We start from the raw sequence: 231,078 nt of genomic DNA, 5'->3' as shown, positions 1-231,078 counted from the left end.
ACACATCCAAAAACCCCCCACAACCTCACAACAACACACCCCCACACCCTCCACATCATTACCACACCACACCCTCACATCACTACACACCCACCACACCCACAACACTACCACACCCCACCCACACCCTCACACCAACAACCACACCACACCCACACAACACCACCCACCCCACCCCACAAACCCCACCACACCTCACAACATACCACACCCCACCCCCAACACTACCACAACCCCACCACACCCTCACAACATACCACACCACACCCTCACACACAACACACCCCCCCACACCCTCACACAACCCCACACCACACCCTCACATCACTACCCACCCCACCACACCACACACATACCACACCCCACCCACCACAACCCCACCACACCCCACCACCAACCCACACCCACCCCACCCACCTAACACACCACACCCACACCACCCACACCCCACCACACCCACACATCACAACCACCCCACCACCCCCCACACCCACCCAACAAACACACCCACACCCACACATCCACCACCCCACACACCCACACCTACAACCACACCCACACCCACCACAACCACACCCACCACCCCCCAACAACCACCACACCCACACCCTCACCACACCCCCCCCCACACCACAACCCACCACCCACCACACCCCACCACACCCACACATCACACCACACCCACCACCCCCTCACATCACTACCACACCCCACCACACCCCACCCACACCCTCACATCATTACCACACCCACCACACCCTCACATCATACCACACCACACCCTCACATCACTACCACACCCCACCACACCCTCACATCATTACCACACCACCACACCCTCACATCATACCACACCACACCCTCACATCACTACCACACCCCACCACACCCTCACATCAATACCACACCCCACCACACCCTCACATCATTACCACACCACACCCTCACATCACTACCACACCCCACCACACCCCCACCACACCCTCACATCATTACCACACCCCACCACACCCTCACATCAATTACCACACCCCCACCCACACCCCTCACATCATTACCACACCCACCACACCCACCACACCTCACATCATTACCACACCCCACCACACCCCACCACACCCTCACATCATTACCACACCCCACCACACCCCACCACACCCTCACATCATTACCACACCCCACCCTCACATAATTACCACACCCCACCACACCCCACCACACCCTCACATCATTACCACACCCCACCACACCCTCACATCACTACCACACCCCCCACCACACCCCACCACACCCCTCACATCATTACCACACCCCACCCTCACATCATTACCACACCCCACCCACACCCCACCACACCCTCACATCACTACCACACCCCACCACACCCTCACATCATTACCACACCCCACCACACCCTCACATCATTACCACACCCCACCACACCCCACCACACCCTCACATCATTACCACACCCCACCCTCACATCATTACCACACCCCACCACACCCCACCACACCCTCACATCATTACCACACCCCACCACACCCCACCACACCCTCACATCATTACCACACCCCACCCTCACATCATTACCACACCCCACCACACCCCACCACACCCTCACATCATCACCACACCCCACCACACCCCACCACACCCTCACATCACCACCACACCCCACCACACCCTCACATCATTACCACACCCCACCACACCCTCACATCATTACCACACCCCACCACACCCCACCACACCCTCACATCATTACCACACCCCACCACACCCTCACATCATTACCACACCCCACCACACCCTCACATCATTACCACACCCCACCACACCCTCACATCACTACACACCCCACCACACCCCACCCCACCACACCCCACCACACCCCACCACACTCTCACATCATCACCACACCCCACCACACCCTCACATCATTACCACACCCTACCACACCCTCACAACCACACCACACATCTCACCTGCACCAAGGATTTTAAAAAAACCATTTCCGAATCAAAACTAGCGTCAGATCGAAGAACTGATCAGAACTAGCGTCAGATCGAAGTATTAACTGGGGTATCCGGAGAAAAAAATCCGCCGACCGAGAGAAATCCTCTTGGCCTTGCTGGGATTAAGCTGCCTTTTGTACCTCCCCTCATTGTCTCCTCCCCCCACCCCCCCGCTTCTCTTCCTCTCAATTTATTTCCGTCTAAGCCGATCTTCCCGTGTTGGTCGCCCCATCTAGCGCCAGTTGTGGCCCTTGGTCGCCTCATCTAGCGCCAGTTGTGGCCCTTTTTCCGCCTCATCTAGCGCCAGTTGTGGCCCTAGTTGGCCCCATCTAGCGCCAGTTGTGGCCCTTGGTCGCCTCATCTAGCGCCAGTTGTGGCCCTTGGTCGCCTCATCTAGCGCCAGTTGTGGTCCTTGGTCGCCCCATCTTGCGCCAGTTGTGGCCCTTGGCCCTCCCATCTAGCGCCAGTTGTGGCCCTTGGCCGCCCCATCTAGCGCCAGTTGTGGCCCTTGGTCGCCTCATCTAGCGCCAGTTGTGGCCCTTGGCCCTCCCATCTAGCGCCAGTTGTGGCCCTTGACCGCCCCATCTAGCGCCAGTTGTGGCCCTTGGTCGCCTCATCTAGCGCCAGTTGTGGCCCTTGGTCGCCTCATCTAGCGCCAGTTGTGGCCCTTGGCCGCCTCATCTAGCGCCAGTTGTGGCCCTTGGTCGCCCCATCTAGCGCCAGTTGTGGCCCTTGGCCGCCCCATCTTGCGCCAGTTGTGGCCCTTGGCCGCTCCATCTATCGCCAGTTGTGGCCCTTGGCTGCCCCATCTAGCGCCAGTTGTGGCCCTTGGCTGCCCCATCTATCGCCAGTTGTGGCCCTTGGACCACCAGTGCCAGACCTAATGGCTGCCGTGTACATTTGTTTCACATCAGAGCCAACAATATTTCAATTAATTTGTTTTCCCGTCTGTCACAAATGTGGTTTTCATTCTTATCTAACGGCTGTGTGTCCGATTATGTGTCCGACTGTCTGTCCGATTGTCTGTCCGATTGTGTGTCCGATTATGTGTCCGATGCCGTTTCTGGTCGGAGATCGGGAAATCCCCAAAGTTGGCTTCAATGTGCCGCCATCTTGCTGTGTGGGGCTTAGTCTTCTCTTGAGGGTGGGGGGGGGGCGGGGTGTTACAGCGGCGCTTTAAACAAGGGCAATAATTCGGAAATGATTGAGTAGATGAGGGAACGGATGGACGGATGGACGGATGAACGGATGGACGGCCCCGCTCTTGTTAGACTGGGGGAATAAAGATGGCCGGACGCTGGGGGGGGGGGGGGGGTGAGTACATGTTCTGAGTGCTGATTGAGGGCATAAAGATGGATGGATGTTGATGGAGGGGGTGGGGCATGACCAAGGAGGGGGTGGGGCATGACCATGGAGGGGGTGGGGCATGACCATGGAGGGGCTGATGGATGGAGATGCAAGTTACAGTCACTGTAATGGTGATCAGGTGATCAGAGCTTTAAAGATCGATCGTTAATCGATCGGCACTAATCTCTTAAATATACCTGACGAGCATTGCGAGGTTTAAAATGTATGCCCTGAGTGTCGGGATAGGGGAGGGGTAGGGAGGGTAGGGGAGGGGTAGGGGAGGGGTAGGGAGGGATAGTGGAGGGGTAGGGGAGGGGTAGGGGAGGGGTAGGGAGGGATAGTGGAGGGGTAGTGGAGGGATAGTGGAGAGGTAGAGAGGGGTAGGGAGGGATAGTGCAGGGGTAGGGAGGGGTAGGGAGGGATAGTGGAGGGGTAGGGAGGGATAGTGCAGGGGTAGGGAGGGATAGTGCAGGGGTAGGGAGGGGTAGGGAGGGATAGTGGAGGGGTAGTGGAGGGATAGTGCAGGGGTAGGGAGGGGTAGGGAGGGATAGTGGAGGGGTAGTGGAGGGATAGTGGAGGGGTAGGGAGGGGTAGGGGAGGGGGAGGGGTAGTGGAGGGGTAGGGAGGGATAGCGGAGGGGTGGGCACACGCCTACAGAACCAACAAGGTATGGAGCTAAAGGATTATAAGACATGGATTATAAGCCTTGGATTATAAGATATGGATTAAAGACATGGATTATAAGACATGGATTATAAGACATGGATTATAAGCCTTGGATTATAAGACATGGATTAAAGACATGGATTATAAGCCTTGGATTATAAGATATGGATTAAAGACATGGATTATAAGCCTTGGATTATAAGACATGGATTAAAGACATGGATTATAAGCCTTGGATTATAAGATATGGATTATAAGCCTTGGATTATAAGACATGGATTATAAGACATGGATTATAAGACATGGATTAAAGACATGGATTATAAGCCTTGGATTATAAGATATGGATTATAAGCCATGGATTATAAGCCATGGATTATAAGACATGGATTATAAGACATGGATTATAAGACATGAATTAAAGACATGGATTATAAGCCTTGGATTATAAGAAATGGATTATAAGCCATGGATTATAAGCCATGGATTATAAGCCATGGATTATAATACATGGATTATAAGACATGGATTATAAGACATGGATTAAAGACGGATTATAAGCCTTGGATTATAAGATATGGATTATAAGCCATGGATTATAAGCCATGGATTAAGACATGGATTAAGCCATGGATTAAGACATGGATTAAGACATGGATTAAGACATGGATAAAGACATGGATTATAAGACATGGATTATAAGCCATGGATTATAAGACATGGATTAAGACATGAAAGCCAACTGACCTCTCGCCTACCCTGGACCTGTGGGGCTCGAGTGACGACATCACACTACATGACGTGGTTGGGGTAATCAGCCGAAGGGGTGGGGGTGTTGATTGTAGGAAAAAAAGTCACAGGAAAAAAAAAACACAGGACAAAAAAACACAGAAAAAAAGTCACAGGAAAAAAAGTCACAGGAAAAAAAAACACAGGAAAAAAAACACAGAAAAAAAGTCACAGGAAAAAAGTCACAGGAAAAAAAGTCACAGGAAAAAAAGTCACAAATATATATTTGCATGATATTTGTTAATACTTTTATGTGTTAAATATTTAGAGAGTGCAAATAAACTTATGATTAATTAAATGTAATGTAATGTGTGTATGCTGTATACGAATAGTAATTTTTTATAATTCATCTAAAAATATTTAGTATGAAGTATGTAGATTGTAATTATGTTAAACTTAAGATTAGTAGCATTGAATAGAATGCTCCAAAGTCCACTATTTTCATCGTGTGTTTTTTTTTTAAATACCAATATTAAATTAGCGTGAAATGGTCAGTTCATCTGACTTGCTGCCCTCAACTCATGACAACAATAGTTATGTTTAGTTCAACCACCTTTACTGCCCACATTTATCACGCTCATTACATAACAAAACTTAGGATCAAAACAGAAAACCGACAAGGTTCAAAGGCTGTCATTGACGCATAACGACAACAACACAAAATATGTTCGGACAATGGCTACTGAGGAGAAGCCGACCATAGAATTGCCTACGGCAAAATGTGCCTAAATTTCGTTTATAATTAACTTTTCTACCGCGTATTTAACTAAATACATAACAAAAGTTGAGATTGTTGTGTAACTTATCTTAGATTATATTTACTTACAATTGATATAAACCATACTGTTTTTTACGTCTATAAATAATGTATTCTATCAAAAAATACAACCCACAACAATAGACTTACAAAACTTGACAATTCTTAACAAATAAATCAAAATATTTCTAAAAACATTTTTGTGACTTTTTTTCTGTGACTTTATTTCTGTGATTTTTTTTCCGATAAAATTTTTCCACTGTGACTTTTTTTCTGTGTTTTTTTTTTTCCTGTGACTTTTTTTCCGTTCACCGGGGTGTTAAGGGTGGAGCTATCTAGAGTGGGGGTGTTAAGGGTGGGGCTATCTAGAGTGGTCAGTTTGGATTAGGTTTGCTAGTCAGTTATGAGGGCCCGTTCAGTTTGGTGGGAGTGGGGAGGAGGAGGCGGGGGTGGGGAGGGAGGTGGGCGTCAACATAGTAATCAGAGTTTAAAAGACGCTGAAAGAAGACTTACCGATTTCATTTGGAGGGGGGGGGGGGAATCACGTGAGGGGGGGGGGGTCATGTGAGGTGGGGGTCATTTGACGTCATTGAATGCTTGGTCGTTCGCATGGGGAAGGGTCGAGGTGACAAAAAGTTTGAACCCCAACAGCTAACACCAACCCCAACAGCTAACACCAACCCCAACAGCTAGCACCAACCCCAACAGCTAGCACCAACCCCAACAGCTAGCACCAACCCCACTTGACACGTGTGTGTGGGTCACGTGAACACACCTAACTACAAGAGATCTCTAGAATGTCTGCAACTGATGGGATAAGTTGAGCTGGTTCTTCCTTTTCTTGGTGCTTGTGGGTGAGATAAGGTGTGTGGGAGAGGCAGGGGGAGGCGGTGTGTGGGAGAGGCAGGGGGAGGCGGTGTGTGGGAGAGGCAGGGGGAGGCGGTGTGTGGGAGAGGCAGGGGGAGGCGGTATTCAGACAGACAGACAGACAGACAGACAGACAGACAGACAGACAGACAGGCGGACAGACAGACAGACGGACGGACGGACGGACGGACGGACGGACAGACAGACAGGCAGGCAGACAGACAGACAGACAGACAGACAGACAGACAGACAGACAGACAGACAGACAGACAGACAGACAGACAGACAGACGGACGGACAGACAGACAGACAGACAGGCAGACAGACAGACAGGCGGACAGACAGACAGACTGACTGACTGACTGACTGACCGATTGACTGACTGACTGACTGACTGACTGACTGACTGACTGACTGACTGACTGACCCACAGGCTAACAGGCAGACAGACGTAATGGAAAGTTCTAGAAGAAACCAACCGACCCCCAAACCTTTCTGAAACCGACCGCTGGCAACGTCAGCCAGAGGTCAAGGTCGTGTGAGGACTTTGTCTAGCAGACGTCAATGTATTCCACCAAAGGGACGTTATCCAATTACATGTTTATCTTGTAATTGTTGCCGCGCTGATAGGGTAACCGCTCTTAGTTTTTTTTTTTTTTTAGAAAAGTTTAGGGTCAGAGGTCATTGTGCTGGGCTCAATAAAATGACTTGGTGACTTGAAGTCTTCAACAACCATAGCAATAAAATGACTTGATTGCATTCATATGACTTGACCACACTGAATGACTTGACAATATCGCCATAACTTGACTGCACTAAATGACTTGACAATATCTCCATAACTTGACTGCACTAAATGACTTGACAATATCGCCATAACTTGACTGCACTAAATGACTTGACAATATCGCCATAACTTGACTGCACTAAATGACTTGACAATATCGCCATAACTTGACTGCACTAAATGACTTGACAATATCGCCATAACTTGACTGCACTAAATGACTTGACAATATCGCCATAACTTGACTGCACTAAATGACTTGACAATATCGCCATAACTTGACTGCACTAAATGACTTGACAATAGCGCCATAACTTGACTGCACTAAATGACTTGACAATAGCGCCATAACTTGACTGCACCAAATGACTTGACAATAGCGCCATAACTTGACTGCACTAAATGACTTGACAATATCGCCATAACTTAACTGCACTAAATGACTTGACAATATCGCCATAACTTGACTACACTAAATGACTTGACAATATCGCCATAACTTGACTGCACTAAATGACTTGACAATATCGCCATAACTTGACTGCACTAAATGACTTGACAATATCGCCATAACTTGACTTGACAATATCGCCATAACTTGACTTGACAATATCGCCATAACTTTTAAACTTGACTAGATCACACAGCGGCTCTATTAAAACAAAATGTAGAAATATTTCAAAACAAAACCTTTGTAGTCTCACCACGAGTCTCACCACAAGTCTCACCACGAGTCTCACCACGAACAAATTGATCCCCATTACACCACATTACACCACATTTCGCTAAAAGCTCACAGGTCAAGTTAGGATTCGAACCGTAGCCGTTCGCGTCTGTTTGATGTGAAATTAATTTAAGAACAATCGGCTTGAAAACTTGGTTCCAAGAAAAGTTGGTTCCAAATGGTTATTGACAGAAAACATATTTTTCAATCAAAATAGAAATTTGATTGTATTTCACCATGGAAAACAATTGTTCTGACTTTTATTGTTTTACTCTCCCTGGCTACTCTGGTAGACTTCAAGGAGAGGTTGAGGGCAGTTTTTTAAGATAGTGAATTTATAAAATAATTAGAAACGGCTTTTCAACGGCTTACATTCAATATATTGAATAAAAAAAATATGAAAATGGGTGTAATCGATGGTTCCCAAGCAGTATTTCTTCCAGACTTTTATCCGAGGGGAGGGGGGGGGGGGGGCACTTGAAATTTTCGGGGGGGGGGGGGGGGGCGGTCAACATTATCCGGGAAGGGGGGGGGCGGACACTAGTAAAAGTATATTTTTACTATAAAAATTCCATCTCGTTCTGGGGAAGGGGGGGGGGGGGGGAGGTAAACTCTCATCGGGGGGGGGGGGGGGGGGAGGGGGCGGAACCACCCCGAAGAAACTCTGTTCCCAAACAGCTTTACGATTTTAAAATTTAACTCTAATTTTATCGATTGCCATATTTTTAAAACCTTTGTTTTTTTAAATTGAGTATGATTACATATTCAACAAGTTGTAATCCAATTTACAACATTTTGATTTTTAGCGTTCTCGTCGTGTGTGTGTGTTTGTGTGTGTATGTGTGTGTGTGTGTTTCTCTTTGCTTTGTATGTATGTGAGTTGTTTGTGTCTGTTTGTATGTATGTCCGTGTGTGTTTGTGTAAGCTTATGAGTATTTTCGTGTGTGTATGTTCTCTGTGTGAATGTTTGACTATGAGTGTGGATGTGTGTGAGTGTGTGTGTGTGCCTTTGTGTATGTTCGTTTGTGTGTATGTCCGTGTGTATTCGTGTGTGTATGTGTGTGTTGTGTATGTGTGCGTTTGAGTGTGTATGTGTATGTGTGTGTGTTTGAGTGTGTGTATGTGTGTATGTGTGTGTGTGTTTGTGTTTGTGTGTGTTTGAGTGTGTATGTGTGTATGTGTGTATGTGTGTATGTGTGTATGTGTGTATGTGTGTATGTATGTGTATGTGTGTATGTGTGTATGTGTGTATGTGTGTATGTGTGTATGTGTGTATGTGTGTATGTGTGTATGTGTGTATGTATGTGTATGTGTGTATGTGTGTATGTGTGTATGTATGTGTATGTGTGTATGTGTGTATGTGTGTATGTGTGTATGTATGTGTATGTGTGTATGTGTGTATGTGTGTATGTGTGTATGTGTGTATGTGTGTATGTGTGTATGTGTGTATGTATGTGTATGTGTGTATGTGTGTATGTGTGTATGTGTGTATGTGTGTATGTGTGTATGTGTGTTGTGTATGTGTGTGTATGTGTATGTATGTGTGTATGTGTGTATGTGTGTGTGTGTGGGCCCATGTTTGCGCTAATAACGAGCAGGATTAGCCGGACTGCTGAAAGCACGGACCCAGACAATTCAAACAAGTCGGCTGGTTAGTCTCCCATCTGTACAAGCAACTAATTGTCTGATTTTTAAAGATGGATTGATCAACAGCGAGCCCGGGGGTGGGGGGAATCAATCGATGGACAGTTCAATGTGTCTACGTCACTGCGTCTTCCGGTCCTTTTAAAACTGACCGATTTCCTGGCCGGCATAATCTTTGTTGGACGGTTAAATTGACCGGCTCAATAGAATCTTACTGTAAACATTTGTTTGCTTGTTGCCTCATTGGATGGAATTGTTGTCAACAATTTAAGTGTTTGCATACTGTAACAATCTATTTAGCGGTGTGTGTTGTTTGTGTGTGGTGTGTGTGTGGTGTGTGTGGGGGTAGGCTGGAGGGTGGGGGGGGGGAATAGAGCTAGAATGTATCTGAACTTAGTGCTGCGGCACCACGTACTCAGTTTGTACATCCCAGCACATCCCCACACACCCTCACACACACACACACACCCTCACACACACCCTCACACACACCCACACCCTCACACCCCCCCCCACACCTTGCTGATCCCTGTTGAGTACCTAGCAGTGTCGATGAATGAATCACACGTCTATTTTTAGCATCTGTTACCCACCGATCTGCATGCTGTGTGCGGCACCCACTCACGCCTCGAGTACTCACGTCTGGCACTGAAGGACCTTGGAACCTGTGCTCACTTCATTCATGCTCAGAGCTCACGTGGGCATGCACGTGAGAACACACGCGCATAAGGTGAGCAGTACGTGCATCACGTGCTCACTGGACCGTACATCAGCTGGACCAGATAAAACCAACACCTTGATCCTACAACACGTTAATCCACCAACACGATAATCCTCAAAACGTTAATCCACCAACAGGTTAATCGACCAACACATTGATCCTATGCCCCGTTAATCCGCCAACACGTTAATCCTCCAACACATTAATCCATCAACACCCTGATCCTACAACACGTTAATCCTTCAACACGTTAATCCACCAACCTGTTAATCCTCCAACACGTTAATCCACAACCTGTTAATCCTCCAAACGTTAATCCTACAACACGTTAATCCTCCTACACGTTAATCCACCAACACCTTGATCCTCCAGTCCTGTTTCACCACCATGACGTCCCAACCTTTGTGTCTTATGACGTCCCAACCTTTGTGTCTTATGACGTCCCAACCTTTGTCTCTGTCTTATGACGTCCCAACCTTTGTGTCTTATGACGTCCCAACCTTTGTGTCTTATGACGTCCCAACCTTTGTCTCTGTCTTATGACGTCCCAACCTTTGTGTCTTATGACGTCCCAACCTTTGTGTCTTATGACGTCCCAACCTTTGTCTCTGTCTTATGACGTCCCAACCTTTGTGTCTTATGACGTCCCAACCTTTGTGTCTTATGACGTCCCAACCTTTGTCTCTGTCTTATGACGTCCCAACCTTTGTGTCTTATGACGTCCTAACGTTGTGTCTGCCACACCGCCATTGTTTGCCTGACGAATTATTCCCGCCAACAATGGCTGTGTCGCTAGGCCACAAATAGCCGCCATTGATGGCCTGGATTAGATATAGACGCGCCACAAAGCCTTGTCTTTAGTTGTGGGGGGTAAACAAAGGCTGACCAAACCAAACATTTTTGTCGACATCATCCACGTCAACCACAACAACATCCACCGTCAACCACAACAACATCATCCACGTCAACCACAACAAACATCATCCACGTCAACCACAACATCATCCACGTTAACCACAACAACATCATCCACGTCAACCACAACAACATCATCCACGTCAACCACAACAACATCATCCACGTCAACCACAACATCATCCACGTTAACCACAACAACATCATCCACGTCAACCACAACATCATCCACGTCAACCACAACAACATCAGTTGCTACAAGCGGATTGTTTCAAACTTATACTTTATCTATCAACAGTATAATTATATATATATAGTAATATATATATATATATATATATATATATATATATATATATATATATATATAGCATAAGACGTTCTACAAACCCAACCATTTGACCTCTACAAACGTGTGCGAATGTTGAAGTGTATCCCAAACGTGAGTTACCCATAGCACTTCATCTAAGTCTAAATTTTCAACACAATTATCCAGTTACCGCCCATTTATTTCCAGCTTGTAAAATATATTTTAAATGGCTTTTTTCTGATTGACCTCGCCATTTTTGGTGTCACTTAACCAGTTAACCAGTTAACCAGTTGTGGGAAACGCCATTTCAAATTTGATTGTAGGTTTTCTTTTGGCGCCGTCTGAATGGCTGTTAGAACGTCCAGATGACGTCATGCTTCCTTCCCTGGACAAGACGTCATTAGCTACACATGGACAAGACGTCATTAGCTACACATGGACAAGACGTCATTAGCTACACATGGACAAGACGTCATTAGCTACACATGGACAAGACGTCATTAGCTACACATGGACAAGACGTCATTAGCTACACATGGACAAGACGTCATTAGCTACACATGGACAAGACGTCATTAGCTACACATGGACAAGACGTCATTAGCTACACATGGACAAGACGTCATTAGCTACACATGGACAAGACGTCATTAGCTACACATGGACAAGACGTCATTAGCTACACATGGACAAGACGTCATTAGCTACACATGGACAAGACGTCATTAGCTACACATGGACAAGACGTCATTAGCTACACATGGACAAGACGTCATTAGCTACACATGGACAAGACGTCATTAGCTACACATGGACAAGACGTCATTAGCTACACATGGACAAGACGTCATTAGCTACACATGGACAAGACGTCATTAGCTACACATGGACAAGACGTCATTAGCTACACATGGACAAGACGTCATTAGCTACACATGGACAAGACGTCATTAGCTACACATGGACAAGACGTCATTAGCTACACATGGACAAGACGTCATTAGCTACACATGGACCAGACGTTATGGGCTACACATGGACGTCATTAGCTAACATGGACGTCATTAGCTAACATGGACGTCATTAGCTACGCAGATGTAACTAGATCAAATAACATGCATCTTAAAATAGCGATGTTGTCCTAGATAAAGGGAACTTACCTCCCCCTTGCATTGTTCGTGACATCAAGTCAGCCACGAGTTATTGCGCCTGCACTACCAGCGGCGACGTAATGAGTACACATTAAACCGACCCCTGCAGAGAGAGATCCCATTAACCGACCCCTACAGCGCCAGGTCCCATTAACCGACCCCTACAGCGCCAGGTCCCAGGGCCTAAGAAAGCCAAGAGACCTATTTGTGTGAAGCCGAATAAAAAGCATGGGGAAAATCCGCTTTTAGCGTAAATTGTATTAAGTAGAGGGAAAGGGATGTTTTTTGTTTCCAGCTAAGAGTGAATTGTGAAATGATAAATTTTTCGTTTTTTAGGCGTGTTCTCTCAGGGAATTTGGAGATAGTCTAGCACCTAGGGAGTGGCATGGTGGGGTGGGGTGGCATGAAGGGGGGGGGGGGTGAGAAAACGGCGTCACAAAAATACGTCTTGCTGTGATATCAAAAAAACATGCTAGTGATTATCGGTAATTACTTAACAGTTTGATTAGATTTGTAGTTTAGCTACACATTAGGCTTAGCCGAAAAGCGTTCATCAACACATCAACAGAACAAAACATCAACACATAAACACATCAAAACATAAACACATCAACACATCATTACATAAAAACATGAAAACATCAACACATCAAGACTTGAACAAATCAACATTGAGTGATTGTAGCGCCGATCAACACATCAACACATTAACACATCAATACGTCAACACATCAAAACATCAAAACATCAATACATCAACACATCAACACATCAAGACATCAATACATCAACATCAACACATCAATACATCAATACATCAAACAAGCGACACATGGACACATCGAGACATCAAAACAACGACACATCAAGACATCAAAACATCAAAACATCAAGACATGAAAACATGAAAACATCAACACATCAAGATATCAATACATCAACACATCAAAACATCAAAACATCAACACATCAAGACATGAAAACATGAAGACATCAACACATCAAGACATCAATACATAAACACATCGACACATCAAGACATGAAAACATCAACACATCAAGACATGAAAACATCAACACATCAAAACTTCAACACATCAAGACATCAACATTGAATGATTGTAGCGCCGATCAAGCCTGGTAAATAAACGCGATTGATTTCTCCGAGCAATCGATCAATCAATCAATCGATTCATCGGTTACTTGAACTTATACCTGGGATTTCAGTTAGCCTGATAGTCATACAACGAATGTCAGTCAGTCATACAACAAATGTCAGTCAGTCATACAACAAATGTCAGTCAGTCATACAACAAATGTCAGTCAGTCATACAACAAATGTCAGTCATACAACAAATGTCAGTCATACAACAAATGTCAGTCAGTCATACAACAAATGTCAGTCAGTCATACAACAAATGTCAGTCAGTCATACAACAAATGTCAGTCAGTCATAAAACAAATGTCAGTCAGTCATACAACAATTGTAAGTCAGTCATACAACAAATGTCAGTCAGTCATAAAACAAATGTCAGTCAGTCATACAACAATTGTAAGTCAGTCATACAACAAATGTCAGTCAGTCATACAATAAATGTCAGTCTTACAACAAAATTCAGTTAGTCATACATCATGATAGTCATACAACAAATGTCAGACAGTCATACAACAAATGTCAGTCAGTCATACAATAAATGTCAGTCATACAACGAATGTCAGTCATACAAAAATTGTCAGTCAGTCATACAGAAAATGTCAGTCATACAACAAAATTCAGTTAGTCATACATCATGATAGTCATACAACAAATGTCAGTCAGTCATACAACAAATGTCAGTCAGTCATAAAGCAAATGTCATTCAGTCATACAACAAATGTCAGTCAGTCATACATGAAATGTTTTTGATCAACATAGATTTCTTCAACATACGAAATTTGTTTCAATGTAGGTCACATACGATTTTTACAAATTTGAAATTGTCAAAGATATGCGGCCCTCCACATAATTATAAACAAACTTTAATTAAATAATTATTGATGTAGTGCAATTCAGTTTTACATTTTTAGAAAGCCACCTTCTTAAAAAAAAAATTCCGGTATCCATTTTGAGATGCGTTTGCTGAATGGAAACCATTTTGGAACTAAGAGTTTTAACATCCGGGTACACCCGGTTTACAGGAGGCCGTTGGCCTGTCGATCGGGCGCCATTAGTCAGTGGATGGGGCGCCATTAGTCAGTGGATGGGGCGCCATTATTCAGTAAATGGGGCGCCATTAGTCAGTGGATGGGGTGCCATTAGTCAGTGGATGGGGCGCCATTATTCAGTAAATGGGGCGCCATTAGTCAGTGGATGGGGCGCCATTATTCAGTAAATGGGGCGCCATTAGTTAGTGGATGGGGCGCCATTAGTTAGTGGATGGGGCGCCATTATTCAGTAAATGGGGCGCCATTATTCAGTAAATGGGGCGCCATTATTCAGTAAATGGGGCGCCATTATTCAGTAAATGGGGCGCCATTATTCAGTAAATGGGGCGTCATTATTCAGTAAATGGGGCGCCATTAGTCAGTACATGGGGCGCCATTATTCAGGACGATAGCACATAGAGTCCTGTGGCGGGTGAAGGACATGATATGGTCGTCTGCTTGTGACCTCTACTTTTGTCCTTTACTTGGAACCTCTACTTGTAACGTCTACTTGTAACGTCTACTTGTAACGTCTACTTGTAACGTCTACTTGTAACGTCTACTTGTAACGTCTACTTGTAACGTCTACTTGGAACCTCTACTTAGAACCTCTACTTGGGACGTCTACTTGTAATATCCCGTTAATTAGCAACCATGAGAACCCTCTGCTTAGTTTGTAAGACAAGCATGGACCACCATAACGGGTATGCTGGGGTAGGTGTCCAATGTCATTGTCGAAATGTCAGTTGAAGTGACACGTCAGCTAATGTCAGCTGATGAACAAAGCGTTTTTATACAAATTCAAGTTATTGTCAAAAGGCGGCAGATATTGAGGCGCTTGTTTTTAACTTGATCTCGTTCTGTTTCCTCTCAGTTCTGATGTTCTGTTTCCTTTGTTCTGATCTTCTGTTTCCTCTCAGTTCTGATGTTCTGTTTCCTTTGTTCTGATCTTCTGTTTCCTTTGAGTTCTGATCTAAGTTCATTTCTGTGATGTTTGACACTTGTGTGGTGATTAGTGTCACAATATTGCATTGTCATTTATAAGATAGCGTTTGTCACTTGTATTTGTCACACATAGAAAAACCCAATTTTTTTTAACGAGAGAAAATTCCCACCCTCACCAAATTCCCACCCTCACCAAATTTCCCACCCTCACCAGATTCCCCACCCTCACCAAATTTCCCACCCTCACCAAATTTCCCACCCAGTTTCCCACCCTCACCAAATTTCCCACCCTCACCAAATTTTCCACCCTCACCAACTTTCCCACCTTCACCAAATTTCCCACCCTCACCAAATTTCCCACCCTCACACAATTTCCCACCCTCACCAAATTTCCCACCAAATTTCCCACCCTCACCAAATTTTCCACCCTCACCAACTTTCCCACCTTCACCAAATTTCCCACCCTCACCAAATTTCCCACCCTCACACAATTTCCCACCCTCACCAAATTTCCCACCAAATTTCCCACCCTCACCAGATTCCCCACCCTCACCAAATCTCCCACCCTCACCAAATTCCCCACCCTCACCAAATTTCCCACCCAGTTTCCCACCCTCACCAAATTTCCCACCTAATTTCCCACCCTCACCAGATTCCCCACCCTCACCAAATTTCCCACCAAATTTCCCACCCTCACCAAATTTCCCACCCTCACCAAATTTCCCACCAAATTCCCCACCCTCACCAAATTCCCCACCCTCACCAAATTTCCCACCAAATTTCCCACCCTCACCAAATTTCCCACCCTCACCAAATTTCCCACCAAATTTCCCACCCTCACCAGTTTCCCACCCTCACCAAATTTCCCACCAAATTCCCCACCCTCACCAAATTTCCCACCCTCACACAATTTCCCACCCTCACCAAATTTCCCACCAAATTTCCCACCCTCACCAGATTCCCCACCCTCACCAAATTCCCCACCCTCACCAAATTTCCCACCCAGTTTCACACCCTCACCAAATTTCCCACCTAATTTCCCACCGTCACCAGATTCCCCACCCTCACCAAATTTCCCACCCTCACCAAATTTCCCACCCTCACCAAATTTCCCACCAAATTTCCCACCCTCACCAGATTCCCCACCCTCACCAAATTTCCCACCCAGTTTCCCACCCTCACCAAATTTCCCACCCTCACCAAATTTCCCACCCTCACACAATTTCCCACCCTCACCAAATTTCCCACCCTCACCAAATTTCCCACCCTCACCAAATTTCCCACCCTCACCAAATTTTGCCACCCTCACCAAGTCTCCCACCCTCACCAAATATCCAACCCTCACCAAATATCCCACCCGCACCAAATATCCCACCCTCACCAAATTTCCCACCCTCACCTAATTTCCCACCCTCACCTAATTTCCCACCCTCACCTAATTTCCCACCCTCACCAAATTTCCCACCCTCACCAGATTCCCCACCCTCACCAAATTCCCATCCTCACCAAATTTCCCACCCTCACCAAATTTCCCACCTTTACCAAATTCCCACCCTCACCAAATTTCCCACCCTCACCAAATTTCCCACCCTCACCAAAGTTCCCACTGTGAATGAAAACCACCGTCTTTATGTCGGCTAACAAGGCGGAAACATGATGCCACGGCAGCAAGGGCATAAGCCGGGCATATTCCTGTCACACACAGACTTATGGGGAGAAGTGGTGGGGGGGGGGGGGAGGTACGAATGACGTAATCAACCGCCTTACAAGTGTTGTCTAATGAGGCCACATTCTCGTCGTCTGCCAACCTGTAGGACGTCTACCAACCAGTGGGACGTCAACAGTGGGACGTCTACCAACCAGTGGGACGTCTACCAACCAGTGGGACGTCTACCAAGCAGTGGGACGTCACCAGTGGGACGTCTACCAACCAGTGGGACGTCACCAGTGGGACGTCTGCCAACCACTGGGACGTCTACCAACCAGTGGGACGTCTACCAACCAGTGGGACGTCTACCAAGCAGTGGGACGTCAACAGTGGGACGTCTACCAACCAGTGGGACGTCACCAGTGGGACGTCTACCAACCAGTGGGACGTCTACCAAGCAGTGGGACGTCACCAGTGGGACGTCTACCAACCAGTGGGACGTCACCAGTGGGACGTCTGCCAACCACTGGGACGTCTACCAACCAGTGGGACGTCTACTAACCAGTGGGACGTCTGCCAACCAGTGGGACGTCACCAGTGGGACGTCTACCAAGCAGTGGGACGTCACCAGTGGGACGTCACCAGTGGGACGTCTACCAACCAGTGGGACGTCTACTAACCAGTGGGACGTCTACCAACACGTCTACCAACCAGTGGGACGTCTACCAACCAGTGGGACGTCTACCAACACGTCTACCAACCAGCGGGACGTCTACCAACCAGTGGGACGTCACCAGTGGGACGTCTACCAACCAGTGGGACGTCTACCAACCAGTGGGACGTCTACCAACCAGTGGGACGTCTTTCAACCAGTGGGACGTCTACCAACCAGCGGGACGTCTACCAACCAGTGGGACGTCTACCAACCAGTAGGACGTCTACCAACCAGTGGGACGTCACCAGTGGGACGTCTACCAACCAGTGGGACGTCTACCAACCAGTGGGACGTCTACCAACCAGTGGGACGTCACCAGTGGGACGTCACCAGTGGGACGTCACCAGTGGGACGTCTACCGACCAGTGGGACGTCACCAGTGGGACGTCACCAGTGGGACGTCTACCAACCAGTGGGACGTCTGCCAACCAGTGGGACGTCTACCAACCTGTAGGACGTCTACCACATTGTTTGACAGCCATTGGCTAAAGCCAGTCACGTTGGTTACAGTCGTCCTTGATAAAACTGGCCATTTTAATTCTGGCTTTTCTCACTCTGGCTTTTCTAATTCTGGCTTTTCTCACTCTGGCTTTTCTAATTCTGGCTTTTCTCACTCTGGCTTTTCTAATTCTGGCTTTTCTCACTCTGGCTTTTCTAATTCTGGCTTTTCTCACTCTGGCTTTTCTAATTGTGGCTTTTCTCACTCTGGCTTTTCTAATTCTGGCTTTTCTCACTCTGGCGTTTGAGCAACTTACGCACTGCCTGTTGATGTTGCTAGTTAAAATTTGATCGACCAACCATCTAAGGGTTGTCCCATCGACCAACCATCTAAGGGTTGTACCATTGATCAAGTGGAGCAGGACTATGGGGGGGGGGGTTGATATTTGAATCTGTATATCGCCGCAAATATAATGAAAATGAACTTCAGCCAAATCTAGGCGCGAAAGGGTGGGGGGGGGGACTATGGGAGAGAGGGGAGGGGCAGAACATTAGTGTGTGTCACGTCAAGGATTTGACCCCTGACCCACCTATCTCGTTAGGGTGGGTGTGGGAGGGAGGGGGGAGGGGCGATAGACTGGAGTCGTGTGATAACTCTATCTTTATGACTTTTTAAAATCCAATTTTTTGTGCTGGATAGTTTATCGCTTACAGACACACATAGACACACACAGACATATACATAGACACACACAGACATACACAGACACATACAGACACATACAGACACACACAGACACACACAGAAACACAGACAGACGTAAAACAGTAACATACGAACATCCAGTCGAACATGTACAAACGCTTACACACACACACACATACATTCTCACACAGATACAGCAACCCATTTCACTCACACACACGCTCACACACACACATGGTCATACAGACATACACATATGACGTCTCACACAGAAGTACATACACAATTGCCCACACACCCGCACATACCACACATTACACACACACAGCTACACACTAGGACGTACACACGACACAAGGCACCCACACAACCACGTGCAGTAAAACTCACTCTCACACACACACACCACTGCCCAACAGCGTGACGACACGCTCCATTGCCCCCAGACCTAGCATAATGTCACGCGCTACGCCGTTGAGCAGGCGAGTGGTTACCCTCCCCCACCCCCCAGGCCGCCGCACAAAACCTCGCCCCGCCCAAGACAATAGGCACTTCAGGTGTCAACTTGTTTATTTATAATCCTCCGTGATCTTAATCCAAGCAATCGAATCTCTCCCACAATGGCCTGATGCCACAACAAAAATATGAAACATTAGATGGGAGGGAGACACTATGTCTACCTAAGGGAGATAAGGGTCAGATGATCAACTCCGAACAATGTTCGATCTAGGCAAGAGATCACGTGACACAAGGGTCTACGTGTGGGAGATGTTCGGGAACTTAGTAGGGGAGAGCCACTCTTCTGGGAGAGACAACTCCAAAACTAAATAACTGCTGCCTTGTAGTTTGTTCTTGGTTGGACAAAGGCTATGGATGCTAATCCAAAACGAAAAGACGAAATACACATATATTGATGACAAAATACACACATATTGATGACGAAATACACATATATTGACGGCGAGAGACGCCAATGAGGGATGACAAAATGCATGCTGGGATAGAGCTCTAGATGCTGGCTCCACAGATCAATAAACTGGACCGTTAGTTTTATGGATTAGTACCGCTTTCATTACAGGCGCGGGTGAACAAATAGATAATCTGCGGATTAACAAATAGATGATATATCTGTTGATACAATTTCGCATAATCCGCTTTACCGCCATATTCCAATATGCCATTAATCGGATTAATATTTCTAGTTGATTTATTTTCTAAGAGAACTCGAAACAGATTTTAATTAATTAATTATTTTAAGTGAGATTGGTTTTCGTCGATTTAGCTCCGAGCTTAACGCCCCGGGGACAGGCGAATACATGAAAATATCGTCTGGTAAAAAAAAAAAACAACATCGGCTGGTAAACTTTCGAGCAAATATCTGGCCACACTTCCGCCCTGTCGACACCAGCTAGTGGCTACATCACCGTCCATTAGGTGTAGCCACAATATCAAGTGTGTGGTGTAGCCACAATATCAAGTGTGTGGTGTAGCCACAATATCAAGTGTGTGGTGTAGCCACAATATCAAGTGTGTGGTGTAGCCACAATATCAAGTGTGTGGTGTAGCCACAATGTCAAGTGTGTGGTGTAGCCACAATATCAAGTGTGTGGTGTAGCCACAATATCAAGTGTGTGATGTAGCCACAATGTCAAGTGTGTGGTTTGGCCACAATATCAAGTGTGTGGTGTAGCCACAATGTCAAGTGTGTGGTTTGGCCACAATGTCAAGTGTGTGGTTAGGCCACAATGTCAAGTGTGTGGTTTGGCCACAATGTCAAGTGGGTGGTTTGGCCACAATGTCAAGTGTGTAGTTTGGCCACAATATCAAGTGTGTGATTTGGCCACAATGACAAGTGTGTGGTTTGGCCACAATGTCAAGTGTGTGGTTTGGCCACAATGTCAAGTGTGTGGTTTGGCCACAATATCAAGTGTGTGGTTTGGCCACAATATCAAGTGTGTGGTTTGGCCACAATGTCAAGTGTGTGGTTTGGCCACAATGTCAAGTGTGTGGTTTGGCCACAATGTCAAGTGTGTGGTTAGGCCACAATGTCAAGTGTGTGGTTTGGCCACAATGTCAAGTGTGTGGTTTGGCCACAATGTCAAGTGTGTGGTTTGGCCACAATGTCAAGTGTGTGGTTTGGCCACAATGTCAAGTGTGTGGTTTGGCCACAATGTCAAGTGTGTGGTTTGGCCACAATGTCAAGTGTGTGGTTTGGCCACAATGTCAAGTGTGTGGTTTGGCCACAATGTCAAGTGTATAGTTAGAAGACAAGGAGAAATAATCTAATAGATTAATGTTAGAAGGGGAGTGAACCACCCACTCACAAATGCAAGGGCACGTCACTCAGTACTTTACTCATTAAGTTAAGTCTTCATTAATTTAACTATACTCTTGCACGGCATGCTGCTAATTAATTTGTCAAATTTTGTCCACAGTTTAGACGTGAATCACAGGCTACAAAATAAAAACACATTAAAGTTAAATGTGCTTACCCGGGATCAGTTTTGTTCTGTTAGGTGCATAAAGTAGGTTTCTATAGCAACTAATTAGTCAGCTAACTATGACGTAACGCACCCAACCACAGACTCTGGGGAGGTGGGGGTGTGGGTGTGGGTGTGGGTGTGGGTAGGGGTGTATGGTAGCATCCAAGGAAGTTGCAGCAATGCTCTAGTCAAGCTGACAAACAGACTGTAGAACTCTGTAAAACCCAAGCCCTAAAATCTATATATCAATATTTAATTTAATTCAGCTTTTATAAGTCCTCAGACAATGAGGCTTATTTTTTGCACTGACGGCAAATGGGGATAGTCGTTGTGTGGGTAGTTGGTGTGTGGGTAGTTGTTGTGTGGGTAGTTGGTGTGTGGGTAGTTGTTGTGTGGGTAGTCGGTGTGTGGGTAGTCGTTGTGTGGGTAGTCGTTGTGTGGGTAGTCGTTGTGTGGGTAGTCGTTGTGTGGGTAATCGTTGTGTGGGTAATCGTTGTGTGGGTAGTACATGTGTGGGTAGTCGGTGTGTGGGTAGTTGTGTGGGTAGTTGTGTGGGTAGTTGTGTGGGTAGTTGTCGTGTGGGTAGTCGGTGTGTGGGTAGTTGTGTGGGTAGTTGTGTGGGTAGTTGTGTGGGTAGTTGTCGTGTGGGTAGTCGGTGTGTGGGTAGTTGTGTGGGTAGTTGTGTGGGTAGTTGTTGCTAATGTCAAAATGAGGGGCATTAACTCGCTTCTGTGTCACCGGCATCTGTCTATCTAAGGGCATCTGTCTATCTAAGGGCATCTGTCTATCTAAGGGCATCTGTCTGTCTAAGGGCATCCTTCACTCCAACATAGGGCATAGCTCATGTGGCTTCTCCCATATTAGGGGCAAAAAGTCAATCTTTTATCTTGGGGCATATCTTCGTCACTTTTAGGGCATCACTGCCTTTTCTGGGCATATCTTTTGACATCATACATGCGCGGGTTGTTGAATCATTTTATTAAATGGTGGGGGGGGGGGGGGGGGGAGGGGATGAGCGGCCATTTTGTGGGGGTCACTAAATTGGTGAGGTTACTACATTGGGGGGAGGGGGGGGGGGGCGAGGTGCGGATTGTAGGAAAAAAAGTCACAGGAAAAAAAACACAGGAAAAAAAAAAACACAGAAAAAAAGTCACAGGAAAAAAAGTCACAGGAAAAAAAGTCACAGGAAAAAAAGTCACAAATATATATTTGCATGATATTTGTTAATACTGGTATGTATTAAATATTTAGAGAGTGCAAATTAACTTAGGATTAATTAAATGTAATGTAATGTGTTTAGGCTGTATACGCATAGGAATTTTTATAATTCATCTAAAAATATTTATTATGAAGTATGTAGATTGTAATTATTTTAAACTTAAGAAGATTAGTAGCATTTAATAGAATGCTCCAAAGTCCACGTTTTTCATCGTGTTTGTTTTTTAAATACCAATATTAAATTACCGTGAAATGGTAAGTTCATCTGACTTGCTGCCCTCAACTCATGGCAACAATAGTTATGTTTAGTTCAACCACCTTTACTGCCCACATTTATCACGCTCATTACATAACAAAACTTAGGATCAAAACAGAAAGCCGACAAGGTTCAAAGACTGTCATTGACGCATAACGTCAACAACACAAAATATGTTCGGACAATGCCTATTGAGGAGAGGCCGACCAGAGAATAGCCTACGGCAAAATTTGCCTAAATTTCTTTTATAATTAACTTTTCTACCGCGTATTTAACTAAATACGCAAGAAAAGTTGAGATTGTTGTGTTAATTATCTTAGAATATTTTTACTTACAATTGTTATAAATCATAATGCTTTTAACGTCTATAAATAATTTATGCTATAAAAAAATACAAACCACAACAATAAACATACAAAATTTTACAATTCTTAACAAATTAATAAAAATATTTTTAGAAATATTTTTATTAATTTGTGACTTTTTTTCTGTGACTTTATTTCTGTGACTTTTTTTTTCCGATAAAATTTTTCGACTGTGACTTTTTTTCTGTGACTTTTTTTCCTAGCAAAAACTGTGACTTTTTTTCTGTGTTTTTTTTTCCTGTGACTTTTTTTTCCGTTTACCGAGGTGCGAGGGTCACAAAGTTGGCCATTTAATTACTGCTACCATCAGATGGTAGCCTGACCACACTGCTACTGCTGTATAGAATGTGATCAGACTCAGAGAAGGCCAGGATTAGATTTAAGATTTAAGTTTTTTTATAATTGGTTAGGGCTGATCCCCCGCCCCCTCCCCTCCCCGCTAACGAGGCACTGACGTCATGACATTGTGACGTCCAGCCTAGCCGGCTATTAGAGCCCATATCTGTGTGACGTCAGACGTTAATGCCCCCCCCCCCCCCCCATCCTAATGGCCGAGTTTTACCCTAGCACCGTTCTATTAATAGAAAGCTGGCGGAGAGTGGAGGAAATCTTTTAGTCAGGCTCTCGCCAGCCCCGTCGTTAGTCGATTGTCAACCCGTCTACAACCCGTTGTCATCCCAGTCGTCAACCCGTCGTCAACTGGTTAAATTTAAACCAGTCGTGTAACACCCTAGGGAAATCGCCACCAACCACAACACACCAACCACAACACACCAACCACAACACACCAACCACAACACACCAACCACAACAAACCAACCACAACACACCAACCACAACACACCAACCGCAACACGGCACATCAACATATCACAACCATACGAAAACTCTCAGCTATATTTTCATCTTAACCGTTCGAGTTCCATGAGACACCCAATTATTCCCCCCCCCCTACTTTTTCATACCCCATCCTTATTCATGCCTCCCCCCCCCCTACTTTTTCATACCACCTCCTAATTCATGCCTTCCCCCCCCCCCCCTCTACTTTTTCATACCACCTCCTTATTCATGCCTCCCCCCCCCTACTTTTTCATACCCCCTCCTTATTCATGCCTCCCCCCCCCCTACTTTTTCATACCCCCTCCTTATTCATGCCTCCCCCCCCCTACTTTTTCATACCACCTCCTTATTCATGCCTTCCCCCCCCCTACTTTTTCATACCCCCTCCTTATTCATATCTCTCTCCCCCCCCCCCCCCCCCCCCCCGTCTAAACCTAATCCAATTTACCCGTCACTAGACACAACGAGACCTAAGAAATTGGAAAATGGATGGGACCTGAACGTTGCCGCAATTTTTGCCGGCCGGACAAAAATTTTGCCGGCCGGACAAAAAATGTGCCGGCCTGACCGTCGCGTCAAAATTTTTTCACAACTTGACACTTGGATGTATGATCGAAGCTGAAAAAGTTGGAGCGAAAATGGAACGTCATAAAATATAAGGGGCGTGGTCTTAGGATTCATCAACTTACTCAAGTAGGCTAAAACAGGGGCATTTCGATTGGCTAGATAATAAAAGTACATTTACACCTAGCACGCACGCACACACACACACACACACACACACACACACATATATATATATATATATATATATATATATATATATATATATATATATATATATATATATATATATATATATATATATATATATAAAATTGTATTTCCTGCACAACATCTTCACCACCTTATACATTACCACACACACCACCAGATACACCACCACACACACCACCACACATATCACCACACACACCACCACAAACACCACCACACACACCACCACACCATACACATACACTACCACATACACCACCACATACACATACACTACCACACAAACCACCATACACACCACCTCACACACACACACCACCACATACACACACACACCACCACATACACCACCACACTCACCACACACACACCACCACATACACACACACCACCACATACACCACCACACTCACCACACACACACCACCACATACACACACACCACCACATACACCACCACACACACCACCACACCATACACATACACTACCACATACACCACCACATACACATACACTACCACACAAACCACCATACACACCACCTCACACACACACACCACCACATACACACACACCACCACATACACCACCACACTCACCACACACACACCACCACATACACACACACCACCACATACACCACCACACTCACCACACACACACCACCACACACACCACCACATACACCACCACACTCACCACACACACACCACCACATACACACACCACCACACACCACCACATACACACTACCACACACACACACCACACACCACTACATACACACTACCACACACACCACCACACACACCACCACACACCACCACATACACACACCACCACACACCACCACATACACACACCACCACACACCACCACATACACACACCACCACACACACCACCACATACACACCACCACACACCACCAAATGCACCATCACCACATACACACACACCACCACATACAACACCACACTCACCACACACACACCACCACACACACCACCACATACACACCACCACACACCACCAAATGCACCATCACCACATACACACACACCACCACATACACCACCACACTCACCACACACACACCACCACACACACCACCACATACACACCACCACACACCACCAAATGCACCATCACCACATACACACACACCACCACATACACCACCACATAAACACCACCACATACACACACACCACCATATACACAACACACACACACCAACATACACCACCACACACACCACCACATAAACTAACACCAACACATATACACACACCACCACACACACCACACACACCACCACACACACCACCACATACACACACACCACCACATACACACACCCCACCACACACACCACCACATACACACACCACCACACACCACCACACACACCACCACACACACCACCACACACACCACCACACACACCACCACATAGACACACCACCACACACACCACCACATACACCACAACACACACACCACCACACACACCACCACATACACACACACCACCACATACACCACCACACACACCACTACATACACCACCACACACACCACCACACACACCACCACATAGACACACCACCACACACACCACCACACACACCACACACACACCACACACACACCACCACATACACACACACCACCACATACACCACCACATACACCACCACACACACCACCACATACACCACAACACACCACCACACACACCACCACATACACACACACCACCACATACACCACCACACACACCACTACATACACCACCACACACACCACCACATACACACACACCACCACTTACACCACCACACACACCACACACACCACCACACATACCACCACACACACCACCACACACACCACGACACACACCACCACATACACACACCACCACACACACCACTACATACACACACCACACACACACACCACCACACACACCACCACACACACCACCACACACACCACACCATACACACACCACCACATAAACACACCACCACATACACACACCACCACACACACCACCACACACACCACCACACACACCACCACACACACCACCACACACACCACCACACACACCACCACATACACACACCACCACATACACACACCACCACATACACACACCACACACACACACCACCACACACACCACCACACACACCACCACACACACCACCACATACACACACACCACCACACACACCACCACATACACACACACCACCACATACACACACACCACCACATACACACCACCACACACACCACCACACACACCACCACATACACACACCACCACATACACACCACCACACACACCACCACACACACCACCACATACACACACCACCACATACACACACCACCACACACACCACCACACACACCACCACACACACACACACCACCACACACACCACCACACACACCACCACATACACACACCACCACACACACCACCACACACACCACCACACACACCACCACATACACCACGACACACACCACCACACACACCACCACACACACACCACCACACACACCACCACATACACACACCACCACACACACCACCACACACACCACCACACACACCACCACATACACCACGACACACACCACCACACACACCACCACACACACCACCACACACACCACCACACACACCACCACACACACCACCACACACACCACCACATACACACACCACCACACACACCACCACACACACACCACCACACACACCACCACACACACACCACCACACACACCACCACACACCAATCAACAGGCTATTATGTAAGCACACAAGAGCAGTAATGACGTCATTAACGGCCATCTACGTACAAAGTCATGACTTCTTCCGTTTATCGCCATGACTTAAAGACTGCATGACAGGAAAACTGCTCGAACAAAACGCCCCACCCCCTCTCCCTACCCCCGGGCCTATTTAGATGACAAATGTTTGATGGTTGCTGGGCAGAAGACTTGTGGTGTGATGGTGCGGCTTGCAGAATCTCGACTGCCGCGGTAGATCAAAGGTTCCAGGCCCGGAAATTGTTGGCATCTAACGTTTGTGTCGCGAGCTGTGTGGCTAACAATAGGGGTCGGCAGTGGGCGATAGGGGTCGGCAGTGGACAATAGGGGTCGGTCGGCAGTGGACAATAGGGGTCGGCAGTGGACAATAGGGGTCGGCAGTGGACAATAGGGGTCGGCAGTGGACAATAGGGGTCGGCAGTGGACAATAGAGGTCGGCAGTGGACAATAGGGGTCGGCAGTGGACAATAGGGGTCGGCAGTGGACAATAGGGGTCGGCAGTGGACAATAGGGGTCGGCAGTGGACAATAGGGGTCGGCAGTGGACAATAGGGGTCAGCAGTGGACAATAGGGGTCGGCAGTGGACAATAGGGGTCGGCAGTGGACAATAGGGGTCGGTCGGCAGTGGACAATAGGGGTCGGTCGGCAGTGGACAATAGGGGTCGGTCGGCAGTGGACAATAGGGGTCGGTCGGCAGTGGACAATAGGGGTCGGTCGGCAGTGGACAATAGGGGTCGGCAGTGGACAATAGGGGTCGGCAGTGGACAATAGGGGTCGGTCGGCAGTGGACAATAGGGGTCGGTCGGCAGTGGACAATAGGGGTCGGCAGTGGACAATAGGGGTCGGCAGTGGACAATAGGGGTCGGTCGGCAGTGGACAATAGGGGTCGGTCGGCAGTGGACAATAGGGGTCGGTCGGCAGTGGACAATAGGGGTCGGTCGGCAGTGGACAATAGGGGTCGGTCGGCAGTGGACAATAGGGGTCAGCAGTGGACAATAGGGGTCGGCAGTGGACAATAGGGGTCGGCATTGGACAATAGGGGTCGGTCGGCAGTGGACAATAGGGGTCGGTCGGCAGTGGACAATAGGGGTCGGTCGGCAGTGGACAATAGGGGTCGGTCGGCAGTGGACAATAGGGGTCGGTCGGCAGTGGACAATAGGGGTCGGTCGGCAGTGGACAATAGGGGTCGGTCGGCAGTGGACAATAGGGGTCGGTCGGCAGTGGACAATAGGGGTCGGAAGTGGACAATAGGGGTCGGTCGGCAGTGGACAATAGGGGTCGGCAGTGGACAATAGGGGTCGGCAGTGGACAATAGGGGTTGTGACCTACTTAGGTCGAGTCATTTTTATTTTGACATTGTATAATTCCTTATATGGAATGATGGTGTAACACCTGGGGTTTTTCCACTGACTTATTAAGGTGTTTGAGACATAGAAATTTTCCATTAAAATCTGATTGAATGATTCTGATCAGATGATTATCCCAACCAATGGCGACATGAGTTGAGGATAACCTCCCCTGTCACAGAAGTCTTTAATTGCACTGCACACTCGCAACACGTGGCAGTTTATCTTGATCAGGCAGTCTACAGGCCGTTTTACCTTGATCAGGCAGCCGTCCATATTGTCCGGCTATAGACTCTGACCATTTGAACGTGAGAGTACTTAAGACCTGTGTGTGCCTTGCTTTCTTCAGTTGATTTAGTCTTCTAGTTTAATATTACTTGTTGCTAAGTAATTCCTGAAGCTACAGCAGTGTTGTGTGGCCTGTGGCTATTATTAGACAGTGTAGAAATCTGTGATAGTGTTTTTTCCTGCATTTTGTAAGTTGGGTTTTTGATATTTTATACATTAAATATTTTATCTAGTTCATCCTTGTGTTCTGCCACAACTGTGTTCGCTGATTAAAAGGTCGTATGTAGATTGGATGAGTGTTAATTACAATAGTATCACTAGCTTCCCTAGACATTGAATTCGCGCCCTAGTGTGTCGTTGTGTTAAGTATTCATCCACTTAGGCCGTAAGGCATTTGCATATGACCCCGAAAAAAGAATCCGGGGACGTTCTCCTTCTATTTGGCTGATAGATAGGTTAACGTTACAAAGTGGGGGCTCGTCCGGGATTTAATCTGTCGTTCCAGTTGTTGATTATATCAGTTGAATACTAAGGTTAGTTGGATTTAGTTGTTTTTTATATCCAGTAGCGCAGTGTTCTTACAACGCGCGCTCAGGCTAGAGTATCTAGGTCAAATAAGCAGACGTGTCACGTCCTACATTTAGAGGTCAAGTACACGGCCCAACGCTGTGTATTAATTTAAAGGATCTAGGCTTGTTGTGATTTTCAAGTTAGTGTTATGGAGTCTTTTTTGGCTAATCCTACTGTTGAAGATGTAGAAAAGTTGAGTAGAAAAGTTTTGGTTAGTGTTGTTAAGGAATTGAAATTGGATTATTCTGTTACGCAGAAGTCAGAGGTGTTGAGAGATAAAATTGTTGTTCATTTCATTAATGAAGGAGTATTTGATGAAAGTTTGTTGGCTGGTGTGTTGCTCCGCGAGGAGAAAACTCTAGAGAAGGTAGAATTAGAAGCTAGAATTGCTTTAGAGAAGGAAAAAGTTGCTCTAGAGAAACAGAAGTTAGAGGCTAAAATTGCTTTAGACAAGAGGAGGTTGGAATTAGAGTTTGGTCAAGTTAGTGATGTCACTTCTCTGGTAGATCCAAAAAAGTTGTCGGTAGGGCAAGTGATTGCCAAATTTGGGAAATTAGTTCCTAAATTTGATGAAACAGATTTGGTCGTTTTCTTTAACTCGTTTGAGAGTTTAGCGAAGACATGTGAATGGCCCGAAACTTCCATTACTGCTTTATTGAGCTCTGTCCTTACTGGGAAAGCTGCAAAAACATACCAGGCACTCTCTCACGACGTTCAAAATAACTATAGTTTGGTCAAGACTGCCATTTTAAAGGCCTACGCACTGACGCCCGAGGCCTATCGGACAAAATTCCGAACACTCCGCAAGTTACCCACACAATCATATGTGGAATTTCTCTTTGAAAAGGAGAAAATATTCTCAAGGTGGCTACACTCTGAGGAAGTTTCTGAGTTTGAGAAACTCAGGTCACTTATCCTAAGGGAAGAATTCCTATCGTCCCTGCCTGAAGAGATACGACTACACATACTGGATAACAAGATAACTGATATCCAGAAGGCTGCTGAGTCGGCTGACACATATATGTTGGTGCATAAGAAACCACCAGTGTCAGGAAACCGCCTCAACCCCGTGCTTCCTCTTTTTGGCAGCAATCCTCCTGTTGGCCAACATTTGAAGACATCACAGTCCAGAGAGAAACCAAGATCAACTCTCAATCGACGAGCAGTATGCCAGTTCTGCAAAAGGCCTGGTCATCTTGTCAAGGACTGTTACAAACGTCGTCAATATAACAGAGAGGTGGTGCGTACTTCCGCGCACTATGCTCTATCCCCTCAAGCAGCCAGTTCAACTATGAACTCAAGAATTCTAAAGGACTCTAACCCTAAGTGTCCGCAAGAAGGTAGTCAAGTCTCCACACATTATGTGCAGTCACATTTTGACTGTTCTCGCCACCATCCAGTTTCTTCCGAGTCTACCGATCTCGAGGGATCGAGAAAAGTTGACTTTTCATCTTTTATTGCCGAAGCCATCATTAGCAAACCAGGTGATCCGTTGTCTCAGAAGAATATCACCGTCCTAAGAGACACCGGAGCGTCACAATCACTCCTTTTGAAAAGTTCAATGGACATTTCACCAGAGACGAACACCGGAAGGATTTCCATTATCCAGGGAGTGGGGACAAAATCTACTGTCGTCCCTCTACACAAGTTTGCCCTGAAACATCATCTCGTCGAAGGTGAGGTCATTTTAGGTGTGATAGATAGTATTCCTGTCCCAGGAGTACACCTACTTCTAGGGAATGACCTTGCGGGAAGCAAAGTATACCCCTGTACGGTTTCAGACCCTTTGTCAACAGTTCCAGATAATGATTATGAACTGTATCCTGCATGGGCGGTGACAAGAAGCCAGACCAAACAATTGGCTGACACAACGTCTGAACCACACCCGCCATCATCGTCAAGAAATTCGACTCCCAAACTGGAGTCTATGCTTCCAGAAAACACAAGCCTGGGCTTACCCCTGAGGATATCTCAGGAAGACATCATTAAAGCTCAGCAAGTCGACGCGGAACTCAAAGCAACGGTCGAAAAATCTCTATCATCTGACGATGGAGAATATTTCGCCGAGAACGGCCTCTTCTTTCGTCGCGCTATACCAGTGATTGCCTCGCCAGCCGAACCATGGTTGGGTAAAAACCAGCTGTGGGTCCCTCCACCTTATCGGCATGAAATACTTAAGCTGGCACATGACCATCCAATGTCAGCGCACCCAGGTGTCACTAAAACGACGGCGAAGATCAAAGAACTGTTCTTTTGGCCCAAAATGAGAAAAGATGTGTCGCGTTACTGCAGAAGTTGCACGAACTGTCAGTTGGCCGGAAAGCCAAACCAGACAATTCCTAAGGCCCCTTTGAGTCCGATTCCTGTATTAGAAGAACCTTTTTCTAAAATCGTCATGGACTGTGTTGGTCCCTTGCCTAAAACCAAGGCAGGCAACGAGTACCTACTTACCTTTATGTGTTCAAGTACCCGTTTTCCCGAGGCGATTCCCTTACGGAACATTAAGGCAAAGACTGTAGTCAGAGCCATGACCCGGTTCTTCACTACCTTTGGATTACCTAGAATTGTGCAAACAGATCAAGGCAGCAACTTCACCAGTCACCATTTTCAGGAAGCACTAGCCAAGCTAGGCGTTACCCACATCACCAGCTCAGCCTACCACCCTCAGTCTCAAGGCGTACTTGAGAGGTTCCACCAAACCCTCAAAACCATGCTAAGGACATTCGCTAACAGTAACACCCAATGGGATGAGTCTGTTCCTTGGATTATTTTCGCCGCGAGGGACTGTGTCCAGGACTCTTTAGGCTACTCGCCTTTTCAACTTGTGTTTGGACATTCTGTCCGTGGCCCCCTGAAGCTGATACACGAACGTTGGACAGGTACCAGTGATCATCCTGTGGAAAACTTTGACGATTTTCACGTTCGACTGAAAGCCGTGTGCGAAATGGCTCACAAGAACTTAAGAAAGGCCCAAGTGAGAATGAAAGGACTGTATGATAAGAGTTCTTGTAAACGAACATTCACTCCAGGCGAGAAAGTTCTTGTGTTAGTGCCTAATCTGAACAATGCGTTATCCTTGAGATATTGTGGACCCTTTACTGTGCATTCAAAATTAAGTGATTTGAACTATGTTGTCAATACGCCCGACAGAAGAAAGAAACAGACAGTGTATCATGTCAACTCACTGAAAAAGTATTATGATAATTGTAACAATTTTCAATCCACAGCTAAAATTACTTTACCTGTATGTTCAAATGTTTCTGATGATGTGATACATGATAAATTGAAACCCCCAAAATTGGTAAATTCTTCCTTTTTAGATAATTTGAATGTCCCCCTTATGCATTTGTCCACAGAGGAAAGCCATAGGTTGTCTCAGTTATTTGAGACATTTCCCTCTATCTTTGGGGATGTCCCCAAAGAAGCGAAAGTTCCACCTCATGATGTAGACGTTGGTGACGCAAAACCCATTAAACAACACCCCTATAGAGTTAACCCGGAAAAAGCTGCTTTGATAAAAGATGAAATTGATTATATGCTCAAGAATGATATCATTGAGCCCAGTTTCAGCAACTGGAGTTCCCCATGTCTCCTAGTCCCGAAAGACGGTGGATCTTTCAGGTTTGTGACCGACTTTAGGAAGGTGAATGCGCTCACCAAAGCTGATTCCTATCCCTTACCTCGGATAGAAGACGTTATTGATAAAGTTGGTCAGGCTAAGATAATTTCCAAAATTGATTTACTTTCAGGATACTGGCAAATCCCCTTATCTGACCGTGCAAAAGAAATATCTGCTTTTGTAACCCCTAATGGTTTTTATAGATACAAACGCATGCCCTTTGGTATGCGAAATGCTGGTCAAACTTTCCAGAGGGTCATTAACTCTGTCATTGCTGACATAGACCAATGTGAGGCCTACATAGATGATATAGTTGTATTTTCTAATACTTTTGAAGAACATATTGTTCAGTTGACTAACCTTTTTAGAAAATTGTCTGAAGTTAATTTTACTGTAAACTTACATAAAAGTGATTTCTGTAAAGCTTCAATTACCTATTTGGGTTACCAAGTGGGAACGAACCAAGTTCGGCCCATTGAAGCTAAAGTAGATGCTATTGTAAAGTTGCCACCTCCCAAAAATTGTAAAGAGATCAAAAAGTTCCTTGGGATGGCTGGTTACTATAGGCGGTTCTGTCAAAACTTTTCAGCTATTGCTGAACCTCTTACTGCATTATTGAAAAAGGGTGTTGAATTTGAATGGTCCAATAAATGTCAAGAAGCTTTTTTAACCATTAAGTCATTTTTATCAAATGCTCCTGTTATGGCTGCACCAAATTTTAGCAAACCCTTTAAACTTGCCATTAATGCTAGCAACTTAGCCATTGGCTCAGTCCTATTTCAAGAAGACAACATGGGAATTGACCATCCCATTGCCTTTTTTTCCAGGAAGTTAAATGAAAACCAAAAGAATTATTCTACTATTGAAAAAGAAGCTTTAGCTTTGGTTTTGTCATTACAACATTTTGAAGTCTATGTCTCTTCTTCAACCAATCCAGTCAGAGTGTTTTCTGACCATGATCCCCTGAAATTTACCTCTAAGTTAGGACAGACAAATCAAAGAATATTGAGATGGTGCTTATATTTCCAAAATTTTAATCTGGAAATTTCACACATTAAGGGTAGTGATAATGTTGTGGCTGATTGTTTGTCAAGGATGTAAAATCTTGTTGTACACATTGATCATGTGACATGCTTTGTGGTTCATTAGGACCATAAACAGGTTTTGTTTGAGTGTCACTCATATGAAAATGAGTGGTGTGAGTTTTGAATTTTTTTCAAAATTCCAATCCTGTTGAATATTTTGTTTATTTTCAGGTGAACCTTAATTAAAGGTGGTTTTTGATTATATGTAATTTTTTATAATAATATGTCTTACATGACTCAGTTGATATTGTAGCTAGTCATTGAAATAAAGGTCTTACCCTGGCGGGTTTACCACTTTTAATATCCTCATGGAACTATTGTAATACCTTTTTTTTGAGGGATTTTGATGTATAATGACTTTTTGAAGGGTTACTCCCCTTTCACCAATTGTAAAAGTTGGAGTTACTTCCCTTTTATGTTCAGGGATATTTTCATCTGGTATTATGATTTTGATTGCCTACATTTGTAAAACATTTTTGTTATTTCATTGCCAGATTGGTTCCTTATGTATGTTTTTGTGGAACCTATCTGTCACTTCCAAAAAGGGAGGGGATGTGACCTACTTAGGTCGAGTCATTTTTATTTTGACATTGTATAATTCCTTATATGGAATGATGGTGTAACACCTGGGGTTTTTCCACTGACTTATTAAGGTGTTTGAGACATAGAAATTTTCCATTAAAATCTGATTGAATGATTCTGATCAGATGATTATCCCAACCAATGGCGACATGAGTTGAGGATAACCTCCCCTGTCACAGAAGTCTTTAATTGCACTGCACACTCGCAACACGTGGCAGTTTATCTTGATCAGGCAGTCTACAGGCCGTTTTACCTTGATCAGGCAGCCGTCCATATTGTCCGGCTATAGACTCTGACCATTTGAACGTGAGAGTACTTAAGACCTGTGTGTGCCTTGCTTTCTTCAGTTGATTTAGTCTTCTAGTTTAATATTACTTGTTGCTAAGTAATTCCTGAAGCTACAGCAGTGTTGTGTGGCCTGTGGCTATTATTAGACAGTGTAGAAATCTGTGATAGTGTTTTTTCCTGCATTTTGTAAGTTGGGTTTTTGATATTTTATACATTAAATATTTTATCTAGTTCATCCTTGTGTTCTGCCACAACTGTGTTCGCTGATTAAAAGGTCGTATGTAGATTGGATGAGTGTTAATTACAATAGTATCACTAGCTTCCCTAGACATTGAATTCGCGCCCTAGTGTGTCGTTGTGTTAAGTATTCATCCACTTAGGCCGTAAGGCATTTGCATATGACCCCGAAAAAAGAATCCGGGGACGTTCTCCTTCTATTTGGCTGATAGATAGGTTAACGTTACAGGGTCGGTCGGCAGTGGACAATAGGGGTCGGCAGTGGACAATAGGGGTCGGCAGTGGACAATAGGGGTCGGAAGTGGACAATAGGGGTCGGTCGGCAGTGGACAATAGGGGTCTGTCATAGACAATAGGGGTCAGCTATGGATAATAGGGGTCGGCAGTGGACAATAGGGGTCATCTGTGGACAAAAGGGGTCGGCAGTGGACAATAGGGGTCGGCAGTGGACAATAGGGGTCGGCAGTGGACAATAGGGGTCGGTCGGCAGTGGACAATAGGGGTCGGTCGGCAGTGGACAATAGGGGTCGGTCGGCAGTGGACAATTGGGGTCATCTGTGGACAATAGGGGTCGGTAGTGGACAATAGGGGTCGGTAGTGGACAATAGGGGTCTGTCATAGACAATAGGGGTCAGCTGTGTCAAATTGTTATTTCTCTTTGTGTTATGGTTCAACCAACGAACCCCTGTGTGGCGGGTTCAACCAACGAACCCCTGTGTGGCGGGTTCAACTAACGAACCCTGTGTTTGAGTTGTTCCCAGTCAGCCGAATGGTGACGACAGCGACAGCGTCCATTATGACGTCATTAACGGAGATAATCAGCTGTCGCCTTGTGTCGTCTGGTGCGGCACACGTCCCTCCAAGTTTGGCGCGAAACTCGTTAGACCCATCAGCACCCCCACCCCCTCGCCCCTTCACTCCCATGCCCATTTGCGGTGAAATCTGATTAGTTTGGCTCAGTAAACCAATAGACTCTGGCCACTTCTGCCCGTCTTGTTCCTGGCAACACGCAATAAAACATGGCGCGGTTGTATGACGTCACAAGACAGGCTTGCCACGCTGTACACACATGACGTGACACATTACATCTCACCCCCCTATGGAAATGTTTGGGGGGGGGGTCACAAGTTTGATGTAGATAAAAGTGAAACCAACCAGTTAAGTACTAGAACATTTCCTGAACTTTGCCTGGGCCTAATGCAGTGTCAGCTGAAGCTATTTATATTTATCCTACCCAGTTTGGCGCATCCTTAGGGTCGGCACCCGAGGCGGCCACCCCCCCCCCATTACACCCATGTATCCCCCACTCCCCATTACACCCTTGTATCCCCCACCCCCATTACCCCAATGTACCCCCCCCCATTACGCCCATGTATCCCATCCCCCCCACCCCCCACCCCCCCCCCGTCTCTCCAGACAATCCGATCACTTCCGGTCCTGATGGAGCCCACGCGCATGTACGTCACGTGGACAAACACGGGCCTAAGTTATGTCCCCTGGAGGCTGGACACCGAGAACACTCACACCGGAAGTCTGGGGGCGGCGTCATGGGGGGCGTCACGGTTAATGGGGGGGGGCAGGCGTCATGGGGGCGTCATGGGGGCCGTCTTGGTTAATGGGTGAGGGGGGCGTCATGGGGGGCGTCATGGTTAATGGTGGGGGGGCGTCATGGGGGCGTCATGGTTAATGGTGGGGGAGGGGCGTCATGGGGGCGTCATGGTTAATGGTGGGGGGGCGTCATGGTTAATGGGTGAGGGGGGCGTCATGGTTAATGGGTGAGGGGGGGCGTCATGGTTAATGGGGGGCGTAATGGTTAATGGGGGGCGTCATGGTTAATGGGTGAGGGGGGCGTCATGGTCAATAGGCAGCCTGCCTACGAAGATAAGTTGTCACACTGACATTGTGACATTAGTGTTGTCACACTGACATTGTGACAGTTATGTTGCCGAAAATAGATGTCACTCGGCTGTCTGAAGACTCAGATATTTCCCAATCGCCGGGAAATTAAGAAATTAAACTTAATTATCGTAAGCGCATTCATCAAAAGGGAATTATTCTAGAGTAGAATAAGCCATTTTGCCTCAGGTGAAGCATGCTCATGGGGTCAAGGTGACTTACTTAGCGTGACGCTAATCTTGGATGGTTCTAGCGTGCCGCTAATGTTCCCTACCGCATGGTCTAGATTATCTATGATATAGCGTGCCCCCCCCCATCAAGGACCTACTGTTGATATAGCGTGCCCCCCCCATCAAGGACCTACTGTTGATATAGCGTGCCCCCCCCCCCCCATCATAGACCTACTGTTGATATAGCGTGCCCCCCCCCCCCCCATCATAGACCTACTGTTGATATAGCGTGCCCCCCCCATCATAGACCTACTGTTGATATAGCGTGCCCCCCCCCCCCCCCCATCATAGACCTACTGTTGATATAGCGTGCCCCCCCCCCATCATAGACCTACTGTTGATATAGCGAGCCCCCCCCCCCATCATTGACCTACTGTTGATATAGCGAGCCCCCCCCCCATCATTGACCTACTGTTGTTTGTTTTATCCAATAGACTCCTGTGATTGACATTCAGCCCCCACCCCAACCCCCACCCCCCCCCCCCCCACCCACCCTACTCCAAGAGATGACAGGCCTATTGACGCTTCTATTTAGACCGGAAGTGAAGTTAATAAACACAAGGTTTAAAAATAGAACCTGGAAATTCCCGATCTTTGAGAGTGCTATGGCAAGAGGAAGTGGCGGTGGTTATTGCGTCATCGTTACACCTACATCAACCTTCAACATCGGCGCTAAGACATGTGGCACATCCACACATCCATTCATCAACCTACCCACCCATCAACCTACCCACACATCAACCCATCCACCCATCAAACATTCAACCCATCCACCCATCAATCCATCCACCCATCAACCCATCCACCCATCAACCCAACCCTCTAACACCAGCAGCCAACCCGTTAACACCAGCAGCCAACCCGTTAACACCAGCAGCCAACCCGTTAACACCAGTAGCCAACGCATCCACCCATCAACCCAACCCGTTAACACCAGCAGCCAACCCTCTAACACCAGCAGCCAACCCGCTCACACCAGCAGCCAACCCGCTCCCACCAGCAGCCAACCACTAATCAGGTAAACACAGTTCCCTGACCCCAGTTACATTACACGTAGCTTGCTAAATAGTTTCAAGCCTAACCAAACCAAATCAAAGTGCTCATTAGCTAAAACTAATGTCTAATTAGCTAAAACTCTAATGTTTAATTAGGCTCGATTTACTCAACTGGTCACAACGTCAGCCTGAAGAAGTCCAAACAAAATATTTACTCACCTCCCCACCCCCCCCCACCTACCCACCACCACACCTACACCACCACACCTACCCACCACCACACCTACCCACCTCCCACCTCCCCAGCACCACACCTCCCCACATCCCACCTCACAGGGGTAGGTTACCTAAGGGTGACAAATATTTGTGCCCAAACTTTTAGACAGTTTACAGCACTATGTATTTTTTAAAGTAAAAGAACAAAAGATCTAAAAAAAACAAAGTTCTAAAACAACAAAGTTCTAAAACAACAAAGTTCTAAAACAACCAAGTTCTAAAACAACCAAAGCTCTAAAACAACAAAGTTCTTAAACAACCAAAGTTCTAAAACAATCAAAGTTCTGTTCTAAAACAACCAAAGTTCTAAAACAACCAAGTTCTAAAACAACAAAGTTCTAAAACAACCAAAGTTCTAAAACAAACAAAGTTCTAAAACAAATAAAGTTCTAAAACAAATAAAGTTCTAAAACAATCAAAGTTCTGTTCTAAAACAACCAAAGTTCTAAAACAACCAAGTTCTAAAACAACCAAAGTTCTAAAACAACCAAAGTTCTAAAACAACCAAAGTTCTAAAACAACCAAGTTCTAAACAACAAAGTTCTAAAACAACCAAAGTTCTAAAACAAACAAAGTTCTAAAACAACCAAAGTTCTAAAACAACCAAAGTTCTAAAACAAACAAAGTTCTAAAACAACAAAGTTCTAAAACAACAAAGTTCTAAAACAACCAAGTTCTAAAACAAACAAAGTTCTAAAACAACAAAGTTCTAAAACAACCAAGTTCTAAAACAACCAAGTTCTAAAACAAACAAAGTTCTAAAACAACCAAAGTTCTAAAACAACAAAGTTCTAAAACAACCAAAGATCTAACCACGATTGCTGCTACATTAAATGCTCGAATCATCAAGTTTCACCTTTCTCAAGCCTGGGGTGGCCTTCCCTTTGACCACACCCAAACCCTAGTCCCTAGCCCTAACCCTACCCCCAACTTTAGCCCCACAATTGACGTTATTTGTTTTTTTTTAAAAACTCGATACCCCATCCCACACACACACCCAACCTACCCCAGCCCCAACCTACCCCAGCCCCAACCTACCCCAGCCCCAACCTACACCAGCCCCAACCTACCCCAGCCCCAACCTACCCCAGCCCCAACCCACCCCACCCCAACCTACCCCAGCCCCAACCTACCCCACTCCCAACCTACCCCACCCCCAACCTACCCCACCCCCAACCTACCCCAGCCCCAACCTACCCCACTCCCAACCTACCCCACCCCCCAACCTACCCCAGCCCCAACCCACCCCACCCCAACCTACCCCAGCCCCAACCTACCCCACTCCCAACCTACCCCACCCCCAACCTACCCCACCCCCAACCTACCCCAGCCCCAACCTACCCCACTCCCAACCTACCCCACCCCCCAACCTACCCCAGCCCCAACCTACCCCACTCCCAACCTACCCCACCCCCAACCTACCCCACCCCCAACCTACCCCAGCCCCAACCTACCCCACTCCCAACCTACCCCACCCCCCAACCTACCCCAGCCCCAACCTACCCCACTCCCAACCTACCCCACCCCAAACCTACCCCACTCCCAACCTACCCCACCCCCACAGTCCACTGACAAGAAATGTTCGCTTAACGACACGCCAAATGCCACAGTCCACTGGCAGATTGCTCAGATAATAAAATACCAGACAGCGCTACTACTACAGACGTAAGGGTTAGGTAGACAGTGCCAGACTCACGTCCCCAATTTCTGGCGCGACTTGTGCAGGGGGGGGGGGATTGTGCACGGCATGGTCGTCCCTAACCCTCACACACCTGTATGATGTGCGGGATGGTCGCCCCACACCTGTATGATGTGCGGGATGGTCGCCCCACACCTCACACACCTGTATGATGTGCGGGATGGTCCTAACACACCTGTATGCTGTGAGGGATGGGTCTCGGCAAACGTGCTACCTGTACCTCAACTTGAGGTCAATGAACCACGAGATACAAACGACAGGTAAATAAAATCTCGACCTGTTTCCAACGGGAATTTCTAGAAGTTTCCATTTATTTTTTTATTCAGAAAATGGCTTTCAAATTTTAAAATAAACTTGACTGACATTTGAAGTGGAGATGACAACTGACATTTGTAGTGGAGATGACATCTGACATTTGTAGTGGAGATGACATCTGACATTTGTAGTGGAGTTGACATCTGACATTTGATGATTTGGAATGTGTTTTATTGGATACGGTATCTCGGTGACGTCACTAGATAGGATGTTATCATGAAATTGAAAATGCCATGTGACATATGACATCTGAAATATATTTATTTGTAATATGAAAGGATGTTTACCTAGTTGTGTTTAATTAAGCAAAACATTTGAAAAGACCAAACATTTGAAAAGACCAAACGTTTGAAAAGACCACATATTTGGAAAGACCTTGCCGCCTAAAGTGTCCCTTAGCAGGTCAGAATTTGTATTGGGTGGCTAATTAACCATCATGAGCGGTGTTGAGTTTTAATTAGAGCTTCCCATTTTCCGACCGGCGAAGAATTGATCGTGTGCATGTTTGGGTCGTGTCTTCCCGCCAGCCAAAACACACCCGCGATAATTCCCGCTTCCCGGAAGCAAACGATCATTTCAGGGAAATTTACAGGTCTGCCGACGCTTAGGGCAGTCGTTCAACATCCGCTGGTTGGAGAGTTGTCGTAGTTGGGCGCATGCGTACTCTACGCCTTGCCACGTTGTATCAAAGCTTGAGATTGCCAATAAAATAATCGTCAATAGGGACAAGACGATAGGAGAGGGTTGGGTGGGGGTGGGGGGGTAGGGAGAGTGAGGTATATCGCGGAGGTATCTCTGCTCATGAACCCAATCAATGCGTTAATGTCTGCAATTAGTTTCTGTCTTTTAATGCGAGGAGTTATAAATAGCCGTAGAAGTTAACTGAGGCCAGTTGTTTGTTTTGATCAACTCAGCTCTTCACTGTGTTAGACAGTTGTTGGGCAGACGTGGCGACATATCGTTGGCTACTTGAGAGGTCACGAAGTCAACTAGACGGACAGATCACTTGGTCTATTAGACAGGTCGTAGGTCAACTAGAAAGGTTATGGAGAGAGGTCAAATGGTCAAGGAGGAAGGTCACGTGGTCAAACTATCAAACAGTACCCTTGACCTTCGTATTACAGAAATCGTTCTTTTCAAACCAAACCCTAACCCAAACCCAAAATTAGACCCAAACCCTAACCCAAACCATAACCTAAACCCTATCCCAAACCATGATCCTAAATCAAACCCTAACCCCAACCCCAAGGCTTACCCGAACACTAATGCTACCCCTAACTAACGCCTTCATCCAACTTCTTCTGTCAGACTAACTCATGGCAGACGTTTGGTCCGTACATCTGCCACATCTAAAGTGTAGGTTAGCCAGTCTATGAAGCATAGATTGCCCAGTCTATGAAGTATAGATTAGCCAGTCTATGAAGCATAGATTGCCCAGTCTATGAAGTATAGTTTGCCCAGTCTATGAAGTATAGATTAGCCAGTCTATGAATTATAGATTAGCCAGTCTATGAAGTATAGATTAGCCAGTCTATGAAGTATAGATTAGCCAGTCTATGAAGCATAGATTGCCCAGTCTATGAAGTAGATTTCAGACCGCTAGAACTTCAACCCCCCCCCCAGCTTGTTGAGCCCTATTTGCTGTGTGGTGTGTGTGTGGGGGGGGGGGGGGGGGTTAAGGGTCAAGTGTGTTTGTCCATCAAGACCTCTCTCGGCTTGTTAACCCACACGATGACGTCACAGAGGGGACGAGACCTTTGGCCTCAGACAAACGCTGGAACATTCTGGCAACATCTCCTCACCCCTGCAGGCCTGCGAGTGGTTGGTGCCACCTGTTAGACGGTCCAATGAGGATCCCAATCATATTTAGATCTCAACCCCCCCCCCCCACCCCCCACCCCCCCCCACCGTTAGTTATTTTGTATAGGCATGATAACAGTCAATTATAAAAGTTTATCGTCTAAATCCAAGTAGTGTTAATATTTCATATTCAACAATATAGTAGACGTGAAAACATTTCATATTCAACAATATGGTAGATGTGAAAACATTTCATATTCAACAATATGGTAGATGTGAAAACATTTCATATTCAATTATATAGTAGACGTGAAAACATTTCATATTCAACAATATAGTAGACGTGAAAACATTTCATATTCAACAATATGGTAGATGTGAAAACATTTCATATTCAACAATATAGTAGACGTGAAAACATTTCATATTCAACAATATAGTAGACGTGAAAACATTTCATATTCAACAATATTGTAGACGTGAAAACATTTCATATTCAACAATATAGTAGACGTGAAAACATTTCATATTCAACAATATAGTAGACGTGAAAACATTTCATATTCAACAATATAGTAGACTAGCTGCATCCCGTGCTCCGCCACGGTAAATCTTTTTAAAATGTACCAACTTGGGAACAGAACAAAACTAAACACAACACAAACGAACGCAAAAAAAAAAACAAAAAAAAAAACGAACAAACAAACACAACACTCATAACATAGACACAATTTAAATGCATTCATACAGGCATATTGCTCACAGTCTAGCCCGTAGCGCCAAATCGCGCCCTTTCCGGTGATTTGCACCCCCCTCAAACTTTCGATTTGCACTCCTTCCCCCCCCTCCCTAAAACTTTCGATTTCCACCCCCACCCCCCCCCCCTCGCACATTTTTTCCAACCCACTTTGGCGCCCCCTAAGGTCGGCACCCGGGGACATATGCCCTCCCCTCGCTACGCCTCTCCTATAAAACCCCTAACTTGTCCTCAAACCGAAAGATAGAATAATAATTAGTAAACAGTATAAATAATAGGCAGTATTTAAAATATCCGTGTTTCACCTAAATATTTCACTTTATCCATTCACGCATTTTTTCCCCCAGTACTTTAAATTTTAAAAATTTACAATAGAGTTTCATAACTAAAACCATTGCGCACCATCCACCCAATGAAGGTGATGACGCGCCTATAATATTGCGGAATAGTCGATTAAAAATTATAAATAGTAAACAGTAAATTCAGTGAATGAAATAAATAAAAGATTGCCTTTTATCAATCCATGCTAATTATAATTTTCTAACAATCCGCATCCGCACAATTTGCATTCACATTTTGCTAATTATATTATTGCAACACTAATTCCTTCTAGTACGTCCGTACATTTGCATTCACATTTTTTTTTATTAGCGTGAGTTAAATTTATTTTTGAATTACCTCCCTTGTCAAAATTAGAAAAAAGAGTTAAATTAATTTGATTTTTCTAGCCTACTGTTATTACATTATTAAAATGTTTCCACCTTTCTCAGGCATAAAAAAGAAAACAATATTTGACATTGATCCTTTTAATATGTTTTAGCAATGTGCGTGTATTTAATATTCTCTTTACGTTATGCAAAATTGTACAAACAGTGGAAATTATAAATTAGCTCTATGCCGCTATATAAACAAACCCTACTCTAATACTTATAATAAGACACTGCGGTGCACTGAAAAGCACAGCGTGGTGCGTAGCTTACTTTTATAGTCCCAAAATCTATAGCGATGACGGACGGAAGGACACGCTCAGCCCGATTATATTATAGATGTGAAAACATTTCATAGTCAACAATATAGTAGATGTGAAAACATTTCATATTCAACAATATAGTAGATGTGAAAACATTTCATATTCAACAATATAGTAGACGTGAAAACATTTCATATTCAACAATATAGTAGACGTGAAAACATTTCATATTCAACAATATAGTAGACGTGAAAACATTTCACATTCAACAATATAGTAGATGTGAAAACATTTCATATTCAACAATATAGTAGACGTGAAAACATTTCATATTCAACAATATGGTAGACGTGAAAACATTTCATATTCAACAATATGGTAGACGTGAAAACATTCTTTAAAGGCTGCAACTCACTGACGTCTGCTACAACCTCCACAGCCAGTTTTAAAATTGTGCAGCCCCCCCCCCCCCCCATCCTTCCACCCCCTCCCCCCTCCGCTCTCTCCGCTAAATGCTTTGTGTCAAATATCAGTGTTGATTAGAGCTGAAATAAATCTCGATCAGGAAAAACATGGAAAAAGGGGAGTTTGTTTTTTGAGATGGCCAGAAATTCCATGTAACGGAGCCAGAGTCAAAACGTGATATTCCCACACACTCACATCAATTCAGAGATTCACACATACACAAACACACACACGAACACACAAACACACTCAGACAGGCATGATCTCACGTACACTAACACACAAAACCACAGACAAACACAGCCACATACACATACACAGACACACAGACATACAACGCACTGAAAAGAAACTAGCCAGCAGTGAATACATCACCGGCCAATCAAAACGTTGCTTTTCAATCTCTGCTGGGCTATTGCAACCAGCCAACCAATCATAGCGCACATTTTCTCAGACGAATTAATCGGCTCAGGGCGGCCATTGTTGTTGTGACGTCAGGGAAGGTCAAAGATTTTCGTCGGTTGAATTCACGGATTTAAACCAGACACATCTTCAGACTGAAGAGAATAGACACTGTACCACTAGTCTTTGTACCAGTGTACCCCTAGTCACTGTACCACTAGTCACTGTACCCCTAGTCACTGTACCACTAGTCAGTGTACCACTAGTCAGTGTACCACTAGTCACTGTACCACTAGTCACTGTACCAGTGTACCCCTAGTCACTGTACCCCTAGTCACTGTACCACTAGTCACTGTACCACTAGTCACTGTACCACTAGTCATTGTACCAATGTACCCCTAGTCACTGTACCACTAGTCACTGTACCACTGTACCACTAGTCACTGTACCACTAGTCACTGTACCACTGTACCCCTAGTCACTGTACCACTAGTCACTGCACCACTAGTCACTGTACCACTGTACCACTAGTCACTGTACCACTAGTCACTGTACCACTAGTCATTGTACCAATGTACCACTAGTCACTGTACCACTAGTCACTGTACCACTAGTCACTGTACCACTAGTCACTGTACCACTAGTCACTGTACCACTGTACCACTAGTCACTGTACCACTAGTCACTGTACCACTGTACCACTAGTCACTGTACCACTAGTCACTGTACCACTGTACCACTAGTCACTGTACCACTAGTCACTGTACCACTAGTCACTTTACCACTGTACCACTAGTCACTGTACCACTAGTCACTGTACCCCTAGTCACTGTACCCCTAGTCACTGTACCCCTAGTCACTGTACCCCTAGTCACTGTACCACTAGTCATTGTACCAATGTATCACTAATCACTGTACCCCTAGTCACTGTACCCCTAGTCACTGTACCACTAGTCACTGTACCCCTAGTCACTGTACCCCTAGTCACTGTACCACTAGTCACTGTACCACTAGTCACTGTACCACTAGTCATTGTACCAATGTACCCCTAGTCACTGTACCCCTAGTCACTGTACCACTAGTCACTGTACCCCTAGTCACTGTACCCCTAATCACTGTACCACTAATTACTTTACCAATGTATAGCGACTGCTGGTAAATAAAAATGTTATTTGTGCGCAAGATTCCCCTGTAAAAAAAAAAGTCCCACATTAGACGAGAGAGAAATGTTGTTGCTGCGAGTGTGATGGCTTGATGTTGCTGTACATTCGTCCCGCGGCCAGTCGGATTAAATTATAAATTTGTTTGGATTGGATGGCTTAAAGTATCACACACCCACCCCCCTAACTACCCCCACCCCATGCCCGCATCGCTGTATTCCAATAGTCAACACATTTATCTCCCCACCCCCTACCCCCCACCCCTCGCTCCCCACCCCTCGCTCACCCACAGTTACAGCGAGCAGTTCCAGCACGCCTGACGCGCCCATGCCGTGAGTACGACGTGGGGCTGGCACCAGCGCCAGACGGCACCGTGCACGAGCTTGGGATACTCACGCGCGTCCAGCACTGGATTAAACGAGCTCACCCCCAAGGTAATTTGTTTGTTTGTTTGTTTGTTTGTTGACTGGGTTAGGGTTATGATGTGTTTGGTTAGCTTAGCTGTGGTTTTAACTTAATCTTTCATTTATAATCATCAAAATATTCTGAGCTAATTATCATACGAAATGTGATCAATATAAAATCATGACATAACTCTCGATAGTACAAAATGTGATCAATGTAAAATCATGACATAACTCTCGATAGTACGTCTTATATTGAATCTTTCAAACAGAATAACGGCACACAAATCTAATTTGAGAGAACTCATTAAATAGTGTCTTAAATTATAATCGGGCGCTAATTAGAGAGCTCATTAAATAGTGCCTTAAAATTGTAATCGGGCGCTCCTAATTAAAGAGTGGGGTACGACACGACACCAAGGTGGGGGGGGGGGGGCGTCTGGGTGTTTCAACCTTCATCGCATGTAGAGGAATGTGTTGTACAATCTTTGGATTGTGTTGTACAATCTTTGGATTGTGTCATACAATCTTTGGATTGTGTCGTACAATCTTTGGATTGTGTCGCTCAATCTCTGTAATGTATTGTACAATCTTTGGATTATGTTGTACAATCTTTGGATTGATTGTGTTATACAATTTATGCTTTGATTGTATTATACAATCTATGCTTTGATTGTACAATCAAAAGTGTACTTTGATTTTTGTATGTAAAAGTAGTTTTATAATTAAATGTTGGATCAAAGACCAACATACAACAAAGCTGGCCGTCGATCTCACTAATCGAACATCAATCGAACATCAATCGAACATAAATCGAACATCAATCGAACATCAATCAAAGATTGAACAAGTGTTCAAGTTCAATAACCGAGAGACTTGACATCAAAAAATCAAAGGCTGGCCATAACACTCATGTTGTCTAGGTCCTTGTGTCTAGGTCCTAGTGTCTAGGTCCTGTTGTCTAGGTCCTAGTGTCTAGGTCCTGGTGTCTAGGTCCTAGTGTCTAGGTCCTAGTGTCTTGGTCCTAGTGTCTAGGTCCTAGTGTCTAGGTCCTAGTGTCTAGGTCCTAGTGTCTAGGTCCTAGTGTCTAGGTTCTAGTGTCTAGGTCCTATTGTCTAGGTCCTAGTGTCTAGGTCCTATTGTCTAGGTCCTAGTGTCTAGGTCCTAGTGTCTAGGTCCTAGTGTCTAGGTCCTATTGTCTAGGTCCTAGTGTCTAGGTCCTAGTGTCTAGGTCCTAGTGTCTAGGTCCTAGTGTCTAGGTCCTAGTGTCTAGGTCCTAGTGTCTAGGTCCTAGTGTCTAGGTCCTAGTGTCTAGGTCCTATTGTCTAGGTCCTAGTGTCTAGGTCATGGTGTGTTGGTCCCCTTGTCTGCTCAAATATTTTGTGTGTTTTTAAAGTTTTTAAAATATTTGCGCATGTAAATATGCGAAATATTTGTGCATGTTAAAATATTTTTAATTTTATTCTATTGATGAATTTTAAATTTTTGTGCGTGTGTTAAAATGTTGGAGCGTATGTTAAAGCCAAAAATAAATTGCGACAAACGAACTGTTCCGACAAAATAATAAAATGATTAAGTTATTGAATGTCCATGCTAATGTTGAGTTAATCAACTCATTAAAAGGAGAGCTAATGACAGACACAACCTATTAATGTCGTAACTCATTGAACAACGACGCAAATCAGAAATGACACATCTCATTAACGACACAACTCATTACACACATAACTAACTAACGACACAGTTAATTTATTTATAAATATGCCTTCTTTTTTTCTACAATATCGAAGTCACTAAACACCAACCCCCACCCCAAGTCACACCTACCCACACCACTCATCCCTGCCCACAACTACCGACCCCACCCACATCTTTCCAGTAGCACAAATTCTAAAAAAACTCTACTTCACCTTGTGCACTTTTGCCAGCAACTGATTGTGGTACATGCAAGCACCCCCCCCCCCAGGCGCCCCTCCCCCCACCCCCAGACCCACCAGACGTGCATCAGTAACTAGCATAGAGCCAGACAATTATTGTAAGATCAACTTTTTAAAAAATCAATTTTTTTTCGCTGTGTCCCCAATCAATACAAGATTGTCGGCCGCAGATTAAAAATAGACATTGGTGAATTTTTCAATTTAACATTCAACTTCAAATATGGGGGGGGGGGGGGGGCTAGAAATGTGTTAGGGAAAATGAGAAACATAGGGGTCATATACCGAGATTTTAAAATGTTTCGGTAAAGGTAGGTCAAGTTGTGTGGGTTAAGTTGTGTGGGTTAAGTTGTGTGGGTTGTGTGGGTTAAGTTGTGTGGGTTAAGTTGTGTGGGTTTACTTGTGTGGGTTGTGTGGGTTAAGTTGTGTGGGTTAAGTTGTGTGGGTTGTGTGGGTTAAGTTGTGTGGGTTAAGTTGTGTGGGTTTACTTGTGTGGGTTGTATGGGTTAAGTTGTGTGGGTTGTGTGGGTTAAGTTGTGTGGGTTAAGTTGTGTGGGTTAAGTTGTGTGGGTTGTGTGGGTCAAGTTGTGTGGGTTTAGTTGTGTGGGTTAAGTTGTGTGGGTTAAGTTGTGTGGGTTAAGTTGTGTGGGTTAAGTTGTGTGGGTCAAGTTGTGTGGGTTAAGTTGTGTGGGTTAAGTTGTGTGGGTTGTGTGGGTTTAGCTGTGTGGGTTCAGTTGTGTGGGTTTAGTTGTGTGGGTTAAGTTGTGTGGGTTTAGTTGTGTGGGTTAAGTTGTGTAAGTTAAGTTGTGTGGGTCAAGTTGTGTGGGTTAAGTTGTGTGGGTTAAGTTGTGTGGGTTAAGTTGTGTGGGTTTAGTTGTGTGGGTTAAGTTGTGTAAGTTAAGTTGTGTGGGTTAAGTTGTGTGGGTTAAGTTGTGTGGGTTTAGGTGTGTGGGTTAAGTTGTGTGGGTTAAGTTGTGTGGGTTTAGTTGTGTGGGTTAAGTTGTGTGGGTTAAGTTGTGTGGGTTAAGTTGTGTGGGTTTAGGTGTGTGGGTTAAGTTGTGTGGGTTAAGTTGTGTGGGTTTAGGTGTGTGGGTTAAGTTGTGTGGGTTTAGGTGTGTGGGTCAAGTTGTGTTCTCACATAGAAAGTGTGTCAACCGTTTAATTGGGATAGACTCCCAATCAAGTCATTAAGTATCCGTCATTCAATCATCAAGATTATCAGTTCAATCATTAAGATTGTCACAAGTTCAGTCATTAAGATTGTCACAAGTTCAATCATTAAGATTGTCACAAGTTCAATCATTAAGATTGTCACAAGTTCAATCATTCAGTCATCTCGTCATAGCGGATTAAACCGGAATATATATATATATATATATATATATATATATATATATATATATATATATATATATATATATATATATATATATATATATATATATATATGTGTGTGTGTGTGTGTGTGTGTGATTTTTCATTTGATTTAAGAACTAGTTTCAAACATAAAATTTGAATTACTTTAATTTAAGCATTTCAGGCATTTTTAAAATGGTTGAAATAAATCTTGAACGTAAAAAACGCTGCTGTAAGTGGTATGGCTAAATTTATATCCAGCTAGATAGCACTTATTTTGTTTTGTAAGGTTGGATATCCGTACTAGCATGTGAAAAACAGAAATGAGTTCGAATCTATCAGAAAACAAAGAAACGAATAGGTCTAGATCTATGTAGCACTAACCAACCAAAGAAACGAATAGATCTAGATCTATGTAGCACTAGCCAACCAAAGAAACGAATAGATCTAGATCTATGTAGCACTAACCAACCGAGCAGACGATAGAGGTGAAGGAAAACAAAAAATTCTCAAGCCATATCAAGTGGACATCTGATGAGTAATGACATGATTTCAACACTAGCAACATATTCCGTGTACTGGCAAAAACTCAATTAGTCCAATCGTTTACTGATACACAAAATGATGCGTTTGAAATTTTAATATGACAAAAATTGGTTTATGTTAAAATGGTGAAACTAGCAGGAACATATTTTTGAAACCCATCTTTAATACTTGAGTAGTATCATTTACGTTCTGAGTAATTTGCTTACACCCGTTATACTTTGCTTACATCCTTGATAAATCTATAAAATAATAAACCGGGAGTGATCTCCCCTAAACTTTCTCGAATATACGAACATAAAAATACAGGGGATGGCAACTCGGGCTATAGACATGATTTTTAATCCATTTTAAATACTTAAACTTTTTAAAATAGAATAAAATCTCGTAGAAAAAAGAATCGCACATCAAGTGAACGCCAAACAAAATGTGCATAATAGTGCGGAATATTATTAGTACTTTATAAATTCACTTGCGCTTTTTTTTTTGGTCAACTTTATGTTATGTCTGTGTGTGGTCAACTTTAACAAAGTCTGTAGGAAATTATAATTTTATATTGTTTTTAAGAAGAAATCGGGGGCCTCTAGCTGCTGCCTTCTCAGCCCCCCCCCCCGTCTTTATCCGCCACGTCCCCCCTCCCTCATCCACACCGCCATCCACAGTGATGTTTGAGGCTACACTGAAAACCTACCACACCGAATACATTTGAATATCTCAGACGCTGTGTGCGTTGTGTAACACATGGCATCACACAGGTGTGTGGGTGATGTAACGCCCTCACACAGGTGTGTGGGTGATGTAACACCCTCACACAGGTGTGTGGGTGATGTAACACCCTCACACAGGTGTGTGGGTGATGTAACACCCTCACACAGGTGTGTGAGTGATGTAACACCCTCACACAGGTGTGTGGGTGATGTAACACCCTCACACAGGTGTGTGGGTGATGTAACGCTCTCACACAGGTGTGTGAGTGATGTAACGCCCTCACACAGGTGTGTGGGTGATGTAACACCTTCACACACCTGTGTAAGTTATGTAACACCCTCACACGTGTGTGTAAGTTATGTAACGCCCTTACACAGGTGTCACCTGACATGTCACCTGCGTCAACTCACGCAGCGAGCCCAAGATGCACTGCGCTGTCATGTTGTCAAACGCTGTCATGTTGTCAAACTTGTGTTCTGGTGTCCACGTCTATCTTCTGTGTCCGGTCTGTTTATGTGTCTGTCTGTATGTCTGTCTGTCTGTAACTCTGTTTGTTTTTATGTCTGTATGTCAGTCTCTTTGTATGTCTATTTGTCTGTCTATTTGTTTGTCTGTCTGTATGTTTGTCTGTTTGTCTGTCTATTTGTTTGTCTGTCTGTATGTTTGTCTGTTTGTCTGTCTATTATCTATGTAGCGTGAACGGAAAACACGATTGAGTAGAGTGGGGGGTGGGGGGGGGGGGGGGGGTAGAGGGCGTTGACCTAAACTGAGTAGGGTTGGGATGGTGTTACAGATGGAAGGCTGTTGAGGTGGGGGTGAGGAGGGGGGAGGGGGTAATTTACCCGGTGTATTTTGATTTATTCAGGCTATATTCTGTAAAAAAAAAACATCTGCCCAACACGCATGCGTCAATCAACGTGATCCGTGATTGACGTGACATTTCCGCTTGTGATATGTGTATCACGTGATACACATATCACGTGATGTGTTTTCTGTTAATTACCGCTAAAAGTGCCGACATTAACCAATATCGCTCATTAAATATCCTTAATCACGTGACCTTTGCTGAACCTCACACAACAAGTCTACATGTACTTGGCGCCGTCTTCATACGTGTAGACCTCGCTAGATATAGCATACACACAAACACACACACTCACACGTCTTCATACGTGTAGACCTCGCTAGATATAGTATACACACAAACACACAAACACACGCACACACACACATATATATATATATATATATATATATATATATATATATATATATATATATATATATATATATATATATATATGTGTGTGTGTGTGTATGTTTATATATTTACTCATGTATTTGTATTTAGATTTATCTAGTACATATAGTCTGTTTGCCTACGCACGTGAAGTTTTGCCTACGCACGTGAAGTTTTGCCTACGCACGTGAAGTTTTGCCTACGCACGTGAAGTTTTGCCTACGCACGTGAAGTTTTGCCTACGCACGTGAAGTTTTGCCTACGCACGTGAAGTTTTGCCTACGCACGTGAAGTTTTGCCTACGCACGTGAAGTTTTGCCTACGCACGTGAAGTTTTGCCTACGAACGTGAAGTTTTGCCTACGCACGTGAAGTTTTGCCTACGAACGTGAAGTTTTGCCTACGAACGTGAAGTTTTGCCTACGAACGTGAAGTTTTGCCTACGAACGTGAAGTTTTGCCTACGAACGTGAAGTTTTACCTACCAAATTTGACCTAAGATGTCGTTAGCTGGTTGTCTCTAGTTGAACCTTACAAAGTTTGGATGTCAAACCCAAAGGTTGGTATGTCAACCCCCTCCACCCATAGGTTGGCATGTCAACCCTCCCACAGGTTGGCGTGTCAACCCTCCCACAGGTTGGCGTGTCAACCCCTCACAGGTTGGCGTGTCAACCCTCTCTCCCTCCATAGGTTGGCGTGTCAACCCCCCACAGGTTGGCGTGTCAACCCCTCCCCCCCACAGTTTGGCGTGTCAACCCCCCCCCCCCCCCCACAGGTTGGCGTGTCAACCCCCACAGGTTGGCGTGTCAACCCCTCCCCCCCTATAGGTTGGCGTGTCAACCCCCACAGGTTGGCGTGTCAACCCCTCTCCCCCCATAGGTTGGCGTGTCAACCCCCCACAGGTTGGCGTGTCAACCCCTCCCCCCCCCACAGTTTGGCGTGTCAACCCTCCCACAGGTTGGCGTGTCAACCCCCCACAGTTTGGCGTGTCAACCCCCCATAGGTTGGCGTGTCAACCCGGGACTACTGTGTCAACCATCCCGCCACCACTCAACACACGCAGGCATGTTGCACCCATTATCTGCCAGCACCTGTCCAAGTTGTGAGTGAGTTAAGTCCCCTGAGTGAAAGCTAATGTTGCATGAATTAGCTCCACTTTGTTTTACTCACAACCGTCAGTACGTGCACGGCATGACATATGGACGTGCACGGCAGTGTCAGATGGACGTGCACGGCAGTGTCAGATGGACGTGCGGGTCTAAAACCATGCGCGTGAGTTCTTTTCTCGTTTCCTTCTGGTCAGAGCTTTTTGCCTTTTAATTAAAATTAAAATTAATTAAAATTATAATTGAAATCTTTGTTGTTGAAATTCGATCTTGTGATATTTGATTTGCCGTCCTCATTACCTGTACGGCTGACGTCATTACCTGAATGGTTGACGTCACAGGTGTCTACATGTCAGAGGCATTTGGCGCACCAGCGTATTGATTAAAACAATTTGTACACAAAGGACTGTGTAATGTATACACAGTTGACCATGTTATGTGTACATGAAGGGCAAGGAATATGTAATCGATTGGATACTTATGTGAATACCTCATATTTAATCATTGCTCTTGTATGTCTTTATTTCAAACTAGTCATAGGGCTGTAGAGTTTTATCATCCATCATTGTCGTACCAATTCTTCCAGCTTCTTAAACATCAACTATCTTAGAGACCCATGTTAGCAACCCTAGAGACCCATGTTAACAACCCTAGAGACCCATGTTAGCAACCCTAGAGACCCATGTTAACAACCCTAGAGACCCATGTTAGCAACCCTAGAGACCCATGTTAGCAACCCTAGAGACCCATGTTAGCAACCCTAGAGACCCATGTTAGCAACCCTAGAGACCTATGTTAGCAACCCTAGAGACCCATGTTAACAACCCTAGAGACCCATGTTAACAACCCTAGAGACCCATGTTAACAACCCTAGAGACCCATGTTAACAACCCTAGAGACCCATGTTAACAACCCTAGAGACCCATGTTAGCAACCCTAGAGACCCATGTTAACAACCCTAGAGACCCATGTTAACAACCCTAGAGACCCATGTTAGCAACCCTAGAGACCCATGTTAGCAACCCTAGAGACCCATGTTAAAAACCCTAGAGACCCATGCTAGCAACCCTAGAGACCCATGAGACACAATCCGTCGAAGAAAACAATCGACTCTGGTAGCTTTAAAGCGACTGGGCCTCGGGCAGTTTGGTGGGGGTGGGGGTGGGGGGTGGGGGGTAAGAAACGAAGCCAGACGTGCTCCAACAGACTTCTCCACACCCTCCCCCCGCGTACACGCGCGCTAATAATCACCCCCCCCCCCTTCCCTAACAATGAACTATCTGTTTTTTAGGCAAGTCAGTCGATCTAGGTTGAAAGGATAACTATATCCAACTCACCCCCACACCACCCCACCCCTAGACCGGATGTTGAGGTGACCCCGTTATTGCCGCTTTAACCCAGGGACGGGGGTCTGTTGGGAGGGGGGGGGGGTCTGTCGGGAGGGGACTTTTCTTCTGGGTATCCAACATTTCGAGGGCTTACCAGATCAATAAATTTTAGTCTAAAATAGCTTCAGCTAAACCGGACGGGAAAGTTTGGTTGTTTGCCCCACAAAATGTTGGATGTAGGGTCCACAATGGCCACAAAATGTTGGGTGTTGGGTCCACAAAATGTTGGATTTAGGGTCCACAATGCCCACAAAATGTTGGGTGTTTGGCCCTATAAAAATTCGTCATTCATCTTCAGTACTTTCAGGAATAAGATTATTAACGTATTTTTAGATTCATCAGCTGACTTTGTGACGTCATCAGATAAGACTTTGTGACGTCATCAGATATAACTTTATGACGTCATTAGATGTGACTTTATGACGTCATCAGAATGTGACTTTGTGACGTCATCAGATTAGACTTTGTGACGTCATCAGATTAGACTTTGTGACGTCATCAGCTTAGAGTTTGTGACGTCATCAGATTTGACTTTGCGACGTCATCAGATATGACTTTATGCTAATGAACGTGCCCGTCCCCCTGACCACACACACACACGTGCGGCGACAAAAGGACGTGTCTGATTGAGTAACGCCGGGGTTAATGAGTACATTCTCTGCGAATGATGAATGGTGCCAGGGTTGACTCCCTTGCTGGCACAGGGGAGGTAATCATACAAACCGTGTATTAAAACAGGGGAGGTGATCATACAAACTGTGTATTAAAACAGGGGAGGTGATCCATACAAACCGTGTATTAAAATAAGGGAGGTGATCGTACAAAGCTGTATTAACCTTGTATAAGATCGCTGTTACACATATTCATATTAATACACACATACACACTAACATCAAAACACACACACACACACTAGCATAAATCAACGTTTATCAACAGTACACGTGCACTGGCCTGATATCAACCATCCAATCAACATGATATCAACCATCCAATCAACATGATATCAACCATCCAATCAACCTGATATCAACCATCCAATCAACATGATATCAGCCATCCAATCAACCATCCAATCAACCATCCAATCAACCTGATATTAACCATCCAATCAACCATCCACTCAACCATCCAATCAACCATCCAACCAACCATCCAATCAACATGATATCAACCATCCAATCAACCATCCAATCAACCTGATATCAACCATCCAATCAACATGATATCAACCATCCAATCAACCATCCAATTAACCTGATATCAACCATCCAATCAACATGATATCAACCATCCAATCAACCATCCAATCAACCTGATATCAACCATCCAATCAACATGATATCAACCATCCAATCAACCATCCAATCAACCATCCAATCAACCTGATATCAACCATCCAATCAACACGATATCAACCATCCAATCAACACGATATCAACCATCCAATCAACATGATCTCAACCATCCAATCAACCATCCAATCAACCTGATATCAACCATCCAATCAACCTGATATCAACCATCCAATCAACCTGATATCAATCATCCAATCAACCTGATATCAACCATCCAATCAACACTATATCAACTATCCAATCAACATGATATCAACCATCCAATCAACCTGATATCAACCATCCAATCAACTTGATATCAACCATCCAATCAAGCAGCCATTAATTAAACCACAGGTCCTAATTACTTTAATCACATTTCATCACAATTAAACACCACCCTTCCCCCCCCCCAACTGTGATTGTTATGTGTGTGTGTGTGTGCATGCCCCCCCCCTTCCCCCCCCCCCCCCCGACATTAAAACCAAACAGAAGCTCACATTAAAAAGCCGTAAATGTTCCCCAAACATGACCGGCTGCCGGAGTTTGCCGGATGCCGGAATGTGTTTTCTCTGGGTGCTTCTGATATTTAGCGCGTTAAGTTGTGTGGGTCAAGTTGTGTGGGTCAAGTTGTGTGGGTTAAGTTGTGTGGGTTAAGTTGTGTGGGTTAAGTTGTGTGGGTTAAGTTGTGTGGGTTAAGTTGTGTGGGTTTAGGTGTGTGGGTTAAGTTGTGTGGGTTAAGTTGTGTGGGTTTAGTTGTGTGGGTTAAGTTGTGTGGGTTAAGTTGTGTGGGTTAAGTTGTGTGGGTTTAGGTGTGTGGGTTAAGTTGTGTGGGTTAAGTTGTGTGGGTTTAGGTGTGTGGGTTAAGTTGTGTGGGTTTAGGTGTGTGGGTCAAGTTGTGTTCTCACATAGAAAGTGTGTCAACCGTTTAATTGGGATAGACTCCCAATCAAGTCATTAAGTATCCGTCATTCAATCATCAAGATTATCAGTTCAATCATTAAGATTGTCACAAGTTCAGTCATTAAGATTGTCACAAGTTCAATCATTAAGATTGTCACAAGTTCAATCATTAAGATTGTCACAAGTTCAATCATTCAGTCATCTCGTCATAGCGGATTAAACCGGAATATATATATATATATATATATATATATATATATATATATATATATATATATATATATATATATATATATATATATATATATATATATATATATATATATGTGTGTGTGTGTGTGTGTGTGTGTGATTTTTCATTTGATTTAAGAACTAGTTTCAAACATAAAATTTGAATTACTTTAATTTAAGCATTTCAGGCATTTTTAAAATGGTTGAAATAAATCTTGAACGTAAAAAACGCTGCTGTAAGTGGTATGGCTAAATTTATATCCAGCTAGATAGCACTTATTTTGTTTTGTAAGGTTGGATATCCGTACTAGCATGTGAAAAACAGAAATGAGTTCGAATCTATCAGAAAACAAAGAAACGAATAGGTCTAGATCTATGTAGCACTAACCAACCAAAGAAACGAATAGATCTAGATCTATGTAGCACTAGCCAACCAAAGAAACGAATAGATCTAGATCTATGTAGCACTAACCAACCGAGCAGACGATAGAGGTGAAGGAAAACAAAAAATTCTCAAGCCATATCAAGTGGACATCTGATGAGTAATGACATGATTTCAACACTAGCAACATATTCCGTGTACTGGCAAAAACTCAATTAGTCCAATCGTTTACTGATACACAAAATGATGCGTTTGAAATTTTAATATGACAAAAATTGGTTTATGTTAAAATGGTGAAACTAGCAGGAACATATTTTTGAAACCCATCTTTAATACTTGAGTAGTATCATTTACGTTCTGAGTAATTTGCTTACACCCGTTATACTTTGCTTACATCCTTGATAAATCTATAAAATAATAAACCGGGAGTGATCTCCCCTAAACTTTCTCGAATATACGAACATAAAAATACAGGGGATGGCAACTCGGGCTATAGACATGATTTTTAATCCATTTTAAATACTTAAACTTTTTAAAATAGAATAAAATCTCGTAGAAAAAAGAATCGCACATCAAGTGAACGCCAAACAAAATGTGCATAATAGTGCGGAATATTATTAGTACTTTATAAATTCACTTGCGCTTTTTTTTTTGGTCAACTTTATGTTATGTCTGTGTGTGGTCAACTTTAACAAAGTCTGTAGGAAATTATAATTTTATATTGTTTTTAAGAAGAAATCGGGGGCCTCTAGCTGCTGCCTTCTCAGCCCCCCCCCCCGTCTTTATCCGCCACGTCCCCCCTCCCTCATCCACACCGCCATCCACAGTGATGTTTGAGGCTACACTGAAAACCTACCACACCGAATACATTTGAATATCTCAGACGCTGTGTGCGTTGTGTAACACATGGCATCACACAGGTGTGTGGGTGATGTAACGCCCTCACACAGGTGTGTGGGTGATGTAACACCCTCACACAGGTGTGTGGGTGATGTAACACCCTCACACAGGTGTGTGGGTGATGTAACACCCTCACACAGGTGTGTGAGTGATGTAACACCCTCACACAGGTGTGTGGGTGATGTAACACCCTCACACAGGTGTGTGGGTGATGTAACGCTCTCACACAGGTGTGTGAGTGATGTAACGCCCTCACACAGGTGTGTGGGTGATGTAACACCTTCACACACCTGTGTAAGTTATGTAACACCCTCACACGTGTGTGTAAGTTATGTAACGCCCTTACACAGGTGTCACCTGACATGTCACCTGCGTCAACTCACGCAGCGAGCCCAAGATGCACTGCGCTGTCATGTTGTCAAACGCTGTCATGTTGTCAAACTTGTGTTCTGGTGTCCACGTCTATCTTCTGTGTCCGGTCTGTTTATGTGTCTGTCTGTATGTCTGTCTGTCTGTAACTCTGTTTGTTTTTATGTCTGTATGTCAGTCTCTTTGTATGTCTATTTGTCTGTCTATTTGTTTGTCTGTCTGTATGTTTGTCTGTTTGTCTGTCTATTTGTTTGTCTGTCTGTATGTTTGTCTGTTTGTCTGTCTATTATCTATGTAGCGTGAACGGAAAACACGATTGAGTAGAGTGGGGGGTGGGGGGGGGGGGGGGTAGAGGGCGTTGACCTAAACTGAGTAGGGTTGGGATGGTGTTACAGATGGAAGGCTGTTGAGGTGGGGGTGAGGAGGGGGGAGGGGGTAATTTACCCGGTGTATTTTGATTTATTCAGGCTATATTCTGTAAAAAAAAAACATCTGCCCAACACGCATGCGTCAATCAACGTGATCCGTGATTGACGTGACATTTCCGCTTGTGATATGTGTATCACGTGATACACATATCACGTGATGTGTTTTCTGTTAATTACCGCTAAAAGTGCCGACATTAACCAATATCGCTCATTAAATATCCTTAATCACGTGACCTTTGCTGAACCTCACACAACAAGTCTACATGTACTTGGCGCCGTCTTCATACGTGTAGACCTCGCTAGATATAGCATACACACAAACACACACACTCACACGTCTTCATACGTGTAGACCTCGCTAGATATAGTATACACACAAACACACAAACACACGCACACACACACATATATATATATATATATATATATATATATATATATATATATATATATATATATATATATATATGTGTGTGTGTGTGTATGTTTATATATTTACTCATGTATTTGTATTTAGATTTATCTAGTACATATAGTCTGTTTGCCTACGCACGTGAAGTTTTGCCTACGCACGTGAAGTTTTGCCTACGCACGTGAAGTTTTGCCTACGCACGTGAAGTTTTGCCTACGCACGTGAAGTTTTGCCTACGCACGTGAAGTTTTGCCTACGCACGTGAAGTTTTGCCTACGCACGTGAAGTTTTGCCTACGCACGTGAAGTTTTGCCTACGCACGTGAAGTTTTGCCTACGAACGTGAAGTTTTGCCTACGCACGTGAAGTTTTGCCTACGAACGTGAAGTTTTGCCTACGAACGTGAAGTTTTGCCTACGAACGTGAAGTTTTGCCTACGAACGTGAAGTTTTGCCTACGAACGTGAAGTTTTACCTACCAAATTTGACCTAAGATGTCGTTAGCTGGTTGTCTCTAGTTGAACCTTACAAAGTTTGGATGTCAAACCCAAAGGTTGGTATGTCAACCCCCTCCACCCATAGGTTGGCATGTCAACCCTCCCACAGGTTGGCGTGTCAACCCTCCCACAGGTTGGCGTGTCAACCCCTCACAGGTTGGCGTGTCAACCCTCTCTCCCTCCATAGGTTGGCGTGTCAACCCCCCACAGGTTGGCGTGTCAACCCCTCCCCCCCACAGTTTGGCGTGTCAACCCCCCCCCCCCCCCCACAGGTTGGCGTGTCAACCCCCACAGGTTGGCGTGTCAACCCCTCCCCCCCTATAGGTTGGCGTGTCAACCCCCACAGGTTGGCGTGTCAACCCCTCTCCCCCCATAGGTTGGCGTGTCAACCCCCCACAGGTTGGCGTGTCAACCCCTCCCCCCCCCACAGTTTGGCGTGTCAACCCTCCCACAGGTTGGCGTGTCAACCCCCCACAGTTTGGCGTGTCAACCCCCCATAGGTTGGCGTGTCAACCCGGGACTACTGTGTCAACCATCCCGCCACCACTCAACACACGCAGGCATGTTGCACCCATTATCTGCCAGCACCTGTCCAAGTTGTGAGTGAGTTAAGTCCCCTGAGTGAAAGCTAATGTTGCATGAATTAGCTCCACTTTGTTTTACTCACAACCGTCAGTACGTGCACGGCATGACATATGGACGTGCACGGCAGTGTCAGATGGACGTGCACGGCAGTGTCAGATGGACGTGCGGGTCTAAAACCATGCGCGTGAGTTCTTTTCTCGTTTCCTTCTGGTCAGAGCTTTTTGCCTTTTAATTAAAATTAAAATTAATTAAAATTATAATTGAAATCTTTGTTGTTGAAATTCGATCTTGTGATATTTGATTTGCCGTCCTCATTACCTGTACGGCTGACGTCATTACCTGAATGGTTGACGTCACAGGTGTCTACATGTCAGAGGCATTTGGCGCACCAGCGTATTGATTAAAACAATTTGTACACAAAGGACTGTGTAATGTATACACAGTTGACCATGTTATGTGTACATGAAGGGCAAGGAATATGTAATCGATTGGATACTTATGTGAATACCTCATATTTAATCATTGCTCTTGTATGTCTTTATTTCAAACTAGTCATAGGGCTGTAGAGTTTTATCATCCATCATTGTCGTACCAATTCTTCCAGCTTCTTAAACATCAACTATCTTAGAGACCCATGTTAGCAACCCTAGAGACCCATGTTAACAACCCTAGAGACCCATGTTAGCAACCCTAGAGACCCATGTTAACAACCCTAGAGACCCATGTTAGCAACCCTAGAGACCCATGTTAGCAACCCTAGAGACCCATGTTAGCAACCCTAGAGACCCATGTTAGCAACCCTAGAGACCTATGTTAGCAACCCTAGAGACCCATGTTAACAACCCTAGAGACCCATGTTAACAACCCTAGAGACCCATGTTAACAACCCTAGAGACCCATGTTAACAACCCTAGAGACCCATGTTAACAACCCTAGAGACCCATGTTAGCAACCCTAGAGACCCATGTTAACAACCCTAGAGACCCATGTTAACAACCCTAGAGACCCATGTTAGCAACCCTAGAGACCCATGTTAGCAACCCTAGAGACCCATGTTAAAAACCCTAGAGACCCATGCTAGCAACCCTAGAGACCCATGAGACACAATCCGTCGAAGAAAACAATCGACTCTGGTAGCTTTAAAGCGACTGGGCCTCGGGCAGTTTGGTGGGGGTGGGGGTGGGGGGTGGGGGGTAAGAAACGAAGCCAGACGTGCTCCAACAGACTTCTCCACACCCTCCCCCCGCGTACACGCGCGCTAATAATCACCCCCCCCCCCCCTTCCCTAACAATGAACTATCTGTTTTTTAGGCAAGTCAGTCGATCTAGGTTGAAAGGATAACTATATCCAACTCACCCCCACACCACCCCACCCCTAGACCGGATGTTGAGGTGACCCCGTTATTGCCGCTTTAACCCAGGGACGGGGGTCTGTTGGGAGGGGGGGGGGTCTGTCGGGAGGGGACTTTTCTTCTGGGTATCCAACATTTCGAGGGCTTACCAGATCAATAAATTTTAGTCTAAAATAGCTTCAGCTAAACCGGACGGGAAAGTTTGGTTGTTTGCCCCACAAAATGTTGGATGTAGGGTCCACAATGGCCACAAAATGTTGGGTGTTGGGTCCACAAAATGTTGGATTTAGGGTCCACAATGCCCACAAAATGTTGGGTGTTTGGCCCTATAAAAATTCGTCATTCATCTTCAGTACTTTCAGGAATAAGATTATTAACGTATTTTTAGATTCATCAGCTGACTTTGTGACGTCATCAGATAAGACTTTGTGACGTCATCAGATATAACTTTATGACGTCATTAGATGTGACTTTATGACGTCATCAGAATGTGACTTTGTGACGTCATCAGATTAGACTTTGTGACGTCATCAGATTAGACTTTGTGACGTCATCAGCTTAGAGTTTGTGACGTCATCAGATTTGACTTTGCGACGTCATCAGATATGACTTTATGCTAATGAACGTGCCCGTCCCCCTGACCACACACACACACGTGCGGCGACAAAAGGACGTGTCTGATTGAGTAACGCCGGGGTTAATGAGTACATTCTCTGCGAATGATGAATGGTGCCAGGGTTGACTCCCTTGCTGGCACAGGGGAGGTAATCATACAAACCGTGTATTAAAACAGGGGAGGTGATCATACAAACTGTGTATTAAAACAGGGGAGGTGATCCATACAAACCGTGTATTAAAATAAGGGAGGTGATCGTACAAAGCTGTATTAACCTTGTATAAGATCGCTGTTACACATATTCATATTAATACACACATACACACTAACATCAAAACACACACACACACACTAGCATAAATCAACGTTTATCAACAGTACACGTGCACTGGCCTGATATCAACCATCCAATCAACATGATATCAACCATCCAATCAACATGATATCAACCATCCAATCAACCTGATATCAACCATCCAATCAACATGATATCAGCCATCCAATCAACCATCCAATCAACCATCCAATCAACCTGATATTAACCATCCAATCAACCATCCACTCAACCATCCAATCAACCATCCAACCAACCATCCAATCAACATGATATCAACCATCCAATCAACCATCCAATCAACCTGATATCAACCATCCAATCAACATGATATCAACCATCCAATCAACCATCCAATTAACCTGATATCAACCATCCAATCAACATGATATCAACCATCCAATCAACCATCCAATCAACCTGATATCAACCATCCAATCAACATGATATCAACCATCCAATCAACCATCCAATCAACCATCCAATCAACCTGATATCAACCATCCAATCAACACGATATCAACCATCCAATCAACACGATATCAACCATCCAATCAACATGATCTCAACCATCCAATCAACCATCCAATCAACCTGATATCAACCATCCAATCAACCTGATATCAACCATCCAATCAACCTGATATCAATCATCCAATCAACCTGATATCAACCATCCAATCAACACTATATCAACTATCCAATCAACATGATATCAACCATCCAATCAACCTGATATCAACCATCCAATCAACTTGATATCAACCATCCAATCAAGCAGCCATTAATTAAACCACAGGTCCTAATTACTTTAATCACATTTCATCACAATTAAACACCACCCTTCCCCCCCCCCCCCCCAACTGTGATTGTTATGTGTGTGTGTGTGTGCATGCCCCCCCCCTTCCCCCCCCCCCCCCCCCCGACATTAAAACCAAACAGAAGCTCACATTAAAAAGCCGTAAATGTTCCCCAAACATGACCGGCTGCCGGAGTTTGCCGGATGCCGGAATGTGTTTTCTCTGGGTGCTTCTGATATTTAGCGCGAACGGCCATCAATAACTTCCGGTCAGTATTGTGTAAGGGAAATGTGGGGTAAGTGTGGGGGTATGTGTGGGGGAGGTGTGGGAAGGCTGTGTGTTGATGCACATATCCAGCTGATCTGTACCCTATACAGAGAGGGAGGGGGTGGGGGGGAGGGGGCGACATATCGGTTAGGTCTCCCTGTCATTGGTTGGAGAAACGTTTCATTAAACCCAGTTAAAAGGAGGGGAGGGGAGGGGGAGGGAGGGGACGGTTTTTTTCTTGTTGTTTGCGGTCTAACATGATAGCTAGGCTACACATTTAGCTAGGCTACGCAGTTAGCTAGGCTACAGATTTTGGTAGGCTACACATGTAGTGAGGCTACACATATATAACTATAACACTTCTACCTACACATCGACCTAAGCACCCCCTCACGCACACACACACACACACTAATAATTCCAGACAAAAAAATCTACCCAAACAACCCAATTCTACCCGTCCATAAAATCTACCGGAGAGACGTTTGCCGGCTGTGAAATCTCTGAGCTCTAGTCTAGCCGGCAGCCGGCTAAACCTGCTAAACCGGGATGACTGATCGGCTCTTGGTAATTTCATTTCAGCCGGAAATACAAAATTTGAAAACGGTTTCCGGCAAAGTGTATTGTGGTGGCGGGAGGTAGGGGGTGGGGGGGGGGTGAGTTTCCAACAAAAACATGTGAACTTTATGGCCGGCCATTTATGGTAGGACATTCAACTCACTTGCATGTTTGGTAGGACATTCAACTAACCTACATGTAGGACATTCAACTCACCTGCATGTATGACATTCAACTAACCTACATGTAGGACATTCAACTCACCTGCATGTTTGGTAGGACATTCAACTCACCTGCATGTAGGACATTCAACTAACCTACATGTAGGACATTCAACTCACCTGCATGTTTGGTAGGACATTCAACTCACCTGCATGTAGGACATTCAACTCACCTACATGTAGGACATTCAACTCACCTGCATGTAGGACATTCAACTCACCTACATGTAGGACATTCAACTCACCTGCATGTTTGGTAGGACATTCAACTCACCTGCATGTAGGACATTCAACTAACCTACATGTAGGACATTCAACTCACCTGCATGTTTGGTAGGACATTCAACTCACCTGCATGTAGGACATTCAACTCACCTACATGTAGGACATTCAACTCACCTGCATGTAGGACATTCAACTCACCTACATGTAGGACATTCAACTCACCTGCATGTTTGAGACAGACTTAGGACAAAAAATTTTCGACGTCCTGTTCTTGTGATGTAACAGCCCCACCCACCCAGGCCCCCACCCCACCCTACACTTTTCTCCATCAGCCCTTCCTCCCACCACCCCATCCCCCCACTTCCACACCACCCCATCCCCCCACCTCCACACCACACCATCCCCCCACCTCCACACCACACCATCCCCCCACCTCCACACCATCCCATCCCCCCACCTCCACACCACACCATCCCCCCACCTCCACTCCACACCACCCCATCCCCCCACCTCCACACCACCCCATCCCCCCACCTCCACACCACCCCATCCCCCCACCTCCACACCACACCATCCCCCCACCTCCACACCACCCCATCCCCCCACCTCCACACCACACCATCCCCCCACCTCAACACCACACCATCCCCCCACCTCCACACCACACCATCCCCCCACCTCAACACCACCCCATCCCCCCACCTCCACACCACACCATCCCCCCACCTCAACACCACCCCATCCCCCCACCTCCACACCATCCCATTCCCCCACCTCCACACCACACCATCCCCCCACCTCCACTCCACACCACCCCATCCCCCCACCTCCACACCACCCCATCCCCCCACCTCCACACCACACCACCCCATCCCCACCTCCACTCCACACCACCCCATCCCCCACCTCCACACCACCCCATTCCCCCCCCTCCCTCCCATCGACCCACATCCCCTGCTAAAAAGGTTTTAAAAAAACAATTACGATGAATAGATTTTAATTGAATAACAAGTTAGCCCAAACAAATGCGGCTTAATTATTGACAAAATCCGATGGGGCTAATCACGGCCTAATTAATAATTAACTCACTACCTGAGCAGGGCTGCTAGGCCCGCAAGGCCTTAAGCTCCAGAGCTCAGACAATGTTGCTGGACATTGGTCACGTTTGTCTGTCTGTCTGTCTGTTGGTGTGTGGTCTAATCATGCAGCTACACACTTACTGTAGGTAACACTTTTCAACTTTCCAGATGAGTGCATGTCCCAAACATTTTCATTTGAATTAGATAAGTCAATAAGATTTAATTTAAAGGTTGCTCAACTCAATTTGATCACAAAATGTGAAAAATGTAAACTCTAGCAGCAACGACTTGAGTACACGTTCACCTTCTATCACAGCATGGGAGCACGACAAAAAAAAAGCCGACACGGTAAAAAGACCGACACAAACCGTCAACATTACACAATGTGTACTTACAAGCCGAACGTAAGGATGTTTATGGCACAAAAATACCGTCATCAAAATAAGATATGACATTTATAAGCTTACACGTTTTTTATTTTGTCTGTAAAATATATCTTTGTTATGTTATTAAGAACACACTACAAGAAACACACAACACACACATAATTCAGACACCCCCACCACACCCCCACTACACCCCCCACAACACCCCGACAACACCCCCACAACACCCCCACAACACCCCTCACAACACCCCCACAACACCCCCACAACCCAGCCACACTAGGCTCACATCTCGCTACATGTCAATCAATATTTCTTTCCACATTCCGGTGACTTTTTCCTGCGACTTCCGACTGTTTTTTGGTGGGTTTTTGTAACTTTTACTTGTGACAAATGTCACTGTCACCGTCAGGTATGGCCATTGGACATTCCACAAACACGTGAAATCACTGCCTGTCTGACAGGGTCCCTGCGATGACCTCACACCTGCCACAGCCGCAGGTTTAGTTTCCTGGCACTGTTGTCACGGTTGGTTGACCATGACGGACACGCCTTGTCAATCTCCGTCACGTGACCCAGCACAATGGCCGTCACGTGACCCAGCACAATGGCCGTCACGTGACAATCACGCGGGATTGGGATGGGATTGTGTTTAGATTGTGTTTGGGATTGCAACGTCTCGTTCATGTTTGGTCTATGGTCGAGTCCACAAATGCACTAATCGATACCGCCCACCCCGCCCAGTGACCCATGACGTCACAACTAGATTCTAACCATGAACACTGATGCCAATACGGACTCGATTCTTCTATTACTGGTAATCGATTGCTGCGATACCTAGAAGCATCTCCCACGTCGCTAGTTTTAGATAAAATGTGAATACACTTTCAGCGCCCGTCAAAATGTGAATACACTTTCAGCGCCCGTCAAAATGTGAATACACTTTCAGCGTCCGTCAAAATGTGAATATACTTTTAGCGTCCGTCAAAACGTGAATACGCTTTCAGCGTCCGTCAAAATGTGAATACACTTTTAGCGTCCGTCAAAATGTGAATACACTTTTAGCGTCCGTCAAAATGTGAATACACTTTCAGCGTCCGTCAAAATATGAATACACTTTCAGCGCCCGTCAAAATGTGAATACACTTTCAGCGTCCGTCAAAATATGAATACACTTTTAGCGTCCGTCAAAATGTGAATACACTTTCAGCGTCCGTCAAAATGTGAATACACTTTTAGCGTCCGTCAAAATGTGAATACACTTTCAGCGTCCGTCAAAATGTGAATACACTTTTAGCGTCCGTCGAAATATGAATACACTTTCAGCGTCCGTCAAAATGTGAATACACTTTTAGCGTCCTTCAAAATGTGAATACACTTTTAGCGTCCGTCAAAATGTGAATACACTTTTAGCATCCGTCACCTACACTTATAATATTCTTGCCCTACCCAATCGGTGTACACATGAAGACATCAACTAACTTGTCTAAATATGTGTGGATGGTACACATAATGTGACGTAATCTTTAACCCACCCCCTACCCCATGCAGCTTTTTATTTCCACACCGCCACACCACACAGTAAACCACACCGCCCCCTCCCCCATCTACCCCCCCCCCCCCCCCCAGGCCTCCTGTGAAAATAAAACTCTTTAACATCGGTTCCAAGACAAATCGTCTGCTACGTAACCCCCCCCCCCCCCACCCTCCGGTGACGCCCCTGGGTGTCGTGTCGACACCGCTCAAGAACGATCACCCGCCCTCACCTGACACCACAAACACGTGACGTCATTGATAAATGTGCTCTCTAAATAAAGAGCATCGGGGAATCCCTGAATCTCCATCCAACTTTCGATCCAAGTTTTCTCTCAACCAGCGGCCTCACTCTAATCCACACCAACTAATCCACACCAACTAATCCAGATCAGCGGCCTAACTCTAATCCAGATCAGCGGCCTAACTCTAATCCAGATCAGCGGCCTAACTCTAATCCAGATCAACTAATCCAGACCAACTAATCCACACCAACTAATCCAGATCAGCGGCCTAACTCTAATCCAGATCAGCGGCCTAACTCTAATCCAGATCAACTAATCCAGACCAACTAATCCACACCAACTAATCCAGATCAGCGGCCTAACTCTAATCCAGATCAACTAATCCAGACCAACTAATCCACACCAACTAATCCAGATCAGCGGCCTAACTCTAATCCAGATCAGCGGCCTAACTCTAATCCAGATCAACTAATCCAGACCAACTAATCCACACCAACTAATCCAGATCAGCGGCCTAACTCTAATCCAGATCAACTAATCCAGACCAACTAATCCACACCAACTAATCCAGATCAGCGGCCTAACTCTAATCCAGATCAGCGGCCTAACTCTAATCCAGATCAACTAATCCAGACCAACTAATCCACACCAACTAATCCAGACCAACTAATCCAGACCAACTAATCCAGACCAACTAATCCACACCAACTAATCCAGACCAACTAATCCAGACCAACTAATCCAGATCAGCGACCTAACTCTAATCCACATCAGCGACCTAACTCTAATCCAGATCAACTAATCCAGACCAACTAATCCAGACCAACTAATCCAGACCAACTAATCCAGACCAACTAATCCAGACCAACTAATCCAGATCAGCGGCCTAACTCTAATCCAGACCAACTAATCCAGACCAACTAATCCAGACCAACTAATCCAGACCAACTAATCCAGACCAACTAATCCAGACCAACTAATCCAGACCAACTAATCCAGATCAGCGGCCTAACTCTAATCCAGATCAACTAATCCAGACCAACTAATCCAGACCAACTAATCCAGACCAACTAATCCAGACCAACTAATCCAGACCAACTAATCCAGACCAACTAATCCAGACCAACTAATCCAGACCAACTAATCCAGACCAACTAATCCAGATCAGCGGCCTAACTCTAACCCAGATCAGCGGCCTAACTCTAATCCACACCAACTAATCCAGACCAGCGGCCTAACTCTAATCCAGCCTTCAAGTCGCGGATTACAGCCTTAAAAAAACATAAAATTGAAATCTTCTCTTGTAGATATGAATAAGTTACCGCCGGTGTCTGCCTTTAATGGAGAAATAATAAGCAACTATGGCATCCGGCAAATATTTGACACAAATAGTCGGCTGGAGATCCCGGGGGGGGGGGGGGGGGGGGGGGTATCGAGCCAGGGAGAATAGAAATAATGAAATAATCGATTCTTTTTTATGCTTTAAAAACTCCCTCTGTTGGCGTGTGGTATCGATTCTTTATTTCAAGAATTCCTCCACACTAGCCCCCCCCTTTGTTGTGTTCCCAGTAAATAAACAATTTTTGATGTGGTTGTATTTTATAAAGACTTAGTGTTCTGTTTTACATTTTGTCATTGGTATATTATCAGGCTTTGATGTTTAGTTGTAGCAAAAATAGGTTTTATATGATTGTCATAAAAATAAACAGTTTTCAGAAATAAACACGTGCACACACACACACACACACACACACACACACACACACACACACACACACACACATATATATATATATATATATATATATATATACATATATATATATATATATATATATATATATATATATATATATATATATATATATATATATATATATATATATATATATATATATATATATATATACATATATGCCTACAATGAACACCGCACCTTAACTCCGGGATATACTTACGTTAGATTTGAATGTGCTCAGCTAGAGGCTTGACCTTCTGAAATGGGGTACGTCTAACCCCATCCGGTACTGTGGTTGTCACAGCAACCCTTCGACGGGTGCAACCAGCTAGTTTAGATTACAAACTGGTTACAGCATAGCGTTAGGATCAAAGGACCCCCAGCCCGCACCCCCGGGGGGAGCCAACGTTGAGGTGTCTGCCCCCGGGCAATCGAGAAGTTTCCGTGTTAAAATGGCGGAGAGAAATTGCCACCATCCCAGCACAGGCGGGGGGGGGGGGGGGGGGAGATCATTCAGGGGGAACTACTCTCAACAAGATAAGAAACACTTGCCGGTAGATTGTAGGGGTGGGGGATATTTTCTCCTTCCTGTTGGTAAACTTTGATAAAGCCGTGAGTTCAGGAGCCGGCAATCAGGAGCCGGCGTCCGTGAGTGGTGCAGGAAATGCCGGCAAATAGTTCCGGCTTATATTCCTGTGGTAGCGCCGTGCTGGCACGTTCTGCGACTCGTGAGGGGTAAACTGCGAACTGTGCTAAACGTGAGGGGTAAACTGCGAACTGTGCTAAACGTGAGGGGTAAACTGCGAACTGTGCTAAACGTGAGGGGTAAACTGCGACCTGTGCTAAATGTGAGGGGTAAATTGCGAACCGTTTTACCTCAACACTTTACTTCTCTTTTATGAACTTCTTTTATCGCAACCCACCTCACCCCTTCACTCGCACCCTAGTTCAGCGATCACATGACCTATTAATAACCAATCGTATTCCTCTAATTAAAATCCCCCAAATAACTTAATGCAAACAAATGAACAACCTCCTCCTTTTTGACATATCCCTCCCCTCCCCATCCCCCTCCCCTCCCCCTCCCCTCCCCTCCCTCCCCCCCTCCCTCTCCCCTCCCTCCCCTCCCCTCCCCGTTCAATAGTTCTAGAGCCCAAACATCAGCCACCAGGATTCCAAACGTTGCCGTGATACAGAGAGCCAATGACAAGGGCCAGAACTCGGAGAGATCACCGGTAACTCTTGATTTGTCTGGCCGGATGTTGCACATTGATGGTCGCGGTGCTAAATTGTGCTAAATTGTGCTAAATTGTGCTAAATTGTGCTGCTTTTATTTCTAGTGCGGAGAAAAGGCTGATGGTGAAACAGGACTGTTTGTATGATGTGCTGTTTGTATCATGTGCTTTTGTATCATGATACACATCCAGTTCAAAAGCACTAGTTTAAAAAAAAAAAGAACACGACTAAATACGTCTCATGTTGTCATTTATCCTAGTTAACCCTTAGAATGATTGAAAATTCAAATTTTTTGGAAAATTGAACACGGTTCGTTTTGATTGGTATCGCATTTCACAGACCAGAGTTTAAGGTTTGGTTGAAGTAAGGGTGAATTAGACAAGCTGTCTTAAATAGCAGACAGACTGTCTTAAATAGCAGACAGACTGTCTTACACAGCAGACAGACTGTCTTACATAGCAGACAGACTGTCTTACATAGCAGACAGACTGTCTTACATAGCAGACAGACTGTCTTACATAGCATACAGACTGTCTTACATAGCAGACAGACTGTCTTACATAGCAGACAGACTGTCTTACATAGCAGACAGACTGTCTTACACAGCAGACAGACTGTCTTACACAGCAGACAGACTGTCTTACATAGCAGACAGACTGTCTTACATAGCAGACAGACTGTCTTACATAGCAGACAGACTGTCTTACACAGCAGACAGACTGTCTTACATAGCAGACAGACTGTCTTACATAGCAGACAGACTGTCTTACATAGCAGACAGACTGTCTTAAATAGCAGACAGGCTGTTTTACATAGCAGACAGACTGTCTTACATAGCAGACCACACCTCACCCCCTCTAGACGTTTATGAAAGCCTTTATTCACCAACTTGTTTTCGTACGGGAAAACCCTGTCTAAAAATAGCTTGTCTAAAGACCATCTGCGGCCATTAAACGTCACACACTGCAAGGCCTTCATACAGCAAGGCCTGTTTCTCGGTTAGTTAAGGCAATTAACATAATTATAATTGGATACGGTAAACCTTTACATTGGGCAGGTGTGTTTTAAAAAACTGCAGTTTATAGAATTATTCATTGCACACTTCTTTTCCTTGCACTGGTGATGGTGTGTGTAGGGCAATGTGTTGGGTGTAAATGTCGTTGTGTGGGGGCTGTGTGGGGGCTGTGTGGGTGCTGTGTGGGTGCGGTGTGGGAGCAGATGTGAGTTGGTGTGTGCGGTGAATCCATCAAGACGAGTTATGTTTCCTGCTGTAGTGAATTCTCAATGTCACTCTGTACTCTCTCGCATAAACATACACATACACATACACATGCACATACACATATACATACACATACACATACACATACACATACACATACACATACATATACATATACATATACACATGCACATACACATACACATACACATACACATACGTACACATGCACATATACATACACATGCACATACACATACACATACACATACGTACACATGCACATATACATACACATACACATACGTACACATGCACATATACATACACATACACATACACATACACATACACATACACACACATACACATACACATACACATACACATACACATACACATACACATACACATACACATACACATACACATACACATGCACATACACATACACATAAACATACACATACACATACACATACGTACACACATGTATATATATATATATATATATATATATATATATATATATATATATATATATATATATATACACACATGTGTGTGTTTGTTTTGTGTGTGTGTGTGTGTGTGTGGCTGGCTTAAAGACATTCTGAAAAGTCTGGCCCTGGCCGGCTGAAAACAAAACGTGCCAATTTGTATTCTCACTTTTATCGTTATCTCAACGGCTGTTAAAAGCTTCCGTCACACAATCAGCAACAAGGCTACATCTGGGACGGGGGGGGGGGGGGGGGGATTCGGCCGTACGGCGGCCATCTTAGATCGGCAGACAGCAAATCGATACAGATCGATACAGACTCTAATCTTAACCCGACCCCGATAGAGCAAATATGCGATATCTCACGAAGGTCAAGGTCGGCCAAAGTTTCAAACCTGACCGTCCACTAGAGCCTGACACACCAAACCTGACCGTCTACTAGAGCCTAACTGACACATCAAACCTGACCGTCCACTACAGCCTAACTGACACATCAAACCTGACCGTCCACTACAGCCTAACTGACACACCAAACCTGACCGTCCACTACAGCCTGACACATCAAACCTGACCGTCCACTAGAGCCTGACACATCAAACCTGACCGTCCACTAGAGCCAGACACACCAAACCTGACCGTCCACTAGAGCCTGACACATCAAACCTGACAGTCCACTAGAGCCTGACACATCAAACCTGACCGTCCACTAGAGCCTGACACATCAAACCTGACCGTCCACTAGAGCCTAACTGACACACCAAACCTGACCGTCCACTAGAGCCTAACTGACACACCAAACCTGACCGTCTACTAGAGCCTAACTGACACACCAAACCTGACCGTCCACTACAGCCTAACTGACACACCAAACCTGACCGTCCACTACAGCCTAACTGACACACCAAACCTGACCGTCTACTAGAGCCTAACTGACACACCAAACCTGACCGTCCACTACAGCCTAACTGACACACCAAACCTGACCGTCCACTAGAGCCTAACTGACACACCAAACCTGACCGTCCACTAGAGCCTAACTGACACACCAAACCTGACCGTCCACTAGAGCCTAACTGACACACCAAACCTGACCGTCCACTAGAGCCTAACTGACACATCAAACCTGACCGTCTACTAGAGCCTGACACACCGAACCTGACCGTCTACTAGAGCCTGACACACCAAACCTGACCGTCCACTAGAGCCTAACTGACACATCAAACCTGACCGTCCACTAGAGCCTGACACACCGAACCTGACCGTCCACTAGAGCCTAACTGACACACCAAACCTGACCGTCCACTAGAGCCTAACTGACACACCAAAGACCGTCCACTAGAGCCTAACTGACACACCAAACCTGACCGTCCACTAGAGCCTAACTGACACACCAAACCTGACCGTCCACTAGAGCCTAACTGACACACCAAACCTGACCGTCCACTAGAGCCTAACTGACACACCAAACCTGACCGTCCACTAGAGCCTAACTGACACACCAAACCTGACCGTCCACTACAGCCTAACTGACACACCAAACCTGACCGTCTACTAGAGCCTAACTGACACATCAAACCTGACCGTCCACTAGAGCCTGACACACCGAACCTGACCGTCCACTAGAGCCTAACTGACACACCAAACCTGACCGTCCACTAGAGCCTAACTGACACACCAAAGACCGTCCACTAGAGCCTAACTGACACACCAAACCTGACCGTCCACTAGAGCCTAACTGACACACCAAACCTGACCGTCCACTAGAGCCTAACTGACACACCAAACCTGACCGTCCACTAGAGCCTAACTGACACACCAAACCTGACCGTCCACTACAGCCTAACTGACACATCGAACTGGGGGTCAATTTTAGAAAGCGAGGTGCCATTGAGCACCTGAATGACGTATTGAGCAGGTATACGTCACAATGACAAACCACCTGGTGACACACCCGGCACCTTGACATCTGTCAGTCAATTTTTTTTTTAAGTTCCAGAGTTGTATTCTTGGACTACGTTCACCCCCCCCCAACACAACCCTCAACCCACCATGCTACTCCCCCCCCCCCCACTGGTGTGTTACTGCCCCTATATTTGAGCACGTGCTGTGGTGACCTCTGGGAATGTCAAGGACACGTGAGTGTGGGAACGGATTGAACTTTGACCTCAAGTTGCCAGATTTAACGGGCGACTCATCTCAAATTCAGTGGAGCGTATCTAGCGTGTATCCCCCTCCCCCAGCAAGCACGCCAAGTAAATATGTTGACCTCATTTCGTTTGATGACGTCGATGTTTCAACATTTAAAACAAGCAAACCCACATCACCACCACATCACCACATCACCACACGACATCAGCAGACGACAACAACACGTCATCAACAGACGACAACAACACATCCACAGACGACAACGACATTGATTATCGCCGTTAGATAATGATGAGATGATCAGCACCACGACATCAACACGACATCAACACGACATCAGCACCACGAAGATGTAGGCCAAATTTGAGAAGGCAACTACGACAATGGCCAGGGAAAGATCAATGGAGGCGAGGGGTGGGGGTGTGGGGAGGGGAGGTGGTGGGGGAGGTGGTCGATAGACAAATGTTGGCTGGAACAAATACCTTCAGATCTTTTAAACCGCTGCAACATCAGATTTGTAATGCTGGCTGACATCAACACATCAGATTTTTTATATCAACACATCAGATGTATGACATCAACACATCAGATGTATGACATCAACACATCAGATGTATGACATCAACACATCAGATGTATGACATCAACACATCAGATGTATGACATCAACACATCAGATGTATGACATCAACACATCAGATGTATGACATCAACACATCAGATGTATGATATCAACACATCAGATGTATGACATTAACACATCAGATGTATGACATCAACACATCAGATGTATGACATCAACACATCAGATGTATAACATCAACACATCAGATGTATGACATCAACACATCAGATGTATGACATCAACACATCAGATGTATGACATCAACACATCAGATGTATGATATCAACACATCAGATGTATGACATCAACACATCAGATGTATGACATCAACACATCAGATGTATGATATCAACACATCAGATGTATGATATCAACACATCAGATGTATGACATCAACACATCAGATGTATCACATCAGATGTATCACATTAACACATCAGATGTATGACATCAACACATCAGATGTATGACATCAACACATCAGATGTATGACATCAACACATCAGATGTATGACATCAACACATCAGATGTATGACATCAACACATCAGATGTATGATATCAACACATCAGATGTATGATATCAACACATCAGATGTATGACATCAACACATCAGATGTATCACATCAGATGTATCACATTAACACATCAGATGTATGACATCAACACATCAGATTTTTTATATCAACACATCAGATGTATGACATCAACACATCAGATGTATGACATCAACACATCAGATGTATGACATCAACACATCAGACTTGTTTGTTTAAAACCTTATCAACAATTAATGTGTGTGCTATATTTGTTAAAGGTAGCTGGAAGACTTTGATTGCTACAGCTAGTGTCTAAACCTCGTTATTGCTTCAGCTAGAACTGGCTTGGCCGTATAGCTGCAGCCAGACGAAGATTCTCCAGGTGCGTATCAAAGTTCACCCGGTGCAGACTTGGCAAGAAATTAGTTTTTTATACTTAATTAGTTTCCTTTGATTGGAGCCTAAAAATCTTTAACTGCCGGCGACTCATGTACCTGGCTCTTGTTCTTTACTCACACAAAATTTATTCTCATCCTGGTCCATAATCATAATCTTCGCTCATATAATCCCACACATAATCTTCGCTCATATAATCCCACACATAATCCGCATGTTGAGGTGTTGCCAATGCGGTTAAAATGCCGGTCACGTTTTGGCACTGTCCGGTTAAAATGCCGGTCACGTTTTGGCACTGTCCGGTTAAAATGCCGGTCACGTTTTGGCACTGTTAGGTTAATATGCCGGTCACGTTTTGGCACTGTCCGGTTAAAATGCCGGTCACGTTTTGGCACTCTCCGGTTAAAATGCCGGTCACGTTTTGGCACTGTCCGGTTAAAATGCCGGTCACGTTTTAGCACTGTCCGGTTAAAATGCCGGTCACGTTTTGGCACTGTACGGTTAAAATGCCGGTCACGTTTTGGAACTGTCCGGTTAAAATGCCGGTCACGTTTTGGCACTGTCCGGTTAAAATGCCGGTCACGTTTTGGCACTGTCCGGCTAAATCGAGTCGGGCTGTATTTACCCAGCAATTAACTCTCGGGGCGACTATTGATTGGTCAGTTCTATGGACGGCCGGTAATTTGGGTGGACGGCCGGTTAGTTGGGTGGACGGCCGGTCAGTTCTATGGACGGCCGGTTAGTTGGGTGGACGGCCGGTCAGTTCTATGGACGGCCGGTTAGTTGGGTGGACGGCCGGTCAGTTCTATGGACGGCCGGTTAGTTGGGTGGACGGCCGGTTAGTTCTTTGGACGGCCGGTTAGTTGTGTGGACGGCCGGTTAGTTGTGTGGACGGCCGGTTATTTGAGTGGACGGCCAGTTGGTTGTGTGGACGGCCAGTTAGTTGTGTGGACGGCCGGTTAGTCGGGTGGACGGCCAGTGAATATATCTAACTCACAGACTGGCGGTCTCCTGTAGGCCACTGGCAGGATCAATACGTTTTTTGTTCTCAAGTTCCGGTTAAATAAGCCGGACAACACAAACTGGGCGGGATCAATAAGGTTGGGGGGGGGGGCGATCTTTGCTTCCCGGGCCAAGTGCCGGACCAGCCGGTACCCGACACAAACTTCCGACCGGCATTAAGTGTCTTAACCGGCGGAGAGTTGTCCGGTAGCGCTTAAAGAAGCGTTGAATGGTCAGCCCTTGAGACGAGTGGATTGGCCGGAGACTGGCCGGAGACTTGTTGGCTGACCGGAGCTTATGGGAGCGGTCAAGGGCCAGTTGCCCAGCTTAGCCCGCTGAGGGGGACTTGAGACGACCTTAAGGGGCATTGATCTGGTCGAGGGCTGCTAGCTGACCAACTGACTGACTGACTGACTGACCAACTGACTGACCAACTGACTGACTGACCAACTGACTGACCAACTGACTGACTGACTGACTGACTGACTGACCAACTGACTGACCAACTGACTGACTGACTGACTGACCAACCAGCTGACCAACTGACTGACTGACCAACTAACTGACCAACTGACTGACCAACTGACTGACCAGCTGACTGACCAACTGACTGACAAACTGACTGACCAACTAGCTGACCATAGGTAAGGAGCAGCAAATTTTGAGAACCCTTTTATCTGAAGCCAATATTCAGCCACAAAATTCATTTAAGATTTTAAGTTAAGGGGCTGTATCGACGCCTGCCTTTGAACACTGGCCCTACTTTTGAGTCCCGATTAACCCTCATCTAAACCAAGACATAGGTACGATCGTGGGCTGTGGGGGGGGGGGGGGGTCTCTAGTCTAGGTGCACGCACGTGAGAGTGCCAGGGTGAGTACAAGGATGTTCCCTACCTGGGTCACTCCACACCACACCACACCACACCACACCACACCACACTACACCACACCACACCACACCACACCACACCACACCACACCACAGTCTGGTTAAACATTCCAGCCCCCCCCCCACGCTGGCGTCACGCACTCCATTGACCCCTCCCACCCCTGGGTGGGGGCAGAATCGATTCCATTTGAAAATGATTTTTTAATTGCCGAGCGATACCGTCTGCAGGTCTTAAGAATGGCGGGAAAGTTTTAATGCTGACGTCAGCGCTTCACGTGCGTTCAGCGGATGACGCTTCGCAAAAAGGGCAGTAAGTATGTCTATCAACCCACACACTCTATCAACCCACACACTCTATCAACCCACACACTCTTATCAACCCACACACTCTATCAACCCACACACTCAATCAACCCACACACTCTATCAACCCACACACTCTATCAACCCACACACTCTATCAACCCACACACTCCATCAACCCACACACTCCATCAACCCACACACTCCATCAACCCACACACTCCATCAACCCACACACTCTATCAACCCACACACTCCATCAACCCACACACTCCATCAACCCACACACTCCATCAACCCACACACTCCATCAACCCACACACTCCATCAACCCACACACTCCATCAACCCACACACTCCATCAACCCACACACTCTATCAACCCACACACTCCATCAACCCACACACTCCATCAACCCACACACTCCATCAACCCACACACTCTACCAACCCACACACTCCATCAACCCACACACTCCATCAACCCACACACTCCATCAACCCACACACTCCATCAACCCACACACTCCATCAACCCACACACTCCATCAACCCACACACTCCATCAACCCACACACTCCATCAACCCACACACTCCATCAACCCACACACTCCATCAACCCACACACTCCATCAACCCACACACTCCATCAACCCACACACTCCATCAACCCACACACTCCATCAACCCACACACTCCATCAACCCACACACTCCATCAACCCACACACTCCATCAACCCACACACTCCATCAACCCACACACTCTATCAACCCACACTCTATCAACCCACACACTCTATCAACCCACACACTCCATCAACCCACACACTCTATCAACCCACACTCTATCAACCCACACACTCTATCAACCCACACACTCTATCAACCCACACACTCCATCAACCCACACACTCCATCAACCCACACACTCCATCAACCCACACACTCCATCAACCCACACACTCTATCAACCCACACACTCCATCAACCCACACACTCCATCAACCCACACACTCCATCAACCCACACACTACATCAACCCACACACTCCATCAACCCACACACTCCATCAACCCACACACTCCATCAACCCACACACTCTATCAACCCACACACTCCATCAACCCACACACTCCATCAACCCACACACTCCATCAACCCACACACTCTACCAACCCACACACTCCATCAACCCACACACTCCATCAACCCACACACTCCATCAACCCACACACTCCATCAACCCACACACTCCATCAACCCACACACTCCATCAACCCACACACTCCATCAACCCACACACTCCATCAACCCACACACTCCATCAACCCACACACTCCATCAACCCACACACTCCATCAACCCACACACTCCATCAACCCACACACTCCATCAACCCACACACTCCATCAACCCACACACTCCATCAACCCACACACTCCATCAACCCACACACTCCATCAACCCACACACTCCATCAACCCACACACTCTATCAACCCACACTCTATCAACCCACACACTCTATCAACCCACACACTCCATCAACCCACACACTCCATCAACCCACACACTCCATCAACCCACACACTCTATCAACCCACACACTCCATCAACCCACACACTCCATCAACCCACACACTCTATCAACCCACACACTCCATCAACCCACACACCCTACCTAGCCTCGCCTAGAACAACTTACAGGTGGAGAATTTTTTTTTTTAAACTACTCTCTCAAAGTATTTGAAATCTTGCTCGACGTAAAAAAATCTGTTTCAAGTTTTCATTTATGTCGGTGTTTTATTTGGGAGGAACATATTAAGATTTACCTGTCTGTTTGGATGGTTGGCAAGTCAGGATGGTGTTTGGATGGTTGGCAAGTCAGGATGGTGTTTGGATGGTTGGCAAATCAGGATGGTGTTTGGATGGTTGGCAAGTCAGGATGGTGTTTGGATGGTTGGCAAATCAGGATGGTGTTTGGATGGTTGGCAAGTCAGGATGGTGTTTGGATGGTTGGCAAATCAGGATGGTGTTTGGATGGTTGGCAAGTCAGAATGGTGTTTGGATGGTTGGCGAATCAGGATGGTGTTTGGATGGTTGGCAAGTCAGTGGTCCGATGTTTTGGTTCTTGACGTCTTTCATGTGGTCCAATGTTTTGGTTGACGTCTTTCATGGGGTCCAATGTTTTGACGTCTTTCATGTGGTCCAATGTTTTGGTTGACGTCTTTCATGTGGTCCAATGTTTTGATTCTTGACGTCTTTCTTGGGGTCCAATGTTTTGACGTCTTTCATGTGGTCCAATGTTTTGGTTGACGTCTTTCATGGGGTCCAATGTTTTGGTTGACGTCTTTCATGGGGTCCAATGTTTTGGTTGACGTCTTTCATGTGGTCCAATGTTTTGGTTGACGTCTTTCATGGGGTCCAATGTTTTGGTTGACGTCTTTCATGGGGTCCAATGTTTTGACGTCTTTCATGTGGTCCAATGTTTTGGTTGACGTCTTTCATGGGGTCCAATGTTTTGGTTCTTGACGTCTTTCATAGGGTCCAATGTTTTGGTTGACGTCTTTCATGGGGTCCAATGTTTTGATTGACGTCTGTCATGGGGTCCAATGTTTTGATTGACGTCTTTCATGGGGTCCAATGTTTTGATTCTTGACGTCTTTCATGAGGTCCAATGTTTTGGTTGACGTCTTTCATGGGGTCCAATGTTTTGATTCTTGACGTCTTTCATGGGGTCCAATGTTTTGGTTGACGTCTTTCATGTGGTCCAATGTTTTGGTTGACGTCTTTCATGGGGTCCAATGTTTTGGTTGACGTCTTTCATGGGGTCCAATGTTTTGATTGACGTCTTTCATGGGGTCCAATGTTTTGACGTCTTTCATGTGGTCCAATGTTTTGGTTGACGTCTTTCATGGGGTCCAATGTTTTGGTTCTTGACGTCTTTCATGGGGTCCAATGTTTTGGTTGACGTCTTTCATGGGGTCCAATGTTTTGATTCTTGACGTCTTTCATGGGGTCCAATGTTTTGGTTGACGTCTTTCATGGGGTCCAATGTTTTGATTCATGACGTCTTTCATGAGGTCCAATGTTTTGGTTGACGTCTTTCATGGGGTCCAATGTTTTGATTCTTGACGTCTTTCATGGGGTCCAATGTTTTGGTTGACGTCTTTCATGTGGTCCAATGTTTTGGTTGACGTCTTTCATGGGGTCCAATGTTTTGGTTGACGTCTTTCATGGGGTCCAATGTTTAGGTTCTTGACGTCTGTCTGACTGGTGGTGGTATGACGTGATCTAACATATAGAAGTGGATATGAGATGTAACAGATTATTGTGTATATATAATACATGTTTAGATTGAATATGGTGAGAATTTGTTTTCTAATTGTTCGCTTAAGGGGTGGGTGGGGTTAAGGTTTAAAATTTTAGAAGTTTCTATAACCAACTTTTTGTAAGATTATTGGATTGACACGTTTGATGGCGTCACAACTGAACGTGTCACAAGTGAACGCGTCACAACTACTAGCGTCCCCAACACTAGCGTCACAACTACTAGCGTCACAATGCTAGCGTCACAACTACTAGCGTCCCCAACACTAGCGTCACAACTGAACGCGTCACAACTGAACGCGTCACAACCAGTAGCGTCACAACTGAACGCGTCACAGCACTAGCGATACTACCACTTGCGTCTGTCAGTGAACTCAAAGCTAGACAGCCAGAACTTTGTATCGACAGCCAGAACTTTGTATCGACAGCCAGACAGCCCGGCAAAAAGTGAGCTGGTTTGATCTGGGCTGTTAATTGGCGGGAACATGACTAATTACAGCTGACGAGCAGGCCTGTAATTAGCTGACATCTCGCGAGTCGCAGAGATTTAAACAATATCGATACCACCGCAGTATCGATACTACTACACACTTTGGAGTTTGCACTAGATATATGGGGCATTTCGTGCTCTTATACACACACACACACACACACACACACATATATATATATATATATATATATATATATATATATATATATATATATATATATATATATATATATATATATATATATATATATATATATATATATATATATATATATATATATATATATATATATATATATATATATATATGCATAAAAAGAGAAAGGCTGTGATCAATGACTGCCAATTTCATTTTGAAGTTAATAACACTGTATCCATGAGAGTGGGAGTGCCTCCAGACACTCCGGAGTGTAGCAACCCCCCCCCCTCTCGCCACGCCACACCCTAACGGGTAGCGTCCTACCTTCAAACCTCGAATGCTGATTTCAGAAAACTATTGCAGGGCGGGGGAGTGGGGGAGGGGGAAAGCTCACATCAGGGGAAAAAAATCGATGGAAATTTCTCCAGTAAAATAAAAGGCTAGGAAACAAAACGGTGGGGGGGGGGGGGTTGGAACTTTAGATGTGACGTGTACTACACAATGGCGGTTTTATTCGGAGAACAAGGCTGTTATATATATATATATATATATATATATATATATATATATATATATATATATATATATATATATATATATATATATATATATATATATATATATATATATATATATATATATATATACAAGCAATGTATACTAGACTTGCTGTGCTGGAGCCTAACTGGTGATTTGAGGAGGGGACCCCACCTCCATAGCCTGTCACTGTTGTACCGAGATCGAATCTTTGTGAGTCGGTCTGTTGTAGGTAGATATTGCTTGAATGGTTCACTCTTATTCAGTGTATTTCACGGGGTCTACTCTTTACGTTCACAAACATCTCAATACTCTTCCAAAAGCACCTCAATGCTCTACAAAAGCACCTAAATACAAACAGCACCTCATGCTCTACAAAAGCACCCAAATCTCCAAGTGCCAGCACCAAAGACAGCCACTGAGAGCAGAAATGTAAAGCGACGCTAACGTCCTAATGGCCGCCATTTAAATCTATAAATACATTCTCACAGGCAAGCATTGCTTCGTTTAATCGAAGGTTCTATTTTTAGCTTTCTACTTCTAGGTCACGTGCGAGCTATTTTTAGAGCACGTTGCATCTTTGTGTGGCGGACAACATATAGCTAAAAACAGAACTTGTTGATTGAAATTCGATCCTCCCCGCTAAGTTTTAATATTACAGCTGGTTTTGTTTCGTTTCATGGCGAACGTTTCAAATTCTCCCCACGCTGCTAATCACGCTAAAGCTCCACACGCCGCTAATCACGCTAACGCTAAAAACAAGTTCCCCTTCCCAGCAATGGTTTTTAAACCGATACTTAAATGTCACGACATCTATCATGTTCCGAGTTTTTGCTCAAGTTTTGACATTCATGCAGCCAATCTGGGCACACTATCGAAAACAGTCGTCTCCCTTCTAAAAATAGACGGCCAATCGTTCTGGTCTAAATCTTTTGTAATTTCTTTTACTGCAGGCTGATGTACAACTTCCTGTTGCTAAAGTACAGGTTTTGTACAGGTTGTCTAGATTTGTGTACACACTTGCAGGTTGTCTAGATTTGTGTACACATTGCAGGCTGTCTAGATTTCTGTATACACATGCAGGTTGTCTAGATTTGTGTATACATTGCAGGCTGTCTAGATTTGTGTATACATTGCAGGTTGTCTAGATTTGTGTATACACATGCAGGTTGTCTAGATTTGTGTATATACTGCAGGTTGTCTAGATTTGTGTACACATTGCAAGTTGTCTAGATTTGTGTATACACTGCAGGTTGTCTAAATTTGTGTATACATAACGTACAAAATCCAGCACATCTGGTTAACGTTGAGCAGAGAATAAAAAAATATATTTGTAGTGTAACAGATTTGTATTCTAGGTCAACGTGACCCAGAATTGATGTTGTTTTCAATTCAACTGATACCAAATACATGTTTTGATTAGCCATATGGGCATGGCATGCATTAGATACAAAGCTGCAGTGAAATGTGCAGGTCATTAGCATCACTTCCTGCTTGAATTTCTTAATGAGGGTCAGCTGTCCACCGCACAGCTTCTGACGTCATCGACCTGGTATTTAACCTAAACCCTAACCCAAACCCAAACCCTAACCCAAACCCAAACCCTAAACCCTAACCTAAACCCTAACCCAAACCCTAACCCAAACCCTAACCCAAACCCTAACCCAAACCTTAACCCAAACCCTAAACCCTAACCTAAACCCTAACCCAAACCTTAACCCAAACCCTAAACCCTAACCTAAACCCTAACCCAAACCCTAACCCAAACCTTAACCCAAACCCTAAACCCTAACCTAAACCCTAACTCAAACCCTAAACCCTAACCCAAACCCTAAACCCTAACCCAAACCCTAAACCCTAACCCAAACCCTAAACCCTAACCTAAACCCTAAACCCAAACCCAAACCCTAAACCCTAACCTAAACCCTAACCCAAACCCTAACCTAAACCCTAACCTAAACCCTAACCTAAACCCTAACCTAAACCCTAACTCAAACCCTAAACCTAACCCAAACCCTAAACCCTAACCTAAACCCTAACCCAAACCCTTAACCTAGCCAGCTCTGAGCTACAACAAACTCAACCTGCTGTCTAAAGCTGTAGTGTGACGTCACTTCCTATATCACATGTCAAATCTTCACTCCCCTTAAATTAAATCAAATCAAATGTTCCCTCGTCTAGCTAGTATTAGACGTCAAATGTTCCCTCGTCTAGCTAGTATGAGACGTCAAATGTTCCCTCGTCTAGCTAGTATCAGACGTCAAATGTTCCCTCGTCTAGCCAGTATCAGACGTCAAATGTTCCCTCGTCTAGCTAGTATCAGACGTCAAATGTTCCCTCGTCTAGCTAGTATTAGACGTCAAATGTTCCCTCGTCTAGCTAGTATCAGACGTCAAATGTTCCCTCGTCTAGCTAGTATGAGACGTCAAATGTTCCCTCGTCTAGCTAGTATCAGACGTCAAATGTTCCCTCGTCTAGCCAGTATCAGACGTCAAATGTTCCCTCGTCTAGCTAGTATCAGACGTCAAATGTTCCCTCGTCTAGCTAGTATTAGACGACAAATGTTCCCTCGTCTAGCTAGTATCAGAAGTCAAATGTTCCCGCGCTCTGACTACCTCAATTTCTTGAGCAGGTAACCAGGTAAACAAATGTTACCTGTGGGCCGCTGTTTACCGACAAGACCCTCATACCTGCTCAATGAACATCCACAAAACTCAAATTCAAAACTGCCAATAAATCAACAGTAGTTTTTGTTTTAGGTGGAGGCACATTTAAGTTGTAGTTTTGTGATGGTATCTTTGTAATGGTTGTACTGCCCATGTTTACAACATTTTTTACTACAATATTTTTTGTACTGATGTGTGTGTTTTTTTTTTTGTATGCATGATGTGTGTGTTGTTGTAAGCATGATGTGTGTGTTGATGTTCACCAAACACATCAGATACCTAGGACGGCGGAATCATCGTTTGATCCACTTGAAATTCTGACCGTGTTTGACATGCATGACTGAACGAGCTATGACGTATCAGACAGGATTTACTCCAGGTGCAGAATTACGCGGAATTGAGGGATTATACTCTGCTGCGGGATTAACTACAGGATTAACGCTGGATTATCTGCAGGTTTTGAACGTAGATGTGGACTTTACTTGTCAAGGATAAGAAGAATTTGACAAGTAACGGTTGCGGCCTGTAATATTTTTTTAAGTCCATGGTCGTTACAAATTGTCGATCGTCGTTACAAATCATCCATGGTCGTAACAAATCGTCGATCGTCGTTACAAATCGTCCATGGTCGTGCTTTAGATATCCTCATCTTTACCTCGTCAGATACGTCAAAATACGTCTGTAACTTTGTTACAACTCAACACCCCCCCTACCCCCTCCCCGTCCCAGGAATTTCCTAGAGTTCCAAAACAAAATCAAACAATGAACGCCGCACCACTTAGCGAAGGCAACAAGCCACGCTTGAACTAAGGGCCAGCAACTAGCAGGAGAACATTTATCGAAGGGGAGTAACTCTCGCTGCTATCAAGATAAACTCCTACGTCTGCTTGATGCACGTGCAGGCCCCATACACCATTGGCTGCCAGACTTTAGCCGTCTGCTTTATCTAAGCCAGGAGCAGACAAACCACGTGATACTGGGGGGGGGGGGGGTACTGGCTTTCTGTTGGTGTGGGGGGGTACTGGCTTTCTGTTTGTGTGGGGGGGGGGGGGGGGTACTGGCTTTCTGTTTGTGTGGGGGGGGGGGGGGTACTGGCTTTCTGTTTGTGTGGGGGGTACTGGCTTTCTGTTGGTGTGTGGGGGGGGTACTGGCTTTCTGCTGGAGGGGGGGGGGTACTGGCTTTCTGTTGGTGTGGGGGGTACTGACTTTCTGTTTGTGTGGGGGGGTACTGGCTTTCTGTTGGTGTGGGGGGGGTACTGGCTTTCTGCTGGTGTGTGGGGGGATACTGGCTTGTGCTGGTGTGTGGAGGGGGGTACTGGCTTTCTGCTGGTGGGGGGGGGGTACTGGCTTTCTGTTGGTGGGGGGGGGGGTACTGGCTTTCTGTTGGTGTGGGGGGGGGGGGCTACTGGCTTTCTGTTGGTGGGGGGGGTACTGGCTTTCTGTTGGTGGGGGGGGGGGGTACTGGCTTTCTGTTGGTGTGGGGGGTACTGACTTTCTGTTGGTGGGGGGGGGGGGTACTGGCTTTCTGTTGGTGTGGGGGGGGGGGTACTGGCTTTCTGTTGGTGTGGGGGGTACTGGCTTTCTGCTGGTGTGGGGGGGGTACTGGCTTTCTGGTGATGTGTTTTATACTTGTGGGTTTTCTAGATAAGGGTTTCTTTTTATTGGTCGTGGGTTTTTATCATGTTGGCTTTTCTGCTGGTTGGTTGTCTGCTGGTGGGTTGTCTGCTGGTTGGTTGTCTGCTGGTTGGTTGTCTGCTGGTAGGTTGTCTGCTGGTTGGTTGTCTGCTGGTTGGTTGTCTGCTGTTTGGTTGTCTGCTGGTAGGTTGTCTGCTGGTTGGTTGTCTGCTGGTTGGTTGTCTGCTGGTAGGTTGTCTGCTGGTGGGTTGTCTGCTGGTTGGTTGTCTGTGTCTCAGTTGTTTGGGCTGTTGTAAGGGGGAGGTGATTGTAACTGACGGGAGATAATTCACTGAGCAAGGGAAGTAATTCACTGAGCAAGGGAAGTAATTCACAGTGTGAGTTAATTCTTTATACATGGGAAATAATTCTTTGTGCGAGAAAGCAACGATAATTCTTGACTTGATTTAGCCATGGCACCTTTCAACATGACATTTATCTGCATGACATCTATCTGCATGACATCTATCAACGTGAGATCTATCAACATGACATCTATCAACGTGACATCTATCAACGTGACCTCTATCAACGTGACATCTATCAACATGACATCTATCAACATGACATCTTTCAACATGACACCTATCAACATGACATCTATCAACATGACATCTATCAACATGACACCTATCAACATGACATCTATCAACATGACATCTATCAACATGACATCTATCAACTTTATAACACACCAACGTACACGCTCATTTGTCAAGATTATGCAACATCTACCCCCCCCCCTCCCCTAACTCGGTGTCCGTGTTTGAAAGACATCGGCGCTCACCTAGAACAGCAAACGTCTCCTGACGATTTGTCTTCCCTCATTCATCCCAATGACGTCATCGTGAGACCGACGATCCTCGGGTCTCGCGTCTATTTTTAGCTCAAGTAGCAGTTTCAAAAATTGATCCCGCTTGAAGCGGAAATGTGGTTAAACTACTGGTTGTGGTTAAACTATTGGCTGTGGCTAAACTATTGGCTGTGGCTAAACTATTGGCTGTGGCTAAACTATTGGCTGTGGCTAAACTATTGGCTGTGGCTAAACTATTGGCTGTGGCTAAACTATTGGTTAAACCTTTTGGCTGTGGCTAAACCATTGGTTAAACCTTTTTGCTGTGGCTAAACCATTGGTTAAACTTTTGGCTGTGGCTAAACCATTGGTTAAACTATTGGCTGTGGCTAAACCATTGGTTAAACTATTGGCTGTGGCTAAACCATTAGTTAAACAATTGGCTGTGGCTAAACCATTGGTTAAACTATTGGCTGTGGCTAAACCATTGGTTAAACTATTGGCTGTGGCTAAACCATTGGTTAAACTATTGGCTGTGGCTAAACCATTGGTTAAACTATTGGCTGTGGCTAAACCATTGGTTAAACTATTGGCTGTGGCTAAACCATTGGTTAAACTATTGGCTGTGGCTAAACCATTGGTTAAACTATTGACTGTGGCTAAACCATTGGTTAAACTATTGGCTGTGGCTAAACCATTGGTTAAACTATTGGCTGTGGCTAAACCATTGGTTAAACTATTGGCTGTGGCTAAACCATTGGTTAAACTATTGACTGTGGCTAAACCATTGGTTAAACTATTGACTTCTCTCAACAAACAAACCGGAACCATTCCGGTGTGCAAAGGTCAAGGTTCGCAACCCAAATATGGCGGCTACTTTCACATTCGCGGTGAGTCTGCTGGATGAGTGTGTGTGTGTGAAGGGGGGGGGGGCGTTTGAGGGGTGTGGGGCGGGTATTTTGTGATTTCAAAGGTTCAAGGACGGGTGAGGTCAATGAAACAAAAATATTTCTGACCTTGAGCATTAGAACGGTGTGACGTAAGATTATTGGCAGACGTGAACATCACATTTAGATTGTCTCACACACACATCACACACACATCAAACACACACATCAAACACACAATCAAATACACACACACCAAACACACATCAAACAAACACACATACCAAACACACACATCAAACACACATCAAACAAATATCAAACGCACACATCAAACACACATCAAACACACACATCACACACACATCAAACACACACACACACATCAAACACACACATCAAACACAAATCAAACACACACATCAAACACACATCAAACAAATATCAAACGCACACATCAAACACACATCAAACACACACATCACACACACATCAAACACAGACATCAAACACACAATCAAACACACACACACCAAACACACATCAAACACACATCAAACACACACATCGAACACACACATCAAACACACACACACCAAACACACATGAAACACACATCAAACACACATCACACACACACACACACACATCAAACACAGACATCAAACACACAATCAAACACACACACACCAAACACACATCACACACATCAAACAAACACACATACCAAACACACACATCAAACACACACACCAAACACACATCAAACACACATCAAACACACACAAATCAAACACACACATCAAACACACAAACACACGATTGAACATCCGACGTATTATTTTTGTAAAACGATGGAATATTTGTATAGAAGACGGAAATTGAGTTTACTGGTAAATATGTTCATTGTTCATTTGTGTAGGGGAGAAAATGTTCACGCTATAATGGCCCCGTGTTGTGTCGTGTTGTGTTCTGTGTGTGTTGTGTTGTGTTGTTGTATGCTGAAAATATCGTATTATACTAAGTCCGTTCTATATTTGAAGTTTGTTTTATATTGAAAATATTTGACAATAAACGTAAAATGAACATGCTGTATTTCGTAAGTTTTGTATGGCCGAAGTAGAAAGCTAGACAAAAGATTGAGATACTTCAGATAGTGTCACAAAAGTAATGTTAACAGTAATAGATTTCTGACGTCATGGAAATGTGAATAATTCACAAGAACGTCACAACGTCACTTGACTCCAACCATGGTTGATTGCGTTTTAAATTTCAGTTCTATAAATAAACCGCATCAAATGACATTAGAACACATCAAATGACATTAGACCACATCAAATGACATTAGACCACATCAACTGACATGTTTTAGACCACATCAAATGACATGTTTTAAATCACATCAAATGACATGTTTTAAGTCACATCAAATGACATGTTTTAAATCACATCAAATGACATGTTTTAGGCCACATCAAATGACATTAGACCACATCAAATGACATTAGACCACATCAAATGAAATGTTTTAAATCACATCAAATGACATTAGACCACATCAAATGACATGTTTTAGATCACATCAAATGACATTAGACCACGTAGACCACATCAAATGACATTAGACCACATCAAATGACATTAGACCACATCAAATGTCATTAGACCACATCAAATGACATTAGACCACGCCAAATGACATTAGACCACATCAAATGACATTAGACCACATCAAATGACATTAGACCACATCAAATGACATTAGACCACATCAAATGACATTACACCACATCAAATGACATTAGACCACATCAAATGACATTAGACCACATCAAATGACATAAGACCACATCAAATGACATTGCTCTGTGAGAGATTGGCGTGGATTTAATTAGTGTCTAATTAAAGAGGCGGGGCAAGGTATGGACATGGTATCAAGATCTCATGTCTCCAAAAGTTCTGAGAGTTTTAAATTCAGCCGGACTCTGGGCAGCTGCGGGGCATTGTGCGCCGTTGACTTGATCTTACGACAACATCAAGCTGTTGTCATTGAAAGTTTAGCCAGTGTGGGAATTTACCTGAAAGTTGACCAGTGTAAAAGTTTAACCTGAAAGTTTTTTAAATGATTAACCATGAGTCAAATTTATTTACAAATCAAGGTTCTTCATATATCTGCCCCATCTCTGCCCCTATCTATCAGATATCTGCCCCATCTCTGCCCCTATCTATCAGATATCTGCCCCATCTCTGCCCCTATTTATCAGATATCTGCCCCACCTCTGCCCCTATCTATCAGATATCTGCCCCATCTCTGCCCCTATCTATCAGATATCTGCCCCATCTCTGCCCCTATCTATCAGATATCTGCCCCATCTCTGCCCCTATCTATCAGATATCTGCCCCATCTCTGCCCCTATCTATCAGATATCTGCCCCATCTCTGCCCCTATCTATCAGATATCTGCCCCATCTCTGCCCCTATCTATCAGATATCTGCCCCTATCTATCAGATATCTGCCCCTATCTATCAGATATCTGCCCCATCTCTGCCCCTATCTAACAGACTCCTGCCACAATACCCTCTAGGCGAATGAAATAAAAAGCTGACCTTTAGGCTGCTCGCTAGTTTCAGTTTGTTTAATTGTCGTTTTAGTTGCCTAGCAACCGGCTCAACTTTTTATTTCCAGTGTTTTTATTCCTTTGATTCAAGCCAATCCTTTAATTAGGTAATTAGGTTAAAATATTTAATTAATATGACAGCGTCGGCTAAAAGTTTTTTTTTTCTAAAGTCTTCAAATCTCTTTTAACTGTCGGAGTTCCATCGCATTCTGTCGTAGACACATTAAGTCTATGTCAACACATTAAGTCTATGTCAACACATTAAGTCTATGTCAACACATTAAGTCTATGTCAACACATTATGTCTCTGTCAACACATTAAGTCTATGTCAACACATTAAGTCTATGTCAACACATTATGTCTATGTTCACACATTATGTCTATGTCAACACATTAAGTCTATGTCAACACATTAAGTCTATGTCAACACATTATGTCTATGTTCACACATTAAGTCTCTGTCAACACATTAAGTCTATGTCAACACATTATGTCTATGTCAACACATTAAGTCTATGTCAACACATTATGTCAACAACACATTAAGTCTATGTTAACACATTACGTCTATGTCAACACATTATGTCTATGTTAACACATTAAGTCTCTGTCAACACATTAAGTCTATGTCAACACATTACGTCTATGTCAACACATTAAGTCTATGTCAACACATTAAGTATATGTCAACACATTAAGTCTATGTCAACACATTAAGTCTATGTCAACACATTAAGTCTATGTCAACACATTATGTCTCTGTCAACACATTATGTCTCTGTCAACACATTATGTCTATGTCAACACATTAAGTCTATGTCAACACATTAAGTCTATGTCAACACATTATGTCTCTGTAAACACATTATGTCTCTGTAAACACATTAAGTCTATGTCAACACATTAAGTCTATGTTAACACATTAAGTCTATGTCAACACATTAAGTCTATGTTAACACATTACGTCTATGTCAACACATTATGTCTATGTTAACACATTAAGTCTCTGTCAACACATTAAGTCTATGTCAACACATTAAGTCTATGTCAACACATTATGTCTATGTCAACACATTATGTCTATGTTAACACATTAAGTCAACAACACACCCAAAATAAACAAAACACCCTCTTTTCCACCATACACACACACCACACCTATTACGTCACTTTCTCCCAAAACACATCGCGTCATCATCCGTATCGGTCATTTACCCAATTAATACGTGATGTAGGACCCAATTAATACGTCTTGTAGGACCCAATTAATACGTTTTGTAGGACCCAATTAATACGTTTTGTAGGACCCAATTAATACGTGATGTAGGACCCAATTAATACGTTTTGTAGGACCCAATTAATACGTGATGTAGGACCCAATTAATACGTTTTGTAGGACCCAATTAATACGTGATGTAGGACCCAATTAATACGTTTTGTAGGACCCAATTAATACGTGATGTAGGACCCAATTAATACGTTTTGTCGGACCCAATTAATACGCTTTGTAGGACCCAATTAATACGTTTTGTAGGACCCAATTAATACGTTTTGTAGGACCCAATTAATACGTGATGTAGGACCCAATTAATACTTTTTGTAGGACCCAATTAATACTTTTTGTAGGACCCAATTAATACATGATGTAGGACCCAATTAATGCATTTTGTAGGACCCAATTAATACGTGATGTAGGATCCAATTAATACTTTTTGTAGGACCCAATTAATACTTTTTGTAGGACCCAATTAATACTTTTGTAGGACCCAATTAATACGTGATGTAGGACCCAATTAATACTTTTTGTAGGACCCAATTAATACGTTTTGTAGGACCCAATTAATACGTTTTGTAGGACCCAATTAATACGTGATGTAGGACCCAATTAATACGTTTTGTAGGACCCAATTAATACGTGATGTAGGACCCAATTAATACGTTTTGTAGGACCCAATTAATACGTGATGTAGGACCCAATTAATACGTTTTGTAGGACCCAATTAATACGTGATGTAGGACCCAATTAATACGTTTTGTAGGACCCAATTAATACGTGATGTAGGACCCAATTAATACGTTTTGTCGGACCCAATTAATACGCTTTGTAGGACCCAATTAATACGTTTTGTAGGACCCAATTAATACGTTTTGTAGGACCCAATTAATACGTGATGTAGGATCCAATTAATACTTTTTGTAGGACCCAATTAATACTTTTTGTAGGACCCAATTAATACGTGATGTAGGACCCAATTAATACGTTTTGTAGGACCCAATTAATACGTGATGTAGGACCCAATTAATACTTTTTGTAGGACCCAATTAATACGTGATGTAGGACCCAATTAATACGTTTTGTAGGACCCAATTAATACGTGATGTAGGACCCAATTAATACGTTTTGTAGGACCCAATTAATACGTGATGTAGGACCCAATTAATACGTTTTGTAGGACCCAATTAATACGTGATGTAGGACCCAATTAATACGTTTTGTCGGACCCAATTAATACGCTTTGTAGGACCCAATTAATACGTTTTGTAGGACCCAATTAATACGTTTTGTAGGACCCAATTAATACGTGATGTAGGATCCAATTAATACTTTTTGTAGGACCCAATTAATACTTTTTGTAGGACCCAATTAATACATGATGTAGGACCCAATTAATGCGTTTTGTAGGACCCAATTAATACGTGATGTAGGACCCAATTAATACTTTTTGTAGGACCCAATTAATACTTTTTGTAGGACCCAATTAATACTTTTGTAGGACCCAATTAATACGTGATGTAGGACCCAATTAATACTTTTTGTAGGACCCAATTAATACTTTTGTAGGACCCAATTAATACGTTTTGTAGGACCCAATTAATACGTGTTGTAGGACCCAATTAATACGTGACGTAGGACCCAATTAATACGTAATGTAGGACCCAATTAATACTTTTTGTAGGACCCAATTAATACATGATGTCGGACCCAATTAATACTTTTTGTAGGACCCAATTAATACTTTTTGTAGGACCCAATTAATACTTTTGTAGGACCCAATTAATACGTGATGTAGGACCCAATTAATACTTTTTGTAGGACCCAATTAATACGTTTTGTAGGACCCAATTAATACGTTTTGTAGGACCCAATTAATACGTGATGTAGGACCCAATTAATACGTTTTGTAGGACCCAATTAATACGTGATGTAGGACCCAATTAATACGTTTTGTAGGACCCAATTAATACATGATGTAGGACCCAATTAATACGTTTTGTAGGACCCAATTAATACTGATGTAGGACCCAATTAATACGTTTTGTAGGACCCAATTAATACGTGATGTAGGACCCAATTAATACGTTTTGTCGGACCCAATTAATACGCTTTGTAGGACCCAATTAATACGTTTTGTAGGACCCAATTAATACGTTTTGTAGGACCCAATTAATACGTGATGTAGGACCCAATTAATACTTTTTGTAGGACCCAATTAATACTTTTTGTAGGACCCAATTAATACATGATGTAGGACCCAATTAATGCGTTTTGTAGGACCCAATTAATACGTGATGTAGGACCCAATTAATACTTTTTGTAGGACCCAATTAATACTTTTTGTAGGACCCAATTAATACTTTTGTAGGACCCAATTAATACGTGATGTAGGACCCAATTAATACTTTTTGTAGGACCCAATTAATACTTTTGTAGGACCCAATTAATACGTTTTGTAGGACCCAATTAATACTTTTGTAGGACCCAATTAATACGTGATGTAGGACCCAATTAATACGTGATGTAGGACCCAAATCAGCACCATATGTAGGACTCATCAGGACCTGGGAGGACCCAATTAGGACCAGACTGTCGCTAATTGGACAGGATGTACTGTCTACGTCAGCTAAATACTGCAGGAACTAGCGTCTCATTAGCGGACCGGGGGGGGGGAGTGTTGCAATCGTTGCCTGGGCTTAAATGACGTCATGGATAAAAGATGGAAACTGTCGTGTCGGGATTTCAACTTGTGTACCCCCCCCCCCCCCACATACACACATGTACCCCCCACACACATGTACCCCCCCACACACACACACATGTACCCCACACAACATGACACACATGTTGACCGTTGTTGTTTTTCTCCCCAGACCTGACGTCAGATGTGTGGGACTGCTGGGATATGTGGACAGGATAAGCGGGATATGTCACACACACACAGTCAGATAAACACACAGACACATAAGGTGAGTCATACTGTGTCTAGATGACTTGAAACAGACGATGTGCATGACTTAAGTCAAGTGTAGACCTGGTCATATGTCCCTGCACGTGTGACTTTACCACACCACACCCACACAACACCCACACCACACCCACACCACGCACACACCACACCCACACCACGCCCACACCACACCCACACCACACCACACCCACACCACACCCACACAACACCCACACCACACCCACACCACACCCACACAACACCCACACCACACCCATACCACGCACACACCACACCCACACCACGCACACCACACCCACACCACACCCACACAACACACCCACACCACACCCACACCACACCACACCCACACCACATCAAACATACCACACCCACACCAAGAACACACCACACCCACACCACGCACATCACACCCACACCACACCACACCCACACCACACCCACACCACGCACATCACACCCACACCACACCACACCCTCACCACACCCACACCACGCACATCACACCCACACCACACCACACCCACACCACACCCACACCACATCACACCCACACCACACCCACACCACACCCACACCCACACCACGCACACCACACCCACACCACACCCATACCACGCACACACCACACCCACACCACACCCACACCACGCACACACCACACCCACACAACACACCCACACCACACCCACACCACGCACACATCACACCCACACCACATCAAACATACCACACCCACACCAAGAACACACCACACCCACACCACGCACACCACACCCACACCACACCCACACCACATCAAACATACCACACCCACACCAAGAACACACCACACCCACACCACGCACATCACACCCACACCACACCCACACCCACACCACGCACATCACACCCACACCACACCCACACCACATCAAACATACCACACCCACACCAAGAACACACCACACCCACACCACGCACATCACACCCACACCACACCCACACCACACCCACACCACATCACGCACACACCACACCCACACCACACCCACACCACACCCACACCCACACCACGCACACCACATCCACACGACGCACACACCACACCCACACCACGCACAAAGCACACCCACACCACGCACACACACACATCGGAACCTCACCCACACCCACACCACACCCACACACATCGGAACCTCACCCACACTCACACCACACCCACACAAACATGGGAAACTCACCCACACCACACACAAATAACTACATCACTCCACTTATCCAAACCCACCCCCACACCCCACCCAAAGGTCACCCATCCCCAACTCTACTCACCCCCTCCCCTCAGCCACCAGCCCGTGCAAACAAAGACTGCCCCACCAACTACCACCGGGCAGAATGAGGGCACATAGAGGGCAGATTGTGCAACTCGTGTGCAGGCCCACTTTGAGGATCTCCCGAGGAGGGGGGAGGGCGGGGGCCGGGTAGATCAAAGCCTAACAAGATTACTTGTCAGGCTGATTTATCTGCCCCTAGCTTGGATATCTCCATCAACCAGCCTGAAATTAGATTCCGTCCTGACAACAGACCTCCATTGTTACCCCACCCCCCACCCCATCCACCCCCACCCCCCACTGCACGCCTCCCTCCTCGCTCACGTTTGGAAGGGAGGCAGCACGTCTCTGGGACGTCTCTTGGACGTCTCTGGGACGTGCACAGACTGACAAAATATCCTTTATGGCTCTTGTGGTTAACTCTGTTGGTAGATGTGGAGGGAGGGGGGGGGGGGGGTCAGACACTCCACTGTTGGTAGATGTGGGGGTCAGACACTGTTGGTAGATGTGAGGGTCAGACACTCCACTGTTGGTAGATGTGGGGGTCAGACACTCCACTGTTGGTAGATGTGGGGGTCAGACACTGTTGGTAGATGTGGGGGTCAGACACTCCACTGTTGGTAGATGTGAGGGTCAGACACTCCACTGTTGGTAGATGTGGGGGTCAGACACTCCACTGTTGGTAGATGTGGGGGTCAGACACTGTTGGTAGATGCGGGGGTCAGACACTCCACTGTTGGTAGATGTGGGGGTCAGACACTCCACTGTTGGTAGATGTGGGGGTCAGACACTGTTGGTAGATGCGGGGGTCAGACACTCCACTGTTGGTAGATGTGGGGGTCAGACACTCCACTGTTGGTAGATGTGAGGGTCAGACACTCCACTGTTGGTAGATGTGGGGGTCAGACACTCCACTGTTGGTAGATGTGGGGGTCAGACACTGTTGGTAGATGTGGGGGTCAGACACTCCACTGTTGGTAGATGTGGGGGTCAGACACTGTTGGTAGATGTGGGGGTCAGACACTGTTGGTAGATGTGGGGGTCAGACACTGTTGGTAGATGTGGGGGTCAGACACTGTTGGTAGATGTGGGGGTCAGACACTGTTGGTAGATGTGGGGGTCAGACACTGTTGGTAGATGTGGGGGTCAGACACTCCACTGTTGGTAGATGTGGGGGTCAGACACTGTTGGTAGATGTGGGGGTCAGACACTCCACTGTTGGTAGATGTGGGGGTCAGACACTGTTGGTAGATGTGGGGGTCAGACACTCCACTGTTGGTAGATGTGGGGGTCAGACACTGTTGGTAGATGTGGGGGTCAGACACTGTTGGTAGATGTGGGGGTCAGACACTGTTGGTAGATGTGGGGGTCAGACACTGTTGGTAGATGTGGGGGTCAGACACTGTTGGTAGATGTGGGGGTCAGACACTCCACTGTTGGTAGATGTGGGGGTCAAACACTGTTGGTAGATGTGGGGGTCAGACACTGTTGGTAGATGTGGGGGTCAGACACTCCACTGTTGGTAGATGTGGGGGTCAGACACTCCACTGTTGGTAGATGTGGGGGTCAGACACTCCACTGTTGGTAGATGTGGGGGTCAGACACTGTTGGTAGATGTGGGGGTCAGACACTGTTGGTAGATGTGGGGGTCAGACACTGTTGGTAGATGTGGGGGTCAGACACTGTTGGTAGATGTGGGGGTCAGACACTGTTGGTAGATGTGGGGGTCAGACACTGTTGGTAGATGTGGGGGTCAGACACTGTTGGTAGATGTGGGGGTCAGACACTCCACTGTTGGTAGATGTGGGGGTCAGACACTGTTGGTAGATTTGGGGGTCAGACACTGTTGGTAGATGTGGGGGTCAGACACTCCACTGTTGGTAGATGTGGGGGTCAGACACTGTTGGTAGATGTGGGGGTCAGACACTCCACTGTTGGTAGATGTGGGGGTCAGACACTGTTGGTAGATGTGGGGGTCAGACACTGTTGGTAGATGTGGGGGTCAGACACTGTTGGTAGATGTGGGGGTCAGACACTGTTGGTAGATGTGGGGGTCAGACACTCCACTGTTGGTAGATGTGGGGGTCAGACACTCCACTGTTGGTAGATGTGGGGGTCAGACACTGTTGGTAGATGTGGGGGTCAGACACTGTTGGTAGATGTGGGGGTCAGACACTCCACTGTTGGTAGATGTGGGGGTCAGACACTGTTGGTAGATGTGGGGGTCAGACACTGTTGGTAGATGTGGGGGTCAGACACTGTTGGTAGATGTGGGGGTCAGACACTGTTGGTAGATGTGGGGATCAGACACTGTTGGTAGATGTGGGGGTCAGACACTGTTGGTAGATGTGGGGGTCAGACACTGTTGGTAGATGTGGGGGTCAGACACTGTTGGTAGATGTGGGGGTCAGACACTGTTGGTAGATGTGGGGGTCAGACACTCCACTGTTGGTAGATGTGGGGGTCAGACACTGTTGGTAGATGTGGGGGTCAGACACTGTTGGTAGATGTGGGGGTCAGACACTCCACTGTTGGTAGATGTGGGGGTCAGACACTCCACTGTTGGTAGATGTGGGGGGTCAGACACTGTTGGTAGATGTGGGGGTCAGACACTGTTGGTAGATGTGGGGGTCAGACACTGTTGGTAGATGTGGGGGTCAGACACTGTTGGTAGATGTGGGGGTCAGACACTGTTGGTAGATGTGGGGGTCAGACACTGTTGGTAGATGTGGGGGTCAGACACTGTTGGTAGATGTGGGGGTCAGACACTGTTGGTAGATGTGGGGGTCAGACACTGTTGGTAGATGTGGGGGTCAGACACTGTTGGTAGATGTGGGGGTCAGACACTCCACTGTTGGTAGATGTGGGGGTCAAACACTGTTGGTAGATGTGGGGGTCAGACACTGTTGGTAGATGTGGGGGTCAGACACTCCACTGTTGGTAGATGTGGGGGTCAGACACTCCACTGTTGGTAGATGTGGGGGTCAGACACTCCACTGTTGGTAGATGTGGGGGTCAGACACTGTTGGTAGATGTGGGGGTCAGACACTGTTGGTAGATGTGGGGGTCAGACACTGTTGGTAGATGTGGGGGTCAGACACTGTTGGTAGATGTGGGGGTCAGACACTGTTGGTAGATGTGGGGGTCAGACACTGTTGGTAGATGTGGGGGTCAGACACTGTTGGTAGATGTGGGGGTCAGACACTCCACTGTTGGTAGATGTGGGGGTCAGACACTGTTGGTAGATTTGGGGGTCAGACACTGTTGGTAGATGTGGGGGTCAGACACTCCACTGTTGGTAGATGTGGGGGTCAGACACTGTTGGTAGATGTGGGGGTCAGACACTCCACTGTTGGTAGATGTGGGGGTCAGACACTGTTGGTAGATGTGGGGGTCAGACACTGTTGGTAGATGTGGGGGTCAGACACTGTTGGTAGATGTGGGGGTCAGACACTGTTGGTAGATGTGGGGGTCAGACACTCCACTGTTGGTAGATGTGGGGGTCAGACACTCCACTGTTGGTAGATGTGGGGGTCAGACACTGTTGGTAGATGTGGGGGTCAGACACTGTTGGTAGATGTGGGGGTCAGACACTCCACTGTTGGTAGATGTGGGGGTCAGACACTGTTGGTAGATGTGGGGGTCAGACACTGTTGGTAGATGTGGGGGTCAGACACTGTTGGTAGATGTGGGGGTCAGACACTGTTGGTAGATGTGGGGATCAGACACTGTTGGTAGATGTGGGGGTCAGACACTGTTGGTAGATGTGGGGGTCAGACACTGTTGGTAGATGTGGGGGTCAGACACTGTTGGTAGATGTGGGGGTCAGACACTGTTGGTAGATGTGGGGGTCAGACACTCCACTGTTGGTAGATGTGGGGGTCAGACACTGTTGGTAGATGTGGGGGTCAGACACTGTTGGTAGATGTGGGGGTCAGACACTCCACTGTTGGTAGATGTGGGGGTCAGACACTCCACTGTTGGTAGATGTGGGGGGTCAGACACTGTTGGTAGATGTGGGGGTCAGACACTGTTGGTAGATGTGGGGGTCAGACACTGTTGGTAGATGTGGGGGTCAGACACTGTTGGTAGATGTGGGGGTCAGACACTGTTGGTAGATGTGGGGGTCAGACACTGTTGGTAGATGTGGGGGTCAGACACTGTTGGTAGATGTGGGGGTCAGACACTGTTGGTAGATGTGGGGGTCAGACACTGTTGGTAGATGTGGGGGTCAGACACTGTTGGTAGATGTGGGGGTCAGACACTGTTGGTAGATGTGGGGGTCAGACACTGTTGGTAGATGTGGGGGTCAGACACTGTTGGTAGATGTGGGGGTCAGACACTGTTGGTAGATGTGGGGGTCAGACACTGTTGGTAGATGTGGGGGTCAGACACTGTTGGTAGATGTGGGGGTCAGACACTGTTGGTAGATGTGGGGGTCAGACACTGTTGGTAGATGTGGGGGTCAGACACTCCACTGTTGGTAGATGTGGGGGTCAGACACTGTTGGTAGATGTGGGGGTCAGACACTGTTGGTAGATGTGGGGGTCAGACACTCCACTGTTGGTAGATGTGGGGGTCAGACACTGTTGGTAGATGTGGGGGTCAGACACTGTTGGTAGATGTGGGGGTCAGACACTGTTGGTAGATGTGGGGGTCAGACACTCCACTGTTGGTAGATGTGGGGGTCAGACACTGTTGGTAGATGTGGGGGTCAGACACTGTTGGTAGATGTGGGGGTCAGACACTGTTGGTAGATGTGGGGGTCAGACACTCCACTGTTGGTAGATGTGGGGGTCAGACACTCCACTGTTGGTAGATGTGGGGATCAGACACTGTTGGTAGATGTGGGGGTCAGACACTCCACTGTTGGTAGATGTGGGGGTCAGACACTGTTGGTAGATGTGGGGGTCAGACACTGTTGGTAGATGTGGGGGTCAGACACTGTTGGTAGATGTGGAGGTCAGACACTGTTGGTAGATGTGGGGGTCAGACACTGTTGGTAGATGTGGGGGTCAGACACTGTTGGTAGATGTGGGGGTCAGACACTCCACTGTTGGTAGATGTGGGGGTCAGACACTGTTGGTAGATGTGGGGGTCAGACACTGTTGGTAGATGTGGGGGTCAGACACTCCACTGTTGGTAGATGTGGGGGTCAGACACTCCACTGTTGGTAGATGTGGGGATCAGACACTGTTGGTAGATGTGGGGGTCAGACACTCCACTGTTGGTAGATGTGGGGGTCAGACACTGTTGGTAGATGTGGGGGTCAGACACTGTTGGTAGATGTGGGGGTCAGACACTGTTGGTAGATGTGGGGGTCAGACACTGTTGGTAGATGTGGGGGTCAGACACTGTTGGTAGATGTGGGGGTCAGACACTGTTGGTAGATGTGGGGGTCAGACACTGTTGGTAGATGTGGGGGTCAGACACTGTTGGTAGATGTGGGGGTCAGACACTGTTGGTAGATGTGGGGGTCAGACACTGTTGGTAGATGTGGGGGTCAGACACTGTTGGTAGATGTGGGGGTCAGACACTGTTGGTAGATGTGGGGGTCAGACACTCCACTGTTGGTAGATGTGGGGGTCAGACACTCCACTGTTGGTAGATGTGGGGGTCAGACACTGTTGGTAGATGTGGGGGTCAGACACTCCACTGTTGGTAGATGTGGGGGTCAGACACTGTTGGTAGATGTGGGGGTCAGACACTGTTGGTAGATGTGGGGGTCAGACACTGTTGGTAGATGTGGGGGTCAGACACTGTTGGTAGATGTGGGGGTCAGACACTGTTGGTAGATGTGGGGGTCAGACACTGTTGGTAGATGTGGGGGTCAGACACTCCACTGTTGGTAGATGTGGGGGTCAGACACTGTTGGTAGATGTGGGGGTCAGACACTGTTGGTAGATGTGGGGGTCAGACACTGTTGGTAGATGTGGGGGTCAGACACTGTTGGTAGATGTGGGGGTCAGACACTCCACTGTTGGTAGATGTGGGGGTCAGACACTGTTGGTAGATGTGGGGGTCAGACACTGTTGGTAGATGTGGGGGTCAGACACTGTTGGTAGATGTGGGGGTCAGACACTGTTGGTAGATGTGGGGGTCAGACACTGTTGGTAGATGTGGGGGTCAGACACTGTTGGTAGATGTGGGGGTCAGACACTGTTGGTAGATTTGGGGGTCAGACACTCCACTGTTGGTAGATGTGGGGGTCAGACACTGTTGGTAGATGTGGGGGTCAGACACTGTTGGTAGATGTGGGGGTCAGACACTGTTGGTAGATGTGGGGGTCAGACACTGTTGGTAGATGTGGGGGTCAGACACTCCACTGTTGGTAGATGTGGGGGTCAGACACTCCACTGTTGGTAGATGTGGGGGTCAGACACTGTTGGTAGATGTGGGGGTCAGACACTGTTGGTAGATGTGGGGGTCAGACACTGTTGGTAGATGTGGGGGTCAGACACTGTTGGTAGATGTGGGGGTCAGACACTGTTGGTAGATGTGGGGGTCAGACACTGTTGGTAGATGTGGGGGTCAGACACTGTTGGTAGATGTGGGGGTCAGACACTCCACTGTTGGTAGATGTGGGGGTCAGACACTCCACTGTTGGTAGATGTGGGGGTCAGACACTGTTGGTAGATGTGGGGGTCAGACACTGTTGGTAGATGTGGGGGTCAGACACTGTTGGTAGATGTGGGGGTCAGACACTGTTGGTAGATGTGGGGGTCAGACACTGTTGGTAGATGTGGGGGTCAGACACTGTTGGTAGATGTGGGGGTCAGACACTGTTGGTAGATGTGGGGGTCAGACACTGTTGGTAGATGTGGGGGTCAGACACTGTTGGTAGATGTGGGGGTCAGACACTGTTGGTAGATGTGGGGGTCAGACACTGTTGGTAGATGTGGGGGTCAGACACTCCACTGTTGGTAGATGTGGGGGTCAGACACTCCACTGTTGGTAGATGTGGGGGTCAGACACTGTTGGTAGATGTGGGGGTCAGACACTGTTGGTAGATGTGGGGGTCAGACACTGTTGGTAGATGTGGGGGTCAGACACTGTTGGTAGATGTGGGGGTCAGACACTCCACTGTTGGTAGATGTGGGGGTCAGACACTGTTGGTAGATGTGGGGGTCAGACACTGTTGGTAGATGTGGGGGTCAGACACTGTTGGTAGATGTGGGGGTCAGACACTGTTGGTAGATGTGGGGGTCAGACACTGTTGGTAGATGTGGGGGTCAGACACTGTTGGTAGATGTGGGGGTCAGACACTCCACTGTTGGTAGATGTGGGGGTCAGACACTGTTGGTAGATGTGGGGGTCAGACACTGTTGGTAGATGTGGGGGTCAGACACTCCACTGTTGGTAGATGTGGGGGTCAAACACTGTTGGTAGATGTGGGGGTCAGACACTGTTGGTAGATGTGGGGGTCAGACACTCCACTGTTGGTAGATGTGGGGGTCAGACACTCCACTGTTGGTAGATGTGGGGGTCAGACACTCCACTGTTGGTAGATGTGGGGGTCAGACACTGTTGGTAGATGTGGGGGTCAGACACTGTTGGTAGATGTGGGGTCAGACACTGTTGGTAGATGTGGGGGTCAGACACTGTTGGTAGATGTGGGGGTCAGACACTGTTGGTAGATGTGGGGGTCAGACACTGTTGGTAGATGTGGGGGTCAGACACTGTTGGTAGATGTGGGGGTCAGACACTGTTGGTAGATGTGGGGGTCAGACACTCCACTGTTGGTAGATGTGGGGGTCAGACACTGTTGGTAGATGTGGGGGTCAGACACTGTTGGTAGATGTGGGGGTCAGACACTGTTGGTAGATGTGGGGGTCAGACACTGTTGGTAGATGTGGGGGTCAGACACTCCACTGTTGGTAGATGTGGGGGTCAGACACTCCACTGTTGGTAGATGTGGGGGTCAGACACTGTTGGTAGATGTGGGGGTCAGACACTGTTGGTAGATGTGGGGGTCAGACACTGTTGGTAGATGTGGGGGTCAGACACTGTTGGTAGATGTGGGGGTCAGACACTCCACTGTTGGTAGATGTGGGGGTCAAACACTGTTGGTAGATGTGGGGGTCAGACACTGTTGGTAGATGTGGGGGTCAGACACTCCACTGTTGGTAGATGTGGGGGTCAGACACTCCACTGTTGGTAGATGTGGGGGTCAGACACTCCACTGTTGGTAGATGTGGGGGTCAGACACTGTTGGTAGATGTGGGGGTCAGACACTGTTGGTAGATGTGGGGGTCAGACACTGTTGGTAGATGTGGGGGTCAGACACTGTTGGTAGATGTGGGGGTCAGACACTGTTGGTAGATGTGGGGGTCAGACACTGTTGGTAGATGTGGGGGTCAGACACTGTTGGTAGATGTGGGGGTCAGACACTCCACTGTTGGTAGATGTGGGGGTCAGACACTGTTGGTAGATTTGGGGGTCAGACACTGTTGGTAGATGTGGGGGTCAGACACTCCACTGTTGGTAGATGTGGGGGTCAGACACTGTTGGTAGATGTGGGGGTCAGACACTCCACTGTTGGTAGATGTGGGGGTCAGACACTGTTGGTAGATGTGGGGGTCAGACACTGTTGGTAGATGTGGGGGTCAGACACTGTTGGTAGATGTGGGGGTCAGACACTGTTGGTAGATGTGGGGGTCAGACACTCCACTGTTGGTAGATGTGGGGGTCAGACACTCCACTGTTGGTAGATGTGGGGGTCAGACACTGTTGGTAGATGTGGGGGTCAGACACTGTTGGTAGATGTGGGGGTCAGACACTCCACTGTTGGTAGATGTGGGGGTCAGACACTGTTGGTAGATGTGGGGGTCAGACACTGTTGGTAGATGTGGGGGTCAGACACTGTTGGTAGATGTGGGGGTCAGACACTGTTGGTAGATGTGGGGGTCAGACACTGTTGGTAGATGTGGGGGTCAGACACTGTTGGTAGATGTGGGGGTCAGACACTGTTGGTAGATGTGGGGGTCAGACACTGTTGGTAGATGTGGGGGTCAGACACTGTTGGTAGATGTGGGGGTCAGACACTGTTGGTAGATGTGGGGGTCAGACACTGTTGGTAGATGTGGGGGTCAGACACTCCACTGTTGGTAGATGTGGGGGTCAGACACTGTTGGTAGATGTGGGGGTCAGACACTCCACTGTTGGTAGATGTGGGGGTCAGACACTGTTGGTAGATGTGGGGGTCAGACACTGTTGGTAGATGTGGGGGTCAGACACTGTTGGTAGATGTGGGGGTCAGACACTCCACTGTTGGTAGATGTGGGGGTCAGACACTGTTGGTAGATGTGGGGGTCAGACACTGTTGGTAGATGTGGGGGTCAGACACTGTTGGTAGATGTGGGGGTCAGACACTGTTGGTAGATGTGGGGGTCAGACACTGTTGGTAGATGTGGGGGTCAGACACTGTTGGTAGATGTGGGGGTCAGACACTGTTGGTAGATGTGGGGGTCAGACACTGTTGGTAGATGTGGGGGTCAGACACTGTTGGTAGATGTGGGGGTCAGACACTCCACTGTTGGTAGATGTGGGGGTCAGACACTCCACTGTTGGTAGATGTGGGGGTCAGACACTGTTGGTAGATGTGGGGGTCAGACACTCCACTGTTGGTAGATGTGGGGGTCAGACACTCCACTGTTGGTAGATGTGGGGGGTCAGACACTGTTGGTAGATGTGGGGGTCAGACACTGTTGGTAGATGTGGGGGTCAGACACTCCACTGTTGGTAGATGTGGGGGTCAGACACTCCACTGTTGGTAGATGTGGGGGTCAGACACTGTTGGTAGATGTGGGGGTCAGACACTGTTGGTAGATGTGGGGGTCAGACACTCCACTGTTGGTAGATGTGGGGGTCAGACACTCCACTGTTGGTAGATGTGGGGGTCAGACACTGTTGGTAGATGTGGGGGTCAGACACTGTTGGTAGATGTGGGGGTCAGACACTCCACTGTTGGTAGATGTGGGGGTCAGACACTGTTGGTAGATGTGGGGGTCAGACACTGTTGGTAGATGTGGGGGTCAGACACTGTTGGTAGATGTGGGGGTCAGACACTGTTGGTAGATGTGGGGGTCAGACACTCCACTGTTGGTAGATGTGGGGGTCAGACACTGTTGGTAGATGTGGGGATCAGACACTGTTGGTAGATGTGGGGGTCAGACACTGTTGGTAGATGTGGGGGTCAGACACTGTTGGTAGATGTGGGGGTCAGACACTGTTGGTAGATGTGGGGGTCAGACACTGTTGGTAGATGTGGGGGTCAGACACTCCACTGTTGGTAGATGTGGGGGTCAGACACTGTTGGTAGATGTGGGGGTCAGACACTGTTGGTAGATGTGGGGGTCAGACACTCCACTGTTGGTAGATGTGGGGGTCAGACACTCCACTGTTGGTAGATGTGGGGGGTCAGACACTGTTGGTAGATGTGGGGGTCAGACACTGTTGGTAGATGTGGGGGTCAGACACTGTTGGTAGATGTGGGGGTCAGACACTGTTGGTAGATGTGGGGGTCAGACACTCCACTGTTGGTAGATGTGGGGGGTCAGACACTGTTGGTAGATGTGGGGGTCAGACACTGTTGGTAGATGTGGGGGTCAGACACTGTTGGTAGATGTGGGGGTCAGACACTGTTGGTAGATGTGGGGGTCAGACACTGTTGGTAGATGTGGGGGTCAGACACTCCACTGTTGGTAGATGTGGGGGTCAGACACTGTTGGTAGATGTGGGGGTCAGACACTGTTGGTAGATGTGGGGGTCAGACACTGTTGGTAGATGTGGGGGTCAGACACTGTTGGTAGATTTGGGGGTCAGACACTCCACTGTTGGTAGATGTGGGGGTCAGACACTGTTGGTAGATGTGGGGGTCAGACACTGTTGGTAGATGTGGGGGTCAGACACTCCACTGTTGGTAGATGTGGGGGTCAGACACTGTTGGTAGATGTGGGGGTCAGACACTGTTGGTAGATGTGGGGGTCAGACACTGTTGGTAGATGTGGGGGTCAGACACTGTTGGTAGATGTGGGGGTCAGACACTCCACTGTTGGTAGATGTGGGGGTCAGACACTGTTGGTAGATGTGGGGGTCAGACACTGTTGGTAGATGTGGGGGTCAGACACTGTTGGTAGATGTGGGGGTCAGACACTGTTGGTAGATGTGGGGGTCAGACACTCCACTGTTGGTAGATGTGGGGGTCAGACACTGTTGGTAGATGTGGGGGTCAGACACTGTTGGTAGATGTGGGGGTCAGACACTCCACTGTTGGTAGATGTGGGGGTCAGACACTGTTGGTAGATGTGGGGGTCAGACACTGTTGGTAGATGTGGGGGTCAGACACTGTTGGTAGATGTGGGGGTCAGACACTGTTGGTAGATGTGGGGGTCAGACACTGTTGGTAGATGTGGGGGGTCAGACACTGTTGGTAGATGTGGGGGTCAGACACTGTTGGTAGATGTGGGGGTCAGACACTCCACTGTTGGTAGATGTGGGGGTCAGACACTCCACTGTTGGTAGATTTGGGGGTCAGACACTGTTGGTAGATTTGGGGGTCAGACACTCCACTGTTGGTAGATGTGGGGGTCAGACACCCCGACCCCCCAATAATAGGGTAACCCACCACTAATGTAAGAGACGGGGCTTCTACCAATTTTTTGTAGGTCTGTGATCGTTTGCTGTTGACGTCCTTCTCTAAATCACCGCTTACACGAACATCATCTCTCTTACATTCAGTCAATGTAATCTCAATCTCTGTTACATCTAGTCAATGTAATATCTCTCTTACATCCAGTCAATGTAATATCTCTGTTACATCCAGTCAATGTAATATCTCTATTACATCTACTCAATGTAATATCTCTCTTACATCTAGTCAATGTAATATACTACACAAGATGACGATGTACATCCCATTACCAGTTTCACAAACAACCCCCCCCCCCCAGCGCTGAGCCTAAACCAGCCAATCGTATGCCACTTCTGGGCGTCTGTTATAAACTAGCTCTGAAATATTAACGAAGGAAGAGTTAGGAACACCATACACTCGAGGTTGCCAGGACAAGTTTTGACAGCTAATGGCTTTTAAACAGGGGGGACAAAAAAGAAATCGGAAGCCAAAATTCTTGGTGCGGTTTCATCGATTTCCCGCGGGTCTTTTCTGGTCTGAACTCGTCCGAAATTCGGTGAAAGAAATAATTAGGCAACACTGTAATTAAGCCGCGCCATAGTACCAACTTAATAAGCGCCACAGTATCGGCTTAATTAACGCCACAGTACCGACTAAATTAGCACCATAGTACCGACTAAAGTAGCGCCATAGTACCGACTTAATTAGCGCCATAGTACCGATTTAATTAGCGCAATAGTACCGACTTAATTAGTGCAGTAGTACCGACTTAATTAGCGCCATAGTACCGACTTAATTAGCGTGTTCACGTGACTTAACACGTCACAGAGGTGAGCTTGGTGACTACGGTGACATATTTGGTGACATTAAAAAAACAACAGGAAGAACGTCGTGATATGATTGGTGGGATAATTTAACAAACCGGAAGTTTAAGAAAACGTTACGGTTGGTCCTTGAGAGCACGGTGACGTCATGAGCACCAAGATGGCGCCCAAAACCATTAGAGCTCAGCACAATGCGTCTGTTTGGTTCTTGATTTTAATTCACAGACACCCCCCCCCCCCACATATTTCTCACACACCCCCCCCCACATCTCTCACACCCCCCCCCCCCCACATCTCTCATACCCCCCCTCTCCTCCTCTCAAGGTTGATGTCAGTGATTGTCCTCTCACGTACAATTTGACCTATTTCGGTCTGTGTTAAATTTCAAACAGAAAAGTGGAATTTTCTAGACAATAATTCGCCTCCAATATGGTCGCCAAGGTCAACAGCCCTGTTTGCGACAAAACAGCCTTGTCATGAACAGCTACCCCACCCCCACCCCCACACCCCCCACCGTACTCTCTCCCACATACTAGCTAAGCAAGGAACCGGATGTGACGTAGCCCATAATGCTTCTGCTTTCTCGACCTTCCCCTTCAATTAGCATCCCATCTTTTCATGACAAATTGAAAAATGGTATTTTTTTTCGTCACGTTCCCAGAATTTTTAAAATTCCTGATGCATTCTATTTTAATTTTCAAACAATTTCGGATCATTCTTTAGTCCTTTTATTTCAACATATCTTTTTAAACATTTATTTTTACAAACAACCGATTTCTGTGGAATAAGGTTTTATCTTTGGATTAAGGTTATATTATTGGATTAAGGTCATATCATTGGATTAAGGTCATATCATTGGATTAAGGTTATATTATTGGATTAAGGTCATATCATTGGATTAAGGTCATATCATTGGATTAAGGTCATATCATTGGATTAAGGTCATATCATTGGATTAAGGTCATATCATTGGATTAAGGTCATATCATTGGATTAAGGTCATATCATTGGATTAAGGTCATATCATTGGATTAAGGTCATACAGTTGGATTAAGCTATATCATTGGATTAAGACCAAAACATGAGACCAAAACATGAGACCAAAACCATAATCTGAGATCAATAATCCTCAAAACTAAATGGATGGGTGGGTGGCGTTTGGAAGGTGTGCTTGTTGCTGTGGTGGTTGGTGAGGCGGTTGTTGTGGTGGTTGGTGAGGCGGTTGTTGTGGTGGTTGGTGAGGCGGTTGTTGTGGTGGTTGGTGAGGCGGTTGTTGTGGTGGTTGGTGAGGCGGTTGTTGTGGTGGTTGGTGAGGCGGTTGTTGTGGTGGTTGGTGAGGCGGTTGTTGTGGTGGTTGGTGAGGCGGTTGTTGTGGTGGTTGGTGAGGCGGTTGTTGTGGTGGTTGGTGAGGCGGTTGTTGTGGTGGTTGGTGAGGCGGTTGTTGTGGTGGTTGGTGAGGCGGTTGTTGTGGTGGTTGGTGAGGCGGTTGTTGTGGTGGTTGGTGAGGCGGTTGTTGTGGTGGTTGGTGAGGCGGTTGTTGTGGTGGTTGGTGAGGCGGTTGTTGTGGTGGTTGGTGAGGCGGTTGTTGTGGTGGTTGGTGAGGCGGTTGTTGTGGTGGTTGGTGAGGCGATTGTTGTGGTGGTTGGTGAGGCGGTTGTTGTGGTGGTTGGTGAGGCGGTTGTTGTGGTGGTTGGTGAGGTGGTTGGTGTGGTGGTTGCCTTCCCGTCCGTCCGTACGTATGTCTGTCTGTCTGTCAGTCAGTCAGTCAGTCTGTCTGTCTGTCAGTCTCTCTGTCTGTCTATCTTCAAACTTTGCACAGAATATATCGCCAATTACAAAGTTAGAATATTTTATTTTTAGTGTAATTAAATATTTAATAAATCATTAAAAATTAATTAAAAGATTACAAATTATGAACAGCAGTTCCAGCAATCTTTCGATCAGTCAGCTGACTGACATGCAGTCAGATGACTGACATGCAGTCAGGTGACTGACATGCAGTCAGATGACTGAGGTGTAGTCAGATGACTGACATGCAGTCAGATGACTGACATGCAGTCAGATGACTGACATGCAGTCAGGTGACTGACATGCAGTCAGATGACTGACATGCAGTCAGATGACTGACATGCAGTCAGGTGACTGACGTGCTGTCAGATGACTGAGACGAGATGTTGCCGCCAGGTGTCACACCTGACTTATGGGCAGACGAAGTTGCTGACAGCGTGCTAAAACAAACTGTTGTCGAGGGTGGTGACGTATTAATTAAGGACATTAAGGACGTAATTGGAAGAACAAAGATTTGCTAATTGGTGAGAAACTTCAACTCACTGTCTGTTCATATCTCTCATTTTTATAATGTAACACACGTAAAGAGGCACAACACTGATTTGAACTCAACAACAAAAAAAACAACAATTTACAACTGTCCAATCATTTAATGCTCAAAACATCACGTAGTGTTTTCAGCAACCAAAGCTTGTACTATTGTTTCAACAACCAAAGCTTGTACTATTGTTTCAACAACCAAAGCTTGTACTATTGTTTCAACAACCAAAGCTTGTACTATTGTTTCAACAACTAAAGCTTGTACTATTGTTTCAACAACCAAAGCTTGTACTATTGTTTCAACAACAAAAGCTTGTACTATTGTTTCAACAACTAAAGCTTGTACTATTGTTTCAACAACTAAAGCTTGTACTATTGTTTCTAACCAAAATGTTTTAATCAAGGTTTTATTCTTGCGTCATTACTGGATTTCGTCACCCTTAACAAAACCTACCAGTCAATAGCTTACCTTAACTAAACCTACCTGACCAGATGACAGAAACCTAATCCCAACCTAAACCTACCACCATTAGGTGAGCACTTGTGTATGTGCTTGCTAGGACATTCATGGAATAAAAATCTCAAGAACAAGACTTCCATAAATGTACCCGTAGCCCTCACTTTTTTCTTTGATTCCCTCCCCCCTCCACCTCTTCCCCTCTCCCCCACCCCACCATTACGTGACGTCATGTGCTAACCAACCACTACCACACACACACTCTCTCTAATCATGATGTAAAGAAAAAATTTGCCGTCAAATAAAATTTAATGGGCGTCTCATGTGGTCTATGGCCTAAGCCCAGTCTAGTCAACTTTTTAGTTGTCATGAAGTATGTCAACATTTATCGTGTAGGATAAGTCAAAGTTTTAGTTGCCATCTAGGATAAGTTAACATTTGAGTTATCCTTTAGGATAAGTCAACATTTCAATTATCTTTTAGGATAAGTCAACATTTCAATTATCCTTTAGGATTAGTAAAGATTTCAATTATCCTTTAGGATCAGTCAACATTTCAAGTATCCTTTAGGATAAGTCAACATTTCAATTACCCTTTAGGATTAGTAAAGATTTCAATTATCCTTTAGGATAAGTCAACATTTCAATATATTTTAGGATAAGTCAACATTTCAATTATCTTTTAGGATAAGTCAACATTTCAATTATCCTTTAGGATAAGTCAACATTTCAATTATCTTTTTAGGATAAGTCAACATTTCAATAATCTTTTAGGATAAGTCAACATTTCAATTATCCTTTAGGATAAGTCAACATTTCAATTATCCTTTAGGATAAGTCAACATTTCAATTATCCTGTAGGATAAGTCAACATTTCAATTATCCTTTAGGATAAGTCAACATTTCAATTATCCTTTAGGATAAGTCAACATTTCAATTATCCTGTAGGATAACTCAACATTTCAATTATCCTGTAGGATAAGTCAACATTTCAATTATCCTACAGGATAACTCAACATTTCAATTATCTTTTAGGATAAGTCAACATTTCTGGCGGTATTTTATTCCCTGCCGCACCTGTTGCCGCCGTTACAGGTTTATCTCCCCTTGTATAAAATGATTGGTGTAAATTATTTTAATTGATCATTAGAGAGATAAATATAGAACCTTTCAGGTCGGTAGACAAAAACTTTTGGACAATTTAACATGAACGACATGATAATATCGACACACCGACCTCGCTAGATAATATCTACACACGGACCTCACCAGATAATATCTACACACCGACCTCGTCAGATAATATCTACACACGGACCTCGTCAGATAATATCTACACACGGACCTCGTCAGATAATATCTACACACGGACCTCGTGAGATAATATCTACACACGGACCTCGTCAGATAATATCTGCACACGGACCTCGTCAGATAATATCTACACACCGACCTCGTCAGATAATATCTACACACGGACCTCGTCAGATAATATCTACACACGGACCTCGTCAGATAATATCTGCACACGGACCTCGTCAGATAATATCTACACACCGACCTCGTCAGATAATATCTACACACGGCCCTCACCAGATAATATCTACACACGGACCTCGTCAGATAATATCTACACACGGCCCTCACCAGATAATATCTACACACGGACCTCGTCAGTTAATATCTACACACGGACCTCGTCAGATAATATCTCCATCAATAACAATCTGACCTTGGACCATCGATAACACACTGACCTTGAACCTTCAATAACACACTGGCCTTGAACCATCAATAACACACGAATTTTGCCACACTTATGTATTAATAAGGTTCAGAAACCCCTGCACCCCCCCTCCCCACCCCCCCCCCCCCCATCAAACTCCACTTACCAAGACTATGACGTCAGTTCACCACAAAGTTTTTTAGCTCGCCTCTATTGTAACATTTGTTTGATTTGTGTGTAGAACTTGACATTTGATTTGTGTGTAGAACTTGACATTTGATTTGTGTGTAGAACTTGACATTTGATTTGTGTGTAGAACTTGACATTTGATTTGTGTGTAGAACTTGACATTTGATTTGTGTGTAGAACTTGGCATTTGATTTGTGTGTAGAACTTGACATTTGAGCTTTATTTATTTGGGTTTTTTTTCCACATTTTTTTTAAATTTTACCGGATATTTAAGAGCTTACTTTTAATGGACATTTAAGTGCTTACTTTTAACGGACATTTAAGTGCTTACTTTTAACGGACATTTAAGTGCTTACTTTTAACGGACATTTAAGTGCTTACTTTTAACGGATATTTAAGTGCTTACTTTTAACGGACATTTAAGTGCTTACTTTTAACGGATATTTAAGTGCTTACCTTTAACGGATATTTAAGTGCTTACTTTTAACGGACATTTAAGTGCTTACTTTTAACGGATATTTAAGTGCTTACCTTTAACGGATATTTAAGTGCTTACTTTTAACGGACATTTAAGTGCTTACTTTTAACGGATATTTAAGTGCTTACCTTTAACGGATATTTAAGTGCTTACCTTTAACGGATATTTAAGTGCTTACTTTTAATGGATATTTGAGTGCTACTTTTAACAGATACTAGACTACCCCTTGCTCTTGAATAACCATGTGTTTCGGGGGGGGGGGGTCACCATAAATGACGTCATGTTTATTTGACGACTTATATCTTTCCCCTCCCCTTCCCACTGTTACACGTCATCACAAAAAGTCAGACCCCACATTTAAAAAGACGTCACACCACAGACATGTTTTTGTCTTTTAAAAACACCGATTTCGGCGGAGCATGGGTCTTACCACACTATTCCTTCATATGCTGAGAACACAGAAACAGGTGAACTCTACTTCACCTGTCCCGTGTCCCGCCAAGTCGCGATAAGCAACTTTATCATCTAAAAAAATGAATGGAACACAAATTCACATAAGCATAATGTGTCTCTAACCCGTACCACCCGCATGGTAATTATTACACTATCAACTCAACTATCTGGCTACTTCCGGTTTGGTGTAAATGTAGTGGATAGTTTGCGAAGAGTCCGCGTTAGAAACTTGAGTTACGCGAAAAGGCCATAGTATTTCAAATTAAATTATATCCCAAATTAGCCAACTTCTTAGCTAAATAAACTCAGATTTACATAAAATAATTAAGGCCTATAATAGTTTAGTGGCATAGATTCTAGATCTAGATAGAGCAGGATCTAGATCTAAATAGAGCTGGTTCTAGATAGAGTTGGATCTGGATAGAGCTGGATCTAGATAGAGCTGGATCTAGATAGAGCTGGATCTAGATCTAGAATCTGTGGCTGGTTAAGTCTAGTTTTTCCGTAGCTCTAGATACATTCATTGCATTCTTGAATTATAAGATCTGTGATATTTACGAACTAAAATAGTTTAATAAAGAGTTTCAATGGACACCAGCGAGTTGACGAGATTCCTTCCGTAATGTTGTTGACATGGAATAAAAATGTGCTTTTTTAGATTTAGGACCATAAAACTAATAAAAGATAAAATTGTATTAAAAACTTAAGCCTATAATTAATTCAGAAATGTAATATTTTTAGAATCAATGCTATACAAGTTGCAGATCCAGAGAACTTGAAAATAATTTGTTGAGTTTAAGGCTACATTTCTATTTATTTTCATCAAGCCTAAGTTATAACCCGATGTTTCACTTTCGTAAGACAAACATTGATTGGCTGTAAAGGAACTCCGTGATCGATTTCTGACAGCCCCACTTTATAGTTATTTTGTTTACAAAACTTTGCAGATCAAGTTTTTAAATAACTATGCAAATTTAAACACCATGACCTATTTTTTCTATTTTTAGCTTACAATGTGTACAATAAAATATATGGCGGCCATTGTTTATGTCGCCATTACACGTGAAAACCAAATTGTTTTTGCTTTTTTTTTAATTTTTATTTAGTTACCGAAAATTTTAAAAACATCAAATACACCCAATCTTTAGTAAAGTCAGAAAAAAACCATACAGACAGGATTTTATAACCATATTAATTGTAACTACGCCGTGCCTGATTTTTAAATGAATTTATACACCTCTCAAATACCTTTGAGACTTTTCTCGCTGGTGTCCATTATTGAATGCGTTTCCTTGTGTATTACTTATTGTTATATGCTTTTCTTTTCAAATTATTATTTTTGGTTTGGCCTTAAAGTTTGTTTTTCGGAATAAGTTGCTATTATTCCTATAGGTTTCAAGGGACGTCACTGTAAGTCACTGTATTTTTCTGTAAAACTATTTTTGGCTTGGCCTTATAACATTAATGACGTCACTAAGCCGGTGAAAGTTTTTAAGTTTTTGAGAAAACAATGTGTTTGTTCTGAACTTTTATAATTAAAGTGGCGTTTCTACCAATGAATAAATCAATAAATTAATTAACATCTTTAAATTAATTTGTGATTTACAGTTTTGTTAAAAACAACATTATTCTCCACCTTAATCAGAGGCGTAGCGGGGGGGGGGGGGGACGACACATGTCCCCGGGCGCCGACCTTAGGGGGGCGCCAAATTGAAAGTTTGAGGAGGGGGGTGCAGATCGAAAGTTTGAGGGGGTACAAATGAAAAGTTCGAGGGGGGGGGGTGCAAATCGAAAGTTTGTCCCCGGGCGCCGGGAAGGGTCGCTACGCCTCTGACCTTAATATGTATTTTATTGCTCTACACATAATGCAGATTCTCTCCTGTAACCAAACAATCAAACAAAAACAAAAAAATATATATAAATATACAGACTGGTAAAAAAAACTTCAGTTTTAGTAACATACAGATTTAAGTGCTCACTTTTAACGAATATTTAAGTGCCCATTTTCTTTTCTTTCAGAACGCACTCAAACAGACAGACCAGTTTCACGTTCAACCTTGACCTTGGCAACAGACCACTTACCTTGACCCCAGAACTAAGCTGTCAGTCTTAACTAAACCTACCTGACCAGATGACAGAAACCTAATCCCAACCTAAACCTACCACCATTAGGTGAGCACTTGTGTATGTGCTTGCTAGGACATTCATGGAATAAAAATCTCAAGAACAAGACTTCCATAAATGTACCCGTAGCCCTCACTTTTTTCTTTGATTCCCTCCCCCCTCCACCTCTTCCCCTCTCCCCCACCCCACCATTACGTGACGTCATGTGCTAACCAACCACTACCACACACACACTCTCTCTAATCATGATGTAAAGAAAAAATTTGCCGTCAAATAAAATTTAATGGGCGTCTCATGTGGTCTATGGCCTAAGCCCAGTCTAGTCAACTTTTTAGTTGTCATGAAGTATGTCAACATTTATCGTGTAGGATAAGTCAAAGTTTTAGTTGCCATCTAGGATAAGTTAACATTTGAGTTATCCTTTAGGATAAGTCAACATTTCAATTATCTTTTAGGATAAGTCAACATTTCAATTATCCTTTAGGATTAGTAAAGATTTCAATTATCCTTTAGGATCAGTCAACATTTCAAGTATCCTTTAGGATAAGTCAACATTTCAATTACCCTTTAGGATTAGTAAAGATTTCAATTATCCTTTAGGATAAGTCAACATTTCAATATATTTTAGGATAAGTCAACATTTCAATTATCTTTTAGGATAAGTCAACATTTCAATTATCCTTTAGGATAAGTCAACATTTCAATTATCTTTTTAGGATAAGTCAACATTTCAATAATCTTTTAGGATAAGTCAACATTTCAATTATCCTTTAGGATAAGTCAACATTTCAATTATCCTTTAGGATAAGTCAACATTTCAATTATCCTGTAGGATAAGTCAACATTTCAATTATCCTTTAGGATAAGTCAACATTTCAATTATCCTTTAGGATAAGTCAACATTTCAATTATCCTGTAGGATAACTCAACATTTCAATTATCCTGTAGGATAAGTCAACATTTCAATTATCCTACAGGATCTAGATCTAAATAGAGCTGGTTCTAGATAGAGTTGGATCTGGATAGAGCTGGATCTAGATAGAGCTGGATCTAGATAGAGCTGGATCTAGATCTAGAATCTGTGGCTGGTTAAGTCTAGTTTTTCCGTAGCTCTAGATACATTCATTGCATTCTTGAATTATAAGATCTGTGATATTTACGAACTAAAATAGTTTAATAAAGAGTTTCAATGGACACCAGCGAGTTGACGAGATTCCTTCCGTAATGTTGTTGACATGGAATAAAAATGTGCTTTTTTAGATTTAGGACCATAAAACTAATAAAAGATAAAATTGTATTAAAAACTTAAGCCTATAATTAATTCAGAAATGTAATATTTTTAGAATCAATGCTATACAAGTTGCAGATCCAGAGAACTTGAAAATAATTTGTTGAGTTTAAGGCTACATTTCTATTTATTTTCATCAAGCCTAAGTTATAACCCGATGTTTCACTTTCGTAAGACAAACATTGATTGGCTGTAAAGGAACTCCGTGATCGATTTCTGACAGCCCCACTTTATAGTTATTTTGTTTACAAAACTTTGCAGATCAAGTTTTTAAATAACTATGCAAATTTAAACACCATGACCTATTTTTTCTATTTTTAGCTTACAATGTGTACAATAAAATATATGGCGGCCATTGTTTATGTCGCCATTACACGTGAAAACCAAATTGTTTTTGCTTTTTTTTAAATTTTTATTTAGTTACCGAAAATTTTAAAAACATCAAATACACCCAATCTTTAGTAAAGTCAGAAAAAAACCATACAGACAGGATTTTATAACCATATTAATTGTAACTACGCCGTGCCTGATTTTTAAATGAATTTATACACCTCTCAAATACCTTTGAGACTTTTCTCGCTGGTGTCCATTATTGAATGCGTTTCCTTGTGTATTACTTATTGTTATATGCTTTTCTTTTCAAATTATTATTTTTGGTTTGGCCTTAAAGTTTGTTTTTCGGAATAAGTTGCTATTATTCCTATAGGTTTCAAGGGACGTCACTGTAAGTCACTGTATTTTTCTGTAAAACTATTTTTGGCTTGGCCTTATAACATTAATGACGTCACTAAGCCGGTGAAAGTTTTTAAGTTTTTGAGAAAACAATGTGTTTGTTCTGAACTTTTATAATTAAAGTGGCGTTTCTACCAATGAATAAATCAATAAATTAATTAACATCTTTAAATTAATTTGTGATTTACAGTTTTGTTAAAAACAACATTATTCTCCACCTTAATCAGAGGCGTAGCGGGGGGGGGGGGGACGACACATGTCCCCGGGCGCCGACCTTAGGGGGGCGCCAAATTGAAAGTTTGAGGAGGGGGGTGCAGATCGAAAGTTTGAGGGGGTACAAATGAAAAGTTCGAGGGGGGGGGGTGCAAATCGAAAGTTTGTCCCCGGGCGCCGGGAAGGGTCGCTACGCCTCTGACCTTAATATGTATTTTATTGCTCTACACATAATGCAGATTCTCTCCTGTAACCAAACAATCAAACAAAAACAAAAAAATATATATAAATATACAGACTGGTAAAAAAAACTTCAGTTTTAGTAACATACAGATTTAAGTGCTCACTTTTAACGAATATTTAAGTGCCCATTTTCTTTTCTTTCAGAACGCACTCAAACAGACAGACCAGTTTCACGTTCAACCTTGACCTTGGCAACAGACCACTTACCTTGACCCCAGAACTAAGCTGTCAGTCTGACCTTAACCTCGACGGCCCCCGCCATGAGCATGCGCAAGTGCTACCGTCTGAAACTCAAGCAGTACGGCTGGAAGGTCAAGGACTTGTTACACCTGCACGGCCTCATCGTCCCCAAGTGGATCCGGTGCCTGTGACCTTCCTGTGACCTTCCTGTGATCTTCCTGTGACCTTCCTGTGACCTTCTTGTGATCTTCCTGTGACCTTCTTGTGACCTTCCTATGACCTCTACTGCCGCTGGACGGAATGCCAAGGCCAACCTCGCATGAGATCGTCACGTGTCAACAGCCACCGCCCCCACTCCGTCACCCGTGAAGCGTTCTATTACAGTCTGGTGCTATCTGTGTAGTTAGGTGCTAAGTGCTAAAGATTCAACAGGACGTGCACCCTGCAACAAGAAGTGCACCCTGCAACAAGAAGTGCACCCTGGAGGTTTTGTTTTTTCTGTGTGCTACCCATGGATGTATACATTTCCCCTGTGGATTAAAATGTGACCTGCGACCTCGCGTGCTCAGCTTGTGGATGTGGATGTGCTTCTTTCATTTTGTTCACGTTTTCTGAGAATGATTTCTTTCATTCCCGTCGCCACGCCTTCGGTCTGAGATTTCTGAAACAGCGAGTTCGAAGTCTGAAACAGCGAGTTCGAAGTCTGAAACAGCGAGTTCGAAGTCTGAAACAGCGAGTTCGAAGTCTGAAACAGCGAGTTCGAAGTCTGAAACAGCGAGTTCGAAGTCTGAAACAATCATCCACGCCTCGGTAGTGTACGGTCGGCGAGGCGTTCTGGGATCGAGACAGCGAAATATTTTTTTCGTAACTTGGAGCGCGCGCTGTTGTGTGACGTCATACTAGCCACGTGGTGACCGTCGCAACTGTCAGCTGTCACTAACACTGTACTCGCGTCATCTGCGTCATAGTTGCCACGTCATAAAATTAGCTAACGTCACCTGAGTGACGCTTTGAAAAGGTCACCAATGTAAAAATAAAATGGGAAAATCCCGAAGGAAAAAGCAAATCACTCCACTCTGTTAAAGTAAGTCGACAATTTGATTTTTTTGTTTAACATGATATTTAGCATTATATATATATATATATATATATATATATATATATATATATATATATATATATATATATATATATATATAGCCTTTCCCTCTTCTGGGCGTGCCGCTAGTATGATATACAATCTTGCATAAAGATCTCCACTTAACTGCTTTAACCGGACCTTCCCCCCTCCCCCCCCCCACCGGAAGTGTAGGGAAAAGATTTGCAATGCTTAATGGGATGTTATTTTTTGTTATCTGTCCGTGTTATGGATGTGAATTATCTTTCCAACAACGCGACATGCAAGGTTTTGAGAGTAGAGCGTAAATGTTTGGAATTAACAGATAAAATTTGTATACATTAAAATAGGGATTAGGCGCATGGTATCTGGATTATAGATTAACGCAGTTGTAATGAGACTTTTTGAAGGAGCATCACAAACTGACCTCACTAACTGACCTCCCCCATATTACGAATGATTGTAGGAAAAAAAGTCACAGGAAAAAAAAACACAGGAAAAAAAAAAACACAGAAAAAAAGTCACAGGAAAAAAAGTCACAGGAAAAAAAGTCACAGGAAAAAAAGTCACAAATATATATTTGCATGATATTTGTTAATACTTTTATGTATTAAATATTTAGAGAGTGCAAATTAACTTAGGATTAATTAAATGTAATGTAATGTGTGTAGGCTGTATACGCATAGGAATTTTTATAATTCATCTAAAAATATTTATTATGAAGTATGTAGATTGTAATTATTTTAAACTTAAGATTGGTAGCATTTAATAGAATGCTCCAAAGTCCACGGTTTTCATCGTGTTATTTTTAAATACCATTAAATTACCGTGAAATGGTAAGTTCATCTGACTTGCTGCCCTCAACTCATGGCAACAATAGTTATGTTTAGTTCAACCACCTTTACTTCCCACATTTATCACGCTCATTACATAACAAAACTTAGGATCAAAACAGAAAGCCGACAAGGTTCAAAGGTGTCATTGGCGCATAACGTCAACAACACAAAATATGTTCGGACAATGCCTACTGAGGAGAGGCCGACCGGAGAATAGCCTAAGGCAAAATGTGCCTAAATATCTTTTATAATTAACTTTTCTACCGCGTATTTAACTAAATACGTAACAAAAGTTGAGATTGTTGTGTTAATTATCTTAGAATATTTTTACTTACAATTATAAATCATAATGCTTTTAACGTCTATAAATAATTTATGCTATCAAAAAATACAACCCACAACAATAAACATACACAATTTTACAATTCTTAACAAATTAATAAAAATATTTCTAAAAAGATTTTTGTGACTTTTTTTCTGTGACTTTATTTCTGTGACTTTTTTTCCGATAAAATTTTTCCACTGTGACTTTTTTTCTGTGATTTTTTTTCCTAGCAAAAACTGTGACTTTTTTCTGTGTTTTTTTTTCCTGTGACTTTTTTTCCGTTTACCATTACGAATATCCCAATTAGCTTTGATATCCCAATTTCGATTATATCCCAAATATCCTTGATAGGAATATCTAAACTAAAAGCCAGTGTCAAAGACCAACCCCCCACCCCTCCCCCTCCACCAACCTTAGAGAATACCATCCCACTCCCATCCACAGCTCATCAACACCTCTCCTCCATTTGAGAAACACTCCCCCCTATACCTCTTCTCTCTCCCCCCCCCCCCCCCCCCCCCCCCATCTCAGCGAGAAAAACGGGTCTCTAGCCGCTAAGCCCGAATTTGCATAATCGGATGTGAGTAGCAGATTAGAGGGGCGGGGTTGGTGTGATGGCCCGGGGGATAAAAGCTGTCTTCTGGGGTCGGGCAGGGGGGCGGGGGAGGTCAATGGTGTCTCCCCGTGGTCGGGGTGGTGAGGGGGGTGGTGAGGGGGGTGGGGAGGGGGAGGTCAGTGGTATGTCCCCGTGGTCGGGTGGGGAGGGGGTGGGGAGGGGTGGGGAGGGGGAGGTCAGTGGTATGTCCCCGTGGTCGGGGTTGCTGACATCACAGACGCCAGTGTTAACGTAAATGGTGGCCAAGGTCAGTGTTAACTTAAATGGCGGCCAAGGTCAGTGTTAACTTTGATGGCGGCCAAGGTCAGTGTTAACTTAAATGGTGGTCAAGGTCAGTGTTAACTTAAATGGCGGCCAAGGTCAGTGTTAACTTTGATGGCGGCCAAGGTCAGTGTTAACTTTAATGGCGGCCAAGGTCAGTGTTAACTTAAATGGCGGCCAAGGTCAGTGTTAACTTTGATGGCGGCCAAGGTCAGTGTTAACTTTAATGGCGGCCAAGGTCAGTGTTAACTTAAATGTACGACGAACACGTTGTATGATGTAGATGCTAAAACAATTGACCCTCCTGTTTGTGAAAGTCTCGGTGCTGTATAGAGTGTGTTTATCACAATCAGTTTACTCGGTGCTGTATAGAGCGTGTTTATCACAATCAGTTTACTCGGTGCTGTATAGAGCGTGTTTATCACAATCAGTTTACTCGGTGCTGTATAGAGCGTGTTTATCACAATCAGTTTACTCGGTGCTGTATAGAGCGTGTTTATCACAATCAGTTTACTCAAGACATTTGATTCACCGGGGAATTTTCCTCTTGTAAAATTTTCCTCAAAAGATTCGCACTGGAAACTACTTTCGCCAGACTGAAACCTAGTGGATGTAGTGAGATAAGGGGGGGGGGGGTGACAGAATGATACATGTAAAATAAATATGATGGTAGATGGTCTGATAGACACGTACGGCAATCAGTGGGGGTGGGGGAGGGGCGGGGTGCAACATCTGGGGGTGGGGGAGGGGCGGGGTGCAACATCTGGTTACCCCAGCCATACCCCACCTATCTAATCTGACCTGTCACTGCTGGGCGCCTTCTATCTGGCAACTCGCTGCCTGGCCATTTGGCTGCACGTTCTTGTCAAATCTGGCTATTAAGATAAAACTTTTAGACACGGCGGAGGGGGGGGGGACGTTTAACAGAAACACATGTCAAGTAACATTTCTATGTTTTAGTCATGTCGTGCTATGTCACACCTTATGTCATGTCACACCTTATGTCATGTCACACCTTATGTCATGTCACACCTTATGTCATGTCACACCTTATGTCATGTCACACCTTATGTCATGTCACACCTTATGTCATGTCACACCATATGTCATGTCACACCATATGTCATGTCACACCTTATGTCATGTCACACCTTATGTCATGTCACACCATATGTCATGTCACACCATATGTCATGTCAGACCATATGTCATGTCACACCTTATGTCATGTCACACCTTATGTCATGTCACAGCTAATGTCATGTCACAGCTAATGTCATGTCACACCATATGTCATGTCACACCATATGTCATGTCACACCTTATGTCATGTCACACCTTATGTCATGTCACACCATATGTCATGTCACACCTTATGTCATGTCACACCTTATGTCATGTCATGTCACACCTTATGTCATGTCACACCATATGTCATGTCACACCTTATGTCATGTCACACCTTATGTCATGTCACACCTTATGTCATGTCATGTCACACCTTATGTCATGTCACACCTTATGTCATGTCACACCTTATGTCATGTCACACCTTATGTCATGTCACACCTTATGTCATGTCACACCATATGTCATGTCACACCTTATGTCATGTCACACCTTATGTCATGTCACACCATATGTCATGTCACACCTTATGTCATGTCACACCATATGTCATGTCACACCTTATGTCATGTCAAACCTTATGTCATGTCATGTCACAGCTAATGCCATTAGATTACATTATATGACATTAATGGATGGAATTTTAAAGTCAATAGTAGCCAAATATTTAAGGTTGGCACTCTAGCCTGTGTGGTTGTCCACACACCGTTTGTTGGTGTGGTTGCCTACACACCTTTGGCTGTGTGGTTGTCAAGTCAACCAGTCGCCCAACCACCACAACAACATTATGGCCTGAATCTTCTAGAAAAAAATCTGGCAAATATTTGCGCACCATTTTGACGACAATTGACGTTTGTCATGTAATCGCCGTGTTTCTACACAGACCCTTTACGCCCCTTTACGCCCCTTTACGCCCCTTTACGCCCCTTTACGCCCCTTTACGCCCCTTTACGCCCCTTTACGCCCCTTTACGCCGGCGATTGGTTGGAGAACTTCAGATTTACAGCAGACGTCTGGACGTCACATGGGCTGGTTAAATGTCACTTACGTCATGACGACTGGTTGATGGTTATTGTCGGCTAAATGTACGATGGCTCAGCTCGTTAAAAAAATCCTCTATGTCTCGCTACTTGTGTGCTAAGATTTTTACTTTCTCGTATATGCAGTAGAGAAAATGTATCCGTGCAAAAAAAATCGAAATCAAGATTAGTCTCGGCGTTTTATAGCTCTCTGAATCGGAAAAACTTAGTTTAGCAAGTTTGTCTGTAAGTCTGTGTGTTTATCTGTCTGTCTGTCTGTCCGTCCGTCCGTCCCTCCGTCCGTCCGTCCGTCCGTCTGTCTGTTTGTCTGTCTGTCTCTCTGTCTGTCTGTCCGTCCGTCCGTCCGTCCGTCTGTCTGTCTGTCTGTCCGTCCGTCCGTCCGTCCGTCTGTCTTTCCGTCTGTCTGTCTGTCTGTCTGTCTGTCTGTCTGTCTGTCTGTCTGTCTGTCCGTCCGTCCGTCCTTCCGTCTCTCTGCCTCTCTGCCTGCCTGCCTGTAACGGAAGTAATACTTACTCTAATTCTAGCTTCTCAAAAAACAACAACTTGAATACCGTTTAAGTAAGGTGGACGGAATTTCATGTACACGTATTAAGTTATATGCGCATGTTTCTTTCAAATTTTGAACGATATCCGGTCAGCGGAAATGGAACCTTATTTCCGTGGGAACGCTGTGCTGTGTCAAAAAGGGGAACGAAATTTTATTTATTAGCATAAAATCTGTATTGATTAAACTGTATTGATTAATCTTTATTGATCACTTACAATTTCTGAATGACCTCCGATATCCGGAAAGCGAACTCTACATCTGGTTCCTAAAATAACGATAACACGAGTGCCGATTCAGGTTGGCGGACGAAAGTGTGTTAAAAGATGCTATCAATTGGTTTCTTTCAAGTTTTGAGCGATTTCCGGTGAGGTACTGAATCTATTTCAGATTTCCCACACAAAAAAAAAACATAAGAATCTCCATAGATCGTATTCTATTAGGGAAGATAACTCCCGCTTTATTTTTAGAGCTGGGTTGTATGGGGAGTAGAACGTCGTTCATTACCTCACCCACCCCTAACCTCACCCTGCCAGCCCTTACCTCACCCTCCCCTTACATCACCCACCCCTTACCTCACCCTCCCCTTACCTCACCTCCCAGCCCTTACCTCACCCTCCCCTTACCTCACCCACCACTTACCTCACCCTTCCACCCCTTACCTCACCCACCCCTAACCTCACCCACCACTTACCTCACCCTCCCACCCCTTACCTCACCACCCACCCCTCCCTTCCCTTCCACCCACCACACCGACTGACAGCTAAAATTGCCTGTAGTTGAAACATGAACCCAACCCCGTGTCGTGAGACTAACCCGACACCCCAGGACAAGAATCGTCCACACATCCACAGGAAATGAAATCTTTCATTTCAACTTTTTCCCCCAGTCCCTAGATACTCGCTTTATTTTCATCAAAAGTTTCCTTGATTGAAAAAATTATTTTTAATGACAAGAAAAAAAATCGAAAATAAACATTGGCGAATTTTTTTTTATGTTTGAAACTTGAACTGTGGAAAATGTTTTGTGTGTCGTCAATCGTTTGTTACATTTTAATTTATGATCAAGAAAGGTAACCTACCATCGAGGTAATCTTACCTCACCACGTAATCTTACCTCACCACCATGGTAATCTTACCTCACCACCATGGTAATCTTACCTCACCACCATGTTAACTTTACCTCATCACCAAGTAATCTTACCTTACCATCAAGGTAATCTTACCTCACCACCTAGCTAATCTAACCTCACCACTATGGTAACCGTACCCAAAATAGCTGTTACCTATGTCCTTAAGATAAAACTATAAACCTGTTACCTCTGTTATAAACCTGTTACCTCTGTTATAAACCTGTTACCTCTGTTATAAACCTGTTACCTCTGTTATAAACCTGTTACCTCTGTTATAAACCTGTTACCTCTGTTATAAACCTGTTACCTCTGTCTATGACACAAACCTGTGAGACCCTACCGACACATAACGCCCCCCTCCCCACCTCTATCACTTCATCCCCCCCCCCTCCCCCTCCCCACCCCCTATCACTTCATCCCCTCCCCCTCCCCACCCTTATCACTTCATCCCCTCCCCCGGGCTTGTGCCGGCTGCCAAATCTGGCCGCACCCTCGAAGATAACAAGTCTGGTTTATGGGGGGGTGGGGGAGGATTGTTGGGAGACATGGTGTAGAGAAGAAAATAACTGTGACGTCACTAGATAGGTAGGGACGTCATGTAAGTAGGTAGCGAACTATGACGTCACTATGTAGGTAGCGAACTATGACGTCACGTAGGCAGTGTAAAAACTGGAACCCGTCTGTAGGTGCAGTGGCCGCCATCTTGTGTGCCGCTGTACGAGTACTCACGCGAGAGCTAAGTGCTTGTTGTTTAATCGTTCAGTGGCTTCGTTAATTAGTGATGGTCCTAATCGATGGAGTCATGAACTAATCGATAACTCGATGGTGGTGTAGGACTAGATGGTACCGTCGTGTAGGACTGGCTAGATGGTACCGTCGTGTAGGACTGGCCAGATGGTACCGTCGTGTAGGACTACTGACCAGATGTTACCGTCGTGTAGGACTGGCCCAGATGGTACCGTCGTGTAGGACTACTGGCCCAGATGTACCGTCGTGTAGGACTGGCTAGATGGTACCGTCGTGTAGGACTACTGGCCCAGATGGTACCGTCGTGTAGTACTACTGGCCCAGGTGTACCGTCGTGTAGGACTACTGGCCCAGATGGTACCGTCGTGTAGGACTACTGGCCCAGATGGTACCGTCGTGTAGGACTACTGGCCCAGATGTTACCGTCGTGTAGGACTGGCCCAGATGGTACCGTCGTGTAGGACTGCCAGATGGTACCGTCGTGTAGGACTACTGGCCCAGATGGTACCGTCGTGTAGGACTGGCCCAGATGGTACCGTCGTGTAGGACTACTGGCCCAGATGGTACCGTCGTGTAGGACTACTGGCCCAGATGGTACCGTCGTGTAGGACTACTGGCCCAGATGGTACCGTCGTGTAGGACTACTGGCCCAGATGGTACCGTCGTGTAGGACTACTGGCCCAGATGGTACCGTCGTGTAGGACTGGCCCAGATGGTACCGTCGTGTAGGACTGGCCCTAATGGTACCGTCGTGTAGGACTGGCTAGATGGTACCGTCGTGTAGGACTGGCTAGATGGTACCGTCGCGTAGGACTGGCTAGATGGTACCGTCGTGTAGGACTACTGGCCCAGATGGTACCGTCGTGTAGGACTACTGGCCCAGATGGTACCGTCGTGTAGGACTGGCCCAGATTGTACAATCGTGTAGGACTGGCTAGATGGTACCGTCGTGTAGGACTACTGGCACAGATGGTACCGTCGTGTAGGACTGGCCCAGATTGTACCGTCGTGTAGGACTGGCCCAGATGGTACCGTCGTGTAGGACTACTGGCCCAGATGGTACCGTCGTGTAGGACTACTGGCACAGATGGTACCGTCGTGTAGGACTACTGGCACAGATGGTACCGTCGTGTAGGACTGGCCCAGATGGTACCGTCGTGTAGGACTACTGTCCCAGATGGTACCGTCGTGTAGGACTACTGGCCCAGATGGTACCGTCGAGTAGGACTACTGGCCCAGATGGTACCGTCGTGTAGGACTACTGGCCCAGATTGTACCGTCGTGTAGGACTGGCCCAGATGGTACCGTCGTGTAGGACAGGCTAGATGGTACCGTCGTGTAGGACTACTGGCCCAGATGGTACCGTCGTGTAGGACTACTGGCCCAGATGGTACCGTCGTGTAGGACTGGCCCAGATGGTACCGTCGTGTAGGACTGGCTAGATGGTACCGTCGTGTAGGACTACTGGCCCAGATGGTACCGTCGTGTAGGACTACTGGCCCAGATGGTACCGTCGTGTAGGACTGGCCCAGATTGAACCGTCGTGTAGGACTACTGGCCTAGATGGTACCGTCGTGTAGGACTGGCTAGATGGTACCGTCGTGTAGGACTACTGGCCCAGATGATACCGTCGTGTAGGACTACTGGCCCAGATGGTACCGTCGTGTAGGACTACTGGCCCAGATGGTACCGTCGTGTAGGACTGGCCCAGATGGTACCGTCGTGTAGGACTGGCCCAGATGGTACCGTCGTGTAGGACTGGCTAGATGGTACCGTCGTGTAGGACTGGCTAGATGGTACCGTCGTGTAGGACTACTGGCCCAGATGGTACCGTCGTGTAGGACTGGCCCAGATGGTACCGTGTTGTAGGACTGGCTGGATGGTACCGTCGTGTAGGACTACTGGCCCAGATGGTACCGTCGTGTAGGACTACTGGCCCAGATGGTACCGTCGTGTAGGACTGGCCCAGATGGTACCGTCGTGTAGGACTGGCTAGATGGTACCGTCGTGTAGGACTACTGGCCCAGATGGTACCGTCGTGTAGGACTACTGGCCCAGATGTACCGTCGTGTAGGACTACTGGCCCAGATGGTACCGTCGTGTAGGACTACTGGCCCAGATGGTACCGTCGTGTAGGACTGGCCCAGATGGTACCGTCGTGTAGGACTGGCCCAGATGGTACCGTCGTGTAGGACTACTGGCCCAGATGGTACCGTCGTGTAGGACTACTGGCCCAGATGGTACCGTCGTGTAGGACTACTGGCCCAGATGGTACCGTCGTGTAGGACTGGCTAGATGGTACCGTCGTGTAGGACTACTGGCCCAGATGGTACCGTCGTGTAGGACTGGCTAGATGGTACCGTCGTGTAGGACTGGCCCAGATGTTACCGTCGTGTAGGACTGGCCCAGATGTTACCGTCGTGTAGGACTGGCTAGATGGTACCGTCGTGTAGGACTACTGGCCCAGATGGTACCGTCGTGTAGGACTGGCTAGATGGTACCGTCGTGTAGGACTACTGGCCCAGATGGTACCGTCGTGTAGGACTACCAGATGGTACCGTCGTGTAGGACTACTGGCCCAGATGGTACCGTCGTGTAGGACTGGCCCAGATGGTACCGTCGTGTAGGACTGGCCCAGATGGTACCGTCGTGTAGGACTACTGGCCCAGATGTTACCGTCGTGTAGGACTGGCCCAGATGGTACCGTCGTGTAGGACTGGCTAGATGGTACCGTCGTGTAGGACTACTGGCCCAGATGGTACCGTCGTGTAGGACTGGCCTAGATGTTACCGTCGTGTAGGACTGGCCCAGATGGTACCGTCGTGTAGGACTGGCTAGATGGTACCGTCGTGTAGGACTACTGGCCTAGATGTTACCGTCGTGTAGGACTGGCTAGATGGTACCGTCGTGTAGGACTACTGGCCCAGATGGTACCGTCGTGTAGGACTACTGGCCCAGATGGTACCGTCGTGTAGGACTACTGGCCCAGATGGTACCGTCGTGTAGGACTACTGGCCCAGATGGTACCGTCGTGTAGGACTGGCTAGATGGTACCGTCGTGTAGGACTACTGGCCCACATGGTACCGTCGTGTAGGACTACTGGTCCAGATGGTACCGTCGTGTAGGACTACTGGCCCAGATGGTACCGTCGTGTAGGACTGGCTAGATGGTACCGTCGTGTAGGACTACTGGCCCAGATGGTACCGTCGTGTAGGACTACTGGCCCAGATGGTACCGTCGTGTAGGACTACTGGCCCAGATGGTACCGTCGTGTAGGACTACTGGCACAGATGGTACCGTCGTGTAGGACTGGCCCAGATGGTACCGTCGTGTAGGACTACTGGCCCAGATGGTACCGTCGTGTAGGACTACTGGCCCAGATGGTACCGTCGTGTAGAACTACTGGCCCAGGTGGTACCGTCGTGTAGAACTACTGGCCCAGATGGTACCGTCGTGTAGGACTGGCTCAGATGGTACCGTCGTGTAGGACTACTGGCCCAGATGGTACCGTCGTGTAGAACTACTGGCCCAGATGGTACCGTCGTGTAGAACTACTGACCCAGATGGTACCGTCGTGTAGAACTACTGGCCCAGATGGTACCGTCGTGTAGAACTACTGGCCCAGATGGTACCGTCGTGTAGAACTACTGGCCCAGATGGTACCGTCGTGTAGGACTGGCTCAGATGGTACCGTCGTGCAGGACTACCAGATGGTACCGTCGTGTAGGACTACTGGCCCAGATGGTACCGTCGTGTAGGACTACTGGCTCAGATGGTACCGTCGTGTAGGACTACCAGATGGTACCGTCGTGTAGGACTACTGGCCCAGATGGTACCGTCGTGTAGGACTGGCCCAGATGGTACCGTCGTGTAGGACTACCAGATGGTACCGTCGTGTAGGACTACTGGCCCAGATGGCTCTAACATTTCAAATGTGTTGTGTAAAATACGGTGTTTTGGTGGGTAAAATGGGGTGGGGGGGGGGGGGGAATTAGATAGGGAATGGGGGGGAGGGGTCGTACTAAAACCTAGTTGTGTGGAAAGTATCAAATTTTATTTATGAACTATACACCACCATCATCTCTTACCCAGACCAGCCACCCCCCCCCCCCCCCCCCCCCCGCCCCCCAATACACTATATACTCCCAGTAATTACTTACTTTGACATTTTTCCGGTAATGTTTTTATGAATGCCACAGGTTTTATATCAGCGATTCACGAGGTAGGATAAAACGCAAGAGGAACTGCAGGCATCTGGTCTAAAATTGTGCAACTATTTCAGTTAATTAACTACCGACATGCTCATTAACTAAAACATAGGATATATGCAGCCCGTTAGAATAATTCTCAAATAAAATCTAATTATCTTTTTGTCTATTATCATTATTTTCTTCTCTGTAGATTATATTCTGTCTCTTTTGCCTTGATGTCTGTCTATGAAGCTGTTGATTATATTCTGTCTCAATTGTCTTGTACAAATTGAGCCGTTCCGGCCAGGCGTCGCCTTAGCTAACATGATGACGTCACTTATTTGATGTTGGCGAGCTTTGAGCCCAACTGTCTAGAACAAATTTACACCGACCTCGTTGGCTGTACATGTTTGTCTGTCCGTCCGTCTGTCTGTGTGTTGGTTGTTTTGTGTAAAAAATAATCTTAATAAGTTCTTGTTACGTCATAGCAGCTACAGTTATGACGTCAGCGACTGGACTTGATGACGTCACGTGGCATCATCAATAGGCTATCTCAGCGTTTCAATCACTTGATTAGCTGACTCATTAACGATAATTGAAATCTCGCAGCACCTTCCCTTAGGTCACCTCATTCATTACGTTCTATACACCCCCACCCCCACCTCATTCATTACCTTTTATACACGCCTCCCCCACCCCCACCTCATTCATTACGTTCTATACACGCATCCCCCCACCCCCACCTCATTTATTACGTTCTGTACACCCCCCTCCCACCCCCACCCCCCGTTTCCCTCATCTAATCCATCTTTTTTAATCAACGATCTCCATATTTTAATCATGTCCAGCCCTATTAACTTTTTTTAACCCACTCATAATCATAATATCAGCGCTTTTTTTTCCACCGTGTCTTTAATATTCGCCATGATTTCCCGAAATAGATTTTTTCCCCATCATCTGAATAAACCATCCCATGTCATAGATGGCTTTTTACTCTGGCATCTCATGGCTTTCTTCTACAGTTTCCATTTCGGTTTTTTTTCTTTAAATAAAAGCTAGTGTGGGGGGGGGGAGGTGGAAATATTGGTATTGTTAAACTGATCGCGTCTTTTGATGAAGCTACGGTTATCACTGAAACTTAAGGTTTTAAATCTATCATTTAATTAATTAACTTGCTGTAATTGGCAACTTTAATTAGTGCTATTTAACCTACCGCTTGTGTCAGTAGACCAGCTAATCCTTAGCTTAGTTTTACCCTTTCACTACCCCTTCCCCCACCCCACCCCACCTCCCTCACCTCACCCCATCCACCCATCCCCATCCACCCATCCCCATCCACCCATCCCCATCCACCCATCCCCATCCACCCATCCCCATCCACCCATCCCCATCCCATCCACCCATCCCCATCCACCCATCCCCATCCCCATCCACCCATCCCCATCCACCCATCCCCATCCACCCATCCCCATCCCCATCCACCCATCCCCATCCACTCATCCCCAACCACCCATCCCCATCCCCATCCCATCCACCCATGCCCATCCACCCATCCCCCACCCCCATCCACCCATCCCCATCCACCCATCCCCATCCCATCCACCCATCCACCCATCCACTCATCCACCCATCCCCCACCCCCATCCACCCATCCACATCCACCCATCCACATCCACCCATCCACCCATCCCCATCCACCCATCCACATCCACCCATCCACATCCACCCATCCCCATCCACCCATCCACCCATCCCCATCCACCCATCCCCATCCACCCATCCCTATCCACCCATCCCCATCCACACACTTGCCCTTTGCATACATTCTCACCCCGGATATAAAGTGCCGATTTAGCAGTTTTAAATCAAATCTTTCTTTCAAGCACCAATCGATTGACACGAAATGCTGGATCGATATTGACGACACGGGGGTCTCTCCTGTAACATCACGTGATGGGGCTGTTGAAACCAGGTGATCAGATGCTGTACATTATAGCGTACGGTAGACTGTGTTGTTTTGTGGGGGTAAGGGGAGGGGGGTAGGGGTAGGGGTAGTTAGGGGTCTAGGTAGTTAGGGGTAGGGGTAGTTAGGGGTCTGGGTAGTTAGGGGTAGGGGTAGTTAGGGGTCTGGGTAGTTAGGGGTAGGGGTAGTTAGGGGTAAGGGTAGTTAGGGGTCTGGGTAGTTAGGGGTAGGGGTAGTTAGGGGTAGGGGTAGGGGTAGTTAGGGGTAGGGGTAGTTAGGGGTCTGTGTATTAAGGGGTCTGGGTGGTTAGGGTTATGGGTAGCTAGGGGTAGGGGTAGTTAGTAGTTGGGGGTTAGCTAGGGGTAGTGTTAGATGTTAGGGTTAGTTAACTGGTGTTAAACTCCTGGCGATCAGGGTTAACTGTTAAACCGTGGTGAACGTTTACCGTAGGTGTCAGAGATCGATAGCACGCTTCCACTGGTGAGCCGGTCACGCTTCAGTGAACACGCTGAGCCGGTCACACCCGACTGGGTTGGCTCTGTCTAGTTTTGTAGGGCTACTCCCTCCCCCACACACACCCCTCGCCAGAGCCGGCGTTAGGGGGTGGCAAACGGGGCGGTCGCCCCAGGCCCCGCGCTTCAGCAACGCCATTGTTGCCTGAATTAGTTTGTAAACTTAAATAATCTTTGCTGAATTAAATTTAAAAAACCCAACTAAATGGCCGAAATTGTTGGATGTTAAAACTGAGGCCACGGCTGATGTTAGTGAGTTATCCTCTACATGGACTGGGAGAGACCGTTATTCTAAAGAAAGACATTAGTGTCACACATCGCTGACACGGTCGACTCGCTATTGTCCTGAGGTGACTGGAGATGGCGGTCGCGAATTAGCCCCCGACCTGACATGGGAGGTAAAATCGGGAGAAACGTAAACAGATACCCCTATTGTTTGCGGACCGTTGAAGACGTTTTTTTTTAGTGAGCAGGCGGGGGTGCCTGTAGTAAACAGTCAGTGACCTGATGATGGCTTGCAGAGGTGGGGGGGGGGGGGGAGAGCGGATGGGGGCATGCCCCTTCCCGGGAAAAAAATTGCAAATTTTCGATTTGCACCCCCCTCAAACTTTCAAAATTTGCACCCCCCTCCTCAAACTTTCGATTTGCACCCCGCTCAAGTTTTCGATTTGCACCCCGCTCAAGTTTTCGATTTGCACCCCCCCTCAAACTTTCGATTTGCACCCCCTCAAGTTTTTCTCTATATATTTTGCTATTTTTTACCTTGGTGTCACCCCCCCCCCCCCCTAAATGGACTTTCTCTTGTGAGAACGCGGTCTTAATCTGTAATGTAATACGCGGACGCTCTATAAACACGCACCTTCTCTTGAATTGCTACGGTCAGAGATCCAGTAACGTAGTACCCGAACTGATTTTTTTTAGGGTTTGGCATCCCATAGATTTAAATGTACAGTTTAATATCCTTCACCTCACCCCACCAACTGTCACCCCCCCCCCCCCAGTGTTCCACCTTACTGAGCGTCCGTGATTACATTTGAGAGTCATTTCATTTGGATATCTATAGCCGTAAACAGTGTTTTTCACGATTCGAGCTTATTCCGAAATCTATCAATGTTTTGCTATTTTCCCCGGCATCCACACACTTTGAATGCCACTGTTAACACTCGATAAATTGAGAAAATATCGATACTATCACCCTCCACTGTGGACCGATTTAACGTTGCTTCAAAGTGATTTCACAATTTTTCTTTACACCATGGCTACAAGAGACAGAGATAGATTTCGCAAGTATGAATCAGGTGCATCAAAAGCGAGGAAACGCAATTTAAGAGAAGAATTTGATAAAACACAAGCAGGCGCGTTGGACAAGTACATACACTATCCAAAGAAAGTTATTAAACAACAAAAACATTTCTCCAAACTGAAGTTGATCAAGAACTATTTGAGATCAACGATGTCCCAAGACAGACTCTGCGGTCGGTCAATTCTGTCAATAGAAAAAGACATAGCCTCCAGTTTGGACTATGATGATATAATCATGGAATTTTCCTCAAGAAAGGCAAGAAAAGTAGATCTTCGTTTGTGAACGTACTGGTAAGATTTTCATAAACATTAATGTAAAAAAATCAGGTTTGAAGCTGACGTTCATCGTCTCTTTAATGCGTGTCTCAAACTTATATCTGTTTTATTTTTTACTTTTCAAACAAAAAGCCTTAACAGAAACAAGCAACATTTCAAAAGCACTTCTAAGTAAACAAATTATTTGTTAATCAGTGTCTTAATGTTAAAACTAATATACGACATTGATAAACAGCTTAAAAATACCACATATATCGTTGTAAATATTAATTCGCGTTGAGAAGAAAAAAAACGCCTCACTGTACATGTTTTATTTAATTATACACCAATGAAAATAATATAAGGCCCCGCGCGGATGGTTGGCCATAGGCCCCGCGTACCCCTAGCGCCGGCCCTGCCCCTCGCCTCTATAGTGTACTACCAGCGCCATCTTCAACAGATCTTGTCACGGTTGGCCAAATTTGAGCGACAACAACATTTAACAACAACTTGACCACCACCACCCCACCCCCCTCCCCCGTTCTTTCCCCGGCCGCCACCAAACTTTTATTCTGGACAATTTAAAAAACTAAACTTCGTATTTTAAACCTGAAAACATAATGAATAAACTCAACATTTTGACTTGTATACGAATATTAACTTTTTTTTTCTAAAGCATTCACATGAAGAAAACTAATTAAATAATTAATTAACGGTCCTAAAAGTAAAATATAGAACTGTATTGAGCACAAATTGTTTTTCATCGAATTTTTAATCAGCAGTCCCCCCCCCCCTCCCCGCCTGGTATGGCGACAATGTATCTCCTAAGATCGATAGGATTTCAGCCCGTAATACATGAATCAAATTAACTTCCATAATTAGATGCCACGCCTCATCACCAGCTGATCGATGGCAGTAAGACATGGCGGGGCTATTTTTAGACGGCGTCATCCCGCTAGTGGGGGCCTGGAGTCAGTGTCACATGGAGTCAGTGTAGCAGGGAGTCACAAGGAGTCAGTGGAACATGGAGTCAGTGGAACATGGTGTCAGTGGAACATGGAGTCAGTGGAACATGGAGTCAGTGGAACATGGAGTCAGTGGAACAGGGAGTCAGTGGAACAGGGAGTCAGTGGAACATGGAGTCAGTGGAACATGGAGTCAGTGGAACATGGAGTCAGTGTCACATGGAGTCAGTGTAGCAGGGAGTCACAAGGAGTCAGTGGAACATGGAGTCAGTGGAACATGGTGTCAGTGGAACAGGGAGTCAGTGGAACATGGAGTCAGTGGAACATGGAGTCAGTGGAACATGGAGTCAGTGGAACAGGGAGTCAGTGGAACATGGAGTCAGTGGAACATGGAGTCAGTGGAACATGGAGTCAGTGGAACATGGAGTCAGTGTAGCAGGGAGTCACAAGGAGTCAGTGGAACATGGAGTCAGTGGAACATGGTGTCAGTGGAACAGGGAGTCAGTGGAACATGGAGTCAGTGGAACATGGAGTCAGTGGAACATGGAGTCAGTGGAACATGGAGTCAGTGGAACATGGAGTCAGTGGAACATGGAGTCAGTGGAACATGGAGTCAGTGGAACATGGAGTCAGTGGAACATGGAGTCAGTGGAACAGGGAGTCAGTGGAACATGGAGTCAAATGGAGTCAGTGGTACATGGAGCCAGTATACACTAGCGTCTAGAGATGACTTGGCGACACACTCTCACTATATTTTACAAACACGTCATTCTTTGTGTCCAGTGACGAGTGTCGTGTCGTGTCCGACACACGGAGTGTCGTGTCGTGTCCGACACACGGAGTGTCGTGTAGTGTTCGACACACGAGTGTCGTGTCGTGTCCGACACACGGAGTGTCGTGTCGTGTCCGACACACGGTGTGTCGTGTCGTGTCCGACACACGGTGTGTCGTGTCGTGTCCGACACACGGTGTGTCGTGTCGTGTCCGACACACGGTGTGTCGTGTCGTGTCCGACACACGGTGTGTCGTGTCGTGTCCGACACACGGTGTGTCGTGTCGTGTCCGACACACGGTGTGTCGTATAGTGTCCGACACACGAGTGTCGTGTCGTGTCCGACACACGAGCGCGTGAAATAATTAGAACCCCTTAAGCCTAGCTCAGCCCCTAAGAACAGCGAAATCCTTAAATGACGTCATTTCAAACATCTAGTTCTATCGATTGCCGGGCAGGAAATGCCAGATTTGGTACCAACCACTGGCTGCAGTCCATGGACGGGGAGGTAACTCACAGGTTTGTTCGGTCTATACCAGCACCGTCTGATCGGCTTTACACCGCTCGCAGTTTGTTCAAAGCGGTTTTTAGTACAGCTTTCACCCCCTTCCCACCTTAATTCAACCTACCCCTCCAGGTATTTTGTTATAGCACTCCCCCCCCCCCCCACCTTGTGTCTATTTTACAAAAGAAAATGTCTCCTACAATGTCCCTCCATCCATATCCCCCCCCCCCCCATCAACCTCTCATTAGATCGCTAAACTTTCAACCTGTCAGCTAAACATATTCCAGCAATCATTTTTTTGACTGGGTTAAACATTGAACCTTGTAGGTCCTAATGTCCTATCCCACCCTAACCTGAACATTACATCTTGTAGATTCTACCTAAACATTATCCCTTGTACATCCTACTGTCCCACCCTAGCCTAAACATTATCCCTTGTACATCCTACTGTCCTACCCTAGCCTAAACATTATCCCTTGTACATCCTACTGTCCCACCCTAGCCTAAACATTATCCCTTGTACATCCTACTGTCCCACCCTAGCCTAAACATTATCCCTTGTAGATCCTACTGTCCTACCCTAGCCTAAACATTATCCCTTGTAGATCCTACTGTCCTACCCTAGCCTAAACATTATCCCTTGTACATCCTACTGTCCTACCCTAGCCTAAACATTATCCCTTGTAGATCCTACTGTCCTACCCTAACTTAAACATTATCCCTTGTACATCCTACTATCCTACCCTAGCCTAAACATTATCCCTTGTGCATCCTACTATCCTACCCTAGCCTAAACATTATCCCTTGTAGATCCTACTATCCTACCCTAACCTAAACATTATCCCTTGTACATCCTACTGCCCTACCCTAGCCTAACCTGCCAGACAGAACTAACCTAGAACTAACCAGCCTCGCCAAGTTTGAAGTTTCCCTCAACCCTTGTCTCCCCCTATTAATCTTCTATTGTGATTTAATGTCTCGGAGATGTTTTTCACGACCAGTCGGCTTTGGGTTCTTGAAAAAAAAAATTGAATGAAGCAAGAATTGATTACTCCCCTTTAATTGATTGTGTTCGTCCTTATTTCTTACCGTGGCTATTTTTAGCAGTCTCTGGAATTAATGTATGTGATGGACAAGTTCTTTTAAGTTGGGTGGCTTTAGAGATGGGTGGGCCAGGGGTTGTAGGTTGGGGCAGTTGTTGAAGAGTAGGACACACACATATATGTATATATATATATATATATATATATATATATATATATATATATATATATATATATATATATATATATATATATATATATATATATATATATATATGCCCTATCCTACAACCCCTGCCCCACCCATCCCTTATTGCCACCCAACTTAAAAGAACTTGTGTAACATTTTATATCAAACGTAAATCACATAACCTGAAGCCTACCTTTTACACGCCCGCGTATAAACTAACCCTCTCTGTTGTTTCACTGAAGGTTGCCATGGCTACAGGAAATAACTTATAGAATCAATATCAAGTGCCATCTTGAACAGACGTCACGTGGCTGACCTAACCCCATGGATGTGCCGGTCACATGACTGACCGAGTCACATGACTGACCAAGTCACATGACTTACCAACTGCACTTAATGACGTCATTGATGTGAAAGACGTCAGAGCAGAACGTCAGACTGACGATGTAAGACGTATCACCTGCGTGACGTCAGACTGACGATGTAAGACGTTTCACCTGCGTGACGTCAGACGGGTCCCCAAAGACGTCAAATATATCGATCCCAAATGTGGCTTACAAGGCTAATCGATCTAGGCGACACGGGGGGGGGGGGGGGGGGGCAGGTTTCACATTCTTGAACACGGGGTAACTACTTCAGGTTAGGGCTTGTGTTTAGTTTAGTACAGGGGTTCTAACACCTCGAGACGTCCTTATCTCTGCTCCCATTGGTCAGTTGGGGTCTTGCTAGTGACGTCACACAGGTATCCGTTTGACGACATGTGACAGCCATTGTTTTACCTGTGTCTAGTGGTAGCCTGTCTGCTGGTAGCCTGTCTAGTGATAGCCTGTCTAGTTGTAGCCTGTCTAGTGGTAGCCTGTCTAGTGGTAGCCTGTCTAGTGGTAGCCTGTCTAGTGGTAGCGTCAGAATCAACAACCCAGTAGTGCCTTGCTTGATGTCTGGTGGGCATTTAGCATGATGTTAGATACCGTTAGGGCAGTGGCGGATTAAGGGGGGTGCTGAGGGGGCTGCAGCCAGGGGCCCCCAAATTTCCTTTTTCAATCATAGTAAATTTCCCTTTAAAGTGAAATCTGTGGGTTTTTTTTAACTATAAAAGTAAAAGCCAATGTTTTAATATCTGAATGACAAGTTTATTTCAATTTTTTATCAAAATATCAAACTCGAGTACACACTTTAGTATAAATACCAGCCCGGACAGCGTTTGCTTATCACAATAAATTGGGTTGATTTTAGAGTTAAAAACAAAAACAGCGGTCGAATTCTGACACATAAATGACATGCATCTGGTGTGAATACTGTATGATATAAACTTTTAAAAACATTTATAGGCCTTTACTTTTAGTGAACGTTAATATCGGGTTTACAGGCCAGGGATGACGTTCTTTAAATGGACGCCTGTGGAAATCCAACTTTTTGTGGGCCTCATAAATGAATGACACCTAAGAGGATGGAGTTGGGGGGTCTGTTGTTTTGTACGCTTTTACCGTTCTTACTGTTTTAGTTGGGCCTAGTTTAACCTCCGTATGTTATTGATAATTTCCTACATAATGTGGTTTGATATTCTTTGTTTTCTTTTTGAGTCTATAATCAAACAAGTGTCACCAGTCTTTATCGTCTGCTCTGTAACGACATTATAATATTCTCATGAATATTTACGTTTGTTCAAGGTTAGTCTGCATTTCCAGCTTTCTCATGCCCAATATAAATACGTGAATTACAGTTCAATAACTATCGTGACACGGATATACAGGCTCAGGAGTTTGACTCCCATTAGCCAGGGAGGTCTCGACGTAGTGAACTCCAACTAAATGGCAAATTGTGAACTGAATCAGTCTCACTGAGATGTTGGTTTGAAACACTACATGATGGTCGCTTATCCATCCGTAGGCTCTATCCAGGCTTTACTTCCCCCACCACCAGACGCAGGACATCGTCTTACCGTCTGGTACCCGGCTAGATCGCGGGGCAGAGGTCGGAAACTTCTACAAGCCTAAACTAAACAGTCATATATTTAGTGCTACTGACGTAGCGGATGGATCTCGCCTGTGTTTTGTTAGTGTGTGTGTCGTGGTAGTGGGTGGGGACAACATATAATCATGATAAAAATGAGTACATATTGGTTAGATGTTAGGGGATCGGCGTGGTCGAGTCGGTAAAGCTCGTGGATGCTTAACTGAAATGTCTCGAGTTCAAATCATCGGGCAGATGAGGCGCGTTAGCTGGGGACAGCCACTCTTCTAGGAGAGACAACTCCAAAATCAAACATTTGCTGTAGTTTGTTCTTGGTTGGGCAAAGGCTATGGAAACACATTAAAATAAACCGGGAGTGATCTCCCCTAAGCTTTCTCGAATATTCTTATATAAAACAACAGGGGATGGTAACTCCATTTTAAATACTTAAAGTTTTTAAAATAGAATAAAATCTCGTAGAAAAAAGGATTGCACACCAAGTGAACGCCAATGAAATGTGCATAATAGTGCGCAATATATTATTAGTACTTTATAAATTTACATGCGTTTTTTTTAGAAATCGGAAATAGCGTAAATTAGTACTTCCGGTCAACGGAAATTACTCAAACTTTGACAGAAGGTAGAGAATTAGAGCTTTTACGTACATGTGAAATTTCATTTATCTATCTGAAATAGTACTCAAGTTATAGGCTTTTGAAAAATTCAAAGTAGAAAAAGTACCACTTCCGGTTATCGGAAATCGCTCAAATGTTTATACAGATCTACAATGTTGATAAAATACTTATATATGAAATTTCATCAACCTAGCTATAACGGTACTCAAGTTATCGTGTTTACACACAGACACATACACAGACACACAGACATACGGACAAGATTGCAAAATTATGTTTTTCCGTATCAGTGAGGTGTAAAACGTCGAGATTTGTAAAAATCTCAATTTTTTTTTTTTTGCATGATGACAAGACTTTCTCTATACTTCGTATATACGAGAAAGTAAAAAGAAAAGCAAGATGAAATCAGAGTCACTGGTCTCAATGGCGCCTAACCAGTTGACACGTATACTTAATTGTATTGGAGGGGATCCCTTCCAACACTGAAATTAAGAACGAAGAAGAAGAGAAGAAGAAGAAGGTTAGATGTTTGCATCCAATTTACCGCTCATTGAACACAATTGACAGCTTTTTAAATTAGCAGTTTTATAAATATCGGTGTCGAATGTTCCTATAAGTTATAAATAATCCATTAATATCTTGAATGGTATGCTGATTATGATATATATATATATATATATATATATATATATATATATATATATATATATATATATATATATATATATATATATATATATATAATCAGGGGCCCCCAAAAAGTTTCAGCCCGGGGCCCCACCCAAGCTTAATCCGCCCCTGCTTTAGGGCACCAATGCCCTAAATACTGGGAGGCGAACAATTCCCGAGAAAGTCGTACGGCGGGAGGGTGGGGGGGGGGGGTATTTAATGACGGCAGATACAAATCCGCGAATGGCGTGGTTGGCGAGAAAATGGCCGGCGCTGCCTTGGTCTAACGGCCTGTCTGCTTTATGGCCCCTGGCTGGGCTGACCTTGAAGCTGGCGGCCTGACCTTGAGGACATCAATCACGTGACAGTACCAGGCCACCGGAAACTACGTCACTGGCCTAGCTGTCACTAAATAGGTTTACACACGTGACTAGATAGGTTTACACACGTGACTAGATAGGTTTACACACGTCACTAAATAGGTTTACCAACGTGACTAGATAGGTTTACACACGTGACTAGATAGGTTTTAGAATCGTGTCAAACTTACAGAGTGTTGTCTGCAAGCGAGTCAGATTAATGACGTGATCACGAATTATTTCATCAACGTGATCCTGATTTCCTTTCACGTTACATCAGGTCACGTTCGTGATCCCTGCAAAAACCGCGCCTTGACTGTCGGGAAGGTCGCGTGACGTCACGAATTGAACTAAACCCCAATGGCATTCAATAACCTCACTAATTAGAATACATTAGCATGCTGAGCTCAGGCAATTAAAACCAATTAATTAAACAAAAAATTGACCATAGAGATGATTTTTGTCCTGAAATATTCCCCCCCCCCCCCCTCCTACCTCCTTTTCAGTCTTTATAAAAGTTAAAAAAAGAAAAGCATGTTGTGACCTTGAGGCTCTTGGTCAAGGTCACGTTCATATCCACGTTCGGCTACACCAACTTGCATGATGAGTAGAAGCCCTATGAGTTAGGTGTTGGTGCTCACGGTACACGTGCGCAATGAGCAGTTAAATGTCGGATATACGGGTGTTTAATACGGGTGTAGTAAATTTAGTTGACCTTAGCCAAGGTCAAGGTTTCTTTGTGAACCGGACGTGAGTTTTAACCAGCTGACGTCATGATAGCTACTTGGTATCGATTACGTCACTGCCGGTACAATTCCTAATCAGATAATTAAATCTAACTGAAACCAACCAATAGGAACTGTGTGTGTGTGTGTGTGTGTGCGGGGAAGGGGGGGGGGAACTTGATGTCGTCTGCTACTGTCGTGACGTCACGACCTGTGTCCTGTCTCTCTCCCCCCTCTTTCTCTCCCTCTTTCTCTCGCTCTCCCTCTCTCTGTCTCCCCTCTCTCCCTCTCTATATCTCTCTCTGTCTCTCCCCCTTCCCCTCTCTCCCTCTCTCTGTCTCCCCCCCTCCCCTCTCTCTTTCTTTCGGTACTTCTAGTGTTGTTGTATACAAGAAGTATCGCATGAATGTAGAGCAATCGAAACTACATGTATCGGTATTCGATCAATATTAGATAGATCGATATGAAATGTCATCGATATAACTTCTATCGCTGGCAGCGGTACCAATCGATATTAGAAGTATCCAATACATTTATATAAATCATTATCGATATTAGAAGTATCGATATTAGAAATAACCAATACATTTATATAAATCATTATCGATATTAGAACTATCGATATTAGAAGTATCCAATACATTTATATAAATCATTATCGATATTAGAAGTATTGATGTTAAACACATAGAAATTTTGTCGACAATTCCCCCCTCCCCCTAACACACCCCTCACCCCTCCCCCATCCCTCCCACCACCCCCCCCCCCACCCCTACACCCCTAACGAGCACGAATCCTGTTGAACGAACCCATTATTGTCTTGACATCAAAGACCTGCGCGCCCCGAGATTTCCATCCCATAATTTCTCATTTCTCTAATTACATCCAACATGTCGTAACGTTAATCTGTGTCAAAGTTCATCATGGGGTCACGCTGACCCGTCCGGCTGGATTGATCTATTTTCAATGACTTGATTGAATAATTTACCCCCGCCTCAGTTTACCCAGCCCACCACAAGGCAAGCCCGTGGGGGGCGGGGCCGGGCGATTAAAAGAAAACACAAATCACGTGACTCCCGTCCGCTCGGACCGCATCAATCACGGAACCAATGGAGCGTGGAGAATCTATTGAAGCGGCGCCAGCGTACCACAATGCTCTGAATATTTACGTCAGATCGAAGCCAAGAAATTGACCTGCATCGATCTGATGGCGCACACTGATTGGAAATTTTTAATTAAAATGAGCTGTGTAGGGAGGGGGGGGGGGCATTGTGCATAGTCTGATGTGACAGGACTTGATAGGGCAGCATTTGATGGGGCACCATTTGATGGGGCACCATTTGATGAAGCACCATTTGATGGGGCAGCATTTCACGGGGCAGCATTAGGTGGAACATCACCCTGCCCCTCCATGTCGTCAGTCGTCAACCCCGCCCCCTGCCATAAAACCCACCCCCTGCCATCAACCCCGCCCCTCCATGCCGTAACCCCCGCCCCCTGCCATCAACCCCGCCCCCTGCCATAAAACCCGCCCCCTGCCATCAACCCCGCCCTGCCTCTGCCATCAACCCCGCCCTGCCTCTGCCATCAACCCCGCCCCCTGCCATCAACCCCGCCCCTCCATGCCGTAACCCCCGCCCCCTGCCATCAACCCCGCCCCCTGCCATAAAACCCGCCCCCTGCCATCAACCCCGCCCCCTGCCATCAACCCCGCCCCTGCCATCAACCCCGCCCCCTGCCATCAACCCCGCCCCCTGCCATCAACCCCGCCCCTCCATGCCGTAACCCCCGCCCCTCCCGTGTGTGCCGTTAAAAGCTGAAATCACATTGAGTGTTGAATAATTGACCGCGACGCCGGGCCGGCACGCGATGGTCACATGACCCGACCCGTGACTGGACCAGTCCATTATCGGCCGGGAGGGGGGGGGGGTGAGATTTTGGTCAGTCCGACCCCGGGTCAGGCCGGATGTGTCTAACAAGTTTCCCCACAGGAGGGGGGGGACAACCCAACAAGTTTCCCCGACACCGCGGGTTCGAGTCCATCTGAGACGACGTTGCTAGGATCAGAGACACAGCGACGTGCCGACATGCTCATTGTCTGCTGACGGCATCAACCAGCACACACAGAGCTACATCAACACGGTCTGATCCGACATGCTGAATGTCTGCTGACGGCATCAACCAACACACACAGAGCTACATCAACACGGTCTGATCCGACATGCTGAATGTCTGCTGACGGCATCAACCAACACACACAGAGCTACATCAACACGGTCTGATCCGACATGCTGAATGTCTGCTGACGGCATCAACCAACACACACAGAGCTACATCAACACGGTCTGATCCGACATGCTGAATGTCTGCTGACGGCATCAACCAACACACACAGAGCTACATCAACACGGTCTGATCCGACATGCTGAATGTCTGCTGACGGCATCAACCAACACACACAGAGCTACACAACACGGTCTGATCCGACATGCTGAATGTCTGCTGACGGCATCAACCAACACACACAGAGCTACATCAACACGGTCTGATCCGACATGCTGAATGTCTGCTGACGGCATCAACCAACACACACAGAGCTACATCAACACGGTCTGATCCGACATGCTGAATGTCTGCTGACGGCATCAACCAACACACACAGAGCTACATCAACACGGTCTGATCCGACATGCTGAATGTCTGCTGACGGCATCAACCAACACACACAGAGCTACATCAACACGGTCTGATCCGACATGCTGAATGTCTGCTGACGGCATCAACCAACACACACAGAGCTACATCAACACGGTCTGATCCGACATGCTGAATGTCTGCTGACGGCATCAACCAACACACACAGAGCTACATCAACACGGTCTGATCCGACATGCTGAATGTCTGCTGACGGCATCAACCAACACACACAGAGCTACATCAACACGGTCTGATCCGACATGCTGAATGTCTGCTGACGGCATCAACCAACACACACAGAGCTACATCAACACGGTCTGATCCGACATGCTGAATGTCTGCTGACGGCATCAACCAACACACACAGAGCTACATCAACACGGTCTGATGTCTCGCGCTGGTCGATGAAGAAATCAATCGCAACATGCACGGGTCGATCAAGACACAATTCACACAAAAACTTACTTCAATTGTCCGATACAACAGACAGCCCGGGGGACGGGCAGAGGGAGGGAGGGGCAGGGCAGGGCCGTCTTACCCATTAAGTACAATAGGACTGAGCCTGGGGCCTAAGGAAGTCAGAAAATTCGAGAAAAAAAAATGACGTGTTCGAGACGACTAAAGCTTGAGATTTTTTCCCCGCTTAAATTAAATGCAACCAACAGCTTTGTTATATAAACATTACACAATGCAACCAACAGCTTTGTTATATAAACATTACACAATGCAACCAACAGCTTTGTTATATAAACATTACACCATGCAACCAACAGCTTTGTTATATAAACATATTGGTGTTAGTTAGTGCAGGTGTTAGTTGGGCCAACTTTATATTGTTGTTAACTTTATATTGTTTTTAACTTTATATTGTTTTTAACTTTATATTGTTGTTAACTTTATATTGTTTTTAACTTTATATTGTTGTTAACTTTATTTTGTTGTTAACTTTTTATTGTTAACTTTATATTGTTGTTAACTTTATATTGTTGTTAACTTTATATTGTTGTTAACTTTATATTGTGCTAACTTTATATTGTTGTTAACTTTATATTGTTTTTAACTTTATATTGTTGTTAACTTTATATTGTTAACATTTTGTTAAATTTCTCCCTGCGCATTCTGCTTGCGCACGATTTGATTTGACCGGCCCTACACCACGTGACCACGCTAAATGTAAACACATTAAAATTCTCGCGGGCCGTGAGTGCTTTCATCGTCTGCCATAGCACGTGTTCGCCGATACACATCAAGGTCACTGGGGTTATCTGACGTCATCACCTTTATCGCCCATCTTCAAACAGTGTGACACTTCTTCTACGGCGTGATACTTTACACAACGTGACATCTTGCACGACGTGATACTTTACACGTGACATCTTGCATGACGTGATACTTTACACGTGACATCTTGCATGACGTGATACTTTACAAGTGACATCTTGCACGGCGTGATACTTTACACGTGACATCTTGCATGACGTGATACTTTACACGTGACATCTTGCACGGCGTGATACTTTACACGTGACATCTTGCATGACGTGATACTTTACACAACGGGACATCTTGCACGGCGTGATACTTTACATAACGTGACATGTTGCACGGCGTGATACTTTACATAACGTGACATCTTGCATGACGTGATACTTTACACGCGACATCTTGCACAGCGTGATACTTTACATAACGTGACATCTTGCACTGGGTGATACTTTACACGTGACATCTTGCACGGCGTGATACTTTACACGCAACATCTTGCATGACGTGATACTTTACACAACGTGACATCTTGCACGGCGTGATACTTTACATAACGTGACATCTTGCACGGCGTGATAGAATGTGAGCTGGTATATATCGGACTCGGCGTGGTCGACCTGTAAAGCTCATGGCTGCTAATGTTCAGAGTTCGAACCCTGGCTGCTAATGTTCAGAGTTCGAACCCTGGCTGCTAATGTTCAGAGTTCGAACCCTGGCTGCTAATGTTCAGAGTTCGAACCCTGGCTGCTAATGTTCAGAGTTCGAACCCTGGCTGCTAATGTTCAGAGTTCGAACCCTGGCTGCTAATGTTCAGAGTTCGAACCCTGGCTGCTTTTGTTCAGAGTTCGAACCCTGGCTGCTAATGTTCAGAGTTCGAACCCTGGCTGCTAATGTTCAGAGTTCGAACCCTGGCTGCTAATGTTCAGAGTTCGAACCCTGGCTGCTTTTATTCAGAGTTCGAACCCTGGCTGCTAATGTTCAGAGTTCGAACCCTGGCTGCTAATGTTCAGAGTTCGAACCCTGGCTGCTAATGTTCAGAGTTCGAACCCTGGCTGCTAATGTTCAGAGTTCGAACCCTGGCTGCTAATGTTCAGAGTTCGAACCCTGGGCAGGTGAGGCTCGATAGCTGGGGACAGGGAGCCATTTAGGAGAGACAACTGCTGCTGTAGTTTGTTCTTGGTTGGACAAAGGCTATGGAAGCTAATCAAACAACTGCTGCTGTAGTTTGTTCTTGGTTGGACAAAGGCTATGGAAGCTAATCAAACAACTGCTGCTGTAGTTTGTTCTTGGTTGGACAAAGGCTATGGAAGCAAATCAAACAACTGCTGCTGTAGTTTGTTCTTGGTTGGACAAAGGCTATGGAAGCAAATAAAAAAAAGGCTGAAATTGGAGTCGATGGCCTCAACGGCGCAGTTGACAAGTAACAAAGTATTGTGTAGGAGGGGAGCCTGTCCAACATTACGGTTGGAAGAAGGGCTGTCTTGGTTTGGTTTTGGCGACAATACGCGTTTTCTAACAAATGGCCCCATACAAACGGCCCCATACAAATGGCCCCATTCAAATGGCCCCATACAAATGGCCCTATACAAATGGCCCCATTCAAATGGCCCCATACAAATGGCCCCATACAAATGGCCCCATACAAATGGCCCCATTCAAATGGCCCCATACAAATGGCCCTATACAAATGGCCCCATTCAAATGGCCCCATACAAATGGCCCCATACAAATGGCCCCATACAAATGACCCCATAAAAATGGCCCCATACAAATGGCCTCCGTTAAATTTACCTTCTCAAGTTTGAGGCCCTTTAGTGTTACAGTATGAAGGTATTTTAGGCCTAATTTAAACACAATTAAAATTATGTTAATTTATGCTAATGAAGTTTTGTTTTTCTACTCTACAGTCTCATAAACGGATTTATGACGTCGTCGATGAGCAATAATTTGTAAGTTGAAATTTTCATCTTTTATTTCAGTTGAAAATGTTCATCTTTTATTGACTTGCTGTCAAGTTTTGAGTTTGTCTGTCAAGTTTTTAATTTGTCTCTCTGTCAAGTTTTTAGTTTGTCTGTCTGTCAAGTTTTTAGTTTGTCTGTCTGTCAAGTTTTGAGTTTGTCTGTCTGTCAAGTTTTTAGTTTGTCTGTCTGTCAAGTTCTTAGTTTGTCTGTCTGTCAAGTTTTTAGTTTGTCTCTCTGTCAAGTTTTTAGTTTGTCTCTCTGTCAAGTTTTGAGTTTGTCTGTCTGTCAAGTTTTGAGTTTGTCTGTCAAGTTTTTTGTTTGTCTGTCAAGTTTTGAGTTGAAAATGTTCAGCTTTTATTGACTGGCTGTCAAGTTGTGAGGTTTTTTATTACAAGTTGACGTATGTCACGTATGTCACGTATGTGACGTATCTGACGTATGTGACGACAACAGCTCGACTCAGCCTTATCGGGTTCCTGGCAAAATGTCCGACCAACTCAGGTGTCAGGATATTTTTATCTGGTTTAAGCTGGAAACAAATGTTTCCACTGGGGATTAGAACTCAGGACCTTGGGATAAGATTTGCGTACATACCACACAAAAAAGGGCCGGCAATCTTGGGGCGGGTAACAGCCAAGGGAAGATAACTGTTATCAATACCAGAGAAATGAAGGGAAACAACCCTGAGTTATCTGCCTTTTACAGTCAATTATCGCGCTTAGATAAAATTGTTGCATTTTTTTATTCCGACGTTTGTGAAAAGTTTCAAACTCCGCCATTCCAGCGTGCTGCGTAGGGGGATATAAATAGCTCAAGCCATAGTAGAGCTCATGGGTAACCCAGTTAGGTTAGGTTTTGGGGGGGGGGGTGTTTGTGGGGGGACCACTCACACGACAGTATGAGGTACCCAGCTGGGTTAGGTTTTGTGGGGGGGGGGGGGGGGGGGGGGTGGGGGGGGGGGTGGGGGGGACCACTCACACGACAGTATGAGGTACCCAGCTAGGTTAGGTTTTGTGTGTGGGGGGAGCGGGGTTGATGGGTGTTTGTGGGGGGGGGGGGGGACCACTCACACGACAATATGAGGTCATCAAAACCTCCAGAAAACTGCAAAAGAAGAGCTAAAAACTTCAAACTGAGCTAAACCTACTGAGCTAAGCCTACAGCCAATAGTTATGTGAAAACCCCCCTCCACCACCCCTCCCCAACTTCTCACCTACTCTCTGCTCTACCGTCGATAAAAAAACAACTTTAAAAAAAACCTGTTCAAAATGTAATCACTGAATAATTGTAAACAAACCTGAGGGTCATGTGACTCGAGCATTTCTCCCATCCCGCGCAGTACAATTTCTGCGTCTACGTTCTTGAGGGTAATCAACAGGGATGGACTTATCCTCTATCAGATAACGCGCTATGACTTGGACATTTCTGTTTTATAATCTCCCCCCTTCTACCCCTCACCTCCTTCACGCCGCCATTTTTATGCGTGTACCTCACTCCTCGAATGTTAATCCTCAAAAGTTGGAATTTTTTTTTAAATGCCTAGTGACTCATCGCGTTTTGTAGCGACGCCAGTTTGTGTGGGGCGGTGTGGGGGTGTTTGTGTGGGACGGTGTGGGGGTGTTTGTGTGGGACGGTGTGGGGGTGTTTGTGTGGGACGGTGTGGGGGTGTTTGTGTGGGACGGTGTGGGGGTGTTTGTGTGGGACGGTGTGGGGGTGTTTGTGTGGGACGGTGTGGGGGTGTTTGTGTGGGACGGTGTGGGGGTGTTTGTGTGGGACGGTGTGGGGGTCGGTGTGGGTGTTTATGTGTGTGACGGTGAGGGTGTTTATGTGTGTGACGGTGTGGGTGTGTTTGTGTGGGGCGGTGTGTGGGGCGGTGTGTGTGGGTGTTTATGTGTAGTTGTGTCAGTGATTTTCTGTTTTTGTATGGCTGTCGTTGTGTGGTTGTGGTCATGTGGCTGTGGTGTGTGGCTGTCGTGTGGTTGCGTGGCTATACCCCTGAACCACCTTGTGAGATACCAACACCACACCGACCACGTCTTGTCCGTTGTATCAAGTACAAATTGCTGCGTTGCCGACATAATCGTGTCTGTTGGGGTGGGGGGTGGGGGGGGGGGTTCTATCAGAACCATCAATTATTAACTAACTCTAACATTTGATCAGGAAATAGAAAAATTCTGTAAATAATTGATTGCCCCTAAACGAACTGAATCATTGGTTTAGTTCAACCGGTTGCCGGCATCAAATAGTTCCGGCAAAACTTGCTTTAACTAGAAGTCAAACTGGCTACAGCTAGATCCGGCTAGCTCGGCTGGCTACATCGGAATTAGCAGACGACTTGTACGACGGCGGGCAGCACACGCGGCTAATCTCAGAGCAGTAATCTCGTCTGCTCAATTATTGAAATCTGGGGGCCCGCGTCACGCGCTGGTGTAAAGGGAAGCAGCGGCCTATTTACAGCACGACGCCATTTTGTATTTACAGCACGACGCCATTTTGTACATCTGAAGTAACATGAGCTTAAGGGCAGCACGGTTAGCCTGAGGCTGAGTGGTCAAACTGGCCGCTGGTCTGGTGGGTGACGCAGGGAGTGGGGGGTTCGCTTCTGCCATTAAGCGCGGGAAAGGTTACAGCAGACGACCGTCTCAAGCATGTAAACACGATGGTGGGGGGTCAGTCAGATCAAACGGTGAGGGCGTCTAGTCCCTCTACTCTTGGGGCGTCTAGTGCCACTTCTCTTGGGGCGCATAGCTACTTTACTTTTGGGGCGCATAGCTCCTCTGCTTTTGGGGCACCCAGCCACTACACGACACTGGCCAAGAACAATCTAGAAGGCAGCATTTGTTTTTCTCTCTCCTGTTTTGGTTGATGTACTCAGGCCTTTCAGCAAATTTAGTTTCAACGGAAAGATCTGCTCACCAAAAGATTGTTTGGTCTCTTGCACCACATGTTATTCTGACGTCAAATATTTCTGCCTCTCCACTCTTGCCCCCCCCCCCCCACACACACACACAACCCCAATCCCAACCCTCTTGAACTTGTAAGGACAACTCCGCCTCTTGATTTAAACTCTTCCGTTTATTCCAATCCAGCTTTAAATCTTCCGTTTATGCCAATCCATCTTACCATCTCATGTAGCATCTCTCGACCAGTCCCCACTAGACTGACAAGTTTTGTTGATTGAAACTATTATCTTCAGCAGACTCTCTCCCTTCAACTCAAATATTACTTCCCTTCTCTTGAAATAAATATCCCCACCCTCCCCACGGGTTTGGTTTAAAATATGATCAGACACTACTATCAAGGATGGGAGGGTGGGGGTAAGTTTTAATAAGTTTTGTTTTTAAAATATGATCAGACACTACTATCAAGGCTGGGAGGGTGGGGGTAAGTTTGAATAGGTTTTGTTTTTAAAATATGATCAGACACTACTATCAAGGCTGGGGTGGGAGGGTGGGAGGGTGGGGGTAAGTTTGAATAGGTTTTGTTTTTAAAATATGATCAGACCCTACTATCAAGGCTGGGAGGGTGGGGGTAAGTTTGAATAGGTTTTGTTTTTAAAATATGATCAGACACTACTATCAAGGCTGGGAGGGTGGGGGTAAGTTTGAATAGGTTTTGTTTTTAAAATATGATCAGACACTACTATCAAGGCTGGGGTGGGAGGGTGGGGGTAAGTTTGAATAGGTTTTGTTTTTAAAATATGATCAGACACTACTATCAAGGCTGGGAGGGTGGGGGTAAGTTTGAATAGGTTTTGTTTTTAAAATATGATCAGACCCTACTATCAAGGCTGGGAGGGTGGGGGTAAGTTTGAATAGGTTTTGTTTTTAAAATATGATCAGACCCTACTATCAAGGCTGGGAGGGTGGGGGTAAGTTTGAATAGGTTTTGTTTTTAAAATATGATCAGACACTACTATCAAGGCTGGGAGGGTGGGAGGGTGGGAGGGTGGGGGTAAGTTTGAATAGGTTTTGTTTTTAAAATATGATCAGACACTACTATCAAGGCTGGGAGGGTGGGAGGGTGGGGGTAAGTTTGAATAGGTTTTGTTTTTAAAATATGATCAGACACTACTATCAAGGCTGGGAGGGTGGGGGTAAGTTTGAATAGGTTTTGTTTTTAAAATATGATCAGACCCTACTATCAAGGCTGGGGTGGGAGGGTGGGAGGGTGGGGGTAAGTTTGAATAGGTTTTGTTTTTAAAATATGATCAGACACTACTATCAAGGCTGGGGTGGGAGGGTGGGAGGGTGGGGGTAAGTTTGAATAGGTTTTGTTTTTAAAATATGATCAGACACTACTATCAAGGCTGGGAGGGTGGGAGGGTGGGGGTAAGTTTGAATAGGTTTTGTTTTTAAAATATGATCAGACACTACTATCAAGGCTGGGAGGGTGGGAGGGTGGGAGGGTGGGGGTAAGTTTGAATAGGTTTTGTTTTTAAAATATGATCAGACCCTACTATCAAGGCTGGGGTGGGAGGGTGGGAGGCTGGGGTGGGAGGGTGGGAGGGAGGGGGTAGGTTTGAATAGGTTTTGTTTTTAAAACTGTTTGTTTAAATGAAAGGCCATCGGTAACCATGGCAACTAATAGGTTGTACTGGACGGGCGGGTGGCCCCGGGGGGTTGGGGAATCGTCTGAAAGCTTCAGTCACGTGATACGTCAGGCGGCGACTCGGACGCCTGCTGGTGATAGGTATTTTTTCTTGACATCTGGACATGACATCTAGACATGGCATCTAGACATGGCATCTAGACATGGCATGACATCTGGGCATGGCATGACATTTGGACATGACATCTGGGCATGGCATCACATTTGGGCATGTCATGACATCTGGACATGGCATGACATATGGACATGGCATGACATATGGACATGGCATGACATCTGGACATGGCATGACATCTGGACATGGCATGACATCTGGACATGGCATGACATATGGACATGGCATGACATCTGGACATGGCATGACATCTGGACATGGCATGACATATGGACATGGCATGACATCTGGACATGGCATGACATCTGGACATGGCATGACATATGGACATGGCATGACATCTGGACATGGCATGACATCTGGACATGGCATGACATATGGACATGGCATGACATCTGGACATGGCATGACATCTGGGCATGAAGGAACTCACAGACCCAGACTACAGCCGAGCGGTTCTTCCTGCTCCCATATAATCACGGCTCCCATTTAATCACGGCTCCCACGGCTCCCATTTAATCACTGCTCCCATTTAATGACGGCTCCCATTTAATCACGGCTCCCATTTAATCACGGCTCCCACGGCTCCCATTTAATCACGGCTCCCATTTAATGACGGCTTCCATTTAATGACGGCTCCCATTTAATCACGGCTCCCATTTAATCACGGCTCCCATTTAATCACGGCTCCCATTTAATCACGGCTCCCATTTAATCACGGCTCCCATTTAATCACGGCTCCCATTTAATCACGGCTCCCATTTAATCACGGCTCCCATTTAATCACGGCTCCCATTTAATCACGGCTCCCATTTAATCACAGCTCCCATTGTAACTCCGTAACTTCCAGAGCCGATGCCTTAAACCCAATCGATGGCAGAGTTGAATGAATCGTCATCACCAGCAAACACGGGGTTCTATTGTTGGCGGCCTGGGCGTTCATTCTGCGACGTTTATTTTTAGAACTGGCCGCTAACAATGTCTGAAACGTCCTAACGCTTAAGCTTCTCCGGGGTGGGGTGGGGGTGGGGGTGGGGTGGGGGCTCACGACGCGGTTACCTGGCTAATTGCGGTGCCATTAGTGCGTGTCTCAGACCTGCCCGTCTACCTGCCTCACCTGTCTCACCTGTCTGCAGACGTCTTCACGGCTCGCCACCCAGGGTCTGGTGCCATCTCACAAACCATCTCACAAACCATTTCACAAACCATCTCACAAACCATCTCACAAACCATCTCACAAACCATCTCACAAACCATCTCACAAACCATCTCACAAACCATCTCACAAACCATCTCACAAACCATCTCACAAACCATCCCACAAACCATCTCACAAACCATCTCACAAACCATCTCACAAACCATCCCACAAACCATCTCACAAACCATCTCACAAACCATCTCACAAACCATCTCACAAACCATCCCACAAACCATCCCACAAACCATCTCACAAACCATCCCACAAACCATCTCACAGACCATCTCACAGACCATCCCACAAACCATCTCACAAACCATCTCACAAACCATCTCACAAACCATCTCACAAACCATCTCACAGACCATCTCACAAACCATCTCACAAACCATCTCACAGACCATCCCACAAACTATCTCACAAACCATCTCACAAACCATCTCACAAACCATCCCACAAACCATCTCACAAACCATCTCACAAACCATCTCACAAACCATCTCACAGACCATCTCACAAACCATCTCACAAACCATCTCACAGACCATCCCACAAACCATCTCACAAACCATCTCACAGACCATCCCACAAACCATCTCACAAACCATCTCACAAACCATCTCACAAACCATCTCACCATCTCACAAACCATCTCACAGACCATCTCACAAACCATCTCACCATCTCACAGACCATCTCACAGACCATCTCACAAACCATCTCACAAACCATCTCACAAACCATCTCACAAACCATCTCACAAACCATCTCACAAACCATCTCACAAACCATCTCACAAACCATCTCACAAACCATCTCACCATCTCACAAACCATCTCACCATCTCACAGACCATCTCACAGACCATCTCACAGACCATCTCACAGACCATCTCACAGACCATCTCACAGACCATCTCACAGACCATCTCACAGACCATCTCACAGACCATCTCACCATCTCACAAACCATCTCACAGACCATCTCACAGACCATCTCACAGACCATCTCACAGACCATCTCACAGACCATCTCACAGACCATCTCACAGACCATCTCACCATCTCACCATCTCACAAACCATCTCACAGACCATCTCACCATCTCACAAACCATCTCACAAACCATCTCACAAACCATCTCACAGACCATCTCACAAACCATCTCACAGACCATCTCACCATCTCACAAACCATCTCACAAACCATCTCACAAACCATCTCACAAACCATCTCACAGACCATCTCACAAACCATCTCACAGACCATCTCACAAACCATCTCATAGACCATCTCACCATCTCACAAACCATCTCACAGACCATCTCACAAACCATCTCACAAACCATCTCACAAACCATCTCACAAACCATCTCACAAACCATCTCACAAACCATCTCACAAACCATCTCACAGACCATCTCACAGACCATCTCACAGACCATCTCACAGACCATCTCACCATCTCACAAACCATCTCACAGACCATCTCACAGACCATCTCACCATCTCACAGACCATCTCACCATCTCACAGACCATCTCACCATCTCACAAACCATCTCACAGACCATCTCACCATCTCACCATCTCACAAACCATCGCACAGACCATCTCACAGACCATCTCACAAACCATCTCACAAACCATCTCACCATCTCACAGACCATCTCACAGACCATCTCACCATCTCACAAACCATCTCACAGACCATCTCACAGACCATCTCACCATCTCACAGACCATCTCACAAACCATCTCACCATCTCACAGACCATCTCACCATCTCACAGACCATCTCACAAACCATCTCACCATCTCACAGACCATCTCACTATCTCACAGACCATCTCACAAACCATCTCACCATCTCACAGACAATCTCACCATCTCACAGACCATCTCACAAACCATCTCACAGACCATCTCACCATCTCACCATCTCACAGACCATCTCACCATCTCTCAGACCATCTCACAGACCATCTCACCATCTCACAGACCATCTCACAGACCATCTCACAGACCATCTCACAGACCATCTCACAGACCATCTCACAAACCATCTCACCATCTCACAGACCATCTCACCATCTCACAAACCATCTCACAGACCATCTCACCATCTCACAGACCATCTCACAGACCATCTCACAGACCATCTCACAGACCATCTCACCATCTCACCGACCATCTCACAAACCATCTCACAAACCATCTCACAAACCATCCCACAAACCATCTCACAAACCATCTCACAGACCATCTCACAAACCATCTCACCATCTCACAAACCATCTCACAGACCATCTCACAGACCATCTCACAAACCATCTCACCATCTCACAAACCATCTCACAAACCATCTCACAGACCATCTCACAGACCATCTCACAGACCATCTCACAGACCATCTCACCATCTCACAAACCATCTCACAAACCATCTCACAAACCATCTCACAGACCATCTCACAAACCATCTCACAAACCATCTCACAGACCATCTCACCATCTCACAGACCATCTCACAAACCATCTCACAGACCATCTCACAGACCATCTCACAGACCATCTCACAGACCATCTCACAAACCATCTCACAGACCATCTCACCATCTCACAAACCATCTCACAGACCATCTCATAAACCATCTCACAGACCATCTCACCATCTCACAAACCATCTCACAAACCATCTCACAGACCATCTCACCATCTCACAAACCATCTCACAAACCATCTCACAAACCATCTCACAGACCATCTCACAGACCATCTCACAAACCATCTCACCATCTCACAAACCATCTCACAGACCATCTCACCATCTCACAAACCATCTCACCATCTCACAAACCATCTCACAAACCATCTCACAGACCATCTCACAGACCATCTCACAGACCATCTCACAGACCATCTCACCATCTCACAAACCATCTCACAAACCATCTCACAAACCATCTCACAGACCATCTCACAAACCATCTCACAAACCATCTCACAGACCATCTCACCATCTCACAGACCATCTCACAAACCATCTCACAGACCATCTCACAGACCATCTCACAGACCATCTCACAGACCATCTCACAAACCATCTCACAGACCATCTCACCATCTCACAAACCATCTCACAGACCATCTCATAAACCATCTCACAGACCATCTCACCATCTCACAAACCATCTCACAAACCATCTCACAGACCATCTCACAGACCATCTCACAAACCATCTCACCATCTCACAAACCATCTCACAGACCATCTCACCATCTCACAAACCATCTCACCATCTCACAAACCATCTCACCATCTCACAAACCATCTCACAAACCATCTCACCATCTCACAAACCATCTCACCATCTCACAAACCATCTCACCATCTCACAAACCATCTCACCATCTCACAAACCATCTCACAAACCATCTCACAAACCATCTCACAAACCATCTCACAGACCATCTCACAAACCATCTCACAAACCATCTCACAGACCATCTCTCGACCCAAACTAGACACTCAATATTTGGCCATTTGTGAGGGTGTAGAAGTGTGGGGTTTGTGTGGGTGTAGAAGTGTGGGGTTTGTGAGGGTGTAGAAGTGTGAGGGTGTAGAAGTGTAAGATTTGTGTTAGTGTAGAAGTGTGAGGGTGTAGAAGTGTGAGGGTGTAGTAGTGTGGGGTTTGTGTGGGTGTAGAAGTGTGAGGGTGTAGAAGTGTGTGGCTTGTGAGTGTGTAGAAGTGTGGGGTTTGTGAGGGTGTAGAAGTGTGGGGTTTGTGTGGGTGTAGAAGTGTGAGGGTGTAGAAGTGTGAGGGTGTAGAAGTGTGGGGTTTGTGTGGGTGTAGAAGTGTGGGGTTTGTGAGGGTGTAGAAGTGTGGGGTTTGTGTGGGTGTAGAAGTGTGGGGTTTGTGAGGGTGTAGAAGTGTGAGGGTGTAGAAGTGTGGGGTTTGTGTGGGTGTAGAAGTGTGGGGTTTGTGAGGGTGTAGAAGTGTGGGGTTTGTGTGGGAGTAGAAGTGTGGGGTTTGTGAGGGTGTAGAAGTGTGGGGTTTGTGTGGGTGTAGAAGTGTGGGGTTTGTGTGGGTGTAGAAGTGTGGGGTTTGTGTGGGAGTAGAAGTGTGGGGTTTGTGAGGGTGTAGAAGTGTGGGGTTTGTGTGGGTGTAGAAGTGTGGGGTTTGTGAGGGTGTAGAAGTGTGGGGTTTGTGTGGGTGTAGAAGTGTGGGGTTTGTGTGGGTGTAGAAGTGTGAGGGTGTAGAAGTGTGGGGTTTGTGAGTGTGTAGAAGTGTGGGGTTTGTGTGGGTGTAGAAGTGTGGGGTTTGTGAGGGTGTAGAAGTGTGTGGTTTGTGTGGGTGTAGAAGTGTGGGGTTTGTGTGGGTGTAGAAGTGTGGGGTTTGTGTGGGTGTAGAAGTGTGGGGTTTGTGAGGGTGTAGAAGTGTGAGGGTGTAGAAGTGTAAGGTTTGTGTGAGTGTAGAAGTGTGAGGGTGTAGAAGTGTGAGGTTTGTGTGAGTGTAGAAGTGTGAGGGTGTAGAAGTGTGGGGTTTGTGTGGGTGTAGAAGTGTGGGGTTTGTGAGGGTGTAGAAGTGTGGGGTTTGTGTGGGTGTAGAAGTGTGGGGTTTGTGTGGGTGTAGAAGTGTGAGGGTGTAGAAGTGTGGGGTTTGTGAGTGTGTAGAAGTGTGGGGTTTGTGAGGGTGTAGAAGTGTGGGGTTTGTGTGGGTGTAGAAGTGTGGGGTTTGTGTGGGTGTAGAAGTGTGGGGTTTGTGTGGGAGTAGAAGTGTGGGGTTTGTGAGGGTGTAGAAGTGTGGGGTTTGTGTGGGTGTAGAAGTGTGGGGTTTGTGAGGGTGTAGAAGTGTGGGGTTTGTGTGGGTGTAGAAGTGTGGGGTTTGTGTGGGTGTAGAAGTGTGAGGGTGTAGAAGTGTGGGGTTTGTGAGTGTGTAGAAGTGTGGGGTTTGTGTGGGTGTAGAAGTGTGGGGTTTGTGAGGGTGTAGAAGTGTGTGGTTTGTGTGGGTGTAGAAGTGTGGGGTTTGTGTGGGTGTAGAAGTGTGGGGTTTGTGTGGGTGTAGAAGTGTGGGGTTTGTGAGGGTGTAGAAGTGTGAGGGTGTAGAAGTGTAAGGTTTGTGTGAGTGTAGAAGTGTGAGGGTGTAGAAGTGTGAGGTTTGTGTGAGTGTAGAAGTGTGAGGGTGTAGAAGTGTGAGGGTGAAGAAGTGTGAGGGTGTAGAAGTGTGGTGTTTGTGAGGGTGTAGAAGTGTGGGGTTTGTGTGGGTGTAGAAGTGTGAGGGTGTAGTTGTGTGGGGTTTGTGTGGGTGTAGAAGTGTGAGGGTGAAGAAGTGTGGTGTTTGTGAGGGTGTAGAAGTGTGGGGTTTGTGTGGGTGTAGAAGTGTGAGGTTTGTGTGGGTGTAGAAGTGTGGGGTTTGTGAGGGTGTAGAAGTGTGGGGTTTGTGTGGGTGTAGAAGTGTGAGGGTGTAGAAGTGTGGTGTTTGTGAGGGTGTAGAAGTGTGGGGTTTGTGAGGGTGTAGAAGTGTGGGGTTTGTGTGGGTGTAGAAGTGTGGGGTTTGTGAGGGTGTAGAAGTGTGGGGTTTGTGAGGGTGTAGAAGTGTGAGGGTGTAGAAGTGTGGGGTTTGTGTGGGTGTAGAAGTGTGGGGTTTGTGAGGGTGTAGAAGTGTGGGGTTTGTGTGGGAGTAGAAGTGTGGGGTTTGTGAGGGTGTAGAAGTGTGGGGTTTGTGTGGGTGTAGAAGTGTGGGGTTTGTGAGGGTGTAGAAGTGTGGGGTTTGTGTGGGTGTAGAAGTGTGGGGTTTGTGAGGGTGTAGAAGTGTGGGGTTTGTGTGGGTGTAGAAGTGTGGGGTTTGTGAGGGTGTAGAAGTGTGGGGTTTGTGAGGGTGTAGAAGTGTGGGGTTTGTGAGGGTGTAGAAGTGTGGGGTTTGTGAGGTTGTAGAAGTGTGGGGTTTGTGAGGGTGTAGAAGTGTGGGGTTTGTGTGGGTGTAGAAGTGTGGGGTTTGTGTGGGTGTAGAAGTGTGGGGTTTGTGAGGGTGTAGAAGTGTGGGGTTTGTGAGGGTGTAGAAGTGTGGGGTTTGTGTGGGTGTAGAAGTGTGGGGTTTGTGAGGGTGTAGAAGTGTGTGGGTGTAGAAGTGTGGGGTTTGTGTGGGTGTAGAAGTGTGGGGTTTGTGAGGTTGTAGAAGTGTGGGGTTTGTGAGGGTGTAGAAGTGTGGGGTTTGTGTGGGTGTAGAAGTGTGGGGTTTGTGAGGGTGTAGAAGTGTGGGGTTTGTGAGGGTGTAGAAGTGTGGGGTTTGTGAGGTTGTAGAAGTGTGGGGTTTGTGTGGGTGTAGAAGTGTGGGGTTTGTGAGGGTGTAGAAGTGTGGGGTTTGTGTGGGTGTAGAAGTGTGGGGTTTGTGAGGTTGTAGAAGTGTGGGGTTTGTGTGGGTGTAGAAGTGTGGGGTTTGTGAGGTTGTAGAAGTGTGGGGTTTGTGAGGGTGTAGAAGTGTGGGGTTTGTGTGGGTGTAGAAGTGTGGGGTTTGTGAGGGTGTAGAAGTGTGGGGTTTGTGAGGGTGTAGAAGTGTGGGGTTTGTGAGGGTGTAGAAGTGTGTGGGTGTAGAAGTGTGAGGGTGTAGAAGTGTGGGGTTTGTGAGGGTGTAGAAGTGTGGGGTTTGTGTGGGTGTAGAAGTGTGGGGTTTGTGTGGGTGTAGAAGTGTGGGGTTTGTGTGGGAGTAGAAGTGTGGGGTTTGTGAGGGTGTAGAAGTGTGGGGTTTGTGTGGGTGTAGAAGTGTGAGGGTGTAGAATTGTGGGGTTTGTGTGGGTGTAGAAGTGTGGGGTTTGTGTGGGAGTAGAAGTGTGGGGTTTGTGAGGGTGTAGAAGTGTGGGGTTTGTGTGGGTGTAGAAGTGTGAGGGTGTAGAATTGTGGGGTTTGTGTGGGAGTAGAATTAGTAACACCCGTCCACGACTGACTGGCTTCATTCAAATGTTGGGGCGGTGGGGAAGGAGGTTCATGAATGTGTGTGTGTGAGGTGTGCGTAGTGTGTGTGTTATGTGTATGTGTGTGTGTGTGAGAGAGAGGGATGTGCGGACAGATGTAAGTCTAGCTGCGAACGGCGCCAATATTTTCTCCACTTCAGCCCGTTTGGAGACTGATTAATGGATTAATGGATTAATGAATAAATGAACTTGATTACTTGACGGGGCAGATCTTCATGTCATGAATTAATCAACACAGACATACTCCACGCGTTAAACTCCTCGAACAACGTTTAATTACACACTAATTACACACTAATTACCGCGGCAATTATTTGTTAGGTAACATTTGAAACCAGGCCCCACGGTATCCACCCAGATCCTGATGTTTGGTGCCGGACTTGATGCCAGACACAACAGATGACCAGCTCCCAGACCCAGGGACTCAACCCCCCCCCCCCCCCCCCAACAGCAGCCTCACGTGCACGAAGCAGCACTCAGACTCACGGCAGACGCTCACTAGAGCGCTCCCCGGCTCCCGCCGATAAAAAAATAATTGCACGCACATCGTCGATGTACTTCGTCGATGTAATTCGTCGATGTAATTCGTCGGGTGCTTCCTCGTTTACTTCCTCGACCATTTTGTCGGCGGTGACTGGGGACAAAATAAATCTTTTAATAAGATTCGTGTTCAAATAAATTGTCAACATCCTTCTCCGACACATTTCGTCCTTGTTTCAATTCTGTCCTGTGGATAGTTTGTATCCAAGACATTCTGTCCTATAGATAGCGTGTATCTCTCTGTCCTCTGGATAGCATGTATCTCTCTGCCCTGTGAATAGCGTGTATCTCTCTGTCCTGTGAATAGCGTGTATCTCTCTGTCCTGTGAATAGCGTGTATCTCCTGTGAATATTGTGTATCTCTCTGTCCTGTGAATAGCGTGTATCTCTATGTCCTCTGAATAGCGTGTATCTCTCTGTCCTGTGAATAGCGTGTATCTCTCTGTCCTCTGAATAGCGTGTATCTCTCTGTCCTCTGAGTAGCGTGTATCTCTCTGTCCTGTGAATAGCGTGTATCTCTCTGTCCTCTGAATAGCGTGTATCTCTCTGTCCTGTGAATAGCGTGTATCTCTCTGTCCTGTGAATAGCGTGTATCTCTCTGTCCTGTGAATAGCGTGTATCTCTCTGTCCTCTGAATAGCGTGTATCTCTCTGTCCTGTGAATAGCGTGTATCTCTCTGTCCTGTGAATAGCGTGTATCTCTCTGTCCTGTGAATAGCGTGTATCTCTCTGTCCTGTGAATAGCGTGTATCTCTCTGTCCTGTGAATAGCGTGTATCTCTCTGTCCTCTGGATAGCATGTATCTCTCTGTGTAGTTTAGGTCTGTGTTCTCGGCACAGTATCGTCAATCTAATTGTGCGTGTTGTGTGTGTTGTGTGTGTGTTGTGTATTTGTGTGTCTGCGTATTGTCTGCGATGGTGTGTTGCTTTTTGAATTTTAAATCACTTGTTTTAGACAGTGGTGAAGGGGAGGGGGGGCTAATTTTTTTCCAGGTGAATTTTGTTTTTACCAAGGTACACCATGGTCTGTTGCAGATGTCGTACTACACCTGATAAATTATCCCTACTTAATTGTTTTACAACTGTTAAAATACCTGCACCATATTTCAGTTATATAAGTATATATACATTTATATATATATAATATATATATATATATATATATATATATATATATATATATATATATATATATATATATATATATATATATATATATATATATATATATATATATATATGTGTGTGTGTGTGCATGGTTTGATAGTGTGTAGATGTATACACAATATTGCCTACAAAAATACAGCAATTTAAAGGTCGCAGAAGAGAAATTAACTTCTAAAACGTTGTACGCATTGACTTCCAACACCCCAACCTCCTCCTCCCCCCCCCCTCCCACCCTGTACGTACGAGCAGGCCCCAGCACACGTCTACTTGAATGAGGGATGGAATCTTCTAGATCTCAGACATTTATATCGCGACTCACGTGGCTTTTAAATTGGGATTTTTTGGATGGGTGTCATAGCGTATAAGCTCGCGAGAAGGGGCGTGGTCATACATAGTCGTGGGCGTGGTCATACATAGTCGTGGGCGTGGTCCTACATAGTCGTGGGCATGGTCCTATACAGTCGTGGGCGTGGTCCTATACAGTCGTATGCGTGGTCCTATACAGTCGTATGCGTGGTCCTACATAGTTGTGGTCCTACATAGTCGTGGGCGGGGTCTTACATAGTCGTGGGCGTGGTCCTATACAGTCGTGGGCGTGGTCCTACATAGTCGTGGGCGGGGTCTTACATAGTCGTGGGCGTGGTCCTATACAGTCGTGGGCGTGGTCCTACATAGTCGTGGGCGTGGTCCTACATATTCGTGGGTCCCACATAGCGCTGGGCTTGGTTCAACGTGTGGGGTGTTGTATGGTGTCATATGTAGGTGGGCTTGTGGGTTGGTGCAAGTCACATTCTAGTCTAGTATTTTACCTGTTTTATATTTAACACTCCCCTCCCCATAAGTTGTACCCCCCCCCATGAGTTGTACCTCCCCCACCCCCATGAGTTGTACCTTCCCCCCATGAGTTGTACCTCCCCCACCCCCATGAGTTGTACCTTCCCCCCATGAGTTGTACCTCCCCCACCCCCATGAGTTGTACCTCCCCCCCCACCCCCCATCGGCCGCTGGAAGCCAAGCGAATCTGTTGAGTCGACCTGCGCTAATAAAAAACTCAACCTACAGCAACGCCTGGTGAGGGGGTGGGGGAGGGGGGAGGGGGGGGGGGGAGTGGCTGTAAAATCTGAACATGCACAGTTGGTGTCGGGCCAAGAAATTTGAAATGTCTGTCTCCTAGCCTGTCTACAGCACGCTTACATGTAAGCTTACAACTTACATGTAAGCTTACAACTTACATGTAAGCTTACAACTTACATGTAAGCTTACAACTTAAATGTAAGCTTACAATTTACATGTAAGCTTACAACTTACATGTAAGCTTACAACTTACATGTAAGCTTACAACTTACATGTAAGCTTACAACTTACATGTACGCTTACAACTTACATCTTAGCTTACAACTTACATGTAAGCTTACTGCTGTAATAGAACAACTTTTCCACTCATTTGATAAAACAAATTACATCTTGATGTAGCGAAGTGACATCACCACAAACGTCATAATGAAATGACGTCAACACCAACCCCTTAATGAAATGACGTCACCACCAACCCCATAATGAAATGACGTCACCACCAACCCCATAATGAAATGACGTCAAAAAAAACTGGCCCAAGAGCCCAAGTCTGCTAGCCAAAGCTTGTGTCGTAATGCCGCCACTAAACGGAAGTTAGGTTCACTTATCTGTTGACATGAATGTCCTCCTTGGTCATTCCCGCCATTTAGCTGATCACGTGAGACGGGCACCAATCAGATTGGATCTACAGTGTGGCGGGTGCTAAACAAAAGGTCGACCTTTATGTTGTGATAGGTCCTTGCAACAAAAGTTCGACCTTTAGGAACATGTCGCAAACTTTAAATTTGTTTAGAGACTTGCTGCTAACATTGAGATATGTTTAGGAACAATTTATCCCTGGCCAAGTGGGATCGAATCGTTGGGTTGTCTCGTTAGGTACTTATTAAAGCTGAGTCATCTCAATGACATTTATTTTCATTAATTATCGCTTTTCGCTACATGTTTTAATAACCTCAATTAATTATTTAGTTTCAACATAAAACTTATTTACTTGCCACAAATATGTGCATTTCGACTTGCGATTTGGATAAGGCACACAAACACGCCTACACACAAACACACACACACACACACTTGTACTCACAAACACACCTACACATATGTACTCACACAAACAACTTATCGATAAAACACCACTCCCCACACCCTAATTCCCCACACCTCACTCCCCACTCCCCACACCATAATTCCCCCACCTCACGTCCCACTCCCCTCACTTCACATCCCATTCCATACTCCCCCACTTCCCACACCTCACGTCCCCACACCCTACTCCCCCACACCCTAATCCCCTCACCTCACATTCCAATCCCCACTACCCACACTCACATCCTACTCCTTACTCCCCCACTCCCCACTCCCTACTCCCCCACTCCACACTCCCCTCACATCCCAATCCCCACTGTTGTTTTCACCAAGTGAAGAAGTGCAAATGGCTTTGGGAATTCCCGCTGACTCGCGCATAAATTTCCAATTAAGTCAATAGATAGATAATTAAATCAGTTACGTCATTCGTTTCTTGCATTTTCGGTGTCTCCGTCAAAACAAGAAGATAATTGAGATTTACATTTCTGTCTTCCTCCTCCTCGAATCAAGGTTTTGAGTTTTGGTTATTGTACCAAGTACTTCAGCCACATTTGACCAAGTACTTAGGCCACATTTGACTTAGTACTAAAACCATATTTATAAAGTACTATAACTCTATTTGATCAAGTAGGCTACTTAAACCACATTTGACCAAATAGGCCCTCCTAAGGCTATATTGGATTAAGCACTAAAACCACATTTGATCAAGTACTAAAACCACACTTGACCAAGTACTAAAACCACATTTGATCAAGTACTAAAACCACACTTGACCAAGTACTAAAACCACACTTGACCAAGTACTAAAACCACATTTGACCAAGTACTAAAACCACATTTGACCAAGTACTAAAACCACATTTGACCAAGTACTAAAACCACATTTGACCTAGTACTAAAACCACATTTGACCTAGTACTAAAACCACACTTGACCAAGTACTAAAACCACATTTGACCAAGTACTAAAATCACATTTGACCAAGTACTAAAACCACATTTGACCTCGTACTAAAACCACATTTGACCAAGTACTAAAACCACACTTGACCTAGTACTAAAACCACATTTGACCAAGTTTTAAAACCACATTGGACCAAGTACTAAAACCACATTTGACCAAGTACTAAAACCACACTTGACCTAGTACTAAAACCACATTGGACCAAGTACTAAAACCACATGTGGCGCCGACTGGCCGGTTAGAGAATCGAATTATTCCAGCCGTGTAGAGACCGAGAGTTGGTCGAGTTCCAGAACTTTCAGGATGAGTGCTGATACATTGGCGGCAAGTCTGTGAGAGGGGTTATGTGGAGGTTAGTATAGGGGTATTAGGATAGTCGTATGGTGGGGTGCGAGAAGGGTGTTTTGGGATGGGGTTGGGACTGTGAGGGGTGGGATTGGGACTGTGAGTGGGGGTTTGTGGGGTGGGATTGGGACTGTGAGTGGGGTGGGGTGGGGTTGGGACTGTGAGTGAGTGGGGTGGGGTTGGGGCTGTGAGTGGGGTGGGGGAGGTGTCTACCCCTGCTACGCTCTCAATTACCGCCATTAGCTAATTACCATATCTGTAATTAGCAGGAGCTGGATACTATTGCTACCACATGTTGATTATTTATTCGCCTTGTTTAATTGGCTAATCAAAATTTCACGTCTGCCTACAAGTGCCCCTGGCCGGTGCTAATCGTCGGGGGGGGGGGGGGGAGGGAAGTGTGTGACGTCATTTCCGTCCTATGAGCTAAAGTCGTGATTGGCTGGGAGTATAGGAGGGAAAGGGTGAGGGGGGGGGGGGGGGCTAGTCAACACCTGGAGAGTAGGGGAGGGGGAGGGGACAACCAACAAATCCTCCTCCAACATTTTGTTGTACGTTTTACAAAATAAACATATCTGATACATCAGGGACATCTGATAACATCCATTTCTTAAACTGTTGATCTACTCTACAAAACTCTGGAGTGTGCAGATTATCGTACCTGGATTAAATTAGAGGACACTCTTAGTATTAGCGTTTGAATAGAGGATATTATATTGAATTCATGTTCCTTAATAAGAGGCTATTATATTACATTCTACTCTCCCAATGAAAGAATGTGCCGTTGAAAACAAATAAATCCAACTGTAGCGACAGTTTATCTAAGTTTGTAACCATCTCCATGTCACCATTAGGCTGGTGGTGACTTGAGGCTTGTCTCACCACTAGGCTGGTGGTGACTTGAGACTTGTCTCACCACTAGGCTGGTAGTGACTTGAGACTTGTCTCACCACTAGGCTGGTGGTGACTTGAGACTTGTCTCACCACTAGGCTGGTAGTGACTTGAGGCTTGTCTCACCACTAGGCTGGTGGTGAATTGAGGCTTGTCTCACCACTAGGCTGGTGGTGACTTGAGACTTGTCTCACCACTAGGCTGGTGGTGACTTGAGACTTGTCTCACCACTAGGCTGGTGGTGACTTGAGGCTTGTCTCACCACTAGTCAGGTGGTGACATGAGACTTGTCTCACCACTAGGCTGGTGGTGACTTGAGACTTGTCTCACCACTAGGCTGGTGGTGACATGAGACTTGTCTCACCACTAGGCTGGTGGTGACTTGAGACTTGTCTCACCACTAGGCTGGTGGTGACTTGAGACTTGTCTCACCACTAGGCTGGTGGTGACTTGAGGCTTGTCTCACCACTAGTCAGGTGGTGACTTGAGACTTGTCTCACCACTAGGCTGGTGGTGACTTGAGACTTGTCTCACCACTAGGCTGGTGGTGACTTGAGACTTGTCTCACCACTAGGCTGGTGGTGACTTGAGACTTGTCTCACCACTAGGCTGGTGGTGACTTGAGACTTGTCTCACCACTAGGCTGGTGGTGACTTGAGACTTGTCTCACCACTAGGCTGGTGGTGACTCGAGACTTGTCTCACCACTAGGCTGGTGGTGACTTGAGACTTGTCTCACCACTAGGCTGGTGGTGACTTGAGACTTGTCTCACCACTAGGCTGGTAGTGACTTGAGACTTGTCTCACCACACACACCCGCAAACAGATTTACACAGACACACACACCTCCCCCCACACACTCACCCTCACACCCACATACACACACTTACCCTAACAAACACACACACAGAGACACACACACACACACAGACACACACACATCTCCCCCACACACTCACCCTCTCACCCACACACACACACACACATACACACACTTACCCTAACAAACACACACAGACACACACACTCACACACCCACACACAGACACTCAGACACACACTCACTCACACACAGACACCCACACCCTAACACACCCACACACATACACACACACTGATCTTCCACCAAACAAAAAAAGCCGGATGAAAATTTGTAAATGAAAAAAAAACGAAATCGATACCGGGAATTGTGCTCAGATTGAGCGGCCGAGTCTTTATTAAATTCCGGTTTTTTCTGGATAATTGCATTCTTCCACGCTTCAGTGACTCGCCTGTCGGTGGTTCAGGGTTGTGTGGCCGTCACGTGACTGGATGTGATGGGTCACTGCTCTGGGCGGCGGCCTGGTTTTCAGACAGTAACCAGCACACATTTAGTACTCACACGGTCAACTTTGTGTACAGCCCAACCTAGACATGTAACTAGCAATATTTCGATACACCCTAAAGATACCTGTACAAGTTTGCTTGAACTGTCCGTGGGTATGTAGATGGTCTATGTATATCTCCAAACGTTGGGAGTATATATATATATATATATATATATATATATATATATATATATATATATATATATATATATATATATATATATATAAAGCAATGTATGTGTGTTTGTGTGTGTGTGTGTGTGTGTGTTTGTCCTTTATGCATTACTACACCTCTCATCACATCGCCGTGAAACTTTGGGAAGTTGTTGAGAATATTCCTGGGGAGGTTTCTGCGGAAATTTTTTTTTCAAATTCGCAGGGGTGGCGCCCCGGCAGGGCGCGATTTGTTTTTCTCTATATACGGTATATAAAAAAAAAAGTCAATTTTGGTTTGACATCGTTCATTTGATAGCCATTAGACTTTGGGGAGTTCATAATAACACTCAAATGAAGGGTTCTGTAAAAAAATAATTTTTAATTTCGCAAGGGCGGCGCCACTGGAGGGTGCGATTTTCCTCTATATATGGTATATAAAAATAATAAAAGTGAATTGCGGTGACACCGTTCATCCGATAGGCATGAAACTTTGGGAAGTTGTTGAGAATATTCCTAGGGAGGTTTCTGCGAAAAGAAAATTTCAAATTCGCCGGGGTGGCGCCCCGGCAGGGCGCAATTTGTTTTTTCTCTATATACGGTATATAAAAATAAAAGTCGATTTTGTTTTGACATCGTTCATCCGATAGTCATGAGACTTTGGGGAGTTCATTATAACACTCTAGGGAAGGGTTCTGTAAAAAAAAATATTTAATTTCGCAAGGGCGGCGCCACGGGAGGGTCCGATTTTTCTCTATTTACGGTATATAAAAATAATAAAAGTTAAGTGCAGTGACACCGTTTATCCGATAGGCATAAAACTTTGGGGAGTTCATTATAAAACTCTAGGGAAAGGTTCTGTAAAAATCATTTTTAATTTCGCAAGGGCGGCGCCACGGAAGGGTGCGATTTTTCTCTATATACGGTATATACAAATAAAAGTCGATTTTGGTGTGACACCGTTATCCGATAGCCATGAGACTTTGGGGGAGTTGATTAGAACAATTCAGGGAAAGGGTTCTGTAAAAAAAAAATCCTTTTTTAATTTCGCAAGGGCGGCGCCACGGGAGGCTGCGATTTTTCTCTTTATACGGTTTATAAAAATAAAAGTCTATTTCGGTTTCACACCGTTCACCCGTGTACCATGAAACTTTGGGGAGATGATTAGATCACTCAATGGTAGGGTTCTGAAAAAAAATATTGTTTAATATTGCAAGGGCGGCGCCCCCCGTGGGGGGGGGAGCGATTTTTTTTCTCTATACACGGTATATAAAACATAAAACTCGGATGCGGTTCATCCGAGTGTCATGAAACTTTAGGGAGTAGATGAGAATACTCCCGAGAATATTTCTGCAAAAAAGAAAACTAAAGTTTCTTATGGGCAGCGCCATATAGGGTACAACTTTCGTCAATACACGGTTTGGCGCCCAGAGTTTTAGAGCGACGATGTTGGCGCTTGGCATCCGTTAATCGAGAGTCCTGCATAGCGAGTAAGCGGTACTACTATATTCAGCGGTAAAGCTACAACAGGCTTCGAAAAATAACTTTGTAACACGAGGAAATCCTTCTGTACAGTTTCGTCACCTTGCGAAAGATGAAAAAATAACTTTTTGAATATGAGGAACCTACTGTAGAGTTTCGTCACTTTGCGAATGATGCAATAAGCATCCATTATTAGACAATCCAGTCGTCAAATATTTTTTTTACGTGTTAAAGAAAAAAATCCTGTTCATTTGTGTCACCTTAGCGAATGACGAAATCAGCATCATTATTAACAGGATGCTATTGGGCACGATGGCGCCTGTTAGTTTTAAGGAGTTAGGGGTCGTACGCCGCGCCTTTGCGGTAGTGTAATCGGGGGGGGGGGCCTGAGAGCGCCCCTCTACGTCTCTGACACGTGGGCGGTCACCGAAGTGTATTCTACCTAATTATTTCGGTGAGTGATTAATGTACACTCAATGTTTTAATGCTGTAGTGTAGGTAAACCTGTGTCCCGCTATTTATGATCCAAGCGCAGGCATTGTTTACATTTAAATAACTCACTTTTAGAAAAGACGGTCACGCGTCTAAGAACATATGATTGGTAATGCGTTAGTGAAATCCTTCTAATACATTTCGCCAAACTTACTTCTATCCCCGCGGCAACGCGCGGGGGACGGGTACGCTAGTATATATATATATAGATTTATTTTTTTTTCCAATTTATTTTTCCGCCTCAGACATGTAATTTACAGCGTCAGTTTGCCTTGCATGTTCGCTTTAGCATTACAGTTTTTATTATCGGATAAAGATTTACAATAGCAATACTTCTTTCTTACATATTGCCTACTTTCATTCATTAAGATGGTTTACTTATACAGAATACAAAACGTCTAATTACTTTTTTTTTTTAAACCTAAAAATGCAAATATTTATTTAAATGGTAATTCAAAGCTCAACAAAACAAAACATTCTGGTGGGTGGCTTGAGGGGGGGGGGGGGGGGGTATGGGTTTAAAACTAGGACTGGAATAAATTTGAGAGTTTAAAAAAAAAGTTATAAATATTATAAGCAGTCTGGATTATATTTAGAGTACAATAAGACACATGCAATCAAACATTCTTTCTTTTCCAACAGCTGTAGCTATAGTAGTCCTCCCAATTTTTAAAAAATATAAATGTGATTTTAAAAATTAATTTATTTGTAGTTTTATAAAGTTTCAAATATATGATCATACTTTATATATATTATAATATATAGTAATCAAACAAGTATAACAAAATTATGAGCCGTTTTAATGCTGTAATGTAAAATAAGAAAACAACCTTTTTCAAAAGCTTTTAATTTTAGTTACATCGTGTCTGTCTGTCTGTCTGTTTGTGTGCGGTAAATCTTGTCATTTTGACACCTTTAATGCAACAAAATCTTACCAGACACATTAGTCTCATATGACATCGCCAGAATATCTCATTTTGTCATCTAATTAAATATTAAATTTGTCATTTCAAATGTCATATAAGGTGACTACATTCAAGGCGAATAAGGGGAGATAACGACAGTGATGAGTAGCGACACTTTGCCGTGTGACCAGTAGGACACTTTGCCGTGTGATCAGTGGCGACACTTTTGCCGTGTGATCAGTAGCGACACTTTGCCGTGTGGTCAGTAGCGACACTTTGCCGTGTGATCAGTAGCGACACTTTGCCGTGTGATCAGTAGCGACACTTTGCCGTGTGGCGACACTTTGCCGTGTGATCAGTAGCGACACTTTGCCGTGTGGCGACACTTTGCCGTGTGATCAGTAGCGACACTTTGCCGTGTGATCAGTAGCGACACTTTGCCGTGTGATCAGTAGCGACACATTGCCGTGTGATCAGTAGCGACACTTTGCCGTGTGATCAGTAGCGACACTTTGCCGTGTGATCAGTAGCGACACTTTGCCGTGTGATCAGTAGCGACACATTGCCGTGTGATCAGTAGGACACTTTGCCGTGTGATCAGTAGGACACTTTGCCGTGTGATCAAAGGACACTTTGCCGTGTGATCAGTAGGACACTTTGCCGTGTGATCAGTAGCGACACTTTGCCGTGTGGTCAGTAGGACACTTTGCCGTGTGATCAGTCGCGGCACTTTGCCGTGTGGTCAGTAGGACACCTTGCCGTGTGATCAAAGGACACTTTGCCGTGTGATCAGTCGCGGCACTTTGCCGTGTGATCAAAGGACACTTTGCCGTGTGATCAGTAGGACACTTTGCCGTGTGATCAGTAGGACACTTTGCCGTGTGTGTTTTTTTCCCCGCAGGTTTTCATTGCACAGGACTGAGCACAGACTAGACTAAAGGGCAGATAATTCTCTTGAATATTTACTGATCGGGTTTAAAGCTAACGAGCCGGCCCGCGGCGTAACATACGCCGCTATTTAGTTGTTTCTAATTTTCAATAATTCATAATTTGTGAATTCGACAGTACCAACGCTGACACTGAAAATATTTCTTTAAAACACTATAAGTAGCTCGTTAAGGACCATAACCCCCCCCCCTTCCTTCCCCCCCCCCCCTACGTTTAAAATCGTTGGCTCTGCTTGTCAACATTTAGAGTGAACACAGCTCACTAAAACCATGTAGGGGTGGGGAGGTAGGGAGAGCGTTTGCAGCTTGTTTTCTAACGGCTCGAAGAGGAGAATTATATATATAGATAGAAGATTAGTAGTGAACTTATCGGCTTACTTAACTAAATTGACTCATGTTTCAATACCGCATTAAGTGTTTTTGTTTAAGTCTTTCTACTTTTGTGGTTACAATGTCAAATACTAACATCTAGAAAAAAAAGTATTTCAAAAAAATTTTAAAAGTGTAGCTTGTATGTGCGCGAGAAATGAGGAAATAAAACTCTTCTCTATTGATTCAAATGCAGCGGTCGCTAAAATGTGCTTGAGATTTCTTCAATGTCCAGTGCTGTACTATAGTTTTATTTTCAGTGCTTTAAAAGCTTTTATTCTTGTTTTTTTTGTTTTGTTCCAGTTTTGCTTCAATTATAGCCCTACTATCTTAGATATGTGGTTTTAGTTTTGCTTCAATTATAGCCCTACTATCTTAGATATGTGGTTCTAGTTTTGCTTCAATTATAGCCCTACTATCTTAGATATGTGGTTCTAGTTTTGCTTCAATTATAGCCCTACTATCTTAGATATGTGGTTTTAGTTTTGCTTCAATTATAGCCCTACTATCTTAGATATGTGGTTTTAGTTTTGCTTCAATTATAGCCCTACTATCTTAGATATGTGGTTCTAGTTTTGCTTCAATTATAGCCCTACTATCTTAGATATGTGGTTCTAGTTTTGCTTCAATTATAGCCCTACTATCCTAGATATGTGGTTCTAGTTGTGCTTCAATTATAGCCCTACTATCTTAGACATGTCCCAATAAAAAGCACTCACCTTAGTTTGTTTATTATCTGCCCCTGATGAAGCTGCCTCAACACTTAAATATTTGATCACATTCGTCTTTAACACCAGTTGTACCTGGCTGTACTACACCACACCTACTTCAACCACACACCTACAACCACACCAACCACACACCCGCACCACACAGCCACATCACACACATACCTACACAACCACACACCCACACCACACACACCTACACTAACAACACACACACACCACAAACCTACATCAACCACACACACACCACACACAAACCTACAACAACCACACACCCACACCACAACCACACCAACCACAAAACTACACCAACAACATACCAACACCAACACCAACCACACACCCACACCACACACACCTACACTAACAACACACACACCACAAACCTACATCAACCACACACCCACACCACACCAACCACAAAACTACACCAACACCAACCACACACCCACACCACAACCACACCAACCACAAAACTACACCAACAACATATCACCAACACCAACCACACACCCACGCCACACCAAACACAAACCTACACCAACCACACCCACACCCACACCCACACCAAACACAAACCTACACCAAACACAAACCTACACCAAACACAAACCCACACACACACACCACACACACACACCACACAACACACTCCCACACCACACCAACCCCACTGAAATAGAAAGTTGAATCAAGCATGCACAAATGGTGAGTACTAAGTTAGACTTGAACCCAGTCACCCCAGTCACACAACGTTTGCACTAGCGATCTGACCACCACATCTATGTGAGCAACCGGTGTTCCCCCCCCCCCTCCTCCCCTCCCCTTATAGCTAGCACGCTGACTTGAAGCCACGCGGGAGATGACCGGAAGTTGACTTAAAAAAGCTCTTACAGAAGTGACGCGCTTGATCAATCTTTTCCTTCCCAGTGTGACGTAGACGGTAAAAAACCGTGACGTCATCCCTGTACGTAAGCTGCACAGCAGGACAGAGATCACGTGATACACAACAAAGGACCAGTGTTTAAAATGACAGACGGAGGCCTTGTGTCGAAACAAAGCGTGATTGTAAACACGAGCAGGATCAGAGGCGAGCGAGTCCAATCTTGACCGTCTATCTGCTGCAGACCTGTGACGTCATCACCCGTTTGATGTCCATCTGCAGCAGACCTGTGACGTCATGACTTGGTGGAGTTGGTCGTCTGCTGGTCGCTTCAGTCATATATTTTAGTCACGTGCTTGACTGACCAATCACGTGACTAACAGGGACATGTGTCTGTTAAAAAGTGAAAGATGAACATTTTCGTCTCCTGATGTAGAGGCTGCAATCAAGGCAGACCGCCACCATTGCTAACTCTAACCCTGCTCCACCCCCTCACGTCAAGACACACCCCCACCGTTGCTCCACCCCCTACCGTCAAGACACACCTCCACCGTTGCTCCACCCCCTCCTATCAAGACACACCTCCACCGTTGCTCCACCCCCTCCTATCAAGACACACCTCCACCGTTGCTCCACCCCCTCCTATCAAGACACACCTCCACCGTTGCTCCACCCCCTCCTATCAAGACACACCTCCACCGTTGCTCCACCCCCTCACGTCAAGACACACCCCCACCGTTGCTCCACCCCCTCGCGTCAAGGCGCACCTCCACCAACCCATCAACCGATACGCCGCTGATAAAAAAAATACATATGTATTTTTAACTTGGATATCTACGCATGCGCAGGCCGAGATTTGCGCTTGCGCACATAGATAACTCGCGATGTTTCCAGCTGTTGTTCCATAAATAATCCAACACATACACGCACGCACACACACACACGCACACACACACGCACACGACACATTATCTCTGCTAAATTCGTTTAGATTTCACCGCTCTCCATTTCTAGAAATAGCTCCGGGACTTTTTCTCTCCCTGTAGTCTTCGAGGTTTATCTCCCTTAGCACGATTCACAACAAACATTATATTTCCAGGCAGATTAATGCGTCTCTTATATATAACTTATATATATATATATATATATATATATATATATATATATATATATACCATCAAAGAATAGCTTCTTATAGACGAAGCCTCCATTGCAAATTATCAAAAGGTGGTTGTAATATCAAATAGTTTGTACTTTTAACAGATTTTTATAGAATCAAAGTCTTGAGTTTATTTCGAGTGTTGCTATATCATTATTACCAAAAACTGAGTTATCGTTCCTTCGTTGTCGTTTAGTTATTGTCTTCGCTGTTTGTATATCAAGCATTCAGTGGAGGGGTGGGGTGAAGATAGGGGTGGGGTGGTGACGGTGGAGGTATTAGAGCCTGAGGAACATTTTTGTTTTATTTTTTTTTCCTTCCATTTCACAAATGATAGGCACGGGCGGCCAAATTTAGCTGGTGTTCCAAGATTTATTTTCTTAGCATTTGTCTCCCCTTGAGATGAGTTATTTACCCTGCTAGGCCACGGTGTGTTTGAAACATTTTTGTTATAAATAAAAAAAAACTTTTTAAAACTCAGATTAAAAAAAAAAACTATCGTAAATCAAAGCGCCTGACCTCAACACATCGCTTGCTCTAGTCCTGCTCTCCCCACCCCCACATCTCCCTAGTCCTGCTCTCCCCACCCCCACATTGCCCTAGTCCTGCTCTCCCCACCCCCACATTGCCCTAGTCCTGCTCTCCCCACCCCCACATCTCCCTAGTCCTGCTCTCCCCACCCCCACATTGCCCTAGTCCTGCTCTCCCCACCCCCACATCTCCCTAGTCCTGCTCTCCCCACCCCCACATCTCCCTAGTCCTGCTCTCCCCCACCCCCACATTGCCCTAGTCCTGCTCTCCCCACCCCCACATCTCCCTAGTCCTGCTCTCCCCACCCCCACATTGCCCTAGTCCTGCTCTCCCCACCCCCACATTGCCCTAGTCCTACTCTCCCCACCCCCACATCGCCCTAGTCCTGCTCTCCCCACCCCCACATCGCCCTAGTCCTGCTCTCCCCACCCCCACATCTCCCTAGTCCTGCTCTCCCCACCCCCACATCGCCCTAGTCCTGCTCTCCCCACCCCCACATCGCCCTAGTCCTGCTCTCCCCACCCCCACATCTCCCTAGTCCTGCTCTCCCCACCCCTACATCGCCCTAGTCCTGCTCTCCCCACCCCCGACACATTAACCCCCTCCCCCCCCCCCCCCCAACTTTAACCTCCTCTCCACCAAATCGACACTTTAACCGCTTCTCCACCAAACCGACACTTTAACCCCCTCTCCACCAAACCGACACTTTAACCCCCTCTCCACCAAACCGACACTTTAATGTATTTCCCATACTTTTCCCCCTGCCGCTATTTTTAGCGATGAATCATCGGAAATCTGATCCCCTGTTGCCGTTTCAATAAAGCTACGCTAAGATGGCGTCTGTAGACATGTTGTTCTTGCCGGCTGCACCGCACTCAGTTGGTTCTACTTTACCTATCGTCCTGAAGCAGTTAGTCCTACCGGCCTACCTGCGACAGTTAGTCCTACCTGCGGCAGTTAGTCCTACCTGCGGCAGTTAGTTGTACTTACGGCAGTTAGTTATACCTGCGACAGTTAGTTCTACCTGCGGCAGTTAGTCCTACCTGCGGCCGTTAGTTTTACCTGTGGCAGTTAGTCCTACCAGTGCCAGTTAGTCCTACCTGTGGCAGTTAGTCCTACTTGTGGCAGTTAGTCCTACTTGTGGCAGTTAGTCCTACCTGTGGCAGTTAGTCCTACCTGTGGCAGTTAGTCCTACTTGTGGCAGTTAGTCCTACTTGTGGCAGTTAGTCCTACCTGTGGCAGTTAGTCCTACCTGCGGCAGTTAGTCCTACCTGCGGCAGTTAGTCCAACCTGCGGCAGTTAGTCCTACCTGCGGCAGTTAGTCCTACCTGTGGCAGTTAGTCCTACCTTTGTCAGTTAGTCCTACCTTTGGCAGTTAGTCCTACCTGTTGCCGTTAGTCCAACCTGCGGCAGTTAGTTCTATCTGTGTTAGTTAGTCCTCCTATGCGTGTCCTAAGCTGACGAAGCCAGACCCAGGGTTAACGAACATTGCCGAACATTGCCGCGTACTGACGGAATACAACCCATACAGACGAGCCAATTCATTCATTCGATGGGGGGAGAGGGGATTGTTACTGTTATTGCGTCCCTTGATGTGCAATACGTCACACTTTTACAGTCTAATTACAAATTTCGCAGTTACAACCTGATCTGATAGGCTACAAATGTTTGACAAAAGCGGCGCTGTGCTCAAAATGAAAAAAAAAAAAAAAACGAGCCTATTCTCCTCGTGCCTTATCCACGATCAGATTTTGACCCACACTAGCAAATGTTTCTCTGGCCAGTTTTCTAGCGATGGAGGCTCTAGTCATCAGATTTTGAACCACACTAGCAAATGTTTCTCTGGCCAGTTTTCTAGCGATGGAGGCTCTAGTCATCAGATTTTGACCCACACTAGCAAATGTTTCTCTGGCCAGTTTTCTAGCGATGGAGGCTCTAGTCATCAGATTTTGACCCACACTAGCAAATGTTTCTCTGGCCAGTTTTCTAGCGATGGAGGCTCTAGTCATCAGATTTTGACCCACACTAGCAAATGTTTCTCTGGCCAGTTTTCTAGCGATGGAGGCTCTAGTCATCAGATTTTGACCCACACTAGCAAATGTTTCTCTGGCCAGTTTTCTAGCGATGGAGGCTCTAGTCATCAGATTTTGACCCACACTAGCAAATGTTTCTCTGGCCAGTTTTCTAGCGATGGAGGCTCTAGTCATCAGATTTTGACCCACACTAGCAAATGTTTCTCTGGCCAGTTTTCTAGCGATGGAGGCTCTAGTCATCAGATTTTGACCCACACTAGCAAATGTTTCTCTGGCCAGTTTTCTAGCGATGGAGGCTCTAGCCATGTAGCTTGGGGATTAAGGGGGTTTGGGGGGAGTTCAGGGGGGTGTGGGGAGAGTGTGGGGGTGGGGGAGGTGTGTTCCTGCTTGCTATAAAAAAAAGTTTGTTGTTTTCTTTCAAGAATTCCACTTTATCTTACGGTGGACAGGAGAAATTTAGTTCTATGTTCCCATGGCAACTGCTCTTCTGCTTAAAGTTTGAGCTTATTTTAACTCACATCATGACAAGATCACCTTCAGATAAGAGCTAATGTCAGCTAATAGGAGCTTAGTTTTTTATCTCATTTTATGTGCTACAGCTGAGCTTAAAAATCTGAAGTTTGATATGTTGTTTGTCAATGGGGTAGTCGACGAAAATTTTGTCCATTAATCTAATTTTATGTTAGCTAATTAGGCAGCTTAGGACTAGGCAGGAGTACATACACGATATGGTGTTTGCTTCAGATGGGGTCACCCTCAAATTGTAGGTAACTAGCAAACCTTGGGTGATCACCAAATTAAGGGTCAGCAATTATCTTAATTGATACTCTCCACCCCAGCAGTTGTTTAGATACTCGGGTTGGTCGAGGGCAAATGTTGAGCGTGCTGTTCAGACCATTTGAGCAACTGTATTTAAGCGCCATTCTATTTTTAGAATACCTTAACCTCCATCGTGGGGTGGCGGGGTGGGGGTGGGGCATAATGACTTCTCCCTGCGGTAGAACCATCTGCCGTGAGATATCACAGCTATTTCTGGAGCCTACCTTACCCCCCCCCCCCACTGCCCCACCCTATCCTAGCACACGAGTACTCGCGTGCGTTCATATCTCTCGCATGGGGAATGTTGGACATCTTCCTCTACGTCTTTGTATGTATGTATACATGTATATATATATATATATATATATATATATATATATATATATATATATATATATATATATATATATAATTATATGCGGAATACCTACTATCTGCTGTCTGCCTGTGAAAAAATCAGCCTTATCTTTGGCTAGAGAAATCTGACCAATCATATGTGGGTAGCAGAAGGGGTGCGGTGTGGGAGGGGGGGGTGATAGAGGAATTGGGGGAGGGGTGGTAGAGGAATTATGGGGGGGGGGGGGGGGTATTAGAAGGGAGTGTTGCTGTGGTGTTTGTACACATGTAGTTGTGATCATGGACCCGGAACTTTTCAACACTGACCTTGAACTCTGAAAGACCCCCCCCCCCCCCACCCCTCTCCATAGCACCCTGGTACACTCAGGAAACTGATGCTTTTGTTGAGGCAAAGATTTTTGCCAGAATATTTTTTATTACAACTTTGATGAATCAAAATTTAATTATTTATATATATATATATATATATATATATATATATATATATATATATATATATATATATATATATATATATATATATATATATATATGGGTATAGGTATAAGTGAATGAAATGATTGCAAGCACGCCATCGCCACTTATCGAATCATTTCGCCAGCCCGAGGGAAAAATACAGTCACAAGGGACACAACCGGGGAAATTATAAAATTAAACCAGACTTGTCTGCCCCTGTTTATTTTAATTATTCTAACCTCCGTAACGGGGTTTGTTTGTTGATGTTTTTTGTCCTGTAAAATAAATATTTGATTTCAGTTTTTTCATGTATGTGCGCGCTGCGGCCGACTTACTTTGTTTCGTTATTTTAATGCCTGCTTTTTAATAGTATGAATAATTAATTAAATTATCTAATTAATCTAACTAATATAATAGAGCAGGACTATTATTATTGAAAGTTGGGCTTAAAAAACTGTGGGCTTGTTGATATGTGGGCTTGTTGATATGTGGGCTTGTTGGTATGTGGGCTTGTTGGTATGTGGGATTGTTGATATGTGGGCTTGTTGATATGTGGGCTTGTTGGTATGTGGGCTTGTTGGTATGTGGGCTTGTTGATATGTGGGCTTGTTGATATGTAGGCTTGTTGATATGTGGGCTTGTTGGTATGTAGGCTTGTTGGTATGTGGGATTGTTGGTATGTGGGCTTGTTGGTATGTGGGCTTGTTGGTATGTGGGCTTGTTGGTATGTGGGCTTGTTGGTATGTGGGCTTGTTGGTATGTGGGCTTGTTGGTATTATGACATTAATGACATCTTAACTGATGGCATTAATGACACCTCGACTGATGACATAAATGACATCTGAGATAATAAACTGATGCCATGGAAACGTATCAAGGCCATAATGACAAGTTTCGTATCTCCTTCATCCAAACTTGTTTTTTTTTAGCCCAACCCTCCCCTCAATGGGTTCGCTTTGAGCCCAACCCTCCCCTCAATGGGTTCGCTTTGAGCCCAACCCTCCCCTCAATGGGTTCGCTTTGAGCCCAACCCTCCCCTCAATGGGTTCGCTTTGAGCCCAGCCCTCCCCTCAATGGGTTCGCTTTGAGCCCAACCCTCCCCTCAATGGGTTCGCTTTGAGCCCTGCCCTCCCCTCATAATAACCGTATCAATAGCTTTATTTATTGGCCTGACGAGTTCCCCCCCCCCCCCCCCACCCCATCCAGGAGAAGACCCGACCCCATGGCCATCGATCACGACGAAACCGACCAATCAAGTCGCCGCTTTTGGCAGCTCGCGAAAAATTTTACTTTCGACCTTTGAACTTTGATCTATCATAACTTGGCCGCCTTTGCCCGCCCCACCCATCGAGTTGGGGGGTGGGGGAATTATTTCCTGTAGCAGTGACCATTTGTGCGTTCTGGTGGATTTTATTTCTTAATTAGCTGGCCAGCGGCGACGCTTTTGTCAACATTATGTGATTGGTACATTGATCAGACGCGAGGAGTTGGCTTTATCGTCTATACAAGGTTTTTGTTGTATACAAGGTTTTGTTGTATACAAGGTTTTGTTGTATACAAGGTTTTGTTGTATACAAGGTTTTGTTGTATACAAGGTTTTGGTGTATACAAGGTTTTGTTGTATACAAGGTTTTGGTGTATACAAGGTTTTGTTGTATACAAGGTTTTGTTGTATACAAGGTTTTGTTGTATACAAGGTTTTGTTGTATACAAGGTTTTGTTGTATACAAGGTTTTGGTGTATTCAAGGTTTTTTTTGTATACAAGGTTTTGTTGTATACAAGGTTTTGTTGTATACAAGGTTTTGTTGTATACAAGGTTTTGTTGTATACAAGGTTTTGTTGTATACAAGGTTTTGTTGTATACAAGGTTTTGTTGTATACAAGGTTTTGTTGTATACAAGGTTTTGGTGTATACAAGGTTTTGTTGTATGCAATGTTTTGGTGTATACAAGTTTTTGGTGTATACAAGGTTATGTTGTATACAAGGTTTTGTTGTATGCAATGTTTTGGTGTATACAAGGTTTTGGTGTAGGGTTAGGGTTGGGGTTAGGGTTCGGATTGGGGTTGGGATAGGGGTTGGGATTAGGGTTGGGTATCTTGACAGGGTTAGGGTTCGGATTGGGGTTGGGATTAGGGATGACCAGTGAGACTGCAGAACGTGAACCCTTCGATGGACCCGTTCACTTTTGTTGACATGATCTCATTGAATTGGTTGAGAAATCCACCCGATGACACCCCCCCCCCTTACTGAAACTTGTCCACCCCCACCCCACATTGGTGTTTATTAAATGTGTTGGTATGCCAGCAAGATATTGACCCCTCTGGCCGTCCAACCGTCCACAATGGAACTGTCCGGCCGTCCATCCAGCGACTGGTACCGCGGCTCTCTGGTCCTGAAATTAATATTTTTATCTCCCCTGACCGAGGCAGCGCTGAAGGAGTTGTGTCCCCGGACAAAGGGGACATCAATCTGGCTCCGGCACGGCCGGGGCGGCGAGAAGTCATCCGGCCTGACAAGACCGGCAGACCGGTCCCCACCAGAACAATCGGCGTGTTTGTGGGCTGTTTGTGGGCTGTTTGTGGGCTGTTTGTGGGCTGTTTGTGGGCTGTTTGTGGGCTGTTTGTGGGCTGTTTGTGGGCTGTTTGTGGGCTGTTTGTGGGCTGTTTGTGGGCTGTTTGTGGGCTGTTTGTGGGCTGTTTGTGGGCTGTTTGTGGGCTGTTTGTGGGCTGTTTGTGGGCTGTTTGTGGGCTGTTTGTGGGCTGTTTGTGGGCTGTTTGTGGGCTGTTTGTGGGCTGTTTGTGGGCTGTTTGTGGGCTGTTTGTGGGCTGTTTGTGGGCTGTTTGTCTTCGTGGACACCTTTCAAAGCTTAGATACGTTTCAAGGGGGGGGGGGGGGGCTGAGTATCTGATTAAAAACCTCTGTAGCTCCCCCCCCCCCCCACACACACACTAACGTATACATCTAACCCACACAACCACACACCTACAAACCCACACACATATAACACATTCACCATCGGCGGAGATTATTTTTTGACCAACAGTCAGACGTTTTGCCCTCTGACAATGTCAAGTCTTCAGCCGGTCAAATGTCAAGTCTTCAGCCAGTCAAATGTCAAGTCTTCAGCCGGTCAAATGTCAAGTCTTCAGCCGGTCAAATGTCAAGTCTTCACCCGGTCCAATGTCAAGTCTTCAGCCGGTCAAATGACAAGTCTTCAGCCGGTCAAATGACAAGTCTTCACCCGGTCATATGTCAAGTCTTCAGCCGGTCAAATGTCAAGTCTTCAGCCGGTCAAATGTCAAATCTTCAGCCGGTCAAATGACAAGTCTTCAGCCGGTCAAATGACAAGTCTTCAGCCGATCAAATGTCAAATCTTCAGCCGGTCAAATGTCAAGTCTTCAGCCGGTCAAATGTCAAGTCTTCAGCCTGTCAAATGTCAAGTCTTCAGCCGGTCAAATGTCAAGTCTTCAGCCTGTCAAATGTCAAGTCTTCAGCCGGTCAAATGTCAAGTCTTCAGCCGGTCAAATGACAAGTCTTCAGCCGGTCAAATGTCAAGTCTTCAGCCAGTCAAATGTCAAGTCTTCAGTCGGTCAAATGTCAAGTCTTCAGCCGGTCAACTGTCAAGTCTTCAGCCGGTCAAATGTCAAGTCTTCAGCCGGTCAAATGTCAAGTCTTCAGCCGGTCAAATGTCAAGTCTTCAGCCGGTCAAATGACAAGTCTTCAGCCGGTCAAATGTCAAGTCTTCAGCCAGTCAAATGTCAAGTCTTCAGCCGGTCAAATGTCAAGTCTTCAGCCGGTCAAATGTCAAGTCTTCAGCCGGTCAAATGTCAAGTCTTCAGCCGGTCAAATGTCAAGTCTTCAGCCGGTCAAATGTCAAGTCTTCAGCCGGTCGAATGTTAAGTCTTCAGCCGGTCAAATGACAAGTCTTCAGCCGGTCAAATGACAAGTCTTCAGCCGGTCAAATGTCAAGTCTTCAGCCGGTCCAATGTCAAGTCTTCAGCCGGTCAAATGTCAAGTCTTCATCCGGTCCAATGTCAAGTCTTCAGCCGGTCAAATGACAAGTCTTCAGCCGGTCAAATGACAAGTCTTCACCCGGTCAAATGTCAAGTCTTCAGCCAGTCAAATGTCAAGTCTTCAGCCGGTCAAATGTCAAGTCTTCACCCGGTCAAATGTCAAGTCTTCAGCCAGTCAAATGTCAAGTCTTCAGCCGGTCAAATGTCAAGTCTTTTAGCCGGTCAAATGTCAAGTCTTCAGCCGGTCAAATGTCAAGTCTTCAGCCGGTCAAATGTCAAGTCTTCAGCCGGTCAAATGTCAAGTCTTCAGCCGGTCAAATGTCAAGTCTTCAGCCGGTCAAATGTTAAGTCTTCAGCCGGTCAAATGACAAGTCTTCAGCCGGTCAAATGTCAAGTCTTCAGCCGGTCAAATGTCAAGTCTTCAGTCGGTCAAATGTCAAGTCTTCAGCCGGTCAAATGTCAAGTCTTCAGACGGTCAAATGGCAAGTCTTCAGCCGGTCAAATGTCAAGTCTTCAGCCGGTCAAATGTCAAGTCTTCAGCCGGTCAAATGACAAGTCTTCAGCCGGTCAAATGACAAGTCTTCAGCCAGTCAAATGTCAAGTCTTCAGCCGGTCAAATGTCAAGTCTTCAGCCGGTCAAATGTCAAGTCTTCAGCCGGTCAAATGTCAAGTCTTCAGCCGGTCCAATGCCATGCACTCCCCCGGCTGACTAACCAATCTTAAGTCCAGATATATCTGGCACAGATATTATCTATTATTTTAGGTTTCTGCACATATTAGCATGAACTCCCCTGGGACTCAGATTTTAATGATGAGAGCATTAATCAAATGGTTTAGAAATGGCGGGGTTGATGAAGTGGCGAATCGCGTGCTTGAAGCTTGCTTAATTAGACCATAGTGATATGGCACTGACATGACATCGCATGACATGACATGGCATCACACCCTCAAAATCAGCGGCCTGATACCATCAAAAACTGTGGCCTGACACCATCAAAAACTGTGGCCTGACACCATCAAAAACTGTGGCCTGACACCATCAAAAACTGTGGCCTGACACCATCAAAAACTGTGGCCTGACACCATCAAAAACTGTGGCCTGACACCATCAAAAACTGTGGCCTGACACCATCAAAAACTGTGGCCTGACACCATCAAAAACTGTGGCCTGACACCATCAAAAACTGTGGCCTGACACCATCAAAAACTGTGGCCTGACACCATGACACCATCAAAAACTGTGGCCTAACACCATAACACCATCAAAAACTGTGGCCTGACACCATGACACCATCAAACTGTGGCCTGACACCATCAAACTGTGGCCTGACACCATGACACCATCGAAAACTATGGCCTGACACCATCAAAAACTGTGGTCTAATCTCCTGCTAATCTCTTGCTAATCTCTCGGTGTTAATTATCTGTCGTAATAATCCCCACAGCCTCGTCACACAATATAAGTGCATCGCCATTTGCCATCATTTGCATAAATCGACATGCAGCTCATGAATATTCATGGCACGCGCTTTTGTACATCCCCTCCGTGTCTCATTCCTTAATTAAAATTTTTAGCCCGCTAACTTGGTTTTTATTCTTTCTTTCCTCGCCGCTTTTTTCTGGCATCAACTGGTGGACAGGGGGGCGTCACTCTAAATCTCGTCAGTTACCTCAGCGTGGTGAGGTAACTGACCCAACTGACAAATGGACAGGACACCGTTACCTCAGCGTGGTGAGGTAACTGACCCAACTGACAAATGGACGGGACACCGTTACCTCAGCGTGGTGAGGTAACTGACCCAACTGACAAATGGACAGGACTGTTGGGTGTAGGACTTCCGTCATGTATTCTAACCTACAGCTAGATATACTCAACATGTTTTATATATATATATATATATATATATATATATATATATATATATATATATATATATATATATATATATGCATTAATACTACATATTAAATATGTAAGTCCGACATTAGATTGGCACCAACAAAATGCGTTATGACAATGTTGGGTCACACTGCCATGCGTTCTGTAATATTTTGCTGCTTTTTTTTTTTTAAGTGAACGCATTATTTTTAGAATTTGTCTGACTGAAAAAACTCAACGAAATTTTGGCTTCACTGCGCAACATTTTTCTGGCCAACTTCCAGTTGAGTTTTTAGCTTTCTTTGATTTCTTGGCGCAGCAACTCGAATAAAATGTAGCACCAAACTTTACATTTCCTAATGCCTTTTTCCCGCTATCTTTTCTTTAATAAATCCGTTTAAAATTTCGAATGTTAAAATTCTGTACTGAATTATGCAATCACAGAAAGCGTCTCTAATATCCCGTGCATGTAGTGTGTCTGTCACTTTTCCTGTTAGCGGTATAGACACTTGGTTAGCGCAGTCGAAAGATGGTTTAGCATCTATTGAAGTCTGCGGGCAAAGCTTCATCAGTGGGAGGTTACATCATAAACAAATTTTGTCCTGAGATATTTTGTCCTGAGATATTTTGTCCTGAGATATTTTGTCCAGAAATATTTTGTCTTGAGATATTTTGTCTAGAGATATTTTGTCCAGAAATATTTTGTCTTGAGATATTTTGTCTAGAGATATTTTGTCCAGAAATATTTTGTCCTGAGATATTTTGTGATGTATTAATGATGGTATGATACACAACATTTTGTGATGAATTAATGATGGTATGATACACATTTTGTGATGAATTAATGATGGTATGATACACAACATTTTGTGATGAATTAATGATGGTATGATACACAACATTTTGTGATGGTATGATACACACTAACGTCTTGATATATTAACAAGCTACATCTATAGCAGACAAAGACTTTTTCCTCATCGATTTTCCTTTTCTCTTTCGATCTTAAAAACGATCCGCCAGAAGTGTTCTATACTCAATCTTTATTTTTGTTTATTTCAGATGAAAGATGGATGCTATCTAGACACTGCGACCTCGTCTGATTGTTGACGTGTATCACCATGGCAACCAGCACATCCAAGGCAGGCTACATGCTTGGCGCGGCCTTGAACTTGAGCCTCGCCCCGAGCGAGGTCAGCACTGCCTTCTACACGGACAACCTGACGCTCCTGGCCACATCCATGGCCGACAACGTCACTTCCGCCCTGACCAACGCCAGCAACAGCAGCCTGGAGCTGCCTGGCAACCAGACCAACATGACGTCACCCCACAGCCTGCCGCACTCCGTGGGGCTGACCGTGTTCCTGGGTCTGCTGGCGGGCGTGGTCAGTCTGGTCACCATCCTGGGCAACATCACGGTGCTGCTGGCCTTTGGGCTGGAGCGGACCATCCGCCAGCCCACCAACTACTTTCTGGCCTCGCTGGCCGTGTCTGACCTGCTCATAGGGACCTTCTCCATGCCGCTCTACACCCAGTACCTGCTGTGGGGCAAGTGGCCGCTCGGCCCGTGGCTCTGTGACCTCTGGCTGTCCTTGGACTGGACGGTCTGTCTGACGTCACAGTACACGGTGTTTCTCATCACCATGGACCGGTTCCTGAGCGTCAAGATTCCGGCCAAGTACCGGAACTGGAGAACGGAGAAGAAGGTGATGGTGATGATCTCCATCACGTGGATCCTGCCGGCCATCGTCTTCTTCACCTCCATCATCGGCTGGCAGTACTTCGTCGGCGAGCGGACGGTCAAATACGACGCCTGCGAGGTCCAGTTCATGAGCGACACCATGTTCACTTTCCTGCTGACCATCGGCTACTACTGGATCACTCTGGTCGTCATGTTCGTCCTGTACGGCGGTATCTACAAGGTGGCCCTGGACCTCCAGCGCAAGTCTGACGAGAAGCACAAGAAGCTGCAGTCCACCATGGAGCTGGCCGGAGACAACCCCAACGCCGCGGTCCGCAGCTTCGGCACCGACCACGACGTGGCCAGCAACAACAACAGCAGTATGGGCGCCGACAGCCACCCGCCGCAGAAGGAGAGGAACAGCCGCAAGAGCAAGAAGAAAAACTTGGAGCACAGCAACTCGCGCAAGTCGGTCAAGGCCGCCCTACCGATGCCCCCGGGCGCTCCCGTGGTCAACACCACCAGCTTCAGCAGCAGCAAGGTCAACGACAAGGACGACGACCGCTCCAGCAGTCCGGCTTTTGCCTCAGATGACGACAACAGTAGCAGTGGCGGCGCGGCCGGATCCGGCAAATCCCCCCTGACCTCGGGTATGTATTCCGGAAAACCGCACGCAACTGCCGGTATTGATAACAGTGCGCTTTACACCAACACCGGTGGTCTAGTGCGCTCACTACATGCTGATCTTTTCTTCTCTCCAACCCCAGATAACCAAGAGAGCCAAAACCTTCTCCAGCCGCCACCCCCCTACTCCAAACACGACGCCAAGAACGCCAGCGAGGCCGGCTCCGATGTGGAGGGCAGCCAGCTCCAAGAGTTCGACAGCGTCTACTCCTCCTCCAACTCGGAGCGCCTCGAGAAGCAGACGACGCCGCTGCTTCAGAACGAGATCATGAAAGGCTGCCGCTTCATCGACGAGAAAAGTTTTCTGGCGACCCTCAGCTCGGAGAGCGCCGCCCTGCTGCCCGTCATCCACGGGGAGTCGGAGATGGACGACTCGGACGTGGCCGACCTGCACACGTCCTCGCCCATATGGAAGCGGCGGACGTCACTGCCGCCATTGGCTACGGACGTCTTTGATTTGGACGATGACGTCAGCGACTGTCTGATCGACTACGCCACCACCGCCACCACCACCACCAGCGACCTATCAGCAGCCGCCATCGTTTACTCCAGCAGCAAGAACCACCGCGGCCAGCGCCCCCGTGCCGACACGGCCAACACCATGACGTCCACCACCACCGGCGCCGACACGGGCACCGACGACAGCAGCGGCAACAAGTCCAGCGAGCTGACCGGTCACGTGGACGGCAACAACTGCTCAAACCCGCCGCCGTCCGACACCAACGAGGACAGCGGCCGCTCGGACACGCACTGCCTGGCGGCCATCCGGCGCCGGCACAACAAGGACACCCGGCTACACTCCTTCGTCAAATCTGTCCGCTCCCGCAACAGCCGCCGCCGGAACCGGCGAGAACGGAAATCAAAATCGGAGAACCGCGCTCGGAAAGCGCTGAGGACTATCTCTTTCATTCTGGGGGCGTTCGTCCTGTGCTGGACACCCTACCACGTGGCCATCATGGTGTACGCCATCTGCGACACGTGCGTCAACAGCGGCCTCTACAGCTTCTCATACTGGATGTGTTACCTCAACAGCCCCATCAACCCCTTCTGCTACGCGTTCGCCAACGCCCAGTTCAAGCGGACATTTCTCCGCATCATGCGCTTCGACTGGCACCGGACATGATGACGTCATGGATTATAGTCCAGCTGTTCCACATCCGCTGCCGTCTGCTGGGGAGGTCACCGTGACCCCGGCTTCTCGCGGACACAGTGTCACGTCCGCTGTGTCACGTCCGCGGTGTCACGCCGGCGTGACCACGCTACCAAGGACAAGCTTACCTGAGACAACACACTAGAGCGTACAGACAATTAGTTTAATTAGCGTGTTAATAATTAACTAATTATCGCTTGTCATTTTTGTACAAATTTTTTTATTTTTTAAATCACGAGTCGCGCTTTTGTTTGTGTAGGTTTATATTTCTACAACTGCCCTGGTGACCTTGACTCGAGTGACCTTGAGCTGGTGACCTTGGGCGTTGTAACTGATTGAAGCGGAACTGTGATTCACGTCGTGACTGATGACTGCTTGTGGGGGAGACATTGTGTGTGGCTGATGACATGACTGGATGACATGACTGGATGACATGACTGGATGACATGACTGGATGACATGACTGGATGACATGACTGGATGACATGACTGGATGACATGACTGGATGACATGACTGGATGACATGACTGGATGACATGACTTGATGACATGACTTCATGACATGACTGGATGACATGACTTCATGACATGACTTAATGGCATGACTTGATGACATGACTTAATGACATGACTTCATGACATGACTGGATGACATGACTTGATGATATGACTGGATGACATGACTTGATGACATAACTTAATGACATGACTGAATGACATGACTGGATGATATGACTGCTAGTAATGTCTGCTTGACTTGACTTATGGCGTGTGTGTTTAAGTCATGATTGCGTATGACAACTCGATAATAAAATATGACATATGACTTAAGCAAACCACACTGGGAAACAGCTGACTTTAAAACCAATTTTATGACTGTGTGTCATGAAACCGTGACACTTGGCATTTGGCATTTGATTCTGTGCCGTATTGGTAATGATTGAATGACATCTGTGTGTTAAATGACGCGACCGTATGACATGTGAAATTAAGGCTTCGGTGTATACCTCAGTGTCTATCCCATCCCTATCCCATCCCTATCCCAACCATATCCATCCCTATACAAAGCAGAGGTGTAGCTACGATATATCAAGCATAGGCAATGCTTAACGGCCCTAGACACATAGGGGCTCTAGAAACATAAGGGCCCTAAAAACATAGGGGCCCTAGACACATAGGGGCCCTAGACACATAGGGGCCCTAAAAACATAGGGGCCCTAGACACATAGGGGCTCTAGAAACTTAAGGGCCCTAGGTTTTCCCAAAAATCCTAGCTACGCCACTGTCCCAATGTCTCCTAAATGTTATCCCAGTATCTATCCCAGTATCTATCCCAACCTCTTCACATTCGTACCTTGTCCATGACGTCAGCTATTGGCAGATCTTACAACCCAACCCCAACCCGAACCTGAACCCGAACCCCAGTAAAGAACGGAAGTGTAAACAAATATTTGAACCGAATCATTTAGTCTTTTAACTTTCAACCTTTAGGCCTAAAAAATTCAAACCTATCGGTAAATCGATTGATCGAAGTTCGAGTCGCTTGATCGATCTAAATTGACTGATCTGTGTGTCTAACGTCCCCCCCCCCCCATCTACTTCAGTCTTGAACTTTAGGCCATAACTTTTGTCTGGTTGTGACGTCAACGTCATTGTCTTGACCAGATGTGACGTCATGGCCCGTCTCTTCTGTGACGTCATGGCCCTCTGCTATGTGACGTCATGGCCCTCTGCTATGTGACGTCATGGCCCTCTGCTATGTGACGTCATGGCCCGTCTCTCGTCTGTTCTGTGAGCCGTGTGAGTCGACCAAACTGTGCACGTGTCACCCCCACCCCCTCCCCAAGTGCCCCCTCCCTCTCCCCAAATTCCCCCGCCCCCTCCCCCTCCCCAAATTCCCCCTCCCCAAATCCCCACCCCCACGTCTAGCTGATGATGTGTACACAGATGCTACCTGTAACGTTAAGCCTGTTGTAAACGTCAAATAATAACTAACAGTAACCTTTAACCTTTAACCTAACCATTTTGTACAGGAACTGTGTGATCATGTTTTGTTACATTTTTTACAGTTTGCAAATATTTGTATAAAGCTGCTTGAATAGATACTAATATATCTCATGTATTCATAAATATATTTGAATTATTGTATAATTATATAGTGCTGTATGACGATTATAAAATTATACAATAATTCTATAACTGTACATTGTTTCTATATGAATGAATCATGCATTATACAATGCTATAAATATACCAATACTATGATTTGTGAGTTCTAGAACTTGTAGATAGAATTTGTGAGTTCTAGAACTTGTAGATAGAATTTGTCGACCGTCACTTGGTGACGTCATAGTCGCGCGGGTTCACTGACGCGGGTTTATGGGGCTCTGACCCCCCACTCTCACCCCCCCCCCCACTCTCAACCCCACCCCACCCCCACTCTCACCCCCTCACTCTCACCCCCACTCTCACCCCCACACCCCCCCACTCTCGCCCCCCTCCCCACTCTCAGTTACCCCAGCACCCAGCACCCCCAACATTTACCCTAGCACCCCCAACATTTACCCTAGCACCCCCAACATTTACCCTAGCACCCCCAACATTTACCCTAGCACCCAGCACCCCCAACATTTACCCCAGCACCCCCAACATTTACCCCAGCACCCGCAACATTTACCCCAGCACCCAGCACCCCCAACATTTACCCCAGCACCCCCAACATTTACCCCAGCACCCCAACACCCCAACATTTACCCCAGCACCCAGCACCCCCAACATTTACCCCAGCACCCCCAACATTTACCCCAGCACCCCAACACCCCAACATTTACCCCAGCACCCAGCACCCCCAACATTTACTCCAGCACCCCCAACATTTACCCCAGCACCCAGCACCCCCAACATTTATCCCAACACCCCCAACATTTACCCTAGCACCCCCAACATTTACCCCAGCACCCAGCACCCCCAACATTTACCCTAGCACCCAGCACCCCCAACATTTACCCCAACACCCCCAACATTTACCCTAGCACCCCCAACATTTACCCCAGCACCCAGCACCCCCAACATTTACCCTAGCACCCAGCACCCCCAACATTTACCCCAACACCCCCAACATTTACCCTAGCACCCCAACACCCCAACATTTACCCCAGCACCCCCAACATTTACCCCAGCACCCCAACACCCCAACATTTACCCCAGCACCCAGCACCCCCAACATTTACCCCAGCACCCCCAACATTTACCCCAGCACCCCAACACCCCAACATTTACCCCAGCATCCAGCACCCCCAACATTTACCCCAGCACCCCCAACATTTACCCCAGCACCCCAACACCCCAACATTTACCCCAGCACCCAGCACCCCCAACATTTACTCCAGCACCCCCAACATTTACCCCAGCACCCCAACACCCCAACATTTACCCCAGCACCCAGCACCCCCAACATTTACTCCAGCACCCCCAACATTTACCCCAGCACCCAGCACCCCCAACATTTATCCCAACACCCCCAACATTTACCCTAGCACCCCCAACATTTACCCCAGCACCCAGCACCCCCAACATTTACCCTAGCACCCAGCACCCCCAACATTTACCCCAACACCCCCAACATTTACCCTAGCACCCCAACACCCCAACATTTACCCTAGCACCCCCAACATTTACCCCAGCACCCAGCACCCCCAACATTTACCCTAGCACCCAGCACCCCCAACATTTACCCCAACACCCCAACATTTACCCTAGCACCCAGCACCCCCAACATTTATCCCAACACCCCCAACATTTACCCCAGCACCCAGCACCCCCAACATTTACCCCAGCACCCAGCACCCCCAACATTTACCCTAGCACCCAGCACCCCCAACATTTACCCCAGCACCCCCAACATTTACCCTAGCACCCCCAACATTTACCCCAACACCCCCAACATTTACCCCAGCACCCAACACCCCCAACATTTACCCCAGCACCCCCAACATTTACCCTAGCACCCCCAACATTTACCCTAGCACCCCCAACATTTACCCTAGCACCCCCAACATTTACCCCAGCACCCAACACCCCCAACATTTACCCCAGCACCCCCAACATTTACCCTAGCACCCCCGACATTTACCCCAGCACCCCCAACATTTACCCTAGCACCCCCAACATTTACCCTAGCACCCCAACACCCCAACATTTTTTCCAGCACCCCCAACATTTACTCTAGCACCCCCAACATTTACCCCAGCACCCCAACACCCCAACATTTACCCCAGCACCCAACACCCCCAACATTTACTCCAGCACCCCCAACATTTACCCCAGCACCCAACACCCCCAACATTTACTCCAGCACCCCCAACATTTACCCCAGCACCCAACACCCCAACATTTACTCCAGCACCCCCAACATTTACCCCAGCACCCAGCACCCCCAACATTTATCCCAACACCCCCAACATTTACCCTAGCACCCCCAACATTTACCCCAGCACCCAGCACCCCCAACATTTACCCTAGCACCCAGCACCCCCAACATTTACCCCAACACCCCCAACATTTACCCTAGCACCCCAACATTTACCCCAGCACCCCAACACCCCAACATTTACCCCAGCACCCAGCACCCCCAACATTTACTCCAGCACCCCCAACATTTACCCCAGCACCCAGCACCCCCAACATTTATCCCAACACCCCCAACATTTACCCTAGCACCCCCAACATTTACCCCAGCACCCAGCACCCCCAACATTTACCCTAGCACCCAGCACCCCCAACATTTACCCCAACACCCCCAACATTTACCCTAGCACCCCAACACCCCAACATTTACCCCAGCACCCCCAACATTTACCCCAACACCCCAACATTTACCCTAGCACCCAGCACCCCCAACATTTATCCCAACACCCCCAACATTTACCCCAGCACCCAGCACCCCCAACATTTACCCCAGCACCCAGCACCCCCAACATTTACCCTAGCACCCAGCACCCCCAACATTTACCCCAGCACCCCCAACATTTACCCTAGCACCCCCAACATTTACCCCAACACCCCCAACATTTACCCCAGCACCCAACACCCCCAACATTTACCCCAGCACCCCCAACATTTACCCTAGCACCCCCAACATTTACCCTAGCACCCCCAACATTTACCCTAGCACCCCCAACATTTACCCCAGCACCCAACACCCCCAACATTTACCCCAGCACCCCCAACATTTACCCTAGCACCCCCGACATTTACCCCAGCACCCCCAACATTTACCCTAGCACCCCCAACATTTACCCTAGCACCCCAACACCCCAACATTTTTTCCAGCACCCCCAACATTTACCCTAGCACCCCCAACATTTACCCCAGCACCCAACACCCCCAACATTTACCCCAGCACCCCCAACATTTACCCCAGCACCCAACACCCCCAACATTTACCCCAGCACCCCCAACATTTACCCCAGCACCCCCAACATTTACCCCAGCACCCAACACCCCCAACATTTACCCCAACACCCCCAACATTTACCCCAGCACCCAACACCCCCAGCATTTACCCTAGCACCCCCAACATTTACCCCAGCACCCAACACCCCCAGCATTTACCCTAGCACCCCCAACATTTACCCCAACACCCCCAACATTTACCCCAGCACCCAACACCCCCAGCATTTACCCTAGCACCCCCAACATTTACCCCAGCACCCAACACCCCCAGCATTTACCCTAGCACCCCCAACATTTACCCCAACACCCCCAACATTTACCCCAGCACCCAACACCCCCAACATTTACCCCAGCACCCAGCACCCCCAACATTTACCCTAGCATCCCCACCCTCGAGCTCCGCCATCTTTATTTCGCCTTTCAAGCTTTCATCCTCGGCCTGGTACAACTGCAGCAGACGACACATTTCTCTAGTTCACGTTTGACGCCCTACCCCATGACCTGTTCATTTTAGCTCATCAGTTTATCCTACATGCTCATGCTGTCTGCCCTATTCTTACCTCCTGAGCTAACCAGTAGCCCACATATAAACTTCAACCGTATGTCCCACATATAAACTTCAACCGTATGTCCCACATATAAACTTCAACCAAATGTCCTACATATAAACTTCAACCGTATGTCCCACATATAAACTTCAACCGTATGTCCCACATATAAACTTCAACCAAATGTCCTACATATAAACTTCAACCGTATGTCCCACATATAAACTTCAACCGTATGTCCCACATATAAACTTCAACCATATGTCCCACATATAAACTTCAACCGTATGTCTCACATATAAACTTCATCTCAGTGTAGCATCAAGATAAACAGATAAAATATGTCGTGTGCAAGGTGGTGAAGTCTATGTGACAGCTGCATTTGTACAACACACCACAGTCAACACACCACACTCGACACAACACAACACACTCGACACACCACACTTGACACACCACAATCGGCACACCACGACACACCACACCACACACAACACACCACAATACAACACAACATACTCGACACAACACAACACACCACACACAACACAACACAACACAACACACTCGACACACTCAACACACCACAACACACACGACACCCACAACACACTCGACACATCACACTCGACACACCATATTCTACACATCACACACGACACAACACTCGACACACGACACACTACACCACAACACACACGACACACCACAACACACACGACACACCACAACACACACGACACACCACAACACACACGACACACCACAACACACTCGACACACCACATTCTACACATCACACACGACACAACACACGACACACCGCTACACACACGACACACCACACCACAATACTCGACACATCTAACGCCACGACACACCTTCAACAAGAGACACCAAATGCTCTTTACTGTTAACCTGAAAACCACTCAAAATTCTGCGTCGTCTCCAAAGTTTTAGTCGTGTTTGGTCCTAGAATTCTGGAGCTCGTGATTTCAAAAAATGTAAACACGTCAGAAAAAAGTCAGTTCATGACCTTTGTGAACACGTCAGTTCATGAACTGTGTGAACTCGTCAGTTCATGACCTGTGTAAACACTTCACGAACTGTGAGTACATGCTAGTGGTCTGTGATGTGTGTTGTCTGATTTCCAGGCCACACACTACTAAACCTTCAGACGCTGAACAACCAACAGTTGAGTCTTATGACCTTCGCATTGCCAGGTGTGTATACAAGTGGTTTACGTGTGTGGGTTGATCGTGTGGGTTGGTCGTGTGAGTGGAATACGGGGTAAACTTGAAAACTCAAAGCTTGTCACCCACACATTCACATCTGAGTCATGTTTGATTTCACGTTGTCCTAGCTCGCAGCATGCCCTCTGTACCGGATCAAATGTTTCTATTTTATGCCCAGCTAAATATATGTTATTTATGACCTTGTACAAGTTTTACATAGATTGCTAATTAGTACAGGCGGTGATTGAAATTGTGTAAAAGTGAGACCTGAGTTAGTGAGCCTAGGTGTGAGAGCTCGTGATTTTGTTAAACAGCCAAAAGTGACAAAAACTGCTCCGTGTTGCACATTTGAGACTGTTGTGTCAAGTCACTGTCACATCACTGTCATATCTAGTGACACTGTCACATCATATCTAGTGACACTGTCACTGCTAAATCAACTGTTGACCGATTGTCAAAAGACCTTGATCTGTTTTTTTACCTCTCTATCAAACCTAGCTATTTATAGACTCGCTGTACATAGTTATGACCGCCGTGTGTAGCTATTTATAGAACGTCACGCCAAGCTCCTGGTCTATTTTTAGCCTCACTCATCACGTGACAGTGATTCTCCATTACATTGACACAATAGTCTACCTGTGTGTGGACACACCTGGTCTAGCTGTGTGTGGACACACCTGGTCTAGCTGTGTTGACACACCTGGTCTAGCTGTGTGTCAACACACCTGGTCTAGCCGTGTGTTGACACAATGGTCTACCTGGGAGTTGACACACTTGGTCTACCTGTAAGTTGACACACCTGGTCTAGCTGTGAGTTGACACACTTGGTCTACCTGTGTATCAACACACCTGGTCTACCTGTGTGTCAACACACTTGGTCTACCTGTGTGTGGACACACCTGGTCTAGCTGTGTGACACACCTGGTCTAGCTGTGTGTCAACACACCTGGTCTACCTGTGTGTCAACACACCTGGTCTACCTGTGTGTCAATACACCTGGTCTAGCCGTGTGTTGTCACACCTGGTCTACCTGTGTGTCAATACACCTCGTCTAGCCGTGTGTTGACACACCTGGTCTACCTGTGTGTTGACACACCTGTTTGACGTATGTATGCTATTGACTGATAACGGCCATAGATCAACTGTGTACATATCTGCTTCATCACTTTGATTGAACTGTGTGTGGCAGGCAGTAGATGTCACTTATGTGGCAGGCAGTAGATGTCACGTATTTGACAGGATACAGATGTCATGTACGCGGCAGGTTGTAAATGTCATGCAGAAATGTATTTTATTGTTGTAAACATTAACTTTTTCAACAATACACATCGGAATCATCTTACAAATAAACAATGGCCTTTTTTCTTTATTGTGTGGTTGCTGGTGTGTGTGGTTGATGGTGTGTGTGGTTAAGGGTGTGTGTGGTTGCTGGTGTGTTTGGTTAAGGGTGTGTGTGGTTGCTTGTGTGTGTGGTTGATGGTGTGTGTGGTTAAGGGTGTGTGTGGTTGCTGGTGTGTTTGGTTGATGGTGTGTGTGGTTGCTTGTGTGTGTGGTTGATGGTGTGTGTGGTTGATGGTGTGTGTGGTTGATGGTGTGTGTGGTTGATGGTGTGTGTGTGTGGTTGATGATGTGTGTGTGTGGTTGAGGATGTGTGTGGTTAATGGTGTGTGTGGTTGCTGGTGTGTGTGGTTGATGGTGTGTGTGGTTGATGGTGTGTGTGGTTGCTGGTGTGTGTGGTTGATGGTGTGTGTGGTTGATGGTGTGTGTGGTTGATGGTGTGTGTGGTTGATGGTGTGTGTGGTTGATGGTGTGTGTGGTTGATGGTGTGTGTGGTTGATGGTGTGTGTGGTTGATGGTGTGTGTGGTTGATGGTGTGTGTGGTTGATGGTGTGTGTGGTTGCTGGTGTGTGTGGTTGATGGTGTGTGTGGTTGATGGTGTGTGTGGTTGATGGTGTGTGTGGTTGATGGTGTGTGGCTTTTGTTATGTGATCTGCGCCACGAGCTATACTGTGAGCACTATGGCGCCTTTGTTAGTTTTTTTTAAAGAGCACTCTACATTTTAAAAATAAAGGATGATTAAAGCATGACTAAAATAAACCGGGAATGATCTCCCCTAAACTTTCTCGAATATTCTTATATAACATGGAATATAGACATGATTTTTAATTACTTAAACTTCTAAAAATAGAATAGAATCTCATAGAAAAAAGAATTGCGCACCAAGCGAACATCAAGCGCACCAAGCGAACACCAAAACAAAATGCGCATAATAGTGCGCAATATTATTAGTACTTTATAAATTTACATGCGTTTTTTGAGAAATCGGAAATAGCGTAAATTACTACTTCCGGTCAACGGAAATTACTAAAAATTTGACAGAAGGTAGAGTATTAGATCTTTTACTTACATGTGAAATTTAATTGATCTGAAATAGTACTCAAATTATAGGCTTTTGAAAATTTCAAAGTAGAAAAAGTACCACTTCCGGTTATCGGAAATCGCTCAAAAGTTGATACGGATCTACGATTTTGATAAAATACTTGTATACGAAATTTCATCAACCTAGCTGTAACGGTACTCAAGTTATCGTGTTTACACACACACACACACAGACAGACACACAGACAGACACACAGACATACGGACAAGATTGCAAAATTATGTTTTTCCGTATCAGTGAGGTGTAAAACGTCGAGATTTGTAAAAATCTCCAAATTTTTTTTTGCACGATTACAAGACTTTCTCTATACTTCGTATATACGAGAAAGTAAAAATGAATGTTTCTACTGCAAGCAGACATTATCAGTACTTTAAATATCAAAGTTTAATGTCAAATTGTATTCGCAATTGAAGGTATAAAGTATTCAGAAAGTGCCAGTCAACATAAGGCTAATTAAAAGCAATGTCAAGATTTTATATAGGCCTTTATGTGCGTGGATATGGTAATATTTAAAAGTCGGATTTTTATTATTATTATTTTAAAACCAAAATACATTTGAAGTTTATAAATATTTTACTAAAAATCGCACCCATATTTATAAACACATAAAATGTGACAATTCTCAAAAAGTAACTCAAAATATTTCTTAATACACTTTTTTTTTTCCGATAAAATATTTCCTTTTTGAGTCATTTTTGACATTACGTTTTTATTTGGGACTTTTTCCTAGCAAAATTTTTTACGCTTTTCCTGTGACTTTTTTTTTCGCTCACCAATCAGGTGTAGATAACTCATTAACTGTGACGTATTTCTATAATTACATCATGGTCGACCGGGTATATAGAAAACTTGTGACAACTCAAAGATCGGTTTAAAAGAACAAACAATGGCATCCCACTAGATCTGATTATTTTAAAAACTTAATGTTTACTTATTTCAGCATCTCTGTATTTAAATAGCCTCACCCATCACGTGACAGTGATTTTCCAAATTACATTGACACAATGGTCTACCTGTGTGACACACCTGGTCTGTGTGTGACACACCTGGTCTACCTGTGTGTCAATACACCTGGTCTAGCTGTGTGTCAATACACCTGGTCTACCTGTGTGTTGACACACCTGGTCTAGCTGTGTGTGTGACACACCTGGTCTACCTGTGTGTGGACACACCTGGTCTACCTGTGTGTGGACACACCTGGTCTACCTGTGTGTTGACACACCTGTTTGACGTATGTATGCTATTGACTGCTCACGTCCATAGATCAACTGTGTACATATCTGCTTCATCACTTTGATTGAACTGTATGTGGCAGGCAGTAGATGTCACTTATGTGGCAGGCAGTAGATGTCACGTATTTGACAGGATACAGATGTCATATGCGCGGCAGGTTGTAAATGTCATGCAGAAATGTATTTTATTGTTGTAAACATTAACTTTTTCAACAATACACATCGGAATCATCTTACAAATAAACAATGGCCTTTTTTCTTTGTTGTGTGGTTGATGGTGTGTGGTTGATGGTGTGTGTGTGGTTGCTGGTGTGTGTGGTTGCTGGTGTGTGTGGTTGCTGGTGTGTGTGGTTGATGGTGTGTGGCTTTTGTTATGTGATTATAGAGATTTTTGCGCCCCTGTGAGCATTATAGCGCCCCGGGCTATCCTGTGAGCACTATGGCGCCCCGGGCTATCCTGTGAGCACTATGGCGCCCCGGGCTATCCTGTGAGCACTATGGCGCCACGGGCTATCCTGTGAGCACTATGGCGCCCCGGGCTATCCTGTGAGCACTATGGCGCCACGGGCTATCCTGTGAGCACTATGGCGCCCCGGGCTATCCTGTGAGCACTATGGCGCCCCGGGCTATCCTGTGAGCACTATGGCGCCTTTGTTAGTTTTTTTTAAAGAGCACTCTACATTTTAAAAATAAAGGATGATTAAAGCATGACTAAAATAAACCGGGAGTGATCTCCCCTAAACTTTCTCGAATATTCTTATATAACTTGGAATATATACATGATTTTTAATTACTTAAACTTCTAAAAATAGAATAGAATCTCATAGAAAAAAGAATTGCGCACCAAGCGAACGCCAAAACAAAATGTGCATAATAGTGCGCAATATTATTAGTACTTTATAAATTTACATGCATTTTTTGAGAAATCGGAAATAGCGTAAATTACTACTTCCGGTCAACGGAAATTACTCAAAATTTGACAGAAGGTAGAGTATTAGATCTTTTACTTACATGTGAAATTTAATTGATCTGAAATAGTACTCAAGTTATAGGCTTTTGAAAATTTCAAAGTAGAAAAAGTACCACTTCCGGTTATCGGAAATCGCTCAAAAGTTGATACGGATCTACGATTTTGATAAAATACTTATATATGAAATTTGATCAACCGAGCTTTAACGGTACTCAAGTTATCGTGTTTACACACAGACAGACACACACACAGACAGACACACAGACATACGGACAAGATTGCAAAATTATGTTTTTCCATACCAGTGAGGTGTAAAACGTCGAGATTTGTAAAAATCTCAATTTTTTTTTTTTGCACGATTACAAGACTTTCTCTATAATTCGTATATACGAGAAAGTAAAAATGAATGTTTCTAATGCAAGCAGACATTATCAGTATTTTAAATAGCAAAGTTTAATGTCAAATTGTATTCGCAATTGAAGGTATAAAGTATTCAGAAAGCGCCAGTCAACATAAGGCTAATTAAAAGCAATGTCAAGATTTTATATAGGCCTTTATGTGCGTGGATATGGTAATATTTAAAAAGTCGGATTATTATTATTATTATTATTATTATTATTATTATAAAACCAAAATGCTTTTGAAGTTTATAAATATTTTACTAAAAATCGCACCCATATTTATAAACACACAAAATGTGACAATTCTCAAAAAGTAACTCAAAATATTTCTTAATACACGTTTTTTTTTTTTCCGATAAAATATTTCCTTTTTGAGTCATTTTTGACATTACGTTTTTATTTGGGACTTTTTCCTAGCAAAAATTTTTACGCTTTTCCTGTGACTTTTTTTTTTCGCTCACCAATCAGGTGCAGATAACTGTCACGTATTTCTATAATTACGCCATGGTCGAGCGGGTATATAGAAAACTTGTGACATCTCAAAGATCGGTTTAAAAGAACAAACAATGGCATCCTACTAGATCTAATTGTTTTAAAAACTTAATGTTTACTTATTTCAGCATCTCTGTATTTAAATAGTAAAGTAGAGCTGCTAAAAATCAAACAATTAGTATAGCAATAATTGTTATAATAACGAGCATTCGATACACTAACAAACAAAAAACTTCACTTTTAGCTATATTCATGAAAATAAAAATGCTGACGGAAAAAAATATATTAAAACATTTCTAGAACGATCATTGGCAGCCCCTAGCTCCCCACCTCATCACCATCCCCCTGCCCCTCCCCCCCACACACACACCGATCCCCCACATTCCCACACCAATCCTCATTAACGCGAGTGAAAAAATGTGTTTACCACAGACCACTGAGCCACATCACTGATTGTCTCCAGTACGGGTTGGTGGGGGTGGGGGGCGCACCCACGGTATGGTGAGGGTGGGGGGGCGCACTCACGATATGGTGGGGGTGGGAGGGGACGCACCCACGGGATGCTGGGGGTGGGGGGCGCACCCACGGGATGCTGGGGGTGGGGGTCGCACCCACGGGATGCTGGGGGTGGTGGGCGCACCCACGGCATGCTGGGGGTCGGGGGCGCACCCACGGGATGCTGGGGGTCGGGGGCGCACCCACGGGATGCTGGGGGTGGGGGTCGCACCCACGGGATGCTAGGGGTCGGGGTCGCACCCACGGGATGCTGGGGGTGGGGGGCGCACCCACGGGATGCTAGGGGTCGGGGGCGCACCCACGGGATGCTGGGGGTCGGGGGCGCACCCACGGGATGGCGAGATGTGTACTATGAGATGTGAGAGGGGTGGGGGTTATAGGCCTGGGGTGGGGTGGGATAGGATGTTACGGCTAGGAGTGGGAGATAGAACAGGGTGGGGATATGGCTAGGTGAGTGTAATTAAGGTGGAGTAGAGGATAGGGGTGTGGTGGTGAAGTGGGTGTAGGTTGACAGTGGGTAGGGTGACAGTGGGTAGTGTGACAGGTGTGAGGGTAGGGTGACTGGTGTGTGGGTAGGGTGACAGTGTGTGGGTAGGGTGACAGTGGGTCTATTAACGATAACGACCATCGTCCTCGATTGCCCGCTGATGATGACGTATTACACATTTATTGCAGTAACGCCGTGGCGAGAAGGACATCAGCAAATGGCCAGACATTCTCTCACGGGGTAAGTCGTTAGCACCATAGACCACCTCCCCATAGCCCACCTCCCCATAGCCCACCTCCCCCATAACCCACCTCCCCATAACTCATATCCCCCATAACCCTTCTCTACATAACCCATCTCCCCCATAACCCATTTCTGTCATAAACCACCTCCCCCCATATCCCACCTCCCCCATTAACGACCTCCCCCATAACCCCATCCCCACCTTAAATCACACCACCCCAGACTTGTATTAACCCCACCACCACCCACCTCCATTTCTCCCAACATTATCTATGAGATAGATAAGCTATTAGATTGAAGCCATCTATTCAAGTTTTTCCCAACTTTCTTGTCCTCGTTCATTTGCCTGTTTAGTTTTCAGCAGTTCTCTCCCCCCCCCCCTCCCCTCTTCTAGACGAATGTCTCTAATCTTTTGATGCCAAGGGGAGCCTATTGATCGCTGACAGAGTTACGGTTATTTACAACAAACGACCTAGCCTCGATCTAACTGGATGCACGGACGTCACACGGCGTCACATGGACGTCACTCTGCGTCACACGGCGTCACATGGACAGACCAGACCTTTTTCTCCGGGGGGGGGCACTTGAAATTTTCGGGGGAGCGGTAGACTTTCTTCGGGGGGGGGGGGGGCGGACACTGTTAAAAGTATATATTTTCTATATAAATTTTATATAAATTTCATTTCGTTCGGGGGGGGGGGGGGCGGTAGAAGAGATGCCTGGAAGAAACTCTGCACAAGGTGTCACACCTGTCCTACGTTAACCACAATGGTAAAATGTCACATACACCTACAGAGCACATCCCCCCCACACACACACCGCTTATCACCCAGTTTTCTGCAACATAAAACAGCACCTAGACGAAGTGACAAATGCCGAGATGACGGGGCGAGTTGATCGACTTGAACACGAACCCACAGGAAACGACGAGATTAACGCTGTGTAATCTCCCCTTATAATTAGTTCGACTTTCCCCCCCCCTGGATTACTCCCCCCCCCCCCCCCTCCCACCACCCACCCACCCCCCCCCCACCCCCACCCCCCGCCCTGCCGGCCCCAGGGTGTACCATGCTCAGTTCGCGAACGGCGGCTTTAAAAAGGTGGTTCTTTGATCAGCTCATTAGAAGAAAAAATTAAATGAATATTTGATTAATCGCTAAGTGGAGTTTTATGTTGTAGGGCGAGTCAGTCAGAGGGCCGAAATGATTTTTGATTAATCCGGCTAAATGCATGGGCTGTTGTTTTTTGAACTTGATGATCAGCTTTAGAAACAGATCAAAGTTTAGATATTGTGTTCGTTTTCTCAAGCTAACGTAAAGTTAACACACGAGTTAGCGCAAATCATAACCTCTAAATAATGACTCTAATAAACTAACACACACATACATACACACACACACATATATATACATATATATATATACATATATATATATATATATATATATATATATATATATATATATATATATATATATATATATATATATATATATATATATATTATATATATATATATATATATATATATATATATATTATATATATATATATATTATATACTTCAACATTGGCCGGTGCTCTTGGCCAGATTATATGTAGGACAGACAGACCATAAAACAGACAGACCATAAGACAGACAGACAATTAGACAGGACAGACCATAAAACAGACCTAAGGAAGCCAAAGAAAAGATACACACCCTTGTTAGTTTTCAAATAGAACAAACTATGGGCTACGACTGTATGTAGAACAAAATATGGGCTACTACCAGTGTTTCTTCCAGACTTTTATCTCTGGGGGGGGGGGGGGGGGGCACTTGAATTTTTTTCGGGTGGTGGGGGGGGGGAGCGGTAGACTTTTTTCGGGGGGGGGGGGGGGGCGGACACTGTTAAAAGTATATATTTTCTATATAGATTATATAAATTTCATTTCCCGAAGAGATGCCTGAAAGAAACTCTGGCTACTACTGTATGTGGTAGAACAAACAATGGGCTACTACTGTATGTAGAGCAAACTAAAGGCTACTACTGTATGTGGTAGCGCCCTCTATGATAACTAGGTGAGACAATCATCAAGAACTAATCAAAGGCATTCGCTGTCCACGTGAAATAAGGATTTCAACAACTGCCCGACATTTAAAGATTCAACAATTGCCCGATATTTAAAGATTCAAAAATTGCCTGTCATATGAAGATTAGTTTGGATGAAGGCTCAGGTAAGGTTTAACACTTCATTCTGCTCAGAGAAGTCCAAAACTCACTTCAGAACATGGAACAAGAAATGGAGGATTATGTAAATGTAACGACTTCCTCGGCTTACAAACCAGCCGCCATAGTTAAGGTGTAGTAGGTGTGTTGTCATGGTTCACTTTGTGTCAAGGTTCACCTTGTATCTTCACCTTGTGTCATGGTTCACCTTGTGTCATGGTTCACATGTCATGGTTCACCTTGTGTCATGGTTCACCTTGTGTCATGGTTCACCTTGTGTCATGGTTCACCTTGTGTCATGGTTCACCTTGTGTCATGGTTCACCTTGTGTCATGGTTCACCTTGTGTCATGGTTCACCTTGTGTCAAGGTTCACCTTGTATCTTCACCTTGTGTCATGGTTCACCTTGTGTCATGGTTCACCTTGTGTCATGGTTCACCTTGTGTCATGGTTCACATGTCATGATTCACATGTCATGGTTCACCTTGTGTCATGGTTCACATGTCATGATTCACATGTCATGGTTCACCTTGTGTCATGGTTCACATGTCATGGTTCACCTTGTGTCATGGTTCACCTTGTGTCATGGTTCACCTTGTGTCATGGTTCAGATGTCATGGTTCACCTTGTGTCATGGTTCACATGTCATGGTTCACCTTGTGTCATGGTTCACCTTGTGTCATGGTTCACATGTCATGGTTCACATGTCATGGTTCACCTTGTGTCATGTTTCACCTTGTGTCATGGTTCACCTTGTGTCATGGTTCACCTTGTGTCATGGTTCACATGTCATGGTTCACATGTCATGGTTCACCTTGTGTCATGGTTCACCTTGTGTCATGGTTCACCTTGTGTCATGGTTCACATGTCATGGTTCACCTGGCGTCATGGTTCACATGTCATGGTTCATCTTGTGTCATGGTTCACCTTGTGTCATGGTTCACATGTCATGGTTCACCTTGTGTCATGGTTCACATGTCATGGCTCACATGTCATGGTTCACCTTGTGTCATGGTTCACATGTCATGGTTCACATGTCATGGTTCACCTTGTGTCATGGTTCACCTTGTGTCAAGGTTCACCTTGTATCTTCACCTTGTGTCATGGTTCACCTTGTGTCATGGTTCACCTTGTGTCATGGTTCACCTTGTGTCATGGTTCACCTTGTGTCATGGTTCACATGTCATGATTCACATGTCATGGTTCACCTTGTGTCATGGTTCACATGTCATGATTCACATGTCATGGTTCACCTTGTGTCATGGTTCACATGTCATGGTTCACCTTGTGTCATGGTTCACCTTGTGTCATGGTTCACCTTATGTCATGGTTCACATGTCATGGTTCACCTTGTGTCATGGTTCACATGTCATGGTTCACCTTGTGTCATGGTTCACATGTCATGGTTCACCTTGTGTCATGGTTCACCTTGTGTCATGGTTCACCTTGTGTCATGGTTCACCTTGTGTCATGGCTCACATGTCATGGTTCACCTTGTGTCATGGTTCACCTTGTGTCATGGTTCACATGTCATGGTTCACATGTCATGGTTCACCTTGTGTCATGTTTCACCTTGTGTCATGGTTCACCTTGTGTCATGGTTAACTTTGTGTCATGGTTCACATGTCATGGTTCACATGTCATGGTTCACCTTGTGTCATGGTTCACCTTGTGTCATGGTTCACCTTGTGTCATGGTTCACATGTCATGGTTCACCTGGCGTCATGGTTCACATGTCATGGTTCATCTTGTGTCATGGTTCACCTTGTGTCATGGTTCACATGTCATGGTTCACCTTGTGTCATGGTTCACATGTCATGGCTCACATGTCATGGTTCACCTTGTGTCATGGTTCACATGTCATGGTTAACATGTCATGGTTCACCTTGTGTCATGGTTCACCTTGTATCGTAGTTCACCTTGTGTCATGGTTTATCTTGTGTCATGGCTCACATGTCATGGTTCACCTTGTGTCATAGTTCACATGTCATGGTTCACCTTGTGTCATGGTTTACCTTGTATCGTAGTTCACCTTGTGTCATGGTTTATCTTGTGTCATGGCTCACATGTCATGGTTCACCTTGTGTCATAGTTCACATGTCATGGTTCATATGTCATGGTTCACCTTGTGTCATGGTTCATCTTGTATCATGGTTCACCTTGTGTCATGGTTCACCTTGTGTCATGGTTCACATGTCATGGTTCACCTTGTGTCATGGTTCACCTTGTGTCATTGTTCAACTTGAGTCCTGGTTCACCTTGTGTCATGGTTCACATTGTGTCATGATTCACCTTGTGTCATGGTTCACCTTGTGTCATGGTTCACCTTGTGTCATGTTTCACCTTGTGTCATGGTTCACCTTGTGTCATGGTTCACCTTGTGTCATGGTTCACATGTCATGGTTCACCTTGTGTCATGGTTCACATGTCAAGGTTCACCTTGTGTCATGTTTCACCTTGTGTCATGGTTCACCTTGTGTCATGGTTCACCTTGTGTCATGGTTCACATGTCATGGTTCACATTGTGTCATGGTTCACCTTGTGTCATGGTTCACCTTGTGTCATGGTTCACCTTGTGTCATGGTTCACCTTGTGTCATGGTTCACCTTGTGTCATGGTTCACCTTGTGTCATGGCTCACTTTGTGTCATGGTTCATCTTGTGTCATGGTTCACCTTGTGTCATGAGTCACATGTCATGGCTCACTTTGTGTCATGGTTCATCTTGTGTCATGGTTCACTTTGTGTCATGGTTCACATGTCATGGTTCACATGTCATGGTTCACCTTGTGTCATGGTTCACCTTGTGTCATGGTTCACCTTGTGTCATGGTTCACATGTCATGGTTCACCTTGTGTCATGGTTCACCTTGTGTCATGGTTCACCTTGTGTCATGGTTCACATTGTGTCCAAAATAAAAGTTAAATGAAATTCAAAGTGTGTGTGCGTATGTATGTGTGTGTAGTGTGTGTGTGTGCTTTTATGCGTGTATGTGAGTGTGATAATAAAAAATCCAAGATAGTTCAACGAGAAGTGTATAGATACCAAAATAAGACCAGACAATGAAGGTTTTCCTGCCAGTAGCACAGTTGTCGGAAATTTTTCCGGCTAGTAGGATCGATGTCGGAAGTTTTTCCCGCCAGTAACACAGATGTCGGAAGTTTTTCCCGCCAGCAATACAGATGTCGGAAGTTTTTTCCGCCAGTAACAAAGATGTCGGAAGTTTTTCCCGCCAGCAACACAGATGTCGGAAGTTTTTCCCGCCAGTAACAAAGATGTCGGAAGTTTTTCCCGCCAGTAACAAAGATGTCGGAAGTTTTTCCCGCCAGTAACACAGATGTCGGAAGTTTTTTCCCACCAGTAACAAAGATGTCGGAAGTTTTTCCTGCCATTAACAAAGATGTCGGAAGTTTTTCCCGCCAGTAACAAAGATGTCGGAAGTTTTTCCCGCCAGTAACACAGATGTCGGAAGTTTTTCCCACCAGTAACAAAGATGTCGGAAGTTTTTTCCTGCCATTAACAAAGATGTCGGAAGTTTTTCCCGCCAGTAACAAAGATGTCGGAAGTTTTTCCCGCCAGTAACACAGATGTCGGAAGTTTTTCCCGCCAGTAACACAGATGTCGGAAGTTTTTCCCGCCAGTAACAAAGATGTCGGAATTAGGGCTAGATGGATGTGTCGCCCAACTCGTTGATCCCTCGGTTTATTCCCGCCATTTTCCTTATCGCCTTAGAGACAGACGAGAATAAATAAGCAATATTTCTGGAACTTTCCGGCCCGGCCCCATAGAGCAGCACATGTGGGGAGTTACCGACCGTTTATCATCCGCCTCTCGGCAGCTTCGGTCTGGCGAGGCCGGGTCCGGCCTGCCGGGTCCGGCATCTTTGGCGTCCACTGTCTGACAGACTGTAATTGAATTTGGGGTAGGGGAGGGGGGGAGGGGGGGGATATAAGAAAAGACCACTTTACTTCTATTTTTGGGTGCTGGGTCGGAAACCAACTAAAAAAAAATATCACACAATCTTTTCAAGAAAATTACTTAGTGGCGAGAGAGGGATTAATGTTAGCTCTGGACTAGATAGTAAGCTTCGAGCTAAAAAAAAATGTATAAGTATAAAAAGTTTTCTAAACTCCGGTTTCTCTCACCCACCAACCTCACCCCACCCCCTCTCCCCCCCCCCCCCCCCCCCCCCCCCCACACACACACAACGAAATTCAATGAGATCCCAGTTCCCATGTTATAAAGTTTTCAGGTAAAGGGTAGAAGAAAGACTTCCACCCCCGACTCCCCCTCCCCCGGAAAAAACACTGACTGCATCACTTTTGTACTGCTACACCTTTTACTGAGTACGAAAACAAAGTTCAAAGTCACGAAACCAAAGTTTAAGGTCAAGGACGTTCTCTGACAATTGACGAGTTTAAATCAAATAAGGCGGCATGTTTAAACCTTGATAGGACAAAATGTCCGGCACAGCACAAAATGTCCGACACAAAATGTCCGACACAAAATGTCCGACACAAAATGTCCGACACAAAATGTCCAACACAAAATGTCCGACACAAAATGTCCGACACAAAATGTCCGACACAAAAAATTTTCCCACAAAATGTCCGACACAAAATGTCCGACACAAAATGTCCGACACAAAATGTCCAACACAAAATGTCCGACACAAAATGTCCGACACAAAATGTCCAACACAAAATGGCCGACAACAAATGGCCGACACAAAATGTCCGACACAAAAAATTTTCCCACAAAATGTCCGACACAAAATGTCCGACACTAAATAATTAGTGAAAGTAATGTCAGAAAATATCTTTTTACTTTCTCGTATATACGTAGTATAGAGAAAGTATTGTAATCGTGCAAAAAAAAAAAATCGAGATTTTTACAAATCTCGACGTTTTACACCTCACTGATACGGAAAAACATAATTTTGCAATCTTGTCCGTATGTCTGTGTGTGTGTGTGTCTGTCCGTGTGTGTGTCTGTGTGTAAACACGATAACTTGAGTACCGTTACAGCTAGGTTGATGAAATTTCATATATAAGTATTTTATCAAAATCGTAGATCCGTATCAACTTTTGAGCGATTTCCGATAACCGGAAGTGGTACTTTTCCTACTTTGAATTTTTCAAAAGCCTATAACTTGAGTACTATTTCAGATAGATAAATGAAATTTCACATGTAAGTAAAAGATCTAATTCTCTACCTTCTGTTAAATTTTGAGTAATTTCCGTTGACTGGAAGTAGTAATTTACGCTACTTCCGATTTCTCAAAAAACTAATGTAAATTTTTAAAGTACTAATAATATTGCGCACTATTATACGCGTTTTTATTCGGCGTTTGCTTGGTGCGCAATGTTTTTTTTATGAGATTCTATTCTATTTTTAAAAGTTTAAGTATTTACAATGGATTAAAAATCATAACTATATCCCCAGTTACCATCTCCTGTTTTTTTTATATAAGAATATTCGAGAAAGTTTAGGGGAGATCACTACCGGTTAATTAGTGAAAGTAATGTCAGAAAATATCTTTTTTAAAAACATGACGCAGTGGTGACGCAAAATGTGTGCGCAGTGGTGAGACGAAAACGTGACGGTGTTGTTTTGAAAGACTAGAGCAGCAGAAGCCTATCAAGACGTTGAAATAAGCTGGAAGTTTTCCCGCCATAATCCTGTTTGCTCAGGTCGATGGGGAAAAAAATGGCTTTCTACAAGGCTGGGAAAACCCAAGAACACATTGTGTAACTCTAGTGGTGAGACATTTACTCTAGTGGTGAGACATTTACTCTAGTGGTGAGACATTTACTCTAGTGGTGAGACATTTACTCTAGTGGTGACACTTTTACTCTAGTGGTGACACATTTACTCTAGTGGTGAGATATTGTGTGTAACTGTAGTGGTGAGACATTTACTCTAGTGGTGAGACATTGGATGTAACTCTAGGGGTGAGACATTTACTCTAGTGGTGAGACATTTACTCTAGTGGTGAGACATTTACTCTAGTGGTGAGACATTTACTCTAGTGGTGAGACATTGTGTGTACCTCTAGTGGTGATACATTGGGTGTAACTCTAGTAGTGAGACACTAACTCTAGTGGTGAGACACTAACTCAAGTGGTGAGACGTTGTGTGTAACTCTAGTGGTGAGACATTGGGTGTAACTCTAGTGGTGAGACATTGGGTGTAACTCTAGTGGTGAGACACTAACTCAAGTGGTGAGACATTGTATGTAACTCTAGTGGTGAGACATTGAGTGTAACTCTAGTGGTCAGACACTAACCCAAGTGGTGAGACATTGTATGTAACTCTAGTGGTGAGACATTGGGTGTAACTCTAGTGGTGAAAAAATTAACTCAAGTGGTGAGACATTGTATGTAACTCAAGTGGTGAGACATTGGGTGTAACTCTAGTGGTGAGACTAAGTGGGCCGCCTTACTATGTGGGCCGCCTTACTATGTGGGCCGCCTTACTGTGTGGGCCGCCTTACTTTGTGGGCCGCCTTACTATGTAGGCCGCCTTAATATGTGGGCCTTACTATGTGGGCCTTACTATGTGGGCCGCCTTACTATGTGGGCCGCCTTACTATGTGGGCCGCCTTACTATGTGGGCCGCCTTACTATGTGGGCCGCCTTACTATGTGGGCCGCCTTACTATGTGGACCGCCTTACTATGTGGGCCGCCTTACTATGTGGACCGCCTTACTATGTGGGCCGCCTTAATATGTGGGCCGCCTTAATATGTGGGCCTTACTATGTGGGCCTTAGTATGTGGGCCGCCTTACTATGTGGGCCGCCTTACTATGTGGGCCGCCTTACTATGTGGGCCGCCTTACTATGTGGGCCGCCTTACTATGTGGGCCGCCTTACTATGTGGGCCGCCTTACTATGTGGGCCGCCTTACTATGTGGGTCGCCTTACTATGTTGATCCCGCCTTACTGTGGGCCGCCTTACTATGTGGGCCACCTTACTATGTCGGCCGCCTTACTATAAGGGCCTTACTATGTGGGCCTTACTATGTGGGCCGCCTTACTATGTGGGCCGCCTTACTATGTGGGCCGCCTTACTATGTGGGCCGCCTTACTATGTGGACCGTCTTACTATGTGGGCCGCCTTACTATGTGGGCCGCCTTACTATGTGGGCCGCCTTACTATGTGGACCGCCTTACTATGTGGACCGCCTTAATATGTGGGCCGCCTTACTATGTGGGCCGCCTTACTATTTGGACCGCCTTACTATGTGGGCCGCCTTACTATGTGGGCCGCTTTACTATGTGGACCGCCTTACTATGTGGGCCGCCTTACTATGTGGGCCGCCTTACTTTGTTGGCCGCCTTAATATGTGGGCCGCCTTACTATGTGGGCCGCCTTACTATGTGGGCCGCCTTACTATGTGGGCCGCCTTACTATGTGGGCCGCCTTACTATGTGGACCGCCTTACTATGTGGGCCGCCTTACTATGTGGCCCGCCTTACTATGTGGGCCGCCTTACTATGTGGGCCTTACTATGTGGGCCGCCTTACTATGTGGATCCCACCTTACTATGTGGGCCGCTTTACTATGTGGGCCTTACTATGTGGGCCGCCTTACTATGTGGGCCGCCTTACTATGTGGACCGCCTTACTATGTGGGCCGCCTTACTATGTGTGCCTTACTATGTGGGCCTTACTATGTGGGCCGCCTTACTATGTGGATCCCGCCTTACTATGTGGGCCGATTTACTATGTGGGCCGCCTTACTATGTGGGCCTTACTATATGGGCCTTACTATGTGGGCCTTACTATGTGGGCCGCCTTACTATGTGGGCCGCCTTACTATGTGGACCGCCTTACTATGTGGGCCGCCTTACTATGTGTGCCTTACTATGTGGGCCTTACTATGTGGGCCGCCTTACTATGTGGATCCCGCCTTACTATGTGGGCCGATTTACTATGTGGGCCGCCTTACTATGTGGGCCTTACTATGTGGGCCTTACTATGTGGGCCGCCTTACTATGTGGGCCTTACTATGTGGGCCTTACTATGTGGGCCTTACTATGTGGGCCGCCTTACTATGTGGGCCTTACTATGTGGGCCTTACTATGTGGGCCGCCTTACTATGTGGGCCGCCTTACTATATGGACCTTACTATGTGGACCGCCTTACTGTGTGTGCCTTACTATGTGGGCCGCCTTACTATGTGGGCCTTACTATGTGGGCCGCCTTACTATGTGGACCGCCTTACTATGTGGACCGCCTTACTATGTGGGCCGCCTTACTATGTGGGCCGCCTTACTATGTGGGCCGCCTTACTATGTGGATCCCGCCTTACTATGTGGACCGCCTTACTATGTGGGCCTTACTATGTGGGCCGCCTTACTATGTGGGCCGCCTTACTATGTGGACCGCCTTAATATGTGGGCCGCCTTACTATGTGGGCCGCCTTACTATGTGGGCCGCCTTACTATGTGGGCCTTACTATGTGGGCCGCCTTACTATGTGGATCCCACCTTACTATGTGGGCCGCTTTACTATGTGGGCCTTACTATGTGGGCCGCCTTACTATGTGGGCCGCCTTACTATGTGGGCCGCCTTACTATGTGGGCCGCCTTACTATGTGGACCTTACTATGTGGGCCGCCTTACTATGTGGGCCGCCTTACTATGTGGGCCACCTTACTATGTGGGCCTTACTATGTGGGCCGCCTTACAATGTGGACCGCCTTACTATGTGGACCGCCTTACTATGTGGGCCGCCTTACTATGTGGGCCGCCTTACTATGTGGGCCACCTTACTATGTGGGCCGCCTTACTATGTGGGCCGCCTTACTATGTGGGCCGCCTTACTATGTGGGCCACCTTACTATGTGGGCCTTACTATGTGGGCCGCCTTACAATGTGGACCGCCTTACTATGTGGACCGCCTTACTATGTGGGCCGCCTTACTATGTGGGCCGCCTTACTATGTGGGCCACCTTACTATGTGGGCCGCCTTACTATGTGGGCCGCCTTACTATGTGGGCCGCCTTACTATGTGGACCGCCTTACTATGTGGACCGCCTTACTATGTGGGCCGCCTTACAATGTGGACCGCCTTACTATGTGGACCGCCTTACTATGTGGGCCGCCTTACTATGTGGGCCGCCTTACTATGTGGGCCACCTTACTATGTGGGCCGCCTTACTATGTGGGCCTTACTATGTGGGCCGCCTTACTATATGGGCCGCCTTACTATGTGGGCCGCCTTACTATGTGAGCCGCCTTACAATGTGGACCGCCTTACAATGTGGACCGCCTTACTATGTGGGCCGCCTTACTATGTGGGCCGCATTACTATGTGGGCCGCGTTACTGTGTGGGCCGCCTTACTATGTGGGCCGCCTTACTATGTGGGCCGCCTTACTATGTGGGCCGCCTTACTGTGTGGGCCGCCTTACTGTGTGGGCCGCCTTACTATGTGGGCCGCCTTACTATGTGGGCCGCCTTACTATGTGGGCCGCCTTACTATGTGGGCCGCCTTACTATGTGGGCCGCCTTACTATGTGGGCCGCCTTACTATGTGGGCCGCCTCACTATGTGGACCGCCTGTACAACACGAAGGAGAGACTACCGTAGACATCCCATGATTTATAATCTCTGCAGTACAGTAAAAAAAAATAAACCGGTAGTTATCTCCCCTAAACTTTCTCGAATATTCTTATATAACACTGCAGGGGATGGCAACTCGGGGTATAGACAATCCATTTTTAATTACTTAAACTTTTCAAAATAGATTAGAATCTCGTAGAAAAAAGAAGAATTGCGCACCAAGTGAATGGCAAACTATATGTGTAATAATAGTGCGGCAAATTATTAGTACTTTATAAATTTTACATGCGTTGTTTGTTTTTTTTTTTTTTTAGAAATCGGAAAAAGCGTAAATTATTACTTCCGGTCAACGGAAATTACTCAAAATTTGATAGAAGGCGGAGATTTAGATCTTTTATTTACATGTGAATTTCATTTATTTATATTTATCTGAAACAGTACTAAAGTTCTAAACTTTTGAAAAACTAAAAGTAGAATAAGTTCCACTTCAGGTTATCGGAATTAGCTGAAAAGTTGAAACAGAACTACAAATTTGATATAATACTAATTTATGAAATTTCATCAACCTAGCTGTAACGTTACTCAAGTTATCTTGTTCACAGACACACATACACACACACACACATACACACACACAGACATACGGACAAGATTGCAAAACTATGTTTTTCCGACTCAGGGAGGTGTAAAACGTCGAGATTTGCAAAAATCTCGATTTTTTTTGTTTGCACGATTACGAGACTTTCTCTATAGGCCTACTTCGTATATACGAGAAAATAAAAAGACCCTTCAGGACAAATTTGATTGGTTCAATCAATTGACGAGAGTTGGCGAGACTTTGCTCGAATAATCGATTACTGATATATCAGAACGATCCTAAAAGTGTTGTAGGAAGAGTTGGGTGGGAGAGGGTGTAGACAAAGCCCAGCGTTGCATCATTGAAGAAGATCTTCTACTGTCAGGCCCGACGCCAACCCTGACAGTTGCTCATAACATTTCAATTTATTTACCGGCCACATTCCCTTTATCTAATCCTACAGGAACATTTACTTTTCTAGCTTGAAAGAAAATATTTTTGTTTTCTTTTGAAAAAAATTCAGACACTTGTTCACATCGGATTCGTAAGTTGTGGAGTGTAATGTTCAGTAGCGTACGCAGGGGGGGAGCAGGGGCAGCGACCGCTCCCCCTCTGGCCATTTTCAGCAAAGTGGCGCCTTTTTAAAAACTTTTTAAACTCAAAGTTTTAAACAATGATATTTGTTTTAAAAAAATTTGTCGGCACATCTGTGTAAATCACAAGATTTCCTTTCATACAGCAATTAAGCATTATTGTACTAGTTTAGTAGTGTCTACGTTTACAACACGTATTAAGAGCTGCATCAGTTTGCCATTCTAAAAATAACCATAACGATGCATTGCATTATTTAAAAAACCTCTACCGGGTAGTACCACTTGGCAAGAGGGGTGTTAAGTTTAATGCAACTGTATAATGTATTTGCTTACGAATAATTGAATTAGAAAATGTTTGCCATAAAACTTCACACATAATTACTTTATATATACAGTTTTAATCGTGTGATTAATTTAAAAAAAAAAATTACAATACAGAAACCCATACAACTGATGTGGCACCTCTATTTAAATTTACTAATGAGCAACCTGCGTAGTGGTGGGGAAATTTTGACAAGGTCAACAACGTCATCACGATGAAGTAGTAGTATTCTTACAGTTTGGGCGATAGTGATTACGATTACAAATTATATGAAACAGTTACAACCCCCATCCCTCATGGACCCCTCTGTAAAAAAACTACAAAAAAAAAAAAAAAAACTAAAAACTGACGCTATGTTCACTCTGAGTTGGTTATCTCCCCCCCCCCCCCCCTTCACACACACCTCACCACCACAATTGTGTAGAGCGACATTAATGTCACACCTAGGTACACACTGGGTTGGATAATTGACCTAAAGTGACCGGACAGTGGTGAATGAAGTTGAACCCCCCCCCCCCCAACCCACCCCGAACTGATCTGTTAAGTACATGTAGAAAAACGCGTAATGATGTACCAAAGTACCATGCCGCGAAAAATTAGCTTTTTAAACGTAAAACTCTGTGAATATTGTTTTTGCAATTACCAGTAAAAAGGTGTGAGATCAATACAGTGATCTAACCCATACCTATCACTATGTTAAAAAATGAACACAAGTAAGCAGTAGTTAATTTAATATATGTGATCTGAACTAAAAGACAAACATTTAGTTAAATGTAGGCTGTTATTCAAAATGTTTTTCAATTATATCGAAAAGCGTGGTTTTATACCAACTCTGATTTAAAAAAACTTTCATTATGCTGTAATACTTTAGCATTTATGATGACGATATATTAAATTCTGATTATAGACAAAAACATTTTGTAAACACGAATAGTGTTAAACAATTTAATTATATTCTAAAGTAATTATTTATTTGTTTTGACAATTATAATTAAATGTGTAGATATATACATATTTATATTAAGAGAGTGATTATTTCCCCTATTTCACTTGTCTTAAATAATTTCCCAGGAATTATTATGTAAGAATTTTTTTTTTACAAGAATTACAAAACAGATTGTGTTACGTTCATTGTTTTTGGTTGTAGTGTGTGCATATTTTTTTTTGTTTAGATTGAAACAACTTTGTTTTGTCGGCCTACATTGTGTTTTTTTTTTCTTATTTCTTCAGAGTGCTACTTTCAATTTATTTTACATCATAGCGAAGTAATGACATACAGCTTGTAATTATATATATATATATATATATATATATATATATATATATATATATATATATATATATATATATATATATAATACACGTATATAGAACGTGTTAAAAATTCGGCGCCTTTTTTGCTCTTTTCGCTCCCCCTACAACGAAAACCTGGGTACGCCTCTGGTAATGTTACACGTTTGTAGGCAGTTTATGTGTAAACTTACACACAGTTGGCAGGAAAATAACGTGTATAGTGTGGGTGTATATATATATATATATATATATATATATATATATATACATATAAAATACATATATACATATTTATTTCTGGGCATTTCCAGACGTGGACCGCGATTAAAATTTGCCACCCAACCAAACAGAAAACTTCAAAACATCTGCAAAACTATGATTTTTTTCTATTCGCTGGCCAACTATCTTGTTTACATATTTTACTGGCCAACTATCTTGTTTACATATTTTACTGGCCAACTATCTTGTTTACATATTTTACTGGCCAACTATCTTGTTTACATATTTTACTGGCCAACTATCTTGTTTACATATTTTGCTGGCCAACTATCTTGCTTACATATTTTGCTGGCCAACTATCTTGCTTACATATTTTGCTGGCCAACTATCTTGCTTACATATTTTGCTGGCCAACTATCTTGTTCATATGGCCGCTGGCCAACTATCTTGTTGAAGTGGCCCATTATTTTGTTTATTTTGTTTAGTCTACACATTTTGTTGTCTACATTTTCAACAAAGCATTTGATTAAAGTGTAAACTTTATACTACTTTCCTGACCGTACTTATAACACTTGGGGCAGACGACGTTTTTCTGTTTCCATGGACACGGGAGGTGGGGCTGGTGTGGTCGGTGATCTGCCCAGTTGCCTAGGTTTCCCTAGCATAAGTCGGGTGACCATCTGGTTAGCAGACGTGTGGTCTACAGTCCAACCCTTGTAAAAGTTTAACAAAACAATTTTCATAATATTTCCATTGAACTTGCATAAAACCTGTTTTCTAGTGCTAAATTAATTGATGACCAATTTCACAATTTGTTTGTTAGTTTGTCTGTTTATGTGTAAGTTTTTGGTCTGTTTGTTTATTCATCTGTTCCACGTCTGTGTGCCCTTTCCTAATTAAATGTGTCAGTAATTAAGTGGAGTCACGTCACACAAACGTGACACTTTTATTAAACTTTCACACTTGATTGATGCAAATTAACGGCTTTATTACACGCGGGATATTAATAGATGTCCTCACCTTCCACACGCCCCCCCCCCCTCCTCCACACGCCCCCCCCCCCCTAAACTCACACAACTCCTGCACATACAAACTCCACCCGTATCTACCTCCCACACACACACACCTCCCACACACACACACCTCCCACACACACACACCTCCCACACACACACACCTCCCACACACACACACCTCCACTCTCGCCACCCACTCGTACATCATCAACAACAAACTCCACTGCCGTCTACCGTCAAACCGATACATCTCCCACACCCTCCACCTCCACCACACCCTCCACCTCCACCACACCCTCCACCTCACACACCCACCACCTCCACCACACCCTCCACCTCCAGCACACCCTCCACCTCCACCACACCCTCCACTTCCACTACACCCTCCACCTCCACCAAACCCACCACCTCCACCACACCCTCCACCTCCACCACACCCTCCACCTCCACCACACCCTCCACCTCCACCACACCCTCCACCTCACACACCCACCACCTCCACCACACCCTCCACCTCCAGCACACCCTCCACCTCCACCACACCCTCCACTTCCACTACACCCTCCACCTCCACCAAACCCACCACCTCCACCACACCCTCCACCTCCACCACACCCTCCACCTCCACCACACCCTCCACCTCCACTACACCCTCCACTTCCACTACACCCTCCACCTCCACCACACCCTCCACCTCCACCACACCCTCCACCTCCACCACACCCTCCACTTCAACTACACTCTCCACCTCCACCACACCCTCCACCTCCACCACACCCTACACTTCCACTACACCCTCCACCTCCACCACACCCTCCACCTCCACCACACCCTCCACTTCCACTACACCCTCCACCTCCACCACACCCTCCACCTCCACCACACCCTCCACCTCCACCACACCCTCCACCTCCACTACACCCTCCACTTCCACTACACCCTCCACCTCCACCACACCCTCCACCTCCACCACACCCTCCACTTCCACTACACCCTCCACCTCCACCACACCCTCCACCTCACACACCCTCCACCTCACATACCCTCCACTTCCACTACACCCTCCACCTCCACCACACCCTCCACCTCCACCACACCCTACACTTCCACTACACCCTCCACCTCCACCACACCCTCCACCTCACACACCCTCCACCTCACATACCCTCCACCTCACATACCCTCCACTTCCACTACACCCTCCATCTTACAATCTTTTTACCAACCCCGACAGCTGCCACGACCCCGAATGATCCAGCCCCAGCCTAAACCCTCTGCCTTATGGTCTGTCTGCCTTATGGTCTGTCGGCCTTATGGTCTGTCGGCCTTATGGTCTGTCGGCCTTATGGTCTGTCGGCCTTATGGTCTGTCGGTCTTTTGGCTGTCTGCCTTTTGGCTGTCGGCCTTTAGTCCTACACCTCTGCAGTAACAGGATCAAATTTTTTATCATACCTGCAGTAACAGGATCAAATTTTTGATCATACCTGCAGTAACAGGATCAAATTTTTGATCATACCTTCAGTAACAGGATCAAATTTTTGATCATACCTGCAGTAACAGGATCAAATTTTTGATCATACCTGCAGTAACAGGATCAAATTTTTGATCATACCTGCAGTAACTCGATGAAATTTGGCCATGAAACTGGCCAGTCTCGCAAATAGCGAGTTAACCCCATTGGAGTTGGGACTGACTGGGAACTATTTTTAGATGCAAGTTCTTGGTGCTAGATAACAGGTCCTGACGTCTGCTACTTTACACCACCGTGTCCCGGGGGTGGGGAGCGCCAGGGAGAAGCCGGTCCTTCCCCCAACCAATTTTACAGGCCCTGTTCCCTTCCTCGGGTGGAGTAAGGAACGTTAACTCACTTGAGCTTCGGGAAAATTGTTTTCTCATACGGCTTGGAAAACAGCATTACCCCGCTTGACGCATGCGCACCGAAGCGTTTCCTCTCCGAAATGGAAAGTGAAAATCAATCCTCGCCTTCCACCAATCAGTGGTCATTTGTGGGCCGGGTCAGGGGTCATGGATGAAATCGTCGCGCCGGCCGGAGAGTCCGGGCCGCTAAAGGGAAATTAGTTGTGCGGATAAGGTGTCCCCACCCCTACCCGTCCACAGACCTCATTCTTGCACTAGTCCAGACAGCCTGCCCCATCATTATAAATACAAGATGGCGGCGTATTGGTGCCACAGACACGCGTCACTTTTAACTTCAGCTCTCGGCACTCTTTCTGCACATGCTGCTGATCACACACATGGTGCTGACCACACACATGGTGCTGACCACACACATTCTGCACATGGTGCTGACCACACACATGGTGCTGACCACACACATGGTGCTGACCACACACATGGTGCTGACCACACACATGGTGCTGACCACACACATGATGCTGACCACACACATGGTGCTGACCACACACATTGTGCTGACCACACACATTCTGCACATGGTACTGACCACACACATGGTGCTGACCACACACATGGTGCTGACCACACACATTCTGCACATGGTGCTGACCACACACATGGTGCTGACCACACATGGTGCTGACCACACACATGGTGCTGACCACACACATGGTGCTGACCACACACATTCTGCACATGGTGCTGACCACACACATGGTGCTGACCACACATGGTGCTGACCACACACATGGTGCTGACCACACACATGGTGCTGACCAGACACATGGTGCTGACCACACACATGGTGCTGACCACACACATTCTGCACATGGTGCTGACCACACACATGGTGCTGACCACACACATGGTGCTGACCACACACATGGTGCTGACCACACACATGGTGCTGACCACACACATGGTGCTGACCACACACATTCTGCACATGGTGCTGACCACACACATGGTGCTGACCACACACAAGGTGCTGACCACACACATGGTGCTGACCACACACATGGTGCTGACCACACACATGGTGCTGACCACACACATGGTGCTGACCACACACATGGTGCTGACCACACACATGGTGCTGACCACACACATTCTGCACATGGTGCTGACCACACACATGGTGCTGACCACACACAAGGTGCTGACCACACACATGGTGCTGACCACACACATGGTGCTGACCACACACATGGTGCTGACCACACACATGGTGCTGACCACACATATGGTGCTGACCACACACATGGTGCTGACCACACACATTCTGCACATGGTGCTGACCACACACATGGTGCTGACCACACACATGGTGCTGACCACACACATGGTGCTGACCACACACATGGTGCTGACCACACACATGGTGCTGACCACACACATGGTGCTGACCACACACATGGTGCTGACCACACACATGGTGCTGGCCACACACATGGTGCTGACCACACACATGGTGCTGGCCACACACATGGTGCTGACCACACACATTCTGCACATGGTGCTGACCACACACATGGTGCTGACCACACACATGGTGCTGACCACACACATGGTGCTGACCAGACACATTCTGCACATGGTGCTGACCACACACATGGTGCTGACCACACACATGGTGCTGACCACACACATTCTGCACATGGTGCTGACCACACACATGGTGCTGACCACACACATGGTGCTGACCACACACATGGTGCTGACCAGACACATTCTGCACATGGTGCTGACCACACACATGGTGCTGACCACACACATGGTGCTGACCAGACACATTCTGCACATGGTGCTGACCACACACATGGTGCTGACCACACACATGGTGCTGACCACACACATGATGCTGACCACACACATGATGCTGACCACACACATGGTGCTGACCACACACATGATGCTGACCACACACATGGTGCTGACCACACACATGGTGCTGACCACACACATTCTGCACATGGTGCTGACCACACACATGGTGCTGACCACACACATTCTGCACATGGTGCTGACCACACACATGGTGCTGACCACACACATTCTGCACATGGTGCTGACCACACACATGGTGCTGACCACACACATTCTGCACATAGTGCTGACCACACACATGGTGCTGACCACACACATGGTGCTGACCACACACATTCTGCACATGGTGCTGACCACACACATGGTGCTGACCACACACATGGTGCTGACCACACACATGGTGCTGACCACACACATGGTGCTGACCACACACATGGTGCTGACCACACACAAGGTGCTGAGCACACACATGGTGCTGACCACACACATTCTGCACATGGTGCTGACCACACACATAGTGCTGACCACACACATGGTGCTGACCACACACATGGTGCTGACCACACACAAGGTGCTGAGCACACACATGGTGCTGACCACACACATGGTGCTGACCACACACATGGTGCTGACCACACACATGGTGCTGACCACACACATGGTGCTGACCACACACATGATGCTGACCACACACATGGTGCTGACCACACACATGATGCTGACCACACACATGGTGCTGACCACACACATGATGCTGACCACACACATGGTGCTGACCACACACATTCTGCACATGGTGCTGACCACACACATGGTGCTGACCACACACATGGTGCTGACCACACACATGGTGCTGACCACACACATTCTGCACATGGTGCTGACCACACACATGGTGCTGACCACACACATGGTGCTGACCACACACATTCTGCACATGGTGCTGACCACACACATGGTGCTGACCACACACATTCTGCACATGGTGCTGACCACACACATGGTGCTGACCACACACATGGTGCTGACCACACACATGGTGCTGACCACACACATGGTGCTGACCACACACATGGTGCTGACCACACACATGGTGCTGACCACACACATGGTGCTGACCACACACATGGTGCTGACCACACACATGGTGCTGACCACACACATGGTGCTGACCACACACATGGTGCTGACCACACACATTCTGCACATGGTGCTGACCACACACATGGTGCTGACCACACACATGGTGCTGACCACACACATGGTGCTGACCACACACATTCTGCACATGGTGCTGACCACACACATGGTGCTGACCACACACATGGTGCTGACCACACACATTCTCCACATGGTGCTGACCACACACATGGTGCTGACCACACACATGGTGCTGACCACACACATTCTGCACATGGTGCTGACCACACACATGGTGCTGACCACACACATGGTGCTGACCACACACATGGTGCTGACCACACATATGGTGCTGACCACACACATGGTGCTGACCACACACATGGTGCTGACCACACACATTCTGCACATGGTGCTGACCACACACATTCTGCACATGGTGCTGACCACACACATGGTGCTGACCACACACATGGTGCTGACCACACACATTCTCCACAATATGCTGACCACACACATGGTGCTGACCACACACATGGTGCTGACCACACACATGGTGCTGACCACACACATGGTGCTGACCACACACATGGTGCTGACCACACACATGGTGCTGACCACATACATGGTGCTGACCACACACATTCTGCACATGGTGCTGACCACACACATGGTGCTGACCACACACATGGTGCTGACCACACACAAGGTGCTGAGCACACACATTCTCCACAATATGCTGACCACACACATGATGCTGACCACACACATGGTGCTGACCACACACAAGGTGCTGAGCACACACATTCTCCACAATATGCTGACCACACACATGATGCTGACTACACACATGGTGCTGACCACACACATGGTGCTGACCACACACATTCTGCACATGGTGCTGACCACACACATGGTGCTGACCACACACATGGTGCTGACCACACACATGGTGCTGACCACACACATGGTGCTGACCACACACATGGTGCTGACTACACACATGGTGCTGACCACACACATGGTGCTGACCACACACAAGGTGCTGAGCACACACATGGTGCTGACCACACACATTCTGCACATGGTGCTGACCACACACATAGTGCTGACCACACACATGGTGCTGACCACACACATGGTGCTGACCACACACAAGGTGCTGAGCACACACATGGTGCTGACCACACACATGGTGCTGACCACACACATGGTGCTGACCACACACATGGTGCTGACCACACACATGGTGCTGACCACACACATGGTGCTGACCACACACATGGTGCTGACCACACACATGGTGCTGACCACACACATGGTGCTGACCACACACATTCTGCACATGGTGCTGACCACACACATGGTGCTGACCACACACATGGTGCTGACCACACACATGGTGCTGACCACACACATGGTGCTGACCACACACATGGTGCTGACCACACACATGGTGCTGACCACACACATGGTGCTGACCACACACATGGTGCTGACCACACACATGGTGCTGACCACACACATGGTGCTGACCACACACAAGGTGCTGAGCACACACATGGTGCTGAGCACACACATTCTCCACAATATGCTGACCACACACATGGTGCTGACCACACACATGATGCTGACCACACACAAGGTGCTGAGCACACACATGGTGCTGAGCACACACATGGTGCTGACCACACACATTCTCCACAATATGCTGACCACACACATGGTGCTGACCACACACATTCTGCACATGGTGCTGACCACACACATGGTGCTGACCACACACATTCTGCACATGGTGCTGACCACACACATGGTGCTGACCACACACATTCTGCACATGGTGCTGACCACACACATGGTGCTGACCACACACATTCTGCACATGGTGCTGACCACACACATGGTGCTGACCACACACATGGTGCTGACCAAACACATGGTGCTGACTACACACATGGTGCTGACCACACACATGGTGCTGACCACACACATGGTGCTGACCACACACATTCTGCACATGGTGCTGACCACACACATTCTGCACATGGTGCTGACCACACACAAGGTGCTGACCACACATGGTGCTGACCACACACATGGTGCTGACCACACACATGGTGCTGACCACACACAATATGCACATGGTGCTGACCACACACATGGTGCTGACCACACACATGGTGCTGACCACACACATGGTGCTGACCACACACATTCTGCACATGGTGCTGACCACACACATGGTGCTGACCACACACATGGTGCTGACCACACATATGGTGCTGACCACACACATGGTGCTGACCACACACATGGTGCTGACCACACACATGGTGCTGACCACACACATGGTGCTGACCACACACATGGTGCTGACCACACACATGGTGCTGACCACACACATGGTGCTGACCACACACATGGTGCTGACCACACACATGGTGCTGACCACACACATGGTGCTGACCACACACATGGTGCTGACCACACACATGGTGCTGACCACACACATGGTGCTGACCACACACATGGTGCTGACCACACACATGGTGCTGACCACACACATGGTGCTGACCACACACATGGTGCTGACCACACACATGGTGCTGACCACACACATGGTGCTGACCACACACATGGTGCTGACCACACACATTCTCCACATGGTGCTGACCACACACATGGTGCTGACCACACACATGGTGCTGACCACACACATGGTGCTGACCACACACATGGTGCTGACCACACACATGGTGCTGACCACACACATGGTGCTGACCACACACATGGTGCTGACCACACACATGGTGCTGACCACACACAAGGTGCTGAGCACACACATGGTGCTGACCACACACATGGTGCTGACCACACACATTCTGCACATGGTGCTGACCACACACATGGTGCTGACCACACACATGGTGCTGACCACACACATGGTGCTGACCAGACACATTCTGCACATGGTGCTGACCACACACATGGTGCTGACCACACACATGGTGCTGACCAGACACATTCTGCACATGGTGCTGACCACACACATGGTGCTGACCACACACATGGTGCTGACCACACACATGATGCTGACCACACACATGATGCTGACCACACACATGGTGCTGACCACACACATGATGCTGACCACACACATGGTGCTGACCACACACATGGTGCTGACCACACACATTCTGCACATGGTGCTGACCACACACATGGTGCTGACCACACACATTCTGCACATGGTGCTGACCACACACATGGTGCTGACCACACACATTCTGCACATGGTGCTGACCACACACATGGTGCTGACCACACACATTCTGCACATAGTGCTGACCACACACATGGTGCTGACCACACACATGGTGCTGACCACACACATTCTGCACATGGTGCTGACCACACACATGGTGCTGACCACACACATGGTGCTGACCACACACATGGTGCTGACCACACACATGGTGCTGACCACACACATGGTGCTGACCACACACAAGGTGCTGAGCACACACATGGTGCTGACCACACACATTCTGCACATGGTGCTGACCACACACATAGTGCTGACCACACACATGGTGCTGACCACACACATGGTGCTGACCACACACAAGGTGCTGAGCACACACATGGTGCTGACCACACACATGGTGCTGACCACACACATGGTGCTGACCACACACATGGTGCTGACCACACACATGGTGCTGACCACACACATGATGCTGACCACACACATGGTGCTGACCACACACATGATGCTGACCACACACATGGTGCTGACCACACACATGATGCTGACCACACACATGGTGCTGACCACACACATTCTGCACATGGTGCTGACCACACACATGGTGCTGACCACACACATTCTGCACATGGTGCTGACCACACACATGGTGCTGACCACACACATGGTGCTGACCACACACATGGTGCTGACCACACACATTCTGCACATGGTGCTGACCACACACATGGTGCTGACC

At 45.7% G+C, this 231,078-nt stretch overlaps 2 protein-coding genes, 1 long non-coding RNA gene and 1 pseudogene across 4 annotated transcripts; 3 read left to right on the top strand and 1 right to left on the bottom strand.

Annotated features, from left to right (window-relative positions):
- Positions 1 to 47,464: 47,464 nt before the first annotated feature.
- LOC131954102 (uncharacterized) lies at positions 47,465 to 118,952 on the top strand. The gene is made up of 3 exons (XR_009388734.1): positions 47,465 to 47,548; positions 97,335 to 97,430; positions 118,851 to 118,952. It is a non-coding gene; the product is annotated as an uncharacterized LOC131954102 (long non-coding RNA).
- A 3,418-nt stretch (positions 118,953 to 122,370) lies between these two features.
- LOC131954101 (muscarinic acetylcholine receptor M4-like) lies at positions 122,371 to 192,892 on the top strand. 2 transcript variants are annotated; one of them, XM_059317624.1, is made up of 4 exons: positions 122,371 to 122,695; positions 151,264 to 151,305; positions 189,915 to 191,183; positions 191,301 to 192,892. In XM_059317624.1, exons 3-4 carry the CDS (start codon positions 189,974 to 189,976, stop codon positions 192,338 to 192,340), a joined length of 2,250 nt encoding a protein of 749 aa, XP_059173607.1. In that variant the 5' UTR covers positions 122,371 to 122,695; positions 151,264 to 151,305; positions 189,915 to 189,973; the 3' UTR covers positions 192,341 to 192,892. The 2 variants fall into 2 exon arrangements, with proteins under 2 accessions (XP_059173607.1, XP_059173606.1); XM_059317623.1 differs by having other exon boundaries at positions 189,915 to 192,892.
- Positions 130,021 to 130,392, bottom strand: LOC131954099 (uncharacterized; annotated as a pseudogene).
- Positions 186,900 to 187,682, top strand: LOC131954098 (uncharacterized). Its single transcript, XM_059317620.1, has one exon. It carries the CDS (start codon positions 186,900 to 186,902, stop codon positions 187,680 to 187,682), a length of 783 nt encoding a protein of 260 aa, XP_059173603.1.
- Positions 192,893 to 231,078: the final 38,186 nt, after the last annotated feature.

The sequence above is a fragment of the Physella acuta genome, unplaced genomic scaffold (genome assembly GCF_028476545.2).
Source record: "Physella acuta isolate Inbredline_101_S28 unplaced genomic scaffold, ASM2847654v3 ptg000972l, whole genome shotgun sequence".
Classification (NCBI taxonomy): domain Eukaryota; kingdom Metazoa; phylum Mollusca; class Gastropoda; family Physidae; genus Physella; species Physella acuta.
Note: the sequence above shows the minus strand (reverse complement) of the source record. Positions and strands in the feature narration are given on the sequence as shown.

What these genes read in the sequence shown, in the direction of transcription:
- LOC131954098 (XM_059317620.1), top strand. Translation starts at nt 186,900, where the DNA reads ATGACAAGTCTTCAGCCGGTCAAATGTCAAGTCTTCAGCCGGTCCAAT.
- LOC131954101 (XM_059317623.1), top strand. Translation starts at nt 189,974, where the DNA reads ATGGCAACCAGCACATCCAAGGCAGGCTACATGCTTGGCGCGGCCTTG.